General features: G+C 42.0%; 19 protein-coding genes and 1 non-coding gene across 47 annotated transcripts in view; 14 read left to right on the top strand and 6 right to left on the bottom strand.

Annotated features, from left to right (window-relative positions):
* Positions 1–3063: 3063 nt before the first annotated feature.
* Positions 3064–17088, bottom strand: usf2l (upstream transcription factor 2, c-fos interacting-like; the record flags this gene model as incomplete). The annotated part of the gene is made up of 9 exons (XM_088998505.1): positions 3064–3898; positions 4208–4336; positions 5279–5373; positions 5592–5650; positions 9794–9881; positions 12022–12154; positions 14664–14729; positions 15352–15438; positions 17041–17088. Coding segments are annotated over 9 exons (795 nt in total), but the record flags the coding sequence as incomplete, so codon positions are not given.
* Positions 17089–18218: 1130 nt separating this feature from the next.
* On the top strand, positions 18219–22399 carry etfb (electron transfer flavoprotein subunit beta). Its single transcript, XM_088998835.1, has 7 exons — positions 18219–18377; positions 18935–19093; positions 19166–19324; positions 19404–19466; positions 20447–20605; positions 21044–21262; positions 22089–22399. The coding sequence occupies exons 1-6, from the start codon at positions 18324–18326 to the stop codon at positions 21212–21214; spliced, it is 765 nt and encodes a 254-aa protein (XP_088854961.1). The 5' UTR covers positions 18219–18323; the 3' UTR covers positions 21215–21262; positions 22089–22399.
* A 140-nt stretch (positions 22400–22539) lies between these two features.
* vsig10l (V-set and immunoglobulin domain containing 10 like) lies at positions 22540–33210 on the top strand. 2 transcript variants are annotated; one of them, XM_088998834.1, is made up of 11 exons: positions 22540–23632; positions 24937–25194; positions 25958–26239; positions 27087–27353; positions 28249–28488; positions 29115–29369; positions 29435–29527; positions 30378–30590; positions 30978–31138; positions 32005–32067; positions 32168–33210. In XM_088998834.1, exons 1-11 carry the CDS (start codon positions 23569–23571, stop codon positions 32243–32245), a joined length of 1974 nt encoding a protein of 657 aa, XP_088854960.1. In that variant the 5' UTR covers positions 22540–23568; the 3' UTR covers positions 32246–33210. The 2 variants fall into 2 exon arrangements, with proteins under 2 accessions (XP_088854960.1, XP_088854959.1); XM_088998833.1 differs by having other exon boundaries at positions 24937–25266.
* A 148-nt stretch (positions 33211–33358) lies between these two features.
* On the bottom strand, positions 33359–36028 carry lim2.5 (lens intrinsic membrane protein 2.5). 2 transcript variants are annotated; one of them, XM_088998836.1, is made up of 5 exons: positions 35902–36028; positions 34898–35107; positions 34692–34841; positions 34477–34611; positions 33359–33521 (listed from the first exon to the last, which is right to left on the bottom strand). In XM_088998836.1, exons 2-5 carry the CDS (start codon positions 35070–35072, stop codon positions 33460–33462), a joined length of 522 nt encoding a protein of 173 aa, XP_088854962.1. In that variant the 5' UTR covers positions 35073–35107; positions 35902–36028; the 3' UTR covers positions 33359–33459. The 2 variants fall into 2 exon arrangements, with proteins under 2 accessions (XP_088854962.1, XP_088854963.1); XM_088998837.1 differs by having other exon boundaries at positions 34898–35103; positions 35902–35991.
* Positions 36029–37340: 1312 nt separating this feature from the next.
* On the top strand, positions 37341–42682 carry psg4 (pregnancy specific beta-1-glycoprotein 4). Of its 2 annotated transcripts, none has more exons than XM_088998936.1 (7): positions 37341–37410; positions 38702–38956; positions 39385–39648; positions 40104–40379; positions 41122–41233; positions 41296–41449; positions 42153–42682. In XM_088998936.1, exons 1-7 carry the CDS (start codon positions 37392–37394, stop codon positions 42306–42308), a joined length of 1236 nt encoding a protein of 411 aa, XP_088855062.1. In that variant the 5' UTR covers positions 37341–37391; the 3' UTR covers positions 42309–42682. The 2 variants fall into 2 exon arrangements, with proteins under 2 accessions (XP_088855062.1, XP_088855061.1); XM_088998935.1 differs by having other exon boundaries at positions 39367–39648.
* Positions 42683–42863: 181 nt separating this feature from the next.
* Positions 42864–55806, top strand: xrcc1 (X-ray repair complementing 1). Of its 2 annotated transcripts, XM_088998824.1 has the most exons (17): positions 42864–43240; positions 43343–43435; positions 43613–43720; positions 43810–43968; positions 45238–45312; positions 45382–45493; positions 46475–46578; positions 47679–47826; positions 47893–48127; positions 49461–49577; positions 50997–51078; positions 51152–51251; positions 52504–52549; positions 53469–53596; positions 53665–53755; positions 53866–53941; positions 55089–55806. In XM_088998824.1, the coding sequence occupies exons 1-17, from the start codon at positions 43190–43192 to the stop codon at positions 55194–55196; spliced, it is 1833 nt and encodes a 610-aa protein (XP_088854950.1). In that variant the 5' UTR covers positions 42864–43189; the 3' UTR covers positions 55197–55806. The 2 variants fall into 2 exon arrangements, with proteins under 2 accessions (XP_088854950.1, XP_088854948.1); XM_088998822.1 differs by having other exon boundaries at positions 47679–48127.
* Positions 55807–55928: 122 nt separating this feature from the next.
* drd2l (dopamine receptor D2 like) lies at positions 55929–65556 on the top strand. Its single transcript, XM_088998825.1, has 8 exons — positions 55929–56465; positions 57996–58376; positions 59472–59581; positions 61385–61521; positions 61598–61782; positions 62414–62497; positions 62588–62918; positions 64307–65556. Exons 2-8 carry the CDS (start codon positions 58026–58028, stop codon positions 64501–64503), a joined length of 1395 nt encoding a protein of 464 aa, XP_088854951.1. The 5' UTR covers positions 55929–56465; positions 57996–58025; the 3' UTR covers positions 64504–65556.
* An 82-nt stretch (positions 65557–65638) lies between these two features.
* Positions 65639–71182, top strand: LOC148897237 (nuclear inhibitor of protein phosphatase 1-like). Its single transcript, XM_088999550.1, has 7 exons — positions 65639–65738; positions 66165–66225; positions 67408–67561; positions 68453–68664; positions 68737–68881; positions 69508–69572; positions 69696–71182. Exons 1-7 carry the CDS (start codon positions 65686–65688, stop codon positions 70044–70046), a joined length of 1041 nt encoding a protein of 346 aa, XP_088855676.1. The 5' UTR covers positions 65639–65685; the 3' UTR covers positions 70047–71182.
* LOC148897238 (small Cajal body-specific RNA 1) lies at positions 67159–67338 on the top strand. The gene has a single exon (XR_016115457.1).
* A 2679-nt stretch (positions 71183–73861) lies between the features above and the next one.
* khdc4 (KH domain containing 4, pre-mRNA splicing factor) lies at positions 73862–82048 on the bottom strand. Of its 7 annotated transcripts, none has more exons than XM_088997733.1 (14): positions 81907–82048; positions 81489–81675; positions 80308–80436; positions 80056–80135; positions 79830–79882; positions 79564–79736; positions 79279–79490; positions 78008–78068; positions 77874–77934; positions 77453–77763; positions 76490–76639; positions 76000–76109; positions 74865–74950; positions 73862–74452 (listed from the first exon to the last, which is right to left on the bottom strand). In XM_088997733.1, exons 1-14 carry the CDS (start codon positions 81933–81935, stop codon positions 74217–74219), a joined length of 1878 nt encoding a protein of 625 aa, XP_088853859.1. In that variant the 5' UTR covers positions 81936–82048; the 3' UTR covers positions 73862–74216. The 7 variants fall into 7 exon arrangements, 5 of the variants coding, with proteins under 5 accessions (XP_088853859.1, XP_088853861.1, XP_088853860.1 ...); XM_088997735.1 differs by having other exon boundaries at positions 73862–74449; XM_088997734.1 differs by having other exon boundaries at positions 76490–76636.
* kcnj14 (potassium inwardly rectifying channel subfamily J member 14) lies at positions 79601–112093 on the top strand. 11 transcript variants are annotated; one of them, XM_088997747.1, is made up of 10 exons: positions 80368–80507; positions 85630–85730; positions 97575–97675; positions 101884–102064; positions 104478–104808; positions 104858–104964; positions 105950–105982; positions 106200–107088; positions 109927–110244; positions 110874–112093. In XM_088997747.1, the coding sequence occupies exons 8-10, from the start codon at positions 106360–106362 to the stop codon at positions 111072–111074; spliced, it is 1248 nt and encodes a 415-aa protein (XP_088853873.1). In that variant the 5' UTR covers positions 80368–80507; positions 85630–85730; positions 97575–97675; positions 101884–102064; positions 104478–104808; positions 104858–104964; positions 105950–105982; positions 106200–106359; the 3' UTR covers positions 111075–112093. The 11 variants fall into 11 exon arrangements, with proteins under 11 accessions (XP_088853866.1, XP_088853869.1, XP_088853873.1 ...); XM_088997739.1 differs by having other exon boundaries at positions 104478–104610; positions 104753–104808; positions 104858–107088; XM_088997745.1 differs by having other exon boundaries at positions 105950–107088.
* uts2r3 (urotensin-2 receptor 3) lies at positions 88349–92902 on the bottom strand. Its single transcript, XM_088998604.1, has 2 exons — positions 92661–92902; positions 88349–91642 (listed from the first exon to the last, which is right to left on the bottom strand). The coding sequence occupies exon 2, from the start codon at positions 91572–91574 to the stop codon at positions 90438–90440; it is 1137 nt and encodes a 378-aa protein (XP_088854730.1). The 5' UTR covers positions 91575–91642; positions 92661–92902; the 3' UTR covers positions 88349–90437.
* A 2090-nt stretch (positions 112094–114183) lies between the features above and the next one.
* myh14 (myosin, heavy chain 14, non-muscle) lies at positions 114184–154896 on the top strand. Of its 7 annotated transcripts, none has more exons than XM_088999235.1 (45): positions 114186–114406; positions 122052–122232; positions 124380–124586; positions 125960–126116; positions 128618–128645; positions 129777–129891; positions 130992–131003; positions 131346–131438; positions 132635–132698; positions 132931–133029; positions 133113–133256; positions 133327–133541; positions 133618–133770; positions 134777–134950; positions 135026–135199; positions 135281–135395; positions 136031–136099; positions 137221–137429; positions 138365–138486; positions 138564–138633; positions 138722–138882; positions 139581–139689; positions 140260–140391; positions 140482–140688; positions 140763–140900; positions 140978–141101; positions 141191–141362; positions 141446–141658; positions 141809–141953; positions 142711–142917; positions 142989–143093; positions 143918–144070; positions 144190–144438; positions 144497–144610; positions 145758–145856; positions 145929–146141; positions 146727–146888; positions 146968–147096; positions 147166–147254; positions 147345–147468; positions 147981–148189; positions 148628–148736; positions 149889–150061; positions 150230–150253; positions 151379–154896. In XM_088999235.1, exons 2-45 carry the CDS (start codon positions 122065–122067, stop codon positions 151572–151574), a joined length of 6144 nt encoding a protein of 2047 aa, XP_088855361.1. In that variant the 5' UTR covers positions 114186–114406; positions 122052–122064; the 3' UTR covers positions 151575–154896. The 7 variants fall into 7 exon arrangements, with proteins under 7 accessions (XP_088855360.1, XP_088855361.1, XP_088855359.1 ...); XM_088999233.1 differs by lacking the exon at positions 130992–131003 and adding an exon at positions 130700–130747; XM_088999234.1 differs by lacking the exons at positions 130992–131003; positions 150230–150253 and adding an exon at positions 130700–130747 and having other exon boundaries at positions 114184–114406.
* Positions 154897–155048: 152 nt separating this feature from the next.
* Positions 155049–156385, bottom strand: c16h19orf85 (chromosome 16 C19orf85 homolog). The gene is made up of 2 exons (XM_088999241.1): positions 156170–156385; positions 155049–156085 (listed from the first exon to the last, which is right to left on the bottom strand). The coding sequence occupies exons 1-2, from the start codon at positions 156355–156357 to the stop codon at positions 155431–155433; spliced, it is 843 nt and encodes a 280-aa protein (XP_088855367.1). The 5' UTR covers positions 156358–156385; the 3' UTR covers positions 155049–155430.
* Positions 156386–158913: 2528 nt separating this feature from the next.
* LOC148897231 (mpv17-like protein) lies at positions 158914–162245 on the top strand. The gene is made up of 5 exons (XM_088999242.1): positions 158914–158929; positions 159766–160087; positions 161232–161302; positions 161468–161497; positions 161598–162245. The coding sequence occupies exons 2-5, from the start codon at positions 159775–159777 to the stop codon at positions 161712–161714; spliced, it is 531 nt and encodes a 176-aa protein (XP_088855368.1). The 5' UTR covers positions 158914–158929; positions 159766–159774; the 3' UTR covers positions 161715–162245.
* An 854-nt stretch (positions 162246–163099) lies between these two features.
* On the top strand, positions 163100–167098 carry rpl18 (ribosomal protein L18). The gene is made up of 7 exons (XM_088998427.1): positions 163100–163180; positions 163724–163810; positions 164018–164125; positions 165266–165364; positions 165724–165847; positions 165999–166068; positions 166941–167098. Exons 1-7 carry the CDS (start codon positions 163178–163180, stop codon positions 167014–167016), a joined length of 567 nt encoding a protein of 188 aa, XP_088854553.1. The 5' UTR covers positions 163100–163177; the 3' UTR covers positions 167017–167098.
* Positions 167099–172823: 5725 nt separating this feature from the next.
* sphk2 (sphingosine kinase 2) lies at positions 172824–184639 on the top strand. Its single transcript, XM_088997965.1, has 7 exons — positions 172824–173494; positions 176185–176334; positions 177219–177313; positions 177841–177956; positions 178035–178259; positions 179442–180783; positions 181733–184639. Exons 1-7 carry the CDS (start codon positions 173020–173022, stop codon positions 181793–181795), a joined length of 2466 nt encoding a protein of 821 aa, XP_088854091.1. The 5' UTR covers positions 172824–173019; the 3' UTR covers positions 181796–184639.
* Positions 184640–185741: 1102 nt separating this feature from the next.
* Positions 185742–200017, top strand: cyth2 (cytohesin 2). 2 transcript variants are annotated; one of them, XM_088997967.1, is made up of 12 exons: positions 185744–185925; positions 187544–187694; positions 188733–188799; positions 189031–189149; positions 189233–189313; positions 190087–190199; positions 192129–192277; positions 192344–192455; positions 192862–192938; positions 194298–194369; positions 194520–194674; positions 196107–200017. In XM_088997967.1, the coding sequence occupies exons 1-12, from the start codon at positions 185859–185861 to the stop codon at positions 196192–196194; spliced, it is 1251 nt and encodes a 416-aa protein (XP_088854093.1). In that variant the 5' UTR covers positions 185744–185858; the 3' UTR covers positions 196195–200017. The 2 variants fall into 2 exon arrangements, with proteins under 2 accessions (XP_088854092.1, XP_088854093.1); XM_088997966.1 differs by having other exon boundaries at positions 185742–185925; positions 192129–192455.
* A 5301-nt stretch (positions 200018–205318) lies between these two features.
* Positions 205319–217230, bottom strand: LOC148897227 (neuronal pentraxin-2). Its single transcript, XM_088998002.1, has 6 exons — positions 217120–217230; positions 214252–214802; positions 211401–211701; positions 209667–209926; positions 209044–209223; positions 205319–207274 (listed from the first exon to the last, which is right to left on the bottom strand). Exons 2-6 carry the CDS (start codon positions 214753–214755, stop codon positions 207065–207067), a joined length of 1455 nt encoding a protein of 484 aa, XP_088854128.1. The 5' UTR covers positions 214756–214802; positions 217120–217230; the 3' UTR covers positions 205319–207064.
* The window catches only part of LOC148897226 (BAR/IMD domain-containing adapter protein 2), a 37735-nt gene continuing 27839 nt past the window's right edge, over positions 214606–224501 (top strand). Inside the window, exons 1-2 of the mRNA XM_088998004.1 lie at positions 214606–214732; positions 217257–217397. The gene's annotated coding sequence lies outside the window, so the exon portion shown is untranslated. The remainder of the gene's footprint in view (positions 214733–217256; positions 217398–224501) is intronic.

Raw genomic sequence — 224501 nt, 5'->3', positions numbered from 1 at the left:
CGTTCCCAGGTCTCCATTAAACATCATTTTCTACTTTCTAATTTTCTAAGCCTTAAAACTACACAAAATATACCTTGTTATATGTATAATAAATGTGCTAGGGTATTATAATTAAATAATATCACTGTAACAGCAAAATAATAATAAATTACAACGCTGGTAGGTAATCTAAATAGATTGGTGCTCGACCCCAAAAACAAAATTATTACAATTACAGTAAAGTGTCGTTATATCGATATCGGATATATCGATAGTCCCGGTTATATCGATATTTTTTCGGACTCCCTTGAATATTGATATAACGAGACTTTACTGTACATCTATCTATCTATCTAAAGCCATATCATTTAGGAATTAACTCTTTTTTTCTGATGAAAGAAGCGAGTGTAAGGTTTCTTACGCTGCGTTCAATGTTGATGTCGTCCTAAAAGTCAATATTCTGCAGGTCGCTGAATTTGAGTGCCAATGACAAATATCTCCGCCATTGGTCATCGTTGTTTCCAATTGTCCTCCAAAATTGCAGTATTTGGACTTGAAGTTTTCAACTCCAAATTCATGACGTAACATGGGATCATTTCCAGGAAGGATGTCCTGGAACATCATGGCGGCGTCGTTACCTCATCACGCTCGTGAGCCGATTGTTTCCGGCGACCGAAAAGCACAAGATGGCGCGTGCTAGGTTTAGGGGGGGGGCGAACCCACACCTGAAAAAAAAACAACACGTTTGGGAGTATGACGCTCGCGTGGCGCTTTGTTGACAGTGACGCAACGGCGGTCGGCGAGGTTATCGGCGAGCGAGACAGAGCGGCGCGCGGTCGCCGCCGTGGCTAATTGAGTCACCTCGGGCAATTCCAAACGCCTTTGAAGGCCCAATGACAATTTGGACGTCGTCGATTCAATCTGCTTTTTATCTTTATTTATTATGTTTTTTTGTTGTTGTCATTTCACTTCCATCTTTTATTCCACCGCGAGGTTAATTAGCCATCGCTTGTTTATCGCTCTGCCGTCGAGAAGAGGAAATAAAATAATCCCTTTTTGATTTGTTTGCGTGACGTGGGCTTATCTCACGTCATAAAATCGATATTTTCCATCAAACTTTGAATCGCGTGCTATCAAATCATCTTCACAAAAACAAAAAGTCGATTGAACAAACGCCGCAGGTTGATCGCAATTTACAAAATACGTCTGATTTCTTGCCCACCTGAGTCCCGATTAATACGGACAAAGATGTCTATTCGATGCAGAGGATAAAGAATACAGGCTGGCGAACGCGATCAAATATCTGCTTCTTAAGAAAATAAAATTAAAAAAGTGTCCTCGTATTGTCAAGCATGCATGAATTGATTTATTTGCCCCTATGTTTATTTATTTGCTATCTATAAGCTATCTGGCTGGCTAGCTAGCTATCTATTAGCCCTATAGCTATCTATCTTGCTAGCTAGGTATCTATGTAGCTGTCTAACATATCCCTTGAAAGGCGCTTATAGATTAAATGTATTATTATTATGAGCTATTTATTAGCTACATAGCTAGCTAGCTAGCTTTATAGTTAGCTATCTAACTTAACCTGTAACTGTAAATTCACCTTGAGAGTTTTGAAAGGCGCTTATAGATTAAATGTATTATTATTATTAGCTATCTATTAGCTATATAGCTAGCTATCTCACCCCCCATAACTGTAAATGGACCTTGAGAGTTTTGAAAGGCGCTTCTAAATGAAATGTATTATTATTATTATTATTATTATTAATGGCTAGCTGGCTTTCTTAGCTGGCTAGCTATCTATTAGCTGTATGGCTTGCTAGCTATTTGAGTCAGGAAACATATTAGCTAGCTAGCAATCTGTGAGCTATCTAGCTATTAGCTGGCTAGCTGGTTTTCTTAGCTGACTAGCTATCTATTAGCTAGCTAGCTTTCTATCAATTTGAGTTACTTCCGGGTTGAGTGAACGCTGGCGCGTGTGGCTGCCGCTGCTAACCCATGGAAAAAACTGATCCTGTGACTGTAAAGTGACCTTGAGAGTTTTGAAAAGCGCTTATAAATCAAATGTATTATTATTCTTATTATTTTTAGCCTACCTTGAGTGATGACATTTGGGATGAAGGGTGTTGTGGGTCGGCCATTTGCACCCGTGTTTTTCCTGGCAGGCGGCTTATCAGCGGGAGGAGATCGGATGGCCAAACAAAAGCTGCCGCAAGGGCGGCAGACAGGCTCACCTCAGCAGGCGCCGGCGCCGTGTTCCTCTTGGCCCAGGAGGCCGTCGACCCCGACCGTCCGTCCATTGCGCAAACTTCACCCATGGCAAACCTTTGGACCGTGACCTTGTAACGACCCCACATGGAGGTCAATCTGTGGGAATAATAAATACATAGAAAAACACAAGATGTTGGGGGGTCAGGGGTCGGGAGGGAAGGGGTGGGGGTATCCGTAGAGAGAAGCGGAATTCCACATGACGGCAATTGGTTGAGGGGTTTGAGGGGGGGGGAGTGTCAACGTGCCGATTGCATCACAGTTCAGGTTTTGGGCACTGTGGAACTTCCACATTGTCACTTCGGAATGGCCAAAACTTCCTGGAAAAATGACCAATGAGGAACAAGGATTTCCAAATCAAGATTGAAAAAAATGTGTAAAACATTGGGGTGAAATTATACACAGAAATCCATAACACGCACACACACACAAACATACATGCAGATATACACATCAGCGCCTTTCAAAAATCTCAAGGTCACTTTATAGTCACAGGATCAGTTTTTCTGTGGGTGAGCAGCGGCAGCCACACCCGCCAAGCGCCTTTCAAAGCTCTCAAGGACACTTTACAGTCACAGACATACATGCACACACACATATATATACACACACACACACACATATATACACACACACACATATATATATATACACACATATGCACACGTACACGAGGCTGGGTTTGGATTCCCAACCTCCAAATAACGAACGCAACCGGGAGTGCGCGAGGGCTCCGTCAAGCCAGTGTGCTTTTTTTTTGCCACAGTGGGTGTGGCTATGTGACAACCAATCCACATTGAGGATAATAGCGAGTTTATTTGTGACCATTTGTCAATAAAAAAGATGCCTCGCAATCTAACCTGAGAGACGTCGAGGCTGCTACCACGGCGGCATTTAGCATTTGAAAAGAAGATGTTGATGGGAAGGTGGAGAATCATCAGCCATCATGTGACCTTTTGATGATTAGCAAATTAGCCCACGTCTACGCATTTGCATTATTTATCTCGATTTCACGTTCTGCTGCGGCAGAAAGCATACGGGGGGGCGGGGCTTACGGAGAGATGAAAATTTATCAGTCGTGATGTTTCAAAAAAATGAAAAATAGACACGTTTTTGTGTTCAATCGCATTGTTAAAAAAATACAAAATTAAAGATTGGTTAACTTCTGAAGGAAAGCAAGAGTCTTTTGAAGGGGGGGTCCAGCCTAGACTCCTCCACATTTACTATACTTACATCTCGTTTTCCTGGGGTGTCGGCCACATGCAATATGGCCGACATTTCAAGTTATCTGAGCATCACAAATGGGCATTGGAAGCCCCTCCCCCCCCCCAAAAAAAAAAAAATAATAATAAAAATAGACTTGCCATCTTGCAGGTAGGTTGCGGGAGGGGGTCAGAGGTCATGAAATGAAATGTTATCGTCCTTGATACGAGGCAATAGTTGGTCAAGGGGCAAGCGAGGCTTTGAGGCGGCGGCTCGGGTACACGTGATTCTTCACAAGTCCTTGTTTTGGTTTTGCCAAAATGTCGCAATGGCGGCGGCGGCGACTCCTTCGTCGCTACGGCGATGACGTTTCCCCCGCCATCTCGATGCCGCGCTGCCGCAGCTGCGTTCTCAATGAGGCGTTTTCGTTCTTCAGTTCCTCAATCTTGGAAGAAAGAAGAAAAAAATCAGTTCGGAGCTAATTTAACTCATTGCGTGCCAGACGATGCGCAAAAATGGGTGCCAGGGTTTTTGTCATTGTCACTTAAATTCCAGGACTCACAGAATATTAAGTTTGAGGATGACATCAACATTCAATGCAGCGTTACAAACCTTAGACTCTCTACTTTCATCAGTAAAAAAGAGTTAATTCCTAAATGATATGGGTCTGGAGTTATAGGAGCTTGAAATGAGGGCAGATACATCCATAATGGTTTATACTGTATAGCGGACGGAGGGCGTTTCCCGGCCCTACCTGCTGCCTGCACAGCTCATTGTCCACCTGGATGCGGTCCGCCTCTTTCAGGCTCTCCTGCAGCCGCTGGTTGCTGTGGCGCAGTTGGCGGATGTAGTCGCAGGCTTTGGAGAGGATGCCTCCTTTGCTCTGGAAGCACCACAGGCCTGCTGAAAATGGGAGCTTCAAAAACACTCACAAGATTCCCTCACCCTGGCTGCTCCAGATGTTCAAGTAGGATTAAAGACAAACTTCTTTTATTTTGAAAAATCCTTCTTAGACCAAAATGAGGATTTTGTCTCACAATCGAGAAAGAACAGTATGAGACAGGATTTTATCTCATTGATTTACGTATTTAAACATTTATTAATCGTTCATGTGTGTTTATTTATGTGTTATATATCTATTTCTCTATTTTTCTGGTTATTTTTTATTCATTTTGTTTATTTGTGTGTTTATTTATGTTTCATTTACCTATTTATCTGTTTATTCATTTAATTTGAGTTTATTTGTGTGTTTGTTTCCATGTTTTTTATCTATTTCGCTACTTATTCATTTTTTCATTTATTCATGTAGTCATTCATGTATTTGTGTATTCATTTATCTATTTATTCATCTATTTCTCTATTCATTTGATTTATTAAGTTTATTTGTGTGTTTATTTATCTATTTGTTTATTAATTTGATTTATTTGGCTTACTTGCGTGTTTGTTTACATTTTGTTTATCTATTTAGCTCTTCATTTTTTCATTCATTTATTTACATTTTATAATAATAATCCATTTCATTTGTAAGCGCCTATTTACATTTAACTTATCTAGTTGGCTATTAAACTATTTATTTATTTACTTACTTATTTATGTATTCATTTATTTACATTGTATTCATCTATTTAACTATTAAGCTATTTATTCATGATGTTTTCATTTATTCATGTATGTATTTATTTAATTCATTTATGTATGTATATCTTTGAAAGACAATGTTTGCGCCTTGTTCCTTTTCCAATTTGAAATTTCTTCATGTGAGGCTTCCACTGGGGAAAAAAAGTGTCCAATGAGCGAATGAATGAATGAATGAATGAAAACTCACTGCTCCGGTTTTGCTGCTGTCCATGTTGCAGTCAGGGATGATTTTGGACAGCGTCACAATCCAGTTGTTGATTTTGTCCCTTCGCCGCCTCTCAACTAAAAACAAAGAAAAACAGGAAGACATTTTTGTTTTGTTATATATTTTTTTCTTCTGTGGTTGCCAGGCTATGGCAACTCCACAACACCCTCTAGTGGCCAACTTGAGTATATCCCCCTGTTGAACCGCACATCATCCATCGCGCGAGCAACAGAGGCCTGCATTGTGTTGCCCTGTCAGGCGAGTGGAAAGGGCGCCATGACGGCTAATCACCCACCTTCATTGTGCTGCGCTCTCCTCCTTTCATCTCGCGGTGTTCGGGGCACGTCCATTTTCCTTCAGACAAACAAAACACACACACACACACACGTTGGTTTGGGTTTTTTTGGAGTGTTGGGGGGGCGCGCGATACACAATGCAATACAGTGATACCTCAGCTTACGAACTTAATACTAAAAAATTAGACAATTAGATTTTCTATCTATCTATCTATCTATATATATATATATATATATATATATATATATATATATATATATATATATATATATATATATATATATATATATATATATATATATATATATATATACATAAAAACTATAGTGAAATGGTGAGAAAATGGATAGAAAACACAGTGAAATGTGGACTTGTTTCAACTTTCTTGATAGTTCAAAGGCAGAATGTAGACTGCAAGGTTAAAATATCCCATCAATCAGGCTCCACAAAAAAAAACCTCTTTCATCATGTGACAAAGAGGGTACAGCAAGTGCTGAAGAATGAAGGACTCTCTGTGTCTTTGTGTTGTCATATTCTTTGTTATTTAGTTTTTTTTTTTGTTTTATAATAATAATACATTTAATTACTAAGCGCCTTTCAAAACTCTCAAGGTCACTTTACAGTCACAGGATCAGTTTTTCTGTGGGTGAGCAGCGGCAGCCACACGCACCAGCGTTCATTCAAGCCGGTAGTAACTCAAATAGATAGAAAGCTAGCTAGCTAGCTAATAGATAGCCAACTAATAGATATCTAAGAGATAGTGATCTAGCTAGCTAAAAGATATCTAATCGACGCCCAGATAGCTGGATATATACTGGAGCTAATAGATAGCCAGCTAACTAGCTATATAGCTAATGTAAGCCAAACCTGCAGAAGCATAATATTTTCGGGGGGCTCAGAGAAACTCATTTGCCGCTAGTGTTCCAGCTTCAGCTGTCGTTCAAGCGCTACAGAATCCAATATGGATGGATCGCATTGTATTTTGGACAGCCGCCCCCATTTCAAGCTCAGATAACTCCAGAGCCATATCACTTGGGAATTAACTTGTTTTGTGATGAAAGAAGAGAGTGATCTTTGGAAGAAAATCAAGGCTATCGGGTGTGCTTTATACACTGGGAATAAAACGGTATATTTACAATTTTGTGCAGCAGAACGTGTGGTGTTAGCTAACTGTAACTAACTAAGACTTCAACATGAACGGAGCTTTTTAAAACAGCATCGGACAAAGTGTGCGACGAGTGTCCGTCAGCCGCGAGAACACCGCGACGACGAGTCTGGAGATGTTGTTTTTCACCCACGCGGCGCGCCGACCTCATTTCCAATTCCTGACGGGGACCGAGTTGCCGCGCTAACAACAATGGATGAGGGTCAGTACTGAGGGAGCGCTACATCTGCGGCTCAGAGTGGGGAGAATCGCGGCGGGTAGGTGGGTCGGGCGGAATCGCCACTCTGTTCGGGATCTAATTGGATTAGTTCATTTGCTGCAAACAGAAATGTGCTGTGACGGCGGTGATGGGAAAAAGAGGAAGAAGTGGAACGGGGGGGTGGAGGAGGGCGTTCCTCACCGGTTTAAAGCTTCTTGCCGCAGCGTCTCGTTTTTAATCTCTGCGGACGGCACGTACGGCGGGGGAGTGGGGGAGGTTGTTACTTCACTTTGACAAACTGCAATGTCAGCGTTGATGAGCTGACGCTCAAAACGGGGTGGGGAAAATCAGGGAACGTAAAACAACAGGGTCCAAACCATCATCACTTGTTTGGACGGAAAAACCAGGCTGCCAAACGTGCAAAAATGTGTCCACTCCAGTGCCAGGGTTTTTGTCATTGTCACTCAAATTCCAGCACCCACAGAATATTGACTTTTAGGACTGCATCAACATTCAATACAGCGTAAGAAACCTTAGATGCTCTTCTTTCATTAGAAAGAAACAGTTAATTCCTAAATAATATGGGTCTGGAGTTATATGAGCTTGAATTGGGGGCAGATGTCCAAAATACAATGCAATACATCCACATTGGTTTAACAGCATCTGAAGCGGGGACGTGGAAAAATGGGAAATGCTGCCCCCCTGTGGAAGGACAAAACATTTGCCAGAAGTCTGGCCAGCGCTTTATCGGCACCCAAGCACGAAAAAAAAACCCCCGGAATAAATTCAGGAATGGGAGTGAATTGGTTAATGTTCTGGACAGGATATGCTGCTGTGGACTGCAAATTTCCCCATTGCGGGACGAATAAAGGTATTCTGATTCTGATTCTGATAAGGCCCGCTGCCCCTCCCAAGATGGCGGGGGCATTCACTGCCATTCCCAAATTTATTCGGGAATTGAAAATATGACGTGGAGCGCCATTCCTGAATTTGTTTGGAATTAAAACTTTTTTTTATGTACAGTAAAGTCTCGTTATATCGATATTCAAGGGAGTCCGAAAAAATATCGATATAACCGGGACTATCGATATATCCGATATCGATATAACGAGACTTTACTGTATCTGTCGCATTCTCCCATTCGTCATGTGGCTTAACTCGCGACAAGACACATTTTGTGTCCAAATAACAACTGCTGCATTTTAGCGTTCACGACAAGGCAAAATAAGCATAACTCGATTTAATCGTCGGTCATGTGCTTGCTCGTCGCGGCTTTGCGCTGACCGCTCAGAAAATGGCGGCGTCATTGACTAGCACTTTTCAGGCGTCTATAAATCAGCGATTGAATAACGATTTGGGTATGGCGTCGATGTCATGGCACTAACACAGGGATTAAGTCAAGCTTCCTGTGAAGCCAACATGCAAGTCAATTTCAAAATAAAAGCTTCCTAAAAGGATTGTATTGGCGTCAATGTACTATTTGGTCAGCTGTTGTTTCGAAGTGGCCATCGCGTTGGCGCTTCACTCCGCAAATGGTCGCCAATTGTTCTGCCAAAGCTTTCTGGATGACTATTTGTACTTCTTTAAGTTTGATTTCGATCTGTATTCACACCCCCTTTCTCTGAGTGCAGATGTGGTTTGCTATCGAGTGGATACTTTTGCTTTTTTGGGACCGAAAAAGGAAAATTAGGGTCGAGCAGAAGAAGGAGATCATCGAAAAACACGAACGAGGTGCGCGTTTGTGTGACTTAGTGTCCCACTACAAGTATGCTAAGTCGCCCATTGCTACGTGTGGCTAAGGGTGTTTTTTGTGTTGTCGAAGCAGCGGTCTCAGGCAATAGAAGAGCTTGAAAAACATCTGTTGATTTGGATTAACAAAAAGCAACTAGCAGGGGACAGTGTGAGTGAGGGTATTATCGCTGAGAAAGCACGGCAACTTCACTCGGATATCATCAAGAGGCAACTACATCAACGACCATCACAAAGGTCAATAAAACCACTTTATTATATACAGTACGGTTTATTTCTTTAATGACAATCCAATATCACATTTATTATACATAAAATTATGTATATTTTGTGTAGTTTTAGGGATTATTTAGGAGAAAATTATGTTTTATAGGGACCTGGGAACGGATTATTCTTATTTTAATGGTTTCCTATGGGAAATTAATGTTTGGAAGACACACTTTTCACCTTACACACACTTTCTGGGAAGCAATTCAGTTCGTAAGCGGAGGTATCACTGTAATTAAAACCCGATGTAGATAGCGACAAATTTATGCTTTCACTCTGCATCCTTTCTTCCAAGAATAAAAAACATTTTGATGCTCCCCCTGGGAGTTCGTTATGGGAAGAATTACTTGATGGTGCAGTTTTTTTTGCGGGTAGCATCTTTTCATACGTGATATGTCACTCATGTTTTTTACTACACATCAGTCCAAATAGATTGTATCCGTTGCAGTTCCGCAGGAGGTTAGTTAAGGGCGAAAACAAGAGTTGATAAAAATGAGGGCAAGTTAAAGTAGCACCTGAGTGAGAAAACTCTTGAAATAAAGCCATAAATTGTTTGTATAGACCGATACTGCGCCCCAGCAGCACATCATAAAATATTATGACTTAGTCTAAAAAAAAAGACTTAGTCTAAAAAAAAGTCTCGTTATATATATATATATATATATATATATATATTTCTATATATATATATATATATATATATATATATATATATATATTTTTTATATATATAAATAAAAGGATGGATGGGTGTGTGTGTGTGTGTGTGTGTGTGTGTGTGGATTTTCTTTGGGTGGGGTGCAAGGGATGTGACACTCACACTGGGAAGGGTTGCGTACGCGGGGCAATACTTCGGGTAGCACCCATCTGGACGGTGTCGGGAGGGGTCATCATCACGTAGAACTGACCTGTGGCGGGTTGTATAAAAAAACAGAAGGAGTCATTGTGTGATGCCGGACGGCTTGACTTCAGCATCTGTTCACTCGTGAGGAAAAAAAGAAAGTAGAGTAAAACCGCTCACATACATATGACACATATGATGTGAGCCGACACTGAAATGGAGGCAATCAATCAAATGACTCAAACACAAATTGCAGCAAATTCCAGCTGCAATTTTGATTTTAAAGTGTGTGTGTTTATATATATATATATATATATATATATATATATATATATATATACGTATATATATATATATATATATACGTACACAAACACACACACACACACCCACACACACCCATATACACACTCCCCTACTTACGAGCATTCGAGTTACGAACAACGCTACATACGAACATTTTTGTAGTAGCATATATCGTATTCTCTCCAGTTGTACATGTATATACCTTTATAGAGAATATATATTTTTTCAATGTTTATTTTTCAGTACAAACCAATACAGGTTACTTCCACAAGCCTTTAATATACTTATATGAATCTTAAACATACTTCTATAAGCTTTAAACATGCATGTGTTACAAAATATAGCGCTGAAGCAACTTAGGAACAAATTCACCTTACGAACGACCATTCGGAGCATATCTTGTTCATACGTTGGGGAGCGTCTGTATATATCTGTACATATATCATGTGTTTTTTTTTTAAATCCAACAAGTGTGAACCTGTCGTCAGTTAAGCAACAGTTGAGGGCTAAGTATGACACATCAGCCGTCCCCTCAGACGACTCGTCTGGGTAATTGTGACAAATGAAGCTCATCCATTCACATGGCGCGCTCGCATTTCATTGGTTCTCTCAAGGCGCTCGTGTGCGCGTGGCAGTGACAAAAAAAGATATATATTTCAGAGAGACAATGGGCAACTGGTCCGCAAGTATCGTAAATCAGCCTAACATGCTCCAAGACAGGCGCATCTGGGAGCTTAAGGAACAATGAAATGAAACACCGCGCTACAAATGTTTTGAGGAGCGGGTGCCATTCGATGGAGAATTGAAAGCGTAAAGATTGAGAATCTGACACAGACACCCTTAAAGGACAACCGACACCATTTTTTTGTTTCCTAACTGACATCAGAAACACGTTTTATAGCATCTAAAACAGCCAAAACACACAGGCTGATATTTTTAGTCAAATGCAAAACACCAATAAAAATGACTTCAAGCGTACAAAAACTACTTCAAAATGAAACCGGAAGTGGCCAGTTTCAGAAGGTCCCGCCCCCCCAATAGGTCTTGCCTTGCTGGAGAATCTAAACAATGGCTTCAGATTGGGAGAAGATGCTTTCTTGTTACTCATCCAGTTATGAATATAATTCAAATACAGTAAAGTCTCGTTATATCGATATCGGATATATCGATAGTCCCGGTTATATCGATATTTTTTCGGACTCCCTTGAATATCGATATAACGAGACTTTACTGTAGTTCTGAAGAGGAAAGCATAAATGTTTGCAATCGATTAAAGGAGTCCTTCCGTGTCATTTTGAGGCATCTGGACTGCAACGTAGCGTCCCAGAAAATGCACAAGATGGCGCCCAAGCTCTGTTGGAAATGGGCTGATTTGTCCGCTGGGAAAAACAATGATGTTTTATGGGGACCTGGGAACGGATTAGTCTCATTTTAATGGTTTCTTATGGGAAATAAATGTTTAGCAGACCAACTTTTCGCCCTACGCACACACTTTCTGGGAACCAATTAAATTCGTCAACTGAGAACTCATTTTTGTTTGCAAACCGAGGTATGGAATATAAATAAAGAAACGTGGTGGAAAACCAACTTAGTTGAGAACCGAGACGTTCCAAAACCAAGTTTTGACTGACTGTATTGTTAGTGATGGGTAGATGCCCAGCCGATACGTCGACGTCGGCGAGATAACGACATGAGGCACCGAGCGAGCCGTGCGAAGCGGGCTCATGTGACGCCAAGTAATTACATGTGATCAGCGGGGGCTCCCCCGTAATTTACTTGAAAGAAGCAAGGCACTGCGGCGTGCGAGGGCCAATAAAATGAAGCCCACGAATACCGAGTCGGTCGGGACTGAGCGCTGCGATTGATGCATGTCAATCAAAAGTTGAAAAAGAGGCGCTCACCTGCCGTCTTCGTGAAAGGGGGCTCGGAGGAGTCGCTCACCGCCGCGGCGGGGAAGTAGGCCAAGCGTGCCTCGCCACCCGCCCATTCCCCGGATGGGCTTCCTCCATGACTGAAAGGGTTCGGGATCACCGCCTGGGACGGACGGATCAAAGAGAAAAAAATACGCAGAGAAGCGTCAGTCGACGTTTTTGGGTCGCAAACGTGTCGTCGACTGGAATCAAGAATAAAAGAAAAAGAAAGAGAAAAAAAATAAAAAAACAAAATGGAAACAAAGAAAAAGGAAAGAAAAATACTTAACAGAAAAAAATGAAAAAGGAAAAATAAAAAACAGAAAAAAGAAAAAAAAGAAAAAATGGAAATAAAGAAAAAGGAAAGAAAAATACTGAACCGTTTTAGTTTTTTCATCCCATTCGGTTTTCAACCAAAAATGTCCTATTTTTTATACAACCGAAATTTGGTTCTCAACCAAACTGAGTGCATCTGAATGCATCACTGGACTACCTACCCTCCGCTTCCTTATACGTCACGTCTTCCTCATTGTGACCGACGCATGAATATTGTTGTTTTACTTTTGCGAAAATGCGGACATATTTGGTTAAGATCTCCTGAATAGTAGGATTTTAAAGCAAGCAGAGGATGGTTTGAAAAGTTAGCGTGCCCTGTGTTTGCCCAAAGATAGCTGGGATAGGTGCCAACACGCCCCCTGGCACAAAGATACAGAGATTTTTATGTACAGATGTTAATGTTGATGTTAAAAATTGGTGAAAATAAAACTTTGTTTTTTTATAGAATTTTACACAAGACCTGCTCTATTATTAAGTTTTTATTGGGTTTATGCGATGAAATGGTTAAAAAGTTGTTTTCTACACTTTGAACGGATTAATATTTTTTACATTGATTTTAATGGAAAGTGCTGTTTCGGTTTTTCAACAAATCGGTTTTCGAACAGGTTTCTGAAACGGATTATGGTCGGAAACCGACGTATCACTGTATGTCCTTTCTCGGTGAGGGGCGTTCCTTCAGTGACGTAGGGTGAGGACTCGTCACCAACAGCTATATGCCATGGAATCTTTGTAAAATACGCTGAGTAGGAGTCATTTGAAGCCATTTTACAAATGATGGACACAACTTGTCCGGAGACGTCGGTTGTCCTTTAAGCAAGGGTGCTTGAAATTTTCGATGGACACGTACGTCCAAGCAATTTTACGTTAAACCGTTGACCTTTGGAGTAGGGTCAAACAATCACCGAGTCCAACAACAAACCACAATTTCCGAGAGGGCCTTCATGAGATGTGCGGGGGGCACTTATCCAAGGTCGTGCTGCCTTCAAGGTCACTGGGAATCCATTTTCTTTATGACCGTCCATCCTCCAATGAGAGCTCTTGCAAGCAAAGTGCCTCTTTGGCTATGCACTCAGCGGCTACGTCAATTAGCGACAACTGCGTAATCTAATGACAAGTTCAACGCGGGACATTTTGGGATGCAAAACGACAATAACGCTCACTTTTAAATGCTGCGCTATACACAAATTAAATGTAATAAAAAGCCATTCAGGAAGTACAATGCAAGTCAAGTGTCACTCTATTTTGAGAGCACAACTGCCAAAGTGATGTAAATAGAACAAAAATAGTTCAGACAACAACAAAAAGATGAATCTCAACAACAATAAAAAGCACAAAAACAGTTCCATTGATTTTTGTGTTTCTGTGTTGTCTAAGCAACGGTCTCAGGCAATAGAAGAGGTTGGAAAACTTCTGTTGATTTGGATTAACGAAAAGCAGCTAGCAGGTGACAGTGTGAGTGCACGGAAACCTCACTCGGATATCATCAAGGCGCAACTACATCCACCATCACAAAGGTCAATAAAACCACTTTATACATGAAATAAGGTCTATTCTGTGTAATTTTAAGGCTTATTTAGTCGAAAATTGTGTTTTATGGGGACCTTGGAACGTATTATTCTCAATTTTAATGGTTTCCTAGGGGAAATTAATGTTTGGAAGACACCCTTTTCGCCTTACGCATACTTTCTGGGAACCAATTTCATTGGTAAGCTGAGGTATCACTGAACATCAAGTACTGCAGACGTCTGTGCACGAGTACCTAATCAAGTGGCTTTCCATGTGCTGTCAAAACAGGCGAATGGCGCCCCCCAACGGTCAATGACCGTCACTACAATAACAATGCATTTTCAATCGAAAAACGATCACTTGTGTTTCATGTTGTTTATGAACAAGAGGCGCCGGGATAATTGAAAAAATAGTAACTACTGTTGACATAAGTTAAAAAATATAAATAAATTGGGGGCGGGGGAGTTTTGTTGACTAGCGGAAAGCTAACTCTTCTACCACTTGGAATTGTGTGTGAAGATGAGCCAAACTGAATACTGTACCTCATAAAACACTTTAATGGAGAGCACGATTGGCTCTCCTTGTTCGTCCTTTATTTAAACCACGTATGTTAACATAAATATATTATTGTTATATTATTGTTCTTCTTATTATTATTATTAAGCACAACATTCGACATGTTCGAACACTTGGTGAGACATCTAAAAAAACAACAACAAAAAAGTCCATCCTGCTAAGGGTTCAAGTAGCTGAGGATCGCTTCTGAAAGACGCGGTTGAGACGACACTCACCGTCCCGCCAACCTCGTCCCGTCCCTCAACGTTGCGGTCAGTGACCTGGACCACACGATATGTCACCTGGAAGGCGCAAAAACCATTTTTTTCTATTGAAATAAATACATAAATGTTGTGTTTCTACGGTGTGAATACCTGGCTGGTGGATTTATTAATCATATCCCGACAAGGTGCAGTACAATCCACTTGAGACCGGACTTTGTCAAATGAGAAAACGGTCTTGTTTGGAGGCAATTTGTAGGCCCGCGTGCATCATGTGACTCGCTCCCTCGCCTGACTGACATGTGACAAGAGCCTCGTGCCAATGCTGGCCCCGGCCCGCCATCACATGATATCGCCCTCACCCCGTAGATATGCCAAAATGAGTCCAGCATGGATGACCGGGTTATTAAATGCCACACTCATTTTCCGGATTGAATTGATCTGTACTCAAATTATGTAAGGTTGGTGTCATGGATGTTCATTTTAAGAAAAAAAAACCCGATACAGCGATACCTTGGCGTACAAACTTAATTGGTTCCCAGACAGAGTGTGTAAGGCGAAAAGTGTCTATCCCAAAAATTAATTTCCCATAGGAAACCATTAAAATGAGAAGAATCCGTTCCCAGGTCCCCAGGTTCTCAAAACATGAATATAAAAGTATAATTTTATAACTTCATATTTTAAATTTCAAAATAAGACTCACCTGTCCTCTGCCAATGCGTAATTGGTAGTTTATGTTGTCATCCCCAAATGTGCGTAGTGACAGCTGTATGTCCGTCTTTGGTTCTGTCTGAGAAAAGGACATTTTAGTTTTATTTTTTTTAACCATGACATTATAAGGGGGGAAAACAGATAAAAATGACAAAAACACCCCCAGAGGTCAAAATGGCCTTTATCACCACAAGTGGAGGAGTCACGTTGAACTTTAAAGCTTCAGCCCAGAAGGTAGAAACAAAAAAAATAACAATAAGAAGAAAAAAACTGAATGATGGGGAGCAAAACTACTACTTTCCTCTATTTGTCCAAGTACGTAAATGACAACAAATCACAACATAAGAAAAAGTGGGGAAATGAATTATTGGATGGACGAGGAAAAATGTTAAGTCAGGTGCAATGATAATGTAAACCGATGTACAGTGATACCTCAGCTTACGATCGCTTTTAGCTCACAAACTTTTTGCCTTACGAACATTAAATTCGCAAGAATATAATCTTGGCATACAAACTAGTTTTCGGCGGACGAACCAAACCACACAGCGCCACGGTGGCTGGCCGATTAGTTTTCGTCACCCCCTTTCTATGAGTGCAGACGTGGTTTGTTATCGAGTGGAGTACTTGTGCTATTATGGGACCGAAAAAAACCACCACAGGCTACTTACTGTTCAGCCAAAGAGGACACAAAAGAAAATTACGGTCGAGAAGAAGAAGAAGATCATCAAAAAACACGAACGAGGTGTGCGTTTGTGTGAGTTAGCATCCCAGTACCATTACGCTAAGTTGACCATTGCTACGCGTGGCTAAGGGTGTTTCTGTGTTGTCTACGCAACGGCCTCAGGCAATAGAAGTGGTTGATTTGGATGGACGAAAAGCAGCTAGCAGGGGACAGTGTGAGTGAGGGTATTATCGCAGAGAAAGCATGACAATTTCACTCGGATATCATGAAGAGGCAACTACATCAACGACCATCACAAAGGTCAATAAAACGACTTTAATGTACAGTACATTTATTTATTTAATTACCATCCAACAGCACATTTATTATACATAAAATGAGGTGTATTTTGTGTAGTTTTAAGGCTTACTTAGTGGGAAAGTATGTTTTATGGGGACCCTGGAACGTATTATTCTCATTTTAATGGTTTCTTATGGGAAATAAATGTTTGCCAGACAAACTTTTCACCTTATACACACTTTCTGGGTACCAATTAAGTTCGTAAGATGAGGTATGCAAATGAGACCGGATACTCAAAGTATGAGGGAGATTTTTATGTAATTTACTGTCAGATTCCTGCACCTCCTCGTTTGGTTTATTTTGGCTGCGGATAAACACAACAGAAATGTCACTTCGACCAACCTAGTTTGACAGCACAAAAAAAATGCAATTCCAAATGTTAGCTTAACTTTTGTGAAATTCGAGTTCAAATGAATTGACGTCAATACTTGAAACCTGACTGTTGCAGTTCAGAAAGCTAGCCCGACCTAGCCTATTCTTTATTTTCAATAAATAACCTGTTTGAGTTATAAATAATTGTCTCTTTGCCTCTAAATGCCACTGGGTTCTTGCAACGACAAACCCACTTTTCTAAAGTTTTTTTTCTTTCCTAGGGAAAAACATGATTAGCATGCTGTATTTAGCTTGTATAGAGTAGCCATTTTTGTGACACGGTTTTACCTGGCCTTGTTCAGACTTTGCTCGAGAATATCGATCAGGGTGGGATTTTTTTTAACTGCGGGGAGGAGGGGGGTCTTCAGTGCCACAAATGGAGATGGAAGTGCTTGATCACGGGGACAAACACTTGGGTCATGTGAGAGGAGGCAATCACGGACACGTGAGACGCAGCTCGGCTTTGGAACCAAGATGGAGGCCGGCGGAGCGGTCGGTGCAGCTGTGTCAACTGAAATAACTCTTTCAACGAAACGGTTAATCCTGGTGGTCATTTTTACCCCTGCCGCAATTAAATGACTTGGAATGTTCAAACTGTGACGTGTTGCACACTATTCGAATTGCTAACGAATTGCACGAATGAATCCAAAAACGGAACATCCAAGCTGTTTTTATGCTCGTGAGTTTGAAGCTAATCATGTTTAATATTTGACGACGTACCACAATGCCTGTAGGTAATACCTGCATATTTTTTCAATGTAGAAAATATTTCGTCACTGAATTTTTTCATGAATAGATTTGATCGATTGTGAGCGGTGTCTATGTTCCTTCAAGTGACAGTCCGGTTATGTAGTTTGCGATTACAAAAAATACCGGTACTTATTTAAAAAACTATTTCTTTTTATTATATTCGGGTAAATAAAAAAATGATTTGCTTTTTGACCATGATCTATGTTTCTCCTTCGTTTGTGTTTTGTTTAAAAGCAAGCTTTGTCCAGACGTCCTATGTCTGTCAACCATATAATAATAATAACAACAACAACTACAATTACAATTATACATTTCATTTATAAGCGCCTTTCAAAATTCTCAAGGACACTTTACCATATAAAGATATGGATACAAACATCCAACAAAGAATATCCAGGCAGACGGAATTTATGTTGATCCCAAAGAACTTTGCCACACTTACGAGGAACGAATAGCCGTATATTTTTCTACACGGTAGATTTCATAAGTGACTCCACATCAATTTTTCCGCAAACCAAGAATCTGAAACTGATTTTGAGTTATAATTTCAACTATAAAATAAAATGACTTTTTAATAAATACATATTATTGGAATGCAGCGATATTGTACTTTTTGAAATCAGCAACGGGGTTAGGAGGGCCCAACCAATAAGCGCTGAAAACGTCGCGCCCGCCCGCTTTTCATTGGCAGAAGCAGTAGGCCTGGCTTCTCTTCCTGGTGTTACATTGAAATAACTCCGACGTCTTCCTGGGTGAAGGTTCACTTGCGGTGACTCGGTTACGCCCGCTGTCCACAACTTCTTTTTACGCTCTCACCAACCATGTCTGGCCGCGTTCTCGTCGGTGTCAAGCGTGTCATTGACTACGCTGTCAAGGTAAAAAACATATTTACTCGGATGAATATTTGGAATGATTACAGTGGCTTGACTTTCGGTGTTCTACTAGCGTGCTAACCACGCTTAATATATTGCAAAGCATACATTTCATTCGAATAATCAATGACCTACCAGGACACATTTCGCTGAATACAATGTTGCCCGATCGCTTTTTGTGTGTGTGTGTATAATTTGTTGTTTTTGTTGCTTAATGTGTCGATAGTTTCTTGCCTCCAAATACCACCTCGCGATGAGATTAAATAATAAAAACAAGCGCTTGTCCGATTTTCGCACAAAGTCTGCTATGATAGCCCCCAATTACCCTGTTCAAGGCAAGCGGCGTCAAACATAACATGACATGGCGCAAGTAGAGAGTATATATTGTACATACTTAGCAATAAAGACGATTCCGATTCTGAAATAATGGCGATGTAGTCTCAAAAAAGGAGTTTTGATAACTTCCCATGATCACTTGAAAATCAGATTCATTTCTGCTATGTGGTAGCTGCTCGTCTTCAACCGTGACTCTGTTGTCTGTCTTTGACCGCCACATTCAGATCCGGGTAAAGCCGGACAAGACGGGCGTGGTGACCGATGGCGTGAAGCACTCGATGAACCCATTCTGCGAGATCGCCGTGGAGGAGGCGGTCAAGCTGAAAGAGAAGAAGCTGATCAAGGAGGTTGTGGCGGTGAGCTGCGGGCCACAGCAGGCACAGGTGAGCATCTGGTAGCCTAAGAACGTCAGCGTGAAGTAATTCTCCATTTTTTGTCGTCGTTTTCTTTCTCAGGAGACCATTCGCACCGCCCTGGCCATGGGAGCCGACCGCGGGATTCACGTGGAGGTGTCTGGCAAAGATTACGACAACCTGGGGCCTCTTCAGGTCTCCAAGATCATGGCCGCCTTGGCCAAGAAGGAGGAGGCCCAGCTTGTAATTCTTGGGAAACAGGTCACAAGGACCAAAAATAAAATCCATTCCTGTTTCCTCCTTCTGATCAAATATATAAAATATGCTTGTTTTTCAACAGGCCATCGATGACGACTGCAATCAGACGGGACAAATGACAGCAGCCCTACTGGACTGGCCTCAGGTAAGAACTTCCTGTTATTTTCGTGTCAGGTTTTATTTGTACAGTGATACCTCAGCTTACGAACGTAATTGGTTCCCAGAAAGTGTGTGTAAGGCGAAAGGTTCGTCTGCCAAACATTTATTTCCCATAAGAAACCATTAAAATGAGAATAATCCATTCCCAGGTCCCCATAAAACATAATTTTCTACTAAATAAGCCTTAAAATTACACAAAATATACATAATTTGATGTATAATAAATGTGCTATTGTATTGTAATTAAAGAAATAAAATGGACAGTATAATAGTCGTTTTATTGACCATTGTGATGGTCATTGATGTAGTAGCCTCTTAATGATATCCGAGTGAAGTTGCCGTGCTGGATGGACTGCTACAATGTGTCCTTTTTTCGGTCAGGGGCGTTCCTTCAGTGACGTAGGGTGAGGACTCATCACCAACTCAAAAACAAGACTTCCGGAATATTCAGCGCGAGTCTTAAAATGTAAAATATCGCGATATGCTGTGGAATCTTCTTAAAATATGCTCAGTAGAAGTCATTTGAAGCCATTTTACAAATGATGGACACAACTTGTCCGCAGACGTCGGTTGTCCTTTAAGTAAAAATAATGACTGATTGTGGTTTACATGGGATGATTTGAAATTTTGGTTCAGACTTTGGTTAGCATCGTATCACTTAACATGCTTAATTTGCTTTTGCGAGCCGAATCAAATGACGTGGCGGGCCACATTTGGACCTGGGGCCTTGACTTTGAAACCCCTGATTTAGAATATTTATTTACAATTTTTATTGAACATTCGCGAGCATATTAATGATTTTTTTTTTCCCCCCTCACAAAGTATTTTTTGAGGCCATACTCAGCGTAACATATCGCGCTATTCCCAGAAAATTTATCAAAGAACCACAAGTGAACCTGCACAAACCAGCACGAAACAGTTCAAAGGTTTTCCGTGATTTTTTTTTTTTTTTTTTTTGTGGGGCAGGGCACGTTTGCGTCAGAAGTGACGCTGGAAGGCGATAAGATGAAAGTGGTGCGCGAGATTGACGGCGGCCTGGAAACCGTCAAGATCGACATGCCCGCAGTCATCACGGCGGATCTACGACTCAATACGCCTCGCTACGCCACCCTGCCTAATATCATGGTAAGTAGCTGCAAATGGCACCTGCTGCCTTCTCGTGACTGACTGATTATGGCATGTGACGCGCTAAAATGTCCGCCTTCACCTTCTCCAACCAGGGTTTCAAGCGTATGGTCACTTTACATAGCTATCTAGCTAGCTATCGATTAGCTAAATAGCTATCTAGCTAATTTGTAACGGACAATAAGGAAACAGAATGAACTTAACACAACTAGCTATCTAGCTAGCTATCTATTAGCCAGCTAGCTTTCTATCTATTTGAGTTACTTCCGGGTTGAGTGACCGCTGGCGCATGTGGGCCAACTGATTATTATTATTATTATATAAGCAGGATGTCAAAACCTACCAAAACAACTCTGTGCTTTTTGAGAACTTTGTAGAAATGTAGCAATCGACCAAAAACGCACAACTTTTTTTTACGCTGCCCTTCCTGTTCTTCAGAAAGCCAAGAAGAAGAAAATTGCAAACGTGAAGCCGTCCGAGTTGGGCGTGGATCTGACGTCGCGCCTGGAAGTGCTGCAGGTGGACGAGCCTCCCCAAAGGCAAGCCGGCATCAAAGTGGAGACGGTGGACGACTTGGTGGGCAAACTCAGGGAGACGGGCAGCATCTAAGGCGCTCCGGAAAAACGCAAGGCGGGGCCAGAAGAAGGGAACCGCGAGGTACGTAGCAAATGCGTTCTGCTTTAGATTTCACATCAAAAGCGCCAATTATTAACTCATTCACAAATTTATTCCTGATTTGAAAATATGACATAGAACGCAATTACCAAATTTGTTCAGGTTTTGGTTTTTCATGCTTGAGTGCCGATAAAGTGCTGGGCGTGGCTTCTGGCCATGTTTTTCTTTTCCACAAGGGGGCAGCATTTCCCCTGGGACTTTAAGGTGTCCTTGAGAGTTTTGAAAGGCGCTTATAAATGAAATGTATTATTATTATTATTATTATTATTATTATTATTATTATTATTATTAACTAAAGTTTAACTTGAGTTGCCTCACTTTTAATCAGAAACTTAGCTTTCTATCTGTTTGAGTTACTTCCGGGTTGGGTGAATGCTGGTGCGTGTGGCTGCCGCGGCTAACCACATAAAAGCTTATCTTGTAAAATAGCTATCTATTAGCTAGCTAGCTAGCTTGTAGTTATTTGTTAACTTAACTTTGACACCTGTGAATTTAAGGGATTTTCCAGCTCGCTGAATAGACAGAGAGCTAGCTAGTGAGCGAGCTAGATAGTGAGCTCGCTAGCTAGCTCGCTCACTACCTGGCTCGCTCGATCGTTAGCTAGATCACTACCTAGCTCGCTAGCTCGATAGATGAGCATGGAATTTCACGTGTTTGATTTACTTTGGCGGACCGAATAAAATGATCTGGCAGGCCAGATTTGGCCCCCGAACCTTGACTTGGACACCGGTGATCTAGCGATTGGTGATAAATACATTTTCATGTTTTTTTTTCTTCTGAAAGCCTCCATTTTGTTTCTCTCTTACAGGACAAGTACTGAGAAACACCGCCCTGCTGCCCGGTCGGTGTACTCGCACCACCGGACTTTTTTGCCCATCGTCAGATCTTTTCTAATGAGCTACCAATCTACTTTAGCATCTTTGTTTTCACAACGCTTCAAGGTTTGCTCACACCGCGCTTGTAAATGATTGTAAATACCGTACACGGACGCTAGCTTGTTCGTGTACGCCAAAATATTTGCCGGATTCCAGGACCGTGTCTCTCAGTGCCGTCAACCTTTTTACCATAAGCGCCTCAGTTGTACATGATCATGACAATAAAGCCACATTTGTTTGATTATTATTATTTATTTATTTTTTCATTGTACAGTGATACCTCAGCTTACCAACGCTTTAGCTTACGAACATTTCGCCTTACAAACATTTAATTCGCGAGCGTGTAGTCTTGGTTGACAAACTGGTTTTTGGCGGACGATCCAAACCACACGGTGGTTGGCGGACTAGTTTTCCATACCTCATTCTCTGAGTGCAGACTTGGTTTGTTATCGAGTGAAGTACTTTTGCTATTATAGGAAAAATACCCCACCACAGGCTAGTGTTAAGCCGAAGAAGACATTAAAGAAAATGAGAGTCGAGCAGAAGAAGATCATAAAAAAAAGGAAAATTATGTTTTATGGGAACACATTATTCTCATTTGAATGGTTTCTTATGGGAAATAAATGTTTGGAAGATGAACTTGTCATCCTTACACACACTTTCTGGGAACCAATTTAGTTTGTAAGCTAAGGTATCACTGTATCTTGTGTAGTTTTAAGGGTTATTTAGTAGAAAAGTGTGTTTTATGGGGACCTGTGAACGGATTATTCTCATTTTAATGGTTGCCTATGGGAAATAAATGTTCGGAAGATGAACTTTTTGCCTTACACACATTTTCTGGGAACCAATTAAGTTCATAAGCTGAGATATCACTGTAGTCTAATTGATTTGTGATTGTTTTTGTTGATAACAAAGCAATCACCCACACTCCGTCGTGCAATAAATCCAAATGTTAAGGGAACGCAGATGTCATTTTGTGTTTATAATAATAATAATAATAATAATAATACATTTTAAGCCATTCATTTTAAATTTCAACAGAAATGTTTATTTTACGAGTGACAAAACAAAGACTCGTGAGTGCATTTATTCCAGAATTCGCTGACACTTTGAATGTTTCTAACCCAAACATCTTCCTTCAACTGACCTGCTGAGTCCCACATGCAGGTTTTCAGTATGACGCGACGTGATTGGCCGAGACCCCGCCAGGGAGGCGTGGCTTCAACAAGGAGCGGCCCAGGTTTGCCCTTCCCATGCTGGGCTGACGCCTTTTGTCGCTCCTCAAGGACATTGGACACAATTCTCAACTTGAGTTTGGAAATTCTTTTTTTGATGCTTTATTAAAAGTAATTTTTTTAATTACCTTTTCATGCTTTATTGAAAAAATCCCAATTTTTTTTCCCTTCCTTAAAAATGCAGAAATTCGAGGGATTAAGTGGTCACATCTTAATGATTATTTGGGGCTTTACTCTTCCTGGTAAGTCAAGCTTTCTTTTTATTTATTACTTTTGACACGATAGTCACTTACGGGCTTGAATTGAAATCCAAAACAAAATGACATCACTTGATGAATTGTTGATTTCACTCATTTAAAATGTGGTGTTATTATTATCATAATAATCCATTTCATTTCTAAGCGTCTTTCAAAACTCTCAAGGTCACTTTACAGTCACAGGATCATTTTTTCTGTGGGTGAGCAGCGGCAGCCGCACACGCCAGCTTTCACTCAACCCGGAAGTAACTCAAATAGATAGAAAGCTAGATAGCTATCTAGGTAGCTAATAGATAGCTAGTAGCCACCTAGATAACTATTAGATAGCCATTAGATAGCAAGCCAAATAGCTAGCCAGATAGCTAATAGATAGCCAGCCAGACAGCTAATAGATAGCTTAAAAATAGCAAATTATTTATGATGGCAGTGATACCTCAGCTTACGAACTGAATTGGTTCACAGTTTGTCTGCCAAACATTTATTTCCCATAAGAAACCATTAAAATGAAAATAATACGTTCCCAGGTCCCCATAAAACTTAATTTTCTACCAAGTAAGCCTTAAAACTACACAAAATAGACCTTATTTTATGTATAATATCCTTGAGAGTTTTAAAAGGCGCTTATAAATGACATGTATTATTATTATAATAAATGTGCTAGTGTATTAAGTTGTTTTCTTGACCTTTGTGATGGTTGTTGATGTAGTTGCCTCTTGATGATATCCGAGTGAAGTTGGCGTGCTTTCTCGGCGATAATACCCTCACTCACACTGTCCCCTGCTAGCTGCTTTTCGTTCGTCCCACAATGGGGAAAATTTGCAAATCACAAGTATTTCAACCTCTTCTATTGCCTGAGAGCGTTTCTTAGACAACACAGAAACACCCTTAGCCACACGTAGCAATGGTTGACTTAGCATACCGGTACTGGGACGCTAAGTCACACAAACGCCCACCTCGTTGTTGTTTTTCTCTGATCTTTTTCTGCTTGACCGTCATTTTCTTTTGTGTCCTCTTCGGCTGGACACTAGCCTGTGGTGGGGTCTTTTTCAGTCCCAAAAAAGCAATAGTACTACACTCGATAACAAACCACATCTGCACTGAGTGCACTGAAAGAAAGTGGGTGTGGAAAACTAGTCCGCCAGCCATTTTGGCGCACCGTGTGTTTCCCGAAAACTAGTTCGTATGGCCAGATTATATTCTCGTGAATTTAATGTTCGTAAAGTGAAAAGTTCGTAAACTAAAGCGTTCGTAAGGTGAGGTATCGCTGTATTTGTGTTTTCTGTTTTCAGGTGTTGACATGCAGCTACTCGTCTCCGCGCCGAGCGCCACCCGCGTAGACGCTTTGGCTGGCGCTAACGTCACCCTTGCCGTGTCCTTCAGCGGAGCGCCGGACCCGGCCGTGACCTGGTTCAAAGGTCACCTCCCCGTCGTCACCTGGACGCTGGGTTCGGACGACCCACCGGACGTGGCGGAAGAATACAGGCGAACACTGAGGATGGAGCTCAACGGATCACTCCGTTTCGTTAGCGTGCCGATCGCTTTCGGAGGTGATTACACGGTGGAGATGACCAAATCTGGGCTGGGCGCCGTTTCCTTAAATTTCACATTTCGGGTTTTTGGTGAGTGCAAGCAAGTCAATTTTTTTCATAATAATAATAATAATAATAATAATACATTTGATTTCTACGCGCCTTTCAAAACTCTCAGTCACTTTACAGTCACAGAAGAAGTTTTAGACAGCTAGCAGGCTAGCTAGCGAGAGAGAAAGGGATAGAGCGACAGCTAGCTAGAGAGCTAGAGGGATAGCTAGCTAGATAGCTGGAGGGATAGCTAGCTAGAGAGATGGAGGGACAGCTAGCTAGAGAGATACAGAGACAGCTAGCTAGGTAGATAGCTAGCTAGGGAGCTAGAGAGACAGCTAGTTAGAGAAGTACAGAGACAGCTAGCTAGAGAGATACAGAGAGAGCTAGCTCGAGAGATACTGAGACAGCTAACTAGAGAGCTAGCAAGCGCGCTAGCTCGAGACAGAGGGATAGAGAGATAGCTAACTAGAGAGCTACAGAGATAGCTAGCTAAAGAGATAGATATTTTATGTGCTATAAGAGGTTTTCCTAATGTCAGTTAGGCACCAAAAATGGCACCTGTTGTCCTTTTAAGAACACCTTGAACCTTATACAATTTTTCCCCCTGTAGATTTCATACCTTGAAACGGCGCTTTAACGGGATAAGCTAAAGCCGAATAACTACATCTTTTTGTTTACTTTCCAGGTTAAGTTTCTTTCTGAACGCTTTGACGTGTTTGTCACTCAGAACCCTTTGAGAACGTGACGCTAAGCGCTTCCCCCGACCCGATCGAAGAGGGCGGCGAGCAGTTGCGCCTGCGCTACCGCATGCCGCGAGGTGTGGTCGAGCGCCAGCTGTGGTTCTTCAATGGCCGCCCGGTGGCGGAAGGAGGCGACGATTCGCGTTACTCGCTGCTGCCCGACGGCCTGACGGTCCTGCGGCCACGCCGCAACGACACCGGACGGTACACCGTGTCGCTTAGCAACCCGTTCAGCGGGGTGACGCTACACTTGAACGTCACCGTTTTGTGTACGCCCGTTTTCCTTCCGATAAGTTCCACTTGCGGACAAAGTCCAAGTACAGTGATACCTCGGCTTACGAACGCTAACGAACTTTTCGCGAGAGCGTTAAATTCGCGAGAATATAATCTTGGCATACAAACTGTTTTTCGGGAAACACACGAAGCGCCACAATGAGTGATGTGTCGTTCGCAAACGAGCCGGTTCTTGGCGCTCCTAACTGAAAATGGCAGCTGACTTTGTTTCCCTCTATTCCCCCCCCCCCCCCCCCCCCCCCAGTCTTCGGTTAAAGCCGCACGTGATTGGTCGCGATCCGTGGTAGAGCAGGGAGACACACGAAGAAGTGAGCGGGGGGAGGGGTTACAGAAACACACACACACAAAAGGGAGACGACAGAGCTTGAAACAAAAAAACAAACAAAAGTGAAATGGTGAGAAAATGGATAGAAAACACAGTGAAATTTGGACCCCTTTCAACTTTCTTGATAGTTCAAAGGCAGAGTGTAGACTTATTATTATTATTATTATTATTATATACAAGCAAGGAAACCAGCTATTTCTTTCATTACAATACAATATCACATTTATTATACATGAAGTAAGGTGTATTTTGTGTAGTTTTAAGGCTTATTTAGTTGAAAACTATGTTTTATGGGGACCTGGGAACGGATTATTCTCATTTTAATGTTTTCTTATGGGAAATTAATGTTTGGCAGACGAACATTTCGCCTTCCACACACTTTCTGGGAACCAATTAAGTTCGTAAGCTGAGGTATCACTGTAGTCAAAATCTGGATTCAACACTATCCACCTTTAGAGCCCACTCACTTGTGGTTTTCTGTTTGTGTTCGATTCCAGACGGTCCGGATGAGCCCAGAATCCAAATCGAGCCCGTTCAGGACTTTTACGTCTCCGGGGATTTGCTTACCTTGTCCTGCCAGGCGGGTGGATCTCCGCAGCCCGTCGCGGAGTGGACGTTTGGTGGTCGGACTCTGTCCGATGACCCCGTAGGTGTGCTAAATCTCAGTGCGCTGCAGACCAACCAAAGTGGGATTTACGTCTGTCGGCTGCGCAACCAAATGACCGGAGCGCAACGACAACAGAGCGTTACCATAAACGTGTACGGTATGTTGCTTTATAGCGCGCTTTATTTTTTAAGCCAGTACTTGTCTCTGTGAAAAGATGAAAGCCATGGCAGCTCTCTTGCTAACCGTCGCTGGTTCTGTTAAGATCTGACAACAAAAATGTCTCACTAGCTAGCATCATGGCACTTCACATGCTAGATTTGCTTTTGCGGACTGAATGAAATAATGTGGCAGGTCAGAATTTGACCTTGCTAGAAAACTAGCGAGCGATATAGCTAGCGAGCGAGTGCGCTCGCGAGACTCACTAGCTAAGTCACTCGCTAGCTAGTTTGCTAGCTAGATCGCGAGCTAGATCACTATAAAAATCGCTATCTAGACCGCTCGCTAGTTCACTAGCTAGATCATGAGCAAAATCGCTATCTAGACCGCTCGCTAGTTCGCGAGCTAGATCGCTTGCTAGTTCGCTAGCTCGCTCTCTCGCTAGTTTGCTAGCTAGATCGCTCGTTAGTTTGCTAGCTAGATCGCTCGCTAGATCGCTTGCTAGTTTGCTCGCTAGCTATATTGCTCGCTAGTTTGTTAGCTAGATCGTTAGCTACATCTTTTTCGAGATTGCTAGCTACATCGCTAACTAGATTGCTATCTAGATTGCTTGCTAGTTTGCTCGCTAGTTCGCTCACTAGCTAGATCGCTCGCTAGTTTGCTAGCTATATCACTAGCTAGTTCGCTAGCTAGATCGTTAGCTAGATCGCTAGCTAGATTGCTAGCTAGATCGCTTGCTAGTTTACTCGCTCGCGAGCTAGCGAACTAGCCATTACCACAGAATGAATGTGATATGAAACAAGTAATGTTGTCATTGTATTTTCTCCGAAAGCTGTGTGCCATAAGAGTGAAGTCCCGGATGGCATTTCCTGACAATATGTTGTTGACTGACGCAGAGAGACCCGCGGGAAGGCCGCAGTGCTCCGTGGTGTCGGAGGACAACCGAAGCTTGCGCTACAGCTGCCGGTGGACGGGCGGAACGCCGCCAGCCGCTTTGTCCTTCCCGAATTTGCACGAAGGCAGCAGCCTGGAAAACGTTACTTTGACGCTCAACGCGTCACGTCAACTGGATGGAAGGATTTTCACTTGCCGGGCACGCCATCCTGTGGAAAACGACCAGTGCAACGTGACGGCCGGTAGGTGCCTCTTATCCAAGAAGCTTCGTCAGCGAACTAAAATCTTTTGCTGGTAGTTTCGGGTGCTATATATATATATATATATATATATATATATATATATAGACTATATATATATAGACTATATATATATAGACTCTGATATGATAGGTCCCTGCTCTCAGGTTGGGGGGAGCAGAAGACTACTCCCCGCGGCTACACTGATTACTTCTATTGCCCTGCCTGATGGGGTCTACGACTGGCCTGATTGCCCCTTTTGACCTGGTATCACCTTATCATCATAACTAAGCCTATATTGCCGAAGAGGTTTTTTGATCCAATTTGAACCTCACCCCGCCATGGCGATTTAGTGAAGAGTTTTGCTGTTTTATGAAAATAGCTTCTTTTACTCTGTTTTCAAAGCATCTATTTTCTTTCGCAAAGATGTTCTCCTCATTGTCGTCCAATGAGTGGTTGCTAGCTTTTAGGTGCATATGTAACTGCAGATGTACTGCACCTAAAGTCTAGCAACCACTCATGAAAAAAATCTGACTTTTGCTAGTATGAGCTTTTGTTTCCCCAGTTTTTGTAGAAATATGACTTAACAGCCAACTCCTCCGCCTAAAGCGCGTTTGTCTCCTTCCCAGAAAGTCCTCGCAAGTTCCTCCCGAGCGTGAGAACCGAGGTGGACTCTGAAGGCCAAATAGTGGTCAGCATGCGCTGCCTGAGCCGGGCCGCCCCTCCCGCCGCCGTGCGCTGGTTCCGAGGCGGCGAACCGCTAAGTGACGACGGCGCCGTCCTGCGCCTCCGTCATCGCAACGTCAGCGTGCTGGTCCTGCACAACTACACCTGCGCCTGCCAAAATGCCCTCGGCAGTCGAAGCGGGCATCTCCGCTTGCAAGGTAGTCGCATTTTCTTGAACAAAGCACTTCGCTGTTGACCCTTGACCCCCTTTGCCCCCCTCCAGGGCCATCCATCTCCAATTTCAGTTTGTTCCCGCACAAGGACGGAACTATCGTCACGTTGACCTGGGAAGTCCCGCCCACCTCCATTGTCACAGGTAAATATAGCGATACCTCAGCTTACCAACTGAATTGATTCCCAGAAAGTGTGTGTCAGGCGAAAAGTGTGTCTTCCAAACATTAATTTCCCATAAGAAACCATTAAAATGAGAATAATCCGTTCCCAGGTCCCCATAAAACATCATTTTCTACTAAATAACCCTTTAAACTACACAAAATATACCTTAGTTTATGTATAATAAATGTGCTATGGTATTATAATTACAAAAAATAAACTGTACTGTATATAATAAAGTCGTTTTATTGACCTTTTTGATGGTCGTTGATGTAGTTGCCTCTTGATGATATCCGAGTGTAGTTGCCGTGCTTTCTCGGCGATAATACCCTCACTCACACTGTCCCCTGCTAGCTGCTTTTCGTTCATCCAAATCAACAGAAGTTTTTCAACCTCTTTTATTGCCTCAGACTGTCACTTAGACAACGCAGAAACACCGTTAGCCACATGTAGCAATGGTCGACTTAGCATACTGGCACTGGGACGCTAAGTCACACAAACGCACACCTCATTCGTGTTTCTCAATGATCTTCTTCTGCTCGACCCTCATTTTCTTTTGTGTCCTCTTCGGATTGACACTAGCCGTCGGTGGGGTCTTTTTCGGTCCCATAATAGCGAATGTACTACATTCGATAACAAACCATTCTGCACTCAAAGAAAGTGGGTGTGGAAAAGTAGTCCGCCAGCCATTGTGGCGCTTCGTGTGTTTCCCGAAAACTAGTTTGTATGCTAAGATGATATTTGTGCGAATATAATGTTCGTAAGGGAAGAAGTTTGTTAGCTAAAGCGTTCGTAAGCCGAGGTATCACTGTATCTCAAATGTTTGAATGCAGGTTTTGATGTCCAGATGAGCGGACCGGCCCTGGCGAGCGGCGACGGCGGCGTCCGCGGCGTCGGCAACTTCCGCACTGTCCTGCCCAAGCCCGGCTGGGCTCGCAGCGCGGACATTTTGGGCCTGGATCCCAAAGTCGCGTACCGCTTCCGGGTTCTTCCCAGAGCTCTGATGACCGAGGGACGGCCTACTGAAGCCCGTCGCGTCGGCCCGGGTACGCCAAAAAACAGCATCAGGGTATTTCGTTGCGAAAGATTCCATTTTAGAATACATCTGGAGAGAAAATGTCATTCAATAATGTGTCTATTTTTTGGGATAGTTTGAATTTTTTAATAATATCACAAATTATAAGCACACAATAAATTGATGAATTCAAATCAAAGGTCAAGAATAATGACTGTTATTGGGGTTTTCATACACAAATGTTACATTCGTTCGTACTTTAGCTAGCATGATGGAATTCCACAATTTTGATTTGCTTTCGTGGGCCGAATAAAATGATATTGTGGACCAGATTTGGCCCCCGGGCCTCGACTTGGACACCTATGCCATAGACTACGACTATCGCAATTTTTGTTGTGTTTGTATTTTGTGGCACTAGCCGAGGGTCTGAGCGGTCCGGCCATTGCGGGCATCGCGGCCGGAATCCCATGCAGCATCCTCTTCCTGCTTGTCATGTGCGGCCTCGTCTATTTGATCTTCTACTGGAGTCGAGCAAAAAAACAACACACCAGATATCCTGTGGCCAGAGCCGCCGACAAGGTTCCAAAAGTATTTAGTTATTTAGTTATTTTCTTTCTTTCTTTCCTTTTTTTCTTCCTTTTTTTGCTTTTTTTCTTTTTTTTCTTTTTTCTTTCGTCTTTTTCTTTCTTTCTCTTACTTTATTTCGTTCTTTCTTTTCTTCTTTTTTTCTTTTCTTTGTTTTTTTCTTGTTTTCTTTTTTTGTTTGCTTTTTGTTCATTTTAGTATAATTGTTATTTTAATTTAGGGAGTATTGGTTAAGTACATGATTTAATTTTTATTGCGTCATAACAGAATATTTTTCTTACGATAAAAAAATATCCCGAAATTCGGACATTTTTAAGAGGAGAAAAAAATATATTTTATTTTTGTTAAAAAAAAATGTTTGGACATATATTTAGGGAAAAAAAATATTTTTGTGATTAAAAAAAAATCACATTATTATTTAATAATTATTTGGGATGTATTTTTTGGAGGGGGAAATATAGATTGTTTTTGTTATTAAAAATATCACAAAATTATTTTGGACATATTTTGTAGGGAAAAAATATTTTGTTAACAAAAAAGATCACTAAATTATTTCAGACATACTTTTTTTTGGGGGGGGAATGTATATTGTTTTTGTTATTTTTAAAAATATCACCAAATTATTTCGCATGTATTGTGTAGGGAAAAAAATATATATAGTAGTTTTGTTATTATAAAAAATATCACCAAATTATTTTTGACATATTTTATAGGGAAAAAAAAAAATATATATATATATATATTTGATATTTTAAAAAATATCACAAAATTATTATTTTCGGATGTATTTTTTTTTGGGGGGGTGGGAATTTTCCATGTATTTGATTAGTTTTTGTCTTTGTTTCTTTTCTTTTTTCCAGGTTACGACGCCCCCAATGCCGACACCCCACAAGTCTCCCCCCGACTACAACAGACTGCATCAGGTGGTCTTTTTGCCCCCCCCGCCCCCCGATCCCCATCCCCGATTCCTTTCGCCACATTGACTCCAATCAATCTTTTCAATCATTTCCTGTTGTTTCGCAGACGCCGTCCAGCCTTTCGGTGGCCCCGCCCACTTTCGTCCCACCGCCGCCGCCCGTCAGAGTTGCCACAACGGTCTGAGGCGGTTGAATGTTGTCCAGTAGGCCTTGTTTTGTACATTTTCCATGTTTTGTATTCGCTCATCTTTTTTGCGCAAAAAAAAAGTTTTTTCAGGACTGAACTTTTACACTACGAACGTTGAACTCATTCACTGCCATTCATGAATTTATTCTGGAATTGAAAATATGACGTAGAGCGCCATTCCCGGATTTGTTCTGGTTTTGTTTTTTCTTGCTTGGGTTCCGATAAAGCGCTAATCAGGCTTGTGGCATTTTTTTTCCCCTTCCGCAAGGGGGCGGCATTTCCCCTTATTCTATGTTAGTGCTTTGTTCCAGCTGTCTATTAGCTGTATAGCTATCTAGCTAGCTAGCTATCGAACTTATCCTGTGACTGTAAAGTGACCTTGAGAGTTTTGAAAGGCGCTTACAAATGAAATGGATTATTATTATTATTATTATTATTATTATTATTATTATTATTATCTATTTATTAGCTAGCTAGGTAGCTAGCTAGATTTCTGTCTATTTCAGTTTTTTCCAGGTTGAGTGAACACTGGCGCGTTTTCCATGTTAGCGCTTTGTTCCAGCTGTTGTTAAAGCGCTATATAAGCCAATATGTATGTATTGCATCGTATTTTGTACATCTGCCCCCATTTCAAGCTCAGATAACTCCAGACTCATATTATTTAGGAATTAACTCTTTTTTTTCTGATGAAAGAAGACAGACTAAGGTTTGTAACGTTGTATTGAATGTGAATGTTGTCCTGAAACTCAACGTTGTATGGGTCGGTCCTGGAATTGGAGTGACGATGACAAAAACCCTGGCACTGGAGTGGCCACATTTTTGCACATCGTCTGGCAGTGAATGAGTTAAATCCAGTTGATATTCATTTTGTAAGCCTGTTTAGTTTTTGAAGGAGTTAAAACCACGGAATAAATACTTAACCTGTGACCTTGAGAGTTTTGAAAGGCGCTTAGAAGTGAAATGTATTCTGATTATTATTTCGAGTTGAAATGATTTTGAAAGACGATATTTGTTGCTCATGACCATCAATTCGTTTCAAATGATATTTTTACACCTTTTTTTACAGACATGAAAATAAATAAGTTGAAAGAAGGCTGCTTTTTAGCATCCTTAACATTAAATCCATATTTTCGTGTATTTTATTGATGTTATTTAATTTTTAAGCTCTTGTGTGTTTGTTTTCCATGTGGAATGGGATGCGCTGGTCCCCTTCAACGTGGGCCTGCCACTCTTCGGCATTCGTGCATCCTGTAGGCACACATGTAGAATATCCCTGCAACACATAAAAAATACAACAATAAAATAAGAAAAACAAATAATAATAATTGCAATTACAAATACAGTTACAATTACAAATGCACTTACAAATACAATTACAAATGAAATTACAAATGCAAATATAAATAAGTATAATAATTTTTAGATATAATTTTACAATGACAAATACAATTACAAACACCATTAAAATACAATGACAATTACAAAAAGAAATATGAATAATTATAATACTTTTTTGTGTATAATTTTACAATTACAAATACAATTACAAATACAATTACAATGACAATTCCAATGACAATTACAAATACAAATATAAATAATTACAATAATTTGTATCTATAATTTTACAATTACAAATACAATGACAAATACAAATACAATTACAAATACAAATATAAATAATTACAATAATTTGTATCTATAATTTTACAAATACAATGACAAATAAAATTTCAAATACAATTCCAATGACAATTACAATTACAAATACAAATATAAATAATTACAATAATTTTTATCTATAATTTTACAATTACAAATACAATGACAAATGCAATGACAAATAAAATTTCAAATACAACTACAATGTCAATTACAATGAAAATTACAAATACAAATACAAATGTAAATAATTATAATAATTTTTATATAGAATTTTACAATGACAAATACCATTACGAATACAATTACAAATACAATTACGATGACAATTATAATGACAATTCCAATGACAATTACAAATACAGTCACAAATATAAATAATTATAATAATTTTTAAATATAAATTTACAATTTCAAATGCAATTACAAATACAATTACAGTTGCAATTACAATTGTATTGCAAATACAGATACAATTACAAATATAAATAATTAATGATAATAATTGAAATGAATAATTGAAAATGAGGAGATTATTGTATTTTTTTTTGTGGGGCGGGGCTTACCTGCAAAGAAGGTCATGAGCAGCGCCACCCATCCCAGGATGTAGGACCACGAGAAGCGCCAGTCGCCGTAGCGTTTGCCCAGGAAGTTGACCGTCACCCCCGTGTAGACGGCCATGGCCAGCAGCACAAACAGCGCTGAGGAGCAACGTCGACAGGGTTATAAGCGCAAACTTTAGCATTTTTTTTTTTCTGGGGGGGCGGGGGGCGCCACCTACTGGACACAAAGAACATGATGCCGGCGCCAAAGGAGCGGTTGAACCTCTCAAACGCTGAGAAGTGAGCAAAGGACAGAATCCCCGCGACGATCCCGGCGAAACAGGACATGGCGGCGAGGATCATGAAAGCCCGCGTGGCGTTCCAGTAGGCTGCAAAGACAAAGCGCTCCGACCTTTGCCATTTTTGCTTGCCGACGTCCGCTTACCGATGCTGTCGGTCTGCATGTGACACTTCCCCGACACGCAGTAGCGCCACAAGCCCTGGTGGGCCAAGCTGCCCGACAGCCGGTACTGCATCCAGTAGTCGGTGGCCGTGGAGACCACCAGCAAGATGTTCCCCGCCGCGGCGCAGAACAGACCTCCTCCCATGAAGCTGTACATGGCGAGCGATGGCGGCTTCCTCTGGCGCCCCCTTGCTGACACGGAGCTCAGGCGTCACGGCGCTTTCTCAGCAGCGCTTTTCGCCTTTTCTTTATTCTCATCAACTGAACACGTTATGTTATAGATATATATATATTTTTTGCTGTCTATCCGTCTTATCGGTCTATCCGTCTACCGGTCAATCCGTCAATCTGTCTATTGGTCTATCGGTCGATGCGTCTATCCGTCTATGCGTCTAACGTCTGTCGGTCTATCAGTCTATCAGTCTATGTCTCTATCCGTCTATGCGTCTATCCGTCTATTGGTCTATCCGTCTATGCGTCTATCTGTTTATCCGTCTATCGGTCTATGCGTCTAACGTCTGTCGGTCTATCAGTCTATCGGTCTATGTGTCTATCCGTCTATGTCTATCCGTCAATCCGTCTATTGGTCTATCGGTCGATGCGTCTATCCGTCTATCGGTCTATGCGTCTATGCGTCTGTCCGTCTGTCAGTCTATCAGTCTATCGGTCTATCGGTCTATCCGTCAATCCGTCTATTGGTCTATCGGTGTATCAGTCTATCGGTCTATCGGTCTATGCCTCTATCTGTGTATCGGTCTATCCTAGATATTTTCCCTACCTCATTTCTATTTGTATCTTTATATAACTGACATTTAGGTGACAGGTTATTAAAAAAAAGATGCACCATTTTTTCTCAATTTTTCAACAAGGTACAAAAAAAATCCAGGAAAATAGTGCAAATATCTCCAGTCGTTTTAAACAAACGTGCAGATGACGGTTACCCCACTTAGCCCCCCCCCTTCCTCGGACCCCCCACTTAGCCTTACCTTAATTCCTCAGACAGCGAAAGCGACCGCGAGTCGTAGCCGACAAGCGAGCAAACGTGGAAAGAGGACCCGCGCGCCGCGAATCCAAAAGGTTATCTCCCCCCCCCCCTGCTCTTTTCTGTCGACGGAGGCAAAATTCTATGGCGGGGGGGGGGGGGGGTGATGTTTTGGGGGACGCTGACCCCCTCACCCCACCGCTGGAGTGGCGGTCTTCTGGAAACGCCGGCATGTGCAAAGGCCGCTCAATGGAAGCTGCTGAGGTGCACGTTTTCTTTCACGGGACCGCCTCCCCCACCTCCCCCACCTCCCCCTGTGAAATCACTTTTTTTTCTCTGGTGGTCATGTGACATCTACGCCATTTTGATTTTGTCTTTTTTTTCCTGATCTGATGATTCTGATTTCTTCATCTTGCTGGTTCAAAATGGGGCTTTGTGGTTTGGAGTCAATGGGTGCTGATGATGAGGGCGGTCTCATCACTTCCTGTTGTTGTTTTTTTTTTGTTTTGGCTAATTTTAGCGCTAATGGAGAAGTGTTTCTTGCTGAGGTGGTCCAACGACCTTGTTCCTGTTCCGGCCTCGTGGGATGCCATTGATTATTAGTTGTCTAACTAGCTGGCTCGCTGGCAATCTGGCTATCTAGGTAGCTATCTAGCTGGCTAGCTATCTATTTGCGATGTATTAGCTAGCTATTAGCTGTCAAATCAGCTAACTATCTAGCTAGCTATCTCGCTATCTAGCTGGCTACCTGGCTAGCTATCTATTTGCGATCTATTAGCTATCTAACTGGCGAGCTATCTATTAGCTGTATAACTAGCTGGATAGCTATTTATTAGTTATCTATTAGCTAGCTAGCTAGCTAACTTTCTATCTATTTGACTTATTCCGGGTTGAGTGAACGCTGGCGCATGTGGCTGCCACTGCTCACCCACAGAAAAACTGATCCTGTGACTCTAAAGTGACCTTGAGAGTTTTGAAAGCCGCTTATAAATCAAATATATTTCTATTAACTGTACAAAATACAATAAATCCATTTTGGTTTCTATAGCGCTTTAACAACAGCTGAAGCTGGAACAAAGTGCTAACATGGAAAAAAAAGGAAATGCTGCCCCCTTGTGGAAAAAAGAAAAACATTGCCAGAGGCCATGGCCAGCGCTTTATCAGCACCCAAGCATGAAAAAACCAAGACCCAAACAACTCTGGCTCGATGTCATATTTTCAATTCCTGAATAAATTAGTGGATGACAGTGAATGAGTTAAAAAGCAGATTTGAACGAGTTTCTGAAAAAAAAAAAGCTGAATTGATCAAAGATCAATTGAGGCACCCATACATTGAAAATCCAATGTCTAAAATTAACGTTGAAATGCGAGCTCAGGAGTCCAAAGTGGAATTGCGTAACAACGTTGATCTCCTTCATCTGAAATGTGCTTCCTCTTTTTTCGGTTCAGATTCAACAGAGGAGCCGATTGCTAGCGGACGCCGCCGTCGCTCTCATGTGGCTTCTGCTCTTCGGTGAGTACCAAAATGGCCGTTTCTTTTTCGGCAAGATTAGTCCAAGATACGCGACGGTGTCACGATATTTGTTGACAGTGGGCCGCATTCGGAAAAAAAATGAATACAGTGATACCTCAGCTTACGAATTGCTTAATTGGTTCCTAGAATGTGTAAGGCGAAAAGTGTGTATCCCAAAAATTAATTTCCCATAGGAAACTATTAAAATGAGAATAATCCGTTCCCATGTCACATAAAAAATAATTTTCTAAGCCTTAAAACTACACGTAATATACCTTATTTTATGTATAATAAATGTGCTATGGAATTATAATTAAAGAAATAAAGTATAATAAAGTATAATAAAGTCGTTTTATTAACCTTTATGATGGTCGTTGATGGCTTGATGGAATGGAGTGTCCGGTTTCCTCAGCTTTAAACACTTGATGAGGAACGTAACCTTCTTCTTCCATCTTGAGGAATGATCCCTTGTAGGTGCTTTCTCTGCCATAATTTTACCTAGTTCCTCATCAATTGTGTTCTGTTTCACTGGGTTGATAGCTCTTTGTATCAAGTGTACAGATGGCTTGTGCGGGTTATTTGTGGAGACTGATTGATGGCATATTTTAACCTTCCAGTCTACACTCTGCCTATCAAAGTTTAAAATCTCTCACTGTCGTCAGCCTGTCTCTTTCATGTTTTACATCCCCCCTCACTGCTGCGTTCTTGACCAATCATGTGGCTTTAACCGAAGACTGGGGGCGGGGAATAGAGAACAAAAACATTCGGACGCCATTTTGTTGTTAGAAGTACAAGAAAAGTTAGCTAATAGATAGCAAATAGATAGCTAATAGGCAGCTAATCGATAGCCAATAGATAGACAGCTAACTATATAACTAATAGATAGCTAGCCAGCCAGTTAATAATAATAATAATAATAATAATAATAATTAATTAGAAAGCTCACTAAAGCTAATAGATAGCTAACAGCTAGCTAGCTAATATAAACACCTTCTGAACTAGTTATCTCAGCGGCACTCCATTTGAGACGTGGCACAACAATACGGTTACCATCTTAATAGTTTAGCCATCTGTCTAGCTAGCATCTATCTATCTAGCTATCTATCAAGCTATCTAGCTTGCTAGTTAACTATCCATATAGATAGCCAGCCAGCTAGCCAGCCATCTAGCTAGCTAGCCATATTTAATAGTATTTTAAATTGTTTGTTCTCTATTATCTGTTGAGTTAGCTAATAGATAGCAAATGATAGCTAAAAACCGTCCAAATCCCCCCCCCCTCCCCCCAAACCAGGAGCCATGTTTGCGGGGGTGCAGGCCTCCCTGGACCCCAACGTGCCCGAGCGAGTGCTAGCAGTGGTGGGCTCGTGCTCCCTCATCCCTTGCTCCTTCACCCCTACGGCAAAGAACCGCGGCGCAGTCGACGTGCGCCTGCGCCGTCACGCCGCCTTCTCTTTGTTCCGCCGCTCCGTCGTGGCCTTCAACAGCGAAAACCCGGAGGACGCCAGAGCCAAAATGGTGGGCGCCTACAAGCATCTGCATGTCACGTGTAAGCAAAAAATACAAATACATTGTCTTGATAAGCTTTGGGGCAGGAGTCATTGTGCCCCACATTCGTTTTCATGTGATTTTCCAACATATTTTAAATTCGACAAAATGTTATTTCTGTTCAAAAAAACTCCAAATGTCAATATTATTTACATATTCAAATGTTATATGAACAGCGACATATGGAGTACAGTGATACCTTGGCTTACGAACTTAATTGGTTCGCAGACAAAGTGTGTAAGGCCAAAAGTGTGTATCCCAAAAAATAATTTCCCATAGGAAACCATACAAATGAGAATAATCCGTTCCCAGGTCCCCATAAAGTTCAAGTTGCACTCGACAAATTCTGCCCAGCAACAAGAATGCGATTCCGTCCAATTTTATTTTTCAATGACATCATCAATAATGCAGCCATGTCCCACTCCGCAGTCCCACCCAAAGACGTGATGGTGCAAGTGCAGACGTTGACGGTGCAGGAGGGGGGCAGCGCCCTGCTGGCCTGCTCGTGCAAAGCCGACCCGCCGGTGTCCGAATATCGCTGGTCCTACATCGTCCGGGGGTCCACGGTCCACCTGGGCCAGCGCACCTCAACCATCCGCCTGTACAACGTGACGCGAGGCACGGCCGTCCGCTGCCTGGCCGAGAACGCGGTTGGATGCGCCCACTCGCGGACCACCGTCCTCAACGTCCAATGTAATATTATTATTAATAATTATAATAATAATAATAGTTGTAATAATACTAGTAGTAGTAATAATAATAGTAGTAGTAATAATAATAGTAATAGTAGTAGTAAGAATAGTAGTAGTAGTTGTAGTAATAATAATAGTAGTAATAATAGTAGTAATAGTAATAGTAATAGTAATAGTAATAATAATAGTAGTAGTAATTATAGTAGTAGTAGTCGTAATAATTAATTAATTAATAATCAAATTAACGATTGGCCTTGTATGCTATTCTGTCGTATAAACGTCACGTCGGCCATTTTGAATGGATTTCGACTTACGACCGTTTGACTTATGACCGTTTGACTTACGACCGTTTTGTCGAAACGGAATCCGGTGGAAACTCAGATGTTACCTGTATATATATGTATATTTTTAAATGAATATAAAATAAATCGGGGGGGCGTGGCTTCTTCCCTCCAGATAAACCCGTCATCCAACGATTCTCGTCGACTTGCGTGAAGGAGGACACGGCACTGCGCTGCGTCTGCGCCACTCAATCCAAGCCGCCCGCCGCCATTAGCTGGAGCGTCAACGGCAACGCCCCCCCTCGCGACTACAACGCCTCGCTCTCCGCCGACGCCCTCACGGCGACCCTGCGGGGCGACGTGGACGGGGGGGCGCTGACGGTCACCTGCTCGGCCTTCAACGCCTTCGGGAACGACTCGGCGATGCTGCTGCAGCACCGAACGGGCGGCGGTAAGTTCAAGTGCAAGGTATTTTAATCATAATTGCATTCATTTTAATCGTAATTTAAATCATTGTATTTTATTTATTGTATTCTATTTTGTGATTGTATTTTATTTATTATAGTAATAAATAATATTAATATATATAATAATATTATGATGTTAATAATAATAAAATTATAGTACCTATGCTTGTCTGTGACTGTAAAGTGTCCTTGAGAGCTTTGAAAGGCGCTTAAAATAAAATGTATTATTATTATTATTATTATTATTATTATTATTATTATTATTATTGCGCTTTGTTCCAGCTTCAGCTGTTGTGAAAGCGCAAGTTTTGAAAGGCGCTTAGAAATTAAATTTATTGTTATTATTATTATTATTATTATTATTATTATTATTGTTATTATTGCGCTTTGTTCCAGCTTCAGCTTTTGTTAAAGCGCTATGTATGTAAACCAGTGTATTTTGTACCTCCGTCCTCATTTCAAGCTCATATAACTCCTGACCTGTATAATTTAAGAATTAACTCTTTTTTTTCGGATTTAAAAAAGAAAGTCTAAGGTTTCTAAGGCTGTATTGAATCTTTATGTCATCCTAAAATTCCATATTTTGTGGGTCCTGGAATTCGCGTGACAATGACAAAAACCCCGGCACTGGACTGGACGCCTTTTTGCACATCGTCTGCCAGTCAATGAGTTATTCTGCCTAGCAACAGGTGACCATTTTGGCCTCGTACTGCCTTGCGCCTGTAGACTCTTGGCCGTCGCTGCGGTTTTGGGTTCCCGTTGCCGCCGCGCTCCTTTCTGCCGTCTCCGTGGCCCTCTTTGCTTTCTTCTGCTGCTACCATCGAAAGAAATCCGGCAAGTAAGTCGATCAACTGAGCGCTAGCATGTCAGGGACATGATTGTCAATTCTGGTCCGGTCAGTCTGTGTGTCAGCAGATGTGCGTCAGGACCTGGACTGTACCAGGCCCGCACGCCGGTTTACGTCAACTGCTCGGAGGTGAGCCACGTCTACACCAACGGAAGCTACCGGCTACTCTACCAGAACTGCACGCCGCGCTTCGTGTGCACTAAGCAAGTACGTGTGGCGGCCGCTGCTCACCCACAGAAAAACTGATCCGTAAAGTGACCTTGAGAGTTTTGAAAGGCACTTAGAAATGAAATGTATTATTATTATTATTATTATTATTATTATTATTATTATTATTATCGGGCTATGCTGCTGTCTATCTTGCTAGCTAGCTATCTGACTATCTAGCTAGCTATATAGCTATTATTATTATTATTATTATTATTATTATTATTATTATTATTATTATTATTATTGGGCTATGCATCTGTCTATCTAGCTAGCTATCTGACTATCTAGCTAGCTAGCTATTTGCTATCTAGCTAGCTACCTAGCTAGCTATCTATTTGCTATCTGTCTAGCTGGATATATATTACCTATCTAGCTAGCTATTAGCTATATATTAGCTAGCTTTCTGTCCATTTGAGTTACTTAATACAGTAACATTAAGATGAATTTGAATTATATGGCCTGTACTGTCTATAGCATTTTATGGTGAGTTTTCTCAACAGATGACTTTTTTACTTTATGTTACTTCCGTGTTGAGTGAACGCTGGCGCGTGTGGCTGCCGCTGCTCACCCGCAGAAAAAAATATCCTGTGACTGTAAAATGTCCTTGAGAGTTTTGAAAGGCGCTTAGAAATGAAATGTATTATTATTATTCAAGTTGAATCATCAACAAATATGTTTGTGATGATTTTGTTATTTCTAGGTGCAGCCGATGGGCAGAAGAGGCGGCGAGAGGAGGCGAGAAGGTCCACCAGGAGGTTCTCCAGGAGGTCCGCACGAAAGCGTGGGCACCACCGGACAAGTTCAAGGCGCCATTGCGGCAGACCCGAATTCAGCCATTTACGTGGAGGTCCTCTGAAACGACCCCGTGACCTTCCTTCTGTGACCTGAATTTTCTTTATAGGACAGACGCGATGCTTTGACGGCCATTTTGTCTTGTTTGATTTGATCGTGTGCACCCAAATGGATTCTTGTGGAGAGGTTTTATGTTCCTCAACTGAATAGAACTAATAAGAAAAGCTTAATTGCGTTTGCGACAAAGTGTATCACAAAATGTTTTTTTCTGCTATACAAAAACCCTGAAGTCTCGTTGTGATTTTTAATCATCTGTATAAAGATTACTTTACAGTTTTACTTTGAACTTGAATCCCCCCTCGCTTTTGCCTCTTGTGCTGCTTTAATATACTTACACGTTACTTATCAAACAAGAAAAAAACTATGAAATGAAATACATCGAACGACAAACACGACAGTGAATGAATAATCGATATGAATTCAAAATCACATTTTTGTATTCGATGTTTACGAATAGACTTGCAATACGCCGTTTGACCAGTAAGGGGCAGTAATCAAGATTACGACGAATGACACAAAGAAGAAAAGGCGCTTTGTGATTGGCTGGAGTTATCGGAACTAGCGTCACAATAACACATCGTTGAGGAGGGAAAATGTTTGCTCCATTATGTGGAAATTTTAATGTTATCTCATAAGATTCCACTTGAGAGTAAACACATTTATATTAAGTGAATAGCAATTTAAAATTTAATTTGAATTTGGCGATTTGGGCGGATTTATCGGCGAGGGAAAAAGTTGACTCCCTTATGTTTGCTAGCTCACTCGCAAGAGACAATTGTCACGTGATTTATCGCGTTCAAAATACTATTTTCTCCCACGCAGATATGTTTATTATGACCGCGTAACTTACTTTAAAAGTGTTAATTTAATTACAAAGTGTACGCAATGCCCGAAATCAAACTCCAACACGTCGTGTCGTGCAGCACCGAGGACAATGTAAGTTAAATGTCTGTCACGCTTGCCTTGGAAAAAGCTTCATTTCACTCGGTGTCACTTTGAAAACTCGACACATGCCCACTTCCTTGTCACCAACAACAGACTCACAAGGCGAACAACCTCCTGAGCGAGGATACGTACAGGAAGTGGAAAGCTGCCCGAGCTGGAGAGAAGCAGGCGTCGGTCATTTTGCAGGTGACATTTTCGCCTCGACACTCATCTATCCTATCCTTTCCCATCCCATCCACCCACCGATCTATCTATATACCTACCTACCTACCTACCTACCTATCTACCTATCTCAATCAATCAATCCACGCAAACCTACCCATCAATCCATAGCTATTAATTTCTCTATTGTGGCATTTGTAGTTTGAGAAGGAAGAACAAATACACAGCATCGACATTGGAAATGAAGGCTCAGCATTCGTGGAGGTGCTGGTGGGGAACTCGTCTTCTGTCAGAGATCAAGACTACGAGGTATACCGCCTCAAACTCTTATCGTGCGTGCGTGACCTTTCACACCATGCCACCTTCGAACCCACGTTGCGTTGTTTTGGGCCTCTCAGGTGCTATTGGTCACGTCGGCCTTCATGTCACCCACGGAGAGTCGTAACGGCAGCAACGTGAACAGGGTGCGCTTCTTCGGACCCGGATTGCTACAAAAGAGCACGGCGCAGGAGAAGTGGGACCGGGTGAAAATCGTCTGCACCCAGCCTTACAATAAAGTAAGCCGATCAATAAGTGAATTTGTCAAAATCCCTCCCAAGTCCGCTGAGATGGAGGGAATGGGACAATAAAATACAGTATCTGAAACTGAAAACTGGCTCTATCCACACTATAACCTCAATTATTCATTGATATCAAGAGAGAATAGTAGTGGGACGTAGATCCAGCCTTGAGGAACGCCATTGCCAAATATTGATCTGTTAGATCAATCCAATATGCTTGTGACTCACCGTGAAACACAAAATAACCCGCGGAAGTGTTTCTACATCGAAACATCAAGAACCGGGCCATCTGATGATTTATCATGCACAAAGATTAATATGTTCATATTAATCTTCTGATTATGATCTATGATGATGAATTTTTGTTAACTCATTCACTGCCATGCACAAATTTATTTGGGTATTGAAAATATGACGTAGAGCTCCATTCCTGAATTTGTTTGGGTTTTGTTTTTTCATGGTTGAATGCTAGCTATCTAGCTATTAGTTATCGATTAGCTAGCCAGCTAACTTTCTATCTATAATAATAATAATAATACATTTCATTTCTAAGCGCCTTTCAAAACTCTCAAGGACACTTTACAGTCACGGGATCTTTTTTGACTGATCCTGTGACTGTAAAGTGACCTTGAGAGTTTAGAAAGGCGCTTAGAAATGAAATGTATTATTCTGATTATAAAGCGCTAGTCAGACCTCAGGCAATTTTTTTCCATTCCACAAGATGGTAGCATTTCCCTTTTTGTCCATGTTAGCGCTTAGTTCCAGCTTCATCTGTTGTTAAAGCATTATATAACCTAATATGTATATATTGCATTGTATTTTGTACTTCCGCCCCCATTTCAAGCCCAGATACCTCCAGACCCATATAACTTAGGAATTAACTGTTTTTTTCTGATGAAAGAAGAGAGTCTAAGGTTTCTTACGCTGCATTGAATGTTTATGAATGTGACCGCAATGTATTGACCTATAAAATGAAAATCATATTTTTGGTCAATTAACTGCCATTCAGGAATTTATTCGGGAATTGAAAATGTGATGTAAAGCTGAATTCATGGTTTTTTTTTTTTGGGGGGGGGGGGGGGGGGGGGGGGGGGGGGGGTGTTCGGGTGCCGATAAAGCACTGGTCAGACCTCTCGCAATGTCTTTTGCCTTCCACAAGGTTGCAGCTCGGGGAATCGGCTATTATTCTTAGCCCAGTGCACTTGCCCAACCTAATGATTATCATTTGTAAGCTAACATTTCCATGTCGGTGTTTCTTCTATCTAGAACATCGCTTACGGCCTGGCCTTCATCAAATTCCACTCGCCTCCGGACAAGGATGACCCTCCAGTGACATCCCCGGTAACGCCACTTTTTCCTCACCTCCATTTTGATTTTCCCTTTTAACTTGTATTTATTTTCTGTGATCAGAAATTAACCAAGCTGGGTCAATTCCGAGTGAAGGACGACGCTCCCGCCTCAGGCTCCAGCATGCAGCCCGGCAGTCTTTTCTTCAGCGCCAAGTCCAGTCCGCCCCTCAAAGGCAAATATATTTTCCCGCTTGCCCTGTCACGACACGTTGAGCTCAATCAAAATCAAGCCAGTGTAGTTAAACAGCAATTGAAAACTGTTGGTTTTCCTTTCGAGGTTTTGACTTTCGTCGTCGGCCATCTTGTTTTATCGATATTCCATAATCACCCTGCATTTGTTTCGGTCCTTCCAAAGTCGTGGTCGAGGATATCGCGCTTTTCCGTCATGAGCCGGAAAGTGCCGAAAGAGATAATTCAATATTTATTTACCCATGGTGCATTGCATGATTGACATCCAACATGGAGCGTTAGAACAGGAGTATAACGCTAAAATACTTTAAAAACAGACAGCAAACAAACATATTCTCATTTTTAAAGAAATAATCGAACAAATATTTGTTGACATTTGTTGATAGAATTTGCCGAAGTAGACACGAGTAAGAAATATTTTCTTCTCTTTGTCTCCTCTGTCATACCGTCCAATATGAAAATAGCACAGTATTGATTGTGCAGTCGCTCAAGAAAATTGAACATGTTTATTTTGTATAGGAATACATTATTTGACATGAATTAAAATTGTTTGTTTCTATATTAGAAACATGTATTTTAGTCAAATAATTGTTTTTCATTAGCAATTGAAAAATATCACGCTCCAATTAATATATTTTGGTTTATTTCAATCAGTTTAGTAGACTTCAGGCAATCGAGTTAAATCGGGGTCATCCATTTTAGAATTTGGTCGAATCAGGGTCATCCATTTTAGAATTTGGTCAAATCGGGGTCATCCATTTTAGAATTTGGTCAAATCGGGGTCATCCATTTTAGAATTTGGTCGAATCGGGGTCATCCATTTTAGAATTTGGTCGAATCAGGGTCATCCATTTTGGAGTTTGCCCCCCCCCCCCCCCTTTTTAAGACACAAGGTGCCAACTTTATTTCCCAGATGTGGAAATGTTGTCCTCATCCCACTTTTCCCCCCTTCCTCACTTTTGCAGCGTCCCCACAGAGTAACAAATTGAGCTACGCCGCCGCCACCTTGCAAGCCGCCGGGCCCACCGCCCCTGCATCGACTCCCCCGTCATCGTCCACCTCACCACAGGTACTAATCTTCATCCTCCGTCGGGGGACATGTAGCGACGGCGAGAGCCGCCATTCTGACTTTTGCTTTTCAAAACCTTTTCTGGGGCAACGTTGACGACTCCATTTTTGATTCAGGAGGGGGGGGTAAAAAAGGCACTTTGTCATCTTTGCGTGGCGCCTTACAATTGCAGCCTGCATAAGACTTAATGGCCGTGTTTTGGTTGTTCATTCTGGCGTCGCATGTGGATACTTGCCGCCCGTCTAGTCGGAATCGCGTCAGAGACTTTTTTGTGTCTGGACTTTTTTTCTCTGTCAAATTGTTTCAGTTTTGTATTTTTGTAGTCTTCAACCTCCAACACTTCAGTTTGCTTTTGTCATTTTTTTTTTTTGAAGATCTTTTCATTTTCACCTCATTTCGCTGTCCGAGATTTTTGTTTGGATACTGTGAACAAAGGCTTGAACACAGAATAATTGTCTTTTACTGCCATTCATGGCCGACGGCCAACTTCTGCAGCCCTCTGCCAAGCTATTTATGGAGAGTACAGTGATACCTCAGCTTAAAAACGCTTTAGCTCACGAACCTTTCACCTCACAAACATTATATTCGCGAGCATATAGTCTTGGTTGACAATCTAGTTTTCGGCGGACGACTTGATTATACAGTACAGTTTATTTAATTACAATACAATAGCACATTTATTATACATAAAATAAGGTATATTTTGTGTAGTTTTAAGGCTTATTACATAGAAAATGATGTTTTATGGGGACCTGGGAACGGATTATTCTCATTTTAATGGTTTCTTATGGGAAATAAGTTTTCGGCAGACAAACTTTTCACCTTACACACACTTTCTGGGAACGGATATTCTTCGTAAGCTGAGGTATCACTGTATTTGCAAATTGAAGTGATACATTGGATTGGATTGGATTTGCCTTTATTAGTCTCACAGTGGAGAAATTACATACAATTACAATACATGAGTAAAACACAGTCTTATTGATTTGAATACCACACCCCTGGATGTACCAAGCACCAACATCCATAAACCAACAGAACATAGATATTTTAATGGGTTGTCTTTGCATGAACCAGGCTAATGAGCTCTTCCTGTTTAGGCACCCATAAAGAAGAAGTTTGAGTTCAGCAAAGAGCGTCAGTCGGCATCCGGGCCCCCTCCGGCCAAGAAAAGCAGCCCGGCTGTGTCGCCGGATTTCAAATCCGCAACTTCCAAAGTCAAAACCGGCTCGTCGAGCGCCTCCAAAGGTTCGTCAATTTGCAAAATTGTACCCCCCCCCCCTGTCCCGCTAAACTCTCCGTTGATTCCCGCAGCCCCGCCGGCGAAAACATCAGCGGAAAAGAGACGTGAAAGCTGGCCCAAATCCAAAGAAACGCCATCCAAAAACGTCAAGACCCCCGAGCACGTCCCCTTCAAGCGCATCATGGAGGGTGTGGTGTTCGTCCTCAGCGGCTTCCAGAATCCTTTCAGGGGGGAGCTGAGGGAGAAGGCGCTGGATATGGGCGCCAAGTACCGCCCCGATTGGACGCCCGACTCTACACACCTCATGTGAGTCGCCCAGCAGAGGGCGGTGACGTGACTTTTTCTGGTTGTGTTCCATTCTCCATGATTTCAGTGTACTGTGATACCTCGGTTTACGAACCCGTTGGCTTCCGAACATTTCGGTGTACGAACGTTAAATTTATGAAAATTTCACCTTGGCATACAAATTACTTTTCGGGATACACACGGAGCACCACAATGAGTGATGTCGTTTGCGAACGAGCCCGTTCTCCTAACAAGAAAATGGCAGCGACTTGTTTTTGTCCTCTATTTCCCACCCCCAGTCTTCGGTTAAAGCCACGTGATTGGTCAAGAACGCAGCAGTGGAGGGGCGGGGGGGTTAAACATTCCAGAGACAGGCAGACGACAGAGAGAGAGTGAGAAAATGGATAGAAAACAGTGAAGTTTGGAATTTAGACTGCAAGGTTAAAATGCCCATCAATCAGGCTCCACAAATAAACCGCACAAGCCATCTGTACACTTGATGCAAAAAGCTACCAACCCAGCTAAACAGAACACAATTGATGAGGAACTAGATAAAATTATCACAGAGAACACTCTGTAGTCGAGTGGTTAGCAGACTGGCTTCACAGTGTAGAGGTTGCCGGTTCGCGTCCCGGTCCGGCCCGCGTGGGTTTTCTCTGGGTCCTCCGGTTTCCTCCCGCACTCCAAAAACATGCATGGCAGGCAGATTGGCCACTCCAAATTGTCCCTAGGTGTGAGTGTGAGAGTGACTGTTGTATGTCTTTGTGTGCCCTGCGATTGGCTGGCAACCTATTCAGGGCGTCCCCCGCCTCGTTCCCGAAGACAGCTGAGATAGGCTCCAGCAACCCCCGCGACCCTAATGAGGAATAAGCGGTATGAAAAATGGATGGATGGGGACCTGGGAACGGATTATTCTCATTTTAATGGTTTCTTATGGGAAATTAATGTTTGGGATACACACTTTTCGCCTTACACACTCCTTCTAGGAACCAATTAAGTTCGTAAGCTGAGGTATCACTGTATTTTGTGTAGTTTTAAGGCTTATTTAGTAGAAAATTGTGTTTTATGGGGACCTGGGAACAGATTATTCTCATTTGAATGGTTTCCTATGGGAAATTAATGTTTGGGATACACATTTTTCGCCTTACTCTGTCTGGGAACCAATTAAGTTCGTAAGCCAGGGTATCACTGTATTATTTTTCATGACGTTAGCTCTTCAGGTGATGCGTCGTCTGTCTTGATTTGAAATGAGATGCGAAGAAGCCGACGGCAACAAAACAGAAGGTTTTTGCGCTTGCAAATGATCCTTTTTCTCTCTTTTTCTGTGTGTGTTTTTCCACTCATGAATGTCCAGCTGTGCCTTTGCGAACACCCCAAAGTACAGCCAGGTGAAGTCGGCGGGGGGCATGATCGTGCGCAAGGAATGGGTGATTGACTGCCATCAGAGGAAACAGAAACTTTCCTACAAAAGGTTAGCAAGGCCCTCGCGCACAACAAACATTGACAAGTCATGCGATAACGGTCACGCTACATAATGCTAATACAGGGCTGTCAAAGTCAATTTTGCCGCGGGCCATATTGTCGTTCCAATTTTCTCCCGAGGGCCGTTGAATGAATTTGGATTGTTTCATCACCTCCACATATTACATACAGAACATACAACACATTAATGACTAACTAGTTTTCAAATTTGAAGTTAAAAATAATGATTTTTATTGTGGTTGACACACGACAATTTGAAATTTTGTTACGGACTTTAGCATCATGGCACTTGACAAGTTAGTTGCTTTCGCGGGCCGAATAAAATGACGCGGAGGGCCGGATTTGGACTTTGACACCTGTGTGCTAATATGTCGTGAAGAACACGCAACCCGAAAAACAAAAATCACCATTACTCATTCACTGCCCTTCACAAATTTATTCCATGAAAATATGACATCGAGCGCCATTGCTGAATTTATTCGGGTTTTTTTTTTTTTAAAGACAACATTGATTATAATGGCAATGTTTCGGTTTTAGAACAAATTGTATTTTGTACTTCTGCCCCCATTTCAAGCTCCTATAACTCCAGACCTATATAACTTGATGATGCGACGGGGCGGCCTGACGTGCACCCCCCTCACCCCTCACCCCCCCCCCCCCTCACCGTTGCGCAACGGCCTTGTTCTTTGATGGGCTTTATTTACCGGTCGCATCTGTGATGCTTAATTAACGCCGCCACTTACTTTGATGGCGTCGAGGGCCCCTACGGACACTCCAGCATCGGCGCCGACGTCACAACGCCTGTGACTGCTAGCTGAAGGGTCCCCGCGCTAATTATGCTAACGCACGCGTAGCAAGATGCCACGTGTCTAAAGAGATTACGGGCAACAGATGCGCCGAGACGCCTTCGACCTTTTGCTTTTAGAAGATATTTATTCATGTGTGTGCGTTTGTGTATGTGTGTTTGTTTGTCAGCTGGCTAATAGATAGCCAGCTGGACGGTTAACTAGCTAGATAGCCATATAGCTAATAAATAGCCAGCTACATTGCTAGCTAACTAGAGAGATTGCAAATAGATAGCCAGCTAGACAGTTAGCTAACTAGCTAGATAGCCATACAGCTAATAAATACATAGCTACATGTGCTCATAGATAGCCAGCTACATAGCTACATGTATTAATAGATAGCAAATGCATAGCAAATAGATAGCCAGCTAGGTAGCTTGCTAATAGATATTCTGTGGGTCCTGGAATTCGAGTGACAAAAAACCTGGCACTGGAGTGGTCACATTTTTACACATTGTGTGGCAGTCAATGAGTTAATATATTATATATTAATAAGTTATAGATTATAATTATAATATTTCTGAGTACATTTCACTGATGTGGATCACTTGCGCATGTGTCAGTTATTTGATGGACGGCGCCGAGTCCAGCTCAGAAAGCGAAATGGAGGCCGACGAGCCGAGGGATGAGGAAGCCATCGCCAAGGTAACTTTCTTCAAAATGGCCGTTTGGCGACACCCACTCGGAATCTTCATCCAAAGTTTTCCCGCTTTGACAGCCGCCGACGAGAACGACGCCAACCAAAAATCAGTCGCAGACGATATCGACGACGGCGTTGGATGAGTACGCCGACTCCACCGACGTTGACGACGAACCAGGTCGGTGGCCATTTTGAGTCGGACGCGCTAGCTTGCGCGTTAGCGTTTGTTTTAGCGTTGGCTCTCCGTTTGCTTTACGAAGGCCGTTTTGAGTGCGATGGCGGAGGCCCGATGGCCGTGACGGGAGTCGGGCATGATTCTCATTACTATGTTAATGCCCGGGTCGCACGTGAAGTGGCTGAGGAAGCTCAAGTGACAAAAAAACAACAAAACCAAACCGCCTACGAGAGCCGCGGCATTTTAATAAGCTCTTTACCGTGCCCGCTAGCTGCCATCGTTGCGCTGTTCCTTTTTTGTCTTTTTTTCCCACAAGACTCCTCCCATGTCAAAATGGCTTCTTTTAGTCATTTTTACTCTTTGACTACCAGACGATGTGCAAAAAAAAAAACGTGTGCGGTTCAGTGCCAGGGTTTTTGTCATTGTCATTGTCCCGTTTGGCCTGAGGATAAAGAATATATGCATCGGGTTTATTGGGATATCGCTCTGCAGTCGCTGTTCCCATCGTCATTGTGGGTGGCTATCTCGCTAGCTATCCATTAGGTGTCTGGCTATCTAGCTCGCGCTCTGGCTAGCTAGCTATTAGCAATCCATAATCTCTGTATTAGCTAGCTAGCTTTCTGTGTATTTGAGTTACTTCCGGGATGAGTGAACGCCAGCGCGTGTGGCTGCCGCTGCTCACCTGCAGAAAAACATCAAACGGTGACAGTTAAGTGACCTTGAGAGTTTTGAAAGGCGCTTCAAAATGATGTGTATTATTATTATTATTATTATTATTATTATTATTATTATTATTATATTATTATTATTAGCAAAGGAAGGTGGCCGTCCGTCGACGCGCTCTTGTCCACCATTGTCTACCTAGCTGGCTACCGAGCTAGCTATCTATTTGCTTTGTCTTAGCTATCTGGCTGGCTGGCTATCTAGCCGGCTATCTAGCTAGCTACCTATCTGGCTAACTAGCTAGCTATCTATTTGCTGTCTATTAGCTATCTGACTGGCTATTTGGCTATCGATCTATCTCTCTATTAGTTATCTATTAGCTAGCTAGCTAACTTTCTATCTATTTGAGTTATTCCATTTTGAATAAACGCTGGCGCGTGTGGCTGCCGCTGCTCACCCGCAGAAAAACTGATCCTGTGACTGTAAAGTGACCTTGAGAGTTTTGAAAGGCGCTTAGAAATGAAATGGATTCTTATTGTCACTTAAATTCCAGGACCCCCCAATGCATTGACAACTGCACGTGTGTTCTCAGGTGCCGACGAGGACTCTGCCGGTGACACCGAGGACGAATTGCAAAGGTAAACTCACCACCACCTATTTCAACGCCGAAAACCAGCAAAGCTGCGCAATCGGCTCCGAGCGCTCGGCGTCGGCGTTCTAGAATTCGTCCGACGTCTGGCCGAATTACACTTTGCCGTTTGGAGGACATTTCCAAACGCTCCCTCTGTTCAAGTCGTACAGGAGTTCAAGTCTATCTATGATCAATGCGGGTGTCAAAAACACAATCTTAACACATTCGCTGCCATACATTCGTGAATGAGTTAATGTGAGGGGTGTTGATAAAGCGCTGGTCAGACCTCTGGCAGTGTTTTTTCCTTCTGCAAGGGGCAGCATTTCCCCTTTTTCCATGTTAGCGCTTTCCTCCAGCTTCCGCTATATAAATCAATATACAGCGATACCTTGGCTTACAAACTTAATTGGTTCCCAGAAAATGTATGTAAAAAAGTGTGTCTTGTAAACATGAATTTCCCATAGGAAACCATTAAAATAAGAAATAAACTAACTGCACTGTATAATAAAGTCATTTTATTGACCTTTGTGATGGTCGTTGATGGCTTGATGGAATGGATAGCTTTTTGCAGAAAGTGTCTCAAGGAGCTCTGGGATGTACATCTTACAAGTTGTGATATTGCAACAGATGCAAGCAGACACACTAGAAACATCATTAAGAGCTGGTTCCCTTGCTTTTCCTTTCATTTCAAATTGAACTGATGGCTAGTGCGGGCCTGATTGATGGGAATTTTAACCTTGCAGTCTACACTCCGCCTTTGAAGTATCAAAGTTGAAACTGCTCCAAATGTCACTGTTTTCTATCCATTTTTTCACTCTCTCTCTGTCTCTAACGCTGCCAATTTTCACGTTCCCGTTCTTGCCGTTTCGAGTCAACGGTCGCAGAAGATGAACTGAACGCTAGCGGGCACTTTTGTTTGGCCTCAGGGTGGAGAGCGAGAACAGGCACAAGAATAGCAAAGCGCTAAAGCAGGAAGAAGATCCCTACGCCGGCTCCACGGACGAGAACACGGACGCCGAGCAGGAACAGGATCGGCCCATCCCGGACCTGCCCGGTAAGTCTCGCCGTCCTTTGCGCCCAATCGTCCCATCTGGGTTTTGATTGCCGTTTTGGCTCTTGCAGACTACCTGGACGGGAAGCATTTTTTCCTCTACGGCAAGTTCCCCAACAACGAGAGGAGACAACTCACGCGCTACATCGTCGCCTTTAACGGGTAACGCGACCGTGAACTTTTTAGACCGCTTCGGAGCGCCCCAAGGCTAAAGGTCAATTCGGCGGCGGCATTTGTGTTAACGGCGTCGTACCGTCGACCTTCACTGGCAGTGTTCTGGAGGACTACATGTCGGAGGCGGTGCATTTCGTGGTGACCGGCGAAGGATGGCACGACTCTTTCGAGGACGTGAGTTCTCGCCCGCCTGTCGAACGGGAGCGTGTTTTAAGTGCTGCCTTCTAGAGGCTCAAGTAGGAACTGCAAATTAGTACATGAGTCTGATTCAATTAGCCTCCCCCTAATTTTCTAAAATGGCGATTTTCTACATATAAAAAATATATAAAATTGTGATGATCAACAATTTAAGAAACATTTCTAAAATGCCCATTTTCTACATTAACAAAATGTTTAAAATGGTGATTTTTAACATTAAAAAAACATTTTTAAAATGGTGATTTTCTACATTAACAAAACATATAAAATGGTGATTTTTGACATTTTAAAAAACATTTCTAAAATTGTAATTTTCTACATTAAAAAATATAGGTAAAATTGTGATTTTTAACATTTTAAAAAACATTTCTAAGATGGTGATTATCTACATTAAAATATATCTATAAAATGGTGCTTTTCAACATTTAAAAAAATCTAAGATGCCGATTTTCTACATTAAAAAAATATACAGTAAAGTCTCGTTATATGGATATTCTCGGGAGTCGCAAAAAATATCGATATAACCGGACTATCGATATATCCCATCCTGCGGGCATGTAATTTTCTCCTTGAGTTGATAGAAATAGTATCGTAATAAGCAGTACTATCGATATAACCGATATCGAGATAACGAGACTTTACTGTATATAAAATGGTGATTTTCAACATTTTAAAATCAATTCTTAACTGGCGATTTTCTCCATTAAAAAATGCAGATTTTCAATTTTTTTCTAAAATGGCGATTTTCACAATCTTTTTATTCTAAAATGGCGATTTTCTACATTTACAAAATATATGTAAAATGGTGATTTCCAACATTTTAAAAAATATTTCTAAAATGGAGCGTTTCTACATTAAAAAAAATCTACAATGGCAATTTTCTTTTTTTTTCTAAAACAGCGATTTTCTTAATTTTTAAACAAATTCTAAAATGTCGATTTTCTACATAAAAATACATACAATGGTGATTTTCAACATTTAAAAGAAATCTACAATGGCAATTTTCAAATTTTTACATTTTCTAAAATGGCGATTTTCTCCATTTAAATATGTAAAATGGCGATTTTCAACATTAAAAAAAAACGGATATTTTTTCTTCCTGTGCCCAAAATCCTTTTTTTAGGCACTGACGGAAAACGGCAACCTGAACTTTGTCAAGCCGGCTTGGATCTACGCCATCGACCAGCGGCGGAAGCTGCTGCCCTACCAGCCGTACAGTGTGGTGCCCTGAAAACAAAATGGCCCCCGCGTCTCTTTTCGCTCATTTGACCTCACGAACTTTGTGCGATTTGGCCACCTGTTCGTGCAACTTTCGATCGTTGGTTTTGTTTTGGGAAGACTTCAACTGGCCTGGCTCAGGTGAGATGAACTGGAATATTCCAAAGTGCACGAAAATTCTTTTTTGGGGGCGTTCACAAAGTCAGATGAAATGTTGCAGTTATTTTGCATATTTTTCACACTTTCGTTGGAGGGGACGACATGAGATTCGATCAAAATGGCTTTTGTATTCCCTTTTTTGCTCACGACACATGACGGGCGCAATAAATACTTTTTTTTGGTCCCGTTTTTGTTTTGCTTTTCTTAGGGAACCATCTTTTTATCATTATTGCATCCGCTAATCGTCATTTTTTTAATGTCCATGTTGACCTTAGTAATAATAATACATATCATTTATAAGCGCCTTTCAAAACTCTCAAGGTCACTAGACAGTCACAGAATAATCTGAATCAGAAAACCTTTATTCGTCTCACAATGGGGAAATTAGCAGTCCACAGCAGCAATTTGAAAATAAGTGTCCCTGTCTATTTTAATAATAATAATAAAATTCATTTATAAGCTCCTTTCAAAACTCTCAAGGACACCATTTTGATGTGACTTTTTTAATGCGTGTGTGTGTTCCATTTTAATGGGAATTTCCTGTCCTTTTTGTATGTTTTTTTGTTGTTGATCTCTGAGGCTTTTTTCCAGGGTCCATTTGTGTGCGAATTTTGAGAAATGCTAGATTTTTTCTATTTTTTTGGTAAAGTAGGTGCGGGAATTTAAGTTTATTCTGGCGGCGGTTATGTCTTTTTGTGTGGACTTTGTCAATTTTGACTTGAATTATTGTTTATTTTTTTGTGGTAGCCATTTTACATTTTTCGCGGTCGATTTTGCTCATCTAATATGACCGAACGGTCGGTGTTTTCTTCAGCCTGCCTTCGATTGGTTAATTCGCCTGTCAGTCAAGCTATTCCAAGTCCCTCAGGTGTGCTTCGGTTCCCTTCCGCCAATGACGTGTCAGTTCCATCTCGAACACGTCAACAATGCCCGCCTCTCTAAGGCGCCCGGAGCACACAAACTTGGCGAGTGCCAGAAGACTGAAAACGGGCGGCGAGAAAGAACCTCCCCGGCTCCACAGTGGGGGTAGCTCGATGCGAGCTACCGCCGTCGAGGCTCCTTACGCCGCCTTGTTTCGTCCGACGGGGCGCCGACGGATGAGCGAACCGACACCTACCGCCGGGTACGTCCTCTGTTCAAGCGCTATATGGAATGAGACACTTTTCTGATTTTAACGCCGTTATCGTCACTGAAAAAAAAATACTTCGCACTTGGTACAATAAAACGAGTGGAACGCTAAAACGTTTAAAATTCAGATCCCAGAATTCACTTTGAATTTGAATTGCTTATAGTTATGCTTCTGCCTTAATTCTTTGTGGCTCCTTTCTCAACTTTTACGTTCATTTGACAGATTTGATTTGGAATTAAAATTACATTCATATTAGCCATGATCGTTTTCGGGCTTTTTAATTTTCCAAATAAATGCTTGTAGCCAAGCTAGTTGTAATATGAGAACGTTGAAACTAGAAGAGGAGAGCCTTTTATAATTGATATATATAAACCATCGATGAGAAGGTTTCTTCATCTGTACTTGTTTGAAGGTGTCGGACGTTTCGCTTCTTGTCCAAGAGGCTTTGTCAGCAAACTAAAATTTGCTGGTAGTTCAGATGACAGCTGAAGAAACCTTCTCATCGATGGACCACTCCTGTATGACTGAGATCTTACACAGATCAGAATCAGAATCAGAATACCTTTATTCGTCCCGCAATGGGGAAATTTGCATGATATATATAAAATAAATTCTGGCATTGTAGAAAATGGGTTCTATTTTTACAAAAATTGAATTCAAAGTCTTGATTTTTTTTCTTCATTATTTTAGATATACACACTCTGCTTTTTGAAGTTATTTGTTTAATGCTGGTTCTACGTCAACATTTAACTCATTGACTGCCAGATGTGCAAAAATGTGTCCACTCCAGTGCCAGGGTTTTTGTCATTGTCACTTGAATTCCAGGACCCACAGATTATTGAGTTGTAGGATGACATAAACATTCAATCAAGTGTAGAAACCCTTTGACTATCTTCTTTCATCAGAAAAAAGAGTTAATTACTAAGTTATATAGGTCTGGAGTTATCTGAGCTTGAAATGGTGGCGGATGTCCCAAATATAATGCAATACATATGTATTGTTTTATATTGCGCCTCATTTCAAGCTCATATAACTCCAGACCCATATCATTTAGGAATTAACTCATTTTTTTGTGATGAAAGAAGAGAGTCTAAGATTCCTAACGGAATTGAATATTCGTGTAGTCTTAAAAGTCTATATTGTGTGGGTTTTGGAATTGGAGTGACAATGACAAAAACCCTGGCACTGGGTGGACACATTTATGCATATCGTCTGCCAGTTAATTAGTTTTGCTGCTCTTTCTTGTCTCTGCTTGCCAAGTGGCCAATTAATTATATGACAAGTCGATTAAACTCAAATGCTGGGAAGAAATTTAATGGCGACAAATCCTTCGATGACTTTGACTCGACGGGATGAGATTTCATTTCGACTTGAACGAGATTTCATGACCCGACGTAACATTCGGAGGATCAGCGAAGAAAGCGAAAGGTTTCCTTCGGGCGTTCCCGATTGGGAAGGTATTGATCGGGCACTCTTGGCTTTGAAAATGAGCTATCCGTCTTGTTTTGCATGCCGGCTTTTCAGAGCGGACGTGTCCACTGAGGAGGCAACGCCATGACTTCCCCCAAGAACTCCGTTCTTCTCCCCCCTCCACCTCCCCCCTCCTCACCCCCAACCCTCCATCTCAACACCTCGCCGGCCCTGGCGGCCGCCGCCCCCTCCTACGTTCCGCTGTCCAATTGCAGCGGAGGATTGTCGTCTTCGCCGTCGTCGCCGCCGTACAACTTTTACGCCGTGCTGCTGGTGATGCTGATCTTCTGCGTGGTGTTCGGCAACGTGCTGGTCTGCGTGGCCGTGTCGCGGGAAAAAGCCCTGCAGACCACCACCAACTATCTCATTGTTTCCCTGGCCGTGTCCGACCTGCTGCTGGCCACCTTGGTCATGCCCTGGGGGGTCTATCTGGAGGTAGGACGGCGAAGGCTTACTCAGACCTTTCATACCTACATTACATGTTCATCCGTCATTTCCTTTCCTGAAGACTGTCAAAACGGACCAAGCTAAAATTGCTAGCGGATATTTTACTGAGCAGTTGTTGCTGGGCAGACTATACGGGGCGGAATCATTTGTGCCCCACAGCTCGATTGGCCACAAATTTGACATTACAACATTATGAAATGTGATTTTTTTTTTTGTTCATTGAAGATTGTCAATTGTAAATCCGGATCACCATCGTCGAACATCTGCTGTGGAAAATGGTGGATGGAATGTTTGTTTGGCTCGGCGTCTATTCGGGAATTGACGCTCTTGTCTGAAGCATTATCATTTGACCCTTACAGCGAATAATTTCAAAATGTAAGAGTGACTAATTGTGAACTTTGTCCTCCAACTATAGGTAACATCCGAGTTACGACCGGGTTCCGTTCCGAAAAAAAAAAAAACGGTCGTAAGTCAAAATCCATTCAAAATGGCAGACATGACGTTTTCACGACAGGATAATATACCATGTCATTGTGTTGTTTTCAGTTCATTGATAAATGTGATCACTTTTAGTGTCATTTTTATCAATTTTTATTTCGTATTATCGATTTTTATGACTATAACTGTACCTGTAATGTATACAAAACTGTTCACTGTACAGTTCATTTATAACTGTTATACTTACCTTTTAGTGTCGTTTTTTATCATTTTATGTCAAAATCGCTCTCCCTGCTAACGGCCAGAAAAGGAAAAAGCAGTGTACAGATGTTGCTGAGACAGTATCTGCACAGTATAACTACTGCATTGAGTGTAGTTACGTAGTAGATTGCTGTGCGAGTGTGTGACATGCTGGCTGGCCAAAATTGTAGTACGCGTTGCCGGCTGTTTGCACGTTGTGGTGCCCGGCGTAGGGGAAAAAAAGGGTCTGGCGATCTTGGCGGTAAGTACGGGTGGTCGTAACTCGAGTCGGTCCTAACTTGGATGTTACCTGTCTTCCTGTTGGGGAGGGGGGTCTAATTAATCACATTGCATAAGATGCAATAGATGGGCCGATTGCCGCCGTCTGATTGGGCGTGTTTGAAGGTGGTGGGCGAGTGGCGCTTCAGCTTGATCCACTGCGACATCCTGCTGACGCTGGACGTGATGATGTGCACCGCCAGCATCCTCAACCTGTGTGCCATTAGCATCGACAGGTATGCGACGCTCACAACCTCGACTGTGACTCACTTTTACAAAAACATTTTCAAAATATATGATTCAGTTCGGGTTTTGGATGTGTGCGCTATGATTTGAGGACGTTTTGATTTGGAAATTATTTATATTTTCTCTTATTTATTTATTTATTTATTTATTTATGTATTTGTCCATTTCTTTATTTTTATTTCTATATGCATTTATTTATTTGTCCATTTATTAATTTTCATTTATATTTGTTCATTTATTTATTTTCATTTATATTTGTATTTATATGTGTCCATTTATTTGTATTTATATTTTTAATTATCAATTTACTTGTCCATTTTTTCATTTGTATTTATTTATGGATTTATTTATATATTTGTCCATGTATTTAGTCTTATTTATGTATTTATTTATTTGTCCATTTATTTTCACTTATATTTGTATTTATTTATTAATGTATGTATTTACTTGTCAATTTATTCATTTGTATTTATTTACGGATTTATTTGTTTTTATTTATTTGCCTTTATTTATTTGTCCATTTATTTAATTGTATTTATTTAATTTTATCAATGTATTTTAATGTGTAGTTATTTATGTATGTACTTATTTGTCCATTTATTGATTTTCATTTATATTTGTATTTATTTATGTATGTACTTTACCGTCACAGACAAGTATAGGTACTATAATAAATAAATAATCACAAATACAATGCAATAAATAAAATGCAATTAAAATAAATAGAAATAAGAGAGAGAGCTACACAGAAAATGCAATTTTAAATAGGTGGCTTTTGAGATGAGATTTGAAGGTGGGAAGAGAATCCATGTTATGTATTTATTTATGTATGCATGTGTGTATTTATTTGTCCATTTATTTAATTATTTCTATTTTCACTTATGAATTTACTTGTCCATGCATTCTTATTTATTTATGGATTTATCTGTTTTATTTATTTATTTTCATTTATATTTTTATTTATTTATTTATGTATGTATTTATTCGTCCATTTATTTATTTGTATTCATATTTTTACTTATGAATTTAATTATCCATTTATTCATTTATTTACGGATTTATTTGTTTTTATTTATATATGTATTTGTTTATTTATTTGTCCATTTATTGGATTGGATTTGCCTTTATTAGTCTCACAGTGGAGAAATTTTCATTTATATTTATGTATTCATTTGTCCATTTATTTATTTGTATTTATATTTTTACTCATGAATTTACTTGTCCATTTATTTATGTATTTTTTTGTTTTTATTTATTCATTTGTCCATTTATGTATTTTTATTTATTCATTTGTCCATTTATGTATTTTTATTTACGTATTTATTAGTCCATTTATTCATTTATTTACGGATTTTTTTTTTAATTTATGTATTTATTTAGTTGTTTGTTTGTTTGTCCATTTATATATTTTTATTTACATATGTATTTATTTGTCCATTTATTCATGTATCTATGTATTTTTATTTATTTATTTGTATTTCTATTTTTACCAATTTATTTATTATCCACTTGTCCATTTATTTATTTGTATTTATATTTTTACTAATTTATTTATGTATCCATTTATTAATTTCTATTGGTGTATTAATTTATTTTTTACAATGCATCGTCTTCTGCATCCTGATTGGCTAAGAGAACAAATGTCAACAGTCTGGGCACCTTGTTTCTGTACGACTTTGCAAATTTACGTTTGCTACGAAACCTGATTTTGATCTTTGCTTTTATCCTATAGGACAGTTACGTATAATAATAATATTAATAATAATTGTAAAAATGTTTTTTTTTGCCCGCAGGTACACGGCGGTGGCCATGCCCTTGTTGTACAACACGCGCTACAGTTCCAGGAGGAGGGTGGCGCTGATGATCGCCGCCGTTTGGTTCCTGTCTTTCGCCATCTCTTGCCCGCTGCTTTTTGGACTCAACAACACGGGTAGCGCACAGAATATGTTTTTTTTTTTTATTTTTATGAGCTCCAGATGATGTCACTGCGTTTTCCTACTTCCCAGCGGAGCGCGAAGGCACCACGTGCAGTTTCGCCGACCCGGCCTTCGTGGTGTACTCGTCGGTGGCGTCCTTCTACGTGCCCTTCATCGTCACCCTGCTGGTGTACGCCCAGATCTTCGTGGTGCTGCGCCGGCGCGGGCGACGCGGGCGAGGCGGACGATCCCAGGAGACGCGGCGCCACAGAAAAGTAGCGAGGGGAGGGGGCTTTTGTTTTTATGGATATATTTATTTGTTTATATATTTCTTTTTTCTATTATTTCTATTCGTCTGTTTATCTATTTCTTTAAAAAAAAATGTTTATTTATTTGTCCATTTATTTTTATGTATTTGTTTTTTAATTCATTTATATGTTTATCTATTTGTGTTTTCCTTGTTTGTTTATATCTATTTGACCATTGATTTTTATTTGTTTGTTTTGTATGTATTTATCTATTTATATATTTATTTATGTCCATTTATTTTGATGTATTTGTTTTTATTTATTCATTTATGTTTATTTATGTTTGTTTACTTGTTTATACATTTATTTGTTTGTTTATCTACCTATTTGTCGATCTATTTAATTTGTTTGTATTTATTTATTGATCAATGTCTGATTGCCCCATTTGCCCTGGTATCACCTGATCAGCATAACTAAGCCTATGTTGCCTAAGAAGTCTTTGTAGAACGATCCAAATTAAACCTCACCCCACCATTGCGATTTAGTGGAGGGTTTTGCTGTTTTATGAAAATAGCTTCCTTTACTCGCCTCGTCTATTTGTTTTTATTTATTTATCTATTTATCCATGTATTCGTTTATATCTGTTTGCGTCTTCCAGAGTAAATGTACGCAGCCAGAAGACGTGAAGCTCTGCGCCTCGATCCTGAGACCATCCACGGCAGGTCCCCAACGCAAGCGGGTGGTGAGTCTTCCCTGTTTTTCATTTTTTGAGATGCAAGTCCCTCCCACCTCTGTGATGACGTCATGAAATGTTGCATTTGTATATTTGGAGACGCTAGTGAAAGAGGCGGTGGTGCACCCCCTAGAGGTGGAGCGCCGTCTTTTCCTGCCGCAACCCGAACACAGCGCGGCCGCGCCGCCCGGCGACCGGGCGACGCGCCCGCGTCCCGACCGGGCGACCATCTCGCTGTCCGTCTCGGTGGAGCCCGCCTCTTCCCTCCCGGTGAGGCGCTCTGCCCTGATGCCCCGCCCCCCCACGCTGCAGGACGGCACGCGGGGCCGCGAGGGCTGGCGGGAGCGCGGCGGCGCTAAGGAGAGATCCAGGGGCAGGATGTCGCAACAGAAGGAAAGGAAGGCCACGCAGATGCTCGCCATTGTGCTCGGTCAGCAAATATCGAGAATAAAATATATACAGGTAACATCCGACTTACGACCACCCGTGCTTACGACCCCGACCTCCAGAACCTATTTTATACATTTTAATTCTAGCGCCTGGCACCGCAACATGCTAGTAGGCGGGCAACGCATACAGCAATTTGGGCCAGCCAACCAGCATCTCACTCTCACACAGTAAGCGACCGTGCGATGGCACCAGAAGGTGGAGTTAGCCAGTCATTTGACCTTTGGACATACGACCATTTTGACTTACAACGCTTTGGTCGGAATGGAACTCGGTTGTAAGTCAGATGTTACCTGTACATAATATAACATAAAAATCGTACAGTGATACCTCGGTTTACGAACCCTTTGGCTTACAAACATTTCGGTTTACGAACGTTAAATTTATGAAAATTTAACCTTGGCATACAAACTATTTTTCGGGATACGCGCGGAGCGCCACAATGAGTGATATGTCGTTCGCAAACAAGCCCGTTCTCCTAACAAGAAAATGGCAGCCGACTTGTTTTTGTCCTCTATTCCCCGCCCCCAGTCTTCGGTTAAAGCCACGTGATTGGTCAATTCAAAGGCGGAGGATAGACTCCAAGGTTAAAATATCCCATCAATCAGGCTCCACAAATAACCCGCACAAGCCATCTGTACACTTGATACAAAAAGCTATCAACCCAGTGAAACAGAACACAATTGATGAGGAACTAGGTAAAATTATTGCAGAGAAAGCACCTACAAGGGATCATTCCTCAAGATGGTGAAAGAAGAAGGCTACGTTCCTCATCAAGTGTTTAATGCTGATGAAACCGGCCACTCAAGCATCAACGACCATCAAAGTCAGCTTTACTGTCAAATATGCTAATATGCATGACATACAGCACACAAAGGTAAATAAAATGACTTTATTTTACAGTTCCGTTTATTTCTTTAATTGCAGTCCTAATGGAATGTGACTCTCCTTCCAAACAGCAATTCCCACCCTCCGGCCTCCCACCCCATTCCATCAAGCCATCAACAATCATCACAAATGTAAATAAAATGACTTTATTATACAGTACAGTGTATTTCTTTCATGACAATATCACATTTATTCTACATAAAATGAGGTATATTTTGTGTAGCTTATTTAGTTGAAAATTATGTTTTACAGAGACCTGGGAACGGATTATTCTCATTTTAATGGTTTCCGATGGGAAATTATTTTTGGGATACACACTTTTCGCCTTATACACTCTGTCTGGGAACCAATTAAGTTCGTAAGCCAAGGTATCACTGTACTTCTAGTGAAGAGAGAAACCAAACAGGATGGCGATGGCGCCAATGAAGACGCTGTTCTTTACCCTGTGTATGAAGACAAATCTTTTACTATCGCCCCCTCCAGGCGTGTTCATTATCTGCTGGCTGCCCTTCTTCTTGACACACGTCCTGAAGGCTCACTGCGCCAGCTGCTGCATTTCGCCGTCGCTGTACAGCGGCGTCACGTGGTTGGGCTACGTCAACAGCGCCGTCAATCCCGTCATTTACACCACCTTCAACGTGGAGTTCCGCAAGGCCTTCATCAAGATCCTCCTCTGTTGAGCGCAGTTTTTCTTTGCATTTTGAAGATTTTCATATCATAATAATAATACATTTCATTTTTAAGCGCCTTTCAAAACTCAAAGTCACTATACAGTCACAGGATAAGTTTTTCTCTGGGTGAGAAGTGGCAGCCACACGCGCCAGCGTCCACTCAACCCGGAAGTAAATGGGTAATAAGCTAGCTAGCCAGCCAGTAGATAGCGAATAGATAGCCAACAGATAGCTACCTAGCCAGCCACCTAGATAGCTATATCGCTGTTCATTTTGGTACTATAAGTGCAGTGTTATGGCCAAATATAACCCGCCACATCATTTTATTCGGCCCGCGAAGGCCAATCAAGCATGTCAAATGCCATGATCCTCATCGAGCGAGCTAGCTAGCTAGCAGGCAAGCTAGCGAGCAACCTAGCGATCGAGCTACCTCGCGAGCAAGCTGGCAATTGAGCTACCTAGGGAGAATGCTAGTGATCGAGCTAGCTAGCGAGCAAGCTACCTAGTGAGCAAGCTAGCAAGAAGGCTAAGGAGCGAGCAAGCTACCTAGCTCTCTTTGTATTCAGTTAGCTGGCTAATCCCGTACACGTTCCAGTGGCTTAAAAATATTACATTTTTAACTTTTTAGGAATAAAGCCTCCGTTTTTGTTTTTTGTAAACACTACTATATTTTACAATTCATTTTTTTGTCTTACAAGATGATAGCTATTAAAATGATATATTAGAATGTACAGCCACAAACACATCAGGGATATTATATGTTTAAGTTTTCATAATACATGTATTTAGATCCTATTTTGATGTGACTTTTTAAACCGTCTATTTGAGTTTAGTTTTATTTTTTTATTTGTTATGTGTAAGTCTCGTCATCGTCTTCTTTTCCTTTCGGCTTTTCCCGCCACAGCGAATCAGTGTCCGCCATCTTCATAGGTTTGATCCAAAAGTTATATCATGTAACATGAAATATTTCTAAATAAAAACACAATGGTGTGATAAACAAGTTCTTTTCTATTCTACGAATGTTATTTTGTGTAAAACTTTCGGGAAAGCGTTTTCATACAGGTGACAAAATGTTAAAATTTGCCGTTCTTGTGTGACAGCGTCTCTTTCGAATAGAACTTCATTTCCCGACATGCCCCGCGTTGAGTCACGACCCAGCATTCACCACGGTTTTGAGAGGATGAGGCCAAGATGGCGACGAAAGCGAGTGCCGAGGGCCCTCCTCCTTTTGATTGTCCATCATGGTGAGAAAGTGCACTGTCTTATATAAAAATGGGGCGCGGTAACATCGTCGACGTACGAAAACCCCGTCGAACGTCGACAAAGTTGTAAGAACCCCGTTTAGCGAGTTTTGTTTTGAGCTTTTCGTCGCTACTGCTAGGGTTAGCATGTCGCCGATGCTTAGCAACTCGCCATGTTAGCACCGAGGGACTTCACTCAACATGGCGATCGCTTCTGAAAATGATCATTGTATCACTACCAAAGTCGTTTTTACACTACGATGAAGGGGAATTGTGTTGTTTTTTTGTGAATTTCAGTAACGAGCTGACCCTTTTCTGCATTTCCGTGGTGGAAGTCAATGTTAGCGCTTGAAAAAAAATGTCAAATGCGGTTCTCATTCATTGCACTTGAGCGTGATGATGCATCGATTAAGATGCGCTTCATTTCAGGGGAGGAAAACCACCCGTCGGCCTCCATCTTGATGTCATGAAAGGAGACAAATTGATCGAGGTAAGTCGGGTGTGATATTAACACATCTTACTAGTTTGTAAGACAGAAAATTAGAACTGTCATTTCTACGTAAATACGACATAATATAGTGATACCTCGGTTTACGAACCCCTTGGCTTACGAACTTTCCGGTTTACGAACGTTAAATTTATGAAAAATTTACCTTGGCATACAAACGATTTTTCTATATACACACACGGAGCGCCACTATGACTGATGTGTCGTTCGGGAACGAGCCGTTCTTCTAACACAAAATGGCAGTCCTCTGTTCCCCGCCCCCAGTCTTCGGTTAAATACACGTGATTGGTCAAGAACGCAGCAGTGAGGTGGGGGGGTTTAAACATTAAAGAGACAGAGAGAGAGAGTGAGAAAATGGATAGAAAACAGTGATATTTGGAGCAGTTTCAACTTTGATACTTCAAAGGCAGAGTGTAGACTGCAAGGTTAAAATTCCCATCAATCAGGCTCCACAAATAACCCGCACAAGCCATCTGTACACTTGATTCAAAGAGCTATTAACCCAGCTAAACAGAACACAATTGATGAGGAACTAGATAAAATGATCACAGAGAAAGGACCTACAAGGGATCATTCCTCAAGATGGTGAACGAAGGTTACGTTCCTCATCAAGTGTTTAATGCTGATGACGCCGTTCCATCAAGTCATCAACGAACATCACAAAGGTCAATAAAATGACTTTATTATTAAGTACAGTCTATTTTTTTAAAATTATAATACCATACCACATTTATTATACATAAAATAAGGTATATTTTGTACAGTTGTAAGGCTTAGAAAATTAGAAAATGATGTTTTATGGGGACCTGGGAACGGATTATTCTCATTTTAATGGTTTCCTATGGGAAAATAATTTTTGGGATACACACTTTTAAGTTGGTAAGCCAAGGTATGACTGTCACGTGTTGAATTGAATAGCAGCCGATACGAGCCCGGCAGCCTTCAGTGAGTCCCAGTCGTGTTCCACGCTGGCCTCCTGTTCCACCCTCGTGGCTGCTGGGCTTCCAAAGGGGTTGCGAGAGCAAAACCGAGCCCTGATTTTTAGGCTTCTCAGTGGGGAGCACCACTGTTGAGTTATGGCTCAGAGGCACAACTGTACAACTGCAAAATCGTTGCCTACTCACGGCGGGATTTCTTCTTCTTGTTTGTTCTTCCTTTTCCCAGAAATTGATCATCGACGAAAAGAAATTCTACCTGTTTGGCCGCAATCCGGACTGGTGCGACTTCACCATCGACCATCAGTCGTGCTCGAGGGTCCACGCCGCCCTGGTCTACCACAAACATCTCAAGAGGCTCTTTCTCATCGATCTCAACAGCAGTAAGTCTTGAAAATCCATTCGCTGGCGATCTAGCTATTTAGCTAGGTACTGTATCTATTAGCTATCTATTCGCTAGCTATTAGTGTTCGATTCGCTAGGTATTAGCTGTCTATTTACGAGGTATTAGTGTTCGATTCGCTAGCTATTAGCTATCTATTCGCTAGCTATTAGCTATCATTTGCTATCTATTAGCTCTGGTTGGCTAGCTATCTAGCTAGCTATCTATTCGCAATCTAGGTGGCTGGCTATCTAGCTAGGTATCTGTTGGCTAACGATTGCTTAGCTAGCAAGCTTTCTATATATTTGAGGTACTTCCGATTGAGTGAACGTGTGGCTGCCACTGCTCACCCAGAGAAAAACTTATCCAGTGACTGTAAAGTGACCTTGAGAGATTAGAAAGGCGCGAATAAATGAAATGTATTATTATTACCATCCATTAGCTCGCGAATAAGTAGCTCAAAGCTATGTATAATATCTATAATAATAATAATAATAATAATAATCATAATAATACATTTCATTTATAAGCAGCTTTCGAAACTTTCAAGGTCAAGCTCTCTATTCGCTAGCTAATAGCTGTCTATTCGGTAGCTAATAGCTATATATTCGCTAGCGAATAGCTCTCTATTCGCTTGCGAATATCTCTATTCACTAGCAAATAACTGTCTATTCGCTAGCTATTAGCTATCTATTCACTAGCTAGCTAGATTTTTATGTATTTGAGTTACGCAGGCGCCTTGATCTGCTACTTTAGCGAGCCCACCGGATCGACTGCAATCCAAGTTTTTTTGGATTCTGTCAATTCTTAAAAGTCTTGCACGCGGGAGGGTCGATTGATTGATCGCCGATTGCCGTCCCGCCCCCTTTTTCCCCCCCCTCGCCATTCACAGCCCACGGCACCTTCCTGGGCCACATCCGCCTGGAGGCGCAGAAGCCCCAGCAGGTCCCCATCGACTCCACGTTGTCTTTCGGGGCGTCCACGCGGACGTACACCATCCGCGAGAAGCCCCAAAGCCAAGGAGGCGCCGGCGACGTCAAAATCGGCGACGAGGACGAGCTCAAGGGGCTTCTCGGCCTCCCCGAGGAGGAAACGGAGCTGGAGGTGTGTCGCTCACGTTGGTCGAGGAGCCTTTCGGGGCATGATTTTACCGTCCTGTTTTTTTGGGACCGACAGAACCTGACGGAGTTCAACACGGCCCACAACAAGCGCATCTCCACGCTGACCATCGAGGAGGGCAACCTGGACATCCAAAGGCCCAAGAGGAAGAGGAGAAATTCCAGAGTCACTTTTCATGACGAGGACTGCATCATCAATCCGGGTACGCCTGCAAAATATACTTCCTCACTCAAATAATGAGATTTGCGGGATAGGTGTCCAAGTCGAGGCCCGGGGGCCGAATCTGGCCCGCCACATCGTTTTACTCGGCCCGCAAAAGCAAATCAAACTTGTGAAATTCGATGTTCATCTATGAAGCTAGCTAGCTTACTAGCTAGCTTTCTTTCGAGCTAGCTGGCTAATCCCTTACATCACAGGTGTCCAAATTGAGACCCGGGGGCCGAATCTGGCCCGCCACATCATTTTATTCGGCCCTCAAAAGCAAATCGAACTCCATGTTCATCTAGCGAACTAGCTAACTAGCTAGGGAGTAAGCTAGCTTGCTCTCTTCCATCATGCTAGCTAACATCTGAACCAAAATTTCTAATTGCCGTATGTAAATTACAATAACAGTCAATGTTTTTGACTTCAAATTTGAAAACTAGTTATTTATTTTAAGTTGTTGCGCGTTGTGTACGTAACATTGTAACGGCTTCCCCAAATTCAAAATGGCGCCCAGAGAAAAAACCGGAACTCCAAAAAAAATGACTTTGACACCATTGTTTTGTGGGGAACGCAGCGCATGCTAACTTAGCGGACATTTGTTGTTTGTTTCCAAATGCCTCGCAGAGGACATCGACCCTTCGGTAGGACGCTTTCGGAACATGGTGCAGACGGCCGTGGTCCCCATCAAGGTAAGAAACTTCCGGGCACTTTGTGAAGGAGTATCCTGGCGTCGCGTCACGTCGCGTCGCGACGGGACTTTTGCAGTCTCGCCATTTCTGAGCTCATTTTGTGGCACTTTTGGGACACTTTAGAAACGTCGCTCCGAGAGCCACAACACGTTGGGCCTGGACGACTTTGCGTCCAAGCGAGCGCACGCGTACTCCCTCTACGGCGACCTGCCGCCCACCAGCCACGAGACGCCGGCGGCGGGGGCGCCCGGCGGCGGAGGCGGCGCCGCCGCGCAGGGCGGCCTCCCTTTACCCTTCCCCAACCCGGCCCCGGAGGTGGACCTGGCCCCCGAGGCCCCCCGGCGCCCCGTCACGCTGGCGCCCGCCCCCGTCACGGCGCCGTACCTCCCGGAGACGCACAACGAGCCGCGCAAAAAGAAGTACGCCAAAGAGGCGTGGCCGGGCAAGAAGCCCACGCCCTCGTTGCTCATCTAAGACCACGCCCCCTTTTCCCCCCTTCCTGCGTAATGACTCTCGAGGACCAGGCGGGGGCGACGTCGCCCTCTCCCCGGGTCTTATTTGCTACGAATGGCGACGTCGAGTGTTTGGGTTGTCATTTTTTGTTTCTTGTACGTTTTACACTCGTTTTTTTTTGTTTTGCAAATGCTATTAATAAATGGCAAAATCATATTTTTATAGCCCATATTTTAGTGTATGTGAAAATGCACGACTTTTAATAGGGGAGCGGGTGTGGTTTTCATGTCAATACCCAGACCTACATCACTTGGGAATTAACTGGCTATCCAGCTGGCTATCTGGCTGGCTCACTATTAGCTGTCTAGCTAGATGACTGTTAGCTGGATAGCTGTTGGCTATCTGTCGATCTTTCAGCTAGCTAGCTTTCTATCTATTTGCGTTATCGTGGGTTGAGTGAACGCTGGCGTGTGTGGCTGCCGCTGCTCACCCACGGAAAAATTGATCCTGTGACTGTAAAGTGACCTTGAGAGTTTTGAAAGGCGCTTACAAATTAAATTTATTATTATTATTATCCAGGTATCTAGCTGGTTATCTCACTAGCTAGCCATTTGCTATCTATTTCCTATCTAGCCCCCTGGCCGGCTATCTAGCTAGCTAGCTATTAGCTATATGGGTATCTAGCTGGCTGGTTAGCTATCTCGCCAACCTAGCCAACATACCTAGCTGCTAGGTATCTGTTAGCTATCGATTGGCTAGCTAGCTAGCTTTCTATCTCTTCTTTTCCTTTCGGCTTTTCCCCTCAAGGGGTCGCCACAGCAAATCAGTGTCCTCCATCTTTAGAGGTTTGATCCGCCTCTATTTGAGTTAATTCCGGGTTGAGTGAATGCTGGCGCATGTGGCTGCCGCTGCTCACCCACAGAAAAACGTATCCTGTGACTGTAAAATGACATTGAGAGTTTTGAAAGGCATTCTTAATACGCCACTCGCAAAAAAAAGTTTGCCGAAATCTGACCCTTGGATGAAATGTCAACTTTGAGCCTTGCGAAATTAATTTTATTCAAACTTTATTTTAACATAAATTAGCGCTGACTTTTTTTTAAATCAAATTGTGTTTTCACCAATATTGCGATTATTAATTTGTATTTTGTTCTGAACTGTTTCCTGTCTGGTTTTTTTTACATTGTCGGTTTTCTGATACATGTTTTGGTTTTGAAGCACAAGCTGTGAATTCAGATCAGATGCTTTCGCTACTTCGGTTGACAGTTTTAAATTAGATGAGATTTGAGCCTTTATTTGTCTCACAATGCAAACATTGACATTTCACAGCAGCAAAAACTCACGCGGCGCCATCTTGAAGTCAAAAACAAAAAATAATAAACAAACAGTTGTGGCGTAACAACAGCTCCTGTTTGGATGACAACTGCTGCGTTTTGTTATTAAAAGACCGACCCGCTAAACCAGCGACTGTGTATCATTTGTCACGCTGAGGGGCATTACAATATACTAAAAATATAAAGGTAAAATAAAACCTACTGACCAACTAGTATCTTCCGGTTTTTTTCGCCTGATAAAATAAAATCTTTGCGGTTTGAAAATTGACTTTTACTACACTGTGAGGTCGATTTGAATTCAATGAGTGAAACGTTTTGCCACTCGAACGAGAGATACGAGAAGAAACTTGTTTGTGAGTCCTGCTGATGCTTGCTCATAAATGAAATGTATTATATTATTATTATTATTTTAACTCCGTTTCTGTGCTGTGTTTGACTCGATGACGATTTAAAAAACGAACTGCAAGATCAGCACGAACGACTTGCGCGCATGTCAGTTTTCAGGAGGGAGATAGTGCTCGTATGTTAACGCTGATATTTTTTTTAAAGTTTGACTTTAAAAAAAATGTTGACTTGAAATGTTACTATTTCTCTAGCTCATTGTTATTTAAATATTGACTGCAAAAAGCTTGCGCAATATGGATTATTTCTAAATGACGTTGACGTCATGACGTTTCAAAAAAACCTGTTTCCGAAACTAGTCTGTAAAACAAAACAAAAATATTACAAAACCTTCTATTATATTATATTTTAGCTCGAATTTTGTTAAAATCGAAAAAGAAAAATATATATCTTCGGCACTAACGCCTGACGTAAGGAATGTATTTCTTCAGTCCGGAAGTGACGTTTTTAATGGCGTCACCCTACACACCGAAGCTCGCCGTCAAATTGAAATACTGTAACAAGTAACAGATATTACAGTACAAAAAAATATTACAAAACATTCTATTATATTATATTTTAGCTCATTTTAAGGTTTTTGTTGAAATTAAAAAAAGATAAAAAATATATTCGGCACGGACACCTGACTTTGCGAATGTATTTCTTTGGCCCGGAAGTGACGTTTTTTTAAATGGCGTCACGCTGCACACCGAAGCTCGCCGTCAAATAGAAATAACAAGAAACGCATGTTACAGTACAGCTATTGTCTCTTTTATATTAACGAAGCAGAAAACCGACTCGGACATTCAGTCCTTTATCCCTTCATGTGGTCAATTCAGGCGGACGATGGAAAAGAAAAACCTACACGGGACAAGTGTGACTTCGCTTCTGAGGATGTTGACCGGAAATGGTGTCCGTCGTCGCGTCACTTGACCCCACGCACCTCTTCGTGGCCTGCTGCTTAAAACTTGAGGTACTGCACACTCATACAAACGCAATCCTGCATTTGTTATTCTTGTGACGACTGTTGCCATTTGAGTGACTCCACGTGCTACTCGATCTTTCTTGTCGAATGTTACAACTTCCTTCGTCCACAATTATAAGTACATGTACTATTTGACGTATACATTATATAGGTACGCTACAGTTCGCTATATTCCACCCGCAATTGTTTCTGTCCAGTGGAGCGAGCGCACTCTGTACTCGCAGTCGTATATCATTGAATATTTGTGAAGTACGTCATGGTTTTTGGTGGGATTTTCTAAGCTATGTCACCTTATGATGACGTATTACACGTTTCCCTCCATCCTGGTTCTTGAAATTTCCCAATACGACAACGCGAAACGGGGGAAACATTGATTGAAGTTTACGCTTTTTTGCTAGCACTACTGTTTATAAATGTGAGTAAGTTGTATTTTCAGAACTCATAGAAGTGGTAGAATATCAATTTCTCTCCATAATTGCCAAGTTTCAAGCAAAAAGAAGCATTAGCATATATATTTCTAGAGCTCGCCATTTTCTTTCCTAGTATTCAGTGACAGCCATTTTGGATTTCTGACGAAAATCTGCCTGCATTCGATTGTTGTTCTTATTAAAATAAATATCAGTTAATTATTTTAAATCTTTTCTTGTGTTTTCTGTTCTTGTTTAGAATTTCAAAAGCTTTCCAATGGTACCTTACTCCTTAAGATCTCCCCAAAATTAAGAAAGTTATGATAGTTTAAACTATAATAATAACCAACACGGTCACAGATTGTCATTGTATTGTCATTACAGGCATTTGTCATCGAACAATAATCTATACATCATTTGAAAGCTATTTAAATGCACTTTAATATGGTATTAGAAAACGTGTGATGAATTATTATTGATAATTTTTGTCACATCCCTACATTATATACTCTAAAAATGTCAACGAAAGTTGTGATTTAACGAGTTGGTCGTTTGTAAGGTGAATTTGTTCGTAAGTTGTTTCAAGTGTTATATTTTGTATAGGTCGGCATCTTTATAAGTAACCTGTATTAGTGTGTACTGAACATTTAATAAAATATACACTCGCTAAAGATATGTCCATGTACTACTGCAGAGAATAAAGTAAAGGAAAAAAAGTAAGGTACTGTACAGTGTTATAATTGATACCACTTTATTTCCAAAAAGCAACGGTTTAAATTACTACACATAAAGCCAATACAATTGCTACAGAAAAAATACAAAATAAAACAAAATGCGGTGTGTCCAGAATTGACAAAATATGAAATTAAAGCCGATCATCATCATCATTTTTTCATTGTTTCAACAAAGACAATCTATTCATATATTCAAGTGTTTTTATTTCTGAAAATTCCATCTGTCACAATGCTTCTGTGAGCTTTTCAAAGTGTCACTCCAAAAAAAATGGATCATCTTTTACACTGTACATGAAATATTGCAAAAACCTTGCAACTAAAAGCATCCGCGCTGCCGAACGAACGAACGTTCATGGCGCCATCCAAAAAGGCATAGCCTGTTGCTGCGGCTGCGTTTTGGTGGCCCGGGGGGGCGGCGGCGGCGGGCAACGGTAACCCTGGCTCCAGTCTGAGGAAGGGGAAGGCGAACCCCCGGGGTTACCTGACCCCGATGATGCTTTTGAGCTCGGGTGGTCTTCCTCTTCGTCCGAGGAGTCGCCGCTGTACGCCACCAAGCCTGTTCTTAGCCTCTTGCTAGCGGGCTCTGCTAAAAAGGGGGGCGAGGGCGGAGGAAATAACAGCAACAACAAAGCATCCCAGCAACAATTCAACACATTGGAAGAAAAAGATTAGTTTAGCGCAGGATGGGAGCGCCATCCCGTAATCGCCATTTGGTCAGTGGGGGGGGGCGTACGATGGAGCGTCAAGATGGCGGCGCGTGACAAGTGGTCATCAGCCCCCCCCCCCGGTTCGGCAAGATGGACATGGAAGAGAGAAAAAAACAAGAGGAAAAACACAAAAAAAACAGGAGAGACTCTCGTTAGTGAGGGAGGCTAACGCCGCACATGGATGATGATGTCATCAGAACGGGACAAGATTTAAAAAAAAGGCTCTGGCAACTCCTGGCCATTCCACTCCTGCTGACAGCGGGATTTGTCAATGTGACGTACTGGACTTACCCATAGGGCCTTGCAACGGCCTCCTGTCCTCCATCTTGGGTCTCACGCCGTTTACACCCAACAGCGGCGGAGGCATTAGCGGCCGACTGAAGAATCAAGATCAACAAAACGTAGACATTAAAAAAAAGACAAAGTGGAATACGACGGGTGAGATGATTTATTTAATAACAAAAATATATGTATATATAAAACATTTAAAAAGATAATTTAATATATATATATAATTAACACGACCAAGTTCCGTTCGGACCAAACGGTTGTAAGTCAAAATGGTCATAAGTTGAAATCCATTCAAAATGTTGAATAGAGACTCTGAGGCTAAATGACACGCAAACTCCCCCACTAGGGTCTGGCGGTCGTTGTTGTAAGTACGGGTGGTTGTAAGTCGAGCCAGTCGTAAGTCGGATGTTACCTGTATAACATTTTTTTTATCCTCTTCTTACCCTTTGTGTTCCATTTTGTCTTTTTTTACATATAAATGAACTTAGCCATTTATAGTTATAAAACAACAGTCGAATATGAGGGGTGAGATATTTATTTAAAAAAATATATAATTTAATTTAATATATATAGATAATTGAAAAACATGAATGAGGTGTGCGTCCCAGCACCATTACGCTAAGTCGACCATTGCTACCATCCATTGACAACTACCATCACAAAGGTCAATAAAACCACTTTATTATACTGTACAGTTTATTTCTTTCATTACAATCCAATATCACATTTATTATACATAAAATAAGGGTATATTTTGTGTAGTTGTCAGGCTTATTTAGTAGAAAATGATGTTTTATGGGGACCTGGGAACTGATTATCCTCATTTTTAATGGTTTCTTATGGAAAATAAATGTTTGGTAGACGAACATTTCGCCTTACACACACTTTCTGGGAACCAATTAAGTTTGTAAGATGAGATATCACTATATATCTTTTTTTTAATAAATACAATAACTTAGCCATTTATCGTCATTTAAAAAAAGAACATGCAATACAAGGAGTGACATGATTTTTTTATTAAAAAAAATGTATATATAAAAAAGATAATTTAATTTAATCCACTTTGTCTTTTTTTAATATATAAAAGAATGAGAGTAAGTTTTGGGGAAATGATAATCAACTAAAATGTGCTTACCTGTCCCTCTCATTGGCCGGGCCGGAGGAACTGGAAAGTGGGGGTCCTGCAGTCTCTGGGCTGCCCGCAGAGAAGCCTGCACCTAAATTAGTCATATGAATGGGTCCATGCTATGAGCAGAAAGACACACAGGCGCCGTTAGCAGACATCCTCAACTTAACTTTACTGGCCACAACATCAAATGCCACTTTTTGTTTTTATTTTATTATTTTTTTTTCCCTTTTTTTATTTCTTACCATATGTTTGACCAACCATTCCTGGGTCACAATTTTTAGACACTTTTCAGCCTATCACAACAAAATATGTATATTTTTTCCACTTAGCATGTAGAAAACACACCAGCTGAAAATGGCCGACTAGCATGTAGCTCCACTAAAAGATGAAACGCCGACAGATCAACTTTGACGCGTCATCAAATAATTCACGAACAGTAACCAACGACGACAAAAATATAAAAAATAATAATAATCTGTAGTAAACAATTGCTCACCTGATAGCCGAGCAGACCGCTCTCACGCTCGTCGGGCACTTCCTCTGTGAATCGTCGTTTCTGCGCTGGATTGGTTGACATGGATGGAGGAGGCGGGGCTTTGGGCGGGGCCACGGGTGACGGAACATAGGACATGGGAGGAAGCGTCTGCTGCGAGACAAGATGATAATAATAATAATAATACATTTCATTTATAAGCGCCTTTCAAAACTCTCAAGGTCACTTTACAGTCACGGGATCAGTTTTTCTGTGGGTGAGCAGCGGCAGCCACGTTCACTCAACCTGGAAGTAACTCAAATAGATAGAAAGCTAGCTAATAGATAGCAAATAGACAGTACTCCAGCAAATACCAAAAGTGGATACGTGGCCATACATCTTTTGCTTTCAACATTTAGCTTGTAGTAGACGTGCACATTCCACCATGACGTCCCTGATCCACTGCTGAAAAGGACGCTTTGATCCTCTCCCTCTTTCAGCATGTCACAAATAGGGTACAGCAAGTGCTGAAGAATGAAGGACTGTGTTTTTGTGTTGTCATATTATTCGTTATTTGTCAATTAGCTTTGTCTTTTCTGTAATACTGTACAATAGCTATCTAGCTGGCTAGCTGTTATCTATCTATTGGTTTGCTAGCTAGCTTTCTATCTATTAGTCTTACTATTCTTTCAGAGTTACTTCCGGGTTGAGTGAACGCTGGCGCATGTGGCTGCCGTTTCTCACCGGCAGAAAAACCGGTCCTGTGACTGTCAAGTGATCTTGAGATTTTTCAAAGGCGCTTAGAAATGAAATGTATTATTATTATTATTATTATTATTATTCATGGACGACATTTGCTCCATATGCTAGCTGGCTAGCTATGAGCTATCTATTGGCTAGCTAGCTAGCTTGATATCTATTTGACTGTTTCTGTCTCGGCTGGGAGCTAGCATATAGCATGACATAGCAATGTTAGCGATACGATACCTGAATCAGCGAAGCCGGAGGGGGAACTGGAGCCGGAGCTGGAACGGGAACCGGAGGAAGAACGGGCGGCGGAAGCGGCGCAGGAACAGGAGCGGAAACGGGGGGCGCCGGACAGATGGGCGGGGCCAGATTCGGAGGCGGCGGCGGAGGCGCCGGCGTCGGTGGGAACTGAGGGAGGACAACCTTGGGGGGCGGCATGGGGGTAAAGGGCATCGGAGGGGGCGGCGGCACCGGCATGGGGTAGCCCGGCTGGAAACCGGCCGGGGGGTAGTACGGCGGCATCCCGTTCATCACCGGGGGTTGGGTGAAGCCTGGAAGGAGCCAAAGGGGTCAAAAGGTCAGCCGATGAGGTTAGCAAATTAGGCCCAAAAATCCCAATGGTTCAGATCAGAATCCGGTGTCCGCCACTGGCCGCGCCTACCTTGTTGCGACGGCATCACCGAGCTCATTTGGGCGAGGAAGCGAGAATACTCGGCGTGCACCTGACGGAATAAGACAAAAAGCTCAACCCTGGCTCGGCCGTCGCAGGAAGGAGCCATGGAGGGCGCCACTCACGGTCTGAAGCAGGTTTTGGCACAAGGTTTTGGCCGCCGCCAGACCTTCCGCTTTGGGATGACTGCAGGGGAAGATGAGAGACAAGGCGGGTGAGCTCAAAGCACGACATCCCATGAGGGACTCCAACGATATGTTGGACTTGGTCAAGGAAAGCAAAGCAGATTTGGAACCATCTTCTGGCATTTTGAACTGAGGAGCTCCGTTTCAACGCACACCACATTGAGGTGAAATGCTGTGATCGGTTTGGTTCACTTTCCTCCTTTTTTTTGGTAGTCTATCTGTCTTTTGAGTACGGGTGGCTTTAAAACACGGGTGTCCAAGTCGAGGCCCGGGGGCCAAATCTGGCCAGCCGCATCATTTTATTCGGCCCGCAAAAGCAAATCAAACCGGCTCGATCAATCAGCTCGATTAGTGAATGACTCAGTGAGCTGGCTCGATAGATGAGCATGGAATTTCACTAGCTATTGAGGTAGCTAGCAAGTGAGCTAGCTAGCTCTCTTTCTATTCAGCTAACTGGCTAATCCCTTACATCACAGGTGTCAAAGTCAAGGCCCAGGGGACCAAATCTGGCTCACCACATCATTTTACTCGGCTCGCCTAAGCAAATCAAACTTGTGAAATTCGATGTTCATCTGTCAAGTAGGCTAGCTATCTAGCTAGCTTTCTTTCTATTGAGCTAGCTGGCTAATCCCTTACTTCACAGGTGTCAAAGTCAAGGCCCGGGGGCCAAATCTGGCCCGCCACAGCATTATATTCAGCTTGTTAAAGCAAATAAAACAAGGGTAATTCCATGTTCATTTATCGAGTTAGCTAACTAGCTAGCGAGTAAAATGGTTTACTCTCTAATCAGCGAGGTGGTTAATCCCTTACATTGTAAAGGATCAGCCAGCTGGTGGTTAATTGTCTAATTCCTCTCCTCTTTCATCTAGAACTGCTTCATGTCACAAAGAGGGTACAGAAAGTGCTTAAGAATGAATGACTGTGTGTGTCTTTGTGTTGTCATGATATTTGTTATTTAGTTGTTTTTTTGTTTGACTTCAAAACGGTGCTGCGAGAGTGGCTGCCTTTCCAGCAGCTCTTGTATTTTGTTTTTCTACTTCTTTCTTTCCTTTCCTCTTCCTTTCATGACTTTGCGACTGTGAAATGTACATTTGTCCACCGCGAGACGAACAAAGGTACATCCAATCCAATGCAATCTGCATATTGATCGATCGACTGGACATCAATGGCGGGCGGGCGGTCCAAACCAAAGCGCTACTTCCTTCCCTCACCTGATGTAGATGTACATGGGCTCGAAGGCCTCCCGTCCGGACGTGGGCTCCAGACATCCCGAGCCCTTCCCCCTGAGGAAGACTTTGGCCCCGGTCTCAGACTGGATGTGCTGCAGGTACGAGCAATTGGGACCCTCCACCCGCTCTTTGACCACAAAGCCCGGGATGGCGTGCTCCAGGCCCACAAAGATCTTATCTTGAACGTAGTGCATCTGTGGAATTTCCAAGCGCTCTTGTGGGAAAATGGCTTTTGAGCTCCCCGCGTGTGTGTTTTCAGATCCTCACCCCGCTGTGGAAATGCGGCTTGTGGTGCGCCATCGGAGGCAGCGAAGGCGGAGGCGCTTGCTGATAAACGGTCACGGCGGGCGTGGCGGACGAAGACGAGGAGTAGGACGAGGACACGGTGGCTGCTTTCACCACCCCGTTGGTGATGATCTCCTTGATCTTGTTGACGGCTCCTGAAAGCGCAGACAAAATCATTAGACGCTAAAAAAACAACAACAAATAATAATAATGTTAATTAATCATCATCAAATGATGACGGTACTGACGGTCCACGAGCTCCCGCGTCTGTCCCTGAACGTGCAGATACAGAGGGCGGTCCCTAGGACAGAAAGAAGAAAAGAACACAGAGGTTGGATTAAGGCATCAAAATAAATACATAGATAAATACATAAAGTGAGAGAGAGAGGGAGAGAGAAGGAGAGGGAGAGAGAGACAGAGAGAGAGAGAAAGGTAGGGGGGGAGAAAAGTGAAAGAAGTGAATGAGCAAGTCACCCGGGCGACGCTTTGCCCTTCTCCTCGGCAGTCATGTAGCGTCCTCGGGTGGACACGGCAGCATTGCTCACTTTGCTGATCTGGAAATAAACAAAAAAAAAAGCGCTGGTCAGACCTCTGGCAATGTTTTTCATTGCCAAGGATATCGTCGCCATCCTGCGGAAAAACACGCGCGGCCATTTTTGTCATTAAACAAAACGTCCACATGAATGAAACGTCCCCAAACGCAGGCGCACACTCATCCATCCCGACCTCGTCTTGCGTCTGTCCTCTCGTCAATAGATTCCGGCACGTGATCGGCACATCATTGATCTCGACCTCCGCCACCACCAGGTCGTCTTTGGTCTTGGTTGGCACCGGAGGTTTCCCAATGCCCAGGACCTGTCGGGGGAAAGGAGGCTCATTGTCAACCACCTCGCTGGAGCTGCGAGGAGGAAGTACAGTGATACGAGGTATCGTATCGTTTACGAACCCCTGGCCTTACGAACGTTACATTTACAAACATTTCACCACTGCAGACAAACTATTTTTCGGGATACACGCAGAGCTGGTTTAAACATTAAAGAGACGGGCAGACGACAGAGGGAGAGTGAGAAAATGGATAGAAAACAGTGACATTTGGACTCGTTTCAACTTTGATAGTTCATAGGCAGAGTGTGGACTGCAAGGTTAAAATTCCCATCAATCAGGCTCCACAAATAACCCGTGCAAGCGATCTATACACTTCATGAAAAAAACTAACTAAACAGAACACACTTGATGAGGAACTAGGTAAAATGATGGCAGAGAAAGCGCCTACAAGGGATCATTCCTCAAGATGGTGAAAGAAGAAGGCTACGTTCCTCATCAAGTATTTCATGCTGATGAAACCGGCCACTCCATTCCATCAAGCCATCAACGACTATTACAAAGGTAAATAAAACGACTTTATTAGACTGTACTGTTTATTTCTTTAAGTATAACACCATAGCACATTTATTATACATAAAATGATGTCTTATGGGGACCTGGGAACGGATTATTGTCATTTTAATGATTTCCTATGGGAAATTAATTTTTGGGATACACACTTTTCGCCTTACACACTGTCTGGGAACCAATTAAGTATGTAAGCCAAGGTATCACTGTACACCCAATCCATTCTCAACCACCTGACTGCAACTGCTAGGAGGAAGTAGTTTGGTTGTTTTTAAAAAGCCCTCGTAAAAAAACAAAACTGACGGCTAAATGAGGTCCTTTGCGTCTGAAGGCGTACAAATCAATCAAAGCAGCGCTGTAATTTGAGCGGCCCGCGGGTGTCGTTATGACGCAGATGACTTCTAAACTACTGCCAACTACAACCCTGTTATTACATTCGGACCTCTTGAGTGTCAAAACGAATGTCATTACAGGTTCAAGCGAATCTAGAAAAACTTTGCTCGCGGCCATGTTACCTTTTCAACGGGGCCCGCTGGGCCGATCTGCGAGGGTTTGAGTTTGCCCTTGGCCACCAACATGGCGTTAATCTTGGCGGCCACGGCGGCGGCGGCGTCCAGAGCTCCGGTGGGGGCCGACGCCGCCTCAGCCTCCCCCGGTCCTCCGCAACCGGGACCGGGTTGGTCCCACTTGCTGGCGCGGCGGCTAGTTAAAAACAACAAGGCACCATCGAGTCATGAAAAACAAAAACAAATGGGGAGGTTTCATCATGGCGTTGTTTTGATAGCGGTCTTTTTTTAAATAGACGTAAAGATGCGTATAGCGCCTTCGAATGAAATGCGGCTAACCACAAAGAGCTAATGCGCAGCGATGACATTAAATAATAGGCGCTTATAAAGTGACGATGGCGAAAATATGACACGGACGCCAACTCACCCGCCGTTTTGACTTCCACCTAATGACATGGAGGTCACGGAGAGAGTTCCTCTTTCGCCGTGTAAAAAACACGCCAGGGTTTTGTTTACGTAGCTCGAGCACGATCACGAAGTGACGACGAGCTAAGCGAGCAGACGCTTCCGTCTCCGGTTCGCGGGTTTTTGCTCAAAGCCGTCGCGAGAGGGCGACAAAATGGAGGCGCCGGATTTCAAAATGGTCACGCTCACCTGGAACATTTTTGATGACGTTTTTTTCCCCCCCAAAGCCAGCTTGAGCTCCACTCAAGGTAAGATTGAGCCATATTTAAACTTATGTTGTGACACGAACTTTAATGAGATAGCCGCTGTTTTTATTCGGTCGCGAGTTAACGTAAAATCTCGTTGCGATTTTATGTACATAGTACAGACCTGCTACGTTATGCATGTTTTATCATTGGGAGTTATTTTGAGTACTTTTCAATGCTTTTTTTGTGTGTTGTTTTTATGATGACTGCTTTAAATTTTGTGAAGCACGTTGTGGTTTTACCTGTCAAAAGTGCTATCGAAATAAATCTTACGTCCGTGTACTTGAAATGTTTGTACGTGACAACTAAAATTAGCCACACAACCTCCACGAACAATGTCACCGGAAGTAATTGGAAAAAAACGTCACAATGTTTAGTGTTTAAGGAAATTTGTAGTTTTGAAGGCCTCAAAAATGTCTTGTTTTTAATTCTAAACAATGGAATGGCCAAAATCTCGCTTTCTCTTTCTCTCTTTCTCTCTCTCTCTCTCTCTCTCTCTCTCTCTCTCTCTCTCTCTCTCTCTCTCTCTCTCTCTCTCTCTCTTTAGCTACCTCTCTCTCACTAGCTATATTTCGCTATCTCGCTAGCTATCTCTCTCTTTCTATCCATTGATATAGAGATACAGATACAGTAAAGTCTCGTTATATCGATATTCTTGGGAGTCTGAAAAAATATCGATATAACCAGGACTATCGATATATCCGACCCTGCGCGCATGTAATTTTCTCCTTGCGTTCATAGAAATAGTATTGCAATAAGCGGTACTATCGACATAACGAGACTTTACTGTATTTAAAAAAAAATGTCGACTGTTCAACTCTGACCCACAAATACATTGTTTGACTTTGAAGAGATTTTGCTGTGTCTTCTGCATAGTTGCCCAAAATACAATACATATTGATTTCTATAGCGCTTTAACAACAGCAGAAGCTGTAACAAAGCGCTTAACAAATGGACAACTATCATATACAGGAAATAAAGCAATCACAAAGATAGTAAAAAAAAACAGAGGACAGTAAAACTAAGATCAAGGCTGAATTATGCTGAGTCAAACGCTAAAGAGTACAAGTGAGTTTTGAGGCGGTTTATAAGAAATGTCATGAGGTCAGAGTTCAACTCGGACGCCCATTGACGTGCCAGAAGAAGAGCAGACGTGTCATATTTACCGTCTTTGCTAGTAAGAGCCTAAGTGCGAACCGTAATACGTATGTCGGTTGGTGTAACCTCCGGCCTCTCGGGCTCTCGAGCCAGGATTTCGCCGGATCCTGGCCGCTGACGCCAACGTGCGAAGTCACCGGATGTGATGACTTTGGAAGGGCGGGATGGGGCGCTTACTCCCATTGAGGCCAACAAAGAAACAGTGTGAGCGTCTGTTTCAAGAGCATCAAATCTTTTGTCATTTTTTTTGGATGAGAAATATAGCACTCAAAATTATTGCGTTTTATTTAAAAACATGTAATTACAGTAATAACCCCATTCAATACATTGTAACAAATTCTACATTGTGACACTTCAATGTGCGTTGGGATTGTTTTTAATGTGGACGCGCTTATTGCACAAAGATGACTTTCACGACAAATTGGCTCAGCAGGTATTAACTCATTGACTGCCAGACGATATGCAAAAATGTGGCCACTCCAGTGCCAGGGTTTTTGTCATTTTCACACAAATTGCAGGACCCACAGAATATTGACTTTTTGGTCAACATAAATATTCAATACAGTGTGCGTGTGTCTGTGTGCGTGTGTATATGTGCGTGTGTATATGTGCGTATGTAAATTCGGGAATGGCAGTGAATGAGTTAATCGTGTTTTGCAGAGGATAAAGAATATATGCATGTTTTGTTTTGAAACTCCCGTGGCCGTAGTAACATCAATGCTAGTTTTGTACTGTTTTGCATTGTGTGCTAGCGTTAAGCTAGCTGACTTTTGTCAATGATTTGGTTTGATGAACATGTCAAAACATGTTGCATTGAACTGGGAACAGCAGTAAATGGGCTTTAGCAACCATTTCTTTAAAAAAAATACTTTTCCCTTATTTTTGGCCTTATGGAAATGGCTTGAATTTTCCGGATTTGTTATAGGATAAACCGCGCCGTTTGTAAAAAAAAATATTTGATCTAATATGATGCGACGCTTGAAGATGTATAAATATATCAGGCGAAAGGAAAGAAGGAAAGCATATGGAGGGATTGAATTTTCGCAGGAAGAGAAGGGAATCTTTTTTTTTTTGTTTGTTTTTTTTTGGGTATACGGTAGCCTCCTATACAGGTCGCAGCGGGATCTTGGCCCGGACGGCGGACTCGTCTCGTCTGCCCGGCGGGGTGCTTTCCTGAGCCGGCTGCCCGGGGGGAGGGGCACCTGCCAGCAGCCGCGATCACTGGTCAAGAGGAAGGGGGGGGGGGGGGGGTTATGGAAAAAGATGCTCGGCCGTTCCAGGAAATAGACATCTGTTGCATGGATGAAATCCTCAGGTGGAGTGCGTCGTCCCCGCCGTGATGTGATCTCGGGATCACATCACAAAAGCTTCTGTTGTCCGGTAGAAGCTAAGAGTTATGATTGGAGCGCGCCGCCTGGCGCTAGCCGCTAGCAACAAGCGCTAAGTTTATTAGATCATCCGGCCGGCCAACTGACGCAAGATTTTCCATCCGTTTGGTCGCCTTGGGCAAACGGGGCCCGTTCGAAGTTGATCAAATGCTTGGTCATCCTGGCAGCCTCATGAGACAATCTCATTGGTTGATATTTTATGAGCACAGGGTTGTCCAAGTAGTTTTTGCCACGGGCGGGACACGTTACGGTTTCCTTTCGGGGGGCCATTATGCGTTGTAGCACATACGCATGCGCTATTCTTTTGCATGTTCCCATAACCTCGCTAACACAATGGACGGAGTATCAAAATAAAATCTACGTTAGCGTATCCGACCATGTGAAAAAATGACAATGTGTATCTATTAGGTATATGGCTAGCTAGCTATTAGCTATCTATTTGCTAGCTCTTAGCTAGCTATTAGCTATCTATTTGCGAGCTATTAGCTATCTATTCGCTAGCTATTAGCTATTTGCTAGCTATTAGCTATCTATTCGCTAGCTAGCTAGCTTGCTATCTATTTGAGTTACTTCCGGGTTGAGTGAACGCTGGCGCGTGCGGCTTCCGCTGCTCACCCGCAGAAAAAAATGATCCTGTGACTGTAAAGTGACCTTGAAAGTTTTGAAAGGCGCTTAGAAATGAAATGGATTATTATTATTATTATTATTATTATTATTAATGTATGTATGGGGTTGCAACTGACCGTTGTTAAATGTATCTTTTTGCTGCTAAGTGCTAACATTAGCTCACAGGCTGACCCGGCCTTCTTCTCGTATCCAAGTGTTTTGTTGACATGGATCTTACTTGGTGTCTGTAAATGTCATTTTTGTTGTTGTCCTACGTGTCCTCGACAGGAGCGTCCCCCCGTCCCCGCCGTCCCTCCCGTGGCGGGAGCCCACACAGCTCTGGATCAGAAGTGCAGTGGCAGCGTCGCGCTGCGCCGCGAGGTCGCCAGGTAAGTGAAAACACATGCTAGGAGCAAAGAAAAGACCTCGGCGCTGTCGGCGTATCAAGAAATACTCGGCTTCAGATAACCGCGGGGTGTCTCCTTGTTGTAGTTTTTCACTTGGCCTTCTCGCGTTCGCTTTCATGCGCTGACAAAGTACATGAAAGCCCGATCAACTTCCTTCTCTCGGGAGGCTCGTTTTGGAATGGTCGCTTAAATCAAATTAGCTATACAAAATTGGGAAAATGGAGTTATTATGTGATTGAATAACGGTCAATCCAGCTTAATGGTTTTAGAGTCTGGAGTGTGTGAGGGAAGAAGGAAAAAAAAGAAAACAATGACCCAGATACAAAGTATGACTGGTGACATCGAGGTCGAGATGGAAATAAAAACCTCAAGAAAATTGTCCCTTTTGCTACTGTTGGGTTGCCAACAATGCCGTACATTATGTGTTACGATAAATTCAACGTGTATTATCTATGTGGATATACATGTGAATATATATATACTGTTAATTTTATATATATACTGTAATATATATATATATATATATATATATATATATATATATATATATATATATATATATATATATATATATATATATATATACACTGTATACTGTGTAATTAGTCTCACTATATACTGTGAGACTAATAAAGGCATATCCAATCCAATATACACTGTAAAAAATATACTGTAAAAAAAAAAAATATATATACTGTAAAATATATATATATTCATATACACTGCAAAAAATATATATATCATTAAAAAAAAATATATATATATATATACTGTAAAATATATATATATATATATATATATATATATATATATATATATATATATATATATATACAGTAAAGTCTCGTTATATCGATATCGGATATATCGATAGTCCCGGTTATATCGATACTATTTCTATGCACGCACGGAGAAAATTACATGCAAACACGGTCGGATATATCGATAGTCCCGATTATAGCAATATTTTTTCGGACTCCCTTGAATATCGATATAACGAGACTTTACTGTATATATTTTTTTTTTCCCCCACTTACACATACACATTTTCTCCTATGTATTTATTTTGTAGGAATCACTCATAACGTGCTTCTCTGAAATATTTCCGATGATCTGGAAAGTAGTCATAACTAATCTGTGCTCGATTTTGAATTTTTCCCCCCAAAATTATAGTGCGTTGAAGGTTACTTGATCTCCCGCACTATTAAATATGGACATTTATGGCTTTCGTTCTTTTGGAATTATATGAAGTCTAGAGAAGGAAATAGCTGGTCTTGCAGCAAATGCCTTTACCAGGCGTTTAAAGCAGACGTCAAGAAATTGGGCCAGGCGGGCATTTTTTTTTTTTTTAAACTCATTCACTGTCAGACGATGTACAAAAATGTGTCCACTCCAGTGCCAGGGTTTTTGTCATTGTCACTCAAATTGCAGGACCCACAGAATATTGCGTTTTAGGACTACATAAACATTCAATGCAGCGTTAGAAACCTTAGAGTCTCTTCTTTCATCAGAAAAAATAATTAATTATAGTTATATGGCTCTGGAGTTATCTGAGCTTGCAGATACGGAAACCCTTTGCTAGCGAGTATTTCCAAGTACTTGAAAGACGTGAGTACCTCGCTGACATGCTGACACCTACACACAAACCAACTAAACGTCACTCAAAGCTTCACCGAAAATATCGCCGGCTGGTGCGACTGAAGTATCACACCATCATGCTCTGTCATCTTTATTTTTTTTTTTTTTGTAGTTTGCGGTTTGTAGAAATGCAACGCAGCATCGTAAGAGATATTTGTAATATTTTGTGATTACAGTGATAGCTTGGCTTACCAACTTAATTGATTCCCAGACAGAGTGTGTAAGGCGAAAAGTGTGTATCCCAAAAATTAATTTCCCATAGGAAACCATTGAAATGAGAATAATCCGTTCCCAGGCCCCCATAAAACATAATTTTCCAATTTTCTAAGTCTTAAAACTCCTCAAAATATACCCTATTTATGGATAATAAATGTGCTATGGTATTAGAATTAAAGAAATAAACTGTACTGTATAATAAAGTGGTTTTATTTACCTTTGTGATGGTCGTTTGGGTTGTTGTCGTTTGTCGTCATGGTGCACAATGCAATGTTTGCGTTGCGTTGTCTGCTCAAAGCCACGTAGATTCCAAACGAACATTCGTTTGTCAATTTACATACTCAGCAGGGCAGCCAATCAGAAGCCTGTTTCGTGCTTTGGACTATGCCGTCACTGTAAAGTGTACTTGAGAGTTTTGAAAGCCGCTTGGAAAGAGGAGTCCACGTGGCTTGTAGCGGTTTGCTTGTAGCGGTTTGCCTTTAGCTTTTGCCTTATTGACTAAAGCAAGCATTTGATTTGAAAAAAAATCGTTCTTTTTTTTTTCTTGAAGAAGTTGTCGGCCACCCGGGCCGAGATGTTTTGAAAGTTGTACGCCCAACGTAAAAGTTGTACGCCCCGGGCCTCCGGGCAGACGTTATTTCAAACACTGATATTGGTTTATGTAGCGCTTTAACAACAGCTGAAGCTGCAACAGAGTGCTTACATGGACAATGGCAAATGCTGCCCCCTAGTGCAAGAGAGAAAACATTGCCAGAGGCCATAATCAGCGCTTTATCGGCACCCAAGCATGGAAAACACAAAACCTGAACAAATTTAGGAGTGGCGCTCTATGTCATATGTTTAACGAATAAATTCGGGAATGGTAGTGAAGGCGTTAATGAAGAACTAGTTTTCAAATCTGAAATCAAGAATAATGACTTGTTTTGGTCTAAATGGGACAATTTAGAATTTAGTTTCCAAAATTCAGGAATGGCAGTGAATGAGTTAACATGAACATTTTTAACAAAATGAAATGACCCTGTCTGGTGCAGGAAGCATAATCTTTATTTCGAGCTCGATATTTTGCATCATCAGTTGAAGCCATGCGACAGCTTTGCAACGTTCAAACCCGGCAACGTGAAGAATTCTTTTACATGTACGAGAAGCAAAGCAAAGACTCGGGGAAGCTCCATTCACAATAAATCCCAGAGATACAGACGTGTCGACAACTGCAAACTTCTGTCAAAGAACGACAACAATAAAATCAAACATATTTTTTTTCCAGAAAAGAAGCAGAAGTGCATCAATAATTAACACTGGAGATGTTTGTACGTGCAAAATCATCCAACATTAAAATGGCATTCCCGCGATTGGTGATTTGGTTCCTGTAACTTGGATAATAGCAATCATCATCCAGTGATGTTTTTTTCTACTTTTGTTATACAGTCAAACCTGGGTTTTTGACCATAATCCGTTCCGGAAAACTGTTTGAAAACCGATCGAACACTGAAACAACATTTCCCGCGATAGTCAATGTAATCAATGTCGACTTTTTTTTCAATCATTGAACAATACGAACACGCCTACTTTCAACGGAACGCTACACGTGGATAATGTGGCGATCACAATAAGACGTGACACGAGTGACGTATAGTGATACCTCAGCTCACGAACTTAATTGATTCCGAGAAAGTGTGTGTGAGGCGGAAAGTCCGTCTTCCAAACATTTATTTCCCATAAGAAATCATTAAAATGAGAATAATCCGTTCCCAGGTCCCCATAAAACATAAATTTCTACTAAATAAGCCTTAAAAGTACACAAAATATACCTTAGTTTATGTATAATAAATGTGCTGTTTTATTTTATTGACACAAATAAACTGTACTGTATAATAAAGTCGTTTTATTGACCTTTGTGATGGTCGTTGATGTAGTTGCCTCTTGATGATATGCGAGTGAAGTCTCATTGCTTTCTCGGCGATAATACCCTCACTCACACTGCTCCCCTGCTAGCTGCTTTTCAGTAATCCAAATTATCAGACGTTTTTCAACCTCTTCTATTGCCTGAGACCGTTGCTTAGACAACGCATAAACACCCTTAGCCACACTTAGCAATGGTTGACTTAGCATTCTGGTACTGGGACGCAAGTCACACAAACGCACACCTCGTTCGTGTTTCTTGTTGATCTCCTTCTTCTGCTCGAACGTCATCTTCTTTTGTGTCCTCTTCGGCTAAACACTAGCCTGTGTTGGGGTCTTTTTTCCTCCCATAATAGCAAAAGTACTACATTCAAAAACAAACCATGTCTGCACTCAAAGAAAGGGGGTGACAAAAACCAGTTCGCCAGCCACCGTGGTGCTGTTCGACCATGTCGTTTGGTGTTCATCCACCGAAAACTAGTCCGCCAGCCGTGACTATATGCTTGCGAATTTAACGTTCGTGAGGCGAAATGTTCGTGAGCTGAAGCGTTCGTCGGCGGAGGTGTCACTGTTTAAGGAAACGGAGGGCAGTCCAGTGGTGCAGGTGCGCTCAGTTTGGTACAGAACTGTTTTTCAGTTACAAACTGAGGCGCAAAAAAACTTGAAATATTTGGTCGAAAACTGAATTGGTCAAGACCCGAGAAGTTCGAAAACCAAGGTTTGACTGACCCTGACTCTGATCTGTCATTTTTGCACCACCACAAAACCAAACCTGAGCGACTCTACAGATTCCTCCGATTGGCTTGCCGTCCACTGAGAATCATGCAAAACGATGAATTGACAGTACACACCTAACCACTTCCCTCCCCCACATGTCCCAAAGTACACACAGGAAGTCTCACATAAGGGTGTCGAGTCGATCCAAAGCACTGTTGCCTATTGTAGCGGACTGCTCTTGCGGCAGAGCCGATTGGCCGAGGTCAGCGTTTGCCGTTTGCGTCTTCGCTTGCCGGTCAGTAGCGTGTAGAAGAAAGGATTGACGCAAGAGTTTCCGTAGGTCAGTCCGGTGAGGATCCGGTTCACCGTCACTTGCGTGCCCGCCGGTACCGTCCTCAGCATGTCGGGCTGGTAGAGAGGCAGCAGCTGCCAGATCCAGAACGGGAGGAAGCAGGCCCAGAAAGCCAGTACGATGCCCAAGATGAGAAGCAGGACTTTGGGTTTAGGAGCGCGGGCCGGGCAGGCGGTACCCGCGCCCGTCCCCCACGGGGCCCGGGTCTGGGACACCCAGTACAGTCGGCCGAGGGTGGCGTAGAGCGCTCCGATGGCCAGGCCGGGCCCGAGGATGCTGGTGCAGAAGAGCACGCTCAGGTAGGCCTTGGAGCTCTGCTCGTCCCAGGCCGGCACGCAGAGGCGACCCTCCCGGTTCTCGCCGTCTTCCAGGTGGAGGGTGATCATCATGGGCAGACTGAGCGCCGCCGCCAACCCCCACGCCGAGCTCACTCGCAGAACGCCCGACGAGTTAGCCGAGGAGGCCTGCAGGGGCCGCGCCACCGCCCGGTAGCGGTCCAGGCTCATGGCCGTCAGGGTGAAGATGGAGGCGTGCATGGTCAGTAGGTCCAAACTCAGGAGGAGGCGACAGCCCAGCTCGCCGAAGGCCCAGTCGGGCGTCAGGCTGTCGTAGACGATGAAGGGCGCCGTGAACAGGTACAGAAGGTCGGCCAGGGCCAGGCTCAGCACCTGCAGGTGAAGGGAGGAGGTGGAGAAAGAGGAGGACGAGGAGCAAGCGGAGGTGGAGGACAACGGGGAGGACGAGGGGGACAGCGAGGATGGTCTAGAAAGGCAGGAGGGTGCGAAACAGCAGGACGAGCCACCTCCGTTCCTCCTCCTGCTCCTCCGGCGCCTCAGGAGGAGGCCCAGGGTGTACAGGTTGCCCGTGATGCCCAGCAGGGAGAGCAAGGACAGGAAGGAGCAGAACACGGCGGTGGAGGCCAGGCTGGGAGATGGGGAGCTCGGGGCGGGGGTGGGGGGGAGGGAGAAATTGGGATTGGTCGCCAGGGAGCCCGAGGCGTCCATCGATCGGCTTGTTAAGGGCGTCTGGAGGAATCGTGCTAGGGGCTCGGCGGTTTTATTGAAGGCTCCAGCTGATTGATGGGAACGCATGCAGATGAGCGCGGGGGTGGGGGAGATGAAGGGAGACCAGGACACAAACGGAGAACCGTTAGTCTCTCTCGGAAGGATTCGGTGCGCCCACGTTGGAAAAGGCGGCCTGGTTTTTGCAAATGATTGGGATTTTCGCCCCCATCGAAGCACTGAATCAGGGGTGTCAGTCATTTTTTGTCATTGTCACTCAAATTCCAGGACGCGCAGAAAAGTGAGTTTTAGGACTACATCAACATTCAATACAGTCTTAGAAACCTTCGACTCTCTTCTTATCACCTCATCTGCATAACTAAGCGTATGTGGTCTAAGAATCCTGTTGGAAGAACGATCGAAATTACACCTCACCCCACAATGGCGATTTAGTGAAGGGTTTTATGTTTTTCAGAAACCCCTGCAAAGTAAGGTACTGCTACTCCTCTCCTTTTAGTATCTTCCAACAGTAGGGATATACATATATAGATATAGGGCCAAAGCTAACAGCAAAGTTTAGTTCGCTGACGAAGCCTCTTGGATAAGAAGCTAAACGTCCGAACATCTCAAAGAAGTACAGATGACGGCTGAAGAAACCTTTTCATCGATGGAGCGCTCCTGTACGTCTGATGATTGATGTGAAGGTTTTACATTTTAGTCTACTTTGACCAATGACACGCAGACCTGCTGTTTGGGTCAAGATTTTCGACATATGAGCTCTGCTGTAATCCCCCCCCCCATGCGACAAACGCAGACCCGGGCGGCACCAGGGTTATGAGCCCCCGGCTGAACTGGAGAGGAGCAGCCGTTCCCCCCCTGCTGTGCCGCGTGCCTCCGTGTTTAGTAGCTCGCTTTGAATAGCTTTCCCCACCGTGCCGCTTTTGCTAGTTTTTTACAGCAAATTTCCACGTCGGACGTTTGCTGTCATCAATTCACCTCCACGTTTTTGTTTTTAAATTTCCACAATCCAGAATTTGAAGGGAAAAAAACCCCAAAACTTTGTATCAGCAAAACGTTCCTTGGTCTTACCTCTGAGAAGGTGCTGCAGAAACAATCTTCCACCGCTTGATCTGGTCAAAAAGTTCACTTTCCATTTTCAAATCCGTTCTCGTGGGTGGTCTCAAAGTCCCCAAAATCAACCTCTGCGGCCGAACGACGAGATCTTTGGACACCCGAACACCAAAGTTTGCGATGCGAAGTCGACCGTCTCGTCCCGTCTTGCCCGGTTGCTGCTGCTCCTTCTCGCCCTTCTTTGATGCGTCCACGACGTGTGTGTGTGTGCTGCATGTGTGTTTGGGGGGGGGGGGGGGGGGGGGGGGGAGTAAGGGGAAAAGGGGTGGGATGCTGAGTGACGGACTTATCCTACACAATTGTCAAAATTAAATACAGTGATACCTCAGCTTATGAACTTAATTGGTTGCCAGAATGTGTGTGTAAAGCAAAAAGTTAGTCTGTCAAACATTTATTTCCCATAAGAAACCATTAAAATGAGAATAATCCGTTCGCAGGTCCCCATAAAACATCATTTTCTACTAAATAACCCTTTAATCGACACAAAATATACCTTGTTTTATGTATAATAAATGTTCTCTATTGTATTGTAATGAAAGAAATAAACTGTACTGTATAATAGGCGTTTTATTGACCTTTTTATTGACCTTTGGCGTTTTATTGACCTTTGTGATGGTCGTTGATGTCATTGCCTCTCGATGATATCCGAGTGAAGTTGCCACATTTTCTCGCCGATAATACCCTACTCACAATGTCACCTGCTAGCTGCTTTTCGTTAATCCAAATCAACAGAAGTTTTTCAACCTCTTTTATTGCCAGGCAAGAAAATCCATCCAATCCAAAACATGCATGTACATTTTTGGAATGGCTTTGGCATGACTACGGGAAAAGCAGAAATGGCTCCTAATGGGATAAAATGCTTCAAAAGTGAGCTTGAATAAAAGAGCTGGCCTTTGGAGGGTCACAGTTGGTTGTTATCCGCCCAGTTTTTTTTGCCGCCGCACTTTGCCAGCTTCAAGAGGCTCCGCGGTTGAGTCGCGACGGTCCAGCGAAGTCTGCGTGCAAAGCGAGCGCCGCATTGGTTGGAGGCCACCCCGACATGTGTTGGCATACGCATGATGGACGGAGACGGGCAGTAAAATGTGGGTAGGGGGCGGGGGGGTGTGAGGAATTTGGAAAAAAATACCTGGCACGAGGATGCCAAAATGGGTGAGGGGCGGGCGCGCCGTGGAGATATGCAAATAGACACGGATGGATCGTTAGAATGGAACTCCCTGTTGGCCTCAAATGGGTGCGTGTGTGAGTGGGGGCGGCGGGTTGTACTGAGAACAAAAATCGAAATCTAAAAAATAAGTAGACTGTGTAAGACAGACTACAGACAGAATGTGTAAGATGAAAAGTGTTTCCCAAAAATTAATTTCCCATAGGAAACCATTAAAATGAGAATAATCCGTTCCCAGGTCCCCATAAAACATAATTTTCTAAGCATTAAAACTACACAAAATATACCTTATTTTATGTATATTAAATGTGATATTGTATTATAATTAAAGAAATAAACCATACTGTTTAATAAAGTCGTGTTTTTTTTGCCTTTGTGATGATCGTTGATGGCTTGATGGAATGGAGTAGCCGCTTTCATTAGCATTAAATACTTGATGAGGAACGTAGCCTTCTTCTTTCACCGTCTTGAGGAATGATCCTTTGGAGGTGCTTTCTCTGCCATAATTTTACCTTATTCCTCATCAATTGTGTTCTGTTTAGCTGGGTTGATAGCTTTTCTCTTCAAATTGTACAGATGGCTTGTGTGGATTATTTGTGGAGCCTGATTGATGGGATATTTTAACCTTGCAGTCTACACTCTGCTATCAAAGTTGAAACAAGTCCAAATTTCACAGTTTTCTATCCATTTTCGCACTCTCTCTGTCGTCTGCCTGTCTCTTTGATGCCCTCCTCACTGCTGCCTTCTTGACCAATCACGCCGCTTTAACCGAAGACTGGGGGCGGGGAATAGAGGATAAAAAAAAGTCGGCTGCCCTTGTTAGGAGAACGCGCTCGTTCGCGAACGACACATCAGTCATTGTGGCGCACAGTGTGTATCCTGAAAAATAGTTCATCTGCCAAGGTAAAATTTTCATAAATTTAACGTTGTTTAAACCCCCCCACCTCACTGTTGCGTTCTTGACCAATCACGTGGCTTTAACCGAAGACTGGGGGCGGGGAATAGAGGACCAAAACAAGCCGGCTGCCATTTTCTTGTTAGGAGAACGGGCTGTTTGCGAACGACACATCACACGTTGTGGCAGCTCTGTGTGTATCCCAAGAAATAGTTTGTATGCAAAGGTGAAATTTTCGTAAATTTAACGCTCGTAAACTGAAAAGTTCGTAAGCCAAGGGGTTCATAAACCGAGGTATATACAGTGATACGATACATCAGCTTACAAACTTAACTGGTTCCCAGAAAGGGTGTATAAGGTGAAAACTTTGTCTTCCAAACATTTCTTTCCCATAAGAAACCATTAAAATGAGAATAATCCGTTCCCAGGTCCAAATAAAACATAATTTTCTATGACATAAGCCTTAAAACTACACAAAATATACCTTATTTTATGTATAATAAATATGCTATTGTATTGTAATTCAAGAAATAAACTGTACTGTATAATACGACACAGTATCACATATCAAATAATGCAAAATACTGCCGTGTTGACCCTAAGGAAGAACCATTTTGAAAGCTATTGTAGTTTATGACTATAAAGTTTTTATTCCCTAATCTAATTTGATTTCCATGATCATCACATGGTCACGATTTGTGTTGCGTTTTTTTTTTTTTTTTTTTTTTTTGGCAGTTGTGGTTTTCATTTATCACATCATTGTTTTTTCAAAAATAAAGTCTGTTTGTGTTGCTAACTGAAAGAGCCCGTGTCTGTAAATGGGTTTTCCGACCATGCCTGCCTTTCTTTGGGCGTTACATAAGTGTCGCCGCGAATCATCAAGTCGCTAAAAAATGATAAGCATTGAAGTGGCGCCCAATTTATTTGTCTCGGCACATCTATCTACATGACTTCCGTCACATTATATAATTACATTTACCTGAGCTATGGGTTCGTTCTGGTACTTTGACCCGCCCTTCATGCATTTTGCGCTTGTTAATTGCGATGCATCAATCTCAAATATGCAAATGATGGAGCACCCTCAAGGAGCTAATAGGGAATCCTGCTACAACTACTTAGTATAATAGCACAACTGCCCAACTTATTACAATTTACTGTTTCTTGTCGTTGTTTTTTTGAACTGGTCTATGTAAATCCAGGTCATGGTAATCCACAAGGTTCTGTTTTGGGGCATTGTTTTTTTTTAACTTTCTCCAAACAGGAAAAAAAAAACCTCATGTTTGCCGTCAATAGTTCTGAAATGTAAACAACCGTCATGCAGACTTTTTAATAATAATAATAATACATTTTATTTCAAGCGCCTTTCAAAGCTCTCAAGGACACTTTACAGTCACAGACAAGCATAGATACAACAATAAATAAAATACAATTATAAATACACTGATACCTCGGTTTACAAACCCCTTGGCTTACAAACTTTTTGGTTTACGAACGTTAAATTTAGGAACATTTTACTTTGGCATACAAACTATTTTTCGGGATACACACGGAGCGCCACAATGAGTGAGAAAGTAGAAAATTATGTTTTATGGGGACCTGGGAACGGATTATTCTCATTTTAATGGTTTCCTATGGGAAAATAATTTTTGGGAGACACACTTTTCACCTTACACACTCTGTCTGGGAACCAATTAAGTTCGTAAGCCAAGGTATCACCGTAGAAACAAGAGAGAGCTACACAGAAAGTGTCTCACAAATTGAGCGCTAATCTCCTCCGAATGGGAAAATGGTGATGTCATAGGAGGCGTGTCAAAACACAACCGCTTTCGCCGGCCCCCCTTTTGAAAAAACAACCTTTATTTTTCAGTGTATCTTCGTGTATTGACGTAGGCCGGCCAAATAAACGATTCGTAGCGCGTCCAGTCGGCGGGGAATCCCACCAGGACGGAAACACCCGTCACTCGCTAACCTCTCGCGGGGTCGTCCTTGCCTCCCCACGCTTTCATTTCATTAACTTGCGGCGCAAACGTGCTGACAAATGACCGTCCTCCCTCATCATAGAGTTGATTAAATGGGCGGACATTTTGTGGCGTGACAAACGGTCGCTGGATCAGACTGATTCACAATTCATGATGAGTTATTGATCCCACTCGCCACCCCCTTGGGGCTGGTACCCATCAAATTCTGCCGATCGTTCCTTGTTACGAAGTCGGCAGTCCATTGGTAACGTCTTTTGGTGAAAGAGTTCCGTGAGAAATCCGGGACCATGCTTGTAACATAAAACGTTTGGATCTCAAATCATCTTTTGCCATTGAAATGAATAGAAATGTTAAGAATCCGTTCCAGTGCATCCTTCAATGCGTCACGAACAAGGGGGCGGGACCTTCTGAAACTGAAACTTTCTGAGGTCATTTTGAAGTAGTTTTGGGACACTCAAAGTCATTTTTATTGGTGTTTTGCATTTGACTAAAAATATCAGCCTACGAGTTTTGGCAATTTCAGATGCTATAAAACGTTTTTCTGATGTCAGTTAGGAAACAAAAAAATGGTGTCGGTTGTCCTTTAAATAAATAGGAAAAATCATCTCATGAAGCATGCAGTGGACAGATAACTACCCTATTTTCCAGTATATAAGGCGCACCGGACTATCCCGTAACTGTAAAGTGACCTTGGGAGTTTTGAAAGGCGCTTATAAATGAAATGTATTATTATTATTATTATTATTATTACCTTCAATGAATGAAAAACTTTTTCAAAATATATACTGTAAATATCGATAAAGGTTTCTTCAGCCGTCATCTGTACTTCTTTAAAGGTGTCAGACGTTTCGCTTCTCATCCAAGAGGCTTCGTCAGCGTTTTCTTTTTTTCGATGGACCACTCCTGTACGACTGAGAGCTTACACAGACGTAATACTGTAAGTATATATAAAAGTTTTCTAAAATATATACACACACCCTATTATAAGGTACTACAGTCGTTCCAGTTTTGTTTTTTTCTTGCGGGGATGCTGATAAAGCGCTGGTCAGACCTCTGGCAATGTTTTTTTTTCTTTTCACAAGGGGGCAGCATTGCGGTTTTGTTCATGTTAGTGCTTTGTTCCAGCTTTAGCTATTGTTAAATCGTTAAATCAACCAATATGGATGTATTGTATTGTGTTTTGGACAGCCGCCCTCATTGCAAGCTCATATAACTCCAGACCCATATCATTTTGGAATTAACTATTTTTTTCTGATGAAAGAAGAGCGTCTAAGGGTTTTTTACGCTGTATTGACTGTTTATGTCGTCCTAAAATTGAATATTCTCTGGGTCCTGGAATTGGAGTGACAATGACAAAAACCCTGGCAATGGGGTGGACACATTTTAGCAGTGAATGACTTCATTAACTCAAGTTAAGCCCGACAAGTTATGTAGAAGTTGTAAAAGTGGAGGACATGTTTGGAACAAGAACTAAATGAACCTACAGTTGTGATAACGTTGTGGCAAGAAGCCAATCACGTGGAAAAGGATACCGGAAAGACCAGTTCGTAGTTCTTGACACCAAACGGTGAATTTGCAAGTCACGATGACTTTACGGCAATGGATGACGAGAGCAAATTTTTACACGGAAAATCATTCAGGCCTCTCCACTTCCTCATATTTATTTTCCTTCATTTCCTTGATTGGCATATTCTGAAAACTCATCTGATAATAATAATAATGGATTGAATTGGATGTACCTTTATTCGTCTCGCATTGGAGAAATTTGCATTTCACAGCAGCAAAGTTATGAAAGGAAAGAAAGAAGTAGAAAAACAAAATTCATGCTGAAAGAAGCTGAAGCTGCTGAAAAGGCAGTCAGTCTCGCGGCGCCATCTTGAATTAAAAAAATCAACAACAAAAAAAACTCAAAAACAACATGACAACACAAAGACACAGAGAGTCATTTATTTTTCTGCACTTGCTGTACCCTCTTTGTGACATGAAGCAGTTCTAGATGAAAGAGGAGAGGATTGGTTTGTACAATAATAATAATAATTATAATAATATTTTATTTCTGAGCGCCTTTCAATACTCTCAAGGACACTTTTCAGTGACAGGATTTTTTTGTGCGGGTGAGCCGTGGCAGCCATTCGCGCCAGCGTTCACTCGACCTGGAAGTAACACAGCAGCAAAGTGAGGAAAGGAAAAAAAGAAGTAGAAAAACCATTGGCAAATATCTGATTCGTGAGAACAGTCAAACCTCGCTTTTCAAACGTCTCGGTTCTCGATCAATTCGGTTTTTGACCCAAATATTTTTTTTTTATGTCTCGGTTTAGAACCGAAAATCAGTTCTGGAACAAACCGAGCGTACCTGAATGCATCACTTGGCTACCCTACGCTTCCTTATATGTCAATTCTTATATGTCACAATTCTCACAATAATTTGTAAGGTGAAAATAAAGAAAGAAAAAATAATACAGTGATACCTCAGTTTACGAACGCTTTAGCTCACGAACCTTTTGCCTTACGAACATTAAATTCGCGAGAATATAATATTGGCATAGGAACTAGTTTTCGGTAGACGAACCAAACCACAACGCGCCACGGTGGCTGGTGGACTAGTTTTTGTTACCACCTTTAAGTGCAGACGTGGTTTGTTATCGAGTGGAATACTATTATGGACCGAAAAAGACCCCACCACAGGCGACTGTTAAGCCGAAGAGGACACAAAAGAAAAACTTCTGTTGATTTGGATTAAAGAAAAGCAGCTAGCAGGGGACAGTGTAAGTGAGGGTATTATAGCCGAGAGAAGCACGGCAACTTCACTCGGATATCCTCAAAAGGAAAGTACATCAACGACCATCATGAAGGTCAATAAAACCACTTTATTATACAGTACACTTTACTTATTTAATTACAATACAACAACACATTTATTATACATAAACTAAGGTATATTTTGTGTAGTTTTAAGGCTTATTTAGTAAAAAAAGTATGTTTTCGGAGACCTGGGAATGGATTTTTCTCATTTTAATGGCTTCGTAAGGGAAATAAAGTTTTGGAAGATGAACTTTTCGCCTTACACACACTTTCTGGGAACCAATTAAGGTCTTAAACTGAGGTATCACTGTACATTTTTATACTCATTGAATGTCTAAATAAAGAAACAATGAAAGCATTTTTGTGTTTTTAGTTACACTTTTGTAACGCTCACATTATTTTTTCACCCTCCACAGAGTCGCCAGTATGCAAATTTTACGATTTATGATTTCTGAAACTTAACATGTACAGTATGAGTGTAGCATATTCCATTGAATTCAATTCCATTGAATTCAATCTTCCCTCTTTTGCTCAACTTGTGGCGTTTAGGAACAAAAAAAAAAACAAGCTTCAATTGACCCTTGTCGTGTCAATTCAGCTTCAGTCAAAGTTTTGCCTGCCACTGCCACGTGGATTCAAATGTGGGGCGCATGGCCTCTCTTACCCCCGCCATAAACGGGTCGTGGAGTGACTGATGCTTGTCATGCTTGTATTATTTCAGGAGGTGGACGGAAGGGGGGGGGGGGGGAATTCCACGTCAAGCGCTTCTGATTTTAAACGGAGCAGGTGGGTATGGCGTTGAATGGCTTAAAGGACAACTGACATCTTCTTAACTGACATCAGAAAAACGTTTTATAGCATCTAAAATACCCAAAACACACAGTATGATATTTTTAGTCAAATTTAAAACACCAATCAAAATGACTTAAAATGTCCAAAATCTGCAAAAAATTGAGCTGCCAATTGGGCATTTTCAGAAAGTCCCGCCCCCAGTTCGTGACGTCACGCCAAGACGTCTTGCATTGCTGGAGAATCCAAACAATGGCTTCAGATTCGGTGAATATGCTTTCTTGTTACACCTCCAGTTATTAATATGATTCAAATAGTTCTGAAGAGGAAAGCATACATGTTTGCAATCGATTAAAGAATTTATTCCATGCCATTTTGAGGCAACATTGGGGAGAAACGATCACCAGAAAAGAGGCACATAATGGCGACCTCCTGTGGCCATCTCCGTTTGCACAGGCTGATAAATTCCTTATATGGAGCTTGGACACCCTCTTCTGGTGCAACACGAGGTTTTCAGACCAAACAAGCATTGACGGGATGGAAGGCCTGCTACAATGCGTCCTTTTTTTCGGTCAGGGGCGTTCCTTCAGTGACGTCACGTATGATCTCGTCACCAACTTAAAAACAAGACTTCCGGAATATTCCGCGCGAGTCTTAAAGGGTAAAATATAGCTATATGCGGTGGAATCTTTGTAAAATACGCTCAGTAGAAGTCATTTGAAGCCATTTTACAAATTATGGACACAACTTGTCCTGAGACGTCGGTTGTCCTGTAATTGTCGACTCAGATTCAAAACAGGCTGAAGGAAAAATAGTTTGAAGACGCCCACTAGTGGCCGAGCAAGGGCATTGCAGGCAAACGTCATCCATTTGACTGAAGCTGACGTCAGCTTTGCCGTTGACCGCTGCGCGTCAAATGAAGCGTTTTAGGGTCACCGTATGGAAGTTGCGCTTGTTTGAATCAAACAGTGGAAATGTTGGCTCAGGGATGAACTTTCCAGCCGTGTCAAACGCCGGTCGTTTTGTGGCTCATTAGCCGCCGGACAATACAAACGGAAAATTCAGTCTCATAGATGAACCACATTTGTCATTGTTTTAGGTTACACACACACACACACACACACACACACACACACACAGCCCTTGCGTAATATGGGCTGTCATATAATCTGCAATGATTCACTTTGTCAAGCTTTTCCATTTGGCCGTGCGTGACATCCGGCTGCAGGGGCTTGTTGCAGCAGCTGTTTGGCTCCTGGCGCAGTTTGACGACCGTTTCCACATGTGACACACGTTGGCATCGCTACGTCTCCATTTCAGATTAAATCGGATTAGGAGAAAAGTAAACACAGAACAGTAGTTTGCTCACTCATTCTTACACAGAATACAACTGCAGTTGCTGCTGACATTGACGTATTGATGACATGTGGATGGTTACGTTTGATGTCAATTCCTGCAGTCAGATGCAAAAAAAAAAATGATCTGGACGCATAATGGTATTAAAATATGGATTTGCAAAATGTCCTATGATGATTGACTTGTTCTCCATCTAAGATCATCATGCACCCTTGGAATGAGCCGGGACGGTGTGACAAGGTCAGCTATAGCGGCGTCACAGAAGGGGGAGGGGCTTACGCGCCGCGTTGCCACACCAGGACGGATGACGCGGGCGCCCGGTTTCCGACGAGTTCTTTGGCCAAACTCTTATTTTTCCATCGCGCAAAGATGACATGAGGTGAGTGACAGTTTATTTTCATTGTCCAAACATCACTTGCCGTTTACTTTGATGTTGTGGTAAAAAAATGCCATTTTGGAGTTATGAGTGATTGATTGCTTGTCGGTTCGGGCGAGCCGGCTAAGAAAGAAAATGGTCATTTAAAGGACAACCGACACCATTTTTTTGTTTCCTAACTGACATCAGAAAAACGTTTTATCGCATCTAAAATAGCCAAAACACGCAGGCTGATATTTTGAGTCAAATGCAAAACAGCAATAAAAATGACTTCAAGTGTCCCAAAACTACTTCAAAATGACCTCAGAGATGGAGAGTTTCAGAAGGTCCCGCCCCCTATTATTATTATTACTATTGTTATTGTTTCCAAATAGTCCGATTTTTAGAATTCATGGTTATAAATGCAGGCCCCGGGTAGTTCCTCCATTGAAATGAAGGCGAAAGTGGCCTGCCCATTGATATGAACGGGGAAGAGCGCCCCTGACGTCTGCTAGGGGTACTGCAGACCCTGATCGTGCCTCCATTGAAATGAATGGGAAAATGGCCTGCTCATTGTAATGAATGAGGGAGCGCCCACTAGCGGCCGCCGGCGGTAAGGCCCGACGGACTTGTTTTAGGTCCAAATATGAGAAGTTATCATTTTGGACCGGTTATAAATGAGTGAAAAGAAAATATATTTATAATAATAATAATTCATTTCATTTGTAAGCGCCTTTCAAAACTCTCAAGGTCACTTTACAGTCACAGGATCGGTTTTTCTGTGGGTGAGCAGCGGCAGCCACACGCGCCAGCGTTCACTCAACCCGGAAGTAACAGAAATAGTTGGAAAGCTAGCTGATATATAGCTAATAGCTAGCGGGATAGCTAGATAGCTAATATATAGCCAGCTAAACAGATAGCAAATAGATAGCTAGCTCGGTAGCAAATAGGTAGTTAGCTAGGGTTGCTTCCTATTGGCTGTCAAGCGCTCACTATTTGTTGCTAAGAGAACAAAGTGAAAAGCGTTCTACTCGCGTCGCCATTTTGTAACGGGATTTAAAGTGTCTGGTTGCTTTGGTGTGGAAATGGTCAGGAGAAGAATTCTAAAAAGTCGCTAACGTGGCACCGCTAGCTGGTTTCCTTCACTTTGTGTCCGTGTCATTTCTCCCCAAATTGCATGATAGCCGTCAACGTTGGATGCCCAATCGACCGTGCTGATTATTTATTCTCGATCTTGACGAAGTTCCTTAATTTGAACCCCGTACGTAGCATCTTAGCTTACACCCAGATTAACATTTTGCCGCCGCCACATGGCGACCTCCATTTTTGCATGCGGCGGCGTTTCAATTAGACAAAACGAGACGATCCGCTAAGACGACGGCACGCTAGTGCTTGTTCTCGCCCGCTAAATAAGAGGGTGTGCGTGTCGGTTTCCGAGCTAACGTCGTTTGACCTCATGCGACCTCCATAAAAAAAAAGGAGAATAACTAGAGCGATGTGACGAAACAAAGGGCTCATCTGTGCCCTGGTTTTTCACTACCGCCGATCAATAGCAAACTATTGACGCGAGCACGCATATTAGCATCGCGCGCGGTCAGCTTGCTTCGAAGTGAGCGGTATTGACGAGTCGGACAAAATATGCCGTGAAAAATACATAGTCGGACACGGAAAGCATCGGATAATGTGGCAACGATGATTTTATGATTGTCCATATTACATGTGGCTCAGTGTGCTTGGCTTTAAAAACAGGTGAGTGACGTGGGTGCCATGCGATGAAAGTGAGCTGTTGTGAGCTCAGCTGTTAAGTGGCTAACGTTAGCGTGAATGTTAAACAATTGGCATTTGTGTTGAACGTTGACGATGCGTTTATTTTGTCTCTACTTTGTGCAGTTTTGCACTTTGACTAATTGTTAGCGTACATTGTTAGCGGTAGGTTTGATTCGATTGGCTGAAAGTGTCAACATTACCTTCAATAAGACAATTTGAAACTTTTGACACATGTAGTTTATTAAAATCCCCAAAAATGGCGATGGTTTATCCTTTTTGGTTCTCTTGGGAGAGAATCAGTCTCAAAATGGCGTCATTGAACACGTTTTCTTTAAATGGGTCATACCGGAGGTTTAATCTATTTATTTGTGTATTTGTTTACATTTTTTTGTTCTTTATTTTCATCAATTGTGTTCTGTTTAGCTGGGTTGATAGCTTTTTGCATCAAGTGTACGGATGGCTTGTGCGGGTTATTTGTGGAACTTGATTGATGGGATATTTTAACCTTTCAGTCTACACTCTGCCTTTGAACTATCAAAGTTGAAATGAGTCTACATTTTACTGGTCTCTCCATTTTCTCACTCTCTATGTCGTCTGCCTGTCTCTTTAATGTTTAAACCACCTCCCCTTACTGCTGGGTTCTTGACCAATCACGTGGCTTTAACCGAAGATTGGAGCCGGGGAATAGAGGACAAAAACAGTCGGCTGCCATTTTCTTGTTAGGAGAACGGGCTCGTTTGCGAACGACACATCACACGTTGTGGCGCTCAGTGTGTATCCCGAAAAATAGTTTGTATGCCAAGGTAAAATGTTCATAAATTTCATGTTCGTAAACCGAAACGTTCGTAAGCCAAGGGGTTCGTTAACCGAGCTATCACTTTATTATTATTTTTTCATGAAGTTTTTAGGCATTGTCTTTCACTTTCCGTCCTCCATCTTTTTTAGGCCACTTTGGGCTTCAAATACAAAATTTCGGCGTGATGCAGAAACCACTTGGACAGGTAACGTTTATTTTCCAATGTTTTTCTCAATTTTCTGTTCTTTCCCCAGAAATGACGTTATCCTATCGCGGGAGTCCGAGTTCCAGACCGGATTTCTCCAATGCGCCAACTTTATCAAGACTCAAACTGTAAAAAGCGCCTTCTGTCCGCCTTCAGGTGACCTGTGCACTTGACCTTCGTTGGACCTTTTAGTGACGCATCTGGTTGATTCCGATACAAGCGCCAAAGGCGGTCTGACTGTCGCGATGGCAAAACGCAAAGTTGTAAAAGCTGTGTAAAAACATGGTGGAATGAGAAGAGACAGAAAACGAGCATCCTCCCGTCTGTGTGATATTTGAACAATAGTCCTCAGACTTGGGAAGAAATGAGCACAAAAGTGATTTCAAAGTTGATTTGGAACACTGGTGTCAATGTCGAGGCCCGGCACGTTACTTTATTCGGACCGCGAAAGCAAATCAAATTCCATGCTCATCTATCCAGCTAGCTAGCTCGCGAGTTAGTTTGTGATCAAGTTAGCTAGATAGCAAGTTATTTAGCGAGCTAGTTAGTAAGCTAGCGATCAAGCTCGCTAATGAGCAAACTAGCTAGCGATATACCCTAGCTAAACAGTGAGCTTGCTAGTGATTTAATTAGCTAACAAGCGAAATAGCTCGTAATCAAGATAGCTAAGTAGTGATCAAGCTAGTGATAAAGCTAGCTAGCTAGCGATCAAACTAGCTAACTAGCGATCTAGCTAGTTCTCAATCAAGCTTGCTAACGAGCGAGCTAGCTCTCAATCAAGTTAGCTAACAAGCAAGTTAGCTAGTGAGCGAGCTAGCTAATGATCAATCTAGCTAATGAGCGAGCTATATAATGATCAATCTAGCTAACGAGCGAGCTAGCATTTAATCTATCTAACTTGCGAGCTAGCTGGCGATCAAGCGAGCTAACAAGCGAGCTAGCTCGGGATCAAGCTAGCTAACGAGCAAGCTAGCTCGCGATCAAGCTAACTCACGACCAAGCTAGCTAACGAGCAAGTGTGGGCCCCCCTCAAAAGATGACTGCCACTCCTGATTTAGAATATCGTTCATACTTTCAAAATTACCATTTGTTTGTTTGTTTGTTTTCTTTCTTTCTTTGTCTGGTCACGCCAACCACCAAGGGGATCTTCAAACTACCAACAAGTGCAACTAACGTAAGAAACGGCATGTTTTGCTCTGTTTTCAAGTGCATGGACACCTGCTATGCTATCATCTTTCAACTGTAGTTTGCACCCATTGCCACTTTTTGTTGACCATAGCGTTTGTCAAACAGTGCCTGATTTTCCCATAATTCCTTGAAACTGAGTGATCCTCGCATGTTTTTTCACCGTACCTTCGAATCGGTCGCGCTTGATGAGACCATTTTAGCAGGAGGGACAAGAAAACGTCATCGTTTGAAGGGACGCTCGCCACACGGAGCTCAAAAATGACCACCGCACGCTAGCTTGTTGACCTGATTTGTTTTTGAACATGCACTGAAAAGCGACGGCGTCGTTCCTCCATCGCACGGCAAACGTTGAGGTTTGCCCCGATGGGCGCGGCACGCATCAAACGGCGCTTCAGCGCTGCGGTGGATGGGCCAGTGGAGGAAGAGGAAGTCGCGAGGCTGGCGGAGGACACGGCGAGGCCCGACGGAGAGGCGGCGGCGGCGGCGGACCGGGAACGCCGTTTCTCCTCCAGCGGGCGCCGACCCCGAAAACGCTTTGTGGGCAAGGACGGACGCTGCAACGTGACCTTTGTCAACATGAGCGAGAGGGGTCGGCGCTACCTCAGCGACTTGTTCACCACCTGCGTGGACATCCGCTGGCGTTGGATGCTGCTCATCTTCACCCTCTGCTTTCTTCTCTCCTGGCTGCTTTTCGGTTTCGCCTTTTGGTTGATCGCCACGGCGCACGGCGACTTCGGCGAAGCGGCGGCGACGCCGTGTTTCCTCCAAGTCGACAGCTTCGCGGCGGCTTTCCTCTTCTCGTTGGAAACGCAGACCTCCATCGGTTACGGATTCCGTAGCGTGACGGAGCAGTGCCCCCTGGCGGTGGCGGCGGTCGTTTTGCAGTGCGTCGCCGGCTGCATCATCGACGCCTTCATCATCGGGGCGGTTATGGCGAAGATGGCCAAGCCCAAGAAGCGCAACCAGACTTTGGTCTTCTCACGAACCGCCGTGGTGGCGCTACGCGACGGCAAACTCTGCATGATGTGGAGAGTGGGCAACCTGCGCAAGAGTCACCTGGTCGAGGCTCACGTTCGGGCGCAGCTTTTAAAGGTGAGTCGACCGGACGTTTGTCGGGAGTGGACAGCGAACAACGCGCTATTCCAGGGGGCTCGGGACGGAGCCCTGATGCTAATTTGCCGTGACGTAAAATGCCGCGAGATAGACCATCAAAAAGTACAGGTAACATCAGACTTACGACCGAGTCCCGTTCCGACCAAACGGTCGTAAGTCGAAACGGTCGTAAGTCGAAATCCATTCAAAATGTTGAATAGAGACTCGGAGGCTAAATGACATGGGTACGTATGGGTCTGGAGGTCATGGTCGTAAGTAAGTCGAGCTGGTCGTAAGTTGGAAGCTTTCAGTCGCCCATGTCGTATTTCGTAAGAATTTGTCGGAACTTTTTACTCATTCACTGCCATTCACGAATTTATTCAAGAATTGAAAGTAAGACGTCGAGCGCCATTACCGAATTAGTTCGGGTTTTGTTTTTGGGGGGGTTTGGGTGCTGATAAAGCGCTGGTCAGAGCTCTGGCAATGTCGGGATTTTTCAAAAGAAATGAAAAAGGTCAATTCCGTCACTCCTAAATTTATTCGGGAATTGAAAATATGACGTAGAGCGCCATTCCCAAATTAAATTATTTTTTTTGGTTTGGGTGCTAGTGAAGCGCTAGTCGGACCTCTGGCAATCTTTTTCCCCTTCCGCAAGGTGGGCAGCATGTCCCTTTTTCCCCCCCATGTTAGCGCTTTGTCCCAGCTTCAGCTGTTGTTAAAGCGCTCTATAAACCAATATGGACGTATTGCATTGTATTTTGGACATCCGCCCCCATTTCAAGCTCATCTAATTCCAGACCCATATCACTTAGGAATTAACTCTTTTTGTCTGATGAAAGAAGAGAGTCTCATGTTTCTAAAGCTCCATTGAATGTTGATGTAGTCCTAAATTTTAATACTCTCGGTCCTGGAATTCCAGTGACAATGACAAAAACCCCGGCACTGGAGTGGACACATTTTTACACATCATATGGATTGTATTTTGTACCGCCGCCCCCATTTCAAGCTCAGATAACTCCGGACCCATGTCATTTAGGAATCAACTGTTTTTTTATTCTTTTTTTTTTTAAATCCATCCATCAACACCTTGCTGTGATTGACTCGGATGGAGATAAAAGAGATGACGCGCAGAGTGGCGAGACCATCTGGCCTATAGTCTGGAAATTAATGAGAGCTTGTTTTATTCTCCCTCGCGGGGTTAAAAAGATTTGCTCGGGATTAACTTGCACACTCCATTGTCCTTTGTCATCAGAATTTTTTTTTCTGCGTCAGGAAATGATATTGAAAATAATAATAATAATACATTTCATTTCTAAGCGCCTTTCAAAACCCTCAAGGTCACTTTACAGTCACAGGATATTTTTTCTGCGGGTGAGCGGCGGCAGCCACACGCACCAGCATTCACTCCACCCGGAAGTAACTCAAATAGATAGAAAGCTAGCTCGCTACCTAATAGATAGCTAATAGCTATAGTCATTCAATCTTAAGCACTTTCTGCACCCTCTTTGTTTTATGAAGCAGTTGTAGTTGAAAGAGTATAGAATCAGAGCGTCCTTTCCACCAGTGGATCAGGGGCGTCATGGTGGAATGTGCACACTAAATGTGTTTCTTTCGCAATTGTTGAAACCGACACTTAAATTGATTCTTGAATCTGTGAACCGACTATGTGATGTCTTTTCATAGTGTAGAAAAAAAGAGTAGATGGGATTATTATTGATTTTTTTGTTTTTAATAACATGTAATAAAAAGCGATTGCAAATTCTGTGATTGGACATGATGAGACTTGACAGGATTTGATGAGTGCAAAGTTGAAGTTATTTCAAATGCTAGCTGCGGTACAGTGGCGACGTGGTTAGCACATGCGCTAATGTGTCGAGCTAGTACGGCCCAAAAAATAAAATAACAATTAATTAAAGGACAACCGACACCATCTTTTTGGTTTCCTAACTGATATGAAAACAACATTTTATAGCATCTAAAATACCCAAAACACACTTTTTTGTCAAATGCAAAACACCAATAAACATGACTTCAAGTGTCCCAAAACTGCCACGAAATGCACTCGGATTCAGAAAGTCCCGCCCCCTTGTTTGTGACGTCACGCCAGGATACTCCTTCACAAACTGCCTTGCTCCAGAATCAAAACAATGGCTTCAGAGTTCAGATTCGGAGAAGATGCTTTCTTGTTACTTATCCAGTTATGAAGATGATTCAAATAGTTCTGAAGAGGAAAGCATACATGTTTGCAATCGATTCAAGAAGTCCTTCCGTATCAATTCGAGCCGTCTGGACTCCAATGTAGCGCCCAGAAAATGCACAAGATGGCGCCAAAGCTCCGTTGGAAATGGGCTGATTTGTCTGCTTGGAATTTGTGTCAACTTACGCCTTCTTTATGCGTGTTACGCAAGCTCGCTCATTAGCTAGCTCAATCACTAGCTCTTAGCTTGCTTGATCGCTAGCTAGCTCGCTCGTTACCGACACACAACGTTTCATCATCGCGTTATTGATGTAGTTTTCCTTCTAATTTCGCCATCAACACGGTGTTTTCAGACGGAAAAAAGTACCCAAAATGCATTGTGTGTCGCTTTGTCGGGTAGTGACGATACCAACCGTGACGTCACGTAGGGGATCGTCCCCAACTCGAAAACAAGACTTCCGGAATATTCAGCGCGAGTCTTAAAAGGTAAACTATAGCTCTATGCGCTGGAATCTTTGTCAAATGCGCTCGGTAGAAGTCATTTGAAGTGATTTTACAAATAATGGACGCAACTTGGTGGAGGTGTCGGTTGTCCTTTAATCTGCGTTAAATTTGTGTGTCTCTTCCTTCCTCGGCAACAGTCGAGGGTGACGGCAGAAGGCGAATTCCTTCCACTGGACAACCTGGACATCAACGTTGGCTTCGACACGGGCACCGATCGGATCTTTTTGGTCTGGCCGGTCACCATCGTCCACGAGATCGACGACCAGTCGCCATTTTTCCAGATGGACCGCGAGACCCTGGAAAGCGATGGCGAACTGGAGGTGGTGGTGATACTGGAGGGCATGGTGGAGGCCACGGCCATGACCACGCAATGTCGCACTTCTTATCTGGCCTCGGAAATCCAGTGGGGTTATCGTTTCGAACCGGTGCTCTTTGAGAAGAAGGACTGCTATGAGGTGAGGACCCGAAAACCCCTTCACATCACCTCTACGTACGAGGGATAGCGATTTGGGGAGGGCTTTGCAACCTTTGCATTTTGCGTAATACTCTACATTGCCACTAGGTGGCGGGAAAAAAAAGCAACCCTGAAGGAGAGAAGCACACTGTCCATCGAATCCTAGCAAAAATATGCCAGATACTGATTAACTCATTCACTGCCATTCACAAATTTATTTGGAATTGAAAATATGACGTAGAGTGCAATCCCTGAATTTTTTCGGGGTTTTTTTATGCTTGGGTGCTGATAACGTGCTGATCAGACCTCTGGCAATGTTGGGATTTTTCAAAAGAGATGAAAAAGGTCAAAATCCCAAATTTATTCGGGAATTGGATACATGACGTAGAGCGTCTTTCTCGAATTAGATAAAGCGTCTTTCTGTTGGGAATTGAAAAAGGTCGATTCTGTCATTCCCAAATTTAATTGGAAATATGACGTCGAGCGCGTTTCCCGAATTTTTTTTTTTTTTTTTTTTTTTGGGTGCCAATAAAGCGCTGGTCAGACCTCTGGCAATGTTGGGATTTTTCAAAAGAAATGAAAAAGGTCGATTCGGTCATTTAAGTCACATTTGTTTTTTGTTTTTTCCAGGTGGACTACTCGTTCTTCCATCGCACTTACGAAATCCCAAACACGCCCTTGTGTAGCGCTAAGGAGCTAACCGAGCTCAAATACAACAAGAACTCACCACGCTCGTCGTTCTGCTACGAGAACGAAGTGGCAACTCTTGAAGACGGCCTCGAACCAGCGCCCGAACGTCACGCGCCATCAAGCCACCTCCGCTACACCTGAGAGAGCGTAGACTCGATTATCCGTGTCGATGTCGCCATTTTGGCTGATTGGTCCTGGCAATCTTTGAACAATTCCTTGAAAATGCGAAAACTCTGCCGAGTTCCGACCTGGCCCATCATCGCTGCAGCGCAAGCCACCGTGGATTGGACGAGCAACACCGCCACCTAGCGGTTGTCACTTGCAACTGCATTTCTCGTGGAAGGATTTTAGTGGAATTCGAATGCGTGTACACTTCCGGGTGCACTTTGGGAATGTATTTCAAAACGATGCTGATTTACAGTCAATATTTTTCACATGGTAAGTATGCGACAATACAGTGAACCCTCGTTTATCGCGGACGGGAACCGTTCCTAAAAGAACCCGACATGTTTGAAGGGAGTCGGTAAATGTTCTTTTTTTTTTATTATTCATAAAAACTGACGAGTCGAATAACGTTCAATAGCTTCTGATAAACACGTGACATAAATAGACGAGGAAGACTGTAAAGGCGCTTAGAAATGAAATGTGTTATTAATATTATTTATTATTATTATCATATACACATTTTTGCACATTGCCTGGCAGTCAATGAGTTTCGAAAGGTGCGTATTGAAAGGCGCTTATAAATGAAATGTATTATTATTATTATAAATGAAATGTATTATTATTAGTAGTAGTATTTGTTGATATTGATATTAATATTGTAATTGTTATTGTTGTTTCTGTAGAGTGGATTTGAAAGGCGCTTATAAATGAAATTTATAATTATAATAATAATACATTTCATTTATAAACGCCTTTCAAAACCGTCATGGACACTTTACAGTCACTACTTTGGCTGAATGAAACTCCTCCTCTTTACCTCAATGTAGTTGTTTTTGGCACAAAAGTCGTGTTTAGTGTCTATTATCGCACTAAAAAGGCTAAGTCGTTTTTTGTGGTGTGTATTTTTTTTAAGAAAGAAAAAGAATATTGTACATGCACTATAAATACAAAGTAATAGCTAGCTAGGTCTCTATTTGCTATATTCCTTGCTAGATATCTATTAGCTAGCTAGCTGGCTGGCTATTTGTTGGTTATCTAATAGCTAGCTGGCTAGCTGGCTATCTTATTAGCTATCTAATGGCTAGCTAGCTAGCGTTTTATTATTCCTGGCGCGTCTGGCTGCCGCTGCTCACCCGCGAAAAGAATATCCTGTGACTGTAAAGTGTCCTTGAGAGCTTTGAAAGGCGCTTATAAATGAAATTTATTATTATTATAACATGCATTGAATGCAAAGAATTCAGTTTGTCTCTCATGATTAATTCATTTTGGCCAACAGAGGGCAGCATAATGCAAGTACTGAATGTGTATAACTACAGACGCAGTAATATTCATTACTTTTTGCAGAGGATAAATAATATATGCCAGTGAGGTTTTTTTATATTGTCGTTTATGCGGTGAGGGGATCCCCAAATTGGTGTGGGGTTGAATGAATCATTTCTGGAAATCTAGGATAGATTCATATTTTTTATTTCTGTTATACGGTTATTAATTGTTGTGTCTTGCCATAAACATCCACCCTCAAGTTCTATTAATAGGCCGTGTCACGATTTGCAAGGAGGTGGTGGACCCTAAAAAAGGCAGGCAAAAGGGAGGAGCAGGGTGTATTTGACAAAACTCAATATTGGGTGGAAATTGAGTGACTAAAACCCTGGCACCGGAGTGGACATATTTTTGCACATGACTGGCAGCGAATGTGTTCATTTTTGTTGCGTAGCAAAGTTGAAAGCAAAAAGTGAAGATGGCGGCCATTTGTAAAAGGACAGGCTAAGAATGTGACCTAGCGTTAGCTGCATTGGTGAAGGCATTTATTTTGTCACAGGTAGGTATGAAATGTTTGCTTGGGGTGCCTTTCACTATTTGACTAAACATAATGGCGGACCAGCCCAACTATCCAGTTCAATGTCAAAAGTGCACAAAATATTGTACTGCCCTCTCATGGAAGTGGGAAAAAAAACATTGCCAGAGGTCTGACCACCACTTTATCGGCACCCAAACCACAAAAAAAGAACTAATTCGTAATGGCACTCTCTGTCTTATTTTCAATTCCCGAATAAATTGGGGAATGACGGAAATGACCTTTTTCGTTTCTTTTGAAAAATCCCAACATTGCCAGAGGTCTGACCAGCGCTTCATCAGCACCCAAACAAAAAAAAACCAACTGCTAATAAATTCGGTAATGCCGCTCTACGTTTTATTTTCAATTCCCGAAAAAAAATTGGAAATGACGGAATTGACCTTTTTCATTTCTTTTGAAAAATTCCAACATTGCCAGAGGTCTGACCAGCGCTGTATCGGCACCCACACAAACGAAAAATAAACCCCAAAACTCAAACTTTTCAATTCTCGAATAAATTCGGGAATAGCAATGAATGAGTTAAGAACGCAATTTAGTCCGTAAAGCAAGCATGAATTCAAATTGACAAGTGGACCAAAAAATGATTTTTCTTTTAAATCGTCATCAATCAAAATGCAAATAAATGGCCGATATGCTAAAAAAAAACTACACTCGAAGTATATTTGTAATTAGTTACTCTCCACCAGCAAAAAAAAAAATATCCGTTTCATACGCGTCAAGCCTGTCGGGTGGATCAGTGTCGGTCGCTGTTCATCACGTACTTTGTGCGAATCGTGTGCAACCCAAACCGACCCCAGATCGGTGTCCAATCTTCTTGTCAGCCTCGTCGTCCAAAACAAAGGACGTCGTGGTTGCGCGAGGCTGACGCGCGACCCGCCCAGGCACCTGCTGCGGCGCTGCCGTTGGCTGTCGTCGACACCCGCCCCGCCCACCCCGCGTCGTCATTGGTCAATCGGCGTCATTGCTTTCATGCCATTCGTCACTGCTTCCGTATGGTACCAGTCAAGGGGCGGGTCGGATGTCACCGAGTCGTCAAGGGTGGCTTCGCGGTTGCCCCTTTGTAGCTTCCCATTGGCGAGTGTCTCAACTGGGCCCGAACTTTCGCTTCTGATTGGTGTTTGGACCGGAAGTGTGGATTTGGTGCTGAAGCCTTTCGCTCTGCCCTTACTCTCTCTCTCCTTTTCTCTCTCTCTCTCGCTGTCTTTCTATCTCTCTCTTTATCTCTCTCTCTCTCTCTCTCTTTCCCCTCCCTCTGTGTCTACTTGATTCCCAAGCAGGACGTGTGTATGTTGAATGGTGCGGCTCCACTGGGCTTGAACGGTACGATGATAAAAGAACGTTCTCCTCTGCGGTAGGCTCCGACACCTATCCGAGAGCAAAAAAAAAAAAGCCAAGAAAGATCCCGAGGACGGTCCCTCCGTTGACCTTTAACCGTTTCGAGCACAAGCTGAAGGTAAGAGCTTTGAAGCGGTGTCTTGAATTTAAGTTGGGAAAAAACGGAGCCGCCGCCGGTGTGTCTTGAACGCCTCATATTTGCACCTTGTAGCCAGGCTAAAGCTAGTCGAAGCGGCGTAAGAATCAACGTTAGTGGTGAGGCGTTCACGGGATTGTTTTTTTAGCTTTGTTAAAAACAAAGACGTGCCTCGAAATGTTTTTTTACAAAGGGAAAGCCACCGGCTGTCTATGACCGTTTCATTACGCATTGCAGCCGTTGTGAGCGGCAGCCAATCGGTGTGCTATGAACCTTTTGTAACGTGAGACAAAATAAAAGTCAGGTATTATTTTTCGCTGCCATGTGTCATTTTCGCCTTCCACATGTCAGTCGGTGGGGAAAATGACCAGCAATCAATCGATCACCGAGGTGTGTGTGTTGTTTTTTTAGTCACAGGGGAAGGGTGGTGGGCATTGTCAGGGTCCCCACGCTCACAACGCCCAGGCAGGGTGTGCTTGCATGTCATTTTCATAATGGCTTCATTACAAGCCTTTGCCTTGCTGATAAAATGCCTCATTATGCACCTTTAAAGCCAACGAGAGGAAGGCGTGTCTGCCTCCAATGTCATACCAATTCAAAATGGATTGAATTCCTTTCACTCCCATGTCTTATCTACGGAGGACCCCCGCCCCTCCAAAATAAAATATGAAATATTGCTTGCCCCCCTTCAGTTTGCGTCTGTGAAGTGTCAACCCCCCAAAAAATGTCACCTGATTCATCAAATAGCTCTCAAAGCGGCTTCAAAAAAAATTAAGACAATTGACTATTTGACCTGGTCCTTACAACCCCCAACACACAATACCTGCTATATTATTTGTTATTTTTGTTGTTGTTTTGACTTCCAAGATGGCTGCTACTGTCAAAGCGGTTAAAAAAATGAACTCCCTCCCAGCCCTGCCCCCCCTGCCCCTTCCCACTGCCACACTCACCAAACTGTGAATACACGCTATGCGCTGTACTATCATCCTGAACTCTATTTTTTTCACTTCAACCGTTTTTTGTTTGTTTGTTTTTGCATGACGACACTACCCCACTTTGCATACGACACTACCTCATTTTACATTCAGAAATTACATGTATTGTCTGTCTTTTTAGAGATATTTTAAGTGCCTTGCACAGTGGGTCCCAGAGGACATTAGTTTCATCTGTGCTGTATGTCATGCATATTAGCATATTTGACAATAAAGCTGACTTTGACTTAAAGGACAACCGACGCCTCTGGACAAGTTGTGTCCATAATTTGTAAAATCACTTCAAATGACTTCTACTCAGCGTATTTGACAAAGATTCCACGGCATATAGCTATATTTTACCTTTTAAGACTCATGCTGAATATTCGGGAAGTCTTGTTTTTGAGTTGGTGACGATTCCTGACGTGACGTCACGGAAGGAACGCCCCTGACCGAGAAAGCGATACACAATGCATTTTGGGGACTTTTTTTTGTCTGAAAACTTCGTGTTGATCCGTGTTGATGGCGAAATTAGAAGGAAAACACATAAACAACGCGATGGTGAATCGTTGTGTGTTGCACCAAGACTACTATTTGATACTAGTTGACACAAATTCGCAGCAGGCAAATCAGCCCATTTCCAAAGGAGCTTGGGCGCCATCTTGTGCATTTTTTGGGATGCTACATTGGAGTCCTTATAGCTCGAATTGATACGGAAGGACGTCTTTAATCGATTGCAAACATTTATGCTTTCCTCTTCAGCACTATTTGAATCATATTCATAACTGGATGACGTGGCGTGACGTCACGAACAAGGGGGCGGGATCTTCTTAAACTCGCCATTTCCGAGGTCATTTTGAAGTAGTTTTGGGACACTTGAAGTCATTTTGATTGGTGTTTTGCATTTGACTAGAAATCTCATATTGCGTGTTTTGGGTATTTTAGATGCTATAAAACGTTTTTCTGATGTCAGTTAGGAAACAAAAAAAATGGTGTCGGTTGTCATTTAAGACAATTGAATGTTTTGACGGGGTCCTTACACCCCCCAACGCTACTATAGTATTTGTTATTTTTGTTGTTGTTGTTGTTTTAACTTCCAAGATGGCTGCCTTTACTTTTCTCTTCCTTTCATGACTTTGCTGCTGTGAACTTGTAATTTCTCGCAAAGCGGCTTAAAAAGAACGACAATTGAATGTTTTGACTTGGTCCTGGTTGGGGGTGTCCCAACGCTACTATATTATTTGTTATTTTTGTCGTTTTGACTTCCAAGATGGCTGCCTTTACAGCAGCTCCTAGATCTTGTTTTTCTACTTTTTCTTTCTGCCTTTGTTCTTCCTTTCATAACTTTGCTTCTGTGAAATTGTAATTTCTCTCAAAGTGCCTTAAAAAATGACTATTGAATATTTTGAGGGGTCCTTACACCACCCCAACACTACTATATTATTTTTATTTTTGTTGTTGTTATGACTTCCAAGATGGCTGCCTTGACAACAGCTCCTCGGTCTTGTTTTTCTTTTTTCCTTTTCTCTTCCATTCATAACTTTTCTGCTGTAAAATTATAATTTCTCCACTGCGAGACTAATAAAGCTCATCTCAGCGTGTTTATTCCTTTCCTTGATTCCTTTCTTACCTTCTGTCCTATCCTATTTGTCATTTTACACTTTAACCATTCTTTTCAAAACAACGGGATTCAAACCCAGAACCTTGAGCTGTGGTGCAGATGCATATATTTAAAAGAAAACAAAAATAACAGCCTTAAATAGTAGATAGGCCTCGATTTGGGTTGTTGTTTGTTGGGTTGCAGCGTTCAGAATGTTGCTATGGAAGGAAGCCGTTTGCTTCTGTGTGTGTGTGTGTGTGTGTGTGTGTGTGTGTGTGTGTAGGAACAGGACAAACAAGACGGAATTGTGGCCCAATGAGAGTCCGCATCTCCCACGCTTGCCAGCCACACAAGATAGAAAGTTTATGATGTCAAGTTGAACGTAGTGAGGACATTCCAGCAGATGTTTTTTTTTTCTTGACATTGTTGATGATTTTGGATGCAAAATTGACCACCACGATGTTGTACTGGCGATCACATGCAATGATGTCATTTGGAGTGGATTGGATTAGTGTTTATTAGTCTCCCAGTGGAGAAATTGACATTTCATCGGAGCAAAGTGATGAAAGGAAAGGAAGAAGTAGAAAACCATCTTGAAGTCAAGAACAACAAAAAAACTACTGATAAATACAATAATAAAATAAATAGATTAATAGATTAATAGATACATAAATAGATGAAGAGTTAATATATAAATAGATACATAAAGACACAAATTAAATAAATAAATAAATAAATAAAAACATACACAAATAAATAAATACACGAATACATTAATAAATACATAAATAAATCCGTAAATATATTATATATATATATATAAATATATATATATAATATATAAATATATATATAAATAATAAATAAATACATAAATCCATAAATTAATTAAATAAAAAAATAAAAAAATGCTTCATACAAAAATTGGGTGTGCTTTGTTGTCCCAAGGGACAACAAAGCATACATAACATACATAAATACATAAATACATGAATAAATAAATAAATAAATAAATAAATAATACATACAAAATTGGGTGTGCTAAATAAATATATAAATACGTACATAAAAACATACATAAAAACATTCATAAAAACATAAATAAATAAATAAATAGATAAATCATACAAAAATTGAGTGTGCATTGTTGTCCCCAAAGGGAAACCTGCCTCGGGACAGGATAAATAGCTAGCTTAGAAACAGCTAATGCAATTGAGAAAACGTACACCTGACCATTAGGGTTGCTATTTTTTTTTGTATTGAAACCTTCCATAGGAATAAAAGGAAGCCCCCACACCCCAAAAAAAGAATTAACATAAGTAATAAAACATTTGGGTATCCTTTGTCGTCCCCCAAAGGGAAACCTGCCTCGGACAGGATAAATAGCTAGCTTAGAAACAGCTAATGCAATTATGAAAAGCTAAACCTGACCATTAGAGTTGCTATTTTAGTTCTTTTTATTTTTGGAAACCTTTAATAGGAATAAAAGAAAGTCCCCATGCCCCACCCCCAAAAAAAACAATTAAAAGAAATAATAAAAAATAAAAAAAATTGGGGCAGGGCATAAATAGCTAGCTTCGATACAGCTAATGCGATTGTGAAAAGCTACACCGACCATTAGGATTGCCAATTTAGTATTTTTTTTATTTTTGGAAACCTTCCATAGGAATAAAAGGAAGCAAAAAAGGGGAAAGATTGGCTGAGTAGGTAATTTGAGGAAAATATATGATCCCAGAATCCAGACTGGATGACTTGCTAGCGCTACGCTAGACTCCATTTTTTCCCAGTCATTAATTCCCATGTTCAGTGTCGTTAACTTGGAACCATTGAATTTTCACCTCAGTCATTTTTATATTTCAAGAAGAACATTTAATAATAAAAAAATAGGGCATCTATATGTCGTTTCCCCAAACCAAGCGAGAGTTATTTGATTGCCACAAAGTGACAGACTGGCTAGCTAGCTGGGTGGCGCTGCCTCTATTGTCTCTTCCACACCCTGTCTCATTGTAACAGGTTTGGTAGTGGCGGCGTTACAACAAAACAGTGTCATCAACAAACGTCGCAAGTCAAGAAAAAAACAAAAACGTCAGAGCGTTAGTACGACAGGAATCAAGCCCGATGACATACCTGCCGTGGCTCGGAGACACCGAATATTTGACACGCGCTAACCAACTGGCTGGCGGGGCGCTTTCACAGTCGCTCGGCATTTCTCAGCGCCGCGCTCGGTTTATCGGATAACACGACGAATTCTCGGGAGTTGCGCTTCGGAAGTCACGAAAGTCGCTCGTGTGAATGCGACGGAAGGGGACGGCGGCCATGATGAAGGTCGCGTGACTGTCCGCAAAGCGTTTTTTTCATCGTGACAAAATAAACAAAGTCAGGTTATTAGTCATAGGAGTGTTTGGTTCTGGACGTCCGGACGTCTTTTGAGAACTGGTGAGGTTTTGTGGAAGAATATGTCATTGTCTCCGATGTCAATTTCTATAACAGTGGAACAATCAAAGACAAAGCGCAATTGTGGCTAGTTGTATGGGACCGTTTTTATCATCATAATAATACATTTGATTTCAAGCGCCTTTCAAAGCTCTCAAGGACACTTTACAGTCACAGACAAGCATAGATACATTCATAAATAAAGAGAAAACACATAATACGAAAACCAATAAATAAAATACCCTTCTAAATAGAAACAGTTTAGTTTGTTGTTTTTGACAGAAAGCTTCTAAAATGGCCGCCGTTGAAGATCTTTCAACCAGAAATGGCCGTGCTTCATTTTAGAATCATTGCCATTATCAAATTATTATTATTCAACTCTTGTTTTTGGTAAAAATACAACAAAAATCGTCATTTTTCAACTTAAATCATAAATTTGGAGTTATAACAACACTTTGACGTACAAATAGACCAACAAATTAACTCATTGACTGCCTGACTCTTCTTTTTTCTTTTCCTTTGGGCTTTTCCCTTCAGGGGTCGCCACAGCGAATCAATGTCCTCCATCTTTCGCGGTTTTGTGCATCCTCTTCTCGCACACCAGCTACCTTCATGTCCTCTTTGACCACATCCATAAACCTATATAATAATAATAAATAATAATACATTTGATTTCTAAGCGCCTTTCAAAACTCTCAAAGTCACTTTACAGTCACAGGACCTGTGGGTGAGCAGTGGCAGCCACATGCGCCAGCATTCACTAAACCCGCAATAACTCAAATAGATAGAAAGTTAGCGAGCTAGCTAATACATAGCTTTTCATTGTCACCCGAATTTGGTTAGACCTCTGGCTATCTTTTTTCCCTCCCACGAGGGGGCGGGACTTATGTTTTGCACAGCCGCCCCCATTTCAAGCTCATATAACTCCAGATGATTTAGGAATTAACTTTTTTTTCCAATGAAAGAAGAGCTTCTAAGGTTTCTAACGCTGTATTGAATGTTTATGTAGTCCTAAAAGTCAATATTCTGTGTGACCTGCAATTTGAGTGACAATGACAAAAACCCTGGCACTGGAGTGGACACATTTTTGCACGTTTGGCAGTCAATGAGTTAAAAATGTATCTTTTAAAATCCATATCGGACCCGAATAAATGTCATATTCGCGGGTGAGAGCAAACCAAGCAGCGAGCGTTCACCCGCGTCGTCATCAGTCTTTGTGGCCTCATTGGGACGTTTTGGATGGACCGCTTGTCACGACGTTGTCACAAATCATCAGCGCTGCGATGGCCCCCTGTCGTACCTCCGTGTTCATTTCACGCCGGCGACCTCGTCTTTCACACAATAATCACCCGGAACGCTTTTGTAGGAGCACTCGCTTCCACTTTTCCACTTTGCGACGCTGCGGCTCGTTTCACTCAGCTGTCACGTCAATTTCATCCCCCTCGATCCCCTTTTCACGAATCTCGGTCTTCCCCTTGAGTTGTTCTGTCTTCCAATTAGGCCATCGCTGGTGCGCGCTTACTTCGCATGTGGCCTGGATGCTTCCTGCCCGCTATTCGTCCTCCCACCGTGTTTTTAGTCCTCCATTATGACACAAATCAGATGTGTGTTCTAAATGTCTGATCAAAAAACATTTGTACAACTTTTACGTTTTGAACCGGTCATTTTTGCGACTTTACGTGCTGGAAAAAATAGACAACCAACTTGCCATGAATACTCATTCGAAATGATATTGCGTGTGCGGAAGAAAATCAAGGCCTTTGGGCACACCGGGAAAATACGATAATTGACTCAATGAGCCCCCAAATGTTTGAAAATGCTGATTTTCAAAATGTTTTTTTTTAAATTTTCTAAAATTGCGACAATCAACAAAAGTTGGCTACATTAATTAACTCATTGACTGGCTAACAATGTGCAAAAAATGCGTCCACTCCAGTGCCAGCGTTTATTATTATTATTACAGTAAAGTCTCGTTATATCGATATTCAAGGGAGTCCGAAAAAATATCGATATAACCGGGACTATCGATATATCCGACCCTGTTTGCATGTAATTTTCTCCGTGCGTGCATAGAAATAGTATCGATATAACCGGGACTATCGATATATCCGATATCGATATAACGAGACTTTACTGTATATGAATCTGGAGTTATATGAGCTTGAAATGGGGGCCAGATGCACAAAATACAATGGAATATATAGCCCTTTAACAACAGCTGATGCTGCAACAAAGCACTAGTATGGAGAAAAATGGAAATGCTGCCCCCCTGTGGAAAGGAAAAAATATTGGCAGAGGTCTGACCAGCGCTTGATCGGCACCCAAGCATGGAAAAGCAAAACCTGAACAAATTTGGGAATGGCGTCATATTTTTAATTCCCGAATCAATTCGTGAAGGGCAGCGAATGTGTTAGCGGTGGTTAGCGGTGGTTAGCGGTGGTTAGCGGTTGAACTCGAAAATGAAGGACAAACATTGTAGTGAGTAAACTCATCAAATTGACCGCGACAAATATTGAAATTCAGGTTGCAAATCCGTGCTTGTGATGGCGTTCAGGCTATAAGCGCTTTCTGTTTGAATCATTTTAATGGAGCCTCCCCTCCCCCCCTTTCTCCCTTGTCACAGTGTCAGCAGTATCATGTCTCGGCCATTAGGGGGCGTCGCGAACGATGTCACCCGCTACCTCACGTCGGGGGTGGTCCCGGCTTCCCCCACCGCCAAGCAGGCCACGCTCTCCGCCGCCGGCCAGGCCGACTGGGCCGCCAAACGTTTGGTGTGGGTGCCGTCGGAGAAGCACGGCTTTGAGGTGAGTCAGCAAAAATGGAAGAAGATAAAAATCAAAACGTCGTATATTCAAAGGTTGTTGCGAGCAAAGGCTGTCGCGCATCCAGTTGACCCAACAGTTGACGTTCAGATCGGAATTTTGCAGTCACGACAATTGTCGGGAGACCCCCGTCGCCGAGTTGGACTCAAGCAAGCGTGTACAAGTCATTTTTTGCCACAGTGGGAGGGGCCACATCTCAAAAATACTCCAAAAATATTGACTGTTATTGGTGTTTACATACGACAGTTTGACATTTTGGTTGGGACGATAGCAAGCAAAATGGCACTTGACATGCTTGATTTGCTTTGGCGGGCCGAATAAAATGATGCGGCGGGCCAGATTTGGCCCCCGGGCCTCGACTTTGACACCTGTGATATAGAGGAAGGTGTTTTTAGCCGTAAAAAACTATTTTTTTGCCGCGGGCCACATTGTAGTTATGGTGTCCTTTTGGGGGCCATTTTGAATTTGTGGAAGCCATTAGAATGTTTCGTCCCGTCCACATTTTACATCTAGAGCGCACAACAAATTGATGAAAAACTAGTTTTCAAATTGGAAGTCCGAAATAATGGCTGTTATTGTTGTTTATATGGGACAATTTGACATTTTGGTTGGGACGATAGCAAGCAAAATGGCACTTGACATGCTTGATTTGCTTTGGCGGGCCGAATAAAATGATGCGGCGGGCCAGATTTAGCCCCCGGGCCTTTACTTTGACAACTGTGATGTAAGGGATTAGCCAGCTCGCTGAATAGAAAGAGCGCTACCTAGCGAGTCGGCTAGCTAGCTAGCCCAATAGTTGAACGTGGAACTCACAAGTTACAGAGTTACGACCACCCGTACTTAAGACCACGACCGCAAGACCATTTTTTAAAAATTCTACGCCTGCCACCGCAACGCGCTAGCATCCGGCAACGCGTACTACAATTTTGGCCAGCCAGCATGTCACATACTCACACAGCAATCTACTGCGTGACTACACTCAATACAGTAGTTACACAGTGCAGATACCGTCTCGGCAACATCTCCTGTCGTACAGTACACTGCTTTTCTTCCTTCAGCGTGTCGATAATACAAATTATAAAATGATAAAGATGACACTAAAAGTTATAAAATGTATAGTTGAACTATAAACAGATTGGTATATCATAATATTCAATCGAAAACGTTGCTTAAAAACAACTGATTGACACGGTATACTATCCTGCCGTGTAAACGTCACGTCGGCCATTTGGAATGGATTTGGACTTGCGACCGTTTTGTCGGAACGGAACCAGGTCGTAACTGGGATGTTACCAGTCTAAGGCTTTTATTGATTGAAAAAAGTTTTCCAAAACCGGAATTAATTTGGGAATGGCGCTCTATGTCATCTTTTCAATTCCCCAATGAATTTGTGAATGGCAGTGAAGGAGTTAATTCACTGATTCATTAAATGAATAAATAATTAACCGCTTAGTTGATTAACCGATTAATCTTCATTTCCTTTTGGCTTTTCCCTTAACCGATTAATACTTACTGATAATTGATTACTTACCTAATGAATTGATTAATCTTAATGAATTAGTTGGTGAATCAATCAGCGTCAAGATATGAAAAGCCGTTGTTGGTTTAGCCGTGTCGCTAAATAACAGCACTTTCTCCTTCCGCGTGCGTCAGATGTCTGGAATTCTCTCAACGTTAGCGTTTAGCCTGCTAAGTCACTCGGTCGAAGCTTGCCCATCCCTCGCCACAGTTCTGTCGCCGCGGAAAAGCACCCATCACACATACCGCGCCGCCAATCAAAATGACCCAACAATTTATAGTAATAATAATAATAATAAGAAGAAGAATAATAATAAGAATAATAATAAAAGTCTTATTTAGTAGAAAATGATGTTTTATGGGGACCTGGGAACGGATTATTGTCATTTTAATGGTTTCTTATGGGAAATAAATGTTTGGAAGACTAACTTTTTGCCTTACACACACTTTCTGGGAACCGATTAAGTTTGTAAATTGAGGTATCGCTGTCCATCAAAAATCAAGTTGTAACTAATGCAGTTTAATGTCAAAAGTGTCCATTGTAATTCCACTCGAGAGGCCTAACAAGGTCAAATTCCGTCTTCCGGTTTTTTTTTTTTTGCGGTCCGTAGTCGGCCAGCGTCAAGCAGGAGCGCGGCGACGAGGTGGAGGTGGAGCTGAGCGACAGCCAGAGGCTGCTGACGCTGTCCAGGGAGGAAGTGCAGCGCATGAACCCACCGCGCTTCAGCAAAGTGGAGGACATGGCCGACCTGACGTGCCTCAACGAAGCCTCGGTGCTGCACAACCTGAGGGAGCGCTACTACTCCGGCCTGATCTACGTGAGTCCGCACACAAGCAAGACCAGACCACCCGACCCCCCCCCCACGCCCGCCCCCCCCCTTTTGGGCGAAAGTGCCATCGGAATTGACCCGCCACCGGAATCGGAAAGCGTGACCCTACAGAGTCACGCTTTCCGTTGCATTTTACGACATGGCTACGTCCATCTGAATACATAAAAAATGAGGTTGTATAAAGTAGGGTGAGGATTACATTGGATTCAAATTTGATTAGATGACATGAAATAAAACAAGAGTAGGATTAGAATAGATTAGATAAAATAATATTAGCATTAGATTAGCATTATATTAGCATTAGTTTTGGATTAGCATTGCAATAGATTAGATTAGATTAGATTAGTGGAGAAATTCCCAATTTACATTTAGCATTATATTAGCCTTATATTGGCATTAGTTTTAGATTAGATTAGCATTGCATTAGATTAGAATAAATTAGATTATATTAGATTAGATTACATTAGATTGGATTAGAATTATATGAGGAGTAGAATTATATTATGATTATTTATTAGATTAAATAAAATAAAATACAATTTGAATTTGGTTAGGATTAGATTAGAATTAGATTCAATTAGATTATAATAGGTTAGATTAGATCAGAGTACATTAAATTAGATTAAATTATAGTAAATTATATTAGATTAGATTGCAATAAATGTAAATTTAATTAATTTAATTTAGATTACATTGGCTTCATTTAGATTAGATGATTTTTTTTTCTAGATTAAAACAGATTAAATTAGATAAACAGGTTTGATTAGATTACATTTAACTACATTAAATTAATTTACTTTAGATTATATAAATTTAGATGAGATGATTTTTCATTAGATTAGATTCAATTAAATCAAATCAAATTAAATCCGATTGGATTAGATTTGTTTAGATTCGATTTGTTTCGATTATTATTATTATTATTATTATTATTATTAATTTTAGATTGGATTAAATTAAATGACATTAGATGAGATTTATGTAAATTAGTTTAATTTAAATTAGATTAATTTGGATTTGTTTAGATTAGGTTATATTACATTGGGTTAGATTAATTTTAGATTAGATTCAATTAGATTACATGAGATTAGGTTAGGGTAGATTATATTTATTTAGGTTAGAATTGTTTAGATTAAATTAGATTTCATTAGATTAACCTTTATTAGTCTCAGAGTGGAGAAATTGACAATTTATAGCAGCAAAATTCTGAAAGGAAGGGGAAATGAAAAAGAATAAGCAGAATTGCAGCCACAAGCTCCCAAAGAGACATTGGCACGTGGTCTTGCTAGGATGACGTGGCAAGCCAACAGCACCACAGCACCACAGCCTGCCTGTTGAACACCCGTTTTCCACTTTTGCAGACCTATTCCGGCCTCTTCTGCGTGGTGGTCAACCCCTACAAGCACCTGCCCATCTACACCGAGTCCATCGTGGAGATGTATCGCGGCAAAAAGCGTCACGAGATGCCGCCGCACATTTACGCCATCTCCGAGGCGGCCTATCGGAGCATGCTACAAGGTACGTTTAGCGCCCGCTATCTTCCAGCGTCTGCTATCAGCGAGGCTCGCCTGGAATGCGCCGCTCAATCGCGTGCGTGATCTTTGGTCGCGCTACCTCGCCGTGAGTGCGATTCCAGGGTGTGGCTTACCCGCCGCTTAGCGCTCTTATCAAAAGTGGATAGAAATTGGACTAGCGACGGGAATTTAGCATTTGACATAGGCGGACTTGACAAAAGTACTTGCCCTAGTACTTGCGCTAGTAGCGCCTGCCTGAGGGGAGTTGCTGGAAAAGGTGGTGGGCAGGGTGCGGAGGGTGGATAAAATTGACACTACAGTATGCTAATAGCACACGCCCAGAGTTTAGATAAAAAAGCTAACAAGCTACGGTCAAAGTCAAAAGTCTTCAGATAAGTTAAGTACAGATACTTGAATTTCCTACTGTACTCAAAGGTGTCGTTTGTAACTTCTCACCGCTGGGTTGGCGACAAAAAGGTAAGGATTTTGAAGCAGGTGGAATGAGCAACATCTGTGCCCCAGGGTGCCTCCCTGAGATAACAAGACGGGGCAGATCGGATTGTGGGGCGATGTACGAGGCACCACCCTCGGGGTTGGCTGCGGGCGTGTTACCGCGGCGACAGAACCAGTACGACCAGTATGAATTCTTCCACGCTTCAACACATGTGAAAAGATCCTATGGAGCGCTGACGAGTCCGGCCAACAAAGAATGTCCGGAAGGAGGCGTGCGCGACCTTTTGTGGCTCCAATTGGGCGGACAGCGGAGGAAGTTCGCGTCATCGCAATTGGCACGGATCAATGACTCTGTTCTCTCGTCTGTCAATCATGCGACGCGTCGCTAAAATGAGGTGTGCAGTCGTCGGATGGCTCATTTGGATTTGCAGTGGCATCTTGACGTCAAATCAATTGGTGGCTCGTCAAATGCCATTGAGTCTTTGCAGCCGCACAAAAAATTACATATTTTGTTGACGAAGCCCTTGGCTTACGAACTTTTCGGTTTACGAACGTTACATTTATGAACATTTTACCTTGGCATACAAACTATTTTTCGGGATACGCACTGAGTGCCACAATGAGGGATGTGTCGTTTGCGAACGAGCCCGTTCTACTAACGAGAAAATGGCAGCCGGCTTGTTTTGATTCTCTATTCCCCACCCCCAGTCGTCGGTTAAAGCCACGTGATTGGTCAAGAACGCAGCAGTGAGGGCGAGTTTTACAGAAACACAGAGCTGCAAAATAAAATAGATAGGCGGACGACAGAGAGTGAGAAAATGGATATAAAACACAGTGAAATTTGGACTCGTTTCAACTTTATTGAGAGTTCAAAGGCATCGATTGATTAATTAATTACAAACGTGACAATTTTAGCCTTCACAGACAGCGATATTAGCTCCCATGAGTTACGGCATGAGAGCTAGCATACATGGCTGTGACTCATTTTCCTAAAATAAGTGTAATTAATAAATAAATACATGTGCTTGTAATTAGTTGTAATTAGTAATTTTTTTGATTAATTAATTACAAACACGTGACAATTTTAGCCTTCACAGACAGCGATATTAGCTCCCATGAGTTACGGCATGAGAGCTAGCATACATAGCTGTGACTCATTTTCCCTAAATACATAAATAAATCAACAAATAACAGAGAGAGTGAGAAAATGGATAGAAAACAGTGACATTTGGACTCGTTTCAACTTTATTGATAGTTCAAAGACAAAGTGTAGACTGCAAGGTTAAAATATCACATCAATCAGGCTCCACAAATAACCCGTCCAAGCCATCTGTACACTTGATGCAAAAAGCTATCAACCCAGCTAAATCGAACACAATTGATGAGGAACTAGGTAAAATTATGGCAGAGAAAGCACGGCAACTTCATCGTCAAGAGGCAACCTGGAAGTTCTTCATCCATTGATGATTTCAAGGCTCGCCACGGATGGTTCGAGAACTTTAAGCGTCATACAGGGATTCATAGTGTCATTCGTCATGATGAGGCAGCCAGTTCTGACGATAAAGCTGCCAAAGCTTACAAGGAATCATTCCTCAAGATGGCTACTCCATTCCATCAAGCCATCGACCATCACAAAGGTCAATAAAATGACTTGATTATAGAGTATATTTTATTTCTTTAATTACAATAGCATATCACATTTATTGTACATAAAATAATGTATATTTTGTGTAGTTTTCAGGCTTTAGGAAAGTAGAAAATGATGTTTCATGGGAACCTGGGAACGGATTATTGTCATTTTAATGGTTTCCCATGAGAAATTATTGTTTGGGATACACACTTTTCGCCTTACACACTCTGTCTGGAAACCAGTTAAGTTTGTAAGCCAAGGTATCACTGTATATCAAATGAATAATGCTCATAGAAATACAAGTGCTTTTCCAATAGTCACGTGTAGCCAGAAGAGGGGGCCGGCCAACTTGTCAACGTCACCTTTTTTGATTGACGACTTGATGTGATGTCACTTTTTTTTTCTTTTTTGCCTTCACACAGAGCGAGAGGATCAGTCAATCCTTTGCACGTGAGTAGCCGAAATCTGCCTCCTTAGTTTTGCAAGCCTTGCTTTCGGGTAATACGGGATTGGTTCACGTCTCTTCTGGCTTTTTCACGACCTTTTTGGAGTCCCGCTTCATCGTTAAATTAGACCACAAAAGAAAAAATCATGACAACTAGCATACATTAAATGCGACTCCCTTTCCAACGCCCCAAAAAAAGTTCATAGTTAGTCAAATTAATTAGTTAATTGATTGGTTGATTAAATTAGTTTAATAATTCTTGGATTAATTAATAACAAATATGTGAGAATTTTAGCCTTCACAGACAGGCATGAGAGCTAGCATACATGGATGCGACCCCTTTTCCTAAAATAAAATAATATAAAATGATATAAAATAATAAAAAATAAAATAAAAAATACAATAAAATGATAAAAAAAAATACATCAATAAATTGTTAATTGGTTGGTTTGTTAATTGATTAATTGTTTTATTAAGTCTTTATTTAATTAATTACAAATATGTGAGAATTTTAGCCTTCACAGACAGGCATGAGAGCTAGCATACATGGATGCGACCCCTTTTCCTAAAATAAAATACAATAAAAAAATAAAAAAATAAAATAAAATGATATAAAATAATAAAAAATAAAATGATATAAAATCAATCAATAAATTGTTAATTGGTTGGTTTGTTAATTGATTAATTGTTTCATTAATTCTTTAATTAATTAATGACATATGTGACAATTTTAACCTTCACAGACAGCGATGTTCGTTCCTGTGAGTTGACATGAGAGCTAGCATATCTGGATGCGACCCCTTTTCCCCAAATAATTAAATATATTTGTCAATTGATTGGTTGATTAAATTAGTTTCATAATTCTTGGATTAATTAATAACAAGTATGTGAGAATTTTAGCCTTCACAGAAAGCAATATTGAGTGAAGTCAGAAAGTACAACAATGTACCCTGTCGATCAGTAGCGAGGAAAATCTCAGGCTGTTTACAAGCGAGGTCGCGGCGGAAGTTAGCTTGCGGCAGTTAGCTTGCGAAGGTTAGCCGTGACAAAGGCCCATTTTGTGGTCAACAAATGACGTGATGTCATCAGTTTGTGTTTGAAAATGAGCTTTAGCCACTCTTGAATTTGTGTTTCAGGGGCGAATCGGGCGCCGGCAAAACGGAAAACACCAAGAAAGTCATTCAGTATCTGGCTCACGTGGCGTCGTCCCACAAGGGCGCCGCGCCCAACAGAAGCAAAGACGCTTTACAGGTTGGATACGGTTTTGCGCACTCCGTTTTCAATCATAGCCGCGATGTCGAGGCTCAAAAACAGCGCCGCGTCATGCTTGGACGGGCGCTAACGCTTACCGCTGCCTTTCTTTTTCTACGTCTTTGAAATACAGGTAACGTCCGACTTACAACCAGCTCGACTTACGACTTATGCAGTGATATCTCATTTTACAAACTTAATTGGTTCCCAGAAAGTGTGTTTAGTCTGCCAAACATTTATTTCCCATAAGTTAGCCTCCGAGTCTCTATTCAACATTTTCAATGGATTTCGACTTACGACCGTTTGTTCGGAACGGAACGGAACTCGGTCGTAAGTCGCATATTACCTGCACTGCGTCTTTAGCATTCTCGCTAACCTTTGTCACTTTGTTGCGGTCATTTAGTCTCCGAATCTCTATTCAACATTTTGTATGGCTTTCGATTTTCGACCATTTTGACTTACGACCGTTTGGTCGGAACGGAACGGAACTCGGTCGTAAGTCGCATATTACCTGTACTGCGTCTTTAGCATTCTCGCTAACCTTTGTCACTTTCTCGCGGTCATTTAGCCTCTGAGTCTCTATTCAACATTTTGAATGGATTTCGACTTACGACCATTTTGATTTACGACCGTTTGATCGGAACGGAACTCGGTCGTAAGTCGCATGTTATACCTGTACTGCGTCTTTAGCATTCTCGCTAACCTTTGTCACTTTCTCGCGGGGTGACGCACTTTTGTACCCATACTTTTTCCCGCACTTTTATCCGCGTTGTCTTTCCTGCTCCTGTTTCCGTCGCCGCATGGCCAGATGGATGGCGCTCGTTCTTTAACCCGGGGGACCACTTTGGTCAACAAGGTGAGTCGACCCCTTTACCGCTGTCCACCCTCTGCTTTTTTTTGTGCTTCTAACCGGCTGGCTAACAGTAACCAAGCGATCATAACTCATTCCTGTCATGTTTGCATGTAACATCCAAACGAGCTTCGCTTTTCATGTTTAATATCATATCTGTCCTTTTTTTTTCATGAACCCCATTTCTTTATCTCATCCATGTGTTCACCTGCCCACCTCCATGTCTCCAACTTTCTGCACGATTCCTCAGATTATGCAATATGTGAGTATGCACTAACTCTGGGGCAACGATGGGCTGACTAATATGACTCTCCGAAACTGCCGTCGTTTGTAGCATCATGACAGCTCATTGTTCTTGACAAGTTGTGGCGGCCATTGTTACGAGTAGCGTGCGTATGTCTATTTTAGGACATCCTTTGTTGTCAATACTCTCGAAAGATGACAGCCGAGATATTTTTAAATCGACACATCCATTTACTATGAAAATAATGAATCCCAAAAATATTTTCCGGTTGTATTGTGCATGCCGTTGCAAACTGTGTGTGTGTGTGTGTGTGTGTGTGTGTGTGTACGTGTGTGTACGTGTATGCGCGTGCGTATTCAGGGCGAACTGGAGAGACAGCTGCTGCAAGCCAATCCAATACTGGAGGCCTTTGGAAATGCCAAAACGACCAAGAATGACAATTCCTCCAGATTTGTAAGTTCATGAGTATTATTATTATTATTAGTAGTAGTAGTATTAGTACAATACATATTGATTCATATAGCGCTTTAACAGGCAAAGCTATATTGTTAGTATTATTATTGTTGATATTATTATTATTGTTGTTGGTTTTGCTGTGTAAACTGTCGTTGAGTGTTTTGCTAGGATCTTAAAAATGAAATGTATTGTAACTATTATTATTATTATTATTATTGTTGTTGTTGCTGTAAAGTGTCCTTCAGAATTTTGATAGACACTTATAAATGAAATGTATTATTTATTATAATTATTATTGATATGAATATGAATATTGTTATTGTTGCTGTAAAGTGTCCTTGAGAGTTTTGAAAGGTGCTTATAAATGACATTTATTATTATTATTCAGAATTAGAATCAGAAAGCCTTTAATAGTCCCAAAATGGGGAAATTTTTATTATTATGTATTATTATGTATTTATTGTGATAACATTTTTAATTGATAGGCGCCTATAAATGACACTTATTGTAATGAAATATAACCCTAATCCATTATTATTACTATTATCACGATTACGATATTATTATTATTATTAATAATTAATATTATTAATTATAATAATAATAATAATCATCATCATCATAATACATTTCATTTCTAAGTGCCTTTCAAAACTCTCAAGGACACTTTACAGTCACAGGATATTTTTTAGTCTTATCGTTATTATTGTTATTGCTTTTGTTGTTATTATTCGTAATATTAATATAAATATAAATATCAATGTTCTTATTATTTTTGTTGCTGTAAAGTGTGGTTGAATGTTTAAAAATGTGCTTATAAATATTATTATTATTATTATTATTATTGCGTGTCATAATTCTAATATTTTTTCGTTCTCCAGGGTAAATTCTTCTTCTTCTTATTATTATTGTGCGTGTCATAATTCAAATATTTTTTCGTTCCCCATATTAAATTATTATTTATTATTTGTTATTTATTATTTATTATTGGGCGTGTGTCATAATTCAAATATTTTTTCGTTCCCCATAGTAAATTATTTATTATTTATTATTTATTATTGCGCGTGCGTCGTAATTCTAATATTTTTTCGTTCCCCATGGTAAATTATTGTTATTATTATTATGATTGTTATTTATTATTTCTTGTTTATTATTGCGCATGTACTAATTCAAAAATTTGTTTTGTTCCTCAGGGCAAATTCATCCGCATTAATTTTGATGTGGCGGGCTACATTGTGGGTGCCAACATTGAGACCTGTATCCTTTGCACACCACAAGCGAACCCCCCATCCCCCCCCTCCATATTTCAAGTCATTTCAATGGGAAAATTTGCTTTGACATACAAGTGCAACTCATAAGTCAAGGCGCAGTCCGATTTGTCTTATGTGACCTCTTTTTGGTGTCAACCAAGCTATTGTGGTCGCCTTCCTTCCTTCCTTCCTTCCTTCGTATCAGCGTGTGAACATCCTTAACTCGCAAACCTCCAAAGACCTCCTGGAAAAATCCCGGGCCACCCGTCAGGCCAAAGATGAACGTACCTTCCATATCTTCTACCAGATGTTGCACGGAGCTTCTGAAGCCATGAAATGTGAGGAGAAGAACGGATCGCCACAAAACCTGGTCTTCAAACAAATTGCTTGAATTGTGTCGGTTCTCCCGCCGAAACCTCAGCGGACCTGCTGTTAGGAACCCCCGACGAGTACCGCTTCCTCAGCGGAGGTACCATTGCAGTTCCCGGTCAGAGCGATTCTGAGAACTTCACGCAGACCATGGACTCCATGGCCATCATGGGGTTCAACCCAGAGGAACTGATGTGTAAGTCCACGTTAGCGTCGCTAGCCAATGACCTGCCCCCGCCGACCTTGACCTTCATCTCGCCCGCCAGCCATGCTGAAGGTGACGTCGGCCGTTCTCCAGTTTGGCAACATCACCTTCACCAAGGAGAAGAACCACGATCAGGCGTCCATGCCGGACAACACGGCGGCTCAGAAGTTGTGCCACCTGCTGGGCATCAACGTGATGGAGTTTACCCGAGCCATCCTCACGCCCAGGATCAAAGTGGGGCGGGAGTACGTTCAGAAGGCCCAAACTAAAGAGCAGGTCATTCCGAGAACCAACCGAACGTTCCGGAGAAAGAACCGAGTACCGGATCTTGATCAGCGTTTGTCGTCTCCAGGCTGACTTTGCGGTGGAGGCCTTGGCCAAGGCGACCTACGAGCGTTTGTTCAGGTGGTTGGTGTACAGAATCAACCGAGCGCTGGACCGCCGCCAGAGACAAGGAGCCTCCTTCATCGGCATCCTGGACATCGCCGGGTTTGAGATCTTCCTGGTGAGATCTTCCGTTTTTTTTTCTACCTCCTAACACAGTATTTGTCCAATATCTTGGCCATTTTGGACTGTTGGAGGACAGTCTATTCCGATTAGCGCATATTAGCGCATGTTGCTACATGAACTGCGCCACTTATGACATCATTTTGGAAACTCATTCACTGCCACATAATGTTTGGGGAGCAGTAGATGACTCCTTGAAACCAATCTAATGTTCTATCCCTGGCTCTGATTGCCTCATTATTGTACTTCACTCAAATATTTTTTCCTTTGCAATTTACAAATATGCTCCAATGATTTTTTTGTTTTTTTAGTTTGTTACTTCTGGGTTGAGTGAACGCTGGCGCGTGTGGCTGTCGCTGCTCACCCACAGAAAAAAATATCCTGTGTAAAGTGTCATTTTTTTCATTTTTTTTTATACTTGAGCAATCTAGTCAAATTGGGGTCATAAATTTTAGAATTTAGTCAAATCAGGGTCATCCATTAAAGAATTTAGTCAAATCAGGGTCATGCATTTTAGAATTTAGTCAAATCAGGGTCATCCATTTTAGAATGTAGTCAAATCAGGGTCATCCATTTTTGGATTTAGTCAAATCAGGGTCATGCATTTTAGAATTTAGTCAAAACAGGGTCATCCATTTTAGATTTTAGTCAAATCAGGGTCGTCCATTTTAGAATTTAGTCAAATCAGGGTCATGCATTTTAGATTTTAGTCAAATCAGGGTCGTCCATTTTAGAATGTAGTCAAATCAGGGTCATCCATTTTAGAATGTAGTCAAATCAGGGTCATGCATTTTAGAATTTAGTCAAATCAGGGTCATGCATTTTATATTTTAGTCAAATCAGGGTCGTCCATTTTAGAATGTAGTCAAATCAGGGTCATCCATTTTAGAATGTAGTCAAATCAGGGTCATCCATTTTTGGATTTAGTCAAATCAGGGTCATCCATTTTAGAATGTAGTCAAATCAGTTTGACGTTTGAAATCTTCTCCCCTTCCCCCACGCAGCTAAACTCCTTCGAGCAACTGTGCATCAACTACACCAACGAGAAGTTGCAGCAACTTTTCAACCACACCATGTTCATCCTGGAGCAAGAAGAATACCAGCGAGAAGGCATCGAGTGGAACTTTATCGACTTTGGCCTGGACTTGCAACCGTGCATCGATCTCATCGAGCGACCGGTCAGTTCGACAACAATGACTGGTCGCCGGGATTTCCGGGTGTTGTGATTTTCATTTTTTGTTGTTTTTGCCTAGGCCCAACCGCCGGGCGTTTTGGCTCTGTTGGACGAAGAGTGCTGGTTTCCCCGAGCGACCGATCAGTCGTTTGTGGAAAAAGTGAGCGGTCAGCAAGGCAATCACCCCAAATTCTTTAAATCCAAGCAGCCGCGAGGCGAGGCCGATTTTTCCATCATCCACTACGCCGGAAAGGTGGGCGTCGATTTAAAAAAATTAAAAACAAAAAATGGCGGACGGCGCCGTGTTTTTGTTGACTTCCTGGTTTGCCCTCAGGTTGACTACAAGGCCAACGATTGGCTGGTGAAGAACATGGACCCCCTGAACGACAACGTGGCGTCGCTCCTCCACCAGTCGTCCGATCATTTTGTCTCCGAGTTGTGGAAGGAAGGTGAGACTAATGCGTCACTCTTTACATCCTCAGATATTTACAACCGATCGGCGACACCTTCAATCCGTCGAGTACAGACGCTCCCCTACTTACGAACATTCGAGTTACGAACAAATATGCAGTATTCTCTCCAATTGTACATGTCCATATCTTTATAGAGCATCTATTTTATTCAATGTTTATTTTTCAGTACAAACCAATACAGGTTACTTTTCCAAGCTTTAAACATACTTATATAAATCTTAAACCTACTTATATAAGCCTTAAACATATTTATATAAGCCATAAAGGACAACCGACGTCTCCGGACAAGTTGTGTCCATAATTAGTAAAATGGCTTCAAATGACTTCTACTGAGCGTATTTGACAAAGATTCCACCGCATATAGCTAACAAATTCAACAAACGAACAAATTCAACTTAGGAACAACCATTCGTAAGGTGAATTTGTTCATAAGTTGGGGAGCGTCTGTCCAAGCGACCAAGCGATGCTAACCTGACTTCTTTCTTTCTCTCCTTTTGTTTTTATCTGGCATCATATTTACATTTGTTTCTCTTCCGTCACATTCTCTCCGCTGCATTGGCTCAAATCTTTTCCCGATTCTTGCCCCGCCCCTCCTTGATACCCCACCTCAGATATTCAAACTCTACCCCGCGTCTACTTCTTTGATTCCTACGCCACGCTGCAGGCAAATGGCTCGGACAGTAGGTTCCTCTGCACCGTTGCATGGATCTCCCCGCCCCCCATCCCACTTGAGATTGTGTTGTTTCAGAATATTTATTTTTGGACTGGGGTGATGGTAGCCGCATGCTCACGCCAAAACAACAAACATCCCGCATTTTGGAATAATAATAATAATAATAATACATTTCATTTCTAAGCGCCTTTCAAAACTCTCAAGGTCACTTTACAGTCACAGGATCAGTTTTTCTGTGGGTGAGCAGCGGCAGCCACACGCGCCAACATTCAATACTTAGCAAACGAATGAGAGGCAAATAGCATGTTTCTTTGTATTTACTTATTTTTTATTTATTTTTATTCGTGTTTGTGTATATTTGTGTTTATTTGCGTGTTTGTTTGTATTTCTATTTCATTTTATCTATTTTTTAAATTTTATTATTATTTGATTATATATTTATTTGTATTCATTTTTGTGTTAGTTTTTGTATTTACTTATTTTTTATGTATTTTGTTTGTTTGTGTGTGTTTGTATTTGTGTTTGTTGTTTGTGTTTTTATAATTTGAAAAATATATTTCTTCAATTTGTTTATTTGTATCCATTTTTATGTTTTTTTTTTATTTATTTATTCTTTTATTTATTATTATTATTTGTGTTTGGATTTGTGTTTGTTTGTATTTATTTATTTTATCTATAATTTTAATTGTTACTTTTATCTGTTGGTTTATTGGTAGTCATTTTTCTGTGTTTCTTTGTATTTATTTATTCTTTGATTTAATTTCATGTATTTTTATTTGTTTGGATTCATGTTTGTTTGTATTTCTTTTTATTTATTGTAATTATTTTATTTTTATTTGTTTATTTGTGTTCATGTTTGTGCATTACTTTGTTTCTTTGTATTTATGTATTTTTATTTAATTTAATTTTATTTTTTGTTGCGTTTGTAGTTGTTTTTTATTTATATTTGTATTTATTTTTAGATTATTTTATTTTTCTTTGTTTGTTTCTAGTCATTTATGGGTATTTATTTGTTATGTAGATCTATTTTTTTCCTTTTTGTTTGTATGTTTGTTAATTTGTTTGTTTATTGAGCTTGAAGATTGGTATTGGAAATGCCTTAACGCCTCCCCTCTCTCTCCCTCCAAGTGGACCGCATCATCGGTCTGGACCAGGTGTCGTCCTCCAGCGAGAGCAGCGGTCAGGTTGCGTTTGGCGCGTCGGGACTCAAGACCAAGAAGGGGATGTTCCGGACGGTGGGACAACTCTACAAAGAGTCGCTGGCCAAGCTCATGACCACCCTGAGGAACACCAACCCCAACTTCCTGCGATGTATCATTCCCAACCATGAGAAGAGGGTGAGACGCATGGGGGGGGGGGGGGGGGTTCTTCCTTCATGAGCTATTGCACACATTTCGTGTTAAAGATGAATATTTTATAATTCAGAAAAAAAGGTGATCATCCATTCATCTTTACAGCGTTTTTTTTTTTTAAACTAGAGTAAAAATCTCTACATTCATTATCACTGCAAATTTCCTCATTATGCGACTACTGAAGACTTTCTTGTATTTATTATTATTATTATTTTATTTTCTCCAATTCTGAGTTTACAATTATTTTTTTTAATAATATTTTGAAAAATTAACACTGCAAATGTCTCCATTATAGGACTACTAAAGACTTTCTTGTATTATTATTATTATTATTATTATTATTGTTATTGTTACTGTTATTATTTTTATTATTATTTTTTTCTCCAATCCTGGGTTTACAATTTTTTTTATCATAATTTGAAAAATGGACAAATTTCTCCATTGTGGGCCTACTAAAGACTTTCTTGTATTTATTATTATTATTATTGTTATTATTATTATTATTATTATTATTATTATTATTATTATTATTATTATTATTATTATTTTCTCCGATTCTGCATTTAAATTTTTTTAATCATAATTTGAAAAATAGACACTGTAAATTTTATTGTGGGACGACTAAAGACTTTCTTGTATTTATTATTATTATTGTTATTATTATTATTATTATACTATAATTATATTATAATTCTCTTAAATAATAATAATAATTATTATTATTATTATATTTTCTCCAACTCTGAGTTCACAATTATATAAAAAGAATCATAATTTGAAAAATGGACACTTCAAATGTCACCTTTGTGTGACTAATAGACTTTCTTGTAATTATTATTATTATTATTTTTATTTCTTTCTGCAATTCTGAGCTTGCTTTGTGTATTTATTTTCTTTTTTTATTTCATGTTAATTTTTAGGCCGGCAAACTGACCCCGCACTTAGTTTTGGACCAGCTGAGGTGCAACGGGGTCCTGGAAGGCATCCGCATCTGCCGCCAAGGCTTCCCGAACCGCATCCCCTTCCAGGAGTTCCGACAGAGGCGAGCGTTTGTTTTCTATTTATTCTGTTGCTTTTCACGCCCGCTTGGTCGCCCGCTCACTGAAATGTGTCCCGCAGATACGAAATTCTAACCCCCAACGCCATTCCTCGCACCTTCATGGACGGAAAACAGGCGTCGGAACTCATGGTGAGTCCGTCCGTCCGTCCGTCCGTCCGTTTGTGGGCCAGCCAGGTCACATTTGCACCGATTGGAATGCGGTTCTGTCCTTGATCAGATCAAAGCCTTGGAGCTGGATCCCAACCTGTTCCGCGTGGGCCAAAGCAAAGTGTTCTTCCGAGCCGGCGTTTTGGCTCACTTGGAGGAGGAGCGAGATTTAAAAATCACCGACACCATCATCCGCTTCCAAAGCGCCGCCAGGGGTTACCTCGCGCGCAAGTAAGTCCGGGCGGGAAAAGTCGCACTTGGCCCACGTTCCGGTTGTGCTCATCGTAGTCGAAGCTCGCTCGTACAGCTAAGAAATACTCAACTAAACTAAACACACGAGAGGCAGTGCGTGACTATATGGCTAGCTATCTATCGAGCTAGCTATTTGCTATCTACGTAGCTGACTAGCTATGTATCTAGCTAGCTAGCTCTCTATTTGCTATCTATCTGGACAGCTATCTATTAGCTAGCTAGCTGGCTGGATGGCTATATGTTGGATCAAGATCATCATTATCATGATGATGATGGTCATGACGATGATGATGATCATGATGATCATCATGATGATCATCATGATCATCAAGATCATGATGATGATCATCAAGATCATCATGATCATGATGATGATGATCATCAAGATCATCATGATGATCATCAAGATCATCATGATGATCATGATGATGATCATCATCATCATGATCATCATGATGATCTTGATGATGATGATCATGACCATGATCATGATGATGATCATGGTGATCATCATCACCATCATGATCATAATAAAAATAATAGTCATGATAATAATAATGATAATGGTGATGATAATCATCATGATGATAATAATAATAATAATAATAATTTAATTTACAAGTGCTTTTCTGAACACCCATAATAAAATAGCTGATTTCTCTTGCTTTCCTCTTTAGAGCCTTCATGAAGAAACAGCAGCAGCTGAGCGCTCTGAGGGTGATGCAGAGGAACTGTCACGCTTATCTCATCCTCAAGAACTGGCAATGGTGGCGCCTGTTCACTAAGGTACGAGCGGCTAGTCACATTAGCACCTTTTAATTCGTCATTTGCCCCCAATTGCGTCGTTGTGGGGGGTGATGCTGTAACAAGGCATTGGATTTACAAACGCTTTAGCTCACGGACATTAAGATCGCAAGCATAGTCTTGGAAGACAAACTAGTTTTTGGCGGAAGAACACCAAACCACACGGTCCAACAGCGCCACGGTGGTTGGCGGACTGTTTTTCCGCACCCACTGTTTTTGAGTGCAGACGTGATTTGTTATCGAGTGGTTGCTCGGTTGCCAGCTAGCAACCGAGCGAGCAAACTAGGCACCCCCTTACGTCATAGGTGTCAAAGTCAAGGCTCGGGGGCCAAATCTGGCCCGCCGCATCATTTTATTCGGCCCGCCAAAGTATATCAAACTTGGAAACGTCCATGCTCATCTATCGAGTTAGCTAGCTAGTGAGCTAGCTCACTAATAGCCTCCCCAAATTCATAACGGACCAGTATCTGTCCACGGCCCGGAGGTTGGGGATGACTGAGCTCCGGGACCAGATCTGGAAATGTGTCACAAGTCTTTCCGTTCCCTCGGCAGGTGAAACCGCTGCTACAAGTGACCCGGCAGGATGAGGAAATCCAGATCCGAGAATCGGAGCTGCTCAAGGCCAAGGACCGACTTGCCCAAGTGGAGCAGGACTTTACCGACCTGGACAAGAAGCACACGGTGGTGAGCAAGAGCTTCCTTGTCTTGGTGATCAGGTATCTTGTCGCGGATCTCGCTGGTCCATTGAACCGAAACCGCTTCGTCACCCGCTAGCTGATCGAGGAGAAGGCGGTGCTGGCCGACCAGCTGCAGGCAGAGGCCGAGCTTTTCGCGGAGGCCGAGGAGATGCGGTCCAGGCTGGCCAGTCGCAAGCAGGAGCTGGAGGACGTTCTCACAGAGCTGGAGAGCCGACTGGAGGAGGAGGAGGAAAGGGGTCTGCAGATGAGCAACGACAAGAAGAAAATGCAGCAGAATATTCAGGTACGGAAGACGTTCCTCATGTGGGTTCTTCGGATCTGGTCGCAGGTTTCCATGAATGCTGGATCTCCTCTTAGGATCTGGAGGAGCAGCTGGAAGAGGAAGAAAGCGCCAGGCAGCGCCTCCTACTGGAGAAGGTCTCCCTGGAGACCAAAGTCAAGAGTATGGAGACTGACCTCCTGACTGCGGCGGAGCAACGGGATCGCCTGGGCAAGGTTGGCGTCGTGCAAACGAGAGCCGTCGTCCCGCTCTTCTCGCCTCATCCTCAATGCCTTCAAATCGTGTCGAGCAGGAGAAGAGACTGCTGGAGGAACGTCTGACCGAGGTCACTGACCACCTGACGGAGGAAGAAGAGAAGAGCAAGAGTCTGAATAAGCTCAAGAACAAACAGGAGGCCGTCATCGCCGACCTAGAAGGTGAAAAGAGCGCCGCTGGTCTTAGGGTCGCCGAAGAAGACCCCGTGATCTACCTTTCAATCAATCAATCCATCTGGTGTTTGGTCCAGATCGCCTCAAGCGTGAGGAGCAAGGACGCCTGGAGGTGGAAAAGTGGAAGAGGCGAATGGAGACAGAAGCCATCGAGGCGCAGGAGCAACTGTCTGACCTGGGCCTGGTGTCTGGAGAACTCAAGGGGAACCTGTCCCAGAAGGAAAAAGAAATCACCAGCCTGCAGAGCCGGTACGGACCGACCCAGTCGCTGAAACTTGGACGGAGAGTCGCCGTGGCCTAATTTCTTTCTTTTAAAACGGAAAAAAAAAAAGTTTTGAGGAGGAGGCGGCGCGGCGCTCGGAAGCCCAGAGGTCCTTGAGGGAAGCCATGTCGCAGGTGTCGGAACTGAAAGAGGAAGTGGAGAACGAGCGAGGCATGCGGGAACGGGCCGAGAAACAGAGGCGAGACCTCAGCGAGGAACTGGAGGCTTTGCGGACCGAACTGGAGGACACCCTGGACACCACCGCCGCCCAGCAGGAACTCAGGTTTGCTTTGGACGAATTGATGTCGTGAAACCATGCAGACCTTCTCCGTCGTTGACGTTTTTTTTCGAGGAGAAAATGGCAACCCCGATCCGGGTCGGAATGAGATCGGGTCGGGACTATCTTGGTATCTTCCATCTCTTCGTCCCTCAGAACCCGTCGGGAGGTGGAGTTAAACGACCTCCAGCGTTGCGTGGAAGACGAGACGCGGCGCCACGAGGGGCAACTGTCGGAGCTCCGAGTCAAGCACAGCGCCGCCATCGACAATCTGCAGGAGCAGCTGGACAACAGCAAGAGGGTGAGGACGAGAAACGAAATGGGGGTGGATGACTCGTTGGAGGGGTTCAAACCCTGGCGGCCAAAGGCGGTACTGCAGGACCTGGTAGCGCCTCCATAGAAATGAACGGGAAAATGGCCAGGCCATTGAAATGAATGGAGGAGAGCGCCCCTGACGGCCAAAGCCGGTACTGCAGTCCTTGGTAGCGCTTTCATAGAAATAAATGGGAAAGTAGCCTGGCCATTGAAATGAATGGGGGAAAATTACCCTTGGCGGCCAAAGGTGGTACTGCAGGACCTGGTAGCGCCTCCACAGAAATAAATGGGGAAGTGACCTGTCAATTGAAATGAATAGGGGCGAGCGCCCTCTTGATGGCCAAAGCCGGTACTGCACCTACATAGACTGAATGGGAGAATGGCCTGCGCATTGAAATTACTGGAGGCAGCGCCCCTGGCGACCAAATGCGGTACTGCGCCCCCTTCAAATGTTTGTAGAATAGACAAGGTTGCGTATATTCTTATATCTGGAGTATATCTTTGATACTTACGTTTGCAACTTTTTTAGGTTTAATAAAAATCCGTGATGCATCAAGGGCCATGCTAATCGAACCGCTAGGTAGCAAGGGATGAGTCCTTTTTTTTTTTTTGAACGTTGACATTTGAGGAAAAAAAATGGCCGCGAAAAACAAAAGCGCCCCCGATACTGTCAAAGATGACCTCCCACCTCCCCCCATGATTGGTCACATTGACCCCGCCCCCTTCCCCACCCACTCACTCAGGCTCGCCAATCGCTGGAGAAGACCAAGATGGTCCTGGAAGAAGAGAAGCAAAGTTTGAGCGCCGAGCTGAAGAGCCTCCAGGCCAGCCGCACCGAAAGCGACCGAGGACGCAAGAGGGCCGAAAGTCAACTGCAGGAACTCACCGTGCGCCTCACCCAAGCCGATCAGGAGAGGGAGGAAAGGGAGGAGCGCGTCCACAAGCTGCAGGTAAGACCCAAGGGACCGACGCCGGGCGTTGGACCCGCAAACTCGCCCGAAACCTCCCTTTCTCGTTCCAGAATGAAATTGAGTCGCTGTCCAGCAACTTGTCCACCTTTGACAGCAAATCCCTTCGTCTGTCCAAAGAAGTCAACAATCTGGAGGGCCAGCTTCATGACGCCCAGGTAACACGCTCACGGACACACACAACAAAGGCTCAAACGCAAAAAGATTGTCTTTTACTGCCGCCCTCTGCCAAGCTATCTATTGAGAGTACGGGGATACCTCAGCTTCAGAACTTAATTGGTAAATAGCCGGCCAGCCAGCTGGATAGCAAATAGCTAGCTAGCTGTATCTCATCATTTCAGATTCACCCCAGATTTTTCTGTGCTTCCATTGTGGGCCTTGCGTTCTTCCAACTAAGCACACAACGGCATGAAACTTTGAGATATGATAACTTCTTTTTGATATACACTTATACATGAAATGTATTATTAATTTTTTTATTATTGATGTTAATATTAATATTGTTATTGAATGACATGTATTGTAATGAAATGTAACCCTAACCCATTGTTGTTATTATTAGTATTACTATTATTATTATATATCTATTAGCTGTCTAATTGGCTCACTAACTATCTAGCTAGCTATTGTTTAGCTGGCTAGCTATCTAGCTGGCTAGGTAGCTATCTATTAGCGACTGTATCCTGTGACTGTAACGTGACCTTGAGAGTTTTGAAAGGTGCTTATAAATGAAACATATTATTATGACTGTATCTATTAGCCATCTAGCTTTCTATCTATTTGAGTTACTTCCGGGTTAAGTGATCACTGGCGCGTGTGGCTGCCGCTACTCACCCACAGAAAAGCTTATCCTGTGACTGTAAAGTGACCTTGAGAGTTTTGAAAGGCGCTTAGAAATGAAATGGATTATTATTATTATGACTTCTATTGGGAGGGACCCTCCAGCGCCCTTGGCCAATGGTTTCTCCTCTCCACTCTCCAGGAACTGCTGCAGGAGGAGACTCGCCAAAAGTTGTCCCTGGCCACCAGGGTGCGAGCGCTGGAGGACGAGAGGAACGGTCTGACGGAGAGGCTGGAGGAGGAAGAGGTCAAATCCAGGGAGATGACCCGCCAGATTCAGACTCAAACTCAGCAGGTAGGACCCTCCCCACCCCCCTCCTCCTATTATGTTTTTTTTTTAAAGGCAGTGGGACTCGAATTGACCCCTGGTGCACTCCTCGGGTAACTCCGTTTCTCGTGCCAACCGTTGGCCAGCTCTCCGAGATGCGCAAGCAGTCGGAGGAGGTGAACACGGCGGTGGAGAGCGGCGAGGAGACCCGCAGGAAGCTGCAGAGAGAACTGGACGCCACCACCCAGAGGGAGAAACAGCGAGAGGAGGAGAAAGAACGCGTAGAAAGGCAACGCGAGCGCCTCAGGGAGGAGATCGAAGACATGACCTTGGCGTTGCAACGCGAGAGGCAGAACTGCACGGCGCTGGAGAAGAGGCAGAAGAAGTTCGACCAGGTTGTCATTGCGTCGTCGCTTGCCCCGATACCCCCGCGCTAACTCCCCTCTCTCGCAGTGTCTGGCCGAGGAGAAGGCGGTCAGCAATCGTCTAGCTGAGGAGAAGGACCGAGCGGAAGCGGACAGTAGAGACAAGGAGACGCGCTACCTTGCATTGTCCAGGGCGCTACAGGTACGTCAATCTTCTTTGTCGCCCCCCACACCGTAATTAGCATCATAGCTAAGCCCCCCCCCCCCTCAAATAAATGTCATTCCCTCCCCTTCGAAGTAAAACTTTGGTGTACAAGTCGGATCCAGGAGCTTACTCGGGTATGTGCGTGACTATATGGCTAGCTAGCTATCGAGCTAGCTAGCGCTCTATTTGCTATATAGCTGGCTAGGTATCTATCTAGCTAGCTATTAGCTATGTATTTGCTAGCTAAGTAGCTGGCTGGCTATCTGTTGGCTATCTAATAGCTAGCTGGCTATTTATTGCTATCTGTTAGCTAACTAGCTGGCTGGCTGGCTATCTATTAGCTATCTAATGGCTAGCTAGCTAGCTTTTCATTTATTTGAGTTATTCCGGGTTGCGTAAACGCTGGTGCGTGTGGCTGCCGCTGCTCACCCACAGAAAAACTGATCCAGTGACTGTAAAGTGACCTTGAGAGTTTTGAAAGGCGCTTACAAATGAAATGAATAATAATAATAATAATAATAATAATACATTTCATTTATTAGCGCCTTTCAAAACTCAAGGTCACATTACAGTCACAAGATACGTTTTTCTCTGGGTAGCAGCGGCAGTCACACGTGCCAGCGTTCACTCAACCCCAAAGTAACTCAAATAGATAGAAAGATAGCTAACAGCTAGTTAGATAGATAGCCAGCTAGATAGCAAATAGAGAGCTAGCTAGATAGATAAAAGTTCCTGATTTATTTATCTATCTATCTAGCTTTTTAGCCAGCTATCTCACTAGCTAGCTATTTGGTATCTATTTGCTATCCAGCTCCCTGGCCGGCTATCTAGCTAGCTATCTATTGGCTATATATCTATCTAGCTAGCTGGCTGGCTGGCTAGCTATCTTTCTAGCGAGCTATTAGCTATCGATTAGCTAGCTTGCTAGCTTTTTCTCTATTTGAGTTACTTCCGGGTTGAGTGAACGCTGGCGTGTGTGGCTGCCGCTGCTCACCCACAGAATAATCCTGTGAGTGTAAAGTAACCTTGAGAGTTTTGAAAGGTGCTTAGAAATGAAATGTATGATGATTACGATTATTATTTGCCTACTTGGGCGCCATCTTGGACTTGTTTTTCTAAAAAGTCCCTATTTGTCCACTCGTAGGAGGCTCAGGACCAGCGGGAAGAGCTCGAGCGATCCAACAAACAACTCCGCCTGGAAATGGAACAACTCGTCAACCTCCAGGATGACGTCGGCAAGAACGTAAGCCTCCAGCGTCCCGCTTTGGCTTTTTTTTCCAGACCGAATCCTCAACCCAAAAGTCCTCTGGAGCAGGTCCACGAACTGGAGAGGACCAGGAGGGCCCTGGAGGCGGAAGCCGAAAGCCTCCGTACGCAGACGCAAGATCTGGAGGAGGAACTGACGGAGGCGGAGAACTCCAGGCTGAGGTTGGAGGTCACCCTGCAGGCGCTCAAGGCGCAATTCGAGAGGGAGATTAGTAGCAGCGAGGAGAAGGGCGAGGAGAAGAGGAGGACCCTGAGCAAGCAGGTAAAAACCGGGCGAGACGGGCGGCGGGGTGGGGTGGGGGGTGTCCTCCGCTCTGGACATTGTTTGTTACACCCTGACAGGTTTGTTTCATCTTGTCATATTTCACTTATGGTTTTGTTTGCTACTTTGGACCTTTTTGTTCTGATGACTTCTTTGTTTGAGATGTCGTTCCTGCTGATTTTATTGGATACAATTTGCTCAAATACACTGATATCTCAGTTTACGAACTTAGTTGGCGTGTAAAGTTTGTCTTCCAAACATTTATTTCCCATAAGAAACCATTAAAATGAGAATAATCCGTTCCCAGGTCGCCATAAAACGTAATGTTCGACGAAATAAGCCTTTAAACTACACAAAATATACATTATTGTAATTATAATAAATGTACTTTTGTATTATAATGAAAGAAATAAACTGTACTGTATAAGAAAGTTGTTTTATTGACCTTTGTGATGGTCATTGATGTAGTTGCCTCTTGATGACATCCGAGTGAAGTTGCCGTGCTTTCTCGACGATAATACCCTCACTCACACTGTCCCCTGCTCGCTGCTTTGAAACCTGCTCCACCCTACCCCGTGTTGCCAGGTGAGGGAACTGGAGATCCAGCTGGAAGAGGAACGCAGCCAACGCTCTCAGGCCGTGCTCACCAAGAAGCAACTGGAAGCCGAACTGCAGGACTCGGAGGCTCAGGCGGAGACGACCAGCCGAAGCAAAGAGGAAGCCATCAAGCATCTACGCAAGCTGCAGGTAGCTAACGTACAACACCCCCCACGGACCTTCCACGGCGTCAACACGTACCAGGTACCAAACATCTCTTGGTCTCCAGAGTCAACTCAAAGAAGCTCTCCGAGAACTGGACGAGTCCAAGATCACGCGAGACGAGGTCATCGCGCAGTCCAAAGACAACGATAAGAAGATCCAAACGTTGGAGGCCGAAGTCCTGCAGCTCACAGAGGTTTGGAAAACGACCGTCGCGCAGACGTTAGCATGTTCCTCTGACTGATGGCGTGGCTTTTTTGCGCAGGAACTGTCCGTATCCGACCGTCAGAGAAGGCAGGCTCAGCAAGAGAGAGACGAAATGGCCGACGACATGGTCAACAACAGCTCCGGGAAGTCCGTGTCCCCCCCCCCCCCCCCCCCCCCCCTGAACCGCCTCGGTCCCCCGAACCGCCTCGTTTGCTCACGCCGGGCGCTTCTGTTCAGGTCGGCGCTGTTTGAAGAGAAACGTCGCTTAGAGATGCGAGTCGGACAACTGGAGGAGGAACTGGAGGAGGAACAGACCAACGCCGAGCTCCTGTCGGAGCGACAAAGGAAGATGGCCTTGCAGGTGCGCGACTTTCGCCCATGGCGGGTTCTTTCTGTGGGTGAGCAGCGGCAGGCACACGCGCCAGCGTTCACTCAACCCGGATGTAACTCAAATAGATAACAAGCTAGCTAGTTAGCGAATAGATAGCTAATAGCTAGCAAATAGATAGCGAATAGATAGCTAATAGGCAGCGTATAGATAGATAGCTAATATTCTTAGTTGTTTCCGCTCTTCACTTTTTATTTATCCAGCTATCTCGCTAATTGTCTAGATAGCTATCTGACTAGGTGTCTAGCTATCTATCTGGCTAGCTATCAATTAGCTATGTAGCTGGCTACCTAGCAATATATTAGCTTGCTAGCTTTCTATCTATTTGAGTTACTTCCGGGTTGCGTGAACGCTGGCGCGTGTGGCTGCCGCTGCCCACCCACAGAAAAACTGATGCAGTGACTGTAAAGTGACCTTGAGAGTTTTGAAAGGCGCTTAGAAATGAACTGTATTATTATTAAAAGCTCTTACTTCCTTGATTTCAGGTGGAAACGCTGACGGTCCAGCTGCAGGGCGAGAGGACCCTGGCCCAGAAGGCCGAGGCGGCTCGGGAGCAGCTGGAACGCCACAACAAGGACATGAAGTTGCGACTGGAGGAACTGGAAGGAACCGTCAGGGGCAAACATCGACTCAGCGTCGCCGCTTTGGAGACCAAGATCGAATCGATGGAGGAGCAGCTGGAACAGGAACGACAGTGAGAAACCCGAAACACTTCGTTTTTTCCTTCTTACAAGAAAGCTACCTAGCTAATAGACAGTTAATAGATAGGTAAGTAACTCTGATAGAAAGCTAGCTAGCTAACAGATAGCTAGCTCGGCCTTCACTCAACTCGGAAGCAACTCAGGTAGAAAGCTAGCTAGCTAATGGATAGCTAAGTAACTTGGATGGAAATCTAGCTAGCTAATAGATCGCTAACAGATAGCTAGCTCGGCCTTCACTCAACCCGGAAGTAACTCAGGTAGAAAGCTAGCTAGCTAATAGACAGCTAATAGATAGCTAAGTAACCCGTTTTCCAAACCACATGCACCTTATACACCGTAAACAAAAATGTGAACGGACAACGATGAAATTGATCACCAATACCAGTTCCATTCAAATGAAAAGCGTTTTTTTTTTTTTGATTGTCTCTTAGGGAGCGTGCGATTGCCAACAAGCTGGTGAGGAAGACGGAGAAGAAACTGAAGGAGGTGATGATGCAAGCCGAAGACGAGCGCAGGCACGCCGACCAGTACAGGGACCAGGTACGCCTCGATTCAGGTCTTCCCGAAAAAACTGTGACAATCCCTTCCCATTCGTCGTCATCTGCGACATATGTGCGACACATTTCATTTTTTGTCCGTTCCCAAAAAACAAGCTAGCAGCTATATAGCTATCTAAGTGGCTAGCAACCGAGCTAGCTATCTGTTGGCTATCTATTAGCTAGCTGTTTATTTAATAGTGGTATTCAGTGTATTAGCGAACTAACTATCTAGCTAACTATTAGCTATATAGCTATCTAGCTAGCTATCTCTTGGCTATTTATTAGCTATCTACTAGCTGGCTAGCCTGCTTTCTATCTGTGTTTAATAGTGATATTCAGTGTATTAGCTAACTATCTCGCTGGCTAGCTATTAGCTATAGTGCTATCTAGGCGGCTAGCTATCTAGCTAGCTATCTGTTGGCTATCTATTAGCTATCTACTAGCTGGCTCACTAGCTTTCTATCTATTTAATTCCGGGTTGAGTGAACAGAAAACTTATCTTGTGACTGTAAAGTGACCTTGAGAGTTTTGAAAGGAGTTTTGAAATGTATTATTATTATTATTTGGTTTTTTTTTAAGTTACATTCAGTGTATTAGCTAATTCGCTATCTAGCTAGAAGCTATATACCTATCTAAGTGGCTAGCAATCTAGCTAGCTATCTATTGGCCAACTATTAGCTATCTGTGTATTTAATAGTGGCATTCAGTGTATCAGATAACTAACTATCAAGCTGGCTATCTATTAGCTATCTAGATAGCTATCTGTTGGCTATCTATTAGCTATCTACTACCTGGATAGCTAGCTTGCTATCTGTGTTTTTAAGAGAGACATTCCGTGTATTAGCTAACTAACTATCTAGCTGGCTAGATAGCTAGCTATCTCACTAGCTATCTTTAGGCTATTTATTAGCTATCTACTAGCTGGCTAGCTAGGTTTACATCTATTTACTTCCGGGTTGAGTGAACGCTGGCGCGTGTGGCTGCCGCTGCTCATCCACAGAAAAGCTTATTCTGTGACTGTAAAGTGATCTTGAGAGTTTTGAAAGGTGCTTAGAAATGAAATGTGTTGTTGTTGTTGTTGTTGTTATTATTATTATTATTATTATTATTATTATATATTTGCCTCTCAATTGATTTCAACTGTGATCCGTAGCTTGATAAGTCGATGGTGCGCCTGCGCCAGCTGAAGCGTCAGCTGGAAGAGGTTGAGGAAGAAAACTCTCGCTCCAACGCTCAAAAGAGGAAGTTGCAACGAGAACTGGAAGAACTGACGGAAAACAGCCAAAGCCGAATGCGCGAGATCACCACCCTGCGCAACCAGCTCAGGTAGAAGCGGCAGAACCGCCCTCCCCCAACCGCCTCCCGAGCCGCTTCACGTTTGACCATTGACCATCATTTGACTTGTTTTTTGCTTTTGTTTCCGTGGCGTCCGTTTGTGTTCATCTAACCCTGTCTCATCTGTTGCCATCTGTCCACGTCACACCAACACTTCAGCGTCCCTGAATGGAGACCAGAACAGTAGGTCATTGTGTTTTTTTTTCCACTTCCTTTTCTGTCCCCATGTCACTTCCTGTTCCTGCGAGTGTGTTTATGTCAACCATATTTTCCCATCATTCGTGTGTTTAACATTCTCTCATTTAATAATAATAATAATAATACTAATAATAATAAATACATTTCATTTATAAGCGTCTTTCAAAACTCTCAAGGAGACGTTTTTCTGCGGGTGAGCAGCGGCAGCCATACGCGCCAGCGTTCACTCAACCCGGAAGTAAATAGATGGAAAGCTAGCTAGCTAATAGATAGACAGCGAGACAACTAGCTTTACTTCCGGGTTGAGTGAACGCTGCCGCACGTGGCTACCGCTGCTCACCCGCAGAAAAAATATTCTGTGACTGTAAAGTGTCCTTGAGAGTTTTGAAAGGCGCTTATAAATGAAATGTACTATCATTATTATTATTATATAATAATAGATAGCCAGCCAGATAGCTAATACATAGCAAATAGACAGCAAATAGAAAGCAAATACTGTAGATAGCCAGCTAGACAGCTAGTTATACATGCGCCCGCGTTCACTCAACTCGGAAGTAAATAGATGGAAAACGAGCTAGCGAATAGATAGCCAATAGATAGCCAGCGAGACAACTATGTATTTAACTAATAGATAGCCAGCCAGATAGCTAGCTAGCCAGCCAGTTAGCTAATAGATAGCCAGCAAGACAACTAGCTATATAACTAATAGATCCAGCCAGCCAGTGAGCTAATAGATAGCCAGCTAGACAGCTACCTATATAACTAATAAATAGCCAGATAGCTAGCTCTAGCTAGCCAGCCAGTCAGCTAGTAGATAGCAAATATATAGCTAAAAGACAGCTAATATATAGCAAATAGATAGACAGCTAGCTATATAACTAATAGATAGCTAGCAAGCTAGCCGGCCAGTTAGCTAATAGATAGCTAATAGAAAGCTAATAAACAGCAAATAGATAGCCAGCTAGACCGCTAGCTATATAACCAATAGATAGCTAGCTAGCCGGTCAGTTAGCTAATAGATAGCAATTATTTCATCCCACTGGGCTAACCATCTTGTACATTTTAGTTCTTCATGAGGACAAACGACTTGTAATTCCTCCGCTTGTGCAGACGCGCTCCGTTGACGCTGACGATCCGCGGACGGCGAGCTCTGGTGGACGACTACTCGTTGGAGAACTCGGATTCGGAGGAGCCTCCCGCCTCGCCCACGCCTTCGCTGGGACCCCCCCGGACGCCCACGCCGTCCTCTGAGAACAACCTGGACCCCAACCCGCCGCCCTACAGCGTCAATAATCTGCACCAATGAGCTACCGCACGTAAACACATACAAAAAAACAAAACATGAGTTTAGGATATAGTCAATGAATTGCCCCCCTTTCAACACATGCAAGCTAAAGAGATTTTATGATTTTTTTTTGTTTGTTTTTAACCTTACAGGCAACGTGTAACATTCTAAATGACATCATGATGCAGTTTAAAACTTTAGTTTTGGATGGGCTGCGCAGCGTCGAGATGGACAAATAAAAACACTGTTATGCACATCATGGGTGGGCAACCTTTTCGTACCCTGGGACATATTATTTCATTGATTATTTAATGATGAAAGCCTCCTTCAATTTAGATGTCTCTTTTTTTTTCATTTTTAACTCAGACGAGTGCAAAAATGTGTCCACTTCAGTGCCAGGGTTAACAGTTAATTCCTAAATTATATGGGTCTGGAATTATCTGAGCTTGAAATGGGGGTGGTTGAATTTCAAGAACCCACAGAATATTAAGTTTTTAACTACATAAACATTCAATACATCATTTAAAACCACTAGATGCTCTTCTTTCATCAGAAAAAAACAGTTAATTCCCAAGTTATATGGGTCTGGAGTTATCTCAGCTTGAAATGGGGGTGGTCGAATTCCAGGAGCCACAGAATATTGACTTTTAGGACTACATAAACATTCAATGCAGCGTTAGAAACCTTAGACTCTCTTCTTTCATCAGAAAAAAAAAAAAAAACAGTTAACTCCTAATTTATGCGGGTCTGGAGTTATCTGAGTTTGAAATGGGGACAGTCGAATTCCAGGACCCACAGAATATTGAGTTTTATGACTACATAAACATTCAATACAGCGTTGGAAACCTTAGATGCTCTTTCATCAGAAAACAAAGTTACTTCCTAAGTTATATGGGTCTGGGGTTATCTGCGCTTGAAATGGGGCGACTATCCAAAATACAATGCAATACATACATGTTGATTTATGTAGCGCTTTAACAACAACTGAAGCTGGAACAAAGCGCTAACATGGACAAAAGGGAAATGCTGCCCCCTTGTGGAAAAGAAAAAAAACATTGCTAGAGGCCATGGCCAGCGCTTTATCAACACCCAAGCTTTAAAAAAACAAAACCCGAACTAATTACGCAAATGGCGCTCTATGTCATATTTTCAATTCCCGAATAAATTCATGAATGGCAGTGAATACGTTAATATGCACAGAGGGCTCACGCGTAGCTCACCAGCCACATGTTGCCCACCCCTGATGTCCCTGTGACAAAAATAAAATGGCTGCCACATAGTGACCAATTAGACCATCTCATTTGCATAAACCAGATATTTGTTTAAAAATGTACCCGTCACGCCGTGATTTATTATTTTTTTTTTTTACAAGGGCCGATTTGCATAGTGACCGGTCTTTGTAAGGGAGTTGGGGCTAATTTGCTAGCAGCTAACACCCACCTGTGAACAAGTAGCTAGCAAATGCTAGCTCCCGTGAAAATGGGGTGAGTCGTTAGCAGCAGGTGTAATTTATTCATCAAAAACTCTCACATGGTTTGTTTGAATTTCTTTTTAATTTATATAAAGCTAAAGATATTGATTCTTTCTTCTTTTTACTGTACAAACATTTACTGTGTCGCAAGGGGAGGCGGTTTTCTACTCTTAACGTCTTTTAATCCAAAGCAAAAACTTTTTTTTTGTTTGTATTTAAAATGTGGAATTTTATGAGGAACTTACGCAACGTAGTCTTCGTATTGTTTTCTACGTTACATTTGAAGCGTAAATGACTGCTGCTGGGTTGAGTTGAAAAGAAAAAATGGAGGCAATTCAGTGATACCTCGGTTTACGAACCCATTGGCTTACGAACTTTTCAGTTTACGAACGTTAAATTTATGAAAATTTTACCTTGGCAAACAAACTTTTTTTCGTACACGGAGCTGCCTCAATGAGTGATGTTAGTCCGTTCTTCTAACAACAAAATGGCAGCCCACTGTTTTTGTCCTCTATTCCCCGCCCCCCCAGTCTTCGGTTAAAGCCACGTGATTGGTCAAGAACGCACATTTATTAGACATAAGATAAGTTATATTTTGTGTAGTTTTAAAGCTTGGAAAATTAGAAAGTAGAAAATTATGTTTTATGAGGACCTGAGAACGGATTATTCTCATTTTAATGGTTTCCTGTGGGAAATTAATTTTTGGGAGACACACTTTTCGCCCTATACACTCTGTCTGGGAACTAATTAAGTTTGTAAGCCAAGGTATCACTGTACAAATTAGTTTTTTTTTATTACAAGCCGCTGCCATGAAATTAACTGTCAAGGTAAATATATGAAAATAAAATGGTGGCCCTTTAACAAACGTAATGACCTTTTCTGCCTCACCACGCTGCTCAAACTCCTAAACTTGAAGCTAAACGTGTCATAAAAACCTGCCGTTGACATCATGAAACTTTAAATCAGATCAAATAGTGTAAAAATACTTTTCTTTTTTAAAAAAATGACCTGAAATTGACTTTCGTTGTCGTGACATCCGTGTCGTGACATCCGTGACATCTTAAGCTAAACGAAGCTAACGTTAGCATCAGACACCGGAACGCTTACAAGATGCCAAAAAATCGCTTTTCTTTTCACGCTCAAAATGTCTCTGGAATTGTTTTTGAATGTGGAGAAGGTATATACACTGACCTGTCGTTATGTTTACCAAAAATGAAGGATGCACTGGATCGTTTTTAATCGAAGTTGGCGTTAGATCTGTGTAAAGCTGGCATAAGCAACAATGGTGTTACTACAAATGAGACCCCCGCACACGCGCCAAACGAATGAATTACATTTTAGCTAATCGTCGATTAACTTGTTTTGTTTTTGCCTTGACACGCCAACCACAAAATATTTGATGTGTGACTGCAATATTCCCTTTCAAAAAGTCAACAGTTGCATTTTTACAGTAACCATAAATTCGGAACGTTTTATTTAATATCTCCTTATGACGGTGTGGGAAAAGAAAATGATCAAAATTCTCCAAATAGCTGGACCTAACCATAAAAAAACACTGTTTTCAATCTATGTGTTTGTTTTTATGTGCTTCTTTCTCGCAATATGCAAATGGCCTGTGTGTTGCGTAATGACTGCACCTTGCACACCACGGTGGGTAAAATCGTCCATATCAGTATCGATTGTCCCAAAAATTTGATTATGGAATATCACAAAAGTTCAGTTTGGTTGATTCTCAAAAAAAAAGTATTTTTGCTTCTAATTTTCTCGCTTTTATGGTTTGTGCAACTTGAAACATTGTTTTGTTTTGTTTATGATGCTGTACAATAAGACATCTGTCCGGGGTCCACTTTTAATATATGTTCTTTGTTTTCACTTTGCTGTATTGGTGTGCTTTCTTTTTCACACACACACACACACACACACTCACACAAAGTACCACAAATGGATAATTTATTTGAATTGTATACACTGTTGACAGTAGTTTAAATTGCAACTGAGGTCTTTATTCTAATTTATTTTTTTCAACAGGTAAAAATATTTTTGAAATATTTGTACAATGACAACCTTTAAAACTTGTTCTCAAACAGATGACAGGACAAACGTTTTTAAACCATTTTATTGGAACTCCGTTATATTGTATTGATTCTTACGACAACCTCATTAATATAAAAAAAACTTTCAACTGTTCTTTTTTTAATGCGACATTTAGAACTTGTTCTCCAACTGATGGTCCAGACACTGCTGACAATACAATCTTTATTTTATTCATTAATATTAGCATATTTGACACTGACATGTTGATACTGTCTTGCGTGTTTTTGTTTTGTTAGGTGGCGGCCATTTTATTGGAACTCTGTTACAACGTACTGATTCATATGACAACGTCAATATAAAAAAAAACAACAATCAACGGTCCTTTTTGAATGGGGTGTAAACGTCGTGGTAATAAGGCGTGTGAAAAGTTGCATATTCGGGTGACTCGCTCTCCAAAAGGATGTCAGCGAACGTCAATTGATCTTCATGGGGGGGTGTGGCGAAGTGGCGAAGGGAGACTTCCGGAGGCGGGGCCCAAAAAGACTGAGCCACGCCCTCCATTGATGTAGTCTTGTGTTGACAGCTGGGCAACTCGGGAACTACTTCCGGGATGCCCAGGTCGTCGTCTCTATCCTCGAGTTCTGAAAAGTCACTCATGTGATGAATTGCTCTGTCGTCCACAGAGAACAGATTAATAATGTCCTCCCAGTCGCTCTCGGCCAAATTGTGAGCGTCGCCTGGGCTATCCATAAACAATTGGGCGGTGTCAAACGACAACGGTGAAAGCGGTTGAACGAAGGGAGGAGCAATAGGGGCGAAATCTACAAAATCGTCTTTATGGGAGGACGTTTCTTCTGTCGGACATGTTGGGGATTTATTGTGCTGTTCCTTCGTCCTGCTTTCAACTTCCTGGACGTCTCGACTGTCGCGGACGTCCGAGTGATCACGTGACTCAGTTGACTCCGCCTCCTTCAAGTAGAGACTGGTCGCTAGGCGGCGATTCGCCGCTTCGATATCGGCAAACTTCCTGTTTTTGGCGTGAAAGGACAAACGGAACCTTTTAATAGTAGAAACAGTGTCAAAGTTGCCCCCCGCCCCCAAATCTACACACCTCTGTATCATGTTATGCAGGAAACGGCGGTGGTTGACCTGCCGCTTGGACGGGCGGTTCCTGCGGGGCTTCTGGAGGGTCCTCATTATGTGACCCGCCGCTGACGTCACGAACGTGTACAGGTCACGACCCCGAGGGACCCCTCGCTCCGGGGGTACCGACACGGATGCTTGCGTGCCTTCGGACATCACACCCAAGCGACACGCTATACGTAAAAGGTATTGACAAGCAGATATTGTGTTAATTTTACGGTCCACATGAAAAAATAATACTTTTATTATAAATCAAACATGCAAATCGACCTCTCAAGATGGAGGACACTGATTCGCTGTGACGACTCCTTGAAGGGAAAAGCCGAAAGGAAAAGAAGTAGCATTAGCATCAGGCTAATGAGTTTTGTCCGCTTGGTGTTATTTTTAATTTTTAAACCTTATAATGGATTGTAGCTATTATACTAAATCCTGAATATTTACTTCCAAATTTATGATTTAAAATCACGTGACTGTAAAGTGTCCTTGAGAGTTTTGAAAGGTGCTTATAAACGAAATGGATTATTATTATTATTATGATTATTATTATTATTATTATTATTATTATTATTTATCAACACCCAAACAAGAAAAAATAAAACCCAAACAAATTCGGGAATGGGTTTTTGTCATTTTCACTCAAATTGCAGGACCCCGTAGAATATAGAGTTTCAGGACTATGTAAACATTCAATGCAGCGTAAGAAAACTTAGACTCTCTTCATTCATCCGAATAAAATAGTTAATTCCTAAATGATATGGGTCTGAAGTTATATGAGCTTGAAATAAGGGTGGCTGTCCAAAATACAATGCAATACATACATATTGGTTTATATAGCGCTTTAACAACAGCTGAAACTGTAACAAAGTGCTGAACATATTGCTTTAGAAGAAAGTAAAAACGTGGCCATGGCTAGCGCTTTATCGACACCCAAACAAGAAAAAAAAACTAGACCCGAACAAATTCGGGAATGGTGCACTCTGTCATATTTTCAATTCCCGAATAAATTAGTGAATGAGTGAAAAATCCAAACCCGTCTTGTCTTTCTTGTCTTCGTTCCTCGAGTTTGTCCCTGTGGAAGTCACCCGTCGTCACCGTGAGAGGAAGTGTGTGTTTTTCCGAACCCGAGTCAAGTGACATCTGCGCAAATATTGCCTTTGCTTTTTCTTTTCTTTGACCACCCCCCCCCCCCCACCTCCAACCGCCCTCCAGAATAGAATCCCACTTGCTCCAAGTCCTCCACCCAAAACGGGCAATTATCGGAAAAGTCAAACCATGGACACGCATCGGCCATTGTGTGACACACAAAAAAAAGCCGCTTAGCCTTCAAAACCGCTTCGTACTTTTTAATTGAAGCGCTTAAATCGCTGTCCTCATTAGCGCATTCTCAGAGGGAAGAGGTGGTTGCTATTAGCATGGTTGCTAGTGCCTTTAATTGAATCACATCAAACGCGCAAGCACCTTCTAAGGTGCGGCCATTTTGGACAAAGGCGATGGACATTAAAGAGGCAATTACTCGATTGGAATAAAACTAGCATGAGTGGAGCAAAATGGAGGCGGAGAAAGCGTTCACGCCTCAAAGCGGAAGCGAAGTTAAAATACATGTTTGTGTTAAAAATATTGCCGCCATAACAACAGTCAAGCTTTGGTGGCCATTTTGATTGAGTTTAGGTCAGGCGATAAACTCCTTTTTGAAGCATAAAATCCTCAAATTTGTCATTTTTTTTCTCAAGAATAGCGCAACACTCAGATACTCGTGTACCCCCACTTCAGCCTCTTGATGGAGAATAAGAAGTTATCATATTTCAAAGTTTCGTGCTGTTATATGCTTAGTCAACATGTGTGACTCGAATACACAATTGAAGCACAGACAACCTGGGGTCAATCTGAGGTCAACAGACACAGCTCATGAAAGTGTCATCTTCATCTAGGAGATCTGGCCTTGGACAGAATTTAGGACTTGGCAAACTCCTTTATCACCGAAGCAATTTACGACTTGAAACTCCTTCATAGGAAGAGCTCATTAGCATTATCTCAAGGCAGTTTGTGAAGGAGTATCCTGGCGTGACGTAACGAACAAGGGGGCGGGACCTTCTGAAACTTGCCATCTCCGAGGTCATTTTGAAGTAGTTTTGGGACACTTTAACTCATTTTTATTGGTGTTTTGCATTTGACGAAAAATATCATCCTGTGTGTTTTGGCTATTTTTTGAACGTTGTACTAAATTCATCCTGTCTACTTGATAACTAATGTTAAGCAGTCATAGCAACACCAGCTGAAAATGGCGCGTCACAGCAACATCCGTGACACTCTGACGAAGGCGGAAGTAGTCGCCGAAACATGTCAGGTATTTGAACACCGACAATACACTGTCTGTAAGTAAGGAATCTGCTTAACATTCGCTATTTTTTGAAGCTACAAAACGTTTTTCTGCTGTCAGTTAGGAAACAAAAAAATGGTGTCGGTTATCCTTTCAAGTATAGAATGATGATAATATAGAATGACTTTGTAACTGTCGTGAGCTTTAAGGTTGCTTTTTTTTTCCTTCTTGTTGTTGTTATCAGATTATTGTAGCAAGCTAACATGTTATCGCAGGGTTAATAGTTCAACTTTGACCCAGTGAGGAGGGCCTCCGAGATTGATTTCAGCTCCTCCTCAGCCAACAGAGTCGCCACAAGGAGTCTCTTTTGGCCAAGGAATTTGGAAGAGGAGCCATGTTGCGACAGAGCCGGTGAGGATTGTACAATTTTGACATCTTCAATCAAATCAAGTTTAAACATATTTATTTTAGTTTTCTCTATTTTCAATATTATGCTCGTTGGTTGAGCTATCTGGTTATCTAGCTGGCTTCCTAGCTTCCTAGCTAGTTATCTATTTGCTATATATTAGCTAGCTAGCTATCGATTAGATTAGTTATCTATTAGCTAGCTAGCTAAGTCACTGGGTCAGTTTTTCTGTGGGTGAGCTGCGGCAGCCACATGCGGCAGCGTTCACTCAACCCGCAATAACTCAAATAAAAAGTTAGCTCTCTAGCTATTAGATAGCTAATAGACAGCCAGCTAGCTAGCTAACAGATAGCCAGCTAATTAGCCAGCTAGCTATTAGATAGCCAATAGACAGCCAGCCAGCTAGCTAGCCAGCCGATAGCCTATTAGCTATCTATTGGCTAGCTAGCTAGCTTTCTATCTATTTGAGTTACTTCCGGGTTGAGTGAACGCTGGCGCACATGGCTGCCGTTGCTCACCCACAGAAACACTGATCCTGTGACTGTAAAGTAACTTTGAGTTTTGAAAGGTGCTTATAAATGATATGTATTATTATTATTATTTATTTTATATTATATTTATGTTATTTATTGTTATATAATGTTTTATTACTTATGTATTATTTTCTTTATTTATTAATTATTATGACTTTATTATTATTACTTTATCATTATTTATTATTGTTATTATTTATTATTTATGTGGTATTTATTATTTATTATCATTATTATTATTATTATTATTATTATTATTATAAATCTGGGATTTGATTCCAATTCAGTCTCCTTTCACTGTTTGTCAGCTTTCCAACATGAACAGGGCCCGCGCTGCGTTCAGGGCCCACCCGTACATCTGCAATGTGGTGGGCTACACGGCGCTGTTCTCCTGCGCCGACCTTTTCCAGCAGCGCGTGTTGGTCCGCCGGGACGCCGCCGCCGGCGTGGACTGGCGCCAGACGGCCCGCGTGGCCGCCGTGGGCTTCTGTTTCCACGCCAACTTTAACTACCGGTGGCTACGATGGCTGGAAAGGAGGTTGCCTGGGGGCGGGATCAAAGCCGTGATGGCCAAGGTGGTGCTCGATCAGATGGTGGCCGCCCCGCTCACCATCAGCGCCTTTTATATTGGTGACTTGCTATCTATCTATCTATCTATCTATCTATCTATCTATCTATCTATCTATCTATCTATCTATCTATCTATCTATCTATCTATCTATCTATCTATCTATCTATCTATCTATCTATCTATCTATCTATCTATCTATCTATCTATCTATCTATCTATCTATCTATCTATCTATCTATCTATCTATCTATCTATCTATCTATCTATCTATCTATCTATCTATCTATCTATCTATCTATCTATCTATCTATCTATCTATCTATCTATCTATCTATCTATCTATCTATCTATCTATCTATCTATCTATCTATCTATCTATCTATCTATCTATCTATCTATCTATCTATCTATCTATCTATCTATCTATCTATCTATCTATCTATCTATCTATCTATCTATCTATCTATCTATCTATCTATCTATCTATCTATCTATCTATCTATCTATCTATCTATCTATCTATCTATCTATCTATCTATCTATCTATCTATCTATCTATCTATCTATCTATCTATCTATCTATCTATCTATCTATCTATCTATCTATCTATCTATCTATCTATCTATCTATCTATCTATCTATCTATCTATCTATCTATCTATCTATCTATCTATCTATCTATCTATCTATCTATCTATCTATCTATCTATCTATCTATCTATCTATCTATCTATCTATCTATCTATCTATCTATCTATCTATCTATCTATCTATCTATCTATCTATCTATCTATCTATCTATCTTTCTTCTTTATTCCGATTGGCTAAACTGAATAAACGAGACCAACGTGAACTATCTCGTCCCCTCAACGCTGTAATGCTAAGGCGTCCACACTTTGTTGAGGTTATGGCCCCCCCTGCTGTCACATTTGAGGATTGCATTGAGTGGCAGAAAACGTTTTCAAGTTTGTTGTGGTTACGCTCAGTGAATTCTGCCTAGCAACAGCGCGCTGGGAACATGGAGGTCATCTGGCAATGTTGTCTAAAATCCTCCACTAGTTATCCAAACAATTTGTTATTCACGTGTTAGTTCATCCTGCGATTGGCTGCCAACCGGTTCAGGGTGTCCCACCTCTGACTGCCCGAAGACAGATAAGGATAGAAAATTGATGGATTCACGTGTTGTTTCTTCCTCCTTTCAGGTTTGAGTTTACTCGAAAACAAAGATAATCTTTTTCAAGATTGGAAAGAAAAATTCTGGACTTCTTACAAGGTACGTGTTCCAATCTTACTAGTAATTGTACAATGTTCAAAGGCGCTTATAAATGAATTGTATTATTATTATTATTATTATTATTATTATTATTATTATTATTATTATTATTATTATTATTATTATTATTATTATAAAATCAATGTGGTTTGTGTCTTTTTTCAGACTGGTGTGGTATTCTGGTCAACAATGCAGGTGAGATCTCATTGGTTGCTCACCGCCCGTCAAAGTTCGATTGAAAGCGTTTTTTTTTCCTCCCATGACCATTTATTAATCATAATCATCATCTTCCCAGGCTGTGAATTTTTCCCTGGTTCCCCCCGTGGCTCGGACGCTGTTCCTCGGGGGAGTGTCCCTTGTTTTCACCATTTTCCTGTGTCACCTCCGACAGCAGGAACATAAACGGGAATGAATTTTATCCGACTTTTGTACTCAATGCACTTTTGTAATTTTTTTCTTCAAGATTTTAATAGCTTGTATTTGTATTAATACAAAAATAATGTGTAATATATATACAATAATATATAATTTATATAAATATAAATAAAAATGTAACAATCCACACAACAGTCAAATAATAGGTGCAGCAATCTAGCTAGCTGTCTGTTAGCTATCTGCCTAGCTAGTTGGCTGTCTATTAGCTATCTAATAGCTACTCAAATAAATAGAAAGCTAGCTGGATAGCCGGTAGATAGTTAATGGCTAGCTGGCTGGCTGGCCAGATAGCTAATAGAAATTAGCTTTCTATCTGAAAGCTAGCTAGGTAGCTTTCTATCTATTCGAGTTACTTCCGGGTAGAGTGAACACTGCCGCTGCTCACGCACATAAAAGCTTATCCTGTGACTGTAAAGTGACCTTGAGAGTTTTTAAAGGCGCTTAGAAATGAAATGTATTGTTATATTATGATTATAATAACTATAAAAAGCTTGGGAGAAATGCTGCTACATAACGTGTTTGTGTCTCTTTTTTAAATGACATTTAAAGAAGTTAATCTTCAACAAAATGAAATACATCTTTGTTTGATTTTGAACACGCATGTAAAGGGAAAAACCACAGAATAAATGCATTTTTTGTTGTATCGCCATGGCAATGGCAGAATTGTATATACTTAACCATATTTCATGTTTGGGTTTTCAAGAAAAATATGTTACCGACAGATATTCTAATATTAGCAGTCGTAACACTTATTTTGTAAATGGCAGATCAATAATACTACAACTAATACTACTACTACTACTACTACTACTACTATTAATACAACTATTAATAGTACTAAAACTAATTATACTGCTAACACTAATACTACTACTACTAATACTACTATTAGTACTACTAAAACTAATGCTAATAATACTACTACTACTACTACCACTACTACTACCACTACTTACCTACGCTAGCTACCTATCTATATATTTATTTATTGATTTATGTATTTTGTTTGTTTATGTATGTATTTATTTATATCTTTTATTTATTTGTTTATGTAGCTAGCTACCTAGATAACTAGCCAGCTACCTAGCCGGCTACCTAGCTAGCTGCTGCTGTGTTACTGTGAACAGTGCAGAGTGAACGCTGGCGCGAATGGCGGCCACTGCTCACCTTCACAAAAAAAATTATGTGACTGTAAAGTGTCCTTGCGAATTTTGAAAGGCGCTTATAAATGAAATGTATTATTATTATTTATTATTATTATTATTATTATTATTATTATTATTATTATTATTATATTTTACCACTAGAGGCGCCATTCAAAATTCCACCAAGTTTCCGAAAGTCGCGCATGTCTTTGGCCAATCAGAAACGCGAGATTTCCGTCCACAGTTTATCGCGAGACCTCCGCTCTTCCTTTTCCCTTTTCCCTTCGAGTCCAAGATGGTAGGTGCTATTAGTTTAATTTTCACGCTACGCCAGCTTGACTATCCACGGTCATCCTCCTAATTGTCACCGCGCAACATCTTCAATGTGACATTTAACGATTGTGGCAACAGTTTACATTGCGATATAACTATTATTTCTGGGTACAATTCCTTCCTCATCGTATTAGCTTCGTCTCCGTGTCAGCAGCTAGCCGGACTAAATCATTGACGGTACACACAACACTCATTGAAAAGTAGCTCTATATATAAAACAATGTGGGCCAATATTAAAATGTCTCTTGTTTTGGTGACGGCTAAGGTGTTACACTCCTCATTTTTAGGTTTGCGTATTAACCGCAAGCGCATAAAAGCCAGCGTGTACACCGACCTGTTCAAATATCTCAGTCGTGTAAATTCCTTTTCAACTGCATGTTAAACGCGAAAAAAGTCTTGTAATCGTGGGTTCAAAAAGCACCGTTCTCAGTTTGTACCATGTAGTAAACATCGATTTCATGAATGAAGGTAAACTTGTTATTTCATGTGTGTTTCATGATTCCAAAAGGGAGTCGACATCAGACATAACAAAGACCGTAAGGTACACAGGAAGGAGCCAAAGAGCCAGGATATCTACCTCAGGCTCCTGGTCAAGGTATGTACGTCACAGTTAAAAGTCCATTGAACATCTATTGATCGCCAAGGAAATGTTACTTGCGATCAATGGCAATCGGTCACCATATGATAACCCCCCCATGCGATCATGACATTTCAAATTGTGATTGTACAGTGATGCCGCAGCTTACGAACATTAACACGAACGAGAAGACGATAACATGTCGTCAATGTGGTTTGATCGTAGCTGTACAGGTTCCTGGCCCGTCGCTCCAATGCGCCTTTCAACAAAGTTATCCTGAAGAGGCTCTTCATGAGCAGGACCAACCGGCCTCCCCTTTCCATTTCTCGCCTGGTGAGTCTTGCAAATTGAAGGAGGAGTGAATGTTTACTATCCATTTTTCTAATTATGATTTTTTTTAAATTATAATTGTAAACTTAGAAAATTAGACCATAATAATAATATTAATAAATACAAGAATGTCTTTAGTAGTCCCAGAATGAGGACATTTGCAGTGTCCCATTTTTCAAATTGTGATTTTTTTTTAATAATGGTAAAATAAGAAAATAATAATTGTAAACGCAGAAAATAAGAGAATAATAATAATAAATGCAAGAACATCTTTAGTAGTCCCTTTATGAGGAAATTTGCAGTGTCCATTTTTCAAATTATGATGTTTTTTAATAATAATTGTAAACTCAGAAAATAATATTATTAATAATAAATACAGTAACGTCTTTAGTAGTCCCATAATGAGGAAATTTGCAGTGTCAATTTTTCAAATGATTATTTTTAAAAATAATTGTAAACTCAGAAAATAATAATAAATACAAGAACGTCTTTAGTAGTCCCAGAATTTGTAGTGTCCATTTTTCATTGTTTTTAATAATAATTGTAAAATCAGAAAATAAGATAATAATGATAATATTAATAATAATAAATGCAAGAAAGTCTTTAGTAGTCCCATAATGAGGAAATTTGCAGTGTCCATTTTTCAAATTATGATTTTTTTAAAATAATTGTTAATTCAGACAATAAGAGAAAAATATTACTATTATTAATAATAATAAATACAAGAAAGTCTTTAGTAGTCCCATAATAAGTAAATTCGCAGTGTCCATTTTTCAAATTATTTTTTAAAATAATTGTAAACTCAGAAAATAACAGAATAATATATATATATATATATATATATTTTTACTTGAGTGAATGCTGGCGCGTGTGGCTGCCGCTGCTCACCCGCAGAAAAAATATCCTGTGACTAAAGACTCTTTGACAGATTTGAAAGGCGCTTAGAAATGAAATATTATTATTATTAAAGGGCCAGTTTTGGTATTTGGTAGAGTAAAATTCTGATATCCATAATGAATATGGTAATGTAAGGAAATGTGTGAATTAGAGGAACACACACACTGTGTCCTTGAGCTTTGAAAGGCGCTTAAAATGTAATTTATGATGATGATGATGATTATTATTATTTGCGTCTGGTTCCAGATCAGGAAGATGAACTTGAGCGGCCGCAATGACAAAATCGCCGTCGTCGTGGGAACAATCACCGACGATATCAGGATCCAAAAAGTGCCCAAGCTTAAGGTCAGTGGCCAGCGATGTGGACGACTCCTTCCGAGCTTGAAAGGACCACCGACACCTCGGACAAGTTATGTCCATAATTTGTAAAATCACTTCAAATAACTTCTACTGAGCGTATTTGACAAAGATTTCCACCGTATGTCGCTATATTTTACCGTTTAAGACTCGCACTGAATATTCAGGAAGTCTAGTTTTTGAGTTGATTTCCCTCCGTGACGTCACGTCAGGAACGCCCCTGACCGAGAAAGCGACACACAATGCATTTTGGCTCCTTTTTTTCGTCTGAAAACATTGTGTTGATGGCGAAATTCGCCATCTTGGTCTTCTTTGTAAATGATGTTGATCTCTCTTTCTCTCTGAAGGTGTGCGCTCTGAGGTTGACTGACGGCGTCCGTCGCAGGATCCTGCAGGCCGGAGGCCAAGTGATGACCTTTGACCAGCTGGCTATGGCGACACCCAAAGGGCACGGCACAGTGCTGCTGTCTGGTAAGGACTATGTGATGCATTTTTTGGGTGTTTGGCAAAGGTCAAGATTTAGGCTGGGTTGAAAGATTGCAATTTGAAAAAGGTTTTGTTAGGTTTATTTGTTTCTTTTCATGGAACCACACCTGAGAATGCTGAGGGGTTTTTTTTTCAGGTCCCCGTAAGGGCAGAGAGGTCTACAGGCACTTTGGAAAAGCTCCTGGAACTCCTCACAGCCACACCAAGTATGGGCCCACTTGTTCATTAATTATGCTTTCTAAGGAGATTATTTATTCTGATCACGTCTTATAATAATAACAACAATAATAATATATAAATTTCATTTATAAGCGCCTTTCAAAACTCTATAGGACACTTTCCAGTCACAAGATATTTTTTCTGCGGGTGAGCAGCGGCAGCCACACGCGCCAGCGTTCACTCAACCCGGAAGTAACTCAAATAGATAGAAAGCTAGCTAGCCAGCCTTTACAGTCACTCTTCCTCATAAACAGCTTTGTTATCCCCCAAAATGCACATTTAAATCTCAATACTACGCACAATAGCTCTTTTTTTTCAATGTTTTTTTTTAGATAACATTGAAATAGATTTCACGACAGTTTAATGCAATGTAATAACTGTCATGCAATTAATTTTTCGCACACCATCGATGGTGGCCAAATGACACTTTTGACAATTTCATCTTGACCTTATTATTGACCGCTTTGTTACAAACGTCACTTTCCAATTGCGTCAAATATTTTCAGATAATAATAATAATACATTTCATTTCTAAGCGTCTTTCAAAACTCAAGGTCACTTCACAGTCACAGGATCAGTTTTCCTATGGGTGAGCAGCTGCAGCGATTCGCGCCAGTGTTCACTCAACCCGGAAGTAACTCAAATAGATATAAAGCTTGCTAGCCAGCCAAGCCATAGCCAACAGAAACCCAGCAAGATAGCTGGGCCACACAGATAAATAGTGAATGGGAATCGAGCCAACAGATCACCCAAATTGATTTCTAATGGACACTTATCAAAATAGGCTCTCTCAACTCAAAGGTTAATAACCGTGTGCTACCTTTGTCGCTAACCCTTTTTTTTCCTTTTTCTTTTCCAGGCCCTACGTTCAATCCAAGGGCAGGAAGTTTGAGAGAGCTCGTGGTCGCCGAGCCAGCCGCGGCTACAAGAATTAAAAGTCCCGCTTTTGTTGACCGTGTTTTTCCGGATTCAAATAAAAAAACGACTGGCAGTACAAAAAGAGACTTCCTTTTTTGTGTTCTGTCCTCCCCTTATATGGTGCCACCTCCACACACACCAAAAAAAATGCGTGGAAATTCTTTTGCATTTGGAATGAGGCGTTCGCGTCCAAACAGGAAGTGAACAACGGTGGACGATGATTGGATAATCTCGGAAGGTGTCGCGATATTTGCCATCTCTCCATTGGGTTTCCTTTGCGCCGCTCAAGACGAGCAACAACAACACGAGTAGCGGCGTGCGCGCTTCCTGCGGCGCAGGAGCTCACCGCTTGGCACGGCAACCAACCGCTGTCTGCGGCAGACAAGATGAGGTACGACGCCGTCCGTTTGCTTCCGTTTCGATTCGAATTCACACCGGAACGATCGCTAAATCTCGCCTTGTTAAAAATAAAATCGCTTTGGGAAGTTCGAACCGAGCCTTGTCATGCTGACGACTTGACCGACTTTCATGCGACTATCATCTTTTAGCTAGTCGCCAACCTATAATAAATGCCTAGCAAATATTTCTTTTGGCTTTTATTAATGTGTATCACGTTGACAACGAATCATTTTGACGTTTCGAAGACAACAAGCAGCCGGTTAGCTTCCAATTGGCGTATCGTTACTTTAGCATTTTTAAGCTAACGTCAAAACAAAGTCGCCAGTAATCGCCATGTCATATTCATAAATTACAACCTGTGGTTTAGAGTGTCGTAGTTCGGACTTTGGAATGAATCTATCGCCATACCAAGCGCCCGGTAGCCCGTCAAGCTAACATCGGCGCGGCGACAGCGGTTAAAGTTCAAACGTAAAGCGCACTTGGTTTTTTATTTTACGCTAATTTGCCCCTTAAAATGAGTACATTCCTACAGAATAATCAATCGTCAAAGTACAAAAAAAATGTTTCATTGTTAACGCGATTGATGCCGTTTTCACCACATATTAATTATAATTTATCACTCGACGAGGGGAACAACTACTACAATCACTCATCCTCTCACTGAACGAATAAATAAATCAATTTAAACCTTTAACCGTAAAGCAAAATCACTCTTAAAGGCTGGTCTGGCTAAGAAGACAAAGCATAAATAACGTCATAATCACGGTACGACGTATACGTTAAAAACATCTACATTAAAGGCATTCTTATCAAAGACACATTAAAAAAAACACAGTAAAGAATGTAGCTGCAGCAAGTACAGAGCGAATGTATATCTTGCCAACACAGCAAAAAACTACACTCGACTGTATTTTAATATCCAGAGGAAGATGACCAATCCATAATTTGCATTTCAAAAGAGACCAACCAGAAGATGCCGACTGAGAATATTTGCTTGAAGACAAGATTATGAAAGTTAATCAGTCCATGATCTTATCGAACATGAGCATCGACACAGAGTCCATTTTTATTATAATAATACATTTCATTTAGAAGCACCTTTCAAAACTCTCGGACACTTACAGTCACAGGATATTTCTTCTGCGGGTGAGCAGCGGCAGCCACACGCGCCCGCGTTCACTCAACCCGGAATAACTCAAATAGATAGAAATCTAGTTAATAGATAGCTAACCAGCTAGCTAGATAGATAGCTAATAGATAGCTAGCGATATAGCCAGCTAGATAGCCTGTTAGATAGGTAGATAGCTCATAGATGCATGTTTGCAATCGATTAAAGAATTTATTCCGTGCCATTTTGAGGCAACATTGAGGGGAAATGTTGGGCTGATTAATTCCTTACACGGAGCTTTGTTGACCTCTTCTGCCTCTTTTTGGTGCAACACAACTTTTTCAGACCAAACAAGTACAGCAAAATGCATTGATGTGATGGAAGGACTGCTACAATGTGTCCTTTTTTTCGGTCAGGGGCGTTCCTTCAGTGACGTCACGTGAGGACTCGTCACCAACTCAAAAACAAGACTTCGGAATATTCAGCGCGAGTCTTAAAAGGTAAAATATAGCGAGATGTGGTGGAATCTTTGTAAAATACGCTCAGTAGAAGTCATTTGAGGCCATTTTACAAAATATGGACGCAACTTGTCCGGAGACGTCGGTTGTCCTTTAAAATTGAAGTAAAAATATTTTGCTGCGGCCATCTTGTCCCACCTGGACAAGATGGACAAGAAAGGTAGAGGCAGTTTAGAATGAGTCTGGCACTCTAAATGTCTCAATTTGCGCAATGCGGTTTTGATGAATGTTGTTGTTGAACGTCGAACAATCCATTAAAAGCGAGAGCTTGCCCTCACATGCCCAAAATATCAAAATATATCCCCCCCTGACAAGTCGCAGCGTCATTGTGTCGGAGTCCAAATTAGCCCACATCGCTTGTATTCTTATTGGACGGGTCCACGCCCTGCTCGAAGGACCAAAGGTGGGTGCAACAATGGCCGCCGAGCTGCTCCTTTTGGAACGCCGGGAGAGCGGGCGGGCGGCCTTATCAAAACAGGACATCGGCCAAGCATTGATTCCGCCGTCTGCGTCGCGGCGGCTTGCATAATGTTTCCTGACTGTCGTAAAAGTTGAAAGGAAGAGATGACCACCTCCAATGGTAGTTGAGCAAGCCATCGTGCCAAGCGTTGCACTTTGACATATCAAAGCGGCTTTCAACCGCCATCTTCTCAATGACGACAAAAGCTCACATTTCAAGTGCATCCACACATCTTTTTTTACGTTCATGAGATTGGCTTGAAAAGTTTGTTTGCTTGTCCTTTCGTCAGCCAACACATATTGTGTACATGTATAATCAATCAAGAATTTAATTCACTCATTAAATAATCTATCAGTAAGTAAATACTTAAAGGACAACCGACGTCTCCGGACAAGTTGTGTCCGTAATTTGTAAAATGGCTTCAAATGATGTTTACAAATATTCCACCGCATATAAGCTATATTTTAAATTTTAAGATTCGCTCTGAATATTCCGGAAGTCTTGTTTTTGAGTTGGTGACCAGTCCGTACGTGACGTCTCTGAAGGAACGCCCCTGATCGAAAAAAGGACACATTGTAGCAGTCCTTCCATCACGTCAATGCATTTTGCTGTGCTTGCTTGGTCTGGGGATCTCGTGTTGCACCAAAAAGAGGAAGAAGAGGGCGACAAAGCTCCATGTAAGGAATTAATCAGCCTGTGGAAACGGGCTGATTAATTCCTTACACGGCTTTGTCACCATTTTCTGCCTCTTTTCTGGGACGCTACATTTCCCACACCTGATGCCTTAAAATGAGACGGAAGGACTTCTTGAATCGATTGCACTAATTAATTAGTAAGTATATAAATAATCAATTTAACATATACATAAATAAATACACTGTACACGAAATGCACCCACAAATAAATACATAGTAACATTTTGCAATCAACAAATGTCATGTACATTTACAAATAATGAGGGCATTAATTGAGTCATCAGTAAATCTATAAATAATCAAATCAACATATACATAAATAAATACATCAAACAAATACACAAATAATGAAATACATAATAAAATGTAGCAAAAAATTAAATAATTACCTGCTAGGAAAATAAATAATTGAACAAACAGATGATGATAATAATAATAATAATACATTTTAAGCGCCTTTCAAAGCGCTCAAGGACACTTACAGTCACAGACAAGCATAGGTACTATAATAAATAAAATACAATCACAAATAGAATACATACAGTAAATGAAATACAATTATAAATAGAAAATTAGAAAGTAGAAAATTGTGTTTTATGGGGACTTGGAAACGGATTATTCTCATTTTAATGGTTTCCTATGGGAAATTAATTTTTGGGATACACACTTTTCGCCTGACACACTGTCTGGGAACCAATTAAGTTCGTAAGCCGAGGTATCACTGTACTTGCCAATTTCCTTTTCAAAGGGAAAAGTTAGAAAAGTAACTTCCTGAAAATGTTAAATTTGAATCAAAGTGAAATGACATCATATCCTCGGGATGGTTGCTTGGCTTGCAAAATCTACTCTCGTGACCGCCGTCTTTGCGGGCAGATGCGCTTCGTTGTCTCGCTTGTCAGCAAGTTTCCGGTGACGTTCAGCATTTTGACTCGCCGTGTGGCTTAGCGCAGAGGTCCCCAACCCCCGGGCCGCGGACCGGTGCCGGTCCGTGGGTCATTTGGTACCGGGCCGCGCAGAAAGATACCTAAATAAATACGTACCTAAATAAATAAATATATAAATAAATACAAATACATAAATACACACAAAAATACACACAAAAATACACAAATACATAAATGCATAAAAAATACATAAATAAATTCATAAAACCCATCAAAACAGTTTTACGACTACATAAACATTCAATACAGTGTTAGAAACTTTAGTCTCTCTTCTTTCATTAGAAGAAAATAGTTAATTCCTAAATGAAATGGGTCTGGAGTTATATGAGCTTGAAATGGGGGCGGCAGTCCAAAATACAATGCATATTGGTTTCTATAGCGCTTTAACAACAACTGAAGCTGGAACAAAGCACTAACATGAAAAAAGGGAAATACTGCCCCCTTGTGGAAGGGAAAAATACTGCCAGAGGCCATGGCCGGTGCTTTATCGGCACCCAAGCATGAAAAAACTAAATGGCGCTCTACTCTACGTCATATTTACAATTCCCGAATAAATTTGTGAATGGCAGTGAATATGTTAAGCACTTTCTGCACCCTCTTTGTCGTATGAAGCAGTTGTAGATGAAAGAGGAGAGGATCAAAACATCCTTTTCACCAGTGGATCAGGGACGTCACGGTGGAATGTGCAAGGTTTGCACATACGCATTGGCGCGGCTGCCATCTTGGACTTCTTTGTCATTTTCTCTTGTGTTGTAAATATCGTAAGCGACCTGTTTTCTTTTCCGCAGGCGCCGAGACGTCCGCGAGGGATGGACTTTTTACCATGACAACGAGCCACATGGACTTATGGCCCTGTTTTTCTTTTTTTTTTTTTTTTTTTTTAGTCTTCTGTGTGTCCATTTGGATTTATCTGTCTCACTCTCTCCGTCCGCCTGTCTCTCTGCTGCCGCCATTACCCGGATGGAGGACAGATAGATAAAAGGCACAAAAAAAGAATAAGACGACACTCCGACACTATTATTATCAAAATCAACAACAATCCCAACTTACTGCAGTTTTAATTAATGAATTAATTATTTAAAAAAGGAGCTTATTGACGTTGCTGCTAAGTTTTGATGCTATTTTTTTATTTTTAATGATTTTACCTCATGATTGTGATCAGTTTTTAAAAAATCGGAATGAACTGTAGATGTTTTTTTTTCCCTAGCAACACACTGGAAGCGGCCATTTTGTGCCAGCGCGAATTGGAAGCCATTTTCTTTCGTTGGGAGGACATTTTGTTTTTTCTTGTAAACGCCAACAAGTGAAAGATATTATTTTTGGATTCAGGATTTTTTGATATTTCACGTGGGGAAGACATTTTGTTTTTTTTATTTTGTGAACACCAGGGAGTGAAATACTTTCTTTTTGGAATTTGGGGATTTTTTGACATTTCACGTGGGGCGGACATTTTGTTTTTTCCTCGTAAACACCAGGAAGTGAAAAATCTTTTTGACATTTCACGTGGGCCGGACATGTTGTTGTTTTTTTGTTTTGTTTTTAAACACCAGGAAGTGAATGATTTTCTTTTTGGAATCCGAGATTTTTTTGACATTTCATGTGGGGCGGACATTTTGTTTTTCTTGTAAACACCAGGAAGTGAATGATTTTCTTTTTGGAATCAGAATTTTTCGACATTTCACATGAGGCGGACATTTTTTTTTTTTGTCAACACCAGGAAGTGAGATTTTCTTTTTGAAATCTGGGATTTTTTTGGACATTTCACGTAGGGAGGACATTTTGTTCTTTTCTTGAAAACACCAGGAAGTGATTTTTTTGGGGGGGGGAATCGTGGAATTTTTCACATAAAAAAAAAAAGCAAGATCACCTGGTCCACCTGCAGCTAAGCTAACAAGAATGCGCTCCCCAGAACCGTCCCCCTGCCCCCCATCGGAAGCACTCCTTCACGGCCAGTTCGCCGGCTGGGCCTCCGGCGGCAACAATCACCCCGGCGGCGGTAGCGACGGCTGCCCCAACAGCCCCGGCGGTCCCGGTGGACATTCCCCAGCCGCTTCACCCACGCTAGCGCCGGCCTCCAACTACGCGCTGACCCTCACGCACGGGCACGTCCACGTCCAGCGCCTGTCGCCGCGTGCGGGCAAGGAGGCCCGTCTGCTGCTTCCCTTGTCGGAGCTGGTGGGCTGCAGTTGCCCCCGCGCCCCCGCGCCGCCTCTCCTGGTGCTCTACTGGTACCCGCCGGGGAAACGGCGCAAAGGGGTGTCGCGCCGACGCCAAGTCAGGGCTTACCTGGCCGAGAGCAGGACGGAGGCGGAGCGATGGTCGGCCGCCGTGCAGTGTTTGCTACGGGGGGTGCCCGTCACGTCTGAAACGGGTGAGGATGCGCATGCTTGCTGTAAACATCTTTCCTCTTTGCTTCCATTTTGATTCCGCAGTTTCATTTCGTTTCCGCCATTTGCTCAATGTAGCTTCCTGTCATGGTGACCCAAGACGTCAAAGCGTTTTTGAGGACAAACGGCGAGGGGGGTGTCAACGCCTGAAATGGGATTTTTACGTGTACTTTCACTTCCAATATACTCTGCTAGTACAGTGATACCTCGGTTTATGAACCCCTCGGTTTACAAACGTTAAAATTCTGAAAATTCTTCCTTGGCATACAAACTATTTTTCGGGATACACACGGAGCACCACAACGAGTGATGTGTCGTTCGCGAACGAGCCCGTTCTCCTAACAAGAAAATGGCAGCCGGCTTGTTTTGGTCGTCTACTCCTCGCCCCCAGTCGTCGGTTCAAGCCACGTGATTGGTCAAGAATGCAGCAGTGAGGGGAGGTGGTTTAAACATTAAAGAGACAGGCAGACCACAGGGAGAGTGACAAAATGGATAGAAAACTGTGAAATTTGGACTCGTTTCAACTTTGATTGCTCAAAGGCAGAGTGTGGAATGCAAGGTTAAAATATCCCATCAATCAGGCTCCACAAATAATCCACACAAGCCAACAGAACACAATTGATGAGGAACAAGGTAAAATTATGGCAGAGAAAGCACCATTCCTCAAGATGGTGGAAGACGAAGGCTACGCTCCTCATCAAGTGTTAAATGCTGATGAAACGGGGCCACTCCATTCCACCAAGCCATCAACGACAATCACAAAGGTAAATAAAACGGCTTTATTATACAGTACAGTTTATTTTAATTATAATACCATAGAACATTTATTAAACATAAAATAAGGTATATTTTGTGTAGTTTTAAGGCTTCTTTAGTCGAAAATTATGTTTTATGGGGACCCGGGAACGCATTATTCTCATTTTTAATGGTTTCTTATGGGAAATAAATGTTTGGCAGACAAACTTTTCACCTTACACATTCTAGGAACCAATTAAGCAATTCGTAAGCTGAGGTATCACTGTACTTTGCTAGCTTCTCATCCCAATTTTCGATGTACAGTCAAACGTTGGTTTTCGAACGTCTCGGTTCTCAAATTCAGTTTTTGACCAAAAATGGATTCTGGACCAAACTGAGCGCACCTGAATGCACCACTGGACTCCCCTCTGCTTTTTTAGATTCCTGGTGTCACGTCTCATTGTCACCGATGCTTTATCCTCGTGTAGCGTTCCATTGTGAGCAGGCACAATCACGCAAAAAAAAAGGCATTGATTATAATAGGAAATGTTTTGGTTTTCAATCAAATTGTTTTTCAAACAGCTTTCTGGAACGGATTATGGTCGAAAACCCACTTTTGACTGTACTTATACCTTCATCATTTTTCCCCCTGTCGCCAGCGTCTGACCTCCTTTCCTGTTCTCCTTCCTCCCTCTTTTGCCTCCCGAATGCGTCTAACATCGCTCCCTCCCTCCCTCCTTTTGTTTCCTGACCTTGGCTACCCCCACTCGCCTTGTTTACTCCCCACCGAAGTTCATCCATCATCTCTGCTCCATTTGTTTGCTCCGTTTATTGTTTGGCGACTTTTTATGTGACCGCTTTTCTGTTGATTGGCGCTGGATGGAGCTATTGCAGATTGTTTGTTACATACAGACACTCCCCGACTTACGAACATTCAAGATACGAACAACGGTAGATACAAACATTTTTATCGTAACATATGTAGTATTCTCTCCAGTTGTACATGTACATATCGTTACAGAGCATCTATGTTATTAGTTATTTATTTGCTAGTTAATCTTGCTATCTAGCTGGCTATCTAGCTAGCTGTCTAGCTGGCTACCTTGATACATATCTATTTGCTAACTAGCTACCTAGCTGTCGATATGCTATCTATCTAGATAGCTATCTATTAGTTATCCATTAGCCACCTAGTTAACTTTCTATCTATTTGAGTTATTCTAGGTTGAGTGAACGCTGGCGCATGTGGCTGCCGCTGCTCACCCACAGAAAAAAAACTTATCCTGTGGCTGTCAAGTGACCTTGAGAGTTTTGAAAGGCGCATATAAATGAAATGTATTATTATGATATATATTGGATATAATTAAATATAAAGACGTATTTTTCAGTACAAACCAATACAGGTTACTTTTGCAAGCCGGAAACATACTTATATAAACATTAAACCAACTTATATAAGGCTTAAACATACATTCCATACAAAATATAGCAATTTACGAACAGATTAACCTTACGAACGACCATTTGGAACGTATCTTGTTCGTAAATTGGGGAGTGTGTCTAACGAAAGATTAAATGCCTCTTATCGTCCCCCTTTAGCACTTGTTAGCGATGTAGCATTGGACGCTTTGGCCATTTTATGAGCGTTCGTCAAACACAAAAACTGTAAATTTGATTTGAAGATGCCTTCTTCTGGTTCCACGAACAAATTCACCTTACGAACGACCGTTGGGAATGTATCTCGTTCGTAAATTGGGGAACGTCTGTCATACCAAAGATTAAATTGGGTGCTCTCATTCTCTCCCTTTAGCGCTTGTTAGCGACGTAGCACCGGACGCTTCGGCCATTTTATGAGCATTCTTCCCACATTAGAACTGTAAATCTGATTTTAAGACCCTTATTCTGGTCCCGCTAACAACCCCTTCTCCTGTTTTTCCAGAATTTTCCAGGAGCCTGCTACCTCGTCCCAAACGACTCCTGCTGCTGGTTAACCCTTTCAGCGGGCGAGGGCAAGCTATGCAGTGGTGTCAGACGCACATCCTGCCGATGATCAGAGAGGCTAACATCAGCTATAACTTGATCCAGACAGGTAGGACGGCCCCCCCCCAACCCTTCATGAGACTGGACGCCGTTTGTAGGTACACCACAATGACCATTCCATCGCCATTGTTTCTGTCACGTCAACCGAGCGCACTCTGTACTCGCAGTCACATATCATTGCATTTTTGTGAAGTACATAATCGTTTTTCGTGGGATTTTCCATAAACTCCAAGCTATGTAGCTTATGATGACATATTATACGTATTCCTCCATCATGGTTCTTGAAATTTCCCAATACGACAACAAGAAACGGGGAAAAATGCATTGAAGTTTACGCTCTTTTTGCTAACATTACAGTTCATAAAGGTGAATAAGTTGTATTTTTATAACTCATAGAAGTGGTAGGATATATATTTTTCTCCATAAGTGCCAAGTTTCAAGCAAAAAGAATCATTAGCATATATATTTCTAGAGCTTGCAATTTTCTTTCCTTGTATTCAGTGACAGCCATTTTGGATTTCTGACCAAAATCCGCCTGTATTCGATTGTTGATATTTGCTAATTTATAATGTGAATGTTTTCTTGTCTTTTCTGTTCTTGTTTAGAATTTCAAAAGCTTACTCATTAAAATCTGCCAAAAATTAAAAAAGTTATCATAGTTTAAACTGTTATAAAGAACTCGGTCACAGATTTTCATTGTTTGAACTGTGTACTTACAGGCAGAAAATCCCCGCATATTTCGAAAATTAAAAATTCATTATGTCCTTATTTGTCATAGAACAATAATCTATACATCATTTGAAAGCTATTTAAAATGCACTTTATTATGGTATTCGAAAATGTGTCACGAATTATTATCGAAAAACGTTAGCACATCCCTACCGTTTGTTAAACAAGTTTTCCTGCCACGCCGACATCTCAAATCTCCCTCAGAGCGTCAAAACCACGCCCGAGAGCTGATCCGCGACATCTCGCTCCAGGAGTGGGACGGCGTGGTCATCATTTCCGGAGACGGCCTCCTGCATGAGGTGAGGATGGTTGAAAACCCTAACCGGAAACGCTAAACCCCTAACCCTAAACCTCAAACCCTTGAACCCTAAACCCTAACCTAACCTGAACCCTAAACCCTAAACCCTAAACCCTAAACCCTAAACCCCTAAACCCCTAACCCCAAACCCTAAACCCCAAACCCTAAACCCTAAACCCTAACCCAAAACCCCAAACCCTAAACCCTAAACCATACACCCTTAACCCTAAACCCCTAGCCCTAAACCCCTAAGACCTAACCCCTAACCCTAAACCTCAAACCCTTGAACCCTAAACCCTAACCTAACTTAACCTAACCTGAACCCTAAACCCTAAACCCTAAACCCTAAATCCTAAACCCTAACCCCCAAACCCTAACCCTAACCCTAAACCCAAAACCCCAAACCCTAAACCCCTAAACCATACACCCTTAACCCTAAACCCCTAGCCCTAAACCCTAAACCTTAAACCTTAAACCTAAACCCGAACCGTCACGGGAGGCTGACGTGATGTGGTCTGACCCCGTCAGGTGATCAACGGCCTGATGGAGCGTCCGGATTGGGAGCGAGCGATCAAAACGCCGGTTGGCATCCTGCCCTGCGGCTCGGGCAACGCGCTAGCCGGGTCCATCAACCACCACGCCGGGTAGGAAAAAGGCTCGGCTAGCGACGTTGAAGCCCCACCCTTTTCGGCCGACGCCCCCTTCTAAATTTTCTATGGTAGGTTTGACACGTGCCTTCGGGAGCCTCTCCTGTTGAACTGCTGCTTCCTGCTTTGCCGCGGCGGCGTGCGGCCCATGGACTTGGTTTCCGTGACGACCAGCCCGCCCGTCAATAACAACAACAACAGCCGGGCCGCCACCGCCGTGACCGCCGTGCCCAGGAGGCTCTTTTCCTTCCTGTCCGTCGCCTGGGGCTTTGTGTCCGACGTGGACATCGAAAGCGAGAGGTGAGCAACAGCCACTTTCATTCAACTATACAAATAATTAGATACATAATTGAACACATTAAGGAAAAAGCAAATAAATAATTGAAGAATTAAGCGAACAAATACATAAATAGATAAGTAAAGAAATAGATCAATAAGTAAACAAAAATTAACGTCGATACATAAATAATTGAAAAGATAAATAATTGAACAAATACATAAATAGTCAAATAAATAAATAACTAAATAGATAAATATGTAAATGAATAATCAATAGATAGATAAATAAATTGAAATAAATGATTGAACAATAAATTGAATAAATACATAAAGAGGCAAATAAATAATTGAACAAACTAATAAATAAGTTAACAAACAATAACAGATAAATAAATAATTGAACAAATACATAATGGAACAAATAGATAAGTAAGTAAATAAACAATAGAGAGATAAATAAATAATTCAACACATAAATAAGGAAAAAATAAAATGGATAAATAAAAAATTGAACAAATAAATGATTGAACAAACAAATAGATCAATAAATAAGTAAATAAACGATAGATAGATAAATAAAAAGACAAATAAATAATTGAACAAATAAATAAGGAAACAAACTAGATAAAAAAATAACAAGACAAATAAATAATTGAACAAATAACCAATTGAACAAAAAAATAATTGAACAAATCAATAATTGAACAAATCAATTCTTGAACAAATAAATAAAGAAACAATAAAATAGATTAAGAAATAATTGAACAAATAAAAATAATTGAACAAAACCCATTGAACAAATAACCAATTGAACAAATAAATAATTGAACAAATGGAGTACCTCAATCATTTTAACCGGTGAGTGATTTGAATTTTTTTGTTTGGGAGGGGGGGGGGACGATTAGCTATCTGGCTAGCTAGCTGGCTATTTATTAGCTATATGACTATCTAGCTGGTTAGCTAACTGTCTAGCTGGCTATCTGTTAGCTAACTAGCTATATGGCTAACTGTCTAGTTGGCTATCTGTTAGCTACCTAGCTAGCGTTCTATCAATTTGAGTTACCATGTGGCTGCCGCTGCTCACCCTCAGAAAAACTGATCCTGTGACTGTAAAATGACCTTGAGAGTTTTGAAGGGCGCGTATAAATGAAATGGATTATTATGATTATTATTATTTTTCATGTGGTTTTTGTGCGGGTGCAGGTATCGCGGCCTGGGCTCAGCACGTTTCACCCTGGGCACGCTGGTGCGCATCGCTTCCCTGCGCTCCTACAAAGGTCGCCTGTCCTACCTCCCCCCCTGCGGCGCCGCCACGCCCCCGCCGCCCCGAAGGCCCCTCTCGCGAAGCGTCACCGAAGGCCTCGAAGGCTTCTGCAAACCCCCCATCCATCGCACCTCCTCCGACACGGGCATCGGCGAGCAACGCGGCCTGCGGCGAGGCGAAGGCGAGCGGGAGAAGGAGAAGGAGGAACGCCGCCGCCGGGCGCGGGGCGCCGCCGCGGTGAGGGCCAGCAGCCTAACGGAGGACAGGGAGAAGGAGGGCGAGGTGGAGACGGAGGAGGCCCGCTCGATGGGCGAACGGGGCGACGCCGCATTGGGCCTTTTTCCCGAGCGAGGCCGAGGTGGGGGAGCGACCGAGGACGACTCCAGCGAGACGGAGGACGACGGTCAAGAGGTCCGCGACGGGCGGACGGAGGCCGACCCAGACGGACTCGGGGAATCCGGGCGGGCCGTCAGGAAGAACTCTGCACCTTGCGGCCCGATTGCCGACACCCCCCCCTTCGGAGCGGAGGACCCGGACCTGGACCTGAACGGCGGCTTCTACCCGCCGGAGGTGTCCCGCGAACGATCCCTCACCATCTCGTCCCCCTTCCGGCACCTTCCTTACCAATCCAGAGCGGCGCCGGCGGATCCCGAGCGGCACTCGTCGCGCCCCGTGCCGCCGTCGCTCCTGCGGCACTCGCACTCCAACTCGCTGCCCCCCAAACTCTCCTCGCTGTCCCCCACGCCGCCGTCCTCGCCTTCGCGCGCCTCCCCGCGCTCGTCGTCCTACCTGGCGCCGCGGCCCAACACGCCCGGTTCCGCCTCGCCCTCGCCGCCCGTCCGCGCGTTTAGCTTTGAGCTGGCGGAAGCGGCGGGCCCCCTGAAGAAGCGTCCTTACGCGCCGCTGCCTTTAAGCGTCCCGAGGGACGACCTGCTGCCCCCGCTGGACCGAGCGCTGCCCGCGCGGGACTGGGTGACGGTGGAGGGGGATTTCGTGCTGGTTTTGGCGCTTTACCAGAGCCACCTGGGGGCGGATCTGCACGCGGCGCCGCAGGCCCGCTTCGACGACGGGCTCATCCACCTGACCTTCGTGCGCGCCGGCATCTCCAGGGCGACGTTGCTGCGGCTGTTCTTGGCCATGGAGAGGGGGACGCACCACTCGGTCAGCTCGCCCTACGTCAGCCACATTTCCTGCCGCGCCTTCCGCCTGCAGCCGCTGTCGGCGCGAGGGACGCTCACCGTGGACGGGGAGCTGGTGCCCTATGGACCTTTGCAGGCGCAGGTTAGCCGATCGCAAACGACAACCGACACACTCTTTCTCCTCAAGTTTTTTTTTTGCGCATCGGGTGAAAGTTCATCACGATGAGGAACAATAATAGCAAAATGTGCACTGGGCGAGCTACGTCAAACTCATTTGTAAAATCGCCATTTTAGGACATAAAAAAAATAAAATAGAAAATCACAATTTTAGAATTCTCTCTTTAATTTTGAAAATCGCCGTTTTAGAACATTTAAAAAAGTAGAAAATCCCCATTTTAGATTTTTTTTAGATATAGAAAATCACCATTTTAAATGTTTGTTTTATTTTGAAAATTGCCATTTCAGGAAAAAAAATAGAAAATCGTCATTTTAGAATGTTTTCTTTTGTTTTGAAAATCGCCATTTTAATTAGTTTTCTTTTATTTTGAAAATTGCCATTTTAGGAAAATGAAAAAAATAGAAAATCGCCATTTTAGATTTTTTCTTTTATTTTGAAAATCGCCATTTTAGTAAAATTATTATTTTATTTTGAAAATCACCATTTTAGAATTATTCTTTTATTTTGAAAATCACAATTTTAATTTTTTTTTTTCTTTTATTTTGAAAATTGCCATTTTAGGAAAATAAAAACAATTGAAAATCGCCATTTTAGAATGTTTTCTTTTATTTTGAAAATCGCCATTTTAGTTTAAAAAAAAAATGAAAATCACCATTTCCAAATGTAGTCTTTAATGTTGAAATATGTTTCATTTTGTGAAAAGGCCAAAATATGAAACCCAGAGAGAGAATGATTGACTTGTGAGAGAATTACTCACCACAGCCACACTGTTAACGCTCGCTCGGATGAAATTGGCATTAGTGTCATTAAAACTAGTCCCACAAATGTTTCGCATTTTTCGGCGCTCCGCCATTTTCCATGTGTCATCAAGCGACGGCCTGCGTGTTTTTGAGCCCTGCTCTTTGCCTTGCAGGTTCATCCGTCCTTGGCGCGCCTCATTGTGGGTGACTCGGGAGTGCAGGTGACCAGGTTCTAAATCAGGAATTGCTTGAAAAACACTCATTTCTGAAAGATGTCCGTCCGTCCGTCCATCCCTCCCTTCCGTTGCCGCGTATGCTCTGAAAGAAAGACTCAAATCATAACCCCTGTTGCACAAACGGGTTGATGAAAAAAGGGATCACTTTATACCGAGCCATTCATCGATAGAGCAGCAATGCGGGGATTAACTCATTCACTGCCAGTGCTAAGTGCTAAAATGTGTCCACTCCAGTGCCAGGGTTATTGTCATTGTTATTCAAATTCCAGGACCCGCACAATATTGACTTTTAGGACTGCATCAACATTCAATACAGCGTAAGGAATCTTAGACTCGCTTCTTTCATCATAAAAAAAATGTTAATTCCTAAATTATATGGGTCTGGAGTTATATAAGCTTGAAATGAGGGTGGCTGTCCAAAATACAATGCAATAATAATAATAATAATTACACACATTCACACACATACAAACACATTTACACACATTCTCTCATATACACTCATAAACACACATCTACACGTACACACACATTTGTGTGTATGTGTCATACACACATAACACACACATCTACACATGTGCACACACATTTACACACACACACACACATATATACACACAGAGCTTTGAAAGGCGCTTGAAATAAAATTTATTATTATTATTGTTTATTTATGTAGCGCTTTAACAAGTGAAATTGAAACAAAGCGCTAACATGGGGAAAAAATGGAAATGCTGCCCCCTTGTGGAAAAAAAAAACATTGCCAGATTTCTGGCCAGCGCTTTATCAGCACCCAAGTCTGAATAAAACAAAATCCAAACAAATTCTGCAACGGCGCTCAACGTCATATTTTCAATTCCCGAATACATTTGTGAATGGCAGTGAATGCGTGAATAGTGATTGATTATTAGTATTATTTTGAATGGGGTTAAATGCAAACTGCACCGCATTGCACAGCCACGAGGTTACGCCAAGCGAACCCGCGGACGCATAAAAAACTGCACAGCCTGGAATTACGAGGGAAGAACAATCGAATGTCAGATGATTTTTCTTTGTTTGAGCTTGTTTTTTTTTTTTTTTTGTTAATGGCGGACAGTGCATGATTTGGGGCTACGTTTACGTCATGGTATGCATGCTCAAAAGCACTACCGATATTTTTGCCTTATAGCGGAGGGTTAGCGGGGGGGCATTCATTTAACTTTGCCAACGACGCTTGACAGCAGTACCATGTCGGAGTGGTTTTAACAAAGTTCATTTCACTTAAAGGACAACCGACACTATTTTTTTTGTTTCTTAACTGACATCAGAAAAACGTTTGATAGCATCTAAAATAAAATAGGCAAAACACGCAGGCTGATTGATATTTTTAGTCAAACGCAAAACGGCTAGAAAAATGACTTCAAGTGTCCCAAAACTTACTTGAAAATGAGCTCGGAACTGGGCAGATTCAGAAAGTCCCGCCCCTTACACGTTCTTTATGCGTGTTACGGGTGTCGGTTGTCCTTTAATTTACCTTGAACAGTATTGACGGCCATATTAGGTTGCGTTCAATCATCCTCTGGAGTGCATTGAACGTTATTTTCATGCGGCGCATGAAAGCCTCTTTCACGCGGAGCTATTAGCAAAGGCAATTTATGCACCTCTTAGACAGACTCGGCATTTGCGACGAGTCATCCGTCGCCGCTAACAATCCAGCTACATGGCGCTAGGCTAGCAAAATAGCAAGTGTGCCAAATGAAAGGACGCAGGCGCTAATGTTCATACTCTTAAAGGACAACCGACGTCACTTTTTTGTTTACTCACTGACATCAGAAAAACGTTTATAGCATCTAAAATTCCTTACATGGAGCTTTGTCGCCCTCTTCTGCCTCTTTTTGGTCCTACACGACGTTTTCAGACCAAAGTACAGCAAAATGCATTGACGTGATGGAAGGACTGCTACAATGTGTCCTTTTTTTCGCTCAGGGGCGTTCCTTCAGTGACGTCACGTATGGACTCGTCACCAACTCAAAAACAAGACTTCCGGAATATTCAGCGAGAGTCTTAAAACGTAAAATATAGCTCTATGAGGTGGAATCTTTGTCAAATACACTCAGTAGAAGTCATTTGAAGCCATTTTACAAATGATGGACACAACGTGTTTTGGCTATTTTAGATGCTATCAAACGTTTTTCTGATGGCAGTTGGGAAACAAAAAAATGGTGTCGGTTGTCCTTTAAATGAGCTTACAAATATTCTCCGATGTAATCAAACAAAAGGGAAGGGACTATGTCCTGCTTGGTGTCGATAGAATTATTAAACCTGCTGATGAAACTGGTCCAATCGATAATAACGTGTACTGGATCAAACAGTTAAGATAGTATGTCAGTTGTTTGGGTCCTGGTCTTGCCTGGAAATATCAATACTCTTGTTTTTTTTATCATCCAGTTGTAAATCTTGTGCAAACATGACAGGCAAAAAATGAATGACACATTTTTACCAGGCTGCTATTTTGCTTTATTATTATTATTATTATTGTGGGTTTTTTTGCACAGTACAGCTAAAGTCGTCTATCACAAAGAAGTAGGGTTGTAACAACACCACATAGAAGAATATCACCATTGACACTTTTGGGCCCATAGGAAGAGTATCAATAGATTTTTATGATTGAGACCATATCTGAATATTGCAATTGAACTTTGATTGGATTTTTCAATCTTGATAATGCCGCGCATTCATTTACAGTGGCTCTACTTGTAAGAAAATGCAGTTTATTACTAAAATGAAAAACAACGTATGTACGTGTATACACTTACAGTGTACAGTTCATAGACGTGTATGTTTTCAATAAATGAGACTTTAAAACTGCATCGTTTTGATTTGTCTATGGTTATGTGTGATTACAGTATCGTCAAAGTCACCTTTATTGTCAAATATGCATGAGATACAGCACAGATTACAGTGATACCTTGGCTTACGAACTTAATTGGTTCCCAGACAGAGCGTGTAAGGTGAAAAGTGTGTATCCCAAAAATTACTTTCCCATAGGAAACCATTAAAATGAGAATAATCCGTTCCCAGGTCCCCATAAAACATCATTTTCTACTTTCTAATTTTCTAAGACTTAAAACTACACAAAATAATAAATTTTTTTATGTATAATAAATGTGCTATGGTATTATAATTAAAGAAATAAACTGTACTGTATAAAAAATGGTTTTATTGACCTTTGTGGTCGTTGATGGCTTGATGGAATGGAGTTTCCTCAGCGTTAAACACTTGATGAGGAACGTAACCTTCTTTCACCATCTTGAGGAATGATCCCTTGTAGGTGCTTTCTCTGCGATAATTTTACCTAGTTCCTCATCAATTGTAAGACAGACAATTGACAACAGACAATACATGTAATTTCTGAATGCAAAAAAAAAAAATGGTTGAAGTGAGGTCTTGCAGAAAAAAAAGAAAAAATAAAGTTCAGGATGATAGTACGGCATGTAGCATAAACTCAGAGTTCAGTGAGTGTGGCAGTGGGAAGGGGCAGCTGGGGCAGGGCTGGGAGGGAGTTCGTGAAAGAATAAGAAGAAGAAGAATCATAATACATTTTATTTTAACCACCTTTCAAAGCTCTCAAGGATACTTAACAGTCACAGAAGAGCATATGTACTATAATAAACAAAATACAATAAATAAAATACAATTGTAAATAGAAACAAGAGAAAGAGCTACACAGAAAATGCAATTTTAAATAGGTGGCTTTTGAGATGGGATTTGAAGGTGGCAAAATCGAAGGTTTTGTAATGTAACAAGTTTAGCACTGACGTTGAAACTTTTAAGATTTCATATCAAAATGTTGCCCACATTCCGGAAATTGAAACGGCAGAACGGAAACGCTGAATCGAAATAAGGCCCTTATTTTGGAAATTCGTCGCGCGGACCGGAAACTATTGATCAAGACACCGCTTCCGGTGTGGGCACCTTCTTTGTCTCCGGCCCGACGTACCGAAACCACTAGTGGTCGTCGTTTTTTCCTCCTTCCTTTCACTTTCGAGGATATATTTGCATATATATCCACGTTTTCGACTATTGAATGACAGTCTACTCGGAAATATTTATGCCTAAAAGTAAAGCGCCTAAAATGGATGACTTGGACTACAGTAAGTAGCTTAGCGGGGAGCTGCTTTGACGGAGACGTTATTGGCAAGCTAGCGGCGGCTAGCCCCGAGTAGCTTTTCGCTCTTGTTGTTTGATTTTGGGGGGCTGACAAATGGGGGGTTTCTGTTTATAGTTAGACGTAAACGAGCAGGACGTGTTTTGAAATGATTGTTATAAATCATACAGCGCATTCTCGCCGTGGCTTAGTTCGACTGACGCGGATGTCGGCTTCATTATCGATCGATTTGAAATATCGGCCAGGTCAGCTCAGGCCGCCTGGTGGACTTTTAACAGCGCCGTCGGGCTTCGCGTTACTCGGCGTTTTATTGTTTAAAAAATGCGTCTTAAATTAATCCAGAATCGTCCGTCACAAGACGTTTGTTGTTATGTTGAATCCAGGCTGTGGGCGTGGTTGTTGGGACAAGGTGGAGTGAAGGCGTCGTTTTAGTTTGGGATTTCCATCATGGCGTTCCATTGCATGGTGGAAGTCTTGGTGGACTTGTGCTTCACAACTGGACACATGAAAGTGGTGTATTAAAGGACAACCAAGTTGTGTCCACAGTTTGTAAAATGGCTTCAAATGACTTCTACTGAGCGTATTTTACAAAGATTCCACCGCATATAGCTATATTTTACCCTTTAAGACTCGCGATGAAGATTCAGGAAGTCTTGTTTTTGAGTTGGTGACGAGTCCGTACGTGACGTCAGTAAAGGACCGCCCCTGACCGTAAAAAAAGACGCATTCTAGTGGTCCTTCCATCACGTCAATGTATTTTGCTGTACTTGTTTGTTCTGGGGACCTCGTGTTGCACCCAAAAGCCGCCAGAAGAGGGCGTCCAAGCTCAATATAAGGAATTTATCAGCCTGTGGAAACGGAGGTGGCCACAGGAGGTCGCCATTTTGTGCCTCTTTTTTTGGATGAGAGATTTCCCCCCAATGTTGCCTCAAAATGGCACAAATAAATTCTTTAATCGATTGCAAACATGTATGCTTTCCTCTTCAGAACTATTTGAATCATATTAATAACTGGATGTGTAACAAGAAAGCATCTTCTCAGAATCTGAAGCCATTGTTTTGATTCACTAGCAATGCGTGATGTCACGCCAAGACGTCTTGGTGTGACGTCGCGAACTGGGGGCGGGATTTTCTGAAAATGCCCAATTGGCAGCTCATTTTTTTGCAGATTTTGGACACTATTGGACACTATACACTATTTGCTAACTAGCTATCTAGCTGTCTACCTAAATAGCTATCTATTTGCTATTGATATGCTATCTATTAGCTATCTATCTAGATAGGTATCTATTAGTTATCCATTAGCCAGCTAGCTAACTATCTATCGATTTGAGTTATTCCAGGTTGAGTGAACGTTGGCGCATGTGGCTGCCGCTGCTCACCCACAGAAAAACATCTAACAGTGTCCTTGAGAGTTTTGAAAGGCGCTTAAAAATGAAATGTATTATTATTACTGTGAAATGTAAATTTCTCCACTGCGAGACTAATAAAGGCAAATCCAATCCAATTATTATTTTCATCATCATTATTATTATTATTATTGTTATTATTATGATGAAGCCTGGAGTCAGTTTTTGACTCCTTTTCCACTTTCCCCGCCCGCAGTCCCAGTGGACCTGAGCCCAGAGGAGCGCTCGGAGCTGGAGGACATCCGCAGGAGGAAGGGGGTCCTGTTGCAGGAGATCCAGAGGCTCCGCGAGGAGCTCAGGGAGGCCATTTTGGAGGTGGAAGGGCTGGAGGCCAGCACGGAGGGCAGGTGAGGAGGGCTCCACGTTTACGGCTCTGCGTGATCCAACGATAGTTCGGGCAATTTTAGGCGAATAAATCAGGAGGGCGATTGTATCAAATCGGCATTTTGTGTGAATATTACCTGATGTATTTATCCAGCTAGCTATTTGATATGTACTTCGTTGGCCGGCTAACTAGCTAGCTATCTATTAGTTATATGGCTGTCTAATAATAATAATAATACATTTCATTTCTAAGCGCCTTTCAAAACTCTCCAGGTCACTTTACAGTCACAGGATCAGTTTTTCTGTGGGTGAGCAGCGGCAGCCTCATGCGCCAGCGTTCGCTCAACCTGGAGTAACTCAAATAAATAAAAAGGCTAGCTATTAGATAGCTAATAGATAGCCAGCTAGCTGGATAGATAGCTAACAGATAGGCAATTACATAGTGCCCCGAATCTCCGTCCGTATTCTCAGCAAAACATGCTAACCATGTTAAAATGCTGCATGTCTAACTGTTAGCTATCTATTGTCTAGCGAGCTACCTAGCTTTCTATCTATTTGAGTGACTAGCTAGCTATCCATTAGCTGTCTAGCTATCTAGCTAGCTGTCTGGCTAGCTATCTATTAACTAGCTAGCTAACTGGCTTTCTATCTATTTGAGTTACTCCCGGATTGAGAACGCTGGCGCATGTGGCTGCTGCTGCTCACTCGCAGAAAAACTTATCCTGTGACTGTAAAGTGACCTGGAGAGTTTTGAAAGGTGCTTATAAATGAAATGTATTATGATTATTACTATTATTACAGTAAAGTCTCGTTATATCGATATCGGATATATCGATAGTCCCGGTTATATCGATACTATTTCTATGCACGCACTGAGAAAATTACATGCAAACAGGGTCTGATATATCGATAGTCCCGGTTATATCGATATTTTTTCGGACTCCCTTGAATATCGATATAACGAGACTTTACTGTATTATAATAAACCGTTTTTTTCCATTGAATTCCTCTGTGAATAACAGTCTTTGTATAATTGTCACCGTGTGGTTTTCACCATGTAGCAAAACCCTTCAGAAAAATCGTCATGTGGCAATGGGAAGAAAGAAGTTCAACATGGACCCTAAAAAGGTACGAAAGTCCAAAATGTCGCTCAATTTAGAACAGGGGTGTCAAACGCCGGTCCGAGAGGGTTCGAAGTCCTACATGTTTTCCAAGTCTCCCCGTTGCAACACAGCCCCAGGTGCGTTGCAACTGGGAGACTTGGAAGACATGTAGGACCGTAGCCCTCGAGGACCGGAGTTCGACACCCCTGATTTAGAAGGTCAGGGCGCATCGGAAGTGACGCCTTTGATTTATCAGGGCATCGTGTTTCTCGTGGACAACGAGCTGCTCAGACACACTCCGGAGGACATCGCTCAGTTCCTCTACAAAGGCGAAGGCCTCAACAAGACGGCCATCGGCGATTATCTCGGAGAAAGGTGCGCAATCGGAATCCATTGTTGGTTCTTTAACCCGCACATCACACCCGCACATTTACGGCTTTGTCTGCGCGCCGCCGCAGGGACGACTTCAACATCAAAGTCCTCCAGGCCTTCGTCGACCTGCATGAGTTCACCGATCTCAACCTCGTCCAGGCTCTCAGGTCAGCGTCAACTCTGCAAAGGAAACTCGTCACCTTCCTTTTGGAAATTTTAGAATGATTTAAAGGACAACCGACACCACCAGACAAGTTGCGTCCATAATTTGTAAAATGGCTTCAAATGACTTCCACTCAGTGCATTTGACAAAGATTCCACCTTAGCTCGCTAGATTTTACCTTTTAAGACTCCTGCTGAATATTCAGGAAGTCTTGTTTTCGAGTTGGTGACGAGTTCCTGACGTGACGTCACGGAGGGAACGCCCCTGACTGAGACAGCGACACACAATGCATTTTGGGGACTTTTCTTTGTCTGAAAACACAGTGTTGATGGCAAAATCAAATCAGCCCATTTCATATACTGGACGAAACGCAGCTTGTGCGCCATCTTGTGCATTTTCGGGGCGCTACATCGGAATCCAGATCTTCACCGGTTTCGTCTCTCGAATTGATACGGAAGGACTTCTTTAATCGATTGCAAAACGTTTATGCTTTCCTCTTCAGAACGATTTGTATCATATTCATAACTGGATGAATAACAAGAAAGCATCTTCTCCCAATCGGAACTCTCATTTTTGTTGGTGTTTTGCATTTGACTCAAAATATCAGCCTACGTGTTTTGGCTATTTTAGATGCTATAAAATGATTTTCCTGATGTCAGTTAGGAAACAAAAAAATGGTGTCGGTTGTCCTTTAATGATTTGTTTCATTCAATATCTCACCTCATACAACAAAAATATGCAAGATTACCCAAAGATGGCGATCTGTCTCGCTCGCAGGCAATTTTTGTGGAGTTTCCGTTTGCCCGGCGAAGCCCAGAAGATCGATCGGATGATGGAGGCGTTCGCCCAGAGATACTGTCGCTGTAACCCTGGCGTCTTCCAAAGCACCGGTATGTGGCCGTCCGTCTCATTGCCCGCCATTTTTTTGTGTGTCTCGACGTTGTTTTGTTTAGTCGGTTTATGGTGTTATTATTTTGCAGGAATAGTTTAATGTAGGGCGACCCGGTAGTGAATCTGTTAGCACGCCGGCTTCACAGAACAGAGGTTGCGCTTTCAAATCCCCCGTCCAATGAATGATGTATTTTCAAACTTTTTCCCTATATGAGGCACATCGGAGTACAGTGATATATCAGTTTTCGACCATAATCCGTTCCAAAAACCTGTGAAAACTGACGTGTTCGAAAACCAAAACAGCATTTTCCATTTTAATCAATGTAAAAATGTGTAATCCGTTCCAAGTGTAGAAAACAACTTTTTTAAAGCACTTTGTAACTATTTTACAGCATAAACTGGATAAACATGAAAAAATAGAGCAGGTAATTTGTAAAATACTACAAGAACAAACTGTAATTCAGTGATACCTCGGTTTACAAACGCTTCAGCTCACAAACTTTTCACCTTACGAACATTGAATTCACGAAAATATAATCTTGGTATACAAACTAGTTTTCGGCGGACGAGCCAAACCACACGGTGCCACAGTGGCTGGCGGACTGGTTTTCCGCACCCCCGTTGAGTGCAGAGGTGGTTTGCTATCAAGTGGAGTACCTTTGCTATTATGGGAGCGAAAAAGACCCCACCACACGCTAGTGTTAAGCCAAAGAGGACACAAAAGAAAATGACGGTGGAGCAGAAGAAGGAGATCATCGAAAAACATGGACGAGATGTGCGTTTGTGTGACTTTGTGTCCTAGTACCAGTACGCTAAATTGCTCCGTGTGGCTAAGGGTGTTTCTGTGTTGTCTAAGCAACGTTCTCAGGCTCTAGAAAAGTTTGAAAAACCTCTGTTGATTTGGATTAACAAAAAGCAGCTAGCAGGGACAGTGTGAGTGAGGGTATTATCGCTGAGAAAGCACGGCAACAACCATCACAAAGGTAAATAAAATAACTTTATTATACAGTACAGTTTATATCTTTCATTACAATACGATAGCACATTTATTATACATAAAATATGGTCTATTTTGTGTAGTTTTAAGGCTTATTTAGTAGAAAATTGTCTTTTATGGGGACCTGGGAACGAATTATTCTCATTTTTAATGGTTTCTTATGGGAAGAGAATGTACTTCCTGAGGCTGCTAAAGAAGCATGGCCTGCCACAGGAGGTGCTGCAACATTTCTACACGGCTGTCATCGAATCCATCCTGTGTTCTTCCATCACCGTTTGGTTCGGGGCCGCCACAAAAATGGACAAAATCCGACTTCAACGGACAGTTAGGACGGCGGAAAAAATCATTGGCACCGCCCTACCCACTCTCGAGGACTTGCACACTGCAAGAATCCAAACTAGGGCGCGGAAAATCCTACTGGACCCTCCGCACCCTGCCCACCACCTTTTCCAGCTACTCCCCTCAGGCAGGCGCTACCGATCCATGCGCACCAAATCCAGCAGACATTTAAACAGCTTCTTCCCCCAAGCCATTAACTCTTTGAACTCTTTCAACAGTAGCCAAAATGGAACTGTATAGTGCCACTTAGCAGTTTTTTTGACAACGATACTAGTGCAGCGTGTTCTACCGGAAACAAATTCCTTGTGTGTCCTACATACTTGGCAATAAAGATGATTCTGATTCTGATTCTGAAATAAATGTTCGGCAGACGAACCTTTCGCTGTAAATACACTTTCTGGGAACCAATCGAAAACTGAGGTATCACTGTATGTTTTATTTTCACCAATTTTAACATCAACAGCGGCAAATTTGGTGACGTTGTCTTTTCTCACGTTAGCATGCTATTTTGTACCACCCGCGCAACTTAACTTGAGGCGTTTTCGTCCTTCCGCCCCCCTTGAACGCACCGCTTGTCACGTTTTACGTGCAGACACGTGTTACGTGTTGTCCTTCGCCATCATCATGCTCAACACCAGCCTCCACAACCCCAACGTGAGGGACAAACCGGGCGTGGACCGCTTCATCTCCATGAACCGAGGCATCAACGACGGAGGCGACCTGCCCGAGGACCTCCTGCGCGTAAGGCCACGCCCCCTCCGCTGTGGCACCGCCGACGCTAGCCTGATTTCTTTCTTTTCGCCGCAGAACCTCTACGAAAGTATCAAAAACGAGCCCTTCAAGATCCCCGAGGACGACGGCAACGACCTCACGCACACTTTCTTCAACCCCGACAGAGAAGGCTGGTTGCTCAAGCTCGGTGAGAGATCAAACGCTAGTTTTCGCTTCTGAACTTTTATTTTGGCGAGGCGGCTTGGGGGGCATCTCTGTCTATCTCCCTGGCAAGAAAATGGCTCCCGGTGGGCTCGCTGTTTTTGCATGGCATTGGCGTTGGCGTTGCGGGCGCTTGTCCGATGTGTCACTAATGTCCTTTCTCTCTCTGTTCTGTGCCTCTCAATAAATCCGCCGCCGGCCTTCCCTTTTTTCCATCCTTCCGCTTGTTCTCCCGCGGTTTCCGCCTTCCGCTGCCGCTGCTTGTTTTCTCAGGAGGTATGTACTGACGCCCAAGTTTCTGTCGCGTTAGCGCGGATGTAGCAAGGTAGCTAGCGGCGAGATTTGAGCGAACGCTAGGTGACTTTTTCTGACTGGCGTGACCTTGTTGGCAGGGGGACGCGTGAAAACCTGGAAACGCCGATGGTTCATCCTCACGGACAACTGCCTCTACTACTTTGAATACACGACGGTAAGTCAACTTGCTTTCCTCGTGGAGTCAAGCCAAAAATGTACCACACACTTTGATTATTTTAGATTAGATTATATTAGATTACCATATTTTCCAAACGCCTTCATTGTCTTGTCGCCGTCACCCTAGTGTGCTAAGTGCCGCCATGTAGAGGCTCAGTTAGGAACAGCAAATTCGTATACGACTATTTAAAGCTCTTTCTCTTGTTTCGATTTATAATTGTATTTTATTTAGTGTATTCTATTTTGTGATTGTATTTTATTTACTATATTATATCTGTGACTGTAAAGTGTCCTTGACAGTTTTGAAAGGCGCTTCAACTATAATGTCAAAGTCAGCTTTATTATTATTATTATTATTATTATTATTATTATTATTATTATTATTATTATTATTTTGGTTTTCTACTTTCATTCCTTTCATCACTTTGCTGCTGTGAAGTGAAATGTAAAATTCCCCACTGGAAGACTAATAAAGGCAAATGTAATCCAATTATTATTATTATGAATGAGCCCCTGATTTTCTAAAATGGCGATTTTCTATTTTAAGAAAAATTCTAAAATGGCGAGTTTCTAAATTTAAAAAATCTAAAATGGTGAATTTCATTTTTTTTTATTTTCTAAAAAGATGATAAAAAAATTCTCAAGTGGCGATTTTTCTAAATTGAAAAAAAAAAAAAAATGGTGAATTTCTATTTTCTTAAATATTTCAAAAATGGCGATTTAAAAAAAAAACCGAAATGGTGATATTCTATTTTTTAAACATTTTCTAAAAGGGCGATTTTCTAAATTAAGAAACATCTAAAATGGCCATAAAAAAAAATCTAAAATGGCGATTTTCTATTTTTTGTTTTCTCTAAAAACGGCGATTTTCTAAATTTAAAAAAATGTACTTGGTGAATTTATATTTTTTTAATTTTCTAAAATGGCGATTAAAATAAAATGGTGATTTTCTTTTTTTTTCTAAAAATGTAAAAATGCAATTTTCTAAATTTAAAAAATGTACAATGGTGAATTTCTATTTTTTTTACATTTCCTAAAATGGCGATTTAAAAAAAATAAAATTGCGATTTTCTTTTTTTTTTTTCTTTTTCTAAAATGGTGATTAAAAAAAATTCTAAAATGGTAATATTCTTTTTTTTTCTAAAAATGGCAATTTTCTAAATTTAAAATATATAAAATGGGAAATTTCAATTTTTTTTTTATTTTCTAAAATGGCGATTTTCCAAAAAAAATCAAAAATGGCGATTTTCCTATTTGTTTTTTGTTTTCTAATATGGCTATTTTCTAAATGTAAAAAAAAAATAAATCTCTGCGGTCTTGGATTTTTCTTTGAAGCAGTGCCTTGTTCCCCTCACAGGACAAAGAACCTCGAGGGATCATCCCCTTGGAGAACCTCAGCATCCGTGAAGTGGAGGATCCACGCAAACCCGTAAGATGGCATTCCGTGTTGGCGGCTAGGCTATACTTAGTCTGCGTGCTTGACATAAAAAAGTTTTTTTTTTTGTGTGTGTCAAGCGTCACATTTTGGAGACGAGTGGAACTATAATAAAATAAAATGAAATAAACGGGCCATTTTCAGAACTGCTTTGAGTTGTACATCCCCAACAATCGCGGTCAACTCATCAAGGCGTGCAAGACGGAGGCGGACGGCCGCGTGGTGGAGGGGAACCACATGGTGTACCGCATCTCCGCCCCCACGCCCGAGGAGAAGGACGAGTGGATACACAGCATCAAGTACGTCAAGTACAAGTAGTGGGAAAACCACACGTTTATTCATTAATCTGTCAACTCATTGACTGGCAGACGATGTGCAAAAATGTCATTGTCACTCAAATTGCAGGACTTTTACGACGACATAAACATTTAATGCAGCATAAGAAACTTTAGATTGTCTTCTTTCATCAGATCGAAAGAGTTCATTCCTAAATCATATGGATCTGGTGTTATCTGAGCTTGAAATGAGGGCAGATGTCCAAAATACAATACAATACGTATATAGCGCTATAACAAAGCGCTAACATGTACAAATGCTGCCCCCTCGTAGGAGAGAAAAACATTGCCAAAGGCCATGGCCAGCGCTTTATCGGCACCCGAGCGTGAAAAAAAACAAAACCCGAACAAATACAGGGAATGGCGCTCCACGTCACGCTTTTCAATTAAATTGGGGAATGGCAGTTAATGAGTTAACTCGCTAATTAACTGATTAATTGTTTAATCAACCATTTAATTAATTAATCGGGCACTCGTAATAACTAATCAATTGATTCATTATTAGTCAAATCAAATAATGAATCATTCGTCGATTGTTTAATGAACCCGTGTTCATATGGACGCAGATAAATTCATTTTCAAATGCACATTAATTATTGTGAAAAATGTAGCATCCATTGATGAAAAGAAATGCTCTCCTGTCCCACGTTGATCCGCTTCAATTCCAAGCCGCGACCGTTCCGACTTTTCGGCTGAACGAAGCGAGGCTGTAAAAATATTGCTCCATGACAGTCACAAAAAAAACCAAAATGGCCCGCCGAGCTGTCCAGCCATGACAGTCAAATGGCAGCGACATTCCTCCCGATCAAAAACGGTGCTGGCAGATTGGTGCCGCTGAGACAAGACAAAGACACTACCGCTCAGCACAGTCTTGATGAATGATGTAGCCAAAAATGCTAAAAACAATCGGTCTCCATTTTACACAATGCAACAACTACTCAAAGTGACAAAAGAAAACAAAAACAACAACAAAAAAAACAAGACTTGTGAGCGCACTTAGCTATATATCTATCTAGCTGCCTGGCTGTGAGGATAGCTAGCTATGTAGCTGGCTAGCTGTATATCTTTCTAGTTGGTTGGCTAGCTATCTATTAGCTATCTTTCTATTTGAGTTACTTTTGGGTTGAGTGAACGCTGGCGCGCGTGGCTGCCGCTGCTCATCCACAGAAAAACTTATCATGTGACTGTAAAGTGACCTTGAGAGTTTTGAAAGGCGCTTAGAAATCAAATGTATTATTATTATTAATGATAATTACATATAAAGATATTATTGTTGATGATATACTTTGTTTCAACCTGTTTGATACTCTGTTTTTATTTTATTTTGATTAAAAAAAAAATGAATTTATCTGTGTTAATGAATGAATGAATGGATGAATGAATGACTCTCTTCCAGATCTGCGGTCAGCGTGGACCCCTTCTACGAAATGCTCGCTGCCAGGAAGAAACGTATATCGCTGAAGAAGAAAGAGGAGCAGCCTTAGTGTTACCCGCGCCACTTCCTTCTCCCCGAACCCCTTCCTCTTCTTCCCTCAGAACTCTTCGTCGGACGCGCCGAACGCGCCGACCACCGTCAACGCGGTCGAGGCCCCGTTGCCGTCCTCAAAACACAAACTCATTTGGGGGAAGAAAAAAAAAGCCTCCATGAATTAGAACTACGAAAGTGTTCCCGCAAGTACGTGCATTTTTTTTTCTTTCTTTTTTTGCTACTTTTTCCAGGATGCCACACGGTTGCGACAAAACACACTCGTATGAAGGTGGTGCGTTGGTGTCATTTTCAATGTGGAGGCACTATGTTGAGGTTGAGTAGAGGAGCTTCAGTCATGACGAGACAGGCCTCATGTCTAAGACGGAAAATATCAGCAGTACCTTTGGGTGAATTGGTCCCTGAATTCAATAATGAAGTAAATTTATTTTATTTAGTAAATCGAGACGTGATTAGCTGGCTATCTAGCTAGCTACCTATGTGGCTATCTATTTGTTATCTATTAGCGATCTATTTGGTATCTATTAGCTATCTGGCTAGCTATCTATTATAATAATAATACATGTAATTTATAAGCGCCTTTCAAAACTCTCAAGGTCACTTTACAGTCATAGGATGAAGTTTTTCTGTGTGTGAGCAGCGGCAGCCACACGCGGAAGTCAATAGACAGAAAGCTAGCTAGTCAACTAGTAGATAGCTAATAGATAAGCAACAACCCGGAATAACTCAAATAAAAGAGAAAAGCCAGCTAGCTAATAGCCAGTTAATAGATAGCTAGCTAGATCAGTTATATAGCTGGCTATCTATAGGCTATCTATTAGCTAGCTAGCTTTCTATCTATTTGTGTTACTTCATAGTTGAGTGAAAGCAGGTGCGTGTGACTGCCGCTGCTCACCCACAGAAAAACTGATCCTGTGACTGTAAAGTGAACTTGAGAGTTTTGAAAGAGGTGGGCATTCCGCAAAATGGCGTCAATAAAGCTCCTCAACTCACTTTTCCGTTTGACACGGCTTGGCCTGTCGAGTAGAAGCTCCTCTCATCACTTCAATATGTCTCCTCAAATGCCGTAGGATGGCGCCAAAGCACTGCGTCTGTGTGCTTTGGCACCACCCTGTGGCACCTTAGATTTAAAGCACTTTTTTAGTTTGTTTTAAAGGACAACCGACACCGCAGCGGACAAGTTGCGTCCATAATTTGTCAAATTCCACCGTTTTAAGACTCGCGCTGAATATTATGAAGTCTTGTCTTTGAGTTGATGACGACACCCAATGCATTTTGGGTACTTTTTTTCATCTGAAAACAGTGTTGATGGCAAAATTAGAAGGAAAACTACATAAATAACGCGTTGGTGAATCATTGTGTGTTGCACCAAGACTACTATTTCATACTAGTTGACCCAAATTCCAAGCAGACTAATCAGCCCATTTCCAACGGAGCTTGGGCGCCATCTTGTGCATTTTTCTGGGATGCTACATTGGAGTCCAGATGCCTCAAAATGACACGGAAGGACTTCTTGAATCGATTGCAAACATTTATGCTTTCCTCTTCGGAACTATTTGAATCATATTCATAACTGAATGAGAAACAAGAAAGCATCTTCTCCGAATCTGAACTCTCTGAAGTTTTGATTCTGGAGCATGGCAGTTTGTGAAGGAGTATCCTGGTGTGACATCACCAACAAGGGGGCGGGACTTTCTGAATCCCGCCATTTCCGAGTGCATTTTGCAGTAGTTTTGGGACACTTGAAGTCATTTTTATTGGTGTTTTGCATTTGAGTAAAAATATCATCCTGCGTGTTTTTGATATTTTAGATGCTATCAAACGTTTTTCTGATGTCAGTTAGGAAACAAAAACTGCTGTCGGTTGTCCTTTAAAGTCTGCCAGGGTTTTGAATCTCTCACTTTTGTCATCATGAAACCAGACGGTGCCAAAGCACTACTTTTCTTTTCATATTTTCATGTGATTACGTAACAGTTGAGAAAATACACCAAGCACAACAAAGAATACGTTTAAAAAAAGATTAATGAAAGTATGAATTTCCGAGAGAATCGCGACTAGGCGGGGCAATTGTTGGATTTAGATCTCCCCTTAAAAAAAGGAGTCATCGTTACTCCCGCCCCCATTATTATTGACGAGGTGACCTTTTGACCTCCAGTGACCCCCTTTTCCCCACCCCCTCATCAAAGGCAGCTCATGACATTGTACGAATTTATGTTGTAAATAGATATCTTAGCTTACGACACACTCGTAGGGACCTTTTCATTTCCTTTTCCTGTTTTTGTACGAGGACCCCCGTCAACGGCCTCGAAGAAAAGACACCCGCATATTTACCGTTTCGCCCGGCAATGCGCGAGCATCCATGAAATGCTTTATTTATGTCATTTCTTCGGCCATCTTGTTTTCAAACAACCAGATTTGACATGTTTTTTTTTTTAATTTTTTTTATTGTAGACGCGAACTCAACTCGAGATGCGTAATTTGTTTCCACTGCACTTTATTTACTTGTTTGCGCCATGTAGTTGTTCTTTTTCGGACTATTTTAGTTCTTGATTTAACTCATTCACTGCCAGACAATGTGCAAAAATGTGTCCACTCCAGTGCCAGGGTTTTTGTCATTGTCACTCGGATTCTAGGACCCACAGAATATTGGGTTTTAGGACTACATAAACATTTAATACAGCGTTACAAACCTTAGACTATCTTCTTTCATCAGAAAAAAAAAGAGTTCATTCCTAAGTTATAATAATACATATGATAGCTAGCTAGCTAACTATTAGTTGAGTGAACGCCGGTGCGTGTGGCTAGCTATGTGGCTGGCTACTGATCAGCATTATGTCTATATAGCTAATTAGCTAGCTGTCTAGGTGGCTATATATTAGCTATCTGTTAGCTGGCTAGCTTTCTATCTATTTGAGTTACTTCTGGGTCGAGTGAACGCCGGCGCACGTGGCTGCCGCTGCTCACCCGCAGAAAAACTGATCCTGTGATCGTGGAAAAGAAACATTATCAGAGGCCATGGCCAGCGCTTTATCAGCACCCGAGCATGAAAAAACAAAACCAGAGCAAATTCGGAACTGGCGCTCGACGTCCTATTTTCAATTCCCAAATAAATTTGTGAATGGCAGTGAATGAGTTAAAAAAAAAAAAAAGGTAGCCAGAGGCGGAATGATGATAATAGTTGGACCTTTGTCGCCACGGCGACGGCCAATCGGATGAACACAAACTTCGTGAGTTGCCTTTACGGTCGCCCGTTTTCCTCCCAAAGCTCGCAAAGGCCCCCGTTCGGCCTTTCGCTAATTCCGTACGTGCTTCTGTGGGCCTTCTTCCACCTTCTGGAAATTCTTGAAGTGCAAAGTTGCCAAAAGACCAACAAAAAACAGAGTTAAAACTAGCTAGCTCGTTCGCTGGCTAATTCGTTTGCTAGCTAGTTTGTTCGCTAGCTAGTTTGTTCGCTAGCTAGTTCGTTCGCTAGCTAATTCGTTTGCTAGCAAGTTCGCTAGCTAGCAAGTTCACTAGCTAGTTCATTCGCTAGCTAGCAAGTTCGCTAGCTAGCAAGCTCGCTAGCTATCTCGTGTTACAAAGTGCGCAGCAACATTGATTTTGTTTCTGAGCCACCTTTTTCGGAAAATGACTTTTACTTACTATTTATTTATTTACTTATGCCCATGTGAAGATGGAGCTCGATATGATGTAAATGTAGCAAACGGTGCTAGCCGTTCACGCACACAGATATACACACACACACACACACACACTGGTGCCAGTAAACTACAGTGTAAGAATAAAAAGGTGTAATGATGGACTGTTGATTGATATGTGTTTCTATTTATATTCATGCAAACGCCACAAAAATAAGAAACAACAAATGACAAACAATTTTGGACTTCAAAACAATTTGGGATTTCAAAACAAAAGTAACAAAAATGTGTTCATTTATCACAAGGGTGTCAAAGTCATTTTTTTTTTTTTTGCGGCGGGCTAGATTGTAATTCCAGTTTCCAGTCAGTTGGCCGTTATGAATTTGGGGAAGTTATTAGAATGTTTCAACCCCTTCACATATTACATACAAAGCGCACAACAAATTAATAAGTGGTTTTCAAATCAAAATCAAATATTTTAAATATGTTGTGGGCCAAAACTGGCAGACCGGGCCTTGACTTTGACACCTGTGATCAAAGGGATTAGCCTGCTAGCTGAATAGAAAAAGAGCAAGATAGCTTGTTCGTTCGGTAGCTAGCGAGTTCGTTTGGTAGCTAGCTAATTTGTTCGGTAGCTAGTTAGTTTGGTAGCTAGCTAGTTTGTTCGGTAGCTAGCTAGTTTGTTCGGTAGCTAGCTAGTTCGTTCGGTAGCGAGCTAGTTTGTTCGGTAGCTAGTTAGTTTGGTAGCTAGCTAGTTTGTTCGGTAGCGAGCTAGTTTGTTCGCTAGCTAGTTCGTTCGGTAGCGAGCTAGTTCGTTCGGTAGCTGGCTAGTTCGTTCGGTGGCTGGCTAGTTTGTTTATTCACTAGCTTTTTTGTTCACTAGCTAGCAGGTTTGTTAGCTAGCAAGTTCGCTTCCTAGGTCATTCGCTAGCTCGTTTGTTAGCTAGCCAGCAAGTTTGCTAGCTAGCAAGTTCACTAGCTAGTTTGTTCGCTATCTAGCAAGTTCGCTAGCTATCTCATTTACTAGCTAGCAAGTTCGCTAGCTAGGAAGTTCACTAGGTAGTTTCTTCGCTAGCTAGTTTCTTCGCTAGCTAGCAAGTTCGCTAGCTAGTTCGTTCGCTAGCTAGCAAGTTCGCTCGCTAACAAGTTCGCTCGCTAACAAGTTCGATAGCGAGCAAGTTCGCTAGCTAGCGCGTTTGCTCGCTAGCGCATTCGCTGTGATTTATCATGTCACACCTGGCGCAAATCTGTTAGCTTCAGTCGCTCTTATGGAACGATTTGGGATGCCAGAGTATTCACCTCTTTAAAAAAGATATCATATTTTAAATGTAAAAAAGGAGCAGCATTTGTGTGTGTGAGTGTGCTACATTTGAGGGTGATGGGAAGTCAGTTAAGTAGCTGTCACAATTGATTCTTGTGCGACATGTACGTTTTTAATCACCTCACGAATTTTAATTGTATGTTCCAGAATATAAAATTAAAAAAAAGAATTAGTGTTGCAGTAGTAACACTTTCTTCAAAACAAGTCAAACTCCCATCATTGCTGCACGAGCTCACTTTTGCAATATTGTACCAGTATTGTGACAATATTTCGAGATATGCCATAAAAATGACAACAACAAAAATACAATTCTATCCTGTCTTGATACAGTCGCAGTTTGTGCTAATTAATGTGTTTAAAACAAAACATCTGAAGTCGTCTGAAGGACTAAAATGAGTAAAACGTACGTCAACGTTTAAAACTAACAAAATGATGACACATCTTTGGTTATTTAGCTGCATTTTTTTCTGGAATTCTTCCAGATAAATTTGTCAACACATTGTCACAAACAAGTCAATCATTAGCTATACAGTGATGCCTTGCCTTACCAACTTAATTGGTTCCCAGACAGAGTGTGTAAGGCGAAAAGTGTGTATCCCAAAAATTAATGTCCCATAGTAAACCATACAAATGAGAATAATCCGTTCCCAGGTCCCCATAAAACATAATTTTCTACTAAATAAGCCTTAAAACTACACACAATATACCTTATTTTATGTATAATAAATGTGATATTGTATTGTAATTAAAGTCATAAAGTGTACTTTATAATAAAGTCGTTTTAATTACCTTTGTGATGGTCTTTGATGGCTTGATGGAATGGATAGCTTTTTGCATAAAGTGTCTCAAGGAGCATTGGGTTGTACATCTTAGAAGTTGTGATCTTGCAACAGCAACAGATGCAAGCAGACACACGAGAAACTTCATTCATAGCTGGTTGCCTTGCTTGTCTTTTCATTTCAAAGTGAACTGATGGCTAGTGCGGGTTATTTGTGGAGCCTGATTGATGGGAATTTTAACCTTGCAGTCTACACTCTGTCTTTGAACTATCAACGTTGAACCAAGTCCAAATTTCACTGTTTTCTATACATTTTGTCACTCTCTCTCTCTGAACGGAACCTGACCTTCTTTCACCATCTTGAGGAATGATCCCTTGTAGGTGCTTTCTTTGTGATAATTTTATCTAGTTCCTCATCAATTGTGTTCTGTTTAGGTTGATAGCTTTTCGCATCAAGTGTACAGATAATAATAATAATACATTTCATTTATAAGCGCCTTTCAAAACTCTCATGGTGACTTTAATGGCTTGTGCGGGTTGATTGTGGAGCCTGATTGATGGGAATTTTAACCTTGCAGTCTACACTCTACCTTTGAACTATCAAAGTTGAAACGAGTCCAAATGTCACTGTTTTCTAGCCATCTTGTCAATCTCTCGATGTCTTTAATGTTTAAACCACCTCCCTCCCCACTGCTGCGTTCTTGACCAATCACGTGGCTTGAACCGACGACTGGGGGCGGGGAATAGAGGACCAAAAACAACCATTTTCTTGTTTGTATAACGGGCTTGTTCGCGAACGACACATCACTCATTGTGGCAGCTCAGTGTGTATCCCAAAAAATAGTTGTTATGCCAAGGTAAAATTAACGTCCGTAAACCGAAAAGTTCGTAAACCGAGGTATCACTGTATTTGCCTAAATTTCCTAAAAAAAAAACATTCAAATAAAGGCATTGATCTGACCCCTCCCCCACCCACCCCCCCAAAAAAATCATCACAATATTTTGATTGATCCCCGTCTTAACATGATGACGCGCCCGAGTCTTTTTCAGTGACAGCCTTGAAAGGGGCGCTTGGAAACGCCCCCGTGCAGCTCCACGTCCACGTCGGACCAGGAGAAGACGTCGCCGGCCAGGTGGTTGCGACACGACGCCAGGCCCTGAATGTCGGCCGCGCTCAAGACCGAAGACCACATCTGGACGTCGGCCAGCTCGCCCACAAAAGACTGTGAGGCGTCGAAACGCCCGCCCAGGGTGTCCTTCAACCGGCGGAAGGGAAGTACAAAGACAATCTTATTATTGAATTTGAGTCTAAGTCTGCAAAGTCAGAAACAAAAGTGGTGCTTGGACGCCATTTTCTGGCATCTTAGCTCATTGACTGCCAGACGGACGATGTGCACTCCGGTGCCAGGGTTTTTGTCATTGTCACTTGAATTGCAGGTCCCGAAGAATATTGAGTTTTAGAACGACATCAACATTCAATGCAGCGTCAGAAACCTTAAACTCTCTTCTTTTATCAGAAAAAAAGAGTTGATTCCTAAATAGCCAGAGGCGGAATGATGATAATAGTTGGACCTTTGTCGCCACGGCGACGGCCAATCGGATGAACACAAACTTCGTGAGTTGCCTTTACGGTCGCCCGTTTTCCTCCCAAAGCTCGCAAAGGCCCCCGTTCGGCCTTTCGCTAATTCCGTACGTGCTTCTGTGGGCCTTCTTCCACCTTCTGGAAATTCTTGAAGTGCAAAGTTGCCAAAAGACCAACAAAAAACAAAGTTAAAACTAGCTAGCTCGTTCGCTGACTAATTTGTTCGCTAGCTAGTTTGTTTGCTAGCTAGTTCGTTCGCTAGCTAATTCGTTCGCTAGCAAGTTCGCTAGCTAGCAAGTTCGCTAGCTAGTTCATTCGCTAGCTAGCAAGTTCGCTAGCTAGCAAGCTCGCTAGCTATCTCGTGTTACAAAGTGCGCAGCAACATTGATTTTGTTTCTGAGCCACCTTTTTTCGGAAAATGACTTTTACTTACTATTTATTTATTTACTTATGCCCATGTGAAGATGGAGCTCGATATGATGTAAATGTAGCAAACGGTGCTAACCGTTCACGCACACAGATATACACACACACACACACACACACACACACTGGTGCCAGTAAACGACAGTGTAAGAATAAAAAGGTGTAATGATGGACTGTTGATTGATATGTGTTTCTATTTATATTCATGCAAACGCCACAAAAATAAGAAACAACAAATGACAAACAATTTTGAGATGGGGGATTTCAAAACAAAAGTAACAAAAATGTGTTCATTTATCACAAGGGTGTCAAAGTCATTTTTTTTTTTTTGCGGCGGGCTAGATTGTAATTCCAGTTTCCAGTCAGTTGGCCGTTATGAATTTGGGGAAGTTATTAGAATGTTTCAACCCCTTCACATATTACATACAAAGCGCACAACAAATTAATAAGTGGTTTTCAAATAAAAATCAAATATTTTAAATATGTTGTGGGCCAAAACTGGCAGACCGGGCCTTGACTTTGACACCTGTGATCAAAGGGATTAGCCTGCTAGCTGAATAGAAAAAGAGCAAGATAGCTTGTTCGTTCGGTAGCTAGCGAGTTCGTTTGGTAGCTAGCTAATTTGTTCGGTAGCTAGTTAGTTTGGTAGCTAGCTAGTTTGTTCGGTAGCTAGCTAGTTCGTTCGGTAGCGAGCTAGTTTGTTCGGTAGCTAGTTAGTTTGGTAGCTAGCTAGTTTGTTCGGTAGCGAGCTAGTTTGTTCGCTAGCTAGTTCGTTCGGTAGCGAGCTAGTTCGTTCGGTAGCTGGCTAGTTCGTTCGGTGGCTGGCTAGTTTGTTTATTCACTAGCTTTTTTGTTCACTAGCTAGCAGGTTTGTTAGCTAGCAAGTTCGCTTCCTAGGTCATTCGCTAGCTAGTTTGTTAGCTAGCCAGCAAGTTTGCTAGCTAGCAAGTTCACTAGCTAGTTTGTTCGCTATCTAGCAAGTTCGCTAGCTATCTCATTTACTAGCTAGCAAGTTCGCTAGCTAGGAAGTTCACTAGGTAGTTTCTTCGCTAGCTAGTTTCTTCGCTAGCTAGCAAGTTCGCTAGCTAGTTCGTTCGCTAGCTAGCAAGTTCGCTCGCTAACAAGTTCGCTCGCTAACAAGTTCGATAGCGAGCAAGTTCGCTAGCTAGCGCGTTTGCTCGCTAGCGCATTCGCTGTGATTTATCATGTCACACCTGGCGCAAATCTGTTAGCTTCAGTCGCTCTTATGGAACGATTTGGGATGCCAGAGTATTCACCTCTTTAAAAAAGATATCATATTTTAAATGTAAAAAAGGAGCAGCATTTGTGTGTGTGAGTGTGCTACATTTGAGGGTGATGGGAAGTCAGTTAAGTAGCTGTCACAATTGATTCTTGTGCGACATGTACGTTTTTAATCACCTCACGAATTTTAATTGTATGTTCCAGAATATAAAATTAAAAAAAAGAATTAGTGTTGCAGTAGTAACACTTTCTTCAAAACAAGTCAAACTCCCATCATTGCTGCACGAGCTCACTTTTGCAATATTGTACCAGTATTGTGACAATATTTCGAGATATGCCATAAAAATGACAACAACAAAAATACAATTCTATCCTGTCTTGATACAGTCGCAGTTTGTGCTAATTAATGTGTTTAAAACAAAACATCTGAAGTCGTCTGAAGGACTAAAATGAGTAAAACGTACGTCAACGTTTAAAACTAACAAAATGATGACACATCTTTGGTTATTTAGCTGCATTTTTTTCTGGAATTCTTCCAGATAAATTTGTCAACACATTGTCACAAACAAGTCAATCATTAGCTATACAGTGATGCCTTGCCTTACCAACTTAATTGGTTCCCAGACAGAGTGTGTAAGGCGAAAAGTGTGTATCCCAAAAATTAATGTCCCATAGTAAACCATACAAATGAGAATAATCCGTTCCCAGGTCCCCATAAAACATAATTTTCTACTAAATAAGCCTTAAAACTACACACAATATACCTTATTTTATGTATAATAAATGTGATATTGTATTGTAATTAAAGTCATAAAGTGTACTTTATAATAAAGTCGTTTTAATTACCTTTGTGATGGTCTTTGATGGCTTGATGGAATGGATAGCTTTTTGCATAAAGTGTCTCAAGGAGCATTGGGTTGTACATCTTAGAAGTTGTGATCTTGCAACAGCAACAGATGCAAGCAGACACACGAGAAACTTCATTCATAGCTGGTTGCCTTGCTTGTCTTTTCATTTCAAAGTGAACTGATGGCTAGTGCGGGTTATTTGTGGAGCCTGATTGATGGGAATTTTAACCTTGCAGTCTACACTCTGTCTTTGAACTATCAACGTTGAACCAAGTCCAAATTTCACTGTTTTCTATACATTTTGTCACTCTCTCTCTCTGAACGGAACCTGACCTTCTTTCACCATCTTGAGGAATGATCCCTTGTAGGTGCTTTCTTTGTGATAATTTTATCTAGTTCCTCATCAATTGTGTTCTGTTTAGGTTGATAGCTTTTCGCATCAAGTGTACAGATAATAATAATAATACATTTCATTTATAAGCGCCTTTCAAAACTCTCATGGTGACTTTAATGGCTTGTGCGGGTTGATTGTGGAGCCTGATTGATGGGAATTTTAACCTTGCAGTCTACACTCTACCTTTGAACTATCAAAGTTGAAACGAGTCCAAATGTCACTGTTTTCTAGCCATCTTGTCAATCTCTCGATGTCTTTAATGTTTAAACCACCTCCCTCCCCACTGCTGCGTTCTTGACCAATCACGTGGCTTGAACCGACGACTGGGGGCGGGGAATAGAGGACCAAAAACAACCATTTTCTTGTTTGTATAACGGGCTTGTTCGCGAACGACACATCACTCATTGTGGCAGCTCAGTGTGTATCCCAAAAAATAGTTGTTATGCCAAGGTAAAATTAACGTCCGTAAACCGAAAAGTTCGTAAACCGAGGTATCACTGTATTTGCCTAAATTTCCTAAAAAAAAAACATTCAAATAAAGGCATTGATCTGACCCCTCCCCCACCCACCCCCCCAAAAAAATCATCACAATATTTTGATTGATCCCCGTCTTAACATGATGACGCGCCCGAGTCTTTTTCAGTGACAGCCTTGAAAGGGGCGCTTGGAAACGCCCCCGTGCAGCTCCACGTCCACGTCGGACCAGGAGAAGACGTCGCCGGCCAGGTGGTTGCGACACGACGCCAGGCCCTGAATGTCGGCCGCGCTCAAGACCGAAGACCACATCTGGACGTCGGCCAGCTCGCCCACAAAAGACTGTGAGGCGTCGAAACGCCCGCCCAGGGTGTCCTTCAACCGGCGGAAGGGAAGTACAAAGACAATCTTATTATTGAATTTGAGTCTAAGTCTGCAAAGTCAGAAACAAAAGTGGTGCTTGGACGCCATTTTCTGGCATCTTAGCTCATTGACTGCCAGACGGACGATGTGCACTCCGGTGCCAGGGTTTTTGTCATTGTCACTTGAATTGCAGGTCCCGAAGAATATTGAGTTTTAGAACGACATCAACATTCAATGCAGCGTCAGAAACCTTAAACTCTCTTCTTTTATCAGAAAAAAAGAGTTGATTCCTAAATGACGTGCGTCTGGAGTTATATGAGCTTGAAATGAGGGCGGCTGTCCAGAATACAATGCATACATATTGGTCTATATAGCACTTTAAAAACAGCTGATGCCTTAAACTGCCGTTATCAATTTTGCTCATATGCTACCTAGCTAGCTATTTGCTATCTATTAGCTATCTGGCTAGCTGGGTCGCTATCTCGCTAGCTATCCATTAGCTGTCTGGCTATCTAGCTAGCTGTCTGGCTTGCTATCTATTAGCTATGTATTATCTGGCTATCTCGCTAGCTATCTAGCTATCTATCCATTAGCTGTCTGGCTAGCATATTGTTTGAGGTAATAATAATAATAATAATAATAATACATTTCATTTATAAGCACCTTTCAAAATTCTCAAGGACACTTTGCAGTCACAGAATGAGTTTTTCTGTGGGTGAGCAGCGGCAGCCAAATGCGCCAGCGTACAGTCTACCCGGAGTAACTCAGATAACTAATAGATAGCCAGCTAGCTAGTTAGATAGCTAATAAGTAGGAAACAGAGAGGTAGCTAGGTAACCAGTATAGTGCTTTAACAACAGCTGAAGCTGGAACAAAGCGCTAACATTGAAAAAAGGGAAATGCTGCCCCTTTGTGGAAAGCAAAAAAACATTACCAGAGGCCATGGCCAGCACTTTATCGGCACCCAAGCATGAAAAAACAAAATCTGAATACATTTGTGAATGGCACTCTACGACATACTTTCAATTCCCGAATAAATTTGTAAATGGCAGTGAATTAGTTAATTGCCAGATAAACTAGGTTAAAGTGAGTTGAGGAGCTTTGTTGAAACCAAAGTATGTATTGCTTTTGGGCTAAGGAACTGTTAGTGTGTCAACCACCTTGTTTATTATTATGATGATGATTATTATTTTTATTGTTATAATAATAATAATAATTATTATTATTATTATTATTATGGCAGCATGGTGCCACTTCAACAAAAGGAGTGCTTTGCTGCCCTCTTCTGGCACCTTGATGCCAAGCATATGAATGTAGGTCGCTACTACTAATGCCAGGGAACTATAACACAAATTAAATACGCCTCAAGCTGTTATCTTGTGGTATACCCGTGCCAAGGAACTATGTTGGAGTGATTAGGAGCTTCATTTTTGTCCATTCTGCCTCCCAGGCAACATCGATTGGATGTACAGTACAGGTAACATCCGACTTACGACCGAGTTCCGTTCCGACCAAACAGTCGTAAGTCGAAACGGTCGTAAGTTGAAATCTATGCAAAATGTCGCGCATACGGCCGATTGCTGCGCGAGAGTGAGATGCTGACTGGCTAGCCAAAATTGCCGTACGCGTTGCCGGCCTGCTAGCGCGTCGCGGTGCCGGGCGTAGAATTAAAATGTAAAAAAATAGGGCCTGGTGGTCGTAAGTCGAGCTGGTCGTAAGTCGGATGTTACCTGTTTTCATCACACACACACACACAAAAGTCATTTGTCATTTGTCGTCACCTGTTCCTGTCCCAGGACAAAGACCCCTCCTGCTCTGATGGGATGCCAAGGGGCCAAATCCTGGCCGGAGCCCCGCAGGTGGCCATCTTGGTAGGCCTCCCAGCGGCCATCTCGCGTGGACCACGTCACGCAGACGTGCCGCCACCTGCCGTCACTCAGCGTCACGGGCAAAGACGCCGCCTGCAAGGAAGGTCGGTCATATGACGCCATCATCGCTGACAAAGATGTCAAAGTACAAAAGTATTGAGCTTAGTTGGTTGTCCTGATCAAAATGTCCCACAATGCATCTCTCCAACTGCACTAAGAGTTACAAAGAGGCTGAAACGGGGGGCGTACATATTTGGTGGGTTAAAAAATGGAGGTGGGCGGGGCAACCTTGGCTTGCCTATAAATTACATGTAATATTATTATTATTATTATTATTAATGACAAAAACCGTGGCACTGGCATGGACTCATTTTGGCACTCGTCTGGCAGCGAATGATTTAATAGAAATATATTTGAGTCAAATTGTATAATTTAAATTTTTAGCCATCTTAATTATGTGTTTTGGTTCATTTAAAATATGCAGATCGAAATTGAATGAAATTGTTTAAATTTGTTGATGGATGTCTTTTTTTCACCTGGTCGTCCACCAGCAGCTCCACGGGGTTGCCCCCCCACTCGATCAGCACCACCTGGTTGGCCTGGCCCGGTGCCGAGTAAGAAAATGGCGTCCCCATGGGGGGTCCGCCGCCGGTCTTGATCCGCAGGCACAAAGTCAGTGCGAAGATTTGGCGCGGTAGCGTTCTGGTGACGCGCGCGTGCATGTGGCTCGTGCGCAACGGGAAGCTTAGCAGGAAGGAAGCGGCGGAAACGGCGGCTTCCTTCTTCCGGGTCGAACCTGAAGGTCAACGGCGGCAAAAGACAGCAGGTGAAAGTTGCTCAACTGCGGTTGTGGTGGCGAAGTACAAAGTCTTTATTCATATTATTTATTTATGTATTTATTCAAATGAGAATATTTAGCATTTTTGGCGACTTTTCCTCACTACATATGTGGCCTTTGTCAAAAGACTTTTTTTTTGGAAGCTGTCCTCTATTATATACTGCGGAACTATGTCCAAGTGAGTTGTGGAGCTTCATTTTGACAATAGCTTAGTGAGAAGCGTATCACTCAAGTCACTTGAGGCGTTTTCTTATACTTACTTCAACACAAGATGAACACCATCCCACCGTATGTATTTATTTATTTATGTATTTATTCATTTCTTTATTGGATTGGATTGGATTGGATTGGATTGGATTTGCCTTTATTAGTCTCGCAGTGGAGAAATTTACATTTCACAGCAGCAAAGCTGCTTATTGTTTACTTTATTCACTTATATACTGGTTCATTTTGTTTATGTATTTATTTATGTACTTATTTATATATTTATTCATTTATGTATTGTTTACTTTATTCATTTATACACCGTTTTATTTGTATGTATTATTTATTTATGTATTTATTTTATTATTTTTGATTAGTTTACTGCTTTATTTATCTATTGATTTATTTTGTTGTTTACTTTATTCATTTATATACTGGTTCATTTTGTTTATGTATTTATTTATTTATTTATTTATTTATTTATGTACTTATATATTTATTCATTTATGTATTGTTTACTTTATTAATTCATACACCATTTTATTTGTATTTATTATTTATTTACTCATTTATTTATGTATTTATTTTTTTATTTTATATATTTATTATTTTTTATTAGTCTATTGCTTTATTTATCTATTTATCTAGTTATTTGTGTATTTATTCATTTATTTATTTAGTCATTTGTTTAATGTATTTATCTACTGGTTTATTTATTTATTTATTCTTTTTTTTAAAATTAATTCATGTAATTATTTGTTTACTTTATACATGTATTTATTTATCTTCCGGTTTATTTGTGTATTTATTTATTTATTTATTTATTTATCTAGTTATTTATGTATTTATTTTTGTGTTTGTTTATTTTATTTATTCATCTCCCAGTTTATTTATTTATCTACTTATTTATTTATAGGTATGGTTTTATTTATGTATTCATTTTTTTGTTTATTTATTTATCTAGTTATTTACAGTATTTATTATTTTGTTTATTTTAGGTAGTTCTTTATTTAATTATCTGCTGTTTTATTTAGTAATTTGTTTATTTACATATTTATGTATTTATTTACATATGTATTTATTTTATTTTTATTTAAGCGCTATTCTGAACTCAAAATCTGAGTTGAAACAGCAACGACCACCCCACCCTTGGCGGCCATTTTGTGCCTCGCCGTCGCCTAAAAATGACATCACAGCCGTGATGTCACTTGACGTCTCTTTCGCGCACCTGCGAGGTGAAGCCCGTCCGGCATCTTGTCCAGTTTGTTGCCGTCACGTCCTCCGCGTCGGAGGTCATCCTGAACGTCTGCTTCGTTGCGGTCATGAACGCCCTCGTCGCCGTGGTGACTATCGTCGAGGCTTTCCTCAAAGTATCCGGTGTGGTTGGCGCTGCCGTGGCGATCGTTCGGGTGTTGGTGTTCGGTGTGCGGGTGTTCGTGCGGGTGTAGCTGATCCTCCAAAGTGTCGATCTTCCTCTGCAGAAGTTCCCTCAGGGAACTCGAGTGGATCAGGGAGGAGTTTTTCTTCCGCTGGGGAATTGAAAGACACATTGAAATGCATTATTATTATTATTATTATTATTATTATTATTATTATTATTATTATTATTATTCAGATTTAGAATCATAAAGCCTTTAATAGTCCCACAATAGGGACATTTTTGGATTGGATTTGCATTGGATTCGCACTGGAGAAATTTTTGTTTCTTATTAATTTTTTTATTGATAGGCGCCTATAAATGACATGTACTGTCATGAAATGTAACCCTAATCCCTTATTGTTCTTCTTATTATTAGATATCTATTAATAATAATACATTTCATTTTTAAGCGCCTTTCAAAACTCTCAAGGTCACTTTACAGTCACAGGATAACTTAGAAAGCTAGCTAGCTAATAGATGGCTAATAGATAGCGAACAGCTAGCTAATAAAAATAATAATAATACATTTCTTTTATAAGCGCCTTTCAAAACTCTCAAGGTCACTTGACAGTCACTGAATCAGTTTTTCTGTGGGTGAGCAGCGGCAGACACATGCGCCAGCGTTCACTCAACCCGGAGTAACTCAAATAGATATAAAATCAGCTAGCTAGGTAGCTATTAGATACCGAATAGATAGCCAGCTAGCTAGCTAGTTAGATAGCTAATAGGTAGCAAACAAATAGCTGGCTAAGTAGCCTCAAATAGATAGAAAGCTAGCTAGCTAATAGATAGCGATCAGCTAGCTAATCGATACCGAATAGCTAGCTAATACTGCTACTACTACTACTACTACTAATAATAATAATACATTTCATTTATAGGCGCCTTTCAAAACTCTCAAGGTCACTTTACAGTCACACGATAGGTTTTTCTGTGTATTAGCTATCTCTTAGCTGGCTCGCTATCTAGCTGTCTAGGTAGCTATCTATTAGCGACTGTATCCTGTGACTGTTAAGTGACCTTGAGAGTTTTGAAAGGTGCTTATCAATGAAATGTATTATTCTTATTATTATAACTGTATCTATTAGCTAGCTAGTTAGCTTTCTATCTATTTGAGTTACTTGTGGGTTGAGTGAATGCTGGCGGGTGTGGCTGAAAAACATATCCTGTGACTGCAAAGTGACCTTGAGAGTTTTGAAAGGCGCTTAGAAATGAAATGTATTTTTATTGGGGGCGGGCTTAGACCCGTTTGCCGCGCAGCAAAGGTGGTCTCGGTTTTGAATTGGTTCGGCCTTTGATTGACAGGCGATCGTCGCCATTCGTGCGCTGGAGATTGTTTGAAAACGTTTGTGTGGTCCATTGTGCTGTCGGACGTAATCCGGTTTTTGTGGCCCAATTACCTCAGTCAAGGGAGATCAGCCTAATTACTGATGATCTTTGAGTCTTTAACCCCGCCCCCCTCCCCCAATCCATCATGGCGGCTCTTTGGTCGGACGCAATCCACTCCTTGCGCTCTTAACTCATTGACTGCCATTCACTAATTTATTCGGGAATTGAGAATAGGACGTAGAGCGCCATTCCTGACTTCCTTCGGGTTTTGTTTTTTCATGCTTGCGTGCCGATAAAGCACTGGCCATGGCCTCTGCCAATGTTTTGTCTTTTCTACAAGGGGGCAGCATTTCCCTTTTTTCCATGTTAGCGCTTTGTTCTAGCTCAGCTGCTGTTATTATTTATTGTCTTTATTTATTGTTCATTGTATTTATTTATTGGATTGGATTGGATTGGATTTGCCTTTATTAGTCTCACAGTTAGTATTATTTATTATTTATTATTTATTGTATTCATTATTTATTATTTATTGTCTTTATTTATTATTATTGTCTTTATTTATTGTCTTTATTCATTATTATTCATTATTTATTATTTTTTATTTATTGTCTTTATTTATTGTTTATTGTTCATTGTTTATTATTTATTGTATTTATTTTTTTATTTTTTTATTTTTTATTATTATTTTTTTATTATTATATTTTATTTTATTATTATTATTTTTTTTTTTTTTTTTTTTTTTGTGTTTTTTTGTATTTATTTTATTATTTATTGTATTCATTATTTATTATTTATTGTCTTTATTCATTATTATTGTCTTTATTCATTATTTATTATTCATTGTTCATTATTTATTATTTATTATTTTTTTGTTTATTGTCTTTATTTATTATTTATTGTCTTTATTTATTGTCTTTATTGTTTATTGTTCATTGTTTATTATTTATTGTATTCATTATTTATTATTTATTGTCTTTATTTATTATTTATTATTGTCTTTATTTATTGTCTTTATTCATTATTTATTATTCATTGTTCATTATTTATTATTTATTATTTATTATTTTATTTATTTATTGTCTTTATTTAGTATTTATTGTCTTTATTTATTATTTAGTGTCTTTATTTATTGTTTATTGTTCATTGTTTATTATTTATTGTATTTATTTATTATTTATTGTTTATTATTTATTGTATTCATTATTTATTTTTTATTGTCTTTATTATTCATTGTTCATTATTTATTATTTGTCTTTATTTATTATGTATTAGTTATTGTCTTTATTATTGATTATTGATGATGTCTTATTGTCTTATGAAGGTGTCTCACCTGGAGGTTCTCCAGCCTGTCCTTGAGGGCCCGCAGCATCCTCTCCATCTGCTCCGAGTCCGCATCCTCCTCTGAGGGCTTGGCGTCGTCGGCCCCGTCCGAATGCGGCGAATCAGGGCGGGAATTGCCGCCGGAGGCTCGGTCGTCGCGAGCCGATCCGGCGGCGAATCCCTGGCACAAGGCCAGCTTGGCGCTCAGTTCCCGGATGGTCTCCTTCTGGTCCACCACGGTCTCTCTGTGGCGGAGGAGACTCTCGCGCAGGTGAAGGTTGGCGACCTTTGACTCCTCGCTAGCTCCCCACCAACCCGGCGGCGGAGCGCTTGTTTGGCCAGCGGCGGCGGGGAAGCAGGCGGGGTCGGCGTCCGGCGGGACGGGCGTGCACACCAGGCGCGGCTGCGCGGCGCCGCGGAAGTCGTTGGAATCCCAAGCGGAGGACGCGGGAAGGAGGACAAGATGGACGACGAGGAGGAGCGACCAGGAGGTGAACTTGCTTTTGCTCTCCATCTTTCATCAAAGTCCAACGTCCATCGTCCGCGTGCTTGATCCGAATTCTGGGATGGAAATGCAAAATAATTCGCTTTACGTCACTTTAGCCGCGTTCACCTTTCTCTGCGCTGGGAGGGAATATTTCATTTTTACTTACTATCAATTAGCTAGCTCTCGAGCTGGCTATCTATTAGTTAGTTATTGGTGAGCTAATCTCGCTATCTAGCTAGCTATCTAGCTGGATACCTTGCTACATAGCTATTTGATATCTATTTGCTAACTAGCTAAATAGCTGGCTACCTAACCTAGCTATCTATTTGCTATCTATATGCTATCTATTAGCTAGCTCTCTAGCTGGCTATCTATTAGTTATTTATTGGTGAGCTAATCTCGCTATCTAGCTAATAATATATATATATATATATATATATATATATATATATATATATATATATATATATATATATATATATATATATATATATGTATATGTGTGTACCTTGCTACATAGCTATTTGATATCTATTTGCTAACTAGTTAAATAGCTGGCTACCTAACCTAGCTATCTATTTGCTATCTATTAGCTAGCTGGCTAGCTCTCTCGCTGGCTATGTATTAGTTATTTATTGGTGAGCTAATCTAGCTAGCTATCTAGCTAATAATTATATATATATATATATATATACCTTGCTACATAGCTATTTGATATTTATTTGCTAACTAGCTAAATAGCTGGCTACCTAACCTAGCTATCTATTTGCTGTCTATATGCTATCTATTAGCTAGCTGGCTAGCTCTCTAGCTGGCTTTCTATTAGTTATTTATAGGCTAGATAATCTCGCTATCTAGCTGGCTACCTTGCTACATATCTATTTGATATCTATTTGCTAACTAGCTATCTAGCTGGCTACCTAACCTAGCTATCAATTTGCTATCTATATGCTATCTATTAGCCATCTATTAGTTATCCATTAGCCAGCTAACTTTCTATCTATTTGACTTATTCCAGGTTGAGTGAACGCTGGTGCATGTGGCTGCCGCTGCTCACCCACAGAAAAACAACTTATCCTGTGACTGTAAAGTGTCCTTGAGAATTTTGAAAGGCCCTTATAAATGAAATATATTATTATTATTATTATTATTATTATTATAAAATAATATAACAACAAAAAGACACTCAATCAGGACATTCAATCGGAGGCACTCTCTGCACCCTCTTTGTCATACGAAGCAGTTCTAGATGAAAGAGGAGAGGATCAAAGCATCCTTTTCACCAATGGATCAGGGACGTCACGGTGAAATATGCACATCTGCTACAAGCTGAATGTCGAAAGCAAACACGGAGCTGTATCATCCGTTGACGAAAAAAAACACTGTCTCACATCTCCTGTCCCACGTCAGTTTGCGTCAATTCCAAGCCGCGACACTTCCATTTTGATGCCTCTCTTTTGACTGAAAATGTTCTTTATGAAATCTCCAATGGGGTCCAAGTTCCATGTTGTGGCGGCCATTTTGTCTTGACAGCGGCCTGACAAAAAGCCGATGTCGCGCACGTCGGCCGGAAATTGGCGAAGCGTGTTGCGATGCGCGGCCTCTTTTTTTTTGGGGTGACGCCGGTGAGGCTTAAAGGCCAGACAGATGGCCTCCCAAGTGGCAAAGCGTGTCAACACCAATCTCTCCCGTTGAGCCTCCAGCCACTTGATCAGTTTATCGTCAGCGCCAACCTGCTCAATTAACCTAATTAGGAGCGCTTGTTGCGCTCGCCTTCGCCTCCGATCACCGAGAAACCCCCCCTCCCCCTCCCGCCGTCCTCCATCTGGACTACGCGTGTTTGCGGTAATCCGCGGCGCGCCAGGTGGCGGCTATTTAAGTGGCGCCATCGCTTGTAAACGGAAAAGCCCACAAGTGTACCTGAAAAAAGCGCCGGCGGAAGCCAGTGGCGAGCGTTTCAAGTTGGCCATTTTGACACATTGTCGTCGCTTCTTGACAAAATAGGAACCATTTCGTACTAATCCTAAACTCAGCTCTTAATCTTTTGATTTTACATAACGCACGACAAATTAATCAATAACTACTTTTCACATTTCAACGACAACTACTCTCAAGGACACTACATTCACAGGATATTTTATTTTCTGTGGGTGAGCAGCGGCAGCCATTCACCTGTATCATGGAAAACAACCTGTCTTGACCAAACCTAGTACTTTTTCTTGCATGATCACCCCACGCTCCTCCCCGTAAACATTAATCTTGCAATCTTGGCCCCGAGCCGCCAACTGTTTCGACTTTCCTCGTGTTATTTGTTTATTTATGTCGCCTGACGGCCCAAAAGCATCCCCTCTTCCTGCCGTTTGATCTCACGCAAATCTGAAACGTTCTTACCTTTTTGCCGCCCGAGCATCCGCCCCAACACTGATCAGATTTTGACCGGGATTTCCTCGCTGGGCGCCTTCCCCGTCGTCCACCTCGCCCCCCCCACCCCTCCTCCTCTCACTGGCTCCGCCTCCGACGGGACCAAGCGTTTCACCTCATGAGGCCGCGCCCGACGCCGTCGTCTGGGCAACCGGCCGACGTGCCGGCACGCGAGCCGCTGACCTGATTGCCGCCCCGTTCGACTGGCAGCCAACAAGGTGGCGGAAGGACACGTCGCCGCTTTAAAGGTGAAAGGTCACGTGAACGTCTTTTTTTCTCTAGCACACACACACACACACTCTCTCTCTTGGCAGTCCATCGAAGTCGAGGATGACGTCGCTTCCATTGCTTTGTGGGGTATTGGACAGTGGTTATTGGCGCTGGCGGCGATGCCACTGTAGGTGACTATGAAGCCCGATTCTGGAGCCACAAATCCTGCCACATTCAGGACATGTGAGGCCAGGACCGGGCTGGCGAGGCGGTACTGAAGCAGCACAAAGGTGTCTTTGCTCGTGCCGCACGATCCTCCTCTGGGTGCGCTTGTCTTCAAGTTGTGTCACCCCTTCGTGGCATAAGGAGCGCCACAGTGGCCTGTTCGCTGCAGCAGACTCCAGATCGCTGGGCTTGATGTTGCAGTTCTTTAGAGTCTGTTTAAGCTGGTCTTTGTATCGCAGCTTAGGACCACCAGGGTTCCTCTTCGCTGACAAGAGTTGTCCATAAAGCACCTGTCGAGGCAAGCGGCAGCTAGGCATCCGGATGACATGTCCAACCCACCGAAGTTGCCTCTTTGCCAGTATGGCCTCGATACTGGTGGAGGCAGTGCGTTGAAGGATGTCGGTGTGTGGAACACGATCCTGCCAGGTGATGCCAAGGATTCGTTGGAGGCACCTGATGTGGAATGCATCAAGGCGTCTCACATGGCGTCGATAGACGGTCCAGGCTTCTGCGCCATATAGCAGCGTGGACACACACACTGCTTGGTAGACTGCGACTTTTGTTGGAGTTCTTAAGTGGTTGTTTTCGAACACACGAGTACGCAATCTGCCAAAAGCTTTGGAGGCTTGATGGATGCGGGCCTGGACGTCATCATCAATTAGACAGGAGGGTGTTAGAATGCTGCCGAGGTAGCTGAATTGTTGGACAACCTTGAGGGGTGTGCCACTGAGGGTGAACGCTGGGGTTGGAGAACTCTCTTTTGCCATGACCTCCGTTTTGGTTACATTGATCACGAGACCGAGTGATCGGTAGACGGAGGACATGGTATCAAGGGCATTTTGCATGGCAGCTGGGCTGTGGGCCAGCAGAGCACAATCATCTGCATACTGTAGCTCGTGGATGCCGCTGATCAGGGTCTTGGTCTTGGCCTGTAGGCGTCTGATGTTAAACAGGTTACCATCCAGGCGGAATTGGATTTGTACGCCGCCACCTTCCTGGATGGACTTATGGAAGAGGAGCGTAGCTGCCATCAGGAACAGGTTGAATATAGCAGGGGCCAGTACACAGCCCTGCTTCACCCCGACTTCCACAGGGAACGGGGAAGATTGCTGGCCACCAACAAGTACAGTTGCTTGCATGCCGCTGTGGAACTGTTTTAGGATGCCAAGAAATTTGGAGGGGACGCCAAATTTCTGCAGTATGGTCCAGAGAATGTCACGGTTAACTGTGTCAAATGCCTTTGTAAGGTCAATGAAGGTGATATAGAGGTCCTTATTTTGTTCCTTGCATTTCTCCTGAACTTGGCGCGCAGCGAAGATCATGTCCAGAGTGCTTCGATCCTTCCTGAAGCCGCATTGTGTCTCTGGGAGGATGTCTTCGGTAATGTGCGATGTAAGACGGAACAGCATTACTTTTGCAAGAATCTTGCCAGCAACAGAAAGTAGGGAGATGCCACGGCTGTTGCCACAGACTGACTTGTCCCCCTTCCTTTTGTAAATGGTGACAATGTTGCTGTCTTTCCATTCCTGAGGAAGTGTCCCGTTTTGCCAGATGTTGCAGATGAGGTGGTAAAGCTTCCGTGTCAGGAGATAACCGCCGCTCTTGAAGACCTCAGCTGGAAGTCCATCAGGGCCAGGGCTTTTGTTGTTTTTAAGGCTCCGGATTGCAGAGAGGACCTCTGTGAACTGAGGAGGTTCATCAAGGGAGGGAACTGTTGGAAGCTCTGGGAGGGAGTCAAGGACAGATGTGTCTGAAGGGTTTACTTGGTTGAGCAGGGAGTCAAAGTGCTCTGCCCAGCGCTCAAGTATTAGCTGTTTGTCCTTCAGTAGTACAGAACCATCTGCAGATTTAACTGGGACAATGTGTTGTCTTCGTGGGCCGTGCAGGGATTTTACAGCATCATAGAAGGCGTGTGTGTTGTTGTTGTCTGCATGCCTCTGGATTTCTTGGGCCTTGCTGAGCCACCACTTGTTCTCCATCATCCTCAGCTGTTTCTGTGTTTCACCACGGATGGCCTTGTAGTGAGAGAGGAGAAGTGGAGAATGAGGGTTGGAGAGAAGTGTGGTATGGGCTTTGCGCTTGGCTTCCAGAAGCTCCTGTATGGCAGCTGAGCTGTTATCGAACCAGTCTTGATGACGTTTCTGAGTGAAGCCGATGGTCTCAGAGGCAGCTTGATGAATTGTTGTCCTCAATTTTTTCCACCTGCTTTCAACATCAAGGTCACCGTTACTGGTGTCGTTGTCCAGGCTGGCAAGTCCCTCTGCCAGCTTGTGGCGGTAGCTGGCTGCACATTCTTGAGCTAATCTCGCTATCTAGCTAGCTATCTAGCTAATAATATATATATATATATATATATATATATATATATATATATATATAATATATATATATATATATATATATATATATATATATATATATATATATATATATATGTGTGTGTACCTTGCTACATAGCTATTTGATATCTATTTGCTAACTAGTTAAATAGCTGGCTACCTAACCTAGCTATCTATTTGCTATCTATTAGCTAGCTGGCTAGCTCTCTCGCTGGCTATGTATTAGTTATTTATTGGTGAGCTAATCTAGCTAGCTATCTAGCTAATAATTTTATATATATATATATATATATATATATATATATATATATATATATATATATATATATATATATACCTTGCTACATAGCTATTTGATATTTATTTGCTAACAGCTAAATAGCTGGCTACCTAACCTAGCTATCTATTTGCTGTCTATATGCTATCTATTAGCTAGCTGGCTAGCTCTCTAGCTGGCTATCTATTAATTATTTATAGGCTAGCTAATCTTGCTATCTAGCTGGCTACCTTGCTACATATCTATTTGATATCTATTTGCTAACTAGCTATCTAGCTGGCTACCTAACCTAGCTATCAATTTGCTATCTATATGCTATCTATTAGCCATCTATTAGTTATCCATTAGCCAGCTAGCTAACTTTCTATCTATTTGACTTATTCCAGGTTGAGTGAACGCTGGTGCATGTGGCTGCCGCTGCTCACCCACAGAAAAACAACTTATCCTGTGACTGTAAAGTGTCCTTGAGAATTTTGAAAGGCCCTTATAAATGAAATATATTATTATTATTATTATTATTATTATTATAAAATAATATAACAACAAAAAGACACTCAATCAGGACATTCAATCGGAGGCACTCTCTGCACCCTCTTTGTCATACGAAGCAGTTCTAGATGAAAGAGGAGAGGATCAAAGCATCCTTTTCACCAATGGATCAGGGACGTCACGGTGAAATATGCACATCTGCTACAAGCTGAATGTCGAAAGCAAACACGGAGCTGTATCATCCGTTGACGAAAAAAACACTGTCTCACATCTCCTGTCCCACGTCAGTTCGCGTCAATTCCAAGCCGCGACACTTCCATTTTGATGCCTCTCTTTTGACTGAAAATGTTCCTTTATGAAATCTACTCTGTCGGAAATCTCCAATGGGGTCCAAGTTCCATGTTGTGGCGGCCATTTTGTCTTGACAGCGGCCTGACAAAAAGCCGATGTCGCGCACGTCGGACGGAAATTGGCAAAGCGTGTTGCGATGCGCGGCCTCGTTCGCCCTCTTTTTTTTTTTTGGGGTGACGCCGATGAGGCTTAAAGGCCAGACAGATGGCCTCCGAAGTGGCAAAGCGTGTCAACACCAATCTCTCCCGTTGAGCCTCCAGCCACTTGATCAGTTTATCGTCAGCGCCAACCTGCTCAATTAACCTAATTAGGAGCGCTTGTTGCGCTCGCCTTCGCCTCCGATCACCGAGAAACCCCCCCTCCCCCTCCCGCCGTCCTCCATCTGGACTACGCGTGTTTGCGGTAATCCGCGGCGCGCCAGGTGGCGGCTATTTAAGTCGCGCCATCGCTTGTAAACGGAAAAGTGTACCTGAAAAAAGCGCCGGCGGAAGCCAGTGGCGAGCGTTTCAAGTTGGCCATTTTGACACATTGTCGTCGCTTCTTGACAAAATAGGAACCATTTCGTACTAATCCTAAACTCAGCTCTTAATCTTTTGATTTTACATAACGCACGACAAATTAATCAATAACTACTTTTCACATTTCAACGACAACTACTCTCAAGGACACTACATTCACAGGATATTTTATTTTCTGTGGGTGAGCAGCGGCAGCCATTCACCTGTATCATGGAAAACAACCTGTCTTGACCAAACCTAGTACTTTTTCTTGCATGATTACCCCACGCTCCTCCCCGTAAACATTAATCTTGCAATCTTGGCCCCGAGCCGCCAACTGTTTCGACTTTCCTCGTGTTATTTGTTTATTTATGTCGCCTGACGGCCCAAAAGCATCCCCTCTTCCCCCCCCCCCCCCCCCCCCCCCCCCCCCCCCCCCCCCCCCCAAAAAAAAAAAAAAAAAAAAAAAAAATGCCTTTGTAAGGTCAATGAAGGTGATATAGAGGTCCTTATTTTGTTCCTTGCATTTCTCCTGAACTTGGCGCGCAGCGAAGATCATGTCCAGAGTGCTTCGATCCTTCCTGAAGCCGCATTGTGTCTCTGGGAGGATGTCTTCGGTAATGTGCGATGTAAGACGGAACAGCATTACTTTTGCAAGAATCTTGCCAGCAACAGAAAGTAGGGAGATGCCACGGCTGTTGCCACAGACTGACTTGTCCCCCTTCCTTTTGTAAATGGTGACAATGTTGCTGTCTTTCCATTCCTGAGGAAGTGTCCCGTTTTGCCAGATGTTGCAGATGAGGTGGTAAAGCTTCCGTGTCAGGAGATAACCGCCGCTCTTGAAGACCTCAGCTGGAAGTCCATCAGGGCCAGGGCTTTTGTTGTTTTTAAGGCTCCGGATTGCAGAGAGGACCTCTGTGAACTGAGGAGGTTCATCAAGGGAGGGAACTGTTGGAAGCTCTGGGAGGGAGTCAAGGACAGATGTGTCTGAAGGGTTTACTTGGTTGAGCAGGGAGTCAAAGTGCTCTGCCCAGCGCTCAAGTATTAGCTGTTTGTCCTTCAGTAGTACAGAACCATCTGCAGATTTAACTGGGACAATGTGTTGTCTTCGTGGGCCGTGCAGGGATTTTACAGCATCATAGAAGGCGTGTGTGTTGTTGTTGTCTGCATGCCTCTGGATTTCTTGGGCCTTGCTGAGCCACCACTTGTTCTCCATCATCCTCAGCTGTTTCTGTGTTTCACCACGGATGGCCTTGTAGTGAGAGAGGAGAAGTGGAGAATGAGGGTTGGAGAGAAGTGTGGTATGGGCTTTGCGCTTGGCTTCCAGAAGCTCCTGTATGGCAGCTGAGCTGTTATCGAACCAGTCTTGATGACGTTTCTGAGTGAAGCCGATGGTCTCAGAGGCAGCTTGATGAATTGTTGTCCTCAATTTTTTCCACCTGCTTTCAACATCAAGGTCACCGTTACTGGTGTCGTTGTCCAGGCTGGCAAGTCCCTCTGCCAGCTTGTGGCGGTAGCTGGCTGCACATTCTGGGGACTCCAGGGCCCTGGTGTTAAGACGCCTTTGGGGCTGCTGTTTCTTATGAGGAGGTCGAATTCTCAGCTTGAGCCTGGACTTGATCAGTCGATGATCAGTCCAGCATTCAGCCCCACGCATGGCCCGCGTGATGCAGACATCATTTTGGTCTCGTTGCCTTGTGATGATGTAGTCCAGTAAGTGCCAATGTTTGGACCTGGGGTGCATCCATGATGTGATGTATTTCTTTTTCAGCTGAAAGATGGTGTTAGTTACAATCAACTGATGCTCAGAGCACAGAGTGAGGAGTCGGAGGCCATTGCTGTTTATTTTCCCCGTCCCGTGCCTTCCGATTACTTGTTTCCAGAGCCTGGCATCAGTACCTACTCGGGCATTGAAGTCACCCATCAGAACAAGTTTATCAGAGGCAGGGATTTTGGATATGGTAGCATCCAGGGACTCGTAGAAGGCATCTTTGGTGTTATCGTCAGCATCCAAGGTGGGAGCATAGGCGCTGATTAAAGTTGCGAAGCGACCTTTTACCAGGGGAATACGCCAGGTCATAAGCCGTTCACTGATGCCTTGGGGGGACTCGGGGATGTTACTGAGTAAGCTGCTTTTCACAGCAAAGCCAACTCCATGGAGTCTTCGCTCATTCTCTGGGAGACCCTTCCAGAAGAAGGTGTAACCTTCACCAACTTCTGTGAGTGAATCCTCGCCTGAGAACCGAGTCTCACTGAGTGCGCCAATATCGATGTTGTACCTCCTTAGCTCATGTGCGATGAGGGCAGTTCGTCTTCGAGGTCTCTCCATCCCGTCTCGAGCATCGAGGAGGGTGCGAACATTCCAGGAAGCCAGGTTCATAGTCATGGGTTTGATTATATTTCGTTTTCGACCGCAGAGGGGGGATGCCTTGGTGGCTGCGGTGGGCCACCCAGGTGTGGTGGAACAAGCAATGTTTAGGTCACCTTTTCTAGACCCTTCCCCTATAAGGGGTGAGCAGTGCGGACCCTGAACAGGGCTGCTCAGACGCACAGGATGCTGCCGAAGGATAATGTTGCTCCATCCCATCTTCGCAACGACCATCAATCCTGTACCGCCGCTGTGTAGGATTCAAGCTAGAAGCTTCCAGTCACATCCATGACCTGCCCCCGTCACTTTATCCTATCGCCAGTGGACTTATATGGTGGAAGCTGAAACCTGCGCTACTAGTGGATTTAGTGTGAGGGACGGGGCGCGCAATTCCTTCCCCCACATACTTGGCCGCACTCACTGTATTCCAGTGGCAAGAGTGAAGACTCGAGACGACCTTCAGGTGAGTGCGGTTGCAAGGGGCTGCCGGTGGTCCGATCTGTTGGACTCCGCCTACGCCTACCCCTGGGTGCGGATTTGGGATCACTCTTTGTCTGGCCTCTACCCTCCGACCTGTTCGGCTTGGGTGACCCTGC

This window comes from Hippocampus bargibanti, linkage group LG06, assembly GCF_051943395.1.
Source record: "Hippocampus bargibanti isolate YZ-2025 linkage group LG06, ASM5194339v1, whole genome shotgun sequence".
Classification (NCBI taxonomy): domain Eukaryota; kingdom Metazoa; phylum Chordata; class Actinopteri; order Syngnathiformes; family Syngnathidae; genus Hippocampus; species Hippocampus bargibanti.
The sequence above is the reverse complement of the archived record's forward strand: the minus strand, read 5'-3'. Positions and strand labels throughout refer to the sequence as shown.

Excerpts from the sequence above, each read along its gene's own strand:
- etfb (XM_088998835.1), top strand. The coding sequence starts at position 18,324 with ATGTCTGGCCGCGTTCTCGTCGGTGTCAAGCGTGTCATTGACTACGCT. Across the intron at positions 19,325-19,403 it reads TTGTAATTCTTGGGAAACAG|GCCATCGATGACGACTGCAA; the intron begins GTCACAAGGACC and ends GTTTTTCAACAG. Across the intron at positions 19,467-20,446 it reads CCCTACTGGACTGGCCTCAG|GGCACGTTTGCGTCAGAAGT; the intron begins GTAAGAACTTCC and ends TTTGTGGGGCAG.
- vsig10l (XM_088998833.1), top strand. The coding sequence starts at position 23,569 with ATGCAGAAATTCGAGGGATTAAGTGGTCACATCTTAATGATTATTTGG. Across the intron at positions 29,528-30,377 it reads GCCCACCTCCATTGTCACAG|GTTTTGATGTCCAGATGAGC; the intron begins GTAAATATAGCG and ends GTTTGAATGCAG. Across the intron at positions 32,068-32,167 it reads ACTACAACAGACTGCATCAG|ACGCCGTCCAGCCTTTCGGT; the intron begins GTGGTCTTTTTG and ends GTTGTTTCGCAG.
- lim2.5 (XM_088998836.1), bottom strand. The coding sequence starts at position 35,072 with ATGTACAGCTTCATGGGAGGAGGTCTGTTCTGCGCCGCGGCGGGGAAC. Across the intron at positions 34,612-34,691 it reads CATCATGTTCTTTGTGTCCA|CGCTGTTTGTGCTGCTGGCC; the intron begins GTAGGTGGCGCC and ends GTTGCTCCTCAG. Across the intron at positions 33,522-34,476 it reads GCTCATGACCTTCTTTGCAG|GGATATTCTACATGTGTGCC; the intron begins GTAAGCCCCGCC and ends TATGTGTTGCAG.
- psg4 (XM_088998935.1), top strand. Across the intron at positions 38,957-39,366 it reads CAAGCATCTGCATGTCACGT|CCATGTCCCACTCCGCAGTC; the intron begins GTAAGCAAAAAA and ends TCAATAATGCAG. Across the intron at positions 41,234-41,295 it reads CATCGAAAGAAATCCGGCAA|TCTGTGTGTCAGCAGATGTG; the intron begins GTAAGTCGATCA and ends TGGTCCGGTCAG.
- xrcc1 (XM_088998822.1), top strand. The coding sequence starts at position 43,190 with ATGCCCGAAATCAAACTCCAACACGTCGTGTCGTGCAGCACCGAGGAC. Across the intron at positions 46,579-47,678 it reads CATCGTCCACCTCACCACAG|GCACCCATAAAGAAGAAGTT; the intron begins GTACTAATCTTC and ends CTTCCTGTTTAG. Across the intron at positions 49,578-50,996 it reads CAGAAACTTTCCTACAAAAG|TTATTTGATGGACGGCGCCG; the intron begins GTTAGCAAGGCC and ends CGCATGTGTCAG.
- drd2l (XM_088998825.1), top strand. The coding sequence starts at position 58,026 with ATGACTTCCCCCAAGAACTCCGTTCTTCTCCCCCCTCCACCTCCCCCC. Across the intron at positions 61,522-61,597 it reads TTTTGGACTCAACAACACGG|CGGAGCGCGAAGGCACCACG; the intron begins GTAGCGCACAGA and ends CCTACTTCCCAG. Across the intron at positions 62,498-62,587 it reads GTCCCCAACGCAAGCGGGTG|ACGCTAGTGAAAGAGGCGGT; the intron begins GTGAGTCTTCCC and ends GTATATTTGGAG.
- LOC148897237 (XM_088999550.1), top strand. The coding sequence starts at position 65,686 with ATGGCGACGAAAGCGAGTGCCGAGGGCCCTCCTCCTTTTGATTGTCCA. Across the intron at positions 66,226-67,407 it reads AAGGAGACAAATTGATCGAG|AAATTGATCATCGACGAAAA; the intron begins GTAAGTCGGGTG and ends TCCTTTTCCCAG. Across the intron at positions 69,573-69,695 it reads CGGCCGTGGTCCCCATCAAG|AAACGTCGCTCCGAGAGCCA; the intron begins GTAAGAAACTTC and ends GGGACACTTTAG.
- khdc4 (XM_088997733.1), bottom strand. The coding sequence starts at position 81,935 with ATGTCATTAGGTGGAAGTCAAAACGGCGG. Across the intron at positions 79,737-79,829 it reads GACGCGGGAGCTCGTGGACC|GAGCCGTCAACAAGATCAAG; the intron begins GTCAGTACCGTC and ends CTGCGCTTTCAG. Across the intron at positions 79,491-79,563 it reads AGCCGCATTTCCACAGCGGG|ATGCACTACGTTCAAGATAA; the intron begins GTGAGGATCTGA and ends GAAATTCCACAG.
- uts2r3 (XM_088998604.1), bottom strand. The coding sequence starts at position 91,574 with ATGGACGCCTCGGGCTCCCTGGCGACCAATCCCAATTTCTCCCTCCCC.
- kcnj14 (XM_088997743.1), top strand. The coding sequence starts at position 106,360 with ATGGGCGCGGCACGCATCAAACGGCGCTTCAGCGCTGCGGTGGATGGG. Across the intron at positions 107,089-109,926 it reads TTCGGGCGCAGCTTTTAAAG|TCGAGGGTGACGGCAGAAGG; the intron begins GTGAGTCGACCG and ends CCTCGGCAACAG. Across the intron at positions 110,245-110,873 it reads AGAAGAAGGACTGCTATGAG|GTGGACTACTCGTTCTTCCA; the intron begins GTGAGGACCCGA and ends TGTTTTTTCCAG.
- myh14 (XM_088999233.1), top strand. The coding sequence starts at position 122,065 with ATGTCTCGGCCATTAGGGGGCGTCGCGAACGATGTCACCCGCTACCTC. Across the intron at positions 132,699-132,930 it reads GGGTGCCAACATTGAGACCT|ACCTCCTGGAAAAATCCCGG; the intron begins GTATCCTTTGCA and ends AAACCTCCAAAG. Across the intron at positions 142,918-142,988 it reads AGCGCGTCCACAAGCTGCAG|AATGAAATTGAGTCGCTGTC; the intron begins GTAAGACCCAAG and ends TTCTCGTTCCAG.
- c16h19orf85 (XM_088999241.1), bottom strand. The coding sequence starts at position 156,357 with ATGTCCGAAGGCACGCAAGCATCCGTGTCGGTACCCCCGGAGCGAGGG. Across the intron at positions 156,086-156,169 it reads CTGCATAACATGATACAGAG|GAAGTTTGCCGATATCGAAG; the intron begins GTGTGTAGATTT and ends CGCCAAAAACAG.
- LOC148897231 (XM_088999242.1), top strand. The coding sequence starts at position 159,775 with ATGAACAGGGCCCGCGCTGCGTTCAGGGCCCACCCGTACATCTGCAAT. Across the intron at positions 161,303-161,467 it reads AATTCTGGACTTCTTACAAG|ACTGGTGTGGTATTCTGGTC; the intron begins GTACGTGTTCCA and ends GTCTTTTTTCAG. Across the intron at positions 161,498-161,597 it reads TATTCTGGTCAACAATGCAG|GCTGTGAATTTTTCCCTGGT; the intron begins GTGAGATCTCAT and ends TCATCTTCCCAG.
- rpl18 (XM_088998427.1), top strand. Across the intron at positions 164,126-165,265 it reads CCCTTTCCATTTCTCGCCTG|ATCAGGAAGATGAACTTGAG; the intron begins GTGAGTCTTGCA and ends GTCTGGTTCCAG. Across the intron at positions 166,069-166,940 it reads ACTCCTCACAGCCACACCAA|GCCCTACGTTCAATCCAAGG; the intron begins GTATGGGCCCAC and ends TTTCTTTTCCAG.
- sphk2 (XM_088997965.1), top strand. The coding sequence starts at position 173,020 with ATGCGCTCCCCAGAACCGTCCCCCTGCCCCCCATCGGAAGCACTCCTT. Across the intron at positions 173,495-176,184 it reads GCCCGTCACGTCTGAAACGG|AATTTTCCAGGAGCCTGCTA; the intron begins GTGAGGATGCGC and ends CTGTTTTTCCAG. Across the intron at positions 177,314-177,840 it reads GAGACGGCCTCCTGCATGAG|GTGATCAACGGCCTGATGGA; the intron begins GTGAGGATGGTT and ends TGACCCCGTCAG.
- cyth2 (XM_088997966.1), top strand. The coding sequence starts at position 185,859 with ATGACAGTCTACTCGGAAATATTTATGCCTAAAAGTAAAGCGCCTAAA. Across the intron at positions 190,200-192,128 it reads TGGCGTCTTCCAAAGCACCG|ACACGTGTTACGTGTTGTCC; the intron begins GTATGTGGCCGT and ends TTTTACGTGCAG. Across the intron at positions 194,370-194,519 it reads TGGAGGATCCACGCAAACCC|AACTGCTTTGAGTTGTACAT; the intron begins GTAAGATGGCAT and ends GGCCATTTTCAG.
- LOC148897227 (XM_088998002.1), bottom strand. The coding sequence starts at position 214,755 with ATGGAGAGCAAAAGCAAGTTCACCTCCTGGTCGCTCCTCCTCGTCGTC. Across the intron at positions 209,224-209,666 it reads AGCTGCTGGTGGACGACCAG|GCGGCGTCTTTGCCCGTGAC; the intron begins GTGAAAAAAAGA and ends CCTTCCTTGCAG. Across the intron at positions 207,275-209,043 it reads TTGTCCTGGGACAGGAACAG|GACACCCTGGGCGGGCGTTT; the intron begins GTGACGACAAAT and ends CGCCGGTTGAAG.